This window comes from Strix uralensis, chromosome 1 (assembly GCF_047716275.1).
Source record: "Strix uralensis isolate ZFMK-TIS-50842 chromosome 1, bStrUra1, whole genome shotgun sequence".
NCBI classification, from domain to species: domain Eukaryota; kingdom Metazoa; phylum Chordata; class Aves; order Strigiformes; family Strigidae; genus Strix; species Strix uralensis.
The window spans coordinates 16702304-16958413 of NC_133972.1; the positions used below are offsets into that span (position 1 = coordinate 16702304).

The 256110-nt window shown below is 45.5% G+C and overlaps 7 protein-coding genes and 1 long non-coding RNA gene across 20 annotated transcripts; 5 read left to right on the forward strand and 3 right to left on the reverse strand.

Moving 5' to 3' along the window:
• Positions 1 to 41585: 41585 nt before the first annotated feature.
• On the reverse strand, positions 41586 to 54715 carry PDIA4 (protein disulfide isomerase family A member 4). Its single transcript, XM_074893566.1, has 10 exons — positions 54480 to 54715; positions 49320 to 49494; positions 47332 to 47537; positions 46533 to 46671; positions 45813 to 46018; positions 44972 to 45130; positions 43683 to 43834; positions 43152 to 43308; positions 42824 to 43057; positions 41586 to 42252 (listed from the first exon to the last, which is right to left on the reverse strand). The coding sequence occupies exons 1-10, from the start codon at positions 54574 to 54576 to the stop codon at positions 41837 to 41839; spliced, it is 1941 nt and encodes a 646-aa protein (XP_074749667.1). The 5' UTR covers positions 54577 to 54715; the 3' UTR covers positions 41586 to 41836.
• A 10469-nt stretch (positions 54716 to 65184) lies between these two features.
• SMARCD3 (SWI/SNF related BAF chromatin remodeling complex subunit D3) lies at positions 65185 to 176794 on the reverse strand. Of its 12 annotated transcripts, none has more exons than XM_074894477.1 (15): positions 176541 to 176794; positions 175555 to 175694; positions 173781 to 173974; positions 125093 to 125310; positions 121902 to 121944; positions 102158 to 102280; positions 90302 to 90424; positions 88351 to 88446; positions 87760 to 87861; positions 85659 to 85820; positions 81534 to 81631; positions 75163 to 75298; positions 72899 to 73021; positions 69291 to 69392; positions 65185 to 69192 (listed from the first exon to the last, which is right to left on the reverse strand). In XM_074894477.1, exons 4-15 carry the CDS (start codon positions 125299 to 125301, stop codon positions 69139 to 69141), a joined length of 1371 nt encoding a protein of 456 aa, XP_074750578.1. In that variant the 5' UTR covers positions 125302 to 125310; positions 173781 to 173974; positions 175555 to 175694; positions 176541 to 176794; the 3' UTR covers positions 65185 to 69138. The 12 variants fall into 12 exon arrangements, with proteins under 12 accessions (XP_074750578.1, XP_074750409.1, XP_074750254.1 ...); XM_074894308.1 differs by having other exon boundaries at positions 175235 to 175694; XM_074894153.1 differs by having other exon boundaries at positions 175229 to 175694.
• On the forward strand, positions 138622 to 139508 carry LOC141953047 (uncharacterized). Its single transcript, XR_012631844.1, has 2 exons — positions 138622 to 138800; positions 139208 to 139508. It is a non-coding gene; the product is annotated as an uncharacterized LOC141953047 (long non-coding RNA).
• Positions 176795 to 186395: 9601 nt separating the features above from the next.
• On the reverse strand, positions 186396 to 191646 carry CHPF2 (chondroitin polymerizing factor 2). Its single transcript, XM_074893693.1, has 4 exons — positions 190941 to 191646; positions 189094 to 189658; positions 188472 to 188654; positions 186396 to 187883 (listed from the first exon to the last, which is right to left on the reverse strand). Exons 1-4 carry the CDS (start codon positions 191213 to 191215, stop codon positions 186621 to 186623), a joined length of 2286 nt encoding a protein of 761 aa, XP_074749794.1. The 5' UTR covers positions 191216 to 191646; the 3' UTR covers positions 186396 to 186620.
• A 256-nt stretch (positions 191647 to 191902) lies between these two features.
• Positions 191903 to 202503, forward strand: ABCF2 (ATP binding cassette subfamily F member 2). Its single transcript, XM_074894868.1, has 15 exons — positions 191903 to 192000; positions 192258 to 192455; positions 194451 to 194663; positions 195592 to 195774; positions 196106 to 196277; positions 196432 to 196527; positions 197630 to 197732; positions 197818 to 197913; positions 198021 to 198140; positions 198683 to 198772; positions 199012 to 199122; positions 199382 to 199444; positions 199903 to 200031; positions 200924 to 201127; positions 201890 to 202503. Exons 2-15 carry the CDS (start codon positions 192302 to 192304, stop codon positions 202025 to 202027), a joined length of 1872 nt encoding a protein of 623 aa, XP_074750969.1. The 5' UTR covers positions 191903 to 192000; positions 192258 to 192301; the 3' UTR covers positions 202028 to 202503.
• A 3914-nt stretch (positions 202504 to 206417) lies between these two features.
• H2BK1 (H2B.K variant histone 1) lies at positions 206418 to 207582 on the forward strand. The gene is made up of 2 exons (XM_074891282.1): positions 206418 to 206635; positions 207346 to 207582. The coding sequence occupies exons 1-2, from the start codon at positions 206516 to 206518 to the stop codon at positions 207580 to 207582; spliced, it is 357 nt and encodes a 118-aa protein (XP_074747383.1). The 5' UTR covers positions 206418 to 206515.
• A 15507-nt stretch (positions 207583 to 223089) lies between these two features.
• ASB10 (ankyrin repeat and SOCS box containing 10) lies at positions 223090 to 238681 on the forward strand. 2 transcript variants are annotated; one of them, XM_074894988.1, is made up of 5 exons: positions 223090 to 223502; positions 228399 to 228666; positions 229216 to 229720; positions 231975 to 232088; positions 232324 to 238681. In XM_074894988.1, the coding sequence occupies exons 1-5, from the start codon at positions 223205 to 223207 to the stop codon at positions 232507 to 232509; spliced, it is 1371 nt and encodes a 456-aa protein (XP_074751089.1). In that variant the 5' UTR covers positions 223090 to 223204; the 3' UTR covers positions 232510 to 238681. The 2 variants fall into 2 exon arrangements, with proteins under 2 accessions (XP_074751089.1, XP_074707112.1); XM_074851011.1 differs by lacking the exon at positions 223090 to 223502 and adding an exon at positions 226810 to 227124.
• Positions 238682 to 248690: 10009 nt separating this feature from the next.
• On the forward strand, positions 248691 to 255476 carry GBX1 (gastrulation brain homeobox 1). Its single transcript, XM_074891296.1, has 2 exons — positions 248691 to 249246; positions 254689 to 255476. Exons 1-2 carry the CDS (start codon positions 248787 to 248789, stop codon positions 255207 to 255209), a joined length of 981 nt encoding a protein of 326 aa, XP_074747397.1. The 5' UTR covers positions 248691 to 248786; the 3' UTR covers positions 255210 to 255476.
• The last annotated feature ends 634 nt before the right edge of the window (positions 255477 to 256110 follow it).

The window sequence follows — 256110 nt, forward strand, 5'->3', positions numbered from 1 at the left end:
ACCAATAGAAGTAGCATGTACAGAAAATCCCCAATTATAAGGATAAACACTGCTCTGCTGCCCCCAAAACCTACTTACAGTCACGTCTTCTAGCTGAAGTCAGGTCTGCCAAGAAACACATAATTTTGATCAGTTTAGTAGGAACAGTCTTATATGTTAGAGCTGGATTTGCAACCTAACTTGCAAATAAGTGTGCCTTGAAAATGTGAATGTTTTAAATTAACAGCTAGTCCTAAACTTCTTATGTAAGTCTGCAGTGGGTGCTGTGTAAAGAAAAATGCAGCTTGCAGAAGCAAGTGGAGACCTTGAGTAGCTGTTATTTGGCCATTCAGTATTCATTGTCCATAACCAATGGCAGTAAAAACATTTATGAGCCCTGACCATTTCCCATGGGATTGGCAATGTAGCAATTGGTACAACAGCACTTATTTTTTTCATTTATGCATCACGCTATAGGTTCTAAAGCTTTAATCATCTATATGTTTCAAAACATGATGTGGGTGTAAAGGAGTAAATTCCTTTTTATACTGCATGTAGACTATGTAATATGCCGATTTACCAACTACCATAAAATTTTCTGTTTCATTTCAGAAATCTGCCCCTTTTTTAATCTTGTCTTCCCTGAGGAAGAACATCTAAGATTCACATTTATTTAAAGAAAAGAAAAACAAAACCTATGCATGTGCCATCCATAGAATAGGAGAAGAGGGGATCAGAAAAGGATTTAGTCCCAGGATTTTTTTGTGTTTTTGTGTTACATCCAAAATCTGTTTGTCATAACGAATGAAAGCCAGGTAGGACAGATAAACATCTGTTCTGCAGAATTTCACTCAAGACAAATTGTGTTTGGTTGGCCCTATTTTTTTCCTCTCTACATGTAAAATAAGTATATACATACTATTTTTTTTCCTAGTGCTGCGATCTTTCAACAGAGGCTGCACAAAGACTTGCAAACACTTAAGATGGTAATCTTATCTTCAGAAAAGCAGCTGTTGAACTGAGTATATTTTTTGTGACGCAGTGGTTCCTCAGCCATCACTGTCGCATTGGGGCACTGTGAGGTCCCCATGAGGGCATGTTGAAGCCAGATGAATGGGTCCCTGATCACGTTGCTGTTGACTTAGAGCATGCGCTTATTTGGACAGTGTGTTTTCCATGCAGGCTTTGCATCAGCCATGGTAAAACAGAGGCTCCGTAAGGCATCTGAAGGTCAGAGTAGCTCAGAGAGAGAGAGTACCTGCTCTGGCACTAAAGCCTGCCACTGCAAAGTTCTTCATCCGAGGCCATAAACACATCTGAAATGTGTGGGAGAGTTTATATTGGGTCAGTGTTTCAAATTATGTGGCCATTGTGGTTTTTATCCAGCACTGGTTACGTGTTACATTCAAGTTTATGGTATCATGAAATCACAGTCTGACTTTAAACTCATTTAGCATTGCATGTGGCAGTGAGATGTGATCATACCTCATAAGCTGCCAGTGTCCTAATTTAGGAAATAACGTGTGCCAGAGATCCAAAATGGATTAGACCAAAATGTTAACACTGCGAAGAACCAAAAATAATGCATGTTTTCTTTCCTTGATGTCAATAACATTTTCTGTAAGCATACATGTATTGTATTTTACTGTTAATGGAAATAATTTTCAGCAATAAATGAAAGGGACAGCTTATTTGTAATTACAGGATTTTTTTAAAAAAAAAAAAAAAAAAGAAAGAGAAAACAGTACATTTCTAAGTCAAGGATACCAAGACAAACTCTGGAAAGGACTGTGCACCTGCCTTGGTACTGGGAAGCAATAATAGATGCAGCAGTTTAGTTCACTGCCTTTCAAAATTTAACACGCTATTGGTGTCTGCCTTGCTTCAATAAAACCTTAGCATTGTGTAAATAGAACGATCCTGATAACTTCCTGGATTGTTTCCAAATGCCTCATTTTTTGAAGGAGATCAGCCAGCTGAAATGTCAAAATTTGGAAACTAACAAAAATACTATATCCATTGTAAAACCTTTGTCTTCCTTGCTACTTTATAGGAATTTTTATATCGTAATAATATGGCACTTCATCCAAGTGCTTCAGGGGTTTATTGGTTAAGTGGTTTGTACTAATACCTACACCCATTTTATAAGTATAAACTCATTTAAGATTTTTGGATGGCACACAATAATGTCTTCCAAGTTATGAAATATTTTTAGTAACAGTTACCATTTGACAATTTTGCTTTATATACTAATAATTTCAAGTGCTTTTGGACTGCTAGACCCATTTCCTGACATGCCTATCATACCTGTGCAAATTCCAGACACGCTGTTTTGTACCAGGGAAAGATCAGAGAGGAAGAGCACCTATTGTTAAAAAGAAGTAAAAATTACAAATACCAGTCTGGTCTAAAACTTTGAAAGCTATGATTTTGTCAGATTACATGACTCTCTCATGGAGTACATTCTACCATTTTATAAGGATGATAGACACTGTTTTAGAATTACTGATACTTTTTACTAAGTTCTTATTTTATTGAATTAGTATCCTTTCTAATCATTGGTTTTCAGCTACTTCTCCCCGATTTTGTTTTCCTTAGGCTTTTTACCCATGCATAGATGAATCCACACATTAGCCTTTCTCTCTTGCCTGAGCATCCCTACAATCAGCTCTTGAGAACTGCCGTTCAGGCCTAACAAGCAAATGAGATGCTTCAAGACTACAATTATGTGATTATATTATGGTCTGAAACAGCCAACAAGGAGCCAACACCTATTATCTTGTTACCACACATTGTATACACATTCAAAATACACGATGAAATGTGTAATAGACTGGAAAGGGTTGAAGATGTTTGGAGTACAGCTGGTCAACCTTTCTGATATTTTACGAAGTGTATATACTGTAAAGAAAAATTACAGCAACATTTGCTGTGCAGCTAATTAAAAACAATTATAGACAGATTTTGTTGAAAGATGAAAGAGTTATTTACCGCTTCAATTTGCTTTTTAAGTTACAGAATCAAGTTTGTTTGCCTTCACCTCTTTTACTGAAAGAGCCAGCTGGTAGCTTACTCACATGCCCAGACTTTGGGCTCCAGATGCTGAGACCTGCTGTAAATCTCTGGTAGTTCCAAACTGGTCAGGAGAGGAGAGGAAAGATCCATATTTGTAGGGGATCAGGGAACAGTATCAAAACTTGGATCTTAATATTACAGAGAGGTTGTTTTTAGAAGTTATGGTTTTGTATGCCTGTATATATCAATGAAGGTATATACAAAGCACAAATTATAATGTCTTAAAGTTATAGGTCCTTACTCGGCAAAGTCTGTTAAGTGTAGGCTTAAGTGCTTTGCTGAATGGGTGCCACATTTGCTACAGCGTTCAAGTTTCCTATGGATTGCAGCTGTCTGAAACAGCTCAGTTGCTGAAGTGACATCCTTTAAAAGGGATGTGCAGCACATATGCCTTAACCTGCAGATAGGATTGTTCTACCAAAACTTCATTTTAAATCTTTTTCAGGTATTTCAGTTGGAAGTACCACGATTTTTCAATACAATATGGACTCTCATAAGGCAAAGGCTATTTCTAATGGTCTTTTCCTTCACAGTTATGTAATGAAAAGGACATTTATCGTAAACCCTTATGTGTGTTGATGACCTCAGCCTACTGAATAGCCCCAAACTTTGGCAAATTGAGTGTCATATAACTAGACCCCAGGCAAGAATTTTATGGAAAGGGAAACGTATAGAGGAAAGTTTGCAGCTGGGAAATGTATCATAAGTGAAGACCAGAAGAAAGTATGTTTATATGTGTCTGTGGCTTCTGGTCTTCTGCCACTCACATCAGGATGTACAGCCTGGCGTGACTGAGTTCTGATCAAGAGCTGATCTACTATGGACTTCCCTGCTGGAGAAGTCTGGGTCTCCAAGTAAGTTATTGAAAATCTTCTTTACCAATAGACATCTACTAAGACATAAAATCATCCACAACATGTTGTGAAAATGACTGGAAACAGACAAAGCATGAATAAGTGGAACCCAAGATACTGTGGACACAGTCAAGTATTATTTAATACTTCTCTAGACTAAAAGATGTACTTGTGCTTGTGTACATATGCAAGACTGGCGATAACGTATTGTTTAACTGATGACTGAATCAGGTCAATTATGTGTAAAATTATTAAAACAGTGGCACAAATACACATATATGTTTTATTTTTATAGTTAATAGATACACTAGCAGCCAAGTTTCTAATTTAGCATGAATGCAAATAAATTTCAAATAAAGTCTATCTTTAACTGATGGAATAAAATTCTACTTACTTGCATTAGCAGGAAATTAATTCATTTAATAAATCAGAAGACTCTTTTCTGAGGTAAATGTGAAATTACCGCTAGTCTAGAGAGCCCACAGATAGCCGAGACATCACTTCAGCTATGAGGTGCAAAAGGAAGGCCACCTGAGGTAAATTTTGTCGAGTATAAATAGACATTTAAGAATTAATTAGGTAGCTGGGGGTTTCCAGGGTTTCATTTTGTTGAAGCATTTTTAAGTGACTGTTATGTTGCTCAAATACATTAAATGTTCTGCCTACAGTAGGGCTTTCCCTGAAATGGAGCTGCCATGGTGCAATGGGTAAGGACTAAGGACTAGAGAGAGAAGAAAGCAGAGGGAAGGAGGGATTTCTCTGCATCCCTGCTCCCCAGACAAGAAATCAGTGTGGAAAAGAAGAAGGAAATACAAACATTTGAGTGTAAATGAGTGAAAATCAGAGAAAAGAGGGGATGAACAGAATGGGGAGGGGAAGGCATTGAGATGTCGAGTAAGTTGTAAATAGGCGAAAGGAGAAAGACTTATGGACCCAGCTAGAGTTGTAATGTAAATTACAGGATCTAGTGCTTGTGATAACCAGAGTGTTAGACCTGATGAGCTAGAAAATAACCTTTAAGACTTCTGTCCTAAATATAGCATCTTAGTGCTTCAGTCTTTGGGGGATTACTTTGTGGGGTATAGCACTGATTTAATTTTCTCTTTGCTTTTGGTCTCATTTTCTTTAGTTGTTAATATGTCTGTGTATACCAAACATCTCCGGCAAGGTGCTGATGGGTTTCATGAAGACCACCAGCTCATGTACCAACCATAAAGAAGATAAGCACCAGCACTCTTTCACTATTACCTTCTATTCGAATCCACTCATGGAAATATAAAGCCTACATATCCTTTTCATGTCTCACTGGTGCTCTGCTTCATTGGTGACACAACAGAGGAGATGGACACGAGTCAAGAGGCTTTGGATTTATTCTTCGCTCTCCCAGCCATATTGTGGTGTTTGGAGCAATTCACACTTTTTACGCCTGTTTCTTTGTTTGTTATCAGAAAATACTGATGATGTAGACCTTTGTAAAACAATTCATAAACCCTGGATGTCAGGATATCAGAAACCTAATCATTATTATCTAAAAATTATTTTAATTTTCCAACATGGTTTTTAATACCAAATATTCCTTACAAACCCCAAGAAAATAGAAGATCATAGTAATAATAATAACAATAATAATAATAATGCAAATTCACAGCTCACTGCACTCAAAATTTTTTCCTGCTTTTTACTGTTGTTTAATTTCAATAAATTTTTGTTATCAAAGTAAAATTTAATTAGATGTCAGAATGCAAATGCTCAGATTGGCTTCAGGTAAGCTTTGTTCTACTGCTTTATGCAGGAAAATCAAATAGTGTATTATAATATATTCCTCCTGGATTGAGTAGTATTTTGAACATACACAAGAAATTACTGCAACTTATGCAATGGTAATAATGACAATGAATTAAGTTAATAATGGTGTTATTTTCTGGTTTGAGTTCTGTTAGTGCAGGCAAAAACACAGTGTTAAAACATTGGTTTGGAGGCAGGTTTCTAGTTAGAAAAATAATACTTTCACAAAAAGCTGCAGTTAAAATGTTTGTATTCATAATTAAAGTTATTTTTAGAATACTATATTTATAATATATTGATGTTTAGACAATGTAAAGGATTTTAAGTCTTTGTTTTCAACATTTTAAAAAATGTTATTTTACTACACAATATATCTCTTCCCTCCCTGACTTTTACATGCTTGTACTGCTGACAAAACTAGACCTTAACTACTGTTAGCCCTACAGAGCTGCACAGCTGATGGAGAGTCAGCTGGGCTTTATTGAGACTTGTGAATCCCTAATGAAATTATCATTTAAATTCTAATTCCCTTCCTACCAGCAGCAGTATGTGAAGCAGAGCGAGTGCTCAGATCACTGTCAGGCCGAAGTAAGCAACGCCGTGTGGTGACAGGGAGAGATAACGCAAGACTCCATTTGGGCACTCATGCTACTGTCTTCTTGGGGTGCAGTCAGCAGAACGCTATTTAAACGTGTTGCTCGAATACCACTTGGCACATACACAGCTGCTCTCAGTGGAGGATTTGTAAAAAGGCCATCCAGCATCCTCGGGTCAAGGAAATCCTAGCCAGCTTCTTTTTTGACTCAAAAAAACCCCAGTCATTGTCTTGACAGACATTCAGAAAATCTGCTTCCTGTGGGTTCAGCGGACCTGAGAGTGGAGAGAATCTATGTTTATCCAAATGTATAGCATGAGTAAATGCAATCTTATAAAATCCAATCCCCTTCATACTCAAAATATAGATTTTTCTACAATTCTTTGGGTAGCCTGGAATTAATATCTACTTATACATTCAAATGCTAATTATAAATGTCCACTGAGACTACTCACTTAACATCTTGATTTATATTCAGGCTTAACCATCACTTCTAATTAATATTCTGTTTAAGCCTGTATAAATAGTATATGCCGTGATTTAAAGTAAATCGGTTAAAACAGTAATAAAATAAGCAGATGAAATTTCTGTATGATGCATACCTTTCACACTCACAAAACAAACTCTTGTAATCCAAGGCATTTCCCATTTTTTGTTATCTTTTCCTGCTTCCTCCAGAGCGGAAATAGATACATCTGCATGCAAGAATATATAACTCTAGGATCATAATTTTAATTTTTGTTACCTCTCACGTTTGTCGTTTCATTGTTTCGGTGTTGTTTTTTTTTTTTTAACTGTCCTTTTGGTGTTTTTCTATTTTTAAAAGAATATATTCTCCCTCTTTGAGTCACTATTTCTTGTAATTATCCTTTCCAATATCTCCGTATTCATCTGCAGAGGAAATTGAGTACTGCCTGATTTCTTACACACCGAATAACCCAAAGAACTGACTCTGCAATTTGGTTTATCACTGTCAGATCATTTCTGCTTTACCATTTTCAAAGGAAAACCTAAATTTACAATTGTTTTTTAAAAAGTGAGAGTATTTAGATTATTGATTTGCCTCAGATACCTCTCAATATAATTGGTTTGGGGTTTTGAGAAAGCATCATAAAAATCAAAAATAGGCCATAAAAAGGCACTGAAGTGACAGGCATAGCTTGAAACTAAAATCCACAAAATATAGGAAGAACATTTTCTCTTAACACAGGTGTACCTAAGCATTCTGCCAGCAGCAGCAGATCATACATACTCTATATGCCTCGTTGGCTGGGAGAAATGGGAAGATTAAATTTTATGTTAAGGACATATCCAAGATAATTGAGGTTATGCTAGTAATCTTTGTACCTTCTCTGTTTGCTTGATACATACAGTGTAGTAGCATCTTCCTTTTAAAGTCTAAAGAGCTGCTGTTGTAGTTACTGTGAAGCCTGTAGATGATTTTACATAAATGCTTAGGTATTCGTGCTGAATACAGCTCAGAACAAGACAGATTTTTACATAATTTCAATTAATTTATTTTACAGCCAGAAGTATTCCTTTACATTCATCACAATACTGACAGAAAATGGAGTTTTGCTTTCTCTCTAAGTGGGAATAACATTACAGTGTACTTTTTAAGCAAATAACCCCCAAAGAATAAAAGATGTCATATGAAGTAATTAGATGGAGTGCCAACAGGCTGGCTTCTAGGTTATTGTTAGAATCATGGAATAATTAATTCTGTTTTCATTGACTAGTTTGTTACAGACATTGTTTTTCATGAGGGGTGGCACCAAGTATGTAGATATATGAAAAGTAAGAATCATTTTAAGAGCACCATCTTTTCATTGTGAAAAGGAAAGCATCACACTCCACAATGACCTGAACTGTCAGTGATCTGATTTGATGACAGACAGACAGAAAAGATACCCAGTTTTCTGTCCTGAAGTTTCTGGGTCAAAACAGTCAAACTAGACTCTGCTTGGTTCACTTCTGAAGGCAACAGTTACAATCTAACAGCGGCACGAATTCTGCAAGACTCTTCCTAGATCAGCTTCTCTTTATTGAAATTATTTTTGCTTAGACTCAATTCTAAGTATTGCATCTACTAGCATTGCTGATCTAATGAAAATAGGCTCCATATTCATAAGTTTTATCTGCAGCATAGTTTCTGTTAGCATGTCTTAGTCATGACTGATTTTCAGTATAGGAGCGTTGTTATTATCATCTAGTGATTTTTTTTTTTTTTTTTGCAATGGAGTTCGCTGTGGCCAAAAAAGTCTAGATGTCATTTTAAAAAAGAAACAAAGCTTTCATTTACTATCCACTTACTTTCTATTCGCTTACTTTCCTGGTCACTGATAAAGGAGAAGGAAGCGTTACTGCTCCTTTAAAAAAATATTTATCAAGAAAGACAGTAACTGATATTGTCTTCAATTCTAGGTATTAAAGAGCTTTACCCAGGCACTGCTCACTGATGGCGTTCTTGTGAGAGAGGGAAGTCTAAGCAAACCCTGCAGTTGGGCTGGAGGAATGTGGAAGAGAGGCAGGGAGAAAAAATGAACTCATGATGGGTGCTTTTTAATGAGAGCTGTGATTAACAGTGAATCTCATCTGCCTTTTCTTTTAAAGCTCATTTCTTGCCTTTAAAGTTAAAATCAAGGGCAGATTTATTGGGGAGAAACAAGGGAGCTTCAGTACCCTCCATTAGGTGCTGCCTGGGCTTTGCCAACTCGCAACAGTTTGTTTCCATCCTTAACATATATAAAATCGTGGGGCCAAAGAGGTCAGAAAACTAAAGTATATACAACTAACCCACCTCCTTCCTAACTCCTAATCTCAAAGCCATGCTCACGCTTTTTTTGGAGACCGATTGGTGGTGGCTGTGTTTCTGGGACTGTCCACAGGGACCTTTCTGCAGAGGATTTCAGCCACTGAAAGCACATACCTCAATGTGCACCGAGGTCGTACTGGTTGTGTGTGAATCTCAGGAGTGTAAATCATGTGCATTCTAAAAGACAGCTATGGGGTGGGTGAAATCTAAGCATACATAAGCCCATAATTCATGATTTCTGACAATTCATGTCCAAGCCACCTTGCAGCTCATCACTTCTGGCAATGATGGCTCTCACCACCCCACAACCAAATCACCACAGCAGCCATAACCCCCTTGTCACAGGTCACAGCCCAACATATTAACGCAGAGCATGATCTCAGGTTTGATACATATTTCAGCAGTGGCTGAAAATCAGATGCAGCACCATTCAGCTAATTCTTCCAAACCAGTCTATAACATAAAGCTGGGTCTTGCACTGCTCCAGCACAAACCGCACAGGCTGCGAGTTGGAGTCCAGAGTTATTAATCTGACAGAAAAAAGAATGAGCAGGTGCATCATGCACACTGGGAGTGGGAAGGACTTGGGAGACCTTCCTCCTAAAGGTCTTCTGAGCAGCATCAAACATAGGAATTTTTTTCCCCTTAATTTTTAGTTGAATATTCTTGGGATGCTAAAGTTCTATCATCATCTCTTGAAACATGTTAATAATACTTAGTTTTTCAATAAGATGTGCCCTATTTTAGCTGAAAGTTTTTACAATTTTTGCAGGAAATATGTGATGAAATTCTGTAACCAATAGCATTTGGGAGAGTTGTACTGCTCTGTCATTTTCAAATAGGCATGAATCCATGAAATACTGCTTTTTAAAAGCCATAAAATTGGATTTACCTTATTCACCCTTTTAATTGTTGGCACAGGTGCTCTAAAAATATGGCTAAAATGAAGTCAAGATGACATTCTTATTCCAAGTAGGTGTGTCTTAATATCAGCAGCTATTTCTTTTCAGGTTATTTATTTATGCTGACAGCATCCCAGTGATGTTCTTTTGAACTTGTAAAGGCATTCAGCTTTGAATCTTCCTGTCTGATTCTCGATTTAAGACACTTGCTGACAAATAAACTAAAGCGAGTTGAAATCCAGACAAATAAAATGGAGACATTTAGCAGCTCTAGGCCAGCCAGTCGGGGTGAGGAAGGGTGAAGTCTGTATGCTCAGGGTAATCCCGAGATAAGCAAAAGATCATGTTTCCTTTGTACATTGCTGCCATCTGCTGCATTTTATCAACAGGCTTGCAGAATGGGGTTTTTTCTTCATTATGCACACAAGAGCTCAGAAAGTAGAACAAGCCCCACAAAATCCATGTCTCTGCACCAGTTTCAGAGAGCTCAATATTATTTTTAATTCAGTAAATAAACACACCTCTCTCAATAGTCGCTCAACTCAAACAATGTTTTCATAGCAGTTTACAACTCAGTCATTTGCTTATATTTCCCATCATGCAAATTTGTTGCAAACCAAGAACTAATTGTGCCATCTGAACTGCCAAAGAAATGTGGCAAGGGGACAGAGATTGTTTACTGGTGCTCATGATACAAAGTACATACCATACATTAATCATCTTCTTTGCTTGGATTAGTTAAATGAGTCATCCTAACTAGGGTGTAAAAGAGATTTGAGGGCTTTATATAAAAGCCAAATGAGCAACACCTCTGGCTGGTCCGATGGTAGTGGGTTAACAGAAATTATTACTGTTAGTTAAACTAACCTTTCTATATTCCTCCCCACTGCTAAACTTGACTGGTCTTTTTAATGCATTTTAGGCACCTGCTAAGAGCTCGACAGCTGCTGACCACATCTATCAATCTGTAGTTACAGTGACCCTCTATCTTCTCAGATAAACTCTTTGTGCTGTGACTCTCAGTTCTCACTATGTAGTGTAACTTTTCCAGGAGATAGTTCAATACATAGTGCATTTGCCTCTGAAACGAAAGTAAATAATTGTTCTATGTATGGTGTAAGGAGCACTAAATTTCCAAACTTCTGGGGTTTTTGGCAGAAGTAATAAAGCTATGATTCTAGGTCCTTGGGCCATAACAGTTAACAAAGGACACTACCTAAAAATAGAGATAAATCTGTCTACGTGACCAAATTAAAATCCTAGTGATTAACCCTAGTTGTCCGATTTGTACAATTTCCTGGGACATTTCAAAAGGTTCCTAAGTGACTGTACATGTTCTAAGCCACTGCCAGTTATTACAGGAGAAGCTCTGCACTCCAGTGGCAGGGGAAGCAAGATGTCTCTTATTGGCAGGTCTGGACCTACGAAGCTGACTGCATGCTTCATGTAAACACACAGATGAATCCCACTGGAGTCAATGCATGACAGTGTTTTCTGTAAGTGGGTAATATAGTATAATACCCCAAAAGACTTGAGTTTTTACCATCCTCTGCCATGTGTTACAGATAACTACTTTTTTTTTTTTTCCCCCTAAAGCTTAGCTTTTTATTAATGTTAGTCAACAGCTTCCTGGTAAATTGTTACTTCACCAATATTTTATGTTCTCCTTAAAGTACAACTTTATGTTTCACTCTTTTGAATACAAAAGTGTACTGATGATGGCTTTAGATAAAAGGCAACAGGAAAAAATAGTACTTACACATGGGTAAGATGTAGGTGGTCATTAAGGGTTACCTACTCTGCAGAGAATAAAACAGAACCAGGGAAACAACGACCTTTACTTTTGAGAAGCCAAGGAGAATTGAAAAGGAAATAACGCAGTAGAAAAATGCAAGTTACACCCAGATAGGAGATGGTGAAAGGTGGGGAAGGTGCAGAGTGTGAAGAACTTGCCGAAGCATGGCTCTCTAATAAGACTTACTAGTGTTCAGGAAAGATATTTTGTAGGGGAGGCTACATCTGCATGATTGATTTAAAGATGGATTTCTTAAGACCGCAGACTGATTTCTCTATCGTTGCAAAGGTAACTAGAAAAATAGTACATGACAGTTGATGCAAAAAGAAAAAAAAAAAAAATTATTCCAGAACATAAAAAATTCTTGTCACTGAAAGCTGAACAGTAATTTAAGCCTTAGTCTTGAAGTCAACAGAATCCAGAAAGGAAAGATGTACCTGCAGAAATCCAGGCTGAGCAATTTAACCATGAGTGTCTAAAAAATTCCCTTTCCTTTGATGCAATTCTGACACTGAGGGTAATGAGAGTATATGGGACAGACATTAGAGAGGACACTGTAAATGCTACCACCTATTTGGTGAAAAAGATGATGGGTTATATTCACTGGGACAAGACCTAAGTATTAAGCCTCAGTGAAAATCAGAGCAGTGCATGTAAATTCCATCCATAAGGAGCAGTTAGCAAAAGTATTCTTGTCTAACAGAAATATTTGTAAATATGTGGCTTTCCCAATGTGTTCAGTCATGACAAATTATCGACTTTGTCATCTGCTGCCATGTGTTCTCTGGGCTCTGTATCTCTGCTGCTGTGAAAAGGTCTGCTAGGGCAGGAGGATTGAAATTGAAATTAAAATGGAGGGTGTCTTTACATTTTTGCCCTACAGAAGAGGTTCTAATCTTTGCCCCAAAAGCCATGCTTTAGATTGGTTTATAACATTTATGTTATTTTGATCTAGGTTGTAAGGTAGATATACCTTTCTAGGATCAAACTGTCACAGCTGCTCTACGTAATTTCTAAGACAAACAAAAATACAACAAAAAATGATGGCCCTTTCCTCATCTGGCTGCTTTTCTGGAAGTCTCAGGACTCAGGTCTGACCCTGTGGCCAAGTTTGTCATATTGACAGTGGTAGTGAATTTACCAGTTGGATTTACAATTCCTCCTCACTCATACTCAGTAAGGCAAGTTAATTACTTCACCTCATTTGTTTTTATCTCGCTAGATTTTTGGAGCAGCAAGAGAGGAAGACGGACCAAGGGTAAGCATCCTCACTCATGCTCAGGTGTATCATTGGCTGGGGTCACAATCTGAGCAAGACTGAGCAAACCAAGAAGGGGATATTGTGCCTGGTATTATAAGACTTCAAAGTGAGGCCGTGTCAAAAGTTAAAACCATACAAAAATCCAAATGATGTCTTCACAGTGACCTATTTGATTATTGCCCTATGAATGGCCTACAAAGCACTGATGCAGACAGAATGACCCAGTGGAAGCCATACATATACTGTTTGAGGATAAAAATGCACGTAACAAAATAGGAAACCTAAGCAATGCAGCGAGTAACTACTCAGTGGAAATGCCTGCTCCATCGACAGCAAGGAACTAAGCATGTGTATGAATCATTAGGGCCTGTAAAAAATGGACATGAACATGTTTTATGGCAGACGATAAATTAAGTCCGCTCCTCAAAAGGAACTGGGAATTCATCTGTGGTGTCTGAATAAAAACAAAACAAAATATATAGGGAAAGTAAAAGATTTGTGGAAAAGATGGGCCTTTTTAGAAAGAAGACGAGATGAATAGATGGAGTTATGAGAGAGGGATGTAAAATTATAGCCCAGAGGAAGTCAGTTTGGGACCCTACTTATACTTATTCATAAGATAAGAGGTGAGTCTTAACTGTAATGAAAGGCAATCAAAATATTGAAACAAATCATATTTTACTTTAAGCATTGGTAAATTGTGCAAATTCCTGTCATGATATGTCAGGGCTACAATACTGATGTGCCATTTATGTGGGTAATGATCTTGTACAGAGGATCAAACTAGGGAGGATTAGAAAAAATCCTCTTCTTGATTAGAGGTTCTTATATGCCTCTATAGAAACTGGTCTCTTGATTATTGGCCTTGGTTACGAGTTATCATACAGATAAATGTTCTCTATAGACCTCTGAGAAAAACTTTACTTGTTTCTCAAAATCTTCCATTCCTCGGACACATTTTTATTTTTCCAGTGATTTTTAGTTTGAGAAGGGGCATTACATTGTTCTCCGGAAGTCAGGATGATTCAGGGACCACTATGTAAAATTAGAGAAGACTCCCAACTCAGCAGAAAAAACTGTCAGTAAAATGGGCTGAGTATATTTATTTTATTAACCTGCTGTCCCCACAGCAGTTGAGTGTCAGGTAGCATTTGCTAGGTAGGGGGGAAAATGGAATAGCAACACATTAAGGAAAAGTCTTTGCCATTAGTTTTCTGAAACATATCCAGTATCTCAATGTTTTTCGCTTGCAATAGTGGTGCAAGACAGCAGAAATCACAATTCTGAAATGCTAGGAAAGGTAATTCTTTCCAGCTGAGATATACACTTCACAAACTACATCTTACCATGTACATATTGCATAAGGAGGATACTGGTGCTGTTTCCTATAGCAAACTTTGTCTGTACTAGAAAGTTTAAGTATTCTAACCAGCGTCAGTCTAAAATTGGTCTTGTAAAACAGGCATGAGCCTATGCTGTAAACACCTAAGATGGTTTATGCCTGTTACTGAACTAAATTACATGAATGCAAGCAAAGCCATCTTAATGGCTCTACATTAGATGTTCTCACCAGTTTCTATATGAACTTTAAACTAACAGGTAAACAGCAGAGATAGGAAAATGTTACTGTTGTACCTGATAATCTAAAAGCTATGTTTCCAGGTATTCAGTCAGCTTGAACAAAAGTAATAAAATATGTTCTCCCAGGCAAGAATCCAACATTTTTAATAAAAAGGAATACTATTTTTGAGTAGAGGAGAAGACAACCACAAACACATGGGATTTTTGTACTGAAATCTGCCTAAATGCTGTGGTTTGAACCCAAACTCAGAAGGAACTTCAATTTCTCATCCCAGTTTTAATGTAACCGATCTTAAAAAAGGTTTACAATACAAGGAGAGAAAGTCTAGAAGGAAAATCTTCACAATGAAAATGTCTGGCTGGAACTTGGATAACAGCCTACATTACTATAAATCTAAACTGAATCCAAATGTGGCCCCCTTAGGTCATTCCTGACTGTTGTAGCAACATAAACATTACTTGTGCTTGAATATATGCAGTAATGTGTGTGTATGTTCTTGCCCAGTGCTATTCAATGCCTTATTAAATTAGATTCTCAAGGATGACATAACTTAACTTCATCTCTCTCAGAGGACCTTCAGCTGAAGTTAAAATTCCTCATTAGCCTTGACTGACACCTTAGAATGAAAATTTTAAAATGAAGCTATTAGTTTAAGGGTAACGTACTGATTATTATTTTCCCCTGATACAAAAAAACATAAGTGAGTTTCCAAACTTTGAATCCTTCCTTTTTAGAGCACTGCAGTCTTTCAGCAAAAACCTGCTTTCATGTTCCATAGTGCACTTCTGAAGTGTAGAAAGTAGCTGTCATTTAGGTTTCTAGCATACCAAATGTCTTATTTTGGATGTCAACATTAAACCTAGGCTGCAGGGGAGATGAGAGGGAAGGGGAAATAAGAGTTAATTTTGTTTTGTTTGCTTTAAAACCACTCAGCAAATCATTGAGACCCACTTTTGCAGAAGCATTTAGGCATACAAAAGTTAGGAGGCACTCCACATCTGCTTGACAAGGAATTAATTATCCTAATTTTCTTGTGTCTCTAAGCCTTGGCCTTTTCAACACTATCATTCTGGGGAGGGTTACTGAGGAAAGGGTGAGGAGGACTAACTTCTACTTGCAGCACAAATATGCAGTGTGCCACAACCTTTGCAGGAAAACATCTGTAACAGAGTCAAGACAACCAGCATAGATGAAACACTATATGGCCTCAATTCAGCATTAAGCTCATACACAATGTTTTCAACATCAAAAGAAATAACTGCATGCTTATGGTACTGACAATGTTTAAATATTTTGCTAGATCAGGACTTCAGTTGACACTGTTAATAAATGAGATTTCAGTAAGCAGCGCTTTGCTGTAAACCATTTAACTGCTTGCATATGGTCACAAACTGACTGTATAGTAAAAGGTTGTAACCTTAATAAAAACATGTAGTGTAAATAAAATCTTATGCAAAGAGACATCTTTTTTTTTTTTTTTTCCCCACTTGAAGGCCAGCTAAGCGCTAAGTACTGATAGTGAAAATTATTTGAAACACTACGTTAAAACTATGATGTGCTAAGCACTTCTTAGGGGCAGCCCTAAATCTTTATTAGTTGGAACAGAGATATTTTGGAACATGATTGTATTGACATCCATGGCCATCATTTCACAGAATCACAGAATTGTCTAGGTTGGAAAAGACCTTGAAGATCATCCAGTCTAACCATCAACCCAACATTAACAGTTCCCAACTCCACCATATCCCTCAGCGCTAAGTCGACCCTACTCTTAAACACCTCCAGGGATGGGGACTCCACCACTGCCCTGAGCAGCCCATTCCAACGCCCAACAACTCCTTCTGGAAAGAAATGCTTTCTAATATCCAGTCTAAACCTTCCCTGGTGCAGCTTGAGGCCATTCCCTCTTGTCCTATCACTTGTTCCTGGGTTCAAGAGACTCATCCCCAGCTCTCTGCACCCTCCTTTCAGGTAGCTGTAGAGGGCGATGAGGTCTCCCCTCAGCCTCCTCTTCTCCAGACTAAACCCCCCCAGTTCCCTCAGCCGCTCCCCATCAGACCTGTGCTCCCAACCCTGCACCAGCTTTGTTGCCCTTCTCTGGACACGCTCGAGTCATTCAATGTCCTTTTTGTAGTGAGGGGCCCAAAACTGAACACAGTTTTTGTTTTATATTTTTATATTTAAATCCCTGTTCTTACCATGACAAAGTCTTATTCCCTGATCAGGCCTACCAAAACCAATTCAACACAGATGTTCCAAATGACAAATATAACTGATATACCAGTTTATACAGGGCATAACATTACTACTGTATTAAGATTTCAGCATCTGTGGGTTCCTGAATAAGATGACGTGTCATCATAAATCAGGAAATAGCAATATCAATTCAGCTTTGGAAGAATGAGTCAAATTAGAAAGATGAAGTACAGAGACTAACAAGAGACTTATTGGTAGGCAATTTAAACAAATAAAAATTTCTGAGTGAAGATGGTCAGGGCTATCACAACAAAATAAACAGCAAGATAATTTTCTTGTTTGAAATTGATAGAAATCGATTTTCAGGTGACTTTTCCTAAAGTTGTCTGAATGGGAGGAATTAAAATTAGCTTTAGTCTCTGAACAGATTAGTTTCAAGTAAGCTAATAACCATGAACATTACCAGTCTTTAAATATTTTGTCATGATCTCTTGCCTTTAGAGTGGGAAAGGTTGTTGCTCTGATTAATAAACTTAATAAACTGCAACATTTACCTTATTCAGCATATTAAATCATGCTGTACCTTTAAACCAGAAAAAGAGGAATTAAAAAAACATTTTTCCCCATATCTGGAAGTGCTCAAAAGACAGTATTTATGTTCAAATTTCTAGTTATAGAAATGTCAATTTATAGGGTTTCCCTTAGATGAAACAACAAAGACCCCCAACCAACTACATCATGTCCTTGTCTGATCACTCCTTCAATCTCTGAAACACCCCGCCATTTACTGCTGCATTTATAGACACAAAGCAAAAGCAGAACAGCAGAGCAGTTGTTCTGCTGCTACACATGGCTTCTGAAAATTCTGGAGGATTATAGACTTATTAAAACTCATGGGAAAGAAAGCAGAAGCAGTCTATGCTAGTGAGCAATTTAGTTGGACTCATGACATCACTTTGTCTTCAGTGGACACTTGCGAGTCTGTAATGAATCAGAGAGCTTGCCAGCATGGTACACAGAACAAAAAGAAGTTATTTCAAAGAAAATGAATGCCATACTGTCATATTAGGTGATTGATTTTGACCAGGAAGCTCAGTCAGCAGTAGGAAGTTTACATCAACAAACACTGTTTTTACTACCACTCCTTGGCTACAGTTGTGATGCTATTTAAAACTGTATGAGTCCAGAGACATTCAGGAAAACATTATAAAAAATAAACTATGTGTTTCTCTTAGGAAATGTAGGGTAAAGGAGAAACAAGGTATCTCTGGGATGTTATCTCCACCCACTGCAACCCTATTGCCAGATTAGATCACTTGGAAGGGTCATTTGTTGGCTCCAGATTCCTATATGTTCTTTAGATAGATAAAGGCTGTATGGAAATCAAGGAAGTTTTACTTCTCAGTGCTTTGAATGAGTATCCTGATGAACAAAATTCCTTCCTGAGATATGAGCTATACTACTGTTTGCTAAAATCAACAATATTGATCAAATATTTCTTCCCCAGGAGGTTATTTTTCTTGAGGAGAATGCTTTGGCTAAGATAAGTTACTTCTCCCTTCCTACACAATAGAAGGAGACACCTCTCATTCTTTATATTGGCAGATGTAAAGATGATGTGAAGACACTCATGAAATTGTGTGTTGTCTTGCATTCCTCAAACACTCTTGGGAATGCGGTCTACAGTACATGTTGAGGTGTCAAGTGAGGTCATTTGTTGCTTTTAGTGAATGCCTGTATCCCCATCACTAACATTAGATATTGAAATGCTGTGTAGCACGCTGTATTTCAGACACACTGTAGAATCTTTGTCATCTTTTTTCAGTCCGTAAAATTGATTAAAGGTAACCATACATAAGTAATCATAAAGGTTTCTGTAGCAACATTAAGTCTCCCAGTTAACATGTCAGATATTTTGATTGTAGGTTAAGGGTCTAAAGACACAGCTAAACAATGGATAATGAGAGAGAAGAAGTCAGCATTAAACTTAACAGGGCCAGTCGGAAGAGCAGTGGTTTGCAACAAACACATTAACGCAAGCTATATAAAGAAATCCTCTTGAGGTCTCATAAAAACCCTGCCATATTACACTCAAAGTGGGTCTCCACTGTAGATGGAGTCCTCTGAAACAGATAGCAAGGCTCCAGCCCATATTGTTACATGTATATTGAAAAAGGTGGTATAGAAGATGACATATATCCCCTACTTTAGCCCTGAAGCCCAGTTTGCACTGCAAGGTATCTAATTAATGTGCTAAAATAATATTGAATTTGAGGCCTGTGGAGATGTGGCTGGAACAAGGCCAAAGATGAAGCCAGGACTAACTAGCACAGGATCAATCTTGATGCCTTCCTGTGGGCTGGCCCAAGGTTCCCATTGTCTGCCAGGGTTTGCAAATACTTCAGGTCTTTGCCATGATAAGGAATTATTCTTACAGGTCTAATCCTATCACCCCTTGAAAATCTCTGCAATAGGTGAAAGATGTAACTGTGAAATAGGGCGCTGTTGTGAAACAATACACATGAAAATAGGGGTATGAGAACTCAAGGTAAATATAGAAACACTTTTAAGGGTGAAAACAGAAATTACTCCTAATGCATACTCACTTGTTGAAGCCTGACATAGCAATGGCACAAAATCACCGAGAGGCAGCTGAGAGTGGGCCAATTCTGCAACATTTTGAAGGAAATAAATTCCACGACAAAACAGATTTTGAAGTAGTAGCAAGTGAAATTAGTTCCAACTGTGATATAGTTCAAAAAGATGTTGATCAATTAGGAACTTGTTTGAAAGGCCTGGATACAATATTACTGATGTAAAATCTGTGCAAATGAACTGTGTGGCATAAAAAAATCCCCAAACAAACAAGCACACCTACAGCATTATCAAAGTATTTCACAAAAACGAGAGGTAGCAAATAATCTCAGAGATCATTCCAAACTATGTGCACATCCCTTGCGTTGCATTTTAACTGATCTTATACAATGACATGCTCTTTTTTTTTTTTTTTTTCCCTGCCTCCCTTTCTACTCAGTAGGTTTATGTAGACAGAAGAATTCTGCAAGCAGAAAAAAACCGCTTTTGATTTCCTGACAAATCGGGAAAGGCAAAAATGTCCTCAGTTTGAGGATGAAGACCAATGACAAGAGATCAGGCTGTTGTTGCTGGCTGGACAGTACTTTCCCATGAAAGAGACACCACTTTGGTGCCCCTACTTGTGTCACACTAAGCTTTCTTAGACCCAAGTTGAACCTGCTGGGTCTCAAGCACAACAGACCGACGTATCTTAAGAAAGAACAATTTGGATGAAGCTATGACTCTTCACTTCCTGGTTTGTCTGGTTTCAGAATATAAAAATTCTGGTGATTAATGGGTATTGGAATGAAAGTGCAGCACTGTTCTGAAGAAATTCAGCCATTAATTGTGGTACCATCAGGACACCGGTATTCCTCTACAGTAAAACTGAAGCATTTTATTTTGGTTCCAACCTAGTATTATAAATACAGAGGCCAAATAGCCCAAATTTTGAAATTCAGACATTATTGCAAATTTTAGAAAATAATTCCATTTTCTAGTCTGGCAGCTGGTTTGAGAGCAAGGAATGTCTGTATTTTCATTTCTTATAGCCTGAAGAAGCCTGATAAATCATAGACATCAAGCTGAATTGAGCCTCTGGAATATTTTAAGCCCATCTCTCTGAAATCAGTAGGAGTGATATTTGCTTTCTTTAGAATTATTTAACCTACTCCTCAGATAAGACAGTGTGCTACTGCACACACAGCAGTTTAAAGACAGTCTAAAATCAGGCTCACGAAGATTTTCAGGGCAATTCCATCCTGCCTTTGTTTCTTCACTGCCCCTGTGCAATTGCACAGTGAACTTGCTAGGCTGAAAAAGTAACATCTGAAGTGTTATTTGCCACTGTATCACTTCCCTGGATTAGCCGTGTTGATGCAAGGGAGCAAAGCAAAGGGGACAGCAAAAAGAACTGCAGCACAATGAAACAGCAGTGAGTGAGATGCTGGGTTTGGAGGGTAGAAGAACGCCTGCCCCAGTGCTGCAGCTAACTGCCCTGACTGCTGTGCTCTTTTAGAGAGCTACACTGTATGGCTGCGCTGATCCACACCAACCAGGGCCCTCCACGTGTTACCTGGTTTTTTTAGTTTTCAAAACAGAGCCTATTTTCTCCCAGGGATGTAGGGGTTTGCTGCAGAAGGGGTTATCCCAGCACTACTGAGGGGCAGGTGGCTGTGGGAGTGTCTGGGACAGGAGGAAGACTCTTCTTCAGCTGATTTCATTTGTAAGCAGAACACTTCACTGAAACTCTACCTCTTGGATGTGTTCTTTCCTTGATGCACTTTGCCTTTAATAACATCAGTAAAAATAAATAAATAAATAAATAAAATTTGAGGCATTAATTTATCCCTAAATGAACATTTCTGTTTTGCAATAATCGTTTCTTAGTAGCTGTTCAGCCCCAGATCCCATACACGCCCACGTGCTACTGATCGCTCCATCTCCTCATCGGCATCTCTGACGTGCTGTGGAGCAGGAGCTATGGCTTCAGCAGTCCCTCTCGAACCAAGAAAGGTGTTAGTGGTGTTATAAGCTACAGCAGACATGACTGAAAGAATATATTAGTATACATATGTGCGTGACCCTGCTTACCTGTCTCTGGAGGGCTGCAGCAATGTGGGTGTAGAGGGCGGTACTCGGTGCAGGACTGCTCACGTAAACCCTGCACACGTCGCTTGTTAAAGATTAGCTGAAAAGAGGGGGGTTTCCTCCTGTCGGACATCACCTGTAACGCCTGCATTGCTACTTGAAAAAGAACTAGACAACAGCACTTTTCTTCAGCAGTTTTCAATTTATGACTCGAGGCTGCTTATTTGCATATCACCTACCCATCATGCAGCGGGGCCTGTTGTTGCTTAAAGGAAAAGGTCTACATGAAATAGATTACACATTGGGTTTTAAGAGAGACACAGCCGCATTGTTTTTAAAAGAGAAAACGACAATCATTTGATTTTGCAAAACCCGAGTGCTAGCAGTGCCATCATAACTCAGCGGTGTCTCACTCTCAGGGCTATAAATACCTTCCCTACAGGTGAAGCATCCTGGCTGGTCCGATGGCAGTGGTATTTATAATTAATTGATCACAGTCAGTTACAGATTTCTTTGTTCTTTCTCCACTCCCACTGCTGCACTTGACTGGTCTTTTGCTGCTGAAGTTCCACATACTTTTTAATATCATTTGTAATTAAACATTCTAGAAATAACATTTGTATAGAGCTCCAACAGGCAGGACAAAGCAGGGGTGCAGCTGCCCATGTTCAGGAATATTTCCAACACTACACACATGAAATTCAACCTTCCTCATCCTGCTTCTGCTTTATTAAGTGCTTTAGTGACTTTACCATTTTTTGTAGCTCTTGTTCCCTTTTATTTGTAAGCTGACAGTCTTTTCTGTAGCCTCTAATTTTCTGGAATAAATGAGGATCAAGTCAAGAATATATTTTTTAATCTTAATCCCTCATGGAATATGCTTTCTTCCCCAGTCTCTTTGAGAAGCCAGTGCCTGCTACTGGATTTTTACCATTGTTAACACAGGCACTGTGCTTCAAAGACATTTGTGCAATGGCAGTTGAAAGTGTTACTGCTGAGGGCAGAGGAGAAAATAGGAGTCACTTACCTGAGATTCTGCTTTAATTATATGGTTTTCATTTCTAATACATCATGCTTACAACTTCAAGCATGCTCTTCACAGATTAATGAAATGAAATAGTCAAAAGAATGAATAGCAGAAATAAGTGAAGACTGCCTAAACCTTTCACATACAGGACACAAGAATTTCTGCTCTAGGTGCTGCAAGTAAATGTGCCATTTGATTATCAGACAATACAGCAACTGAGCAAGGTGGAGGCCTTCATTTTATGCAGAAAGGTATTTAACTTTTGGTCATCATGAGCCTCAAATATTTCTTGAATGATCACTTCCCACAGGTGGCGGCTCGAAGCTTGTAGCTTCAAGCCACCTCAGCCCCCTTTTTCTAGACTGGGGATTTATGTGTTTGGGTGTTTTTTTAAGTCAGCTGTGAAATGTTAATTGTGCTGGGAGGAGTATATCCTCAGCCACTACAGATTCATTTTCCTGTAGGTTATTTATATCAGCATTTCTCGTCTATTTGAAATCTGCATTTATTGTTCAGTTATTGAAGCCTGATGGCTAAAATGCTGGTGTTCCTGTTTACCTTTCTTCTCCATTCCCCTTTGTTTTTTTCCTGTTGCCTTCCTTTCAGCTATGTCTACTTTATAAATGCCTTACAGCCCCACAAATACATAGTGTATGAACAAAAGGTTTCTTTTGTGGCCTGAGCTGCAGAGGCAAGGTTGCAGTATATACTCCTATCACCATCTCCACAACCTGCCTCTCACTGTTTGCACACTGAACATGCAAAGGCGGTGACAGCTCTCTTGTGCTCACACGACGATGCACTATGAGCTCTGCAGACACAGCTCTGGAAATCAAGAACCACACCTCTCCATAAACCTGAATGACATGAATATACCGGTAGAAACCTGCATGCTGTCATAGATTTAAATCTAATACATATATCTTTTTTCCCCCCCCTCAGGATTTTCTTTACCAGTTACCGATTTCTCCCCCAAAGGTTGTTTCACTACATCCCTTCTCCAAGGGTGTGGAAGCTTAACAAAGGCCAAAGACAGCCTTCCAGTAACTCTCCTTTGCCACATATTAGTATTTAACTTAGCGCCGTTAATCAACGTGATAATAATTGTGCTCCCTTTACCTGATCTGGCAGTGGGTGTGGTGGTTGCAAACAGCTCTGTCTCCATGACAAAGCCCTCAAAATTTCCCCACATGTGAGCTCTCCCCTCCCAACTGCAGGGTTATGGCCCTTCAAAATCCCAAGGGATATGCACTTCAGGGATAACGCTGAGAGCCTGGTGTCAATTATTGGAGTTAATATGTGAGGCGTACCTGTGCTGAGCTGCTGCCCAGGTGCTGCTGCCCAGCCAGCCGTGCCCATGGGGACCCCAACAGAGAGGCCACCTGTTCGGTCAGTGCTGCGACATCCACCTCTGTGTAAGAGGCATCCTGGCAGGTGTTTTGCCAAGTGGGCACAAATTATAAAGCCGATTCCAAACTCAATATCGTGTCTTTCCTGGGGGAAGGAGGGGTTACAAACGCCTCCAGAAAGCCCCCTGCTCACCCTCACGGCAGCAGGCAGCCATGTCCTGGTGGGCCAGGCCCACACGTGGTGCTGCAAGGGGCAGGGAGGCAGCTGGGAGCTGATGGGAAGTGGGGTGCCTCTATGAGGTGCAAGAAGCATCCCCCTCTTTTTTGACAATGGCTTTTTTCACCATCATACCTCCCCTCTTGTGCCAGCAGCCCACCTGTCCTGCTGGCTGGCAAGCCCCCATTGCTCTTCAGCAGCCAAATCTCGCAGCCATTTTCTCTTCCGTGCCTCATCTCAGCTTTCAGCCGCCTCCCCAGGCCCATCTGGGGCCTGCCCCATTCAGGGGCCTGCCTGCCTCCCCGCAGCGTGGCGCCCAAGGGGCTCCCCATGGGGCCTCTCCCCTCGGTGTGTGGTGCTGCCGGGGCTGTGCTTTGGCCCAGCACCAGCACTGCCATGGCTGTGGGGACAGGGGCTGCATCTGACCTGTCCCGCTCTTCTGCAAAGCACTGTGTAAAATCTGTGTTACCGCAGAGATATTTAATAAAACCTAGGCAGTATCCAGTGTATGAGAAAAGATGCCTGCATTATTCATCACTGCATTCAGAAGAATTAATTTTTTTTTTTTATTGTTTTACAGTATATGATTCTAGTCTGCTCTGCTTTCACAGGGAGTTTTCCTTTTCCCGCTTTGGAAACCCAGTCTTGATTCTGTTTTCTAACCTCCTCTCCCTCCCACTTGACGCATCCTCTAGGCAAGCACACTCTTTTTTAAAGAAAGCCTCTTAAATAAGCGAGACCCAGCAGAATCTGCTCGAGGGCCCCCGCAGCAGTCACATGCAGGGTCAATCTCCTGTTTCATTTCAGCATGCCGTACATCCCTGCCATCGCGCCAGCTGCCATGCCTCAATAGGGATCTCTTGCGTAAAGAGCATATTGCTTATTTTCTTTTCATCATCGCTAGTAGTTCCTTTCCTTGCATCCACTTTAATTGCTGATACACTCAACTTCACAAGGATTTGGCTATGAAAGCAATATATTGTCTTATTTCTTAAGATTTATTGCTATGTGAGTGCAAGTCTCTAATGTCTTTTCCTATTGGGTACAAGTAGCTTAAAAACCATCCCTCTATGCGTATACTCTGGTTTTTGTCTCTTCTAGTCATGGAGGCCTTTTTTTAAACTCAGACACACTGAGAAGTGAAAGTGAATATTCTGCTAACCCTGCTATTGCAGCACCCATCCCCGCTGTGACTCAGTTCAGCCAACCCCTGAAGATACAACCATGTCAACATTGTTTTAAAAAGCCTCAACAACCTGCCTTTCTTTCAAACACAAGCAAAGACTAAGTTTCATCGCCATCTAGGAGGCCTGTACAAATCTTGGGGTAGTACGTACGCCCTAAATGTAGAGTTCACCCTGTTGTTTCCCAAAAATATCCTGGAGGTCAAAAATTTTGAGCAGAAGAGGCAATCACTGTAAACAGAAAAGGCTGTACGTATGCTGTTGGAAGAAATGTAGGAAAAGGTTGGCCTCAAAGCACTTCCTTCAAACAATAAGCTGTTGTGAATTGAGGGGGGATTTAAAATTTAAACTTTTAATTTTTAAATATTAGGACTTTCTGCATTTAAGTATTTGGGAGTCCACTAAGAACGTATCAGCCAGCTCTGCTGATTACATCTCATGGCTGGCTTTGCAGTCACTAGATCAGGAGATAAATTCTTACTAAATACAACTGTCAGCTCAACATATGTTTTGGACAGCAAGTCTTTACACTGTACCTTATATTGGGAGGTAAGAATGCCACAAAGTGTCTTTTATATTTGCGTGATGACTATTCTTCTAGAAAATTCCTTCTCCTCATAACATTTTGAACCTGTGAAATTTGTATCCAGCTGCTAGGTTTCAAATGAAATTTTATAGACTGATTTTATTAATCACTCAGAGTATCAATTATTAGAATATTAATTACTAGAATATTGTAAAGCAAAAGCTAGTGAACTTTTTATTACTATGATATAAATGGCAACAGCAGAGGCTCACACAGATGAATGCGATATAAAAGTCAGTGATAGTGAAAGAGGTATTGGCACATGTAATCATGTGCTCTTAGTTTGATCACCCAAGTGTAAATTTCATTAGGAATTTTTAATCACTTCTCCCTGACTCATATGTCTTTTTAGGATCAGAGTAGCTTATTTACGGAGCCACTGGTTTTCTCCATCTCAGACCCATAGACCAAAAAAAGAAAAGGTTAAGGTAACTTCATTGAGACCACTGCAATATCCACCAGGGAGACAAAATCCAGCCATCAGCTGTTCATCCCCATCTTGGAGGTGGTTGCTAGAAAACTCCTTCCCTCTGGAGAGAAGGAAATATCCTGCAGTGCCACCGAGTCGCACCACTCTGCGGCAGAGCCCACTCTGCCAGCCAGGACAGTAACTCGCTGGGGGAAGCCCTTGTGTAGGTGGGTGCACTTCTCAGAGCTGATGCTTTCAGCGCATCCCTGCCCCTCTATGCCTGTTCCACCAGGCACAACCTTCTGCAGGACAGTCTGTCTTTGTGCCATAGAAACGTTGCTATTTTTCTGCCAAAGGGTTATCTACACCTGCACAGGAGGGAAGAGGATTGTCCCCAAAATAAGCTGCAAAAGGAAAACTGTTGACTTCCTAGCCTCCACATCAGTCTTTATACACTAAACACAAGCGTTTCAGCCACAGCACCTACACCATAAACCTGCAAGAGTCAAACGTCATAAACAAAAACACATAAAAATAATCTTCCTCATGATCTGACCAAGTTTCTTGTGAAATTTACTCAGTCTCTTTTAGATGAATTTTACAGAAGTAGCATAAGGCTAACGGATTACAAAATTCTTTCATTAAAGCAAAACAAATATTTTGAACAGAACATAGCTCAAAGTACAGTTGGACATAGTACCTTCTCTTTAGGCAAAGTTATCCTTTCACTAAAAGTTTGTTTTGTTGTTTAAACTGAATTCTGAAAGTGTTAACTTAGATGCTTAGTGTAAGAAATAATAATTGCAAATATGCAACATCATTACCCCTGCTGAAAAAGCTGAGCTATTTCTTCAGCAAGCGTTCCCTAGGGAAAGGTGTTAGAAGGCTCTGAATATACAAATACCTATAGTCCCCAGAGATTAAATGAAGTCATTTTAATTAATTCCCAACGGGGAAGGAGTCTTCGCAAACTCTAAATTGCATGGAAGCTATGCAAAAAAAAAAGACATGTTGTGTAATTCCAGATACTTCACAGTTTTTTTTCCGCCCCAGAAAACACAAAATGTTTTCACAGCTATACAGGTTATCTCTCTTAGGACTGAAACCCTGAGTAGGGGAAAAGCAAGTCAGAAAGAAGTGCTGCTAACAGCACTACATGAAATAATTTTCACTGTTGTCTTGAAAATGCAGATCTATAATTTAAGAAGTCATTCCTCACCAATTTAAAACAATGGCAGGTTACATGTCTAAAGGAGATATGCTTTAAGAATGCACTGCAATAAGTGTGTATCATTCCCTGTCACTGTCCTAGCCCTGTGAATACTCCAAGGACCGTAGGTGATGTAAATCGGAACGCATTAAATCTCTGCCTTAAGGAGCTTGCAGGCAAGTGTCTCCTGCCTGTTGTTTATGCTGTGGCCTGTCCGAGGGGGTGCTGGTTGTGTTGAGACATGTGGGTGCTTTTTCGATGTAAATAATAGCTAACAGTAATTGATGTTAATAAAGCAATATTAGTTTACACTTACTGAAAGTATGGATCTAATTATCAGGAAGTATAAAAATAAAATGAAATGGAAACCTATTGTGCATGCTAGCTGGAATAAAACAGCTACAGCACAGTGAAACATTCCCTTGAAAAAAACCCACAAGTTTCAGAGAAGCCAAACAATACGGATAAAATAAACCATTTTGCAAACAGTTCTTTTTTAATGGAAATTTCGATAGCCACATGATGGACTCCAAATAGTTTCCAATACTTTCGGCTGTTGTAGAGTTCTCACTGTAAGCAGGAGGACTAGGCAACAACTTGGACCTGATTTGTGTTCCTGTAATTGGTTCCAGAAGAGAAAGCTGGTCAGATAAAGATCTGAGTCCATGATCTTCTAGTAAGCAAGTAAAAAAGAAACCCAGACTAAATCAAACAGACCAGAACTTACTCAATTTGTAGTAATGACATATAATAGAGCTTTAATAGAAGAAAAGAAGAAAGAAAAAACTGATATCAAAGTGCAGGAGCTCAGCATCTCAGTGATTATCTGTGACTATATTTAATTGTAGCCCATGTTCCAAAAACGCAAGATAAAGATTGGACATGAAGGTTTTAGTTTTGGATAGTTAATAAAGCTACAGTTTCTGCTCCAAAACAAAAAGTCAGAAGATTGCTACCAGTGATCCACCCAAACATTTATGTTAATCCCCACCCTTTTTACTACATCTCCTCTACAGATGGGTATCTTCAGCATTACAGAAAATGAACATTCAGGGGAAAATGCAGGGAACATTTATCATATGATTTCAAATGAAGTACAGCAAATGCAGCCCTTGAAGGATTTCTCTCTGCTTTACCATCTTCTGCGTTTCAAGTTTTACTGCTGCTGAGAGAGTTCATCTAGCTCATGTCTTCATGCAACACAGAGCCCTTCTGAAAGCTGTCTTTTTGCCAGAGTGATGAGTTTCCTTTCCTGTTACAGTCAGTTTTACCTATCTCATGTTTCTCTCCATAATCACAGGTCACTCCAGGTCCAAGGGAGTCACTAGTTTTTTAAACAATCTAGTTTATCAGACGCATACTCTCATTGGGGCTGCTCTCAATGGGTCACGCGGTAGCAATTGCAGTGGCAGTTTGCAAGGCCACAGAAGGGAAAGAGCACCTACCACCACGGCTCTGGGAAGGGACAAGGAGGAGACATTATGAAAACATAGCAATGAGTGAGACACAGGTAGCCTCCTCCTGCATATGTATTGGGAACTTAACCAAATATTTGTATCTTTTCCACAGTGAGCACTAAAATCACATGCAGCTTGGGTATGTTACATCTTACAATACACTCACCAGAGTGGGACTACAGGGATAAAACTGTGTGTTCTCCTGCCCATCCTTTATCCAAGACAGATTTTCCCCAGAATGTATGCAGGCACCCAAGGAACCTTTCAAGAGTTTGAAGAGAGACTGAGCTAGGAAGCATTCAGCGAAGTCAATTATGGAAACACTTCCGATGAAGAATTACACCAGACCTGACAGCCAACAGAGACAAGCACCCACAGCCTTTAGAGAAAAAAAGGGTTAAAAAGAAGCCTTCCAAGTCCAGGAAAACCCAGCTTCCCTCAATAATCACAGGCCTTTGGGGAAGGAAAAAGGTAGTAATTCAAGAGATTAACTACCAGTTGCTTCCACTTATTGCAGAAGGAGAGAACGCAGCTGTGTCTGGCCCAGGGTTCCCCCAGGCAGAAGAGATGGGCTGTATTCCCACAGCAAAAGCAGCCCTCTTGAGAAAGGAGCAAGAAGCCCAGGGGGACATAAATTACGTGAATCAGTGCTTATTGATATCTGTGTTCACTGCACGTAGAAGAAGCTGGGAAATACACCAAAGGGAGGCTCCGAGACATGAAGGTCCTTTTTGCGGCCGAGCAGATCTCACAGCTTGCATCTGGCAGGTGGGTGGTAGTCCCCTACCCAACTTGCCCTGACCGTTGGATTCACCTTGGGCTGCCTCTAGCACTCATCAAGTTTCTTGGCGAGCTAATACAAATTTTTGACATTGGGCAGTGCTGAAGGGAGCTCTTAGAATCACAGAATCATTCAGGTTGGAAAAGACCCTTGGGATCATCGAGTCCAGCCATCAGCCCTACTCTACAAAGTTCTCCCCTACACCATATCCCCCAACATCTCATCCAAACGACCCTTAAACACATCTTCAAGCACGTACACAGGCCGTTTTCTGAAATACCTTTTTTGAAAACTGCGGCGTTTCCCGCCATTGGGGTGCCTAGGAGCTCGTTTCTTCCAGTCAGACATATCTTTTCACTTAGCTGGTAGAAATGGAATTATTTTTGCGATTCCATCTGTCAAAGCCGTTAAAACAAGCTAAGGGAAGGAGATGCAAACGAGTGGCAGTTGTGTGGGCAAGTATGATGCCAGAAGTTTAATTTTCTTAAGAAAACACAGTAAAGAGATGTGAAAAAAATTGCCAGACTTAACAACGAGGAAAGAAAAAAGGAAAGAAAGGAGAAAAGCTGCAGAGCGCTGTGGTAGCAGCCGAGACCCAGGAGGAGCGGGAGGCGGGGCCCCGTGATTTGCATACTGCCTTCCCAGAATGCAGCGGGGCAGCCCCGCGGCGGCGCACACCGCGATTTTTGCTGCCACTCGAAGGCGTTTCTTTGCAGTCGTGGCTTTTATCGCGCTGTCGGGATTAGCGACGTGAAGACATGGCCAGGGGAAGGCTAGGAGCGCCGGTCGGTGATGAGCCGTAAGCTGCAGGTATGGGGGTGAGGGTGGTATAAATAGTTTTGGGGCGCGCTATGGCTGTCGGCTGGTCCGAAGGTAGTGGGGTATCTCAATTGATTGTTCACAGTCAGTTACAGATTGATCTCCTCGTTCTCTCTTTCCCCCCTTCCCACTACTGCACTTGACTAGTCTTTTGCACCTTGAACACACCCCCCCATCACTTTTCATCCCCCACGACCACTCTCTGTTCTTGATTTAGAGCAACAGGAAGCACCCAAAAAAGTGAAAAATTAATTTTTCCATTTATAAGAATCCAGTACCTATCTCAATATCCAGCTTCCAGCTGAATTCTTGGTGGTTCAGCTTGCCTGCCACCACCTGCAGCCCCCAACGCACAGAAAATAATCTAATTTAATTAATTAGTTTAGTGACATGCCCGAAGCACAGCAGGGCGCTCCTTTGAGACAGAACTTGCTACATAAAGCATAACTGCACCTCACGGCTCCCGACTGCATTGGGGTAGCTGAGCGCAGCGGCCAGCACTCCTCTGGCCTGCCCAGGGACCGCGGTGACAGAGAGGGGGGAGAGGTCACTTCTTGCAGCCACTGCCCTGCTTTCAGCTTTCCTGCTGGCTTTTGCACCCCTTCACCCAGGGCTGCGAGTGGGGAAACGAGGGAGAGACAAATCAAGTGTCGCACCGGTGCTGAGTCCGGCTCTACCGCAAGTCAGGGGGTTAATGAGTCAGAGAGCACGGGGGTTTAGAGCTCCAAGGGAAACCCCAGAGCGCATCAGGTTGGTGTGTGTTAGGAGAAATTGTGAGGTTCTGCGGGAAGGGAAGGTTGATGGATGATCCAAAATCTGGGGTTGGGGAATGTGGGCACCTCGGGAGGGCCAAAGACTGAGAAATTCAGGGTGTTTCTAAGCTAACAGTGTTTGAAGGAAGACTGCACACCACAGAAAACTAGAGATGTAACTTAATTTTTTCTTTAAATTTTGAAGTAATGGGCAGAGACCTGTTTGTTCTTCCTCAGAAAAAACAAAGGAGTTCTGAGGAAAATGGAAAAATGAAAGTATCAGAAGTAGTTAACTTGGTTTTGGAAACTAATTCCTACTTCTTTACAAATACAACATTTATTAATACATACAATTTAGTAAGCACAATTAAAAGTATTGCAAAGTATTTTTGTGAAGCAGTAAAAGAACCTCACTTTTAAAACTATACCTGGTCAGATAAAGAGGGTTTCAGAGCACATTGGAGCACTTCTAAAGGTACGTTTAGCCTGTTGGTGTATCTCAGATCACCAGGGGTGAGGGGCTGGAAGTTAAAGGTAACAATAGTTTTGGCATGTAAGGAGAAAAGAAGGATGTGCAAACTGGGTCAAAATTACTACATAAAGAGTAAACTCATTTTAATCAGATAAAAGAAATAATGCAGGTTTACAGAGGGGAAAAAAACCAACCAAAACAGAATGACATTTCATTCTTTGGGGAAAAAAAGAATCTTGTCTTTGGAAGTTAAAGAACAGACAGCTAAGTATTGCATTACAACACTCTCACTACCTTTGTTTTTCCTACCTCTTTGGTTTTTCATCTATGTTCCCCTCCTCACTGGTTCTTTGTTCTCTTCTATCCATTTTTGCCTTTTTTCTTGTCTTCACTTCCATACTTCCTTGCCTCACCCCCAACTCTTTCCTTTCAAGGCCTTTATGTCCAGAAGTCTTTCCCCCAAAGCAAGCAGCACAGAGAGGTAATCCTCAAAGCACCCTTTCTTCTCCCACCTGCTTTGCTGCACACACAGGGCTGAGGAGAAGATGCACCCTCCAGCTTCCTCCACAGCCACACAGACCGGGTGGGCTGGCAGCAGCAGGTCTAGTAACAGAGTCATTGCCTCTGCCCCTGCTCTTCTGGGCACCCTTGTTCCAGTGTAACACAGGTCAGGCCTAAGCATGGGCTGAGAAGGACCTGCCTGCCCAATGAACGACAGCAGTAAGCCAGTCTTCTCCATCAGCCATCTGGTAAAGTTTTATTTTCTTTCTCTAACCCAACAGATTTGCATTTCTCTAAAGAGATGCAGCAGAAGGGACAGCCTAGAGCTCTCTGACAACGAGAGTGCTAGAGCCTTATCTCAAGAGATGCACATCTGAGCATTTTTAGGAAGGGGAAGATACCTCCTTGACCTTGGGCAGGTGCTATAACCTGTTATAAAAACGTGGAGGGTCATACCTCCTGCTTAAAGAGAAATTCTTCGATAGGGAATTGCCGGTCACCTGCTTTCCAGAGGGAGTTTTGTGCTGAGGATCACAGACTGCAAGCGCATTCCCACGACCTCAAGAAACCTGCCTAAGCCTGAAAGAGAGGTGGCATTCAGGCCCTTTCCACAGCATTTCCTGCTGGCTGGAGCTTGATTGCTCCTTTCTCACCGCCCTGTTTGTTTTGGATCTTGACTGAGGTGCTTATTTCTCCCCATGCAGGAGGATTTTTCCCTCGCAGGTGCATCCCAGATACCAACAGTTTACATTCCACTGCAGAAACCAGTCAACTAATTTTCAGGTACCGAGTCTTTTGTTGCCACCCTAATGCTGGATGTAGCTTTCTTATTCTGAAAGGTTAACACTGGATTCAATTTAATAAAAGAAAGAAAACTTGAACTAGTAGAAAGGAAATGCCATAGACAGCAGAAAACCATGTAATAACCACTTCTTCCTGGTGGTAAGCAAATTAGTCCAGCAGTTTACTTCTGAAGGCATTTGATGGATTCTCTGAAGTCAAAGTCTATGAAGCAAATACATTTATCCCTTAGTTTGTTTATTAGAGGAGCACTCTTGAGTCAGGCATTCATCACCATTAAAAATGTGTGGTTTAAATTAATTACTAATTTCAGCTAGTGATAAGATGAAAAGTGATTTAAGAGGAAGGTTTCAAACCAAACCAGTTTTGTGGCACTTTTTTTTTTTTTTCCTACTGAACAGTAACCCAAAATTTACAATTCCCACTAGAACATCTTCATACCGTTCTACTTATTTTATGAACTGATGCATTTCTCAGACTAAATGTCTTCCCAGATTTTCTTGCACTTATGTAGTTACTGACCTGTCTTTGCTAGTGGCATATACAGGTGATTAGCTGCATTGCCTGGTACTGCCTGTTACTCATGGTTACATGTGTGTAGTGATTTTCACACATTATCCTAATTTCGTCCTTCTTTTACAAGATGTTTCCCATCATTGAGTTGGGGCTGGTCTTCAACGTGCAGTGTTTCACAGCCAAGAGGATGACTTATTCCTTATATATCCATAGTTCAACAGGATCCCCTCAGGCTGAAGTACTGTATGTCTGATGAAGGTTGACTATTTCTACAATTCTCAGCAAAACAAGCTGCATCGTTAGGAAAAAAGCCCAACCAAACACCAAATTGCTTGTGCCACTGAACCTGTTGTCACATCACCGTAATTAAAGAGAGACTTTTTGATCCTTACCTGTCTTTTGGACAGCTTCCAGTATGAGGAAGTGCCCCCCTTGCACCCACTGCTGTGTCGCTATAGAAAACAGCGTGCTTCAAGGATCTCGTTAATACTTGTAATGCATCTTGGAAGGGAAAGAATGAAAAACAAAGCCCACTGTGACTTTTTTTTATTTAAAACGTGACTTTTCTATTTAAAGAGCAGCTGGTTTGTCCAAATGGAACATTACAAGTGATCTCAGAAAAATAAAAAGAGGCAGGCAGATTAGTAAGGCCACTTTCATTTCGATGGACCAGTTAGTACACCAATAAAGACCTCTCTCAATTTGCATCTGCTGTAGTTATCTGCTCTGTTCCTGCTCTGTCAGGCTGTTGAAAGGATCTTGAACAAAGCTTAACCCACCTGGCACTAGGCCCTCTGTGAAGATCTGCTGGCTGGGAAGAGCTATAGCTTACTTACACTAGTGGAGTTTGACTGGTTACCCTTTAGTTGTTAGATCATCTTGAGACTGTAAAAGACCAAAACCAACTCAAAGCACAAAAGAACCACCAAACCCCACATTAAAATACATGTCCAAAGGCATTAGCAAAAGTAACATATGAAATATTTCACGTGGCAAGTAAATGCAGAACCACCTTCCTTACTCAAAGCAGTACTACTTTCAAGAGGTACATTCCATTTCCTGGATGCATTCTGTGGTTCAGAAATCAGTATTAGTGTAGCATCAGGACTTTGGTTGTGGAACTTTGTATTTAACCTATGTACCTGTTCCAAAAAGACAAGTTATTAGGCTGAATATGGAAAGTAAACAGCTGAAAATCTGGGGCTTGATATGTACAGCGATCAGAATAGGTGAGTAAATCATCCTGTCTAGCCTTGATTTCTTTGACTTTAAGGAAAATTGAGTTAACATTTGCTTTTTTTCTGAGCCCACCTTCTGCTGTATTTTCTTTTCCTCTGCATCTGTCATTCTGAGCAGCAATTTACCTGGCTGCATTGCAGAACGACTCTCCCCCACTATAAGGCAAGACATACTGAATTTCAGGAAGGGTTCTGTAATTCAGACAAAGCAAGTAGGAGGGCATTAATCAAGACTGACAAGTGTTACCTTTCACTATGAAGAAACAACTGGCTGTTCAAAACCCCAGCATATGGAAATCCATCAGAGGATTGGGTTACTGATTGTGATAACAGTTTTCTTTGCATGATTGGATTAAATATAGCTTTAACAAAAAGGTAAAGGAGATAATCAAGCCACACATGCTTGGGATTTGAAAAAAAAAACACACAACGCATTTCAGAAACTGGAATTTCAATTTTTCTAATGTAAGGATTCATGGTAATTCACAGAGCAAATTTCTTCCTCGCTATATGTGGAAATTAAACTGGAGAATGCCCATGTCCTTCCAGACCCAAGTAGTCTCACACAGCCTCTGCAAAGACGTGATCATTTAGATTTCACGGTGTGTTTCTGGTTGTGGAGCTTGCCCGGACATTCAGGAATGGATGAGCAGAAACAGAAAGCAATGCTGCAAAGGGTCAGCTAACGGCACAGTGGCTTCATATAAAGCCAGCTGTTCACAGCACAAACTCCTGCACTAACATTAACATGACATCACTCTGCGGCCACTGAGAGCAACCTCCAGAGAAGCTGACAGAAAACAAGATGACTTGTGAGCTCTGTGAGTCTGGGCGTGGATGTCAAGACAGGCCACGCGTGCCAGGAAAGTTTGGCTGCATGGCTTCGTGCAACCTACCACGAGCCCAGGCAGGAAAGGAAGGGGAGCCCTCCCCTGGAACTGCACTGCAGTGATGTGCAGCGATTCCTGTGACACCTCTCTACTTCAAGGTGTACAGCACTACTACCAGCTGTAGCCCCAGAAATGCCTGGCAACTGAGGCAAGATGCTACAGCATTTCAGCACCGTCAGCTAGGGTTGCTCAGAGATCCCTGCTCTGCACTGAAAAAGGGACTTGTGCCACTTAAGGACAGCAAACCAAAGCCAAACTGCTTTGCAAACACAAGGCTCTGCACCAGTTGGACTAAGTGGATTACACACTTGTTTGCACAGGGCTTGATGTACTCACTAACCCCCATCAAGGGCTGAGTGTACAGACTGCAATACTCAATCTGATCCTCGACCATTTCCAACGCAGGCTGTGGGCAAAGCGCCTTCTGGGGCATGGACAGTCTGCAGCGGCTTCTTCTGCCTACTGTAGAAGAAAGGACCCAAGTCTGACCTCTACACTTAATGCTACTTTCTGAAAAGCCTCTAACCTGTATCATATATTCTTATTCATGTTCTACTTTTCAGAAGCCTGTTTCCTCAGTGCATAGCCTCATGTACAAGAGGACAGATAAGCTGTGGAGTAGTCTCCAGCTCTGCAGAGCCTTGCTTGCTACCAGTCAAATCCTGAGCCACACGCAGGCATCACCATAATTAACAGTTTTGAAGTATAAAATTGTTTAGAGTAGAAACCAAGTAATAACCTCAATTGCAAAGAGACATGTCCCTCTACTGTCAACAATCTCTTCCAGTCCCAGAAAAGACGGCACTTAATGCAGTATCAAGATCCCAGGCCAGTATTTGCTGTCACCTTGACTGTTGCACAGACACAGTACAAACTCCCTCAAGGAGCACGAGCTGCGCTAGAGTTGCTGCCTACCTTATTCCTTGACCCTTCAGGGAAAGGAAGTGGCCCTGAAGAAGTCTCAAGTCTGACTGCTTAGAGATATACTACAGTTTACAGAAAAATGTTTGTTTTCTAGAGGATGTGTGGGAGATATTTACGCCAGGCCAGGCTCCTTGGAGCCTACCCAGGAACCATTATTACTACACAAATCAGTCCTGTGCTGAAGCATAAGCTGCAGGCTGTCTCCCACCTGGAACTATAATGAGAAATGATGCCATATGCTCATGCAGCTGTGGGTAAGAGCAAGTGAGGGGAGCTCCCTTGTTCTTCTGCACTGTATGCTTTTTTCTTCAGTAAGAAAGGAACACCAAGGCTAATCAGCAGCACTTAGGTATGACTTTAATGGAGTTTAAGATGCTTAGGAAAGCATCCTAAGGCACCAGGAAGGGAAAAGCAGACACGCATAATGCATTTAACAAATTCCAAAAGATGTTAGGACCTGTTCCCCTTAAAAGGCATCAATCTCATTAATACCTCTTTTCAGGTAGAGAACTTTAACTCTCTACAGAGAGATAACTGACCTAATGATATCGCCATCCCAGTGAGTTTCACAGAAAGGTGACATGGTGTTGATCGTGCAAACAGCAGGGGACAGGACACTGGAGCTAAGGAAAGCAGATTGCTTTCCAGTATGACTTTGCCCAAAGTTGAGAGGCCACAGTATCCTCATCTTGCTGGGAAGCCATCAAGATAAATACATCCATTATGAGGTACAGGTGTCAAGGTGCGTGACACAGCCACGGACTTGCAGGAAACGCGGCCGGGTGACCCAAGTGTAAGGACGGATCAAATCCTCGTTCCCTCTACTGCTCATAACCCCAACCCATAACCTACTTGGGCTACGCTGCCTGGCCCTTGCAACTCACAGCTGTCAAGAAACTAAGTTAGCAATGCTACAACTAGTGTATTCCTGTGACAGATGCACTCAACTCCCCACCCCTTAACCAAACCAGCAGCGGTTTGGTACAGGCTCCAAAGGAGGTAAAGGCCGGAGCCGGGCCAAGAACTCCTCTAGGAAACCCACAGAGGAGCAGAGCAACAAGGATTCTCACGCATACCTCTTGTTGTATGCAATTTGACTATGAGCCAAGCACTTTATCCCATAAATATGACAGCCTATGTGAGCCTCCTTTGAGCTCTCCCTCACTGCTAGGCAGCGTGGCTGCACGGCGGTGATCTCCCCTTGAGCTGGGATGACTCTCAAGATTGCTCCTCAAGGCAGAGAGATCTTTTACCAATGACAGATCGCTGGATGAGCCCAATTTGAGTTCTCCCTGGACAGCAACGGGACTGCACACCAGGCAACTCTCCCCTTGCACAGGGAGATCTCTCAGTGTTAAGATATATTAATCATTTAGCTTAAGTTTTAAATAGAATGAATCACTTAAGAGTTATAACGTTGTGTGATTTAGTATGCCATTTGCTTAACTCTACTTAGTATGAGCAGCTAGACTTGAAACCTTAAGTGGAAATTTACAGCTTGTGGCTTAGATTTACTGAATGTGTTCCTACTTAGTCAAAAAAGGGCTCCAGAGCCAGCATAAATCAGGAGATAAGGAGGCTTCAAGGCTACAACCATCAACAGCACCTGCAGCTTGACAAGACAACAAACAGCCTGTCCAAAGACAGTGAAGGAATCCAACGAGGTGTCAGAAGCAGCTCAGACCAGAATCACCACTGGAAAGAAAGGCATGTGGAAGGGGCATGGAGAGTGTGTGAGGGGCGGGTGAACAGCCTGTAAGGGTGTAATTGCCCAGAGATTTCTTTCTTTGGGTTGGGCCCCTCTTCAGAGGCACCAGCTGAAGCTGACTCTGCTGCTCTACCACTCTATTAATAAAATCTGATGCCTGAGAGTCTTTTCAGGAAACCTTGAACTTCAGAGCAAACTGACACCAGACGCCTGGACTGAAGGGTTCAAACTTTGGGGTGAACTAACACCGGACACCCAGATGGAAGGCAGGCGAATTGGGAATAAGCATGACGAAACTCTGAAACCTTAGCTAAGTGATATAAAGAATTGGGTGTGCACATATAAACCTTTAGCCATCAACACATATAATCCTTTAGACATAAACTGTTGACCAAGTCTGGGACTAGGAGTGGATCCAGCTGCACCCAGGCTCTGTCAGGAGTTTTGGGGGTCCATTCTGGACCTTGTGACTCAACAGGAGGTTTTCCTTACCCTTTGTATCTCTTAGACATAAACCGCTGACGAAGTCTGGGACTAAGTCTGGAGCCAGCCACACTTAGGCTTCATCAGGGGCTTGGGGGGTCCATTCTGAACCTCATGACTCAACAGGAGGGTCTCCCTCACCTTTTTGCACCCTCCAATCTCTGTGTAAGTCATTCTAAAATGATTTTAGCTCTATTTTCCTTTGTATGTTTCCTCATGCAGTAAGTAATAGAGTGAACCTTGCCGTCCAACTCTGTTAAGTTGCTTTAAGTGATCATAAATCAGGATCCGTGACAAATTGGCAGGATCATAAAACACCCAACTGCGACAATCCCTCTTCCATATTCAGCTCGGACTTAAGCACTGATGCTGCAGAAGAAAATTCCAGTCTTTGAGCATAGCCCTGAACTAACCATGTACCAGGCTGCCTCCACCTGCGGAGGCAAGGAAGAGGAAGACAGCAGGAGCGCCATGCAAGACACCTTGGACACTCCCCTGGGCCTTGTCCCTTTTATTGCCACAAAGGCTCCCAGCAGGCAGGAGAGGTTGTTTTCCACCCAGAGTGGTGTTAGCTCCTACTGGGAAGAAGTCTACAATAGAAACAGTACAGCACTGGCAATCACAATGTTAGTAAGCAAGCAACTGCACAAAGAGGGGCAACAAACTCTTGTAAAACTTACTATCCCGAGAAGAACGGAGCTTCACTCAGCCCTGACTGTAGTCCTCACCACCAATAAGGGACTTTTCACCCTCCCTTCTACATGTTCCATATTTATCCATATCCTGCTGTTGGTTAGACATTATCTGTTTTGGAATAAATCCCTATAAGCCTGCAACTAACTAATAAGCAGGAGCAGTTTAGTTCCCTGCAGTATTAAGTGAGGTATGTGCTTCAGGATAGAAACTGAACTATGTTTATGCACTGATTTTAGAAGTCTGTGCCTACTTCTTTGAAGAACTGAGTTCATCTCAACTTACAGACAGGTCAGAACTTGCTACTCAGCTTATGGATACTCTCTAAAGCTGCAAAGAGTCACCTCTAGTGTAAGGTGGTGCTCGGCTAAGTCTGATCTCAGTCCTGTTGCCTGTGCACAGACATTTATCACAGATCACGGCCTCTGAAGGCTCTACAGGAAAGCTGCAAACAGAAATGGCAAGTGATGGGAAGATAATACACTTAGTAAAAAAAGTCTTGTAGGTGAAATATTGCCTAAGCTTAACAGATATCTGTACATTTAAGGAGAGTCGAGAAAAAGCCCTCTACTATATAAAGAGGAGATTGACAGTGCCAGGGCCCTGAAGTGAATTATGACACTGTTTTAACACAAAGCAGCAATTGAGATCTGATCCTGAATAGTTGCTTAGCACTTCCCAGCTTTTGCTGATAAACAACAGGAGATGAATAGCATTCAAGCACATCCCAGCACTCTGTGGAGATTTGATACCGTCCCCTTCATCCATAATCTGCTGGTGAGCTTCATTCACTAGCATCGGCTAAATTGTCAATTAAGAGAAAGCCTTCACGCAGTCTCATACACCTCTGCAAGAATAATTTGCTACTCACGCTTTGCTGTGTAGGTTGTTAACAGTCAGTGAAGAACAGTCCCCTCTTAAGGCAGCCGGGAGGCACGTCCCTTCAATAGGGATGCAAGGTGCAGTAGGAAAGGATAAGGATTATGTACCCTCTTGCAGGCCCTTTTGGGTCCTTGGACTATACTTAACAGCCCCTTCCTGGACATGGGTTTACCCTCGCTACACAGAAGACTGCATCTCCCCAGAAGAAAAAAAAAAAAACACAAAAAAACAAAACAAAAAAAAAAAACCCAAAACATTGGGTGGTGGGGTTTTAGATTTGCACACCCTCCAAAAACTAATACAGCAAGGAAATGCTGAAGGAAGACTGATGATATCGGTCTTTTGCTGCTAGGAGGGAATCACTACCCGTAAAATCAAATCTGTATCAGAACTGCCTCAGTGACACTTAAGTCGCACACACCGCGGCAACACAGCTTTAAGAGGCAGACGGTGCTTCTGGAGTATATACCCCAACACAGCCCATAAGTTTACAGGCGTATCTAAACTGGGACATTCAAGATCAAAATCCACTTTTAAACACACATACTGCCAAGCGGAGCACAAAGTAGATGCGATCAACCTTTGTAACTGCAGTAACCACCACAGGAATAAAGTCCACCAGGTTTCAGTCTGCTTCCCCAAAGAAAAATCCCTACCAAACTTTCCTCTCTGCAAAAGGAAAGGAGATGGCAACACACAGATTTGATATCAGAAACCAAGCATTACCACCCACTAGATGCTCCTTCCACCACACTCCAGTTCGTCCAAAACATACTTGGGAAGACTAAGATATAAATGGGTCAATACAGACTAGTAAAGAGAAGTAAAACTTGCTATTTTAGCATCACCCTCTCTACAGAGGGGCACAAAGCAAAAGCAGACAGGTCTAGAACACATTTAGTTAGCAAGTCACTGTGTCTTATCTCAACAGGACTGAATAATTCGCCCATACTTTAGAAAACTCACATTCTTACCCTCAGCAACGAATACAGTGATATAGTCATGTGAATAAGTATACAGAAATATAACAGAAGAGAGACTGGCTCAAAATACTGCTCCCCTCAGTAACCATACCAACAAATGACAATGAAAACTGTTCAGCAAAGGGATCTGGTTCTTTCTTTTCAGTAATATCTTTTAACTTTAAAAAGTTGCATTGGAGTCAAATAATCAAGCTCAAGATAGTCACAAAAAATAGAGGATGTATTTTTCTCCAAAGATCAAAACCATAACTAACGCAAGACATTCATATCAGAGAAGTTCAGTGTCCAGAAAAACTTTTCTGCCATATAAAAAAAAAGATACTGCAATTGCTTTACTGCTCAAGAATTTCCTTGCTCAAACTGCTTAATTCTTCTCTCATGGAAGTTTTGTCAGTAACTTGCTTTTAACTACAATGTACAAACAATTTTTCTTCACCACCCTCATCCTACCTAAAGCTCTTCTTTTGTTCTGGAGAGTTTTGTCGCATGCTCCTCTATAAACTTGCTCAAATGCTCTAAATCTCTGTCCCCACCTTCAAATTTAATAGGGTTGTTCTTCCTGTCCCTCAGAGCAAAGTAGATCGTGGGGAATCCCTCCACTTTGTAGTGGTCACTCGTCACGTCGTTGGCAGTAGCATCCATCTTGGCTATGACTAGATTTTTCTCATTCTTGTATTTTTTGCCTAGCTCGGTATACACTGGTTCTAGTTGCTTGCAGTGTCCGCACCACGGGGCATAGAACTCTATGAGAACATCATTCTTTGGATCCATTACTATGGTATCAAAAGTTTTACCCACTACCACTTTCACAGGCCCTTTGTTATTTTTTGGCACTGGCTGGGACTTCACAATAGGCTTCAGTTTTCCTAGAAGGAAGCAAAACACACGTTCTTGTTAGAATGCAGTAAGAGCAATCCTTATGATCTCCCCCAAGACGAAAGGGCACACAAACATCCTCCTGTCAGGGAAAAGCATCACACCAGTAAATGAACTTACATTTACATGAAACATAGGCTCTTGCTGGTGGCATTTCAGCACAATCACCTTGTGAAATACAGGCAGCAATTTGTTTCACAATTCCCTAGAACCTTTCCTCCATCTTTTTATGGCTGTCCATCCACAACGTAGTAGACAGCGATTTATGATACTAGTCCCAAATATGAGCAATCAACTCATGCTTCAAAGCCGCACAAATGTTTTAGGCTTGCCAAACATGCTTAGTTTTAGAATACAGCTAGATGCCACAGCATAATCCAAGCAAAGTTAATGAACTGAGATTAAAAAATAAAGGCAAGAAACATCCAAAAGCTTTAAGCCCCAGAGCACTGTGAGGTTGCACATGTAACTTTATCATAGACATTGCCTCAGCAAAAACTCTTGGAAAACGAAGGGGAAACAAAGAAAATGGCTTAGAGAACCCTGTTTTAGAAACTGCACCTTTTTTGAATGCCTGCACAAACTGCCTGAGTACATCAGAGTCAAACTCTTCTGGCTCCATTGCATATTTCTTGCCATGTTCATCCAGAATGGCAACATTGACATCCTCTCCACTCTCAAGCAGGCCCAAGTCTTTTATTTCAGAAGAATAGTCCTCCTCATCAGAAACAGCAAACACGTATTCAGGGAAGTCTTTGGCCACTTCCAGGACTTTGCCTCTCCAGTACTGCGTAGCTGAAAAACCAGAACACAACAGGATTAGTAATTTCTAGTTACTTACTGCTGGCTTCCTCCCAAAGTGGAGAAAAGGTAATCTCAGCTAACTTACCAACACGATAGTCGAAACTAAAGTCTACAGAATAATAGACAACCACTAGAGGACGCTTAGCATATCTTTTACCATCATTGGAAGGCTTGCGATGGCCAACTAGAGGTAAAGCATATTTTAGCACATGCTCTTTAATCTCTGATCCATCTGTAGAGTCCTGTTTAAAAAAATTGGGAAAAAAAGTTCAGACAAATGCATTCAAGCGGCACTTCTGTTACACACTACTGAAAAGTAATACTGATGCATGCATGAATGAGAAAGAAGGGCATGCTATAAACACTACTGTCACCATATTCTTCAAGTCCTTAAACACTAAAGATAATTTACTATTCTACTCAAACTGAATATTGTAATGGTAAATTATTATTTGAATACGTAACCTCTGGCTTAATTTCATAAAGCTTTCTTGAACAAAGCAATACAATTTCAAGTGACAAATGAGTAACAGGAAGATGCCAACTCCTTGTGTACACAAAGAAAGAGAACCTTCAATCTGCATACAAACTTTCTAGCTTTGGACCAGCTACTTACTTTAAGATCCAAAACATGCATCTTGGCCTCGTGCTTTGACTGAAATTTTTCTGGCTGCATGACAACCAGTTTTCCTGGAGATGCTTTCAATAGTTTTGCAATCTCATTGCTGAAGGTGTGGTGGAACTTGTAATCTTCTCTTAAACCGTTAGCTGAAAAATTAAGGTCAGGGAGAAGGAAGAGTCATCAAGTGACCTGACAGCCTCTGACTGAAATCTGGAGACTGCACTGCATGGAAACTCTCTTCCCATTCTCGATGGGACATGGAACAACCCAGAGTCTTAGAGAACAGCTCTCATCCAGGGGTGGAGCAGCACGTGAAAATACATACAATTTGAGTAGCACTGTTTGAGTGCTGTTCAACAACCCACCTACGTGAGTTATTCTCCATAATCAAAAGCCTTGAACAGCTTCCAAAACATATATGGAGAAACACCTATTTGTTTATCAATCTCCTACCTCTTGGCTTCCCTCCAGATAACAGAAAGCAGAGCTGGAAAGGAACTCACAAGGTCACCTAGTCAATCTAGTTGCTTTGGGGAACAATTCTGTATCTTGCCAGGCTGGAGCAACCACATCAGCTCCTAATCCAACTATAAATGATGGCAGCCCCAGAAACAGGCATAGCCAGGGGGGAGAAGAATTGCCCACGCTGCTCTCAAGGCTCTGGTAGAAACCAAGAGTGGCTGCGAGTGGTTCAATCGTGTGAGACACAGAGATTGATTAAAGGGACCGAGCACTTCAAGAGCCTAGCTGCTTCTGCACGGTAGCAAATATCATTAACAGGACCGTCAATGTGTCACCCCAATGGGGTTTTTTAAGAATAAACATTGCCAGGAATGGTCTAGCTTAATTGATCCAGAGGTGGATGAGGATTCTTTCTCCAGGCCATCCCACCCTAAATAAATTTGGCAGAGCCCAGCCTCTGGAACTGTCAGATGTGAAACAAGCAATAGCAGATAGCAAAGCTAGCAAGGCTTTAAGCCAAGAAGTTGTGATTTGTTCCTAGGCTAGGCATTTTCCCGCCTCTCTAGTCTGTATGTTTTTAGGGACACAATACCAAGAGGAGGTACCTCCTGTGACTGGCTGATAACTTGAGTTAGAGCTTCAAAATCTAGTGTGAGCTTTTTCCTCAAGTACAAGTAGATCACCCTTTGATCTTCCTCTTAATTCTTCTCCAACCTCCCCCCCAAACTAAGACCAGAAATAAAGGATCTCTCCATGACCAAAGTCCCAGGCAGAATCTCAACAAAACATACATTTCATTAATATTTTAAAACATTCTTTACCTGCTTCCTGATAGAGCTGATAGGCTTTGTCATTCTCTCCACTAAAGACACCAATGATGATGACATCATCCCCATCCCTCAGAAATTCCTGTACCTGCTTGGTACCCTGAATCTGTTTGGACGGAGGACCAGCCTGTTCAATCATGTAGTCAACAATACCTGCAAGACAAATGTGACCCCAAAGTTGCTTAGAACATTTACTGAACTGAAAGGTTCAGGCATTCTCCCTGTGACATTGTTTAACACCGCATTTCCCATGGACACCTTTCTTTCTGTGCAGCCTTACCACCCACAATAGCCAGAAGACCAAATAAGTAAGACCTCAATCCAAGTTTTTAAAGCTGCAGTTCTGGATATTCTCTTCAGGTTGGTTTCAGAAGAGGTGACCAAGCACGAGTTCCATGAGTATCAGCTGATCTTTAAAGTAACCTCCTTTCTGAAATTCCAGACCCTTCACTGTCTGCTGACCCTGCTATAAGCCAAAGTTCTACATGGATAGTCTTAAGTCTTCCCTCTTCTAAAACCTAATATTAAGCACTTTGCCAGTCCTTATGGTGCACTCCAGTCCAATTAAAGGCTGCCCATTTACTCATACTGCCACTGCTTCACCATGTGTATTTAACTTACTTTGTATTAAAAGGAGCTTATAGTTCCACCATAAGATGTTACAAAGATTAGGTACAAATTTATACTGCTGGCCTATGTAGGTATGAGAGCAGAGTTTTTCAGGTTTACCCAACTGCCATTGCTATGATGCTAACAAGTCTGCAAATCCTATAGATACAGCAAAACATTTGTGGTCAAGCCCTCAGAAAATAAGAAAAAGCAGAAGCTGCGATACCATATTTTTCCCGAGGACCACTGTAGTCATACGGTTTGCCCTTGCGGAAGATTTTCAGAGTTGGGTAGCCAGAAACATCAAACTTCTTTGCAAGCTCAGTTTCAGCAGTGGCATCGACTTTAGCCAGGGGGATAGGAGGTGTGCGCTTGCTGAGCTCCTGGGCAGCCTTCTCGTATTCTGGAGCAAGCCTTTTGCAGTGTCCACACCTAAAGAAGGAGATCAGAGGGTAGTTTTTACAAGCCACCAGTCCTGCTACCTCTGAAGTTGAAGAGTTAAATCTTCCAGAATGGAGAAAGTAGAAATGGGGTTATTCAATCTCTAGAGAACACTTCAGCCCAGGAAGACTTGTCTCTCTAACCTGAAGCCAGCCTCTATGTCTGGCCCCATGTTACTACAGGTAGTTTCATTTTTAGAGGCCATTTTTAAATTAAGGACCAACTCCCTTTGGTCTTCAGTATCTCCCAACGTGTTTCCAAATTAGTACATATGGAAAATCTTCAGTGAAGTTTTGGAGACCACCCCTTGCTGAGACACAGATCCAGTCTAGTCTTCAAGTGATTTGTGTGAACCTACGTCCACGTTAGAACTAAGGTGAATCACAGCTACACCCCTGCACAAGGCAAGCCTCTTTCAACAAGGCATAACAACAGAAAACAGGTTCCCCAAGCATGTCTGGGCCAGCTGTGCTAGGGAAGTACCAGTGACTGACTTCTTGCTTACCATGGAGCATAGAACTCCACCAGGATTATGTCAGCACCATTCACGACATCATCAAAATTATCCTGGGTCAATACCAGGGTTGCTTCTGGTGGAGGGGTCCAACTGGGGTCAGAAACCTCCTTGACTTTGGCCACAATTGCTGAAATACAGTTCAACAGCTCAATTAGCAAGCTTGCATTATTATACCAGTAGCATATCCAATGTTGGTATCAAGAATTTAAAATCAGAATAGCAAGCATGGTCCTGGACCAAACATAGTCAAGCTTACATGAGAACACTTTCTTAATCAAGCTCCTTTATGCTTTACTTCATTGTTGGTATTGCCAAGGTCTTTAATATTCTCTTCGCTCCATAGAGTATCTTATTTATGCAGAGCACAGACCTGTACTTTGCAGCACCTTAGCACATGAATTCCATCTCAAAACAGACAGAAAAGGTAGTTTTTGCCCTCCGACTGAGCTGGACACATTCATTAAGCAAGAAACAAGTGGTTTTATATACAGTCAGTGTACAGACCAGACATTTGTTATTAGCTGATTCTTCAGCAAGCATGAGACTACCTCCTATTCTAGTCAAGTCATATTTCTAGAAAGCTTCCGTCAGTAACAGCATCACCCACTACCTGCAAAACTGTCCTTTAGCATGCAGCCGATTGAGAAGACAGGCAAAATTTTAGCCTTCATAATATTATTCTGCTTAAGTAACTTGAGATCAAAGTCCTTCAAAACAGTCGCATGAAGAAACAAGAGCATATACTTTCTTGCTTTGCTACAGAGAATTGCAAAGGACTGGTGCTTACCATCTTCTGTCCGAGAACCATCATAGTCAACAGGTTGGCCTTTTTTCAGGATTTTGATGGTCGGGTAGCCACTGACGTCAAAACGACTTGCTAGGGAAGTGGCTGCAGTAGCATCTACTTTGGCAACTGGAATAGGAGGGTCATTTTCCTTCAGAGTTTTGGCTATCTTTTCATATTCAGGAGCAAACTGCTTGCAATGCCCACACCTGTCGGAGGAAGAGTCAAGCAGTTACATAAATGCACAACAGACCCACAGGAGCATTTTGCTACTCTACATTTCCAGGATGACTTCTGATAGGTGTTCACAACCTCACCATAAGAATGTTTGTCTTGCTATCTTTTCAGATGAGAGAGAGAGAGAGAGAGAGTAACTGTAACTAACGTGCTGCTTGTTCAAATCCCAACCTCTTCTATTTTTCCCCCCTCTTCATTCAAAAGGCAACAGAGTTCCTTATGTTTTCTAAAGCCACTGTAAAAAAAATGTAACAATTCCTTTTACAACAAAATTGCAAACCTTGTCCTGTGCTGCTTCTTCCCTGCCCCCACAAATATAATCTAACTCAGACTTCAGCTTCTCCCTAATCTAGATTCACCTTCTCTACCCAGCATTCTAAATTGAACTAAAAAGAAAAATGAACCAGTAGTTAAGGTGGCCTAATGAAATCTCACATCCACCATGGTATCACAGCACCTGCTCTCTCTCTCTCTGGACACACCAGAACTCTTTGGGAAGAACAGAGAGGCTGCTGCTGCAACAGCTGACATGACAGAGGATAGCAGTGTAAGAAAGGCTGAATAAAGCTTGACAAGCTGAAGATGAAACCAGGAAAATGAAGGGGGGAAAAAAAAAAAAAGGAAAAGTAGTGTGTAGCAGATAGGCTGTACTCCTTAGCCTCTCAACTGGCAGGAGGGGGAGTAAAAAAAAAAGAGAAGAGGTGTTTAGTCTGTGATAACCACGCATCCTTCTGTTTGACTAAATTCAGCTTCATGTTCAGTTTTCATGCAGGCAAGCTACAGCTGCAGAAGTTGTACCTACAACCAAGCAGGGATGGGATTGTCTGTAATGAGAGTAGCAGTTAAAAGGCAACTCCACCTCAAGCAAGATCATGTTCCCACCTCTATTCAAAGACTAGAAAAGGACAAATAAGTAAGTTGTCTTTAGATCACTAAGCCACAAAGGAAAAGAGGTTCTGGCTGCAACACTAACTCAGCAGCTTGACTACAAATATATCCTACTCTTGTTTTCCTCCACTAACCATCCCTACTATTTTTGTCCATAAGAATGCAAGAAAAGATACATTCTGGCCTAAATTCTCTGTCTCGGTTATAGGCAGGTAAATCCATTGTAGCTCCCTGAACACACTGGTGTTACTGAGAACCCTGGTATGCCAGCAGAATTATCATCATTAGGTAGATATAGGAAACACTGTTTAAATTGATAATACAAATGAGCTATGTCCTTACTCACACCACACTCTTCTGGCATGGACAGAGATTTGAACTAGAGAAGGAAAACCTCCTAGCAATTCCCCTGCTAGGGAAGTCTCCTCCATCTAGATGAGGAATTGCACAAGTTCTCAGTGGGCCAGCACAAGGACATGACAGCAGGCTGCAAGACCACACTGCATGACTTTTCTGGGGCTCGCTGGGACCATTTCTGTTCCGTGACAGGCACAGACCAGGGATGGCACCAGGGCTGTGCTTCCCTTAGCACGGGATGCCTCAGCATGACCCACATCTGTGGAAAAGAGCAGGCTGTTGTCTGTTGCATGGTACAGGGGCAGGGAAAAGGGTACTTCCACACCACCAGAACTGTCTCCCACCCTAGACTACGGCAGAGGCCAGTGCTTCTCCTGCAGACAAGCTACTACTACGTCACCTTTAAAACTGCAACCCAAGCTTGCTTTTTAGGAGTGTGTCCTGTCAAGGGAGCCCCCAACAGCCACCCCAGCCAGCACCTAAGGAGGTACCGCAGGCTGCGAACCCACCATGGTGCATAGAACTCCAGCAGCACAGTGTCCTTGTCTTCAGTAAAGCTGTCAAAGTTTGCATCGTTCAAGACTAATACACCATTTTCTTCTTTAACTGCAGAATCATCATCCTCGTCTTCGTCATCTTCATCATCATCATCGCCATCATCGTCAGCTTCTTTTGTAACAGATTCTAGAAAAATAAAAATGCAATAGTGATTAGATTGTATCAAGTTTAACATTAAAATAACGCTACCAGGTTAAAGATGGATTAAGTATATCCTGTGGTCAAAAAAAAAAAAAAAGCATCAACACACAGTAGTTCCTGCTCCACATACACAACAACAGCTACTTTAATTTGCAAAGAGTCTGGACGCAGATGTTTCACCATCTCATTTTTGTCCACACCATACCAGCTAACAACATCAATATTTCAGTAAAGCGTCAACATGTATTTTGCACTTCAGGGCAAACTAACAAAACAGACATGAGAATTAACACATACTGAGCCTATGTGACAAGTCGCTACTAGGGTACGTTGGGTATCTTGTTGAAACGGGGGAAGCAAGACATGTTTTGCTGCGCTTTTGAGCTCCCAGATGATACCCAAATTGGAACAGAAGCCCTCCATCGTGCAGCAGAACAGCTGTCCTTCAAGCGCTGCAACTTGTGGTTGAAACATGAGGTGTCTTGTACCAAGAAAGCAGATGTTATCTATTCACAAAGCTTCCCTTTTACCCCTACTACACCTGTAACACTACTATGTTCTGCCTGTCTAAAAGTCTAATAAACAGACAAGGCTTGCTACAAACTCAAATACTATCATTTCGCTACTACCAAGGTGGTTTAGAGGCAGCACTTCAAAACTATGCTTCTGTTCCTGACTGCTCAATCCCACCCCTGCCACCTCAACGTATCTTGCTTTCCGTTACAGTGATGTTTCAGGCCTGCAATTCGTTGAAGAGACTTTCCACTCACAGGAGCATCACTCTGCTCTGGATCAGCACCAGGTTGCAGAACGAGTGTAAAATCAAATAAGGAAATGACTGTCACAGGAGTCCCGTGAAAACTCATTCCTATGCACTTGGCAGATGCAAAGTACTCTTCTAAAATAAATGGAGTGAAACCTTCTTTCAAAGAACTTTGAGGGAGGCTTATGATTTAAAGAGGCCAAAACTGCTGGTCCAGAACAGGCCTTTCAAGAAGAGATCAGATTTGCAGAATTACTGAAGCAAAGTTAGCACATGAAACCTGAAGCCAGGACATTTCAACCGGTTCAATCTTTGCTGGCTTGAAGTTTGAGATGGTTTCTTTAATATTCGATCTTTCACATGTTCTTTTAAACTTTTTTTTTTTTTAAACTGCCATCATTCAAGGCAAGCAGACCTTCCTGAATGACTTTAAAGGAATTTCAGTCACAGAACAAATAATGAAAATACCTCATCCCAAAAGAAAACTGTACAACAATGAAGCTAAGGTTCTTTCAACCACTGGGAGTTCCAGGATTAAGAAAAAAAAAAAAAAAAAAAAAGAAAAATATTAAGGTTTCTTGTTCAGAAATATTCTCCATTTAACTTTAATTGGCTTTTGACAGGAGTTACTGCAGTAGGACTGCAAATCATGTACATGCAAGTTACTTATTCAGAACAAGAATTCTGAAAATACTCTGATTTCACCTGGAATTTGAAAGTTAAGAATGATAAATCTGTAGTATCCAGGTATGAAAAAGTGGAAAAACCAAACCCCACTATTCTCAGACCAACAGCAGACCACAGGAACAAGCTAACTGTGGACAAAATCATGCTACTAAATTGCAATAGCTATTTTTCTGTTAGGAGAAGGTATTAAAAAAATAAGTCTATATGCTCTCAGAAAACAATATGAACTCCTGGAGAAAATGAGTTAATTTTAATTAGAACCCAACTTTATATACCACCACAAATTTAAAGCTTCTGATGAGGGGAGAGATCACAGGAGATCATTTATCACAGAACAGTAGTTACCTGGATTAAGTTTCTTTAATTCATCTGATCTATGGAGCAGCTAAAAGCACTATTTGCAAGTGGACAATGCCTCCTGTGTCGCCGCCTCTGAGCACCTGCAGTGAAAGGGCTGAACTGTCAAGCACCCTTGAAGCAAAACTATGGCAGTCCTGTACCTACAGGACTGCCCTGGTGAAAAGGCACATTTTCAGGGGGTTTCAGCAGTCAAAACTTCTGTTTACACGCATGCCCGGCAGTTCTGAGGGCTGTGTTTCACTGCAGGACATTCATGGTCGGTCTGTGCCTGAATTCCCAGCAAGTTGCACGATGTCCACTGCTTTTCCAAGCAAATCGCTTCAGACTTGATTTTCCCTGACACAAAGGAATTTGAGCAAAACTAGCCGGCCACTTCTGCTCGTGCACCTCTGAAACGACCAGATTGCGACTCTCATTCCTGCTTACTATGCTAACTACACACCCCCAACAGAGAAAAAGACCCCCGCAGCTACTGGGGCAGAGGCTCATGGTTTAGAAAGCCCAGAACCAAGTATCACCTACGAAATCATCCTGCACAAGCGTAAAATGTTACCACTAGATCTAAACTGAAATAATTTTTTATCTTTCCCTGCAAGTGGCTGTATAGCCTGCCAATAGAAAACTTCTTTGACAGCAATACATTGTCCGGGGCGCTATATACACCACCCACTTCCTCCTCGGAGATGAGGGCAGGACAGGAGCACTTAACAGCAAGACTCCAGCTTTTCCCAACTGGCTTAAGGAGGGCATGTATTTCCACCAAAAAAAAAAAAAAAAAAATTCACCACACCTATGAATTGGTCCTTAAGAGTGCAAACTCATCGTCTGAGGTCTCCAGCCTCACCAATACCTAGGGTTATCACAGCTACCTCTAACATCCCCTTTAGCACTGGGACTGAAAGACCTGCTTCAAGGACCTGACCAAGTAGGGGAGAAGTAAGCAGGACTTTTATCATTAAGAGCAAGAAACTTTCCTCTGCATTAATGATTTACAATTTGAAGAGAACAGATTCAGGTGTCACAGTTAGACTCATCCTGTAATGGCAGAAATAGCTAATAAATATTTGCATAAGACAGCTCATGAAAATAAAATAGCCACACCCGAACTGAAGTGCCTTTGTTTCTTAAATCTACTTGCAAAGCAGGTGGACAAACCAACAAGTGAGAGCTGTGGCTAAACCTGCCCTCCAGTAAAATACGGACGACTCCCTTTTACCTCAACAAAGCACTTCCACAAATTTCAACATACAAGTGAAAAAACATGATGAAGATGGCACTCATTTTAAGGCTTCAGGTGCATGATGCTGGCCGGCAGGCTTTCTTCAGGATGACAGCTACTCTAACCGAAATGAATTCCTACAGTAACTTCACTGAACTTTCACCATTTATTCTAAGTCTGGCCTAGTAGCTTTTTCTTATGTAGGGTGAATCCCACATGAAAAAGCTGCATCCAGACATCAGTGACTTCGGGGTTCTGCCTGAAAGTTTCCTTTTGAGGAGGACACTGCAGTCTGTTCCGCAATTGGATGAGCTCAGTTTTCAGAAACCCAGAAGTCAAGACTCAAAATCTGTTGCCAGGGCGTTCAAAAGCCTTTTTATGAAAGCAGTCTTCCTCAAGGTTATCTACAGTGGATCTTCTACAAGATCCCTCCTTTTCCTTCATCAGGATGCAAAGGGTGTAACAGTCATGCTCTAGGCTTATCTTGCTGTGAGCATATTTGCCTCACTGTCCTAGCCAAACTTCACTTCCAAAATCACACAGTGCAACAAGCCTGGCTTCATCTGTTTTTTTCATCTACTGAACAATCAACTTACATAAAGTCACTTGCCTGTTGCAAAGTAAATTTATTCCACTTCATACAGGTCTGCATTTCAAGGGCAAAAATGGAAATCCTTAACTACATGCCTTTTTAAAGCAAAGGCTTGGTAGAACCTAGTTCATGATTTATATACAGCTTTGAGATACACAACAGAAATAGGAAAACTATTCAAGCGGTGCAATGGATTAGTGCTCAACTTGCACAGAGGAGGAAATACTTTCACCGCTGTGCATCTCTGATCCTGAGAACTCATATAATGAGAGGAACAGCACACGTGGGAAACACTGATGGGTGCTCGGCCCACGAGAAGCTGAGCTACTGTTGTCAGACACAGGGCCCAGGCTTCGCTGTAACATCACAGGTTCTTCATCCTCTGAAGGTAGTAGGGGAAATCAGTGCTAGGCTTTGTCACATGCTACAAAGCGGTAAGTGTTCTAGCTAAAAGCAGAGAAACAGACATAATACGTGTATTTCAGCTTAGAATTAAAAGAAAAGCTTCACAGGAAGATTCTGTATCTTACTTCAGATGCTATATCCTACAAAAAACGCCACCCAAATCTCTTGATCCTTATTCTACAGATCATACAGTCAGTCACACAGATAAGGTACCTGATATAAATGTGTTTCTTGAAGTTTCTGGGCCTGTTCACTGAGCAAGAATTTGCAGGACAGGAGTTCAGGAGGTTCTCCATAACCTGGTCTCCCTGAACAGCCTCTAATACTTAACATACAGCAGTGTAGGAAATATGAAAGGTGTAGGATTTCTCAAAATCCACGTGAAAGGTACTTAAAATCTAAAAAGAAGCACCTTCAAACGCCTGCCTGCTACGTAGAGGTACTAAACTTAATAAGTCAGAGCAGTTTTGTTTCAGCTAATTTTGGAAAGGTCAAGACAGGCATCAGTGAAATTCAAAGACAATGGGAAGAAACACCAAGAAACTAGCAACGCACGGCCTTCCTTCTGGGAGGAGATATACAGGCAGTTTGAAACGAACGCACAGATCTCCTGAACTAAGGGGTAAGGAAAAGAGTGCACCGTCGGATAATGAAATTGCAAATGTACTGACAATTTAAAAGTCAGTAATTACCAACACGGCTAATTGCTAGCTTTTAATTCCGTGTTTAGAAGAGGCGAGGCAGAGCTGCCGCACAGCGAAGGAGAAACGACCAGCGCTGTGACAGGCAGGCTCTCCGAGACACCAAGGCCTTCAGGGAGGGGGGATCAGCGCCCTGCCCCCACCGGCTCTGCCCAGAGGCCTGCGGGGAACCAGCCGGCCGCGGCCCGCCCCTTCGGCCCCCCGCGGCGCCTCGCAGGGCCCCCGCCAGCCCCCCGCGCTCACCTCCGTCCTCCTCCTCGGCCGCCGCGCCCCGCGCCAGGAGGGCGATCTGGGCCAGCCCCAGCAGCAGCACCAGCACCCACAGCCCGCTCGGCCTCATCCCGCCGCCCGCCCGCCGCTCCTCAGGCCGCTCCGGCCGCCCCTTCCGAGCGCGAGCGGCCGCAGCCGAGGGCGCGCGGAAAATTAGACGCTTGCCCTGAGGTGCCTCTCCCCCATTGGCTGCCAGGGGTGCCAACCAACCGCCGGCTGCCACGCGGGTCAGGCGCAGCCGCCCTCGGAGCCGTGCGGGGAAGGGGATAGGGGGGAGCGCCCGCCCCCACGGGCGAAAAGCCACATCGCCCTTCGGGATTGGCGGGCTGCCGCCAGGGGGCGGGCACAAGGCGGGGGCAGCCTGTAAGGGCACGTCGCGTCTGCAGGGGGCGGGGCTTCCCCTGCGCGGGGGGCAAGCGCGACCGGCCGCCATTGGGGGCTCGCGGTGGCGGAGGCTCCCTGAGTTGTTTTTATTGTTTAAGTAACTTAGTGCCGCGTACTAAAGTGTTTGACGGTGTTCGGGGGCTCCCGCGGATGGGGCGCAGCCAGCCCATCCGTAATGCCGTAATGAACGACCGTAAGCAAAGGCGTTACAGGCCTTGGGGAGATTAAAAGTGCGTGCAGACGCCTGTTTGAATGCCTTATGCTTAACTTTTTCTATTTCCAAAAAGCTGTGGTGAAATCGGAGTCTTTTAGCAAGGTTATAAGAGAGCAGTAATTTGCCGAGTCAGGTTTTTCTGAGTGTATTGGCTGCCTACTCTTAAACAAACCCACAAACATAAACCTTTGGATAAGTGATCCTTCCCCTTTCCACTTCCTGACATAGCTATGGCACTTTTTTTTTTTTTTTTTTGTAATTGTCATGGTTTGAGCTCCGAGGGCAACTGAGCACCGTGCAGAAGCTCACTCCCCCCTTCCTCACCAGCGTTGAGAAGGAGGGAAGCAAAAGACGCAGGAACTTGAGATAAGGACTGGAAGGGATGATCTCATCCTTTAAGGCACAGGCAAAAGACTTGTTAGGGGAAGAAAAAAACAACATAAATTTAATACAGACACTACCAACACCACCTGGCTGCCTTTTTGCCTTCTGGTGGTTCACCCTCCCCTTTTCCAGGCGGCTGTGGGCAGGGCACGGGGTATATGAGCCAGAGCCTCGCATCAGGGAGCTCATCCTGCTCCTGGATTTCTCTAGTGTAAGTGTTTTCCTGTTCCTTCAGTTGGTTACAGCTTTTGAACCCTCTAACCTGTTTGGGTAGATGTGTTTTGATATTAAGAGGATAGGGCTGAAGGAAGAGCTTTAGGACCAGTCAATGTTCAGCAGCATATAGAGTAGAAAGTACACTTGTATGCAGCTTTTTTTTCAGGTCAGTCATTTTTTTTAATTGAGCGTTCAAGGGTGGAAAGGTGGTTTAAGAGGATGTTTTGGGGTTTTTTTAATTCTAGGTACATAGCATTGTCCTGGGGTTCTTGACTTTATTGAAGGTGGAACCTTGTCTTTTTCACCAGTTTTACTGCATACTATGTAAATTGCTGATATAATTTCTCCTAATAGGATTGATAGTAAAATTAGCTAGCCAGGGTTATGGTGAGAATCTTGTATGCGTCTATACAGAGTTTTGGCATTTCTCTCGAAAGTGTCAGGGATGTTAACACACAGCATTTTTCAGGGTGTGGGACAGCTCATCGCCTTCCCCAGTTGCCCACAGACTACCAATGTTGTCCCTAAAACCTTTGCAGCTTGTGGCGGGCCCTTCGTAGATTATAAGCATTAGGACTTCACTTATTTTGTAGGGCTGTAGCAGAGCCCAGAGTCTGTGGGAAGGTGCCTGCAGAATGCTGGGTGTGGCACAGAAGAATAGTTCCCAAGGAGTGGCCAGTGTAGGGGGTTCAGGGGTGCTAACACAGGGAAGGAGCTGTCAGGAAGCAGTGGGGTTCCTTCCCTGACAGTTCAGGAAAAGAGAAGGGGTGTGTAAAGTTTTGAGACTGGGGAATGGCAACACAGTACATGAAAGGCAGGAAACAATTAAAAAATAGGGATAAGAAGCATGACAAAGGTAGGCATAGGAAGAAAATATAAAAAGTGATGAGGTACAGGACAGACAGGAAACAACTAAAAACAGAGAGAGCAAACTAGAAAAACTAAAAGTATATATAGAAGCAACATTTTAAAAGCCAAGGGATTAAGAGACAAAAGAATTAAGCAATATTGATAGCAAATGAAAACACAGACATAGAAAATCTGAAAAGCAAGGGCACTAAGGAAAGATGAGAAATAAAGACATTGAAGGGAAAAAAGCAGGCATAGAACTTCTAAAAGCAAGTGGGCTTAGGGAAATAAAGGGAAAAAACTAAAAAACTAGGGACAGCAAACTAGAAGAGATAAAGAAAATTTTAAAAGTGAGGGTGCCAAGGAAAGAGAAGAAATAATTAAAAAACAGCAAAGGGAATAAAAGTACACATAGAAAGAACACGCAAAAAGCGATAAGCATTAGGGAAATAAAGGACAAAATTATGAAAGAGGGACAGCAAACTAAAACAAAGATGTAGAAAGCAATTTTCAACAGCAACAGCACTGAGAAAACCCAATAAATTATTAAAAGATAGTGAAATAAAGACAGTGAATGGGATAAAAGTAGGCAGAAAATTTTAAAGAAATGGAAATTAAGGAAATAAGTAAAAAATCAAAAAGTAGTGATGGCGAACTGAAATGGAGATGTAGAAAAAAAAATCTGGAAAGCAATGGCAAAAAGCAAGAAAAGAAATAATTTTTAAAAGCCAGAGAAGGAAAAAAAGCAGGCATAGAAAAAACTTATAAAAAGCAAGGGGGATTAGGGAAATAAAGGGAAAAACTAAAAAATAGGGACAGCAAACTAAAACAGATGCACAGAATATTGAAAAATCAAGGGTGCTAAGGAAAGAGAAGAAGTAATTAGAAAATAAAGGAAGACAAAGACAGCAAATGGGGTAAAAGTAGACAGAACATTTTAAATGCAATGGTGATTAAGGAAATGAGGAAAAAAATAAAAAAGAGCAATGGTGAACTAAAATGGAAATGTAGAAAAATATTTTAAAAGTGATGCCACTAAAAACCCTAAAAAATAAAGACGGAGAAGGAGATAGAAGTAGAAAATGTTAGATGCCAAGGGATTAAGAGAGGAAAGAACTAAAAAGTAGAGTCAGCATAACAAAAGGCAGACGTAGGCACTAAGGAAGGAAGAAAAAACTTTAAAAAGACCACAAAGGGAATAAAAGTAGGCATAGAAAGAGCATTTTAAAAGTGAGGGGGATAGGAAAATAAAGGGGAAAAATAGGGACAGCAAACTAAAACAGATGTGGAAAGAAAATTTAAAAAGCAAAGGCACTAAGGAAGGAAAAATAATTTAAAAAGAAAGCAAGCTAAATAAAGACAGCGAACAAGATGAATGTAGAAAATTTTAAAAGTGACAGGGATTGGGGAAATAAAGGAGGGGAGGAAAAATGAAAAATAGACACAGCAAACTAAAATGAAGACTAAGAAAACAAATCTAAAAAGCAACCACACTAGGGAAGGAGAATAAATAATTAAAAAATAAAGACAGTGAATGGGATAGAAGTAGACAGAAAATTTGAAAAGCAACAGTGATTAAGGAAGTAGGGAAAAAATTAAAAAGTAGCAACAGTGAACAAAAAGAGACGTAGAGAGGGCATTAAGGAAAGACAAGAACTAATTAAAAAGACTTTGAATGGAGAAAGATAGGCATGGAAAGAACATTTTAAAAGCAATACATAGAAGGGAAATAAAGGAAAAAATTATGACATAGGGACAGTGAACTAGAACAGAGATGTAGGACGAAAATTTAAAAACTGACAACACTAAGGAAATACAAGAAATCATTTTTTAAAAATAGCAAATGGAATAAAATTAGGCAAAGAAAGAAAATTTAAACCCAGTGAGCATTAGGGAAATTAAAAAAATATGAGTAAAAAAGAGTATCTAAAAAGTGAGGGTGCAAAGGAAATACATGAAATAATTAAAAAAAATAAAGGTAGACAATGACAGCAAATGGGATAAAAGTAGACAGAAGATATAAAACCAAATGCAGGTTAAGGAAATAAGAAAAAATTAAAAAGTAGCAAAGCCGAACTGAAATGAAGACATAGAAAGGAACTAAAAAGTGATGCAACAGAAGAACTAATTAAAGACAGCAAAGGGAATAAAAGTAGGCATAGAAAGAAATTTAAAAAGATTTAAAAGAGATAAGCATTAGGGAAATAAAGAGGAAAAACTGCAAAATAGGGACAGCAAACTAAAAGATGTATAATGAGAATTTAAAAAGTGAGGGCACTAAGGACAGATGGAGGATGAAAAAATAAGGCGGGAGAGGTAGCAGGACAAAAGCACAGAGAAAAAGGGAGCACTAGAAGAAGAGAGGAAGAGGGAGCAGGAGAGAAGAATAGAGAGAAGAGGTATAGGGAAGCAAAAAATGAAAAAAATTAGCAGCAGCATGGAAAAGAGAGGGGCCAGGAGAGGGGCAGGAAGGGACCAGGACGCACAAGAGGGATGACAGGGCCCCAAGGGCCCGGGACTTAACCACAGCTCTCGCTCTTGGCGCTGCCGGGAGAATTTGACAGGTCAGATGTTTCTCTCTCCTCCCTTCCTCCTTCCCTTCTTCTGTAACTCCAGTCACTTGGCTGCCTTCCACCTAAAGGAATAGATGGGGGCATCCCGGCTCTTAGGAGACGAGGCTTCCCACACGCTGGCGCAGCACACGGCCGTACCACGCGTTGGGTGACCCGTGCAGACCCTGCAGGGCACGCTGGCGGGCTGGCCTGCTGCGGACTACAGAGAGGGATCCTTCCCCACCCCGAGGGGCAGGCTCTCTCTTGCCTGCAGCAGGAGGTGGCTGCCGGCCAGATAGCCTTCAATTTTTCTTTTTTTTTAGTCTTTCTCTGGCCTCTCCAGCTTCAGCCACCACAGCTCCTGTCCACTGTCCATAGCCAGTAAGTGCTCCGCCTGTTCCTTTTCAACCCCATGCTGTGAGAAGCTCGAGGCCAGGCAGAGACAACCCATGCAAGCCTGAGGTGGGTGCAGTCAACAGCACACCCGGGGGAGGAATGGACAAGCGCATCCTCAGTGAAGCTTCTGGGAGATGGAAAAGAAGAAGCAGTGACCGTTGTGACCATAGACAGCCTCTGGCCGGAGCCTGTCCTTCCACAGGGGCTTCTGGAGACGCATCGAGGGCCAGTTGCCACAGTCACAACAGGGCTTGGGGGTGGCCTGAAGCTATGGGACAGGCTTCGGGGGAGATGCTGGAGCTGGGGGCAGCTGCACAGGGCTGGGAGAGGCTAAGAGGGAGCTCTGGCGAGTTGGGGAGGCACCCAGGCACCCAAATCCTTCCCTTCTTCCCTTCCACCAGCTCTCAGGTGGGGCTGCCTGCCACAGAGGAGGGCTTGCCACTACCCATCCCACCACCCCCAGGGCGGCCAGGAGACACCCCCACACCTGCCAAAGGGGCTCTCTTGCCTCACTGGTGGTCCTGGCCCTCCCTGACCACCAGGAATCGCACTCAGCAAGCCGCCATACGGCAGCAAGCCTTGCAGCCTGTGCAAATGTTTCTCATCAAACACAGGGACCCCTAATCACAAGCTCCATTGGGTAAACCTGGTACTTTGTGGATCTATTGTGTAAGCCTGATAGGATCCAGGCCTTGCTAACGCCTTCACCATTGAAGAGGAGATAAAAGATTGGTAAGAGGGGTCTGGCCCCAGAAGGTGCCAGAGGCTGAATGATTGCCCGAGAAGCATGAAGTCTAGGAAAATCTGTGGAAACCAGGGGAGAAGTAAAGGCAGCAGGGGGAGATCACGACCACCGTCTCAATAAAGACCAAAAAAACTTGTCCCCCCACACTTGCAAGGAGCACGTGTGCTAATTTACACAGCAAGCGAGGCTAATTTAAATATAACTAACCAATACCAGGTGGAATGGTAATTACAGACCAATGAGTGTAAACGCAGATAGGTTTTTACTAATCATGTAATAGGATAAATAGGCTGTAGCTCCTTTGTGCGGTGCGCCAGCTTTGTGGAATTACCCCCTAGCACGGTGGAATAAAACTGACCTCTCGGCGCTGTGTGCGAGATCGGCTTTTGCACCTCGGGTGACAAACCCCGTTTGAGGGACAAGGGTTTCGCCCTCGAGGGACAGCAGTGCCGGCGCTGCCGTCCCGCGCTTTGCGCGCCCCCCCCGACACCGCGCACCTGGGGCGGCGGCGTTTCCTTACCGGGAGGCAGCACCCCCCGGGTACCGCAGCATCGCACCGCCGGTACCGGAGACGCTACGGTGCCACGCTGCGCTGCGCTCGCCTGAGGGCAGCGGTGAGGGCGCGCGCCCCACCACGCATGCGCGGCGGGACCGCTCCTGGGCTGGCGGGCGGCGCGCCACGGCGCATGCGCGCTGGAGGCACGGCCACGCCGCTGTTCGGGGAGCAGGCGGAAGCCCCCAGGAAACCGGCGACAAAACTACCGCTTCGGGCCACGCCGGTAGCGAGGGCTCCGCCATGCCGTGCGCGCCCGAGAGCGGTGCAGCTGCTCGGCAGCCATGTCCTCAAAAACTACAGCTCCCGGCATGCCCCGGGAACCAGCATGGCCGACCGGAAGCCCCGGGCTTACAGCTACCGGCGGCTTTCCCTCCGTGCTGGCCCCGCGGGTACACTATCCCCCGTCTGTGCCGACGCACTCGGAAATTCCGCCGAGCCCTCAGCGCAGCCCAGCGCTCCTCAGCGTGGCTCCGGGCAGCCCCCGCCTCCGGCTCCGACAGGGCACAGTCCCCCCTCGCCGCTTCCTCCGAGCCTCCCCGACACGGACCCTGCCGCCATCCTCGGGGCTTTCCCCGGGACCCGCCAGTCGATGGGGCGGCCCCGCTCACCTCCTGCCTCAGCGCAGCCGCATCCCTGCGACGCTCGGCGAGCGCGCTCCGCTCATCCTTTGGCCAGCAGGGACAGGGAAGGGATCTTACCCCTGTACTCGGCACTGGTGAGGCCGCACCTGGATGACTGGGTTCAGTTTTGGGCCCCTCACTCCAAAAAGGACATTGAATGACTCGAGCGTGTCCAGAGAAGGGCAACGAAGCTGGTGAAGGACCTGGAGCACATGTCCTACGAGGAGCGGCTGAGGGAACTGGGGGGTTTAGTCTGGAGAAGAGGAGTCTGAGGGGAGACCTCATCGCCCTCTACAGCTACCTGAAAGGAGGGTGCAGAGAGGGGGGATGAGTCTCTTGAACCCAGGAACAAGTGATAGGACAAGAGGGAATGGCCTCAAGCTGCACCAGGGAAGGTTTAGACTGGCTATTAGGAAGCATTTCTTTCCAGAAGGGGTTGTTGGGCGTTGGAATGGGCTGCCCAGGGCAGGGGTGGAGTCCTCATCCCTTGGAGGGGTTGAAGAGTCGGGTTGACCCAGTGCTGAGGGATCTGGTGGAGTTGAGAATGGTCAGTGTGAGGTTAATGGTTGGACTAGATGATCTTCAAGGTCTTTTCCAGCTCACACCGGCCTCTCGAGGCCACCCAGGGCAGGGTAGTACCCGGCCCCACCGGCAGCAGCCACCCCTTCACAGGGAGGGGCTGTCACCATAAGCCTCACTGCCTGGACCTGGGGCTTCTCCAGCCCCGGCCCGCAGCTGGAGCCCAGCAGGAACATGGGGGGGGGGCATCGCCCAACCCCCACAGCGTGCCACCTCTTCCCCCGGGCTCCCTCACAGCCCCTTGCCCGGGGCAAAGGAAGCACAAAACAGCCGGGATGGCAGAGGAGACGGCGAGTGTTTATTCAGTCACGCACATCAGTGCCTGGAGTGAGTCTGCTCCGTGGCTGGGGCAACCCAACGCTCTCCCTGTCCCTGGGACACCTCTGCAGTTGTTTCCGGAGACATGGAACAGATAGTCAGCTCCTGGAGCAATGGGCTGCTGGGCAGAAGTGTAGGCTGCCAAAAATGAGGAGCAGGATACAGGACACTGTAAGAGGAGAAAAGTGGCAGCTGGCTGGGCAGCAGGGGTGTAGCAAAGAAAGCATGAGGCAGGGAATGGGATAGTGAGAGAAAGACAGGAACAAGAAAAAATACAGGCACAGCGAGTGGCGATAAGAAAGGAGCAGGACAGAGATGGAGAAAGAAGCAGTAGGGACAGGAGAGGCAGAAGGACAGTGGGAGCAGGACAGAGAGAAAAATAAGGACAGGGAGCAGGATGGAGGTGAAGAAAAATCCTCGGATGGGCAGCATGACAGAGGCATTAAAAAAGAACGGGGCAGGGAGGGCTACAGTGAGAAATGAGGGGACAGAGCAGGACACAGCAACAGAGAATAAAAAAGGAAGAGGGAGCATGAGAGGAACAGCAGGTGAAGGACAGAGCAACAGCAGGGAAAGAGGGTCAGGGAGCAAGACACTGGGACAGAATGAAAAAAAGGGGCAGTGAGCATGACAGTGGCAGAGCACAAGAACAGAGGGATAAAGAGACAGGGAGACAAGGATGGTGATAATGATGGGAAGGGGAGAGAAAGACAGCAGCAGAGAGCGATGGAAAAAGGGAAAAACCCTCCATCTCCAGGACAGAGGGTTGTAAAGAGAGATGAGTGAGAAGGACTGAAGGGCACAGACAGAAAGGTACAGGGAAAAGTACAGTGAGATGGAGGAAGAAATAGGGAGCAGGACAAAAGGACAGAAAAAGGAGAGGAAGAAGGAAGGATAAGGATGAGGACAGGGAGTGGGACATATGGAGAGAGAGAAAAAGCAGGACAGAGAACAGGGGAGAGGGATTGAATAATACGGAGAGATGCAGATTGGGACGAAGAGACGGAGAAGGTAAAAACAGGCGATGGTCTGGAGGACCTGTTTCTGACAACCTGTCACTCCTGATGTCACTTCCATGGCCTCAAAAATGGGACACAACATAAGACAGAGGTATGAGGGAGTGAAAGAAAAGGCACAGGGAACTTTTTTTTTTAAAATGAAGAAAAAAACGAGAGCAAAATAGTGATGGGGAATGGGATAGGGATGGGGAGCAGACAGAACAAGAGAGGAACAAGAAGCAACAGGAAACAAAAAGAAATCTCCATTCCTCCTCTCACAATCCTGGAAAAACAGCCTGCCTATTGCTTCTTCAAAAGGAAGGGGATAAAACACATGGGACTTGTCACTGCAAGATGACTGCTGTTATTGCTACTTGCTTTTCCTTCTCTGTTAGAAAGTGTGCAGAGACTCATTTTTTCAAAGGCAAAATTAACTTATCTCAGCTGCTGAGATTTCCTAGAAAACCTTCCAAACAGAACTTTCCCCACGCTAGGTGGAATATTTATATAGACATTTAGGAATTTTTTTTTTTCAAGTCTGTTTGCTTTCTTCTCAGATAAAGGTTACTGCTTCTGCCTTCCCTTTCACTGAGTTGCTGAAGTAATTCTAGGTCTTCCTTGCCTCTTTCACCCTTCTCTCTTTCTACTCTTCACCACCTCACTTCTTTATGTCATTCTCACTTGACAGTCTGTTGGGCTAAGAAACCTTAACCCAGAAACAAACCCCTCTTCACTGAGCTGGTGCACTGCAGCTTGCTCATCCTGAAAAAGGTTTCTAATATTATTGGCTGTATAGGGCCTCTGTTGGAAGGCTGCTAGCTATTTGCACAGCTTTCTCCAGGCTCCTCTGTAGTGAGAGACCAATTTGTGCCAGAGCTTAGCACTGGTGACTACAGTAAATGAAGCCTTAGGCCACATGAATTGTACTTTAACCTTTGTTTTTATCTATGACAAAGTAACCAGTAGATAAAGAAGTATAAGTAAAACTTTAACTACAGGATATTCTGTAACAAAAAATAAGGAAATGTCTCAAGACAGACAAAAAGGGTGCCTGGAGGCTGCAGGAACAAATCAGAAGAGAAGACCCCAGGCTCCACGAACAGGATTCATAAGCATAAATGCCATCAGGAAATCAGGCAACCTATAGAGACTATAAAATCCAGTACCAACCAACAGGTGGGGTTGCTTTTCAGAGGCACCCAGCTTGAGTTGCAACTACTATGACATATTAAACATAGTAGAAGAAGGAACTCTTATTCTTTCATTATAAAAGTGGAACCTAGGAACAAGCCCTGCCGAGGTAGCATCCGCGTAATTCCTACCACGGGCTAGATGGCGATTGTGTAATTCCTACACCACTTCTCAGCATCCAAACTCTAGCCCCAGCTGCAACTTTTTTGTTGATTGTAACTAATAACAGTGATAATGATAAATGTACTCCAAAATGACCAAGCAACTGACCTGGAGAGGAGCCAGACCTCTCCAGTGGGAAGGATTTCTCGCTTTCTTAGTATGGAAATGGCTGAAGATGGAATCCAGCGAAGAAACGTGTGTGTGTGTGTCTGTGTGCGTGTGTGCGCACGTCCATGCACAACTGAACAGAAATCCAAAAGCTTCAGAACATTTATCAGCAGAAAGAAACCAACTGTACCGGTCTTTGTTAAGACACGTAAGGTTAGTGCAAGAGATACAAAGAAACAAAGTATTTATTGTTAAAAGCTTTTCTACGAATCACTCGGCATCATACAATGAAGATATGGTGGCTACAGAGTAGAGGGAGCCCCTCTCTCTCTCTCTCTCTCTCTCTCTCTCTTCCCCCCCCCCCCCCCCCCCCATTTATACACATATTTGCTCACTCTCACAAACCCACAGTTATATTTTTTTAATGGAGTTCCTTTCTTCAATGAGATTGAAAAAGGTGTTTATCATACAGGATCTGGCAGAACAGATACATCCTATTAAACAACAGAGCAGTTACAGAAAGGAGACCTCTTTCTTCAGGAAAAAAGAGCTTTCTCTTCCCCCTCATCTCTTTGCACTGCCATAAAAGGGGTCTCAACACAAAAAAAGGCCAAAAAACCCCAAACAATACCTGACTAGCATTTTGGCAAAATTAGGAGCCCTATGATAGGTACCAATATTGATATACGCACTAATACTTTCACTCAGCTTCCACAGGATAAATTCTAAATGATGTGGTGTAAAAAAACCTGCCAGCTGAAACACTGTCTGCACTACAACTACCAACCCCGCTAAGTCGAACAACTGAATCCCTGTTGATAACAGCGGAAAATGTTTTGGCAACGTGTCTCAAAGTTCTTTGCAGAACATTTGGTTGTGTCCTGCGGGCCCGTTTCCCAGGCTCCATGCACGTTGAGCCTGGCTCTCTCCCATGTGCTCTCTACATGTATACACACACACACACACACGCACACACAAAAACCACACCACCTCACACGGACTGTGCTATTTCCAACAGTGCTCTGCACGTTATCCTCTGCTACGTCTTACTGGCACTTCAGTGGCACTCTGCTCCATCTTTTTATTTCTTTTTCCACTGGCTGTATTCTCTCTATTCCATAATCAAACATTTGTTTTCCCTTTCATTTCAAAGAAACACTTGGTCTGAGTCCTGACTTGTGGCCAAGAGCACAAAGGATTAAAAAGAGTGTTTTAAACCTGCCATGTCAACACTTCAGCTCCAAGATTATTTCCCATCTATTGGCACTCCAGAATTCTGTTTTAACCCTTTCCTAGTTGGATACTATATTTTCTAACCACCTATATTATCATCTATACATTAACTACTTCCATGAACAGAATATTTTTTTGCAGTATGCACAGATGTGTTTTGTCCTGTGGCAGCAAGACCCCAAAACATCTTGTCATCTTTTATACACACAAAAAGACAACCATCCTGAACTTAAAATGAATTTATCATTCACAATCTGCCACAATTGCATGCCTGTTCAGTACCACTGCCTTTCATTTTTGTATGCTCAAGCAGCATTTGGTCCAGTTCCTCCCAGTATTGCTCCTTATTTCTCTTCAAATACAATTTATCTTTTTTGCAAACAAGCAAGCTCCTGGTGGTACTCCTGGAATAGAGGACAAAAATTCTCTCTGTGTCTCTTCAGTAAAAGGCCTGAACTGCTTCTGAACATAGGAAAAAAGCATAAAAATCTCAAACCCCAGTTTAACCAAAGGAAAGACACCTGACAGCTGCTCCTAAGACTCACTGTTGGTGACTATTTTTATGTACAGTAGGAATATGGACTGTGGGATCTAAGAATTTAGATTTTGGATTGCCATCTTCAGTGCCATCTACAGTGGCTGACTCACGCGCACGTACAGACACACTTCAGTATACCATTGGTGCTTAACATAGCTTCACCTTCCAGGGATGCTGTTGTGAACACTGGGCAGCAATATCACATTAGTTTTGCTAATTTGCACTGGAAGAGACTTGGAAACAGATCCATCCAACTAATTCTACAGAGAGATTCTAAAAGCAGGCTGGACTCCATTATGTTGCCAGCTGTGGCACATGACTGAAATTTCTCTATACAAATATCTGCCACTTTAATGGGAAAGTTCTCAAAAAATCAGAATTCCCTGGCAGACATCCTGCAGGCATCTATCCTAGTCCCATGCCCTTCTCACATCCTTGCGTATCTTTCTCTGCATTTCTTATTCCTGGAGACTGAATGCATCCCCTGAATGTAGCTGCTCTGTTTACCACACACAGAAAAGAGTTTTATACACTGGACAGCATGCACACAACTGACACAGCAGCGTAATAAATATGGAAGCACAGTAGCAGATGACCCCCACTGTTTTCCTTCATAATGCTTGCTTGTAGTCCAATTAGTGGAGTCCTAAAGTAAATACAATTTCAAGTCATTCACTGTCTGGCAGCCTCACAGCCCCTCACTATACTCAGTTTAAGACTGCAGGACGTCACGTTTTACTGTAAAAAGAGGTTTTAACAAAAAAAAAAAAAGTTCCAAACAAAGCCATTCCCCGTAAAAGGCCTCAGGCAAAGAGGTACAGCTATGCTTTTTCTCATACCAGTGGTTTTGCATGATGGTACTGCCATCGTATGACTGCAATCAAATGTAAATTTTCCAAGACACCTCTGAACACAACGGACAGAGTAAAAGCCATGGCACTATTAATGTGAAAGCAGAGGTATTAAATAAAGGGGTGGAAGAGAAGACTATCTCTTCTGTGACTGGACAGAAGAAGCTTTTAAGTTCAACTAAGAAAGAAATTGGCAAAGATAGCAGAGGAGAAAAGGACAATACTACAGCAAAATGCATTATTCACAAGAGCTGCCTCCCGTACCACATGTGAATTTGATTCTCTTTCCAAGATAGTGAAAGAAAGGAGATGAAAAGGAGTAACCTAGAGGAGGATTTTGAGTGCCATATAATCTGGACAGAAAGTTATACTTTGGCAGCTGCTTTTTGGACTAGAAGTCATATTGGGCCATTAATTACAAACTAATCTACGCACTACCAAAAATGAGGGGGGGAAGGATTTAATGAAGATGTCCCTGCTTCCAAGTAAATAGGATATAAATTCCCATAGTCTGAATTTGTCATACATTTACAAAGAAGATGGTTTCCTAGGGATATGTTCTCTGTGCTATTTAAGGCTGATTGATAGTGCTTTATAACTCAACAGCATCCTATATAACCAGTACGTATCATGTATGGGGGAACTAAATAATTCCTAGTAAGAGGCAATTCACCTATGATCAAAATGTGAGACCAGTCCAAGGACTCTGTTAACATCTTGAAGTAAACTGCCACGTTGCATGAAGTTAAGCTTCTTGGATTCTGTACCAACTTAACAATTAGGAAAGTTCTTTGCAGGGCTGATCCCTGCTGGTACACAGAGAAACATTTAAGAAATCTCATATTTTACATATATGCTTATTGTTAATATCTGCTGTGTTCAAGGCAGGTATCAGCAAAGCACCATTAAGTTTTCTTTTCTTGCGAACGCCTCTTTTCTTGCTTCAACCTCAGCTTTGCTAACACCACTGATATTAAGGATGCCTAAGAAGCTCTTATCCCAGGGATAATTCTCTTCCTCTCAGTACAGCACATTGATCATACCCATCTAGAGATACGTCATTCAGTCTACCTTTCACTGCAGGGGCAAGGGAAAGAGGAAGTATCAGAGTTTGCAGAAGAGGTGTCCTGACTATACTGCTTTCTTCCAGAGGGGCTCTTCATTCCAGGAATGAAAATCCTCCTAGTTTGTTCTTTCACATGGTGAGATGGCTTCTTGCACTGCTCCAGCTGGAATAAAAACTCTATTCAGGAATAAAAAGCATTCCACAGCTATAAGAAAGACTATCTTGTCTAATTCCAGAGAAGTTACTATTTGAGACTCTTAGGTAACATAGGATGAGAACTGCATTTATTTCTCTAAATCTGTAGTCTCTTATAACACCTATCTCAACCTCCCCCATCGATGCCACCCATGATTCTATGCATAGCCCATTAGGATTTGCTGTGTAGTGTCGGAACTTTCCACTAAAACTTAATGATGCACGTTGATGAATGAACCTTTAATCTTCTTTAACACTGACACTTGTATGGTGCTGTCTCTGGCCTGGAATGGTTTGAGACACCCCCCATGGGCAAGATTTTCAAGGGTCACTCTAAAGCTGGTGTTCTGACTGGTGTGTTGATGGTACATTCTCATCCAGTCAGGAAGCAGGTCCATGTGTAACAGTGAGCTAAGTAACACTGAAAAGTCCACTGGTTTGGTGATCATGATGCCAATGGGACCTTGTGAGCAGTACTTATGTGTTGCGCACTCCCAGAGATTGTTCCAGTTCCTGCCGGCGCTGCTGGATCTGAAAGAAAAAGAGAAACTGTACAGTTCAGCAGATTCAATTGTTCAGTGGCAGAAAGATTCATTTATAAGCCAGCAGTGTGGATAATTCCTTCATACCTTGCAGTAGAAATATCTGCTCACAGCCTCTTGAGACCATGGCTCGTGATAAAATTCAGCTCTGCGTTCTTCCTCTGGGTTTCCAACTACATCAGTCATCACCTGTGACAAAAATTAAAACATTTTTCACTATAGCTCTTATACCACGTAGAGAAGCATTCAGATTTACCTAGAGTCAAAATTTATCTACATTACTACATTAAAAATGTTCAGGACTGTTCTCTAAGCCCAAGGCGAATGGACAATGAGTGGCATGTGTGCTTAGTACCAAAACAAGATGGTCACATACAAACTGTTCACCGTGAACAGCTCCTAACCTCTGCTCCTCAACTGTACCAAGGAATAATTCTAGACACTAGTAGTTGCCCAGGATAAGTACCACGATCTCCAATGATTTAACAACATGGACAGTTTAGTTCCAGTGCCCAGGAAAAGTACCCTGGCACTGTATATTTTATTAGCCTATGTATCCAAAGAACCTCAGCAGTTACCCATACACAGGGTAACAGCTTGAAATGGGTAAGGTATTCACATTAGATTGAAGCACAACTCTATACCAGTGTTGCCCTTATCTCAAAGCGTATCTGACCTTGATTTCAAGGAAAGTTCTGATGGGGAAAGCATTAACGAAAAATAACTCTTTTGAAATGCGAGGAACAGAAAACCCTAGTAATTCCAAAATGGCCGAAGTCCTGCGCTGATTTTTCAGTCTCTACACAACTGCCAAGAAAGCAAGATTTGAAAAACCAGTAAGTTGTTTAAGGAATTAGTGGATGGGACCACCTGGAAAACTGCCCTTAGGGACAAAGGAGCTGAACAGAGCTTGCAGCTCTTTAAGGACATTTTTCTTAGTGTGAAAGCCCTAAATTCCCATGTGTAAGAAACTGGACAAGGAAGGCAGGAGGCCGGCATGGATCAGTAAGGATGTCCTGGTCAAACTAAAGTGTAACAAGGAAATGCACAGGCAGTGGAACTAGGGCCAGGTATCCTGGGAAGGATATAAGGATGCTGTAGGGATGGGCTCAGGAAAGCCAAGGCACAGCTAGAGCTGAATTTGGCAAGGGATGCAAAGAATAATAAGAAGAACTTTTACAGGTACCTTGGCCAGAAAAGAAGATTAAAGAAAACGTACTCCTCCTCAGTAAATAAGACAGGAGAGCTGGTGACAACCAATATGGAGAACGCTAAGTTAATCAACAAAGTTTTCTGCCTCCGTTTTCAATGGTAATCTCTCTTCCCACATCTCTCAGACCTCTAAACCTCAAGGGTGCAAGAAGTCACTCCCATTGTAGGAGAAGATCAGGTCTGAGAGCATCTGAGGAACCTGAACATACACAAGTCCATGGGACCTGACAAAATGCATGCCAGGGTCCCGAGTGAACTGGCTGATGTAGTCATTAAGCCACTCTCCAACATATTTGAAAAGTCAAGGCAGCCAGGCAAAGTCCCCAGTGACTGGAAAAAGGGAAAAATCACACCCATTTTTAAAAAGGGTAGAAAGGAGGACTCTGGGATCAGTCAGCCTCACCTCTGTGCCCAGTAAGATTATGAAACAGATCCTCCTGGAAAACATGTCAGAACATATGGAAGGCAGGGAGGTGATTAGAGACAGACAACATGGCTTCACCAAAGGCAAATTACAGAATCACAGAATCACAGAATGATCTCAGTTGGAAAAGACCTTGAAGATCATCCATTCCAACCATTAACCTCACACTGACCGTTCTCAACTCCACCAGACCCCTCAGCACTGGGTCAACCCGACTCTTCAACCCCTCCAGGGATGGGGACTCCACCACTGCCCTGGGCAGCCCATTCCAACGCCCAACAACCCCTTCTGGAAAGAAATACTTCCTAACAGCCAGTCTAAACCTTCCCTGATGCAACTTATTGCGCATGACTAATCTAGTGTACTTCTATGATGGAGCGACCGCAGTGGTGGATGATGGAAGAGCAACTGATGTCATCACCTGGCTCAGGGCAATCCTCAGTATCAGTACAGACAGAAGGATGAATGGATTGAGAGCAGCCCTGCAGAGAAGGATTTGGGGCTACCAGTGACAAAAAATTAGATGAGTCAGCAGTGTGCACTTGCAGCCCAGAAAGCCAATCGTATCCTGGGCTGCATGCAAAGCAGCATGGCCAGCAGGTCGAGGGAGGGGATTGTGCCCCTCTACTCTGCTCTTGTGAGGCCCCACCTGGAGTACTGTGTCCAGCTCGGGTCCACAGTATATAGACAGACATGTCCCTTTTGGAGCAGGTCCAGAGGAAGCCACGAAAATGGTCAGAGGGCTGGAACACCTCTCCTATGAAGATAAGAGATTTCGAGTTTTTCAGCTTGGAGAAGAGAAGGCTCCAGGGAGACCTTATTGCAGCCTTTCAGTACTTAAAGGGGGCTACAGGAAAGATGGAGAGAGACTTTTTACCAAGGCCCATAGTGACAGGACAAGGGGCAATGCTTCTAGACTAAAAGATGGTAGGTTTAGATTAGATATAAGGAAGACTTATATGACGGTGGTGAGACACTGGCACAGGTTGCCCAGAGCAGCTGTGGCTGCCCCCTCCCTGGCAGTGTTCAAGGCCAGGTTGGACAGGGCTTTGGGCAACCTGGGCTAGTGGAAGGTGTCCCTGCCCATGGCAGGGGGGTTGGAACTAGGTGAGCCCTAGTCCCTTCCAACCCAAACCATTCTATCATTCTCTAAAAAAATAAAATTGTGATGACTAAATCTCTGGCATCATAAAATCAAGGGTAAATATAAAACTATTAGCATCTTTTGCAGAGTAATATTGTGCAATCACAATTCTGATGCTGGCAGGGCAGAACATTATGTGACTGGTTGTCAGTCAGGGAGAACACTGAACAACTGTTCTATATATGCAGTTAGAGAAGCTCCACAACACCTTCATTTGTAAGATTGTCAAGCTAAAGGCTGCTTTATTTAAACATTCTTTCAGATGCTTGTCCCCTTTTGAATACAATATAAATAATAATCTTAACAGTAGATTGTTTGAAGACTATTGACTAACAAACTAGACATTTATATTTGAAAGACACAATTATTTTATTAAAATAATTATTAATACAACTGGTTTTGAGGCATCTGAGTTAAAGACACAAAGTGTGAAACTTTATGAGGAACAAATTACTCATTTTTGCTGGCAAAAAACTGAACTTTACATTCCATTTCTTGGGTATCTCAAAGCTAAACTCAAAGGCAGCTGATATTTAATCTGCTTATTTCTTAAATAAGATTAAATGCTGAACTAACAAAACACCCTAATTGTTTTATTGTAGTACAGGATACTCCCGATGAATTTTATATAGCTTTAATTTTAGAGAGTACACCAACACAGCCCTGCACTTTGATCTTACTGTCTGACCACAAATTCACCTACCACCCCCATTAAGCACCACTGTATTCCAAGTGGCATACAGCCTCAGCTGTCCTTTCTACACACTGTCTGCTCTGGGATTGCAGTATTCCACTCATTGTCTGTCTTCCACCAATTTTCCATCCTGGATGTTTTAGCTATACACTCTATATACATTTAGCTAAAATTCTTACATTCTGGTTTCACTATTCATTCTTCTTCAAACCTTAGCTCACCTTAAGATCCCTACTTTGGGACCGGAGAAGGTCTTGGATGTATCCTTTGGGATCTTTGGAGAAACTCAGCATGAAATCACGTTGTATTTTTAACTGATTTATGGATTCGATTGTCTCATGAATCTGACAGAAAAAAACAAAGCAGATGTTACTTAATTCCTCCCATGCTCCAGTGCCCTGAGGTCAGCCCCGTTAGCATCTTCATACTTCTTGTAATGTACAAAGGTGACAATTCTACACCACAGACCTGTGCAGGTTTCCATGGCTTTTTCCTTTCAAACAATCCTGCAATTACCTTTCGGTTTCACTTGTACTTCTGCAATACAAGTATGTACAGGATTCTTCACTTCCTGCATCGAACTGCTGGATGGCATGCTATATACAATATTGAAGGGCTAAGTCATGTCACTGCACAATGTAATCATTTCCTGTGTATAATCAGTCCTTCTGCCAAGTCTGGGATTTTTCAGGAAAGGTGCTTTATAAATATGTCTTTAAACAGCGCCCAATGCAAGAAAGCAGCTATTCCCCTGGTTACTCATCATCGTATCCTCAATACCCTGCTGTGATCCTTAAAATTTCTAGTGATTGCCTGATCAAGTCCATGTTAAATGAACTCACATCACAGCCATGACTTCTAGACTTTTTCTTACAAGAAAGCCTATTAAAGTCACAATGGCTGCAAAAATGAGTGTGAACAATGAGAAATCAGGAGTATGGAAGGTTTACAGAAAGTGAGCCATATCTTCAGAAATATTATGAAAGAAATGAGCATTAACCATTAGGGAAGAATGAAGACTCCAAAGAGAAGTCAACGTTATATAATCATCTTGAACAACAAAATCAAGTACCATTAGTGGGAGGATAGTTAATGAATCATTTGTGCATACACACAGAAAACTAAACTTTTGCTACCCAGTTCCTCTAAAATTCTGGTTTGAGAATGTAAACCTATCTTGTTTAATTTGATGGATACATCTGTTTTGCCAGAACAGCTAATGTGGCCAGGGACATGGGAGAAAATAATCCTTCCCTGATCTGGCTATGCCATCAAGGCCACTAGTGTAGGCACAACTATGTGGTATGTTAACTGAAGGGAGCTGCTGTCAACTTAAAATCATTTGGTATTTGGGAAAATGATGTAGCCCTGCTGGAGACAAATCTGCTGACATGCACCGAGTTTCCACTAGAGGACTCTGTGGCAGCACAGCAACACATGGTACAGCTGATAACAATGCAGCAGTCGATGGCTGTTCACCCAGAAGTGACTTCAGTAACTTCACCAATCGCAGTTTGCCCTCTGCTGTAGCAAATGCTCAAAAAAGAGGTGATACAGACATGAGAAAAGGTGAGCTGGGCTGGAAACAGAATAATCCCGTGCATGCTGCATGCAAGCCTATATAGGCTGGGAAGCAACTGGCTGAGCACCTGCCCTGCTGAAAACGACCTTTCTCAAGAGCCATAAACCAAAAGATGCTGCAACAGTGACCAGAATCCATAGGACTGATAGTGTCCAAACCCCTTTAAAATCACATGAAGACCAGAGTTTAACATACTTGTTTGTATTAGAGGTAAACAAACAGAAACTGGGCCTGACTGTATGTCACATAAATAATCTCTGGTCCACAGTGTCACACCTCTTCTTCCCTTGCTCTGAGAAGCCACTTTTATTTAATCCTTACCAAGCCAAATCAGCCATTTACACATGTGCCAAAAGCTGGCTAACAGTCCCCATGACATGAACCCCGAATACAGCCTGCAGAGCTCCCCACTGCTGTAAGACAGATACTGTTATTTGAACACTGAAAACAAGTTGGCCAAACTGCTTCAAGTGATTTTTCTGCCATATTTCATCCATATTTGCACCTACTGCAGAGAGCTGTTCTGCAACCGTGCCTGCACAAAACACATCTGGAGTATGAGATTCTCTGAGCTTTGTTTTACAGCAACTTAGCAAGACACCATGACCTCTCAATAAGAAGTTATAGTCAAACAGTTCAGATGACTCTTAAATGCCAGGGGAATCATGATACTACCTATGAAACTCTGCTTCTATCACCTCAACAACTGTGTCAGGCCCTGGATCAAATCCTAAGCGGGAATGCCACTCCGCCCTTTGTATTCCCATTGCATGTGGCTGATTCATTCCTAATTGAGAAGTCCCTGTCTCACAACATTAATGTCTTTGATGTGTGACACCAAACCCACATGAAGGTACACAATGAGTATATATGCTGTGTCATACTTTACTCCTGGGCTAGTACCTTGTTGTCCAATGCTGTAATCTCCTGTTGGTTAGCTGTTGAGAGAAGAAAACTACTCATCTGTCCCTTTAATGGGTCTTCAACTTCTACATCTATGTCATAACAAGCCGTCTTCTTCTGATCGTTGGGGTCAACACTATGGAGAGTATAACAGAAGAACATGAGAACTGCCATAATGAATCAGAATAAATATCCTTCCAGCCCAGAATACACTCTTTAATAAAGCCTGTTGCAGGTGCTGTGAGAAGAATTTAAGAACAGGGTATCTTTATATATTTGTATATCCTAGCATATCCCCTCATCTTCCATCAGCAGAATTCAGAAACTTTTGAGCTGGAGCTTTTGTACACACCGTCAACTTTAATAGTTACTAATGGACATAGTCTTCATTAAACTGTCTAACACCTTCCTGAGACCTGGCCTCCAAAGCAGTCCCCAGTGGTAAATACCTGCTCGACTGCATCTTTTTTGAGATAGGGTGAGTAGAACTGTACACTACCATTCTGGATGTGAGCACATACGACATGTTATTTGGTTCTTGGTTCCTTCTCTAATAATTCCTAGCATTGTAATTGTTTTGGCAGCTATGCAGCATTGTAATGATTCCCAGCTACTTCTTCAGAGGTAGCAGTGAACTTGAAGACCACCACTTTGTCTGTAAAGTTGCCTGCTTAATTCTTCAAAGAATATAGCCAGTCATGCCCTCCCGTTACAGAAGATATATTGACTCTTCCCCAATACATCATGTCTGTTAATGCCATTCTGTACCACAGTTGGTACCAATTGGCTTCCAATATCCAGGACTGGTCCTGGTATGTTTTTGGCATCACATTAACTATAACCCCTCTGGTACTGAGGAAGATTTCAGTAATAGATAATACATTGTATAGAATCATAGAATCATTTAGGCTGCAAAAGACCCTTAAGATCATTGAGTCCAACCATTAACCTTACACTGCCAAGTCCACCACTAAACCATGTCTCTAAGTGCCACGTCTACACATCTTTTAAATACCTCCACAGATGGTGACTCAACCCCTTCCCTGGGCAGCCTGTTCCAGTGCTTGATAATCCTTTCAGTGAAGGAATTTTTCCTAATATCCAATCTAAACCGTCCCTGGTGCAACTTGAGGCTGTTTCTTCTTGTCCTATCACGTGTTACTTGGTAGAAGAGGCCGACCCCCACCTCACTACAACGTCCTTTCAGGTAGTTGTAGAGAGCCACGAGGTGGCTCAGCTTCCTTTTCTCCAGACTAAACGATCCCAGTTCCCTCAGCTGGTCCTCACAAGACTTGTCCTCTAGACTCTTCACTGGGTTCATTGCTTTTCTCTGGACACGCTCCAGCACCTCAGCATCTTTCTTGTAGTGAGGGGCCCAAAACCGAACACAGTATTTGAGGTGCGGCCTCGCCAGTGCCGAGTACAAAGGTACAGCAGTTGGTAGTTAGGCAATTTAATGACAGTCCTGCATTAAAAACCATTTACAACTCCTCATTTAGTGTGTGTTAAATTTATTTCTATTTGATACCTTCGTGTGAAAAAGTTTTTCAGACTCTTTCCACATGCCCTCCAAATCCCATACTGCACAGGTATGGGACCTTCCCTAATCTCTAAAGTTAACATTGATTAAAAGAATCTCTTTTCTTATCTGACTTTAAGCAGCTGATTGTCTTCCAAGGACAGTTTTTTTAAGCCTTATTAATTTCTCAGTTTCAACAGTAGACTTCCTACTTCCTATATATTTCAAAGAATCTTACTTTTTCATCTTTAACAAGTATTATCAGTAACAAATATCAGTATTATTCTTTGTCTTGTCCTATCCTAAATTTATATTTAATTTGTTGGGGTTTAGATTTAACATTTACTTTACCTTTAGGCTAAAGTTTCTTAGCGAGAAAACAGTTTTTCAGACCAATAGATCTTTTAGTCATTGTCACTCGTAATATAAAAATGCTGACTTCAGAACACTGTTTTTGAAATGTCTAGGTTGTGTGCATCTGCTGTAGGTTATAAAAAAATTGGCTCATGATCTAATTGAGCTTGTTAGACGTAGGGGAACAGAAGAATTTCCATGGATGGATTTGCAGTAGGAGTGTTCCAAGCAGGTGGATTGAGGTGATCCTTCCCTACCCTCAGCACTGGTGAGGCCGCACTGGAGTACCATGTTCAGTGCTGAGCTTCCCAGTACAAGAGAGATATGGAGCTACTGGAGAGAGTTCCACAGAGGTCCACGAAGATGATTAAGGCACTGGAGCACCACACACATGAGAAAAGGCTGAGAGATCTGGGACTGTTCAGCCTAGAGAACAGGCTTGGTGAGGAGGTGGAGGGAATTTATCAGTACCTGAAGGGAGGGTTTAAAGAAGATGGAGCTAGGATCTTTTCAGTGGTACCCAGTGTCAGGACAAGAGGCAATGGGTGAAAGCTGAAACACAGGAGGCTCTGTCTGACCACCAGGAAACACTTTTTTACTTTAAAGGTGACGAAACACTGGCACAGGTTTCTCAGAGAGGTTGTGGAGTCTCCCACATTGGAGATATTCACAAGCCGTCTGGACACATTCCTGGCCAACTGGCTACAGGTGGCTCTGCTTGAGCCGGGGAGGGCTTTTGACCAGATGATCTCCAGAGGTCACTTCCAACCTCTACCATTCTGGGATTCTGTGATGCTGTGGCCTTCTGCTAATGAATCAGCAGCAAAAGGAAGACTACAGAAAACCCGGGTCTGGGTCTGGTTCTGCTGCTCATGTCAAAAGCCATGGAGAAGGCCGAGGCACCCGGTGCTGTCTTTGCCCCTGTTTCTCCTGGTAAGTCCTGTCCTCACGTCTCCCAGGTCCCCGAGCCAACGTCAGAGCCAGGGCAGCACGGCTGTTCAGAGGGACCTTGACAGGCTGCAGAAACAGGATGGCAGCTCAACGTTGTAGAGTTCATCAAAGGCAAATAGAGAGTCCCACTCCTGGGGCAGAATGACGCCCTGCAGTGGCACGGGTGGGCATCAACTGGGTGGAAAGCAGTTTTGCAGGAGAGGAGCTGGGGGTCCTCATGGACAACAAGTGGAGAATGAGTCTGTGAGGTAAGCCAGCCGTGACAAAGGTCAGCTGCAAAACGGGCTGGATTAGCAGAAGCGTTGCCCTCAAGTCAAGGAAAGAGGCTGTTCTTGCTACGCCATGCTTGTGAAGCTGCGTCTGGACTTGTGGGCACCGGACCACAAAGATGGGACATTCTGGAGTGAGGCCCGCAGAGGACCACCAGGATGTCGAGGGGCTGGAGCACAGGCCTGCCAGGAGAAGCTGCAGGAGCCTTGTTTGTCCAGCCTCGAGAAGAGAAGGGCAAAGGGAGATGCTGTTGGTGAGTGCAACTGCCATAGGGGATGGTGAAGAAAAGGCAGAGCCAGCCTCCTCTTTGGGAGGCCCAATGGTAGGATGAGAGGCAACAGAAACTCACTGCCACATTGGCAATTGACTCAGTATAAGGAACTCTTTTTTTTTTTTTTAAATCATGATGGTAGTCAAAAGGAGGAAATCAAGAACTAATCTATTTGCAATAGGAGAATATTGGAGAGCTATGTCTTCTAGTCTACTTGTGTAATGCTAATATTGTGGGAGATGGCTTGCTGCTTTGCAGAAATGAGAAATCCCACAGATGTTTCTCTTTATACCTCTGATTTTAGGTGTGTCAGCTACAAAAAGAAGTGCAACTCAAGAAAACCTCCAGATCCAGCTTGAGCTCAGGTAAGAAGATTTGACTTCTACCAGTTTTAAATCTGGTACATTTGGTATCGCAGAAATCAGAAACTATTATACACTCTGTATTTTTTAATTGTATTCTGCATTCCCTTTGAGTCTACCTAATATTTGAAATATTTACCAAGATTAGAGGCTTCCTGTTCATCTCTATTTCACTTCCACTTCAATCCCACTGCATTTTTTGTTTTCTTTTTCAAAAGAGGGAGGTGGTTTGTGTCTGAAGAGTGCTTCTAAAATGCTATTATTTCTAGAACAAGCTTAGTATACTTCAGATTTTAGTCTCTGTGCACATACTCCAAAACTAGAATGAATAATTGTGATCTAGTTGACCTTATTGTAAATGACAGGCCTGAGGATTTATCTGAATTAAAAACACATTTATTTAAAATCACTAGGGGTGAAAAATTCCCTGTAGCAGTGTGCTGGTTTTGGCTGGGATAGAGTTAACTTTCTTCATAGTATCCAGTATGGTGGTATGTTTTGGATTTGTGCTGGAAACAGTGTTGATAACTCAGGGATGTTTTAGTTCTCACTGAGCAGTGCTTAACAGAGTCAAGGCCTTTTCTGCTCCTCACCCCACCCCACCAGCGAGCAGGCTGGGACTGCACAAGAAGCTGGGAGGGGACACAGCTGGGACAGCTGACCCCAACCGACCCAAGGGATATCCCACACCATAGGACGTCATGCTCAGCAATAAACTGGGACTTGCTGAGCATCAGTCGGTTGGTTGTGAGCAATTGTTTTCATTTGCATCACTTGTCTTTCTTGGGTTTTATTTCTCTCTGTTATTTTCCTTTTCATTATAGGATGTTGTTATTATTATTATTATTACTACTACTGCTATTATTACTATTAGTATTTTATTTCAATTATTAAACTGTCTTTACCTCAACCCACAAATTTTCTCCCTTTTACCTTTCCGATTCTCTTCCCCCATCCTGCTGTGGGTCAGTGAGTGAGCGGCTGTGTGGTGCTTAGTTACTGGCTGGGGTTAGACCATGACAAGTAGTCGCAAAACTGTTTCAGTATATTCACTCTTAAAAACTGAACACAGAGGGGCAGGGCAGAGGGCCTGTAAGAGTCTGTTTAAAGCTCAACTGGACTAGGCCCCTAAGCACCCTGATATAATTTGAACCTGCTTTGAGTTGGGAGTGTGGAGCTCTAGATGATCACCTGTGATCCCTTCTACTGTACAGTATTTTGTGATTTCATGAGTCTAAAAATTACTCACTTCCTTTAAATTCAGTGCCAGACTTCCAGGTTTATTCTAGCTTAGCTTGAGACTGCAAAGACTCTATTGCAAAGTATTCCCTATTGTCAGGAAATTAATTCTTCCCCTCTCCACAGCATTATGTCAGAGCAGTGTAATGCTGTCAGGCGCTGTGTGGTGCACACCGTGTATCAGAGGATGGTACTACACACAAGGTCCTGCTCTTTAGCTTGGATCTAACAGAAAACATACTGCCTCCAGAACCTCTTTGCCATCTCTCTGCCCTTGGAAACTTAACCATCAGTTCATTGTCATTTTTCTCCGACAACGACTATATATCTCTGAGAACCTCAGCTTTTTTTTGGTCAATCAAATAGGACACTGAGTTGTCTTCAATGACAGTATATACACAGCTATCAATTTGCATGGTAGCCAAGCTGCTTTTTGATTACTCTGTTTTATATATTCAAATGAATCGAAAAGCAAATTTTATTTCTATAGCTTATGTAATAAACTTCTCACCACATATATTACGAATTTTAAATAAAGAAACCAATATTAAGCATATTCAGAAATATTTGTTGCCAATATTCTGTAGGAAATCAAATCATTACGCTCAAATTAACAATAATGTTTAAACACCCAGATTCAGAGTTTTGATCAAGACCACAGAGGAACTTGGGAAAGAGTAGAGTATCTTAACAGCAAGGTTGCAATCCCCAAAAGTCTCTTTATCCTCCTCCCCCCTACACACAGTTCTCCTTTAAATATGGCATGTGCTGGAAGTGCCCTAGATAGCTGAAAGTTGTATTTCATCTACTATGCCAGAAATACATCTGTTTTGACAAGGATGCCAGAAGCTCAGTATCTTGGTCACAATGACCTTCTCTGACTCTACACATTCTTTACCATAAAACTCTTGAGATCTCTGACTATTTGGCTTTCTTAGAATAAGACTAATGCCCAAACAGCTGACCCAATCCCAACAAAGCATGCATGGACTGGCCACTGTATTTGAAACTGTAATACTGTTGTACATTTTACATAATAACTCAGTGATTACAATGATTGCCCATGATGTACAAGATCTTATTTCAATTCCTTTTTTTCCCTTCTAAGTGGATTCAAACTCTCATTCCTTTCTCCTTTGGAAAGAAACCTCACTAACTCTCTCAGTGGTACTCTAGTAGGGATAAAAATAAGTTGTTTTGCATACGCCTAGAGAATTGGTACCATTCTATTGAAAATAATTCAAAATTATATAGACCAGAATGACACAGAGAATGAACAAAGTCCAAGGTACTCACCTGGAAGTTATTAAAAACTGGATTCTGGTCCCTGCTACTGTAGCTGTTTGTGTATTTTATACAGTGAGTGTTTTGCACATGACAGTGCTGAGCGGACCGACCAGCTTACCTGATGATATGGTTTATCACTATAGGGTCTGGCGGCAGCAGCAGGTTAGTGAGTCTCTGAGGAATTTCAGAAAACTTTAGCCGTGGACAGTCAAAGATCTGGAATACAATAAAGCATGTTATCCTTGTCCAAAACCTAACTTGCAATTAAATGAGAAAGTAAGAAATCGACAGTTCAAAAGGAAGGTGATTTTGAAAGCTATAATTCTGGCTCCTTGCACAGAATAAATTTTTCATCACTTTTGTCCCTGCAAATTGCTGCTGTACTTAACTATCTGGGCTAGCTGACAGATGCAGCAGATTATGACAATTTTAGGTGTCCCACTTTTGGTTTAGCTGCTGAAGGGCTCAGGCCACTTTAATGGATCATCAGGATCAACTGTATCAATAATGGGAGAGAAGTGAACACTTCTCTCACTAAGGGTCAGCAGCAGCATATCATAAAGAAAACTTTTTTTTTTTACCACAGGAAATATAAAACAGTCTGCTTTTTTTTTTTTTCCCCAAGGCATGTTTCCTGCAATATTTTGTGCTAAAGAAAAATACAAGAAAACATTTTTGGATTTTAAAACCATTTGCAATTATTATTTTTTTTTAATATTAAGGAAAATTTTAAAAGTCAACATGGTTTTACTTATTTTTAACCAAGACCTAAACAGCCTCTTGGAAGGGATCCACTCCTTTCCAATCAACATCTTATGGTTACCTTCTCTTTACTGTGGTCCAGAAGCTAAGTATGTATTGAATTCAGAAAAAACCACCAACCTTTTGAAAAGATCAAAATCTGTAGTTTTTGGAAATTTTCTGTGAGTAATTGCAGTGCATTGCCATGAATCTAGGAGCACTCCTTACACCTGGAGCTTTCAGAAATATAATTATTACAGCCTTTTTTTCCCTACTGGGATTTTTGATGCTCTGAATAGGTAAGTAGGCTTTTCTCTAAAGATATTCCATTTAAAGTGACTTTAAAAACCCCCGAACTATCTATATATTAACATTTCCCTTAAAATGTGCTGTTATGTGGAGGTAATTTGTAAAAATGTTGAGGTCTATACAAATGCAAATGCTTCCTAGGGAAACTATTTCCACCTGATAGACAAGAGATACTACTTGTAGTAGTGTATCTATAAACAGAAGAATGCTTTGCAGCTCTAGAGACCAAGGATGCAGGCAGGGTTGAAAAGAATGGACTGTCAGGTTGTAGGATGGACATGCAAAGTCAGACTGTTCAACTAGGATGCTGTGGTTCCTCAGACAGACTATCACCTGAAATCCATCATTTTCTGGAGTGAGGGAATTTGATAGCAGGAATACCTAGAAGCCAGCTCTGGGGTTTGAAATATCTTTGGACCTTTTTTCTTGCTTTTGCTTGTAACACAGTGGATTTCAAATTCCCCAGCTGACGTAAACAGTGTTTCTAAACAGAGAAGGACCCTTCTTCATCAGCTCTAAAATCTGTCTAATTTGCTGGACTTATCCGCATCCAGGAATTCAGCCAGCTAGTTTCTAAAGAGCAAGGAAGTAACCAAATCTACTGAGTCTGCAACTCACTCTTTATTTCAGTTCTGAATTCTGACACTTGGTAGAAAACACTGTGTAATTTCCACTCAAAATCTTTGCATACCAAACTCCATCCAATCTGCTGTCACCACTGGCTCAATGCTCATGTCAAACTCCTAACGTGAATGCCCAAGAGACGAGAGCCTTAGGAAGGGAAACGGGAGCAAGGACACACAACAGTGCGAGAAGGAGTGGGAACCTGGAAACTAGGGCTAGATGGAATTTTCCTAAACCTTCTCACATTCCTACTTAACTGGAGTTAATGGTCTAAACTTATAACCACTGGCTCTGAAAGCCTACATGCCTATAGTAATTCTGCTGTGTGAAGTAACTCATTCAGTGATCATTTTTTAGTCTGCACTGTGTTGTGTCATTAAATATAACCACAAGCACACCAGCACAGGATTTAGAAAAGCTGGCATACCAAATGAGAAGACCCGTATCTACAAGGGAATGCTAGAGACACTGATGTGTTACGTACTGCTCCCCTAAGTGATCTGTGTGCTTCCAGCTATGACCATGATTTTTTCCAGGAGTTACATGCCAAAAACTATATAGTCTACAGAAATATCATCAGACTGGAAGGCATTCCTAACTCAATTCCTTTACCCTCCATATCTCAATCTTAGAGTATTAGGGTGAAAACCAAAAAACTCATCATGAAATGTTTCATTTGATTTAATGGGATTCATTTTCCTATACACTAACATCAGTTTTGAAAGCAAGATTAGCTCCTTGGGACAATTTTGCCAGAGACTTAAGGAAAAATGGAAACACTCAAATCAATCCCATTTATGATTTAAATCTATGCAAGCACTGCATTCTTATGAAACTATTCCAGATTAGCCAGCTCTTCGAGGGAGTGAGGTTCAGTCTTCTAGAAAAGGAATCTGCTACTTCTCAACTCTCTCATCTGACTAATCTAAGTGAGAAGGCTTACCATAAGTAAGGTATGAACTGCTGTACTGAATCAGACATCTACCACACTATCCTGCCCTCAACAGTAGCCAAAAGTGGATACTAAAGGAAAAATGTAAGAACAGGAGAAATATGTACTAGTTCTTCCCCCCAAAAAATCTCCCAATCTCCACAGCTTTGCAATTACTTGGCATTTATAACAGCCGAAGATTTTTTTTTTCCATTGGTTTGTCAATTTTGGAACCTATATACACTTTTAGCATTTGTAATGTCCTATTGCAAGGAGTTCCAAAGTTTAACTATGTTCAATTCCTTTTGTTTGTTTTTAATTTGCTACCTGCCAGTTTCAGTTGATGGCCTCTAATTATTTACCAAAATAAACAATAATTACTCCTCGTTCACCTTTTCCATTCTGCTCATGATTTTTCAGTGTTTTTCACCTCCCCTTTTCCACTTCCTCTTCAGGATGGCACAAACAAAACTGAGTCTAAACTGGCTATAGATAAATAGGGAATGGAAATCAAATCGTCTAAGCAACAGAGCGAACAGTTGTAATTTTGCCAAAAATTCTTACGTGGTTTAAAGATGGAATTTTTACTATATATGAAAAAGACTGCATGCTGTAATTCTCAAAAAAATCCAAAAAACAAACAAAAAGTGACTACATAATCCAGATCACTTTGGTTCTATATTCCTAAAAATACCCATGAATCTCACAAATATTTTGTTGTATTTTATATTTTCAAATGTGGAAAAACCCAGTGCTGCCTTTAAGTTTATCTCAAGCATTGGTCACTTTAAACAGTTGTAAATTAATAACAGAAAATAAAAGCTTAAAAAGAAAACTTGGACACAATTTTCATTGCATCATTTACTTTCAATGCTCACTAAAACATTATTCATTTATTATAACTGCAAGTACTTTCCCTAAGTGGGAATATGTCACAAACTCTACCTTTGGGTACTTTCAAAATAAATCAGGTAAGCCTGAAGCTACAGAAAAACAAAGCCAATTAAAATAGTGACAGCTCAGATCACATTACTTTACAAAATAAATATAGTCATATTTACAGAGAAGGTGAAGATGCTTTTAAGTGGCCTTCTTGGTTGATTCTAGAGGTCGTTGTGAAAGACAAAAAGTCTTAACATACTACTTTCAAAACATCGTGCAGATCATTGAGGGTATTTTATAATCTGAAGCAGACTTAGGAAAAAATAGCTTTTCTAATTATATCTTCCATGCCTTCTGCCCTTCATAAACAGGGAAAGAGAAGGGAAGAAAACAGGTCTACATATGATTTGGCAATCAGAATCAGTAGATATTTCACATTCCTTAGTACAAAATGATACACTGGGGGAAAAAACCAGTAAATCAATACAGTGAAACAATTAGAGAAAGTCCTCCTTCCTGAAAAGGCCACAACTTATGTGGGAGTGCTGAACCACCAGATGTGGTTTTTTGACAACAGAGGCACATGGAGAGTGTGCTTATTATGTTTGTTGCAGTGACTCTTGAAAGCCATTCAGTACTGAAGATACTGCAAATCATTAAGGGAAAATAAAAATCAGACATTTTCATCCGTTCAAAATTTGCAGATGAATATTACAGTTTGCCTCTGAAGAGCTACTGTGTCCAAAAAGGAGTTACCTGCTGAAAGTACTTGTCGCAGTTAATGTATTCCTTATCATGGGAGTCTTGCAGTTTATTTGTTTTGATGTACTGCCAGAGAGCCTGGATGATGGCTGATCGGGTCTGTGTGTGTATCCCCAGCAAACGGGCTAATCTCGGGTCCAGTTTAAACTGTGGAGGCTGTAACAGAAAGAGGAGATGGCGATGGCAATAGAGAGAAGCGCAGATAAATACACAGCTGTGAAGTTTCAGCTTTAATTCTCAAGGGACTCTGTTCCTCAGGAGAAGCACCCCATGCAGTGGCAGAGATTGCAAAAATACAAGATGCTCAGATGTGTACCACTGTCGGTGCTCTGGAAGAACTATGCCTAGGGTCTGGAAAGGAAGAGGGACACTCTACATGTGCTGTGCACACAGACTATCTGTATCACATGCTTTAGGTAATAACAACTTGCATGCAGACTCAGGAAAAAATTTTCCTTTTCAACATGGATGTATAATTTGACTTTAGGGAGTGGGAGAAGAAAAAGAATGGTCCTTCCCCTGACCTACTGGAGTTTAACCACAAAAAGAGAGAACGAAGTCATGACGATGCTTCTACTGTTGCTAATAACTGCTCAGTTGCCTCACATCAACAAAGTACCTTGGAACTCTGTTTTTCAGGCACATTCCCACCATTCTGCTGCATACCAGAAAATTTACTTCTCTTGACCTCTGCGATACAACTCTTCAACTACCCTGTTCTGCATCTCCAGTAATATATGTTCCTTGGATACTCTGGAATTTGGTGCCTCTTCAAGTGTGTACCCATACTCAAGTTTAATATTTGCCACATTATTAGGCAAGGATTACTCTGTTGGGTGCCAGGACACCCAATAACAAATCAAGACTTAAGTATAAGAGAACATCTATTTTAAAGCATAAATTTATAATAATGTGAGCACAACAAACATCATTATATTGTCTTAATAGTAAAGGTTCTCACTGGCTATATCAGCATTTCAGTTAGCTCATACACTCCCTAAAATTAGTAACATTTTCTCTCTGTTAAATGTCTTTATCCTTGATAGATGTTATTTGCATGGAGGGGAAAGAGAATGGCACAGAATGAGTTCTTTAAGTTATACAATCAAAATGTATCTGAGACTGAACTGCCATTGAAAAGGGAAATCTCATCTCCTCTCAGCAGTGCATTTTTATCAATTTTCTTAAGACAGCAACATTTCTTTCAGGGATGGTTTCAGTCAGATTACTGAGTTCCACAACGGCACATCTCCATCATGCGTGCCAAGAGTATGGAGGCTGTAGCAGTGCACACCCGCAACTGAAAGGAAAGTGTTTTTTTGAAGCAGTTTAGCCTTACAAGAGCTTACAACAGCAACAGTCTGAAACTGCCCAGGAACCTCTTTTATATTCTATCTCAAGGCAGTATAACCTAATTTTTGCCTATTGGTTTGTTTCCTGTGACTGGGATCAGGGAATTGATTTGAAAGTAAGTTTTGTTAGCTTTCAAATGGATCAGTTCCCTGACTCGTTTGTGCTCAGCCCACAAATACTACTACAACAGAACTAATACTGACAAAAGAGAGGAAGCAGGAATGCCTAACAAGGCCTAAGAGTAACGGCAAGTCTAACCCATGTAGGGCAGTGTTGTTTTATACCAGATTAGGGTGACAATGTAATCCAAATTTAACAAAACAGGAAAGCTGTGCGGTCTGCTCTGAAAAACAGGCTGCCACACCTACACAGCTAGTTCAGCTACCACTAGCAAGAACCACTCCTTTCAATTTCTGTACAGGACCACACACATAACTCATGTGCAATTTATTTCACTCTTCTCTAAGAAGCCTGTGGTGGAAATTCATATTCCTTCTGCAGGTGGGAAATAAAAATAGTAATTATCATAGTGCCAAGAACAATATTTTGCTAGACTATAATAGAAACTTACTTGATGTGTCCCCTTTAAATTTTAAATAATCTGTCAGTTTGGACTATGGACTATGTGAGATTCTGAGTCCAAGTATATTGTTTTTTGATGTATGTGACAGGACGAATTTGTTCTGTTGCACTATGTCCCAATGGCTGTATTTTCCATGCCAAAAGCAGTGAGTGCACTGACCTGGTAGTCCAACATGAGGAGTAATGTGCAGCGCACGCTGACATCACCGGGTCTTTTCACCTGGAAGCCATCCGTTTCCTGGGTTGTGGGAGTTCTGTGCCACTGCCAAAGGAAAAAACAAGTAAAACGGTCAGTCTCTTTTACACTGGTGTCCATGGAGGTACATCTTGTACAATACACTATGCAAGAAGAAGACAAGTATAAGCCTTCTGAAGACCTTGCAATTCAAAAAAAAAAAAAAACCTAACCAAAACCACCCCAAATAATTTCTTGCTTTGCCCTTACAATTCAGCTTATTAATGCACAATCTGTTCTGCTGTTAGCATGCTTTACTTGTTAGGAAAAATGTGCACAATTTTTTCATCATTTCATACATTCTGTTCTAAGATGTGCACTACATCACTATCACATCTGTGTTTTTAGACTATATAGATTCTGTTTAATAAATGCTCTTAAAATGAATGGAATTTTGAAAACTTGGAAAGACCTTAAATGAGTGCAAGGTAACTTGAACACAGTAGACAATGGGCACATAGCTGTTTATCTGTGCTAGTATCAGGTTTGTATGCAAAGGGTGCACGACCTTCTTACCTCCACAAGATGGTTGTCAGGTCCATAAAGATCTTTGTCCAGTTCAATAACCAAGCTCTTAAAAAAAGATGAAAACTTCCGCTTCTGTTTGCTGAGCTATACAATCAGAAGAAACAGAAATGTTTAAGGCTGAGTATGTTGACTTATGTTCTATGTTTTCTTCTCAGGCTTTCTCTTTCTCTTGAACATTAATTCCCATATAGGCCACAAGTGTGATCAATCTAATTGAGTTTTCCCTCTGACAAATGCAAGGCAAGATGCAAAAATCTCAACAGTGGTGGAACACTGCACACTGAAGGGAAGATTTCCCTGACTCTCAGTGTTATTGGAAAGGACTGGCTTGTAACGTGAATATGTCACCTGTGAGAGTGGGTCCAGAGGAGGCCATGAAAATGATCAGAGGGAGGGAACACCTCCCCTGTGAGAACAGGCTGAGAGAATTGGGGTTGCTCAGTCTGGAGAAGAGAAGGCTCCAGGGAGACCTTAGAGCGGCCTCCCAGTACTTAAAGGGGCTACAGGAAAGATGGGGAGAGACTTTTTACCAAGGCCCATAGTGACAGGACAAGGGGCAATGCTTTTAAACTGAAAGACAGTAGCTTTAGATTAGATATAAGGAAGACTTTTTTTACAATGAGGGTGGTGAGACACTGGCACAGGTTGCCCAGAGCAGCTGTGGCTGCCCCCTCCCTGGCAGTGTTCAAGGCCAGGCTGGACGGGGCTTTGGGCAACCTGGTCTAGTGGAAGGTGTCCCTGCCCGTGGCAGGGGGCTTGGAACTAGATGGTCTGTAAGGTCCCTTCCAACCCAAACCATTCTATCATTCTAAAGGCACTGCATACCTTTAATAGCTTGGTTGTTTGATGAATGCTAATTTCTTGTTCTGATTTATCATGACAGTAAATCTAAGTAAAAGTATTTTCTCTTACATTTTGCATTTCCATTTAATTATTGGTATTTGCTGTTTACTACACTGCTCCTGCTGTCAAAAACTGGGAGGTCTATATTCAGATGATCTGACTTTCAGATTCTATTCTATTCTATTCTATTCTATTCTATTCTATTCTATTCTATTTACATAGAATAGAGTCCACAGGATTTCAATGAATTTCTTATTTAATGCAGATAATCTTTTAGAAATACACCACCTTTTGATTTAAAATTTGCCAGTAACTGAGAAGCTATTATTCTCACTAAAGAATCTCTTTCTTTGTTAAAATATATACTCTGATTTCTAAACTGAATTGGTCTAACTTCAATTTCTAGACATTGCACTTTGTCACCCCTTCATCCTCCAGTAAGATTATGATTCTGATTCATGTAGTTATCTCCAGACAGACGGACATGCCTTGAAAGCCTTGCCCTCTCCATACATGCACGTTCTCCATCTGTTTACCCTATCAAACACTTAGCTTGTCAAGCCTGTTCAAATAGGTGACACCTTTATTAGGAAAGTCCAGTCTTCCCTGAAGAAAGCTAAATCCATCACTGAGGTTTCGGAGGACTTCAGAATGATAAAAGTTTTCTTCCATTCTTGCTCTGACCATCCATCCATCCTCTTGTCCTCCCTAGGAATATGAACTACTTGCTTCTCCTTGTTATCCTACTCTTCACAGGATCAGTGCCTGCTGTAGGCCTGATTTATCACACTTCTCATGACCTGAACCCTGCCATATCTTTTAAGGGAATTGTCTCAGGCCTGTTCTCTCCACCTCCTCCTACCTGTCCTGTCCTCAGGTCTGCTCCATTTCCTGCTGCCCTCCCTGCCCCTCCCCAATATTACCATTATGGCCTTATCCCTCCCTCTGGCTGGACTTGGGACCTTCCCAGCATCAACAAGCCAATGCTGACATTCAGAGATGTCTCATCTGAGTTGGTGTCCCCAGTAAAGTCCACCACCCCGCAGGACAATCCCTAGGTCCTTGCCAGCCCCGGTGAAGCACAGGTAAATCATACGTCATCCAGGAGCTTCCCCTCCACTCGCAGCTCCCATGAAGCAATGCTGCCATCAGAGTCGTCAGCGTCAGATTTTGCAGGATTAAATGTGTTGGAGATGTAAAGTCTCAGTTTCCGCTTTTGCTGTTATACAAATAGAGAAAAGAAAAGTACACATCCAGTTTAAGTCCAAGACCTGAGGAAGCCACAGGAAAGGCGATAGTTACACATTTAGCAGAGAATCTGCATGTTTAGTACAGTTGCACCAGGTTATACTAGAATTTAAGATTTGGTTATGTATAAGAAAATACACTGAAGAGCTGAATCTGAAACTTCCTTTCAGAAACTATTGGCTATACACGTAAGTGGAGAAAAACAGGAGGTTTCAGGGCCAGGCCCATGAGGCTATACATCCTGTACTTGTGGATTAGATATTTGAGAAATCGTTGTAAGAAAAGCACGATATTATGCCCTCCTGTCTAGATCCTAGCTAGATTGCTAAGGCTCAGCTGCAAACCTCTTGCTGCATGGATGTCTTTCATAGTTGTATCAGATCAGACTTGTAAATGGCAGTCACAAATACAGATACTGCTGCAAATTACATGCCAGGTACATCTGTGACCATCTTCATTCTACCATCATGCAGAGCCTGGTCATAGTCTTCCTACAGACACACACCCAAACGCACACAATTGCTGCCTCTTTAACTGCCTTTCACCCTAATCAAACATCTTGCAGCTCCAACTTGCTGTGAGACCTGAGTGGAAGAAGGCACTGTGCTTCAATCCCTAACCCAGGTGTTCCAGTGTGTGAGAGACACAATCACGCCTACCCGTTGTCATTTTTACAGGCTAAGGTTTCCCAACCACTGTACTGGCTTATGGCTATGTTATTTCTCAGTGCCCTTCTCTCCCGTGCACCAGGTGGAAAACCTGGCCATTCACTCTGATGCATGGATTCCAGAAAAGATATTGCCAAATATTTCTTTGGGACTCTAATCTCAAGTGTCTGTTTATAAGAGAATGACAAAAAGGCTAGGCTACAGTTGGCAAGTTAATGCAGTCAAAACAACCTTCATACAACATAAGAAAGGAGTAGTCTTGTAAAGCTTTCACACTCACACACACACATATAGGAGAGAAGGAAGTTTTTAGTTTCCTGCATCAGGTCAGGAAACTAAAAATCTAATATGGCATAGAGGAATGTGGGAGGCAGAGATGTATGGCTGAAGAGGAATGAGAAAATGCCTGCGTTTTGCCAAATCTAGAGAAGACAGTGACAGAAAGGTTTGATGGAAATGGAGTGTCAAAATCCACTGACAGGGAACAGGATTTTCAAAAGTGCCAGGACTCCTGAAAATGACAGCTTGACACAGATAAGAACAGGCAGATAGGTAGAAAAATATTCCTGGAAATCCATATTCTTTCTCCATCCTTTCCTAAAGGATTTTGGTTGTTGAAGTGCTCTTTCATTATATAAATTGGGTTTTTTTAATGACCCAGAATCTTGATTTGGTGTGGAGGACTTGTGAAGGACTTCACATTTCTAAATTCACAACTCTTCTAATGAACTTGTACATTTTACGCACTATTCCTAAATTTTATCCTCACCTGAATTATTTGCAAAATGGTATCTATATATGTAAGCAGCTTTTTCTTAATAGTTCCTCCTCAATACTGATATTTCAGGTTTATATCACTGATTCCATTTCCTTTTCTTCTGATTTCCAAAGACATTATCTCTATTCTCCCTTCTACCCTGGAAACTCCTTCTCTACTCATATCTCCCCATATCCAGGTAGGAGCTGTCTCTGTTTCCTCCAAAGTCTCACATGTCATCACTAAGATCATTCTCTGCAATAACATTCTTACTAAAATCTGAATATTTTAGATGTCTTCTTTTCTCCTTGCTTTCAGGCTCTAGCTGCCCTGTACAGCCCACCTAAAACCAAGTCAGTAACAATGACTAACTCCACTGTGAAATACAAAATACCTCTCCTTGACACTCTCCACCATTTCCCTTTGCTAACCCCTTATCACTTTTCTTTCAAGTCATGCACAAGCCAGATGCAGCTTACATTTCAGAACTGGTCTCATGCTGGGTTCCCTATCCTTTCCCTGCTCTGTCAAAGTCAGAGTCTGTATATCATTTGTTTGTTTCTCCCACATCTCTTTCTTCAATTTACAGTGTTTTCTTCCACACAATGAATTATTCTCTTTCGCAAATTTAAGCCTTTCCTTGCTGCAACTCCTATAAATCAGTCCACTTCTTCCACACTCTCATCAGAAAGGAACTTGCATTAATTATTAATTAAATCCTAAGTAATGGCTATCTCTAAAGTTATCTTTTGTCCTACTTTCTACATATCTTGATTTTAGATCAAAAACTATTTAGCCTTTGAGTCCAACATGTTACAGACACTACTGATGACCTGTAAGTACTGTGGAATGCTGAGCCTTTAGTCTCTGCTAAGCAAAGACATTCTATCCAACCAGCAAAATGTATAACCTGCACTGGGGGGGTTAGCTTCAGAATGTGGCCCAAAGGTACTGAAAATTTGCAATACTATTAGGGCAGTGATTATCTCCCAAATGCAACCACAGAAAGATCTTTGCTTCTGACTCATCAGGAAATCAGTCAAATAGGTCAACTGCACAGCTGCGAGAGAACCCCAACACCAAATGGGCTTCAAATCTAAAAAAAAATCTTTATTAGAACACAAAGCAGAATAAGGGAACATAGAGAAGGAAAACTCACATCTGGCGGATAAAATGGAATAAATAAATAAACAAATAAATAACTAAGGTTTTGTAAACCAAATTTTCTCTGCTCACATGTCCTTGAAAATGGTTCATTTCTTCAGGCTTGCTCTTATTCCAGCAACTCTGTGATTTCCGGAGTTGCAGAAAACTCTGTAGGGTCATTTCTGAGGAGACACAGAGAATCCTCTCTTTTTATTCCTTAAGCTTCAGCTGTGTTTGTGCTATTGTCTTCTCTCAGGAGACTCCAAATTTCTGCTTTTTCTTCCAGCTTCTTACTCAATGGTGGCAGTCCCTCATCCTTTTTGCCTCACTGACTGCCCTACCCTGCACTCCAGCTGGCACAGTCTCCCGCTCCGAGGGTTCTACTAAGCCAAGTGTACCTTAGGACGCGACAAACACTAGCCTTCCTTTCTACAGCTGAGCCACCACCCTTTAAAAGGAACCTACACAGCAAACAGATGTCAGCCATCACAGTTGTCATAACCAGTAACTCTAGACCTGACCTGCAGAGCGCAGCAAGATCTGCCAAAGACATTCTGGTAAGCAGTCTAAAAAAATTGAAAAAAAAGGCATTTGGCCATGAACACTTGAACAGCAAACATGTCCTCCCCTGTACAGCACCATACTGACCCAGAGACATTCAAGCCTCCACAACTACCTTTCGGAAGCCGCTGCCAACATGTCCACCTCCTGTTTGTTCCTTTATGAGTTGCTGCTCCATTTTTATCTTCTTTCTGCCCTTCCTAGAACTTCCACTACCATCTCTTCCTTACATATGTCCAGTGTTGTCAGCACCACTGGCTCCTCATAAAAGCTATCTGGGAGCAGCTCTGCTCAAGACATCCTGAGAGGCTGACTATCTTATCTTCCAGTTCCAGGAACTAGACAATGGCACTTGAACTTGTCCTACATACACTTATCACCAACAGTGGTAATACTGAGGAGTGGTAATGAGCAGTGGCATTTAAAGAAAATGCGTTTAGAAATCTATCAAAACATCAAAACCATAGCTCTACAAATGAACATTTTCTTTGGACCAGCAGGCTCCTTCTCCTCTACCATGATTTTTCTCCTGTCAGCTGTGAGACATTACCATCTCACCTGATGAAGCAAGATCCTGGCAGAGATCCAAGAGTACAGTCTGAATCCCTTCTGTGAGTAACCTGTTCCCCAGTGAGTAACAACTTCAGCACCCACAGCTATGCTGTTATCATCATGATGTCCACTCTTGGAAGATGTCAGCTTGGAGATGATATAGATAGTCAAAACTGAGCTCAAGGAAGAAGAGCACCAAAATGGCATTGTCTGGGTTTTATAGCCACTATACAGACCATAGAGTCTCCTTGGCTGAAGACACACACCCAAAATCACTGCACTCAGTTCACTTATCAGTACTTCTGGGTTCTACAATAATGTCAAGCTCATATCCAGAAGGCTCTGAGAGTGAGGTATTCTTCCATCTCCAGTTGAGCAACTCCATCTCATCCAGGCAGGAAATGACACAACATCAGTTATGTGTAGCTTGTTTACTTTGCAGCTTAAATACAGCAGTGCAATGTATTTGGGCAAGAAGCCACTGCACTTCAATAAATTCTGCAAATTTCTTAGCAACGCACATTATAGCACAGATCTAAAATCTATTCTTCTCTCTCTATGCTGGCTTCTCAGAGAACAGAAAAGCAACCACCCAAAACATGTGGCCTTGTCTTTTACTGGTAGGATTCTCAGTAACTTGGAGAAAAAACTAAAGAGAAAACTTACAGCTCTAGATCAAGAAGCAAGCATCACATTTCATCTCTTCAGACCCACTGAAACTTTATCACCCACAAAGACAAAGCTCAACAGGGGGGAACTTCAAGGAGACTTGATCAACATTGTGAATCAAATAACCTCTTGTCCAAAAATCAAATGCTTAAATCTTTAAGTGTAAGATACACATCTTCAACATGCATCTTTGGTTTGTCCTCAGCGAAATGAATTTGAAGGCACATTGAAAAGAAAAGCTTTCCCCAAAAAGCACTGTATTTCACTTACAATTTCTCCTTGAGGAAAAGAAAAGGAAAAAAAGAAGCTTATGTGACAGAAGATTGGTCATGTTAGCGATGAACTACTGCAAAGGTCTCAGCTACGACAGCAGCACAAATGGTGGGAGAGCTCATGTGGAATGAAACAGATCTAAACAGGAGGCTGACATGAATGCTGGAGCAGCAGAACTACAGCTTTTTCTCTCAAATTCTTCAATGTCATCTTCACACAAATCAATACAGATTTAAGTTGAAGTAAATGGGTGAAATGCTGGAAATCCGTCACATCCTCCAGAAAACTACCTCTGGTTTATAGTGCCACATTTTTTTTTTCAGTTTCCATTAGCATTAAACCCCTAAAAAGTCAAATCAGAAAATAAGCATCTGAAGATACCACGATCTGTGTGATATCCCCAAGGCAAATCTCCATTGACTGCTGAAATTAAAGTTTCCTTCAGTGAACTCTCAGGTAGGACACAATTCCAGGACACTTCCAGGGAAGTTGTGCTTGGGATTTCAAACAAATGAACTACGTTATCAGCAGATAGTCTATTGCTGACTGAATCAAGGAGATCTGGCTGCTGATCCTATGATCCTTGTGTTAAGAGCTCTCTATGCACATCTTAAAGATGGATTTCTATGTACCTCAACACAGCATAAAACCCCATGCATAAAGCACAGGAAAGATTAAAATCTGTGTTTCTGTTTTTGCATTTAGAGTAACTGTTTCGTGGTCTCACAAAAACCTTTTAGGAAGCAAAAAGAACACTGGAAGATAAAGTAGCATGGAGACTAGAAATCAGGAGACAAAAAGAACAATGACCATTAATAACAAGTGTTCAAGTCTGATCATTATAAAAGAATCAAATGAAACAGAGAGTGTCCATATCAGAACTGGAATATAGAGGTATCACTCACCTAGAGGAGCAGCAAACAGATATGTCAAAATTTGTAGAAGAAACAAAATTAGTTAGATAACTCACGACAACAAAAGATGGACAAGAACTTAAAAACAGCAAACCCAAAGCAGGAAAATTAGTGGCTTGGTAGAATAGGCAAGTATCATGAATACTGAAAGGAACTACCCAATATTTACTGAGTTTAAAATTGCACCAACACATGAAAAACACCTGTAGACAGTTCTATAAAAACCTCAACAACAAAAAAACCCACCTCCAAAAAAGACAAACAAATGTTATAGAGGAATAAAACAGAGAACAGTATGCACAATAGTCTATAAAATCAGTTACAGCAGCTTATTTGGCAGTTGTATACTATACTCTCTTAGGAGGAGAATCATGAGGTGTATACTGACGGGTGATAAGAATAGCTAGGTGCACTGAAAAATTCTTTCTCTACAGTGATTGTGAGGACTGAATTTTTTACCTAAGAAAAGAAAACATCAAAGAACCTGAAAGACAAATTTAAAATATAGGCCGATCAAAAGAAGGAGATTAAGTGTTTGCGTTTTCCTTATCCCACAATGCAAAAAGCAGAACACATACAATTATGCCACAAGACCATAAATTCAAACCTGATCAATGGAAGTATGTCATGTATGCTATACAAAGCATAATGAACCATAGTTAACCCATACAACTCATTGTCACAGAACATAGATTTAGAACTTGCAGGTTTTTAAGCCAGAAGAGACTTTATTGTCCAGTTCAATTTTCTGTGCAACACAGGCTCTAATCGTTCATCAAACAGGGCAGACCTTTTTAAAGGACATCCATTGTTGACTTAAAGACTTGACATAATGAAAAACCTATTACATATCTGATATCTTGCTCTAGTAGTCATAAGTATGCACATTAATCAGTCTCAATTGGTCTATTTCTGAACTACCAGCTGTTGTACCAAAGCCAAAAGCTCTTTAAACAAAAACAAACTGAAAAACAAAAAACAGGGAAAGAGCTGGAGTGGCTATACTACATACAGATCGCAAGAATATCCAGTCGTATGAGAATTTTAAAAGATTTCAGACCTTTCTGTGTCTTTATATAAAATGATCTCTGATTACTGCAATTTAGGTGGAACTGCTACCTAAAGTTGGAAGGGTTTCTGGCACCTTCCTATGAAGTACTTAGCACTGGAACACATTACCGGGAGAGGTTGTGGAGTTTCCCACCTTGGAGATGTTCAAAAGCCATCCAAACCTGGTCCTGGGCAACACACTATAGGTGGCCCTGCTTGAGCAGGGGGGTTGAACAAGATACCTCCAGAGGTCCCTTCCAACCTCAACCAATCTGTGATCCTGTTACTGATCTCTTAGTAAGGACACTGATCTACTCTAGCCTCATAATTCCTGTTGTGGGAGAGGGAGGGTGATTATGCAAGATTTAACCATGTTCTCATCAAATACTTAAGCTAGTTTGTAATGGGTTAAGAATGCACATGTACTTTGCCTGTTTGTGTCGAGGCTGAGGAACTTTTTGCCCAGTGGCTTGATTCAGTCCTAACTAGTTAAGAGCAGTGTAGCATGCTAAGGCTGCAGGCACAGTTTCTGACAGTGAGTAACTATCCAGGCAATAAGCCAACCAGCAACGCAGTAACACGTGTTGGCATGGTCCCATTGGCAACTCAGTCCTCTCAAAAATAACATGTGTAAGAACCCCCAGATCAGTCTAGAGAGGACAACCTGGGAACTCCTAGGGCCAAGTTCAGGACTGTCCAAAAGGAAGTGGCTCACCTAAAGCCCACTGGCTCTGAGGTGACCTCAAAGATCAGGTGACTGCAGATTAATACACATGTTAAGGCAAAGGACGGTAAGAACCACAAGCCATGACCCTACTCTCCCAATGTATAACCACATACCAATCAGAGGATATATCTGTTGCTGGACTGATCTCACACTAGGGAACCTGTAAGCTATTTGGCTTTTTTTTATTTTGTAATTTTATGGTCGATGATTAAAGATGAGAAAATTCCTAATAAAATTACTTCAATAAATTTTTTTGTTTAAATTGAAGTTGCCATAAATTCTGTTTTGCTTTCAACATATTTCTACTTCAAATGGCTTGTGCAGACATTTCCCCTGAAAAGCTTTAAAATATCTTATCAAAATCACCATAGTGCTTGACAGAGTACACCAATGGGCCCTAGGGTCGCTGAGCTGGCAGCAGCAGTAAGTCCAGGTCACAGGTCTGTATCATGTAATGCTTTTCAGAACCCATGAAAATACAATTTCAAAAATTAAATCTTTGTTTCCCCTCCTTGATTTGGAGGAATTTTGCTTCTCTGACAATTACAACCTCTCTCTAATTTCAAGCCTAACATTTATTCAGTCACCTTTTCTCGATTTTCCTTGTGCCAGCACTGTCCTTCAGCCTAAATATGAATACTTTTCTCCTCATCTACCAAAAAGGCAGTCACGCCCCATCCCTCCCCGTTTTGTTAGTGTTTGCATATAAAAGCTGAGTGACATTCACAACACGAATCTTCCTTTCCCTAGGTTGTTCCAGAAGCTCTTTTTCCACATGATCATTCTAGTTTGAACTGCTCATTTTGAGCATTGATGACACTGTATTCCAGCTTTAGCAACCAGATGAGATGTCACTAGTGTCTTCTGCAGTAACACTAGAACTTTTCTGTTGCTACAGGGAATTCTAGTTACTTACCTATCCTAAGATTTTTTCTCTCAGTTGCATCATATGAAGTATAGGATTGTTATTATGAAAATAATAAACCTCACCTTTAATGATGTTTCAAATCAATTGGCAACTATTTTATAGCAGAAATTCCTCCAATTAATCCCAGCCAGAACCAAGACCAACATGAAAATCACAGAAAAGGAAGTACACTGCCCATGTGCCACAGACTGCAAAGTGCAGAGGGGAATCTACAACAGCTAAAAAGTGATAGAGCTGCCATTACTCTCAATTTCCTTAAATCTTCTTCAGTAATCCCCACCTCTTTCTCCATAACATCCCATAAAGAATGCATAAAATGCTTTGTTCAAGTTGAGGTAAATGATGCCTACTGCATTTGTTGACTGAAGTGCATGCAGGTTTGATTCCAGGAGCTCAATGACAGTAGGGTTCAGAGTATGACACAAAAATCTCCACAAATTATTTGTTCTTCTGCTGCTAAGAATATCCTTTGGATGCTCAAGGTTTAGAACTCAGTACACGGAAAAGATGAGAGTCTCTGAGAACAACAGAACTGCAGAGCTCAGGTATGAGGTGCTGCGGACACAAGGCATACTGAGCAAAAAAAAACCAGTCTTGCCTGAGAGGGCAGAGGACCAGACAAAAACCTTAGTGTTTCAGAAAAAATGCAAATTCCCTTCTGCCAAAAATCCGATAGCAATCCCTCAGTCATCTTAAAACCTGAAAGTGGGGAAAGAATCTCAATTTACAAAACCGGGGAGAGACATTGTAACTATATTCAGATGCTACTACTCTTGTGTACTCTCCTGAAAATGGAGAACCTGGGAGTAGATAGTTTAGTTCAAGGAACTGCAACTACACACAGGTCTGGAGTGACAGTCCCTGGATAACAATCTCTGGTTTGGGTGAGACCAAACTATTGTCTGTGGTGCCAGGGCTTGGAGTAGGAACCCTGTTTGTGGGATGGGTCACTAGATGCTCTTCTTTCAGCCAGGTGACTCCTGATTCAAGCCTGGGGATGAAAATCTTATCAGTTTAAAAATTATGTTTACATCCACAACTGACTAGTTATCTCAGACAATGGAGAAACAGGCACTTTTTAGGGCATGATTTATCTATACTTTTAAATATCTACTTCTGTATGAGAAGAACTGTGCCCTGAATTCCATTGCCTACACCAACTAAATCTCTTGACTATAAAGGGAGCCCAGAACGACTAGCTTACATATAAATAAACACTATGTAGATGTCTATACTTAGCCAAATAAATCCCACTCCCAAAGTCCACCATGGCCTTAGCTGTCCAGATTTTCTGTAATGCATTCTTCTTTAATGACATCTACTCGTTTGGAGTTAAGCCATATGGTTTCTGTTTCCTTCAGGCCATGGAGCTTGCTATATCTGTACCTCTAGCCACACTGCAGTCAAACAGCCCTGTCTGCCTGGCTCCCTCCTAAAAAGTCCCTTCTGGAATTCTGAGCACGTGAGTGGGTGGGTCTTCCATAAAGTCAGTGCAAGGACTTTTGTGACCAGTGGCATGCAGCAAATGCTGCTCTGCAGACGAGGAATTCTGAGACTCTTGTGACAGATGTACCCCAAGAACGCAGGACTGACAGAAGAAGAGGAGAGAACACACTAGTACCCAACAGGCAGAAAAAAGACAAGGCAGGATCTACACTGAAAAAGCTGGCAGCTGAAAGGGGTTGCTGACAGTGGTAAAGTGAGCTGGCAGGTGGTGAAGGCTGTTTCCCCCTCTTCAACCAACCTCACAGCCCCAAGATCTCCTTGCTTTCTGAGCCATCCCACAGCTGTCATCTGTTTCAACAGTGCAACTGTTCACAGAAGATCCAAGTAGGATCAACAGGCCCCGCGCTGTCCTCAATCAAAAGTGTTTCAAACATTTCCCCCTAAAATTTCTCCAGAATAATTAGTCTTCAGACAGAAAAAAAAACAGCCTGAGCAACACTAGACCATAAACCTATGGTTCCCAAAGACTGTTCCTAGCTACAACTCAATCACAGTGACCAGTATGATAACTGCAATTACAACTGACAATTCCGAGCAGTCCTGCATATTCTCTACATAATATCACATACCTCAGACAAATTTAAATTACAATCCCAATCCCAGTTTGGGAACCACTGTTTTAAGGCAAATATTTCAAAACTACAAGAGCTTTGATAAGAGATGGAAATGCAGAGATCATTTTTATTGCTGTTACCAATGCTCCAACTATAATAAAATGAAAATACTTAATATCAGAACAACCCAAATTTATCTAGGCCTAGCTCTATTTTGACAGGTCTTGAATTTCACAGCTGTTACACGCTAAGTCTAGACATGAATTTGAAAAACATCTGTTTGATCATTCTTTACATGTTAACTAGCTGAGTAACTGATATTTAAAATGTGTTTGCTGAGCCCTACACAGAAACAGAATTTTCTGTCTACAGTTTCTGTAGAGTGTTGTGCCTCCTATACTCTTCCCCATTACAGTCCATTTCATATGTATCATATATATCAACTGGAAAAACATCAGAGGTAAAAGCCTTCCACATCATATCAGATACCTGTACAGTGACAAACAGAATGGAATCTTGATCTTAGATGGGCCGATACGCATTACTGTGGTACAGACAAGAATGACAGCTTTACTTCACAGTAGACATACAGCTATAAAACCCTTTGTGCTACAGGATTTACTATATGAATGAGTATGAACCTTCAATACAGTCACAAGAACTTAAATAAGACATGAAAATAAATTCTTTGCAATATGAGTGGACAAACATTGGAACAGGTTGCCTGAAGAGGCTGTGAAACCTCTGTCCCTAGAGATCTTCAAAACTCAACAAGGCCTTGACAACCCTGTTTTGAGCAGGAGGTTGAACTAGATGAATTCCACACTTTCCTCCTAACTAAACTTTTCCATGATTCAGCTGAATAGACTCAGAAAACTTAGGAAAAGACCATTTCAGTAGGTATTATGAACAGTGAAGTGCTGGACTTGATCTAATAGAAATTGTAGAAAATGTCATCCATTCTTCTCTTACATGAATCATCCTTTTACAGACTGTGACAACATGTGTACATTTTTGCAGAATCTTTAACAATTTTTCTGTAAGTAATTCTTCCCATTATATGTTCTGTTATTCCGCAAGTTTAACTTTTGACTGAATTCTACTAGGAAATTTAATACATCTCTTCAGCACACCCCTTTAACCTCTTATGTTCTTCATTTAATCATTCTAATACAAAGTTCCAAAACCAGAGTTTATTTATCCAGAAGCTATTATTCCCCTTATTAAAAGCTTTCAGAATCTAGAGCTGGTAATATGCACAGAATTTTCTCCACCACTTTGTCTGACCTGTTTCAAAATATCTGTTAACAGGACTCTTACTGGAAAGATCATTCCACCATATAATACAAGGATTACTTTTTTTCCCCCTAACTCAATGTTCAAATTTTTCATGACATACCTTCATTGGCCTCTTCAGCGCTTCCTGAATATCCACACGCTTCCGCATAATGGTCTGGTCTAGTTTGCGTTCAAAGGCCAACAGATCCATGTAGGCCTGGGACTCAGGAACCAGCTCCCGGATCTGAGAAGGAAGCAAGGAATATCCAAGCACTGGAAGCAAGAATCTACTATGTTCCAGAGCAGTAATACTGACACCTTCCCAGCCCCTAGACAGACGTGCTCAGAGGGAGTTATCCCTAAGACAGCAGTTCCCAGTTAGTGGGGCAGGTCTCAGTGGCATGGTACAAGCATATGTCTGAAAAGATGGAGCACAGAACTAAAGCTAACGAACTCTGGAAGACCCCAGCTGGATCCACAAGGCCTGAATCACGGCTGCTTTTTTTCAACTGAGCCTTAGCTACAAGCAGCCTGGGAGCCACTGCTTTCAGCAACGTAAAGTACAGTAAATTTGTCCTGTTTAAACTAAAAATGCTGGGTCTCTCTAGACTGAAAGGAAAGGGTGCATGTTCATGTTGATTTTTTAAAAACAAGTGTTACCCATTGTAAGTAAAAACTGCCATTTAGGAAGTCAATCTTTGTGAACATATCTTCTTGGCTGAGGTGACCTTCACATCAAAGTTTCAACATGACCAGCTGTGAGGTGTCAACTTTCAATCTTGCCAACTTCTACTGGTATTTCAATACATTAGCTAAACTATATTAGTTCTATCAACAGACCCCCTTTTTATTTTCCCTTTTCCAGAGAAGTTAGCAGAGGAGGTGTTATGAAGTAGGTCAGGAGGAAGACCTAACAATATGAGCTTAGAAATGGCCAAGTATACCCTTACATGAAAAACTCACTTCTTAATCAGGAATAACTCATGCAGGCAAACCACAAAAGAAAGGAACTGTAAGTAATTATAATAAATCTACTGGACTGCCTTGTCTATTTCTACAATATTCACTCTAGCTTTCACCTATATAACTAAAATATTTAACTGTCAGAATGCTTCTGTTCTATAGGAATCAAAAGCTAGTTGGTATTCCTGTTTTGCTTTAGAATCAGAAGTCTACAGTTTTAATTTGGTGTAAGGCACAAACACCTATGTGAGAGACACCAGGCATACACCTGTTCACTATGTTCTGCAAGGACATAAGAACTATTGTACGAGGTCATCCCAACAGTCATCTATCCTAGCATTGTGTCTCTGACAGCATTTGGAAGTTGTTGCCCTTTAATACCTACAAACAGCCTGAGGCACGGCGCTCCAGAACCTCAATAGGCAGTGTGTGAGGAAGTACCTCCTTTTGCTCGTTTTGAACCTGCCATCCGTTAGCTTTATTTGATACCACCGTCTTGCATAGCTGGAGCTGCAGTGGGCAGGCACTCCCTGTGCATCTTCTTCATACTGCTCATATATTTTATAGTGTTTTGTCGTCCCTCTCTCAATATTTTCCTTTTCCAGCCTGAAGATGAACAATTCCTCCCTTCTGTATTTAGACTGATAAAGACTAACAAATAAATGTCTCTTTCAACCTTGTTTGTTTGTTTTGAGATGCTAGAACACCTGCTCTATTTACAGCAGGACTGACACTTTGGAGAAGCAGAAACCACAGAGCCAAAAACTCTGTTCAGCTTTAGCTGAACCACTATATTTTTAACTGCTTGTATTCTTTCACAAAGTCTTAGTATCAGCAGAATAATAAAAGAACATGAACATTTTTAAGAGCGAAGCACGAAGAGCAAGCATTGCCCTGGAAACATCAAGGAGTTGCCAGACAGCTTGCAGAATAAAGACGGCTAGGCAATACTTCCTCCTCACACTGAATACAAATCTTTGGACCCAACAAAATACCCCAATGCTTTTATCCTGTCCCACACAAAAAAAAAAAAAAAAAAAGATTCCTCAGTTCCTGGAAATTAACCATACTGTACTGCAGTCAATTAAAAATTCTGGAGCCAGAACATAGTTTTGATCTTTTAACTCCAAGTTCCAGTACAGTCAGTTCATGAACTCCTAGGCACATGATGATGCAGGGAGCTGGCCTACACAGCCCACAAGATAAAGCATATACTACAGCTATGATACAACCTTTTCAGCTGGTTCGCAGGGTACTGGACCCAGGACCTAATGAAATTTCTAATAAATTTGTAGAAACAGCAATAAGTGTTTCTATTCCACACTTTTACGTTTCTTATCACATGAAAGTGAAAGGGTATTTCCTATTCCATTCCTATAACCAAACTGGATGTTAAACATTATAAGATGTTAAGAAAGCATAAACACTTTAAAATCAGCCAGCAAAGCTAATACTGCATATAATTCCTTGAACTGCAAATGGCTGCAGGTTGGGAGAGTATCTGGGAGAAGAATTGTACTTGCCTGTGTTTGGACTCTTCTCTAGGTATGTGTTATGGTCATAGTGAAGATGGGATACTAGGCGAGATCAAAGGTTCACTCAGGCCAGTTTTGGCTGCTCTTACAGTCTTTTGCTTTCTCACCCTACTATTGGAATAATCTTTTGGAGTCATGATCGTGTTCCAGTTTCATACAGTTTCATTTTCCAAATTTCCCCTCAAGAGTGAGAGTTAAATTAAAGGGGAGCCCCAGCAGTATCAGATCACAATGAAGAATTTTCTTTGTTTCTGGTACATCTTAGCTCAAAAAGATGAAGGTACTCTTACACTCCAAGGTACTCTTATACTCCGGTCAGTAATATAACTCATATTTCAGTCTTCTTTATAGGTAACTGAACCACAGTTATCTTGGTGTTTACATGATAAGGATCTGTGCAGCTTGCCTAATTCCTTCTTCCTGCATAGCCTTCCCTAACTGAAAAGTTCATAGATCCAAGTCTCCTCTCTTCTACAAAAGTTCTAACTATAAATGTGTAGAGAATATTTCAAGACCTGAATTCTCCATTCTGACCTTTACCTATTTCAAGAAACTACAAAGAGTCCCTAGCAGCAGCATCACATCATCTGAGGTTTTGAAGCATGTATGTTAAACCTTATCTTAAAGTTATATGGAAAACTGGAGTAGATTATTATTAACATTAGTAAGGTAGTGTCTTTCTAGAGACTGCGGATCTTTTTTCTCCTACTGTGAAAATTCAAATGTTTCAAAATTTTGAAAATTAGTAAGAACAGATTATTATTAAATTATGCACTTTTATCCTTGATTTCCACAGATTTGTTATCAATGGTGACAAAAGAATGGAAAAATTATAAGAGTGGGGGCAGTGAGGACAGTGTGCAGGGAACAGCATGATCGAGAGGCTTCTCACAATTTCCTTGTAAAAGCAGGATATGTGGGGGCTGCACCACACGTGCCTGTAAACAAACACGCAAGTCTTGTCAAACAGCCAGAATCAGAAACCAGTGAACAGATGCAACACTCCAGTCTCTGCGATATGAAAAACATCACAGGATGCTTCTATGACTGGCACAGTACGACAGCTTGGAAGGCAAGGACAACAGGCTGCACACTAGGGAAGGGTTCATCCGAATGCTGAGAGCTGCATCGGAACAGATGACACTGTGAGGGGCATCTCCTGCACACCGCCCGATCAAGATGGAGACAAAGCCTTTCTTAGACATCTGGAGGAAGCCCCATGGTTGCAGGCCCTCATACTCATGGGGGAACTTTAACCACCCTGACATCCGCTTTGAGGGCAGGAACACTGGGCACAAGCCCTGCAGGAGATTCCTGCGTTGGACTGATGACAGTTTCTTGACACAGGTGATCAACAAGCCAGCAAGGGGAGGGGCACTGCTGGGCCCGTTACTCACAAAGAAGGAAGAACTGGTTGGGGATGGGAAGGTTAAGGGCAGCCCTGGCTGTGGCCACCGTGAGATGGCAGAGTTTGCGATCCTGAGAGGAGCAAGCAAGACCTGGACTTCTGGAGAGCAGGTTTTGGCTTGTTCAGGGATCTGCCCAGAAGGCTCCTGTGGGACAGCGGGGATCCCTGGAGGACAAAGGGGCTCAGGGAAGCTGGCTGAACTTCAAGGACAATCACTTAAAGCAAAGGGGCAATGATTAGAACAGAGTACAGAAAGTTGAGCGGTCCTGGCAAGAGGCCAGCAGGGCTAAGCAGGGAATTCCTGACTGGCCCCAAATGCAAAGAGGGAATGCACGGAGCTGTAAACAGGGATGGTCTACCCAGCAGGAACAGCACAACGGTGCCTGAGCATGCAAGCCTGAAAGTAGGAAAGTCAAAGCTCAGCTGGAATTGAACTGAGCAACGGACGTGATGGGCAACAAGAAAGCCTTCTGCAAGTGGACCAGGAGCAGAAGGAAGACTACAGAAAACTGGGTCTGGGTGTGGTTCTGCTGCTCATGTCAAAAGCCATGGAGAAGGCCGAGGCACCCGGTGCTGTCTTTGCCCCTGTTTCTCCTGGTAAGTCCTGTCCTCACGTCTCCCAGGTCCCCAAGCCAACGTCAGAGCCAGGGCAGCACGGCTGTTCAGAGGGACCTTGACAGGCTGCAGAAACAGGATGGCAGCTCAACGTTGTAGAGTTCATCAAAGGCAAACAGAGAGTCCCACTCCTGGGGCAGAATGACGCCCTGCAGTGGCACGGGTGGGCATCAACTGGGTGGAAAGCAGTTTTGCAGGAGAGGAGCTGGGGGTCCTCATGGACAACAAGTGGAGAATGAGTCTGTGAGGTAAGCCAGCCGTGACAAAGGTCAGCTGCAAAACGGGCTGGATTAGCAGAAGCGTTGCCCTCAAGTCAAGGAAAGAGGCTGTTCTTGCTACGCCATGCTTGTGAAGCTGCATCTGGACTTGTGGGCACCGGACCACAAAGACGGGACATTCTGGAGTGAGGCCCGCAGAGGACCACCAGGATGTCGGGGGGCTGGAGCACAGGCCTGCCAGGAGAAGCTGCAGGAGCCTTGTTTGTCCAGCCTCGAGAAGAGAAGGGCAAAGGGAGATGCTGTTGGTGAGTGCAACTGCCATAGGGGATGGTGAAGAAAAGGCAGAGCCAGCCTCCTCTTTGGGGGGCCCAACGGTAGGATGAGAGGCAACAGAAACTCACTGCCACATTGGCAATTGACTCAGTATAAGTATCAGTATAAAAAAAAAAAAACACCAAACAATGTGATGGTAGCAAAACATTGGAACAGGCTGCCAGAAGATGCTGTGGACATCCATCTTTGATTGAGGGTATTCAGAACCCGACTGGACAAGGTCCTGAGCAACATGATGTCATTTGAACCTGTTTTGTGCAACAGTTGGTCTGCATGACTTCCAAAGGTCCTCCTGATCCAAATTATGTGATTACTGAGGCTTAAACAGTTTACCCAAATCATGGTTTTGCCAGATATTCAGTGAATCCTTTGTGTGTTTGAGGACTAAGTGATCACTTTCAGCCTATATGTTATAGAGACTAAATTACAGTTTCTTTTATTCTATGCAACTGCGAATACATGTTATATGTACTACATGTATTGCAAGTAAAATGTACAAGTAATATATTTAAATTATGACCACATATGCAAACAAGGCTTAAAATTCCTCAGGAGGTTTACAAAGGAGTCAATAGAATGCTAGTCTATCTAATATCCTCTATTTAAGGATATCTCCAAATCAAAAATTGTGGCAGACATTAACACTGACCAAAAGTGAATGAGAACAGAGCAGCCATACAGCAACAGGGATTCTCCATAAAGCTGGTCTACTCAAGCATACTTTTTTTATACAGGCAGATGTAGCCCAGTAATGACACTCACTCTTCCAGAACACTGGCTAACTAACCTTAACACCTCTGAAAACAAGAAATTAAGATCTACAGTTCATCTTTGTCCTTCCCTTACTTCAGACCTGGCACTAGTCATCAGGAATGGTTAATTTGTCATTACCAAACAAACAAGCAAGACAGGGATAATCCACCTTTTAAAATCATCAATTCAAATCAAGTTAACAATAGTACTGTAACAGATGAAGTATCTAAGGCTATGGGAGAGGTAAGGTTGAGAGATAGAGAAATCTTCTGCTTGGCCAATAGCATGGATGGAGAAGAACAATTCTGGAAGAGGCAGCCTTCCATCACATTTGAGGCTACAATTTCATACCTGAGTGTAGCAGATTACACTCAAAACAGTGATCAACATCAGATGCCAGTTTCTGTCAAAATGGCTGGAGTACCTCGCGTAGAAAGTGCGCTGACTTTAAACCACTTGTAAGGTCCGGTGGTACAAAGTAAAATTAGTAAAACTTGATAACATATTTGAATTGTCACAGGGAGTTAGTGCTAGATCTGATACATGCCCATTACGTTTCCACTTCTGTATTTGCAGCTGAAAGCAACATTTATCTCATCATTAAACAACAGTGGGAAATAGAAGTGTCAGTCTTCAGAACAAGTCCATACAGGAAACAACTGCTCTGACGTACAATAACTTAGTTATCTACTAGATGATTTGATAAAAGGATGGTCACTATCTATGAAGCGGAAGTTGTATTACTACAGAAAGAGATGACTGGTTGTTTTTCTGGTGTAACAGAAACCTTGAGGAACACTGCTAGTAGGAGATGGAAACAGGAGTACCGTAATGCCTGGGCCTCTGCTGAATTCCGTACAAAAGTAGTAGGTTGAAGTTGTCTGGCCTGTACTATACAGGACATGTACCAGCTCCTCTCAGCCTTAACAAATGTTATATAAGAAAGTATGAGAGAGGCACAACTAAGAACAAACCGTTGCTTGTGCTCTGTCAACTTCATCTGCTTCAAGCATGTCTGCATCACTGCTCTCCAAGACAGACTCTTGTACTGCCAGATTCCTGGGTTAGAGATGTACTGCACTTATTTGCAGAAAAACTAATTTTGCTGTGTTATGACCACTTTATAGGGCAATTCAGATAGTACTGCATAGCAATAACTGTCCTTCTCCCTGTGTTTATTTATTGTTCCATTAATCTTACCCATAAATTTTAGCATCAAATTTCACATATTATGCATGACACTGGAAAAAAAAAAAAAGCTACACTGCACTGGGCCAAGAACTGATCTTTCTGGTCCCACTAGAAATGACCCACTCACTGATGTCTCCAAATTGACAGTGAGGGACTTCTTAATTCAAGGTAACCAATAAGCTTACTTATACTGTTTGATTTTTAATTGAGATGTCATTGATAACAGATCAAACGGCTTGAAGAAATCCAATAGTATCAACACAATTTCTGTTATCAAAGAAGCCTGTGATCTCCTCAGAAAAAGGCAGGCTTGTTGAACAAGATTTAATTTTTACAAAGCTGCACATGGGTCTATGAAGTATCAAAGTGCTCAGATGTCTTCAGTCAGCTAAAGGCACAAGGATCTCCTCAAACAATGTAAAACTTAACAGAGAGATCAAGAGAAGCCTGGGCACAGAACAAAAAGATCCCTCCTTATCTAGACAGCAGGATAATCTTCCAGAGGGGAAGAAAGATTCCCCAACTTTGAATTTATATTTTGCTGTCTGCCTGTCACCAAGAAAAGGAAGGGCTGTGTGTGAACCCTAACTGGACTTGGCTGTCAAGCGGAAAGGAGAACATAAGAAAAATATTGTTTAAACAACAGAAGTGCATCCTCCCTTCCTTCTCTGCACCTGCAGCAGAGAGTAATCTAATCCAGCAATCCTTAGCACAGAGGCAGAATCAGCACTCTTCACTTCCCAACCCTCAAAAAATCATGTTTTAATTCAAAAACTTTTCCCCTCTCTTTTTATTTTGACATCCCATTAACTCCTAGTCCTATCCCTCACTTAGCCCCAACTCCATCATACCCATCGTTATCCTAATAATTCAGTTGTGTTGGGGAACGGTGCATTTGTAAATGTATTTAGAATGTTACCTTTATTCTGGCTATCTCATTATCAAATAAATATTAGCAAAGGAAGAACAGTTTCATGAAAGAAAACAGTTATCTGTTTATAGTCACACAGTTATGGGAAGAAAACCAAAGAGTTAAGTCTTGTTTTGATTTAAAGCAGAGAAGAAACATGGAATGAGGACAGATAATGTTATGTGCAGCTAAAAGATACAAGCAAGATTTACTTTGATTTCTCTACAATGTTTTAAGCAGAATGTCATGAACATTTCCCAGTTATGAAATAGAGTCATGGACATTTAAATCTAGACTAAACTCTCTCCAGTACACCAAAGAAAAAAGTGCTTCGGTCTCCAAGGCTATAGAGAAAGATACACATTATGTCAAAACTGATCTAATGTGTCCATTCCAAACTAATTACTGCTGTGGCTGGAAGAGTACTAAAAAGCATCATGTAAATTCCAAATTTATTCTTCTAAATATCAAGAGACCTAGCTGTATCACTTCTGCAAGAAAATTATGTCCCCTCCATTCCTTAAAGATGTCAGAAGTAATGGAAAAAATAAAGGAAAACGGGTATTTTAGACTTTCAAGTGGTCCTTAGGGATACAACCCTTCACAAGAACTTTTTGAGGAATTCACAGTGACACACACATAAAAAGCCATGTGTTGTCCAAGAAAGCTGAAAAAAAAGCAGTAAGACAAAGATTCATTTTTTCATCAAGGCCAAGTGATATATGAAACCTTACATCTTTCAACAACTTTGACTTGGCATTTTATTAAAATGATTCAGAAGAGGACAAAAGACACATAAATGCATTAAAAGCTGTAAAATTTTTAGTTAATCACATCCTGAAAAGACTGTAAGACACTTCAGAAAAGGCTTTTTCTGAGTTTGCTGACTGAGCTGCACGATGGCAGATGAGTTGCGATACCGAACAAACACAATGGAATGCACAGTAAGGCAAGCAATTTATCAGTACTGGTGGGTACTAAAGAGACCATAGCTACTGAGGAAAGTGACCAAAACTCACTGTGGGTAAGTTAATGAAATCATCTGCATGAGCAGCAACAAACAGACAAAGATGCTTGGTATAAAGAAGAGAATGGGGAAATCAGAAATAAAGAAGAGTACAGGGATATGGATCCATACCATGGTGAACTGGGAGAAAGAAGCAAAGAATGCAGGACATAACTACATCGTGGGGACTCTCACTGCTTCCCAGGGAAATCTTAAAAGGATTTAGAAAATGGTAGGGGAGGAAACAATAGCCCCGAACACCACTGTAGCCTAACAGACCAGTGCAGTTCTTAAATACATGAGCAGAGAGCCTGGGAGCAAGACTAAGGGTTTTACAATTATTGCCATGCTTGGCAATATCATAATCAGAAAGAACACCAGAGTCACAAATGAAGAAATCTACTGACAAACTCAAGAAAATTCTGAGAAAAGCTATTGAGATGATTAGCAGACAGGAAAACATCCTCTATAATACAAGGTTCCATGCAGCCAATTAATTTAGCTTCACTTATGAGTATGTATCTATTTACACAAAAGAAAAAAAAGTTTCTCTGCCTGTCAAAGTGACAACACAACGAACTTGAAATTGGTTAAGTTCAGATTAGAAACAAAGTGAAAATTCTTAGGAGTGAGTGTAGCCAAACACTGAAAAAATTTGACAATGACTGCAGGGAATATTTCATCACTAGTGATTTTAAATACATATGCTCTTACTTACAAGTAAATTCTCAGGCCTGTCTTGTAGAAGTTAAACAAAAACAAAACAAAGTAGCAGTAAATTCTCATGACAGAGTCAGACTTCAGATTGTCTAGTTGTATGACACTAAAAATAAATTAATACTTTTTTTCTCCTCCCAGAAGATCAAATATGTGGTCTTTCTTTAAAGTCTTCCACAAGAAGGCTTGCCACTCTCTAGTAAAATTAAATAGACCACTCAATACAACTATTAGGAGCTGATATACATGTATGCAGACCATAAAGAACAGACAGAATACTGATAGGAAATGACAGAAAAATAATCAGTGTCAGTGATGGAAAACCGAAGCTTAAGCTGGGGATAGAGGTTTTCTTGAATTGCACCCGTTGCCACTGACATATCCAAGAACGGAGACGTATGGAGAAATAGATGCTAGATTTCCCACTTCTGCAAAGAACAAAGCCATCTCCCATGCTCCTAACACCACACAAACAGACTACAAAACATAAGTCTCCAATATTCTCCTATTGCAAACAGGTTAGCTCTTGACTCCTCCCTATTGAAAATAAATTACAGCAATCATTTCTGTGACTTTTGCCATCAGAAAATGGAGGATCTGGGAAGTGCATTTTTGGCATAGACAGTTTTCTAAAGGGGGTTGTTTTGGTTTTCATTAGCATCCTTAGGTGAAGTGTGGACACCAGCAAACCTAAGAAATATATCTCTGTCAGTCTCATTGACCTCCAGCATGACTATATGTATAAAATCTTTCCTGCTGACAGAGTATAACCCATTCTGCCATAAACTTTACATTGGATGATACTGAATTCTGAAAGAATTTGAGTCTCTTCAAGTGAAGCCTTGATAGGAGTACAGGCTACAAAAAAGTCTATATGCAGTTCAGCCTCCCTTGATCTCCAGAAGCCTTCAGTGTTGAGGCAGTCATTGCTTCGTTGTGTTCTGCTGGAAGGTGCTTCTGATATGCCTCGACTAGCAAACACCAAAGTCACTCACATCCTGGGAACAATCCATTTGAAGTTCTGGGGTTATGTTGATGAAGAGTCATCAAACACACAAAGGATTCACTGAATATCTGGCAAAACCATGATTTGGGTAATCTGTTTAAACCTCAGTAATCACATAATTTGGATCAGAAGGACCTTTGGAAGTCATGCAGACCAACTGTTGCACAAAACAGGTTCAAATGACATCATGTTGCTCAGGACCTTGTCCAGTCGGGTTCTGAATACCCTCAATCAAAGATGGATGTCCACAGCATCTTCTGGCAGCCTGTTCCAATGTTTTGCTACCATCACATTGTTTGGTGGTTTTTTTTTTTTTTAAAAAAAGAGTTCCTTATACCGAGTCAATTGCCAATGTGGCAGTGAGTTTCTGTTGCCTCTCATCCTACTGTTGGGCACCCCAAAGAGGAGGCTGGCTCTGCCTTTTCTTCACCATCCCCTATGGCAGTTGCACTCACCAACAGCATCTCCCTTTCCCCTTCTCTTCTCGAGGCTGGACAAACAAGGCTCCTGCAGCTTCTCCTGGCAGGCCTGTGCTCCAGCCCCCCGACATCCTGGTGGTCCTCTGCGGGCCTCACTCCAGAATGTCCCGTCTTTGTGGTCTGGTGCCCACAAGTCCAGACGCAGCTTCACAAGCATGGCGTAGCAAGAACAGCCTCTTTCCTTGACTTGAGGGCAACGCTTCTGCTAATCCAGCCCGTTTTGCAGCTGACCTTTGTCACGGCTGGCTTACCTCACAGACTCATTCTCCACTTGTTGTCCATGAGGACCCCCAGCTCCTCTCCTGCAAAACTGCTTTCCACCCAGTTGATGCCCACCCGTGCCACTGCAGGGCGTCATTCTGCCCCAGGAGTGGGACTCTCTATTTGCCTTTGATGAACTCTACAACGTTGAGCTGCCATCCTGTTTCTGCAGCCTGTCAAGGTCCCTCTGAACAGCCGTGCTGCCCTGGCTCTGACGTTGGCTTGGGGACCTGGGAGGCGTGAGGACAGGACTTACCAGGAGAAACAGGGGCAAAGACAGCACCGGGTGCCTCGGCCTTCTCCATGGCTTTTGACATGAGCAGCAGAACCACACCCAGACTCAGTTTTCTGTAGTCTTCCTTCTGCTCCTGATCCACTTGCAGAAGGCTTTCTTGTTGCCCATCACGTCCGTTGCTCGGTTCAATTCCAGCTGAGCTTTGACTTTCCTATTTTCAGGCTTGCATGCTCAGGCACCGTTGTGCTGTTCCTGCTGGGTAGACCATCCCTATTTACAGCTCCGTGCATTCCCTCTTTGCATTTGGGGCCAGTCAGGAATTCTGGCCTCCTGCCCGGACCGCTCAACTTTCTGTACTCTGGTCTAATCATTGCCCCTTTGCTTTAAGTGATTGTCCTTGAAGTTCAGCCAGCTTCCCTGAGCCCCTTTGTCCTCCAGGGATCCCCGCTGTCCCACAGGAGCCTTCTGGGCAGATCCCTGAACAAGCCAAAACCTGCCCTCCAGAAGTCCAGGTCTTGCTTGCTTCTCTCAGGATCGCAAACTCTGCCATCTCACGGTGGCCACAGCCAGGGCTGCCCTTAACCTTCCCATCCCCAACCAGTTCTTCCTTCTTTGAGAGTAATGGGCCCAGCAGTGCCCCTCCCCTTGCTGGCTTGTTGATCACCTGTGTCAAGAAACTGTCATCAGTCCAACCCAGGAATCTCCTGCAGGGCTTGTGCCCAGTGTTCCTGCCCTCAAAGCGGATGTCAGGGTGGTTAAAGTTCCCCCATGAGTATGAGGGCCTGCAACCATGGGGCTTCCTCCAGATGTCTAAGAAAGGCTTTGTCTCCATCTTGATCGGGCAGATTGTCTGTAGTAGACAGCCACCATGCTCTCACCTGCATAACTCAATTTTAAACTAAAGTTAGTGAAAAAAAAACCAAAACAGATACAGAAGAGTATGTCCTTCAGATTGATGTTTCTTTCCAGGTGAAAGTTGGCTATCATTAAAGGTCGCAGGAAAAAAAAAAATTGATCCATTTCAAGTAGGAAAGAACAACTGGAGATAAATTCTTCACTACTCAAGCAGGACAAACAAAACAGTTTCAGCAATTTGCTTTTTAAAAAAAATAATCATCAGACACTAATAAACAGAGATTTGGCAACTTCCTTAGAGTTAGGCTAGCCTGTAATTTCTATGTTTGAGAAAGGTAACAAAAGCCATAACCTCTTGCTCCTCAAGTCTAAAAAGCTCAATTAGATCCTGAGCCAATTTTTCTACTACCTACAGCTGATGCACACAACCTAGACATTTCAAAAATAGTGTTCAGAAGCCATCATTTTTACATTACAAGTGACAATGACTGAAGTCCGACTTATCAGCTACTGGACAGTCTCCCTGCTAAGAAACTTTAGCCTACAGCTTATTGACAAAAGTGTCTCTACCGTTGAGGCTTCTATGGTGGTCAAAGAAGCATAGCTATGGGCTGACACTCCTTAGAAATTGTAACTCTCTGCTAGCTTGCAAGTCTTGATCCTGAAGAGATAGTGTTTCAGGGAGGATTTCTGAGTGGCTACCAAAGAGCCAATAACAGTCCAGTAACATGGCAAACAGCAATTAAAGACTGTGCCATTCTGAATTTCATGGTCACATGCAGATACCATTCAAAAAGGCAAAGATCCTGTAACACTACTAGCAACAGTTAAGCAAGTCTTCCACCAGCCACTCACGGTAATCAGTCATGAGCACAGACTAACGTGGGCAGATAGAAGCAATACATATAAGCGCCTAAGCTCTACACTGTTTATATTTGAATGTTTAATTACATAAAACAAGGCTATAGGTCACATCTACGAATTAGGATTATATGGAGTCCTTATGAGTTACACTCAAAGTTCTAGTAAAAGCAATTCAGTAGCTCCTTTATATTCAGTGGCCAGGCAGCATCTATGACCCAGCCAAAGCTCTGAGGCATATAGTCCAAAGAAACAACCGGAGAGGTGACCACAAAGTCAATCAGCATGGAAAAACATCAACTCTAGGGATGTCAGGGAGTCAGATGGCATACAAAAGTAACATTTCTGGAGACTTCTGCTAGAGATGCTCTATGGAACAGAACCTGGATCACAGGTACCAGCTTGAAGGGATGTCAGAAGATCTCTAGTCCAACTTCCTCCTCAAAGCAGGGTCAACGATGAGGTTATGTTGAGGTTTTAAAACTTCCAGTGGTGGAGATCCCACAATCTCTCTGGGTTTCAATACTTGACTGTCCTGTTGTGAAGAAGTTTCTCCTTACATATAGCCAGCTCCTCATGTTTCAACTTACATTTGCTGGCTCTCATTCTCCTGCCATGCTCCACTGGAAAGCCTGGCTCCACCTTCTTGACCAGCTGTTAGGTCCCCTCAGAGCCATCCTTCCTCCAGGCTGAACAAGGCCAGTTCTCTCAGTCTCTCCTGATGACCCTCTGCTGAACTCAATTCAGTTTGCCAATGTTTTTCTTGAATTGGGGGTCCCAAAACTGGACACAGTGCTCTAGCTGTGAGCTAACGAGTACTGAGCAAAGAGGGGGAATCAAGTCTCTCAATCTCCTGGCTGTGCTCTTGTTCATACAGCCTAGGATGCTGTTAGTCATCTTTGATGCCAGGGCACACTTCTTGCTCATGCTCAGCTCACTCTCCACCAGGGCCTCCAGGGCCTTTCCAGCAGTGCTGCTCCTCAGCCAGGCAACCCCAAGAGCTTACTTACCCTCACTTTCCCAAAGAAGAACTTTGCATTTGACCTTCTTGAATTTCATAAAGCTCCTGTTGGCTTATTCCTCCAGTCTATCCAGCTCCCCCAAAATGGCAGCCTGTCCACAAGCACATCGACTGTTTCCCCCCACCCCATGTCTTGGTGTCACCTGCAAATTTTAAAAGCAAGGACTCCGCTGCCTCTTCCACATCACTGATACAGATGCTAAACCAAACAGCTGCCAGGATAGATCGCTCCAGTACTCTGCTTGCCACTGTCCTCCTGGCAGGGTGCAACCTATTAGCCACTACCCTCTATCCCAATTATCCCACCAGATGGTTGTCCCCCCATCTAGACCATGATGTCCCAACTTGGATACAAGACTATTATGGGAGACAGCGTTGAAAACTTTGCTAAAGCTAAGGTAAATTACATCCACTGCTATCTCTTGCTCACAGGTCCAGTCATTTTATCAGATGAGGCAATCAGGTTGGTCAGGCATGATTCACCCTTGGTAAATCCAGGCTCACTGTTCCCTATTACCATCTTCTTCTTCACATGTCCAGAAATGTGTTTCAAAGAGCACTTGCTCCGTGATTTTCCCAGGGACTGAAGTGACACCAATTGGCTGCAGTTCCCTGGATTGTTTTTATGGTCTTTTGCAAAGATGGGTGCAATAATTGCCTTTTTCTAGTCACAGGAAACCTTCCCCAATTTCCACAACATTTCAAGGTGATAGAGAGTGGCCTTGCAAGGACATTGGTCAGTTCCCTCAGCACCCTCAGATGCAGCCTGCTGGGTACCACAGAGCTGTATGGGTCAAGTTTTCTCAAGAAATCCCTGGCTCAATCCCTGTCCACTGCTGGCTGTTCCTCTTGAACATGTTCACTGATCACAGAGGTATGGGAGACATCATTAGTGCAGACTGAGACAAAGAAGGCTTTGAGTACTTCAGACTTATCTGTCTCTGTCGTCACTATATCACCCAGCCCACTCAGCATAGGGCCCACATTTTCCTTGGTCAGCCTTTTATTACTAATGTAACAGTAGAAGGTTCTCTTGTTGTCCTTGACGTCTCTTGAAAATCTCAACTTCAGCTGAGCTTTGACTTTCCTGAGAACAGATGCCCAGGCAACATTTCTAAGTTCCTCCTTTGTAGCCTGTCCCTGCTTCCACCTCTTGTACACTGCCTTTTGATGTTGGGACCTCCACTGTGAGTTCCCTGCTTAGTTAAGCTGGGCTCCTCATAAATCTGTTAATTTTCTTGCATATCAAGACAGACTGCTCATGTGCTTGGAGGGTCCTTAAAGACCTGCCAGCTTGTCTGAGCCACTTTGATCTTCAGAGCTGCTTCCCATGGGATCACACCTACCAGTTCCCTAAATAAGCCAAACTCTGCTTGTCTGAAGTCCAGGGTCTGTACTTTGCTACTCTCCTTCCTCATTCCCTTCAAGATCTTGAGCTTCATTATTTCACAGCAGGCTGCCACTGATTATCACATCCCTAACCATTTCCTCCTTACAAGAGAATAGCAGACCCAGGTGTTCCTCACCTCTGGTTGGCTCAGATGGAGAAAGGGGGACAACAGCCAAGCAGTGACTAAACAACAACAGGACAGCTATTATGGTATGGTATCTGTGCAGAGAATCCCATAGGATGGTCAGTGAATGGCAGCAGGAGCTGACTGAATATCTGTGTAAAGGAGAATGAAGTAGGGAGGATGAAAAGGAGAGGACAGCTGTACAAAAACCTATCAGCACAGCTAGACAAGAAGTCTTCATGGGAATCTGGGGCCCAGTGAGAACAACAGTAGTCAATACTAAGAGACAAGCATGCCATTGAAGGAGAAGCAGTTTGCTGTTTCAAAGTTACACTCCACTCAGCAAGTTAAATGAGGAAATGCAGAGACACACACAGCTATGGAGTCAGAATGATTTTCAGCTGAGATTCTTGCATCAGAATGGGTAGGCAAGGAAGCTGAAGAAACAGAACAGTGAATCACAGTCACGGTGCCTGGCAAAAATGTAATGACTCAGAACTAAGAGAAAATAAGACACTGACCAGAAGTAATGAGACAAGGCCTGAAGGAAGAAGAGGTGCAATTTGATATGCAGTCATGTTTCGCTAGAGACAGTTTGTGGCCTGAGGTCAAAATTGAGGCACAACTGCTAGACTTGGGTCACAAAGGTCACATCAGCCCCAGAGATCTAGGTCCCTAGTTATGAATGAAGATGTCTATGAACTTTTCCGAAATTCAATGAGGGTTTCAGTGACCTGAGAACAAGGGAAGGATCCAGAGGTAAGGAAAATGGGGTGGGGTACAGCCTGCTGCACGGAACTGGAGTTAATGTTGAATACCCTATAAAAAATGCTAAGCCTTGTTACGTTACAGTATGTCAGCCTGGGTTTAACCAATTCATTCTTTTCATTAAATTTGCATTTTAGACAAAAGATACGCAGTAGATTCAATCAACCTGCATTTAAGTAAAGCATTTGACATACAGTCATAAAGGGAACCACTACTTAAGACTAAAAAATGGGGATTAGAACAAGAACAATATGTTGCAAAGAACTGGCATACAGGAAAAGTATTAAGCAGGAAATACCTCATGGACCATTTTAAAACTGATTTTATTTAAATATTTTCATTAATAGCTCCAGCACAAGAAGGAGAAGTATGCTAACAAAACTTAACAATGACAGATTTGGGTGGCACTGTCAATACAAGGCAGAGGACAGTACAGAGAATATAAGGAAGCTGAGAACTGTATAATAGAAATGTGATTAAATATAGCATTACAAAGCACAGGATCATGTTCCTCAGAGTCTATACTCATAATTCCTGTTCTAATATGGGAATTCATCAGTCACAAACAATAGAAAGCAGAAATACTTGTGAGTATTAGTCAATCACAGAATGACCATATGCTGTATCAGCCTGGTAGAACCATAAAAAATAAAATGTGATCCCAATCTGCATCATTAGCTATTTCCAGTAGAGATAAAAATGCATCAGTGGCATTCAAGCACTGGTGATACTGGTAATCTGTATTACTATGTATAGCTCTGGTCTCCTGAGAGGTCGATTTAAAGAGGTTTGAAAGAGGTGAATTTAACCTGGAATAGATATAACGAAGGACTGTGAGGATTAGAATTGTGGGGAGCCCCTCCTACTTGGGAAACTAAAAGCACTTGCCTTGCCAAGCCCAGCAAAAAAGAAAAAAAAAAAAAAGGTGCCAGATCTAAAGTATCTCAGAAGTAAGGAACCTAACTAGTCTTGAGGCAGCAGTTGTGTCATGGCTACAGAGGAAACCAGACTGGATGTGCCAGGAGATCCCATGCAGTTCCATAATCCTACCTTCCTACATGTAATAGTTTGCTAGGTTGAACTTTCTCATATGATTATATCCATGAAAAATTAAATCCTTCTCAAATATCTGAACTATAGCAGCTGAGCGACCCTACCCAGCTAGCAGTATGCTCCAGCACTATACTACAGGCTTGATCAGAGCCTGGAAGTCCAACAGCAGGTTATCTGCGCCAACCACCCAACTCGCTATCACATCAAGTAACACTGAGAGCCCATCTCCTTTTCCACTACTACATAAGACAGTTTTCAAGAGTAAAACGTATTTAGTATCTTCCCCTCTCCCCTTCACAGTTCCCAGAAAACACAAGCAAGAGTGTGCAAAAAGCCTGTGGGTAACAGGTGTTGATTGGCTGGAAAATACTCCAAGAAGTTGCTCTAGAAAATGGGAAGTTTTACCCTGTGTTTCAAGTGCATTCCAAAGCCACCAGTGCAAATCTTCCACTTGACAGGACACCGATGCACACAGCGTTTTCCCATCCCATGAACAGTGAGAGTAAGGAGGTTCTGATACACTGACTGCAGCCTGATGGAGTACCTTAATCCAGACGCAACGTCATATCATCGATACCAGCGCTCCAGCTGCAGATAAAAACTCCACTGCAGACAGAACTCTAGCAATTTGTGTTGCCTTATCACTCCATCAGTTAAAATTATTGGCTGACAGCAATAAAAACACTGAAAGACAAGAAGACTTGGTGACAGCATGGTTCCAAAAGGTGCTAGCATCTGTGTAAGTTTTTGACACACTTGAATAAGGCTCTACCTATTAAAGAATTATGGATTTGCTAAACAGAGGCACAAGTCTTCTGTTTCCAGAAAAGTTTGGTTACCTCTACTCTGAGACCTTCTTATGTTATCAAGGCAGCAGACAAAAAAAAAAAAAAAAAAAGCCTTGAAATGGACATAACTTTAAAATGATAGCCTCACCACAGAGGATATATAATTTGTCTGTGAAAACAATTTTTGTGAGACAGACAGAACTGACAACACAAGAAACGTAGCTTTCATTCTAAGAAAGTACAGACTCCAAGCAGAGCAGGAATGAGGCTCTAACACAAACACCATGGAGGCTGCAAGTAGTTCAAAGGTCTGGATTTAATGGTGGCTTAGTCCTTTCAAGACAGCAGCATGAGAGAACTAATGGCTAACCTATGAGAGGCTGTGCTTTCAGAGGGTGGCAGGAGTTACAAGAAAAAAAGTGACACTATGACATCAGGAGTATCAAAGTGGGCTCACCTCCTCGGGTAGCTGGCACTAGGTACCTGTGGAATGTCACAGAAGAGAATCTGCAGGCTGCCATCAACTCTGGGTTTACACTAGCAGTGGAGAGGTAGACTTGAAAGGACGTGGAGATCTACACACCTGTCAAAGGGATTCTAAGCCCAGAAAAAGAACCAGAAGCCAAAGAAACTGGAACTAGGATGTGGCGAGGGCATGTGTTTTGAAGACTAAGGAAGCTTGCCTTTTGGGACCAAGTAGGTTTTGGGGGAACTGTACTGACGAGGGTACAGGAAAGGAAAAGTCTGGGAATAATGAAAGAGAAGGGGAGCAGAGAGAAATTCCAGCGTTTAAAAAGGAAGTAGAAGATTTAAGCATTGAGGATCAAGCATAGGCAGACACTGAAAGCTAGACATATCCCCAGAGATAAGAGAATAACTCTCCAGACAATGCAGGCCCCTTGAACTCTGTTGTTTACACAGGTTCACTTCAGTCCTACTAGGACACAACCACAAAAATTAGAACCTGGCAGCTCTACTGGGCCAGAGAGACCTGAGAACGAGCCCACCTCCTACAGGCACAGCTGTGCTCTGAACCAGCTTTTGGCCAGCCTCAAAAATTGATCAAAAACATCCTTAAGACCCAGAGGGCCCCAGCGTCAAGTCATGTACTTCGCAGCCCAGCACCACTGTCCATCCAGCAAGTGGCAGTGCTGGCTCGGCTAACCCAGTGCACGAGGAGACACAGGCCGGGCTGCACTCCACACTCCCAGCCCCCAGCCCCAGCCCCAGCCTTGCTCTCTAGACTTTCACCCACTGCCTACTTACTTTTTAATTAGATTTTTAAACAAAAAGTGAAAGTATTTTCTAAAATCTCTCTAATTACACTAAGATGCTGAACTGATTGTGAAGGGAATAGGAAATGAAAGCGACTCACCCTCTGAGGGAGAATTTTGTCAGCCATCTTCCTCCTCTTGGCACTGTACATTTTTTAAAGAAAAAAACACGTTACCATGGTGACAGATCTAGGAGTAACGAGGCCACCTGCTAAATTATCCTGACATCTCCACATGCTGGTGCACAGCTGTGCATGCATCAGCAAAAGGGTCTCACCCATGCCCAGGACCTAGGACCCCTTCTCTCAGCAGCCTGGGGAGGTAGTTAGCTAAGAACAAATCAGGGCTGTCTGTTATGCATCTTGGAAAGAAGTGTGCAAGTTCTTTGATCACAGCATCTTCTATGGTGCAGGGCGGCAATGTATGCAAGTGCATGTGCACATGCTGTCTATAGATACAGAAAAAGCATGTAGGAGGACAGTGTGCACGTGTGGAAGCGTGCATAGATATATCTACGCATATGCACATGCAAGTGGTTGAGTGCCTGTAAACAGAACGTGAACTTGTTCAAACAGATGACGTGCATTCATGCATTCATGCCCCAAATTAAGTGCTGATTAAAAACACACATATATATGTGTATTTCATACGGTGTATGAAAACACATACATATATACACACACTTCCCTACGTATATACACTTGTTTTATTGTAATGTATTTCCATGAGTGATATACAAAGGTAAGTGGGCTTACGTTTCCATATTTGTTCATCTTTATGAACGCACGTGTGGGAAGATAAATATGTGCCTGTAGTGTATATACTCAATGTCCCCATACCTATACCTAAGCACATTTATATATCTATGCTTTTAAAAACATACTTGTGTTCGTGTACATACACACAAACGTATATGTGCCTAAGCAATGATACTGTCAGGAAGATTGCCAAATACATTGTCTTTTGAATTCTTCAGATTCTGAGAACCATTTGTGCCCACCAAACCTGTCACCTAGAGTTCTCTAACAGGGCCAAGAGGGAATTCAGGCCTATTCTTCACCTCTATAATTTGTGAGGCCTTTATCTTAAACAGGAGATGAATCACTCCATCTGTGACAGACAAATGGGAGAAAGCAAACTGCCTGCTGCTGCTCTGCCATGTCACAAAGATGCCCCTCCTGACTGTTTTCATACAGGAAGTCTGTCATCAGCCATGTCCACGTAAAAGCTGTTTCCACACACATCAATGTGGCATACTCTCTTCCTACATTTGCTAATAATAAGCCCGGCCTGAAATACCAGATCCTTAGATTCTTCCCCATCCCCATATATGCCAAGCCTGAGGAACTCTTTGTGCCCGGAGGTGCAAACTACATCCTTCCTCAGGGGCAGAAAATTCATCCACACAGTCACACCCAACTTTGTAGGTGAACAACGTCCCTTTTTAAAAGCTAGGCATAATGGGACTGGAATGTTACACGGTGTGAACCTCCAACACCTTCCACAGCTCACAAAATCAAATCCGCACTGAAACACTTCACAGAATTCGGGAAGTAATGCCTGACCAAGCTCCACCCTCCCAAAGGGAAATGGGATATGCATGCACCTGCAACAACTCCAAAGGCTTGCAATTAAAAAGCAAGTAACAAACAAAAAGCCCCCAACAACTTGGGTCTCAACTAGCTCTCCAAGAGTCTATTACAGAAATGAGATTTTTGTCTCCACCAAACCTGCCAAGAAAGGACAACTACACCTTCTTGGCCCTTTTGTGCCATAAAACCTAGAACTCCGTTACTCCAACAAATGGACCCAAGGTGCCAGAAAAGTTTGCCTGAAAACCCAGAAAAACTTCAATGGGAAACAACAGGGAGGTGGAAAAATGAACAAGGGGAAAACATTCAACACATTATCTGGAGGGAAGGCATGGCAGAAGAAACAGAAACACTTTCCTGAGTACCTAGGAAGCACTGGTGTGAGCTGGACTCGCTACAGTAGAGATTACTGCTGGGTTCCAAACTAGAAGCATTGAAGTTAAGAACTGGGGAGGGGGAACTGCTTCCTTCTCTGAATTAGGCCACCAACTTTTAGAAAATACTCTTCTTTAACGATCCCTGGAAACTAGTTAGTAACTAAAGTTTACCTTAATTATCCAGCAGTGGCAATTTTTCAGGTTATATCTACCCTGTATACTTGAAGGCTAGGCATTATTCTGTGCAGTTTCCTGGAGTACCTCCTGGGAGGTGCTGTGGAATGTGCATTTTGGCTAGTGGTGGGCAAGGCCTCCAAGTCGCACATGCATCTCTTGTGCTCACGTGCTGCACTCACACACGTTCCTTCTGTATTCAATCTTATTCAATCGTAATATATTAATACTCTCAGGATTGGTGTCCTTTCCAGATGCATCCCAGATATAAGCATTCCCAAGTCTGGCTTGCTGATCCAAGGCATATAACCTGGACAGAGCAGGGCTCCTGAAGCACTGAGCTTAGAGAGTCATGGTTTACCTACAACTAGATATGATGACACACCAGAAAACTGCATCCATATATACACCTCTAAAGATTTTGCAAAAGGCAGACTACCCAGATGACTGCACCCTATGTATTTATCAGGAACTGGCTCACCCTTGAAACTCGAGACTGCTGAGGTCTAATAAGTTGCAAAAAGGAATAAGCGAACTGTTATTTAAGAGAGAAATGCACTCTGCACTGTACAAAGTGGGCATATTTTAAAAAGAAAGTTCCTTCAGAAAAAAAAATCCTCTAATTCTATGAAATTATTTCCCATGCATATATCTTTATATGTAGGAATGCCTGTGACAATTGCAAGTTTTATGACCACTCTCCTGAGTGACCACAGTACAAGTATTCACATGACCAACCAAAAATTTCTTCCACTTCTCTTATTTACGAGACATTTTGTTAGCCAGTCAGAAATCAGAGAAACTATACAGAACAGATAACAAATAAAACAATAATTGTACTATATTAGAAGAGAACTGGTTCACTAACTTTAAAGGCTAAATATAACGGCCAGATTTATAGCCTGATAAACCTGTGAGGTAAAAGCAATATAACTGCAAAACCAGACATTAGTAAAGGTCAGTTTGTTCAAGACCATTCACAAACGAAGCAAAGAGTAAAATTTATCAATGTTTTTCCTGCTTTAAGAAACTGACAATACATAAATCTTTTCTGTCTCATTCGATCTTAAAGGTCTTACCTATTGCTAAAAAGATATCGTTTTTTCTTCCTCAAATTGTCCTCCCATGTTTTCTTTCCGGAACACTCACCTCCTAGTTCGGTTCTGAGTGGCTTGCTGCTGCTGTTGCACTTGCTGCTGCACCTGCTGTTGCTGGACCTGCTGTGGTGCAGTGCGTTTTCTTGTTGTTTCCATCACGGTCTGGGGCATCCCAGGTCGAACTGAGGGACTTCCAACGTATGGGGGGCCTGGGGGACCCATGGGAGCCCCCTGATGGGGCATTCGAGCTCCTGATGGCATCCCAGGTCGCTAGAGAAGAAGCAAAACAGAAAGAAGAGCCAGTTCGGTCCCTGTTTCTTCAGCTGCAAAGACATCTGTACATAATCCGACACTAGCTCCAGCAAGTTCCCCATTCTGACCATCCTGATAAGTGCTAAGCAGCAACACAGAGCACATGAGCTCTGGACTGGTATTTCCTGGACGTCGTAAAGAGGCATTCAGTGATAGACAGGAAACAGGGATGAAAAATACTAGGCTTGGGAAAACACTCAGTGGTCAGTAACATATCCAGGCCAGCTTACAGCAGAAAGCTCTACCTTCAGACCAAAGAAAAAGCTCCATGGCAGCTACACCCAGTCCAAATGCTAATCAAAGCTACAAGCGAGCTCACATCTACAGTGCTTCAGATTTTGCACTGACTAGCAGGCTGCTTTGATCAGTAGGAAGACTGTAACAAGCAAAGGTAAACCATGAAAACACTGATAAAACATTTTCCATTAAGAGCCCTCTCCTTCACCTACACTGGAGAGCAGCGTAAGTTCACAAAGCGACAAGAATCCTTTAAGAAAAGGTCATGTCTCTGATCAAGCCTCTAAAATAAAAAATAAAAAAAAAGGAATGTGGTAGTTTGTCAGCAGCCCCTGTAGGCATTCTAAAGTCCTGACATTTACACTGGCTTCAGTGTGCTCTGCAGAGACACTTTGGGTCAAATCACAAGCTTAATGCTGTACAAGACACACAATAAACTCAATTCTGAATCCTAAAAGTTTATAGTCGTCAAGGAAAAACACTAGTAAAATAATTACTACCTGTAAAATGCAATTTAAAACAGAGAGAAGAGCTTAGTTTCCTTCTAAGAATTATCAAGATGTTTATTTTATGTCTATGTATATGTGAAAATACAGACGAATGCACACACGCTCTACAGGCATTTGAGCCACTATGTGAATAAGAATAATCATGCACATAAATCTTTTGAAAGTCAAGTCCCTCTACAAAGTCTTTTAAGGAAACCAAGAGGCAATGGCATCCATTATGGATAAATAATTGGCTAAAGGATAGAAATGAGGTAAAAGTAATTGGTTCTGAAAATAAAAGGAAGGCACATGCAGAGTGTTGCTGGGACTCAGGCGTTTCAGCATATTCATAAGCAACCTGGAAAAAAAAAAAAAAGGAAAAAAAGCAAGGAAGTGAAAAAGTTTGTTGGTAACATTAAGTTATTCAAGCTGGCAAGGATGAAGGCCAGTGTCAAAGAACTGCAAAAAGGACTTTATGAGACAGAATGAGCAGTTAAAAAGAAGATTAAAATGGATTTCAATACATACTGAAATGAATTACATGGGAAAAAACAATCCAACCATCACATACAAAACAATGGGCTCTGAACTGACTGTTGCCTGACAGAAGCAAGATCTCGGAGTTTAAACAGACACTTCCAGAAAAAAAACCAAAACAACAAACACATCAGTTTGCTGCTTACTAGAGGTCAAAAAAAGCCATTAAATAAAAGAAATGACAAGGAAGGGGACAGAGAATAGCACTGTGCCACTGTCCATGGTTTGCCCGCATGTTGAATGCTGTGTGCAGTTCTGGTTCCTGCAGTTCAGTAATGGCAGAGTAGATCTGAAAAAAGTACAAAGAATGGCACGGAAATGATTAAGATATGGAACTGCATCCACGTAAGTAAAAGTAAATACACTATGATTTTGCATCTGGAAAGATGTGATCCAAGGTAATCTAAGGGGGCATTTGCTAGAGCTCTGCAAAATCATGAGTGGCCTGGAGAGGGCAGTTGGGGATTAACTGTTCACTGCCCCTTCCAGAAACAACCACCACGGCCATCAGGGGAGGCGAGGAGGAGTCAGGCTCACAGACACCCAAACTGGGTAGTTTGCCACACAGTGGCTACTCCGCCTGTGGAACCCCTTTCCAAAGGGGTTCTAACGACATGGAAAACATGTGGCTCAGAAACTTCTCTGAGTTATCAACAGTTAAAGACTGAGAAAGTACTTGGGAGAAGTACACTAGTGGTCTCCAAAGTGAGATGCACGCACCCCACAGGGTATGCTAGACAGTCCATTGAGAGGTGGGAAGAAAATGGTTTTTACACTATTAATAAAATAAAATAAAAACTTTAAAAATAGTTTATTTCATCTTTATCTCAACCTTTTATAATTTCTAAATATATATTATAATAATATATAATTCTAAATATAATTTGAACCTGCATCTGCAGTTAACCACCCAAATGCACTGCAGTCCCCAAAGCCCCAGCTCAGTGCCCTTCCTGATCATCACAAGTCTTAGATATAAATTGCACTTGTATGCATGAAGGAAACTGGAGAAAGAAATAAGGGGAATGGATGATCAGCAAAGACCCAATGGCTATAATTGGTACGGACAGAGAAGGAAGGCTGAGGTAGGAGAGAGACCAGCACAGGAAGCCAAGCAGGTGAATTCAGCAAGTATTTGTGTAGGAAACCGACTGTGGGTATGGCCACTGAGCAGAGAAGCAGCAGGAGGCAGCAAACAGGCAAAACTGAGGCCTTGTGCAGAGCTGGAAACATCTTCTCCCACAAACACGGAGCTATGAAAACTGCTGGAACAGAGCAGCTCTCTCCGTTCCCACGTACTCACCCCCACCCTCTGACCCAGGCAGAGTCAGCAGAAACAAATGGCCCAGAAAATGCTTCTCACTTGAGCTGGTATTTAAGATCTCTCTGTTGCCTGTCAGTCTACACACTGTGGCCCTCTTCCAGCAAAGAGCAGACCACTGGGCCTGCTGTTCCCTGCCAATCACCTGGGGACATTTGACAGTCATTCGGAAGAGACAAGATCCTGAGCACAGCCATCTCATGTTCGTCCCCCCCGGAGACTGGCCACAAGGATCAGACTGCAGGGCCACTTTTCTGCTTCTATAAAGGGTACCTTAAGGCCTGGAGAACAAGGTCAGGAGGCCAAATCTACTCTCGATCTAAGTCTGACATCGTTGGACTTCCTTCAGTTCCCTTTGTAAACAGAGAAACATGAAGAAAGAACAAAACCGAGAAAAAGGAGACAGCTCTAGCAAAAGCATATTCAATCTCACCCCTTGTCCTGCCTCCTTCCTTCCCCTCCCTTCTTATGTTCCTATCTCCGATATCACCCATAGATGAAATATTACTCACTATGCAATCAACATCTCCCTGCTGCAAGCCCACCAGGCTCCCAAGATACAGAAATGCTTTCTATCTAAACTTTTATAAAGAACACACAAGCAGTACCTTACCTTATCTAAAAGCTTGTTTTGCTCTCAAACACATGTGCAGCACAAGACAGTGACAGACAATACACTGAATTTTTCATAATACTGACATAAAAAAAAAAAGTCTTGATACTAAGGAGTATCAAGATACCATTATGTCTTTTGAAAGACACCTGTCTATGGGTTAGGATCTGTCTCTCCCCTCTTCCTCAGAGGGAAGGAATCTGTCCTGAACAAGCCACGGTGAAGGCTGCAGTGAAAAACAGCACTGACACATCCTCCTTTCTGGAAGATCATCTACCCTAGACACCTCTACTCAACTCAACTCTGTTCTTACCCACAGACCCCTTTTTTTCCTCCATTGATTCCATTACATGTATTACTCTGCACTACTTCAAACACTTTACTGGAGAGAGGGCAAAACCACTGTGGCCCATAGGACATGAGGAAGACCACAGTATGGAGGGATGACTCTCACAGCTCTGAGATGATGCAAAGAGTAGAGTGGAGCTGCCTTCAGAGCATCTAGGCAAGGCCAAACAGTACAGCACACAGAGAAAGACACACAACCAATAAATACATGCATTCTGGTCCCTAAGAATTCTGCCCATTGCCTGTATTCCTGCACACAGTCCACCACTGCCCTGGCTACACCCTTCCAAAGCTGAGCACACTGTCAGTGCAGCAAGCACATCACCTCCCCAGCAACTGCTGCCAAGTCCCTATCACTACCTTCCACTGCCCAGTTTCCCAAGTCACACATCTGACTTTTCTACTTGCTTCCCTGCCTGAGCCTCCTTCAGATCAGAGGACTGCTTCCTTCCTCTTCCTCGTTGTCATTCTTCAGGTGAACTTCTCCAGTCTGATGGCAGAAATGAGACAACTTTGGAGTGGTGCTTTTCTATGTATTTCTACTGCAGAGTCTTTTCTCAAGGGACATCAACATCACAGCAGCCAAAATGCTGAAGCAGACAAAAGGAGGGCTCCTGTCTGGACATACCAGATAGAGGAAAATAACCTGGAGAACTGATAGGTAAAAGCAAAAGAAAGTGTCAAGAAAAGAAAAGCAAAAACATCTAAAGCGCCTTAGAAAAGGACCAAACAGAGAGCAAGGAGTCACTGCAATGCAACAGAGCACTGAGCTGCACCTACAGCAATTTCCTTTTCTGAAAGACACAGACTGTATCCATCTTGGCACCATACAGGAAGACTCTGATGGCATGAACACGCACAGGCCTCTTGCTAACTGAGAAACAGAGAGGTTTGGAGAACAATTACCAAGTCTACAAACAGCATATTTTTTTAACTAAAAATAGATGCTACCTTGGCTAGACAACATATTGTGTCAAGGCATTACAGTAGCTACTGATTTCTGTAAGGCATAAACATAAGCAAGAGGAGATGCCAGATGCTGTCTGGAGGTAAGAATGGGTCACCAAAAGTATCTGGAACAGTTAAGAATAGACTAGACTGATATTGTCTGATGGCAACAGGCTTCTGACTGCACAAATGTTTTCCCAATCGAATGCACCATTTCAAAATGGACTCTTAGAAGTACAAGAGAAAAAGTTGTAGATGGCTTATCTCCTCTCCTACAACTACAGCTGTTACCTCATATGAGTTCCTTTTTTAAAATGTCTATTAATCTTTCCGAGATTTAGTAAGCAGAAACATCAGTATTGCAATTCTTCTTGCTTGCCTGCCATATTCACCTTCCTCCATTTCCCAAAAGCTCTCACATCCTAGAGTCAAGGTCCAAGTGTTCCAGGTTCCACACATTTTTAAATAATGCTCACAACAATCCAAAAATCTTTCACTTAGAAACCACCACATTTACCAAACTGTGAATTGTAACTTGAGACAAAGTTCAGTGACCACCTTTGTATTTCATGCATGTCCATTCACAGCTCAGAATAATCAGACACCAAACCTCAACCAAAGCACTTGGATGCTACCAAGAAAAAAAACCAAAAACTAACCTGTCTTTGGAATTTAAACTAACAAACCCTATATACCATCTTTGAGTTCCATCAGCTTCCTTATTTTAATAGATCTGATCACATTCACTACTGTGATGTAATGTATGGAATGGATTTTGTGTGAAGAATTACCAAAATGTACCTCTTGACTGTAAAAATCATGGCTTTGGGAGGGGAGAGGGTTTAACAACAGAGCTCTGCAACATCATGACTGGCGTGGAGAGAGAAGAGGCTGATCAAGAGCTCACTGTCTCCTCCCTTGCAAGACTTGACAACAGCTAGCCATTGGCAGAATCTGGCACTTCTTTATGTAAGATAAGCTGCAAAAATTCCTGACACAAAACACTGTGAGTGCTGAAACTTTCTATGGGTTCGCGAAGACATCGGCGGACTAACCTACATAAAAAAAATCCATATAGGGCAGCTTTGGGCCAGAAAGCTCCAGAGTTACAAAGCGCAGAGTATTTCAATGAAACATCACTAGGTTTTTGTCTGGTTCCTGTACTTCCATGCAGTCTTCTGCTACTCCCTGCAACTGGGGACACTGGCCTAAATGATCCAGTGTGACCGTTCTCATATTCCTACAGTATTTCTTTTTTCAAAAGCAGAAGAGCAATTCAAACGTCTCACAGATCAATTACATCTGTGCACCTATATTCATCAGTAAATCCGAGTCTTCTCAATGAGCAACTCAAATTTGTTTAACAAGTCCATATTGTATAAAATCACATGGATCTCTATTAAAGCCCTAGCTAGAACTAGTATGATTTTCTTTTCTTAAATATGTGTGAACTTTTCTGTGTTTGTTAGCCTGCAGTTAGCCCAGAGCTAGGAAAGGACAAACCTTAGTTTCTGCTGGCAGCTCACTCACATGGTTGAATGCTGTACAATGTTTTCATTCTACCAGTCTTCTGCATGTACCTTCCCAATCAAATTGTTCACTGCGGTAAGGTCCCTTGATTTCTCCAGGCTGCCCTACACTCACCCCAAACATCTCCTTGTTTAACAAAACAGGGAATACATACGCAGCAAACCAGTGACTGTTCCAGAACCTGTTCCCTGACAACGTCCCAGCACAGAGAATGGCGCAGACAGCCCTGTGTTAGGGAAGTGGAACAAACTGTCCAAAAATGACAGCTCATGAGGATCTTTTCTGGCCTTTCTAGCGGTAGCTGTTTTGTGCTCTGACAAGATAGTATTTATATCCATGATAATATAAAAATTAGTGGGCTATTTTTCATTAGCAAAGTTCTACTTTTTTCAAACCTTTGCTGCTTCTTTCAAAACTTTGCTACTCCTAGTAGTGATCTCTACAAACTGATGACTGGCTGGAAGAAACAGTCACTTTTAACCACTTGAAACAGATCACCATTCAATTTGGGGAGAATATCTTTAGTTCTTCCTATTCTAATAAAACAAATATAATTTTTATAATATACTGAAATAGGAGTCCTTGAGGTCATCCAGTCCTTCCTCATCTCAGAGAAGTATCACCAGCATCTCCATCATCTTTGATAGATACTTCTTTAACCAGTGCCTGGAAGAGCCCAGTGACAGAGATTTTACGACTTTCCTAATCAGTCTCCACACTTAGATATTATAAATAAATAAAAAAAATCCCATTCTCCCATTGATGAAGTCTTCACAGGCCTCCCGCTACTACTACCATCCGAGTTACCCCTCTTTTTGCTTGTTATGCAGATGACCAAAATCAGGAAACTATTCTTGTAAGTATATGCCACAGATTTACAATTGCTTCTGTATTATTCTCCGTTCTATTTCTTAAACAGGCTAAGCATTTACTTGCTTTCTTAGTAGCAGTGGCTGCTGCTACACACTAGGCAGCTCACAGCGACATCCAAGCCTTCCTCCTGAATGGTTACAGTTCATTTAAAAGCCAGCAATGTATGAGGAGATGCAAAACTTGTTTAGGAAATCCATTGCTCATCTGCTTTTCCAAATCACTGATAAATCTGTTAGACACTCCAGACACATCTTTGGGGCACCAAATGTGTCTTTTTGTCTGTTTTAACATTGGCAACGAGTTATTTATCACTATATTAAATATTTGTTTACATGATGGCATGCTTTGAGATCCTTCTTTCATTGTACTGAAACAAAGAGCTTCACTACTAAGTGCCATTTCGTATAACAGTTTCTGTACTTACCACAAAATTCTGTGACCAGATTTGAGAGGTAGATAACCAGACAAAAAAAAGACTTGAGGATAAGCAAAGGAGTCACATAAGTGATACATAGGTTTGTACAAATTAGAGGTCTTGATGTGTAACTAATATTAAGCTGTAGAGATTAGCAGGAACTATGAAAAAACACATATTAGCAGAAAATAAATATGGATACGGACTTATATTAACAGGAAGAGTTTCCTAAGCACGGCATAGAGGACAGAGAACAAGATCACCATGGAAAAAAGGTGATTTGAACTGACAGCCACTATATTGTAAATACAGATATGACTTGATAGTTAAGAAAGGGACATAGAGCTTTATAGGTGTATCTGGTGTATAAAAGGCAAGAAGATTGGTTTTGGAAGGAAGACAAAGCGGGAACAGAAAAAGGACACAGAAGCAGATTAAAAAGGTCAGAACAACAGGATGAAAAAGAACCCCTCAGCAGCTTCTTGTGTGAAGATGACACAGGCAAGGTCAACAATACAAGGCACCAAAGAGAAGATTGCTCCAATTGAGTCACAAGAGGACAGATGTCTGGACAAGAGCTTTGACAAGATCTGCACCACAGACCTTCTCAAGGCTACATGGGAAGTACCTGTTTGAGTAAGAAAAATTAAAAAAAAAAAAAGGAAAGAATGAAAGAAGGAAAGAAGGAAAGAAGGGAGACAAAGGTAACATCCATTGAAGAGATCCAGTCAGAAGGGAGGACGACTATGATAGGGCCTAGAGGACAGAAGAAACTGAAAAAAAAGAATGGCCTGCAGGAAGATTAATAACTTGGTTTGGGTCAACAAAATTTAAGGCAACAGCTGGACACCCAGAGATGTCATAAAGACAGCCTGAAATGTACTCCTGGACTGTAGAAAATGTATCAATAAAGAGATAAATCAACATAAATGTGGTGATTAAAGCCACATTTATCCATAAAAGTGCTAGAAATAGAGCAGAGAGGAACAACAACAAAAAAGGACAACGTAAAGGATGAAGCCTTTGGGGAAAAAAAGAAATTTCTCCCTTCCCATAAAAACAATGTGCAAGACGCTGATGAAACAGAAGGAGTAAAAGAATTGGGAAAATAAATAACTGAAAGAAATTTAACCTTTTTTAAAAAGGAGCTGCTAACCAGAGGTGTAACAAGCTATCAAGAACTCAAGCAGGATGAGAATGAAGTATCGCACTTGAGATTTTTAACCATTAAGAGATTTCACCTTTCAGAGGTATCCTATTTGACTGGGACAAACCAGGAAGAAGACATCTTCTCAGCTGGCAATATGGAAAAGAACAAAGGCAGGATAAGGTGCACAAGAGCAAAGGGCAAAGCGACCTTAGCAAAGGAACATATGTTTCCAGAAAGATCAAGTGAATCCAAAAGCTAACTGCCCTCAGGAAATACTGCAAAATTATCCTGCTCATTTAAGTGTTCACATAGCAAAAAATTTTCTCACAACATTCTACCTCTATTTACCTCTCCCTGTTTTTGGGGGAGGAAAAAAAATAAGGAGCCTGCAATAACCAAATCAAATAATGTTATCATAGATAAAATAAAAAATAACTAATTTGAAGAGGAGATTTTTCCCTGCAATTAGAGCAGAATCTGACTCCAAGGAATTCCAGTAAAGGTTGCTATGTAACTTGATTTTTCAAGGAATTAATTCAGATGCTGACACACCATGGATGGCAATAAAACTCAATAGCCAGCAATACGTAAACTCAAGGTAATGGCTGTGATGGCACATTCTCATATTTGGTAGGATACAGGACCTGAAGAGATAAAATTAAGTTATAATTTTTAAAATCTTTTTTAAGTAATGGAAGACTACCTACACCAACCTGTGTTTTGATCAAAATGAACCTGAGATGAGGAAGAAACTAAAGAAAAGAACAAACAAGGAAGCAAAAGCAGAACTAAAGGAGATCACTGTGGAGGAAAGGAGAAGGTCATACATAAGGTGTTCAGGCAACAGAGTAACAGACGAAAAGCCCCAGTCTCACTAAGAAGTAGAGGGAAGATGACAAAAAAATGCAGATATTCCAGGCAAACGCAGATATTCAAGTAAGATGCCACTAGTGGCAAAACTCCCAGGGCAGAAAAGACAGACTTTTCTAGCATTCAGTTAAGTAATGGAAATGAGTTCTGCTACATTCATCCCGGTATATATTAAGAATTCCCATGCTCATAGAGGCTAGCATGCTGCTTTCCCATGAAGCCCATCCAGATGTGGAAGAGGCAAACCCACACGACCATTTTTGCCACTCTTCTTGACACTAAAGGAAGACCACTGGTGTGCAAATGCCAATAGAAACCTTGGAAAAGGCAAAGGCATCCCATACAGCCACCCCTCCCAACCTGCCTATGGTTCTGCCCAGTTATAGGCATCCAGAGCTCAGACTACCTTAATGAACCCACATGTCCACAACAAATCCACTGTACAGACCTGCACAACCGCTCTTCAGTCATCCCTGTACATCCACCAATCTCGCAACAGGCTGCTCCTGTACACTGGCACCACATCACCTGTTCAGGGTTCTCACCAACACACAATGCCACCTCAAAGTCCTCAGCCTTGCAAGTCCCACCACATCCAGGATCCGCAGGACGCACCTGAATTATGGAGACAACTTAGGAGCCTGCCATGAGCTCCACAGATTTCTACGATCTTTGCACAAGAGCCCCCACCTGATGTCTTCAAAAAGGTGTCGCAGGAGGTGCCAGAATCCTCAAGAGAGAAAGCACTCGGGACTATCAGTATCCAAACAGTATCTACATTCACTGGGGCTCTTTAACGGTCTTATTTTTGTCAAATGTGTACCAACACAAGAAATCCAAATGTTATAAATGGTGACTACTCTCAATCACTAGAGAGTCATTTAAAGAACATCGTTTCCAATGGCAGCAAAACAGGGTTAGCATTTCCCCTTAAATGGAGATCGAAGACCTGATTCTTAAACAAAAGCTGGAAAATTTTTTAAGACCTGAAGGATTGCTTTAATTAAGCATGGCACCCTGAAATTCTCTTGTGGGTGAGTTCCCATAGACTGTTACAGATCTGCAGAGCTAATCTCTTCAAGCCCCTGAAAGTCACCTGTTAAGTAGCCAGAGGATACATAAGAGCCAAGACTGGAGACAAGAACCAGAGGTAGTACCACAAGGCTTCATCAGAATTGTTTTTCAAAACACGAGTTTGATTACAGAACAAAGTGTCCTACAAGCCCATTTGGGTCAGATCCAGTGCGGATTCTGCACCATGATCAGGCTCAAAAGCACGCTATTCACCATTCATGGAGAATCAAAGCAAAAATCACAGCACACATCCCCCCAGACACAAGCCTATATTATCAATGAATCAGTGCATATTCTGGGGGCTTTACAGACCCCGGTGCTCTCCTGGCAAGGCAGTTACCAGCGCCCCAGGAGCACACTGCAGGAGCCGATCCAGCCCAGCACAGAGCCTCCAGTTTCCACTCATCCCTCTATTCAGAGCCAGCCAGCTCACTAACTTTCCCGACTCACCACCCCATGGACCAGAAACTCAAAAAGTTTGCTTTTCGTAGCTTTGCGAGCCCCTCCTGTAACTTCGTCTGTAGCCATCAGGGTCTGCTCAGCCTCTCTCACTCTCTCTCTTCCTCTTTCTTTCCCTTTTCTGCCTTTTTCTCCAACTCTCCCCTCTGAGTCCTGCTGGGCTCTCACACTTCTAATAGCGCGGAGTGGGGAGGGGGCCCCTTCAGGGCCTTCCTGACGGCCCACTCGCGCTAAGCCTCAGCTGCTGCATTCCTCCACTGATAAGCCAGAAATAGTTTGTGCTGCCGGGTTCTGTGTGTTTACTCTGCAGGGACAGAAAATCCAGCTTTTTAAACCTCTCTGTCCAAACAGCAGAGATAAGCAGGAGGCAAATTGAAAACACGTCCCGGCTTTTTCATCGCACTGCTGCAACCTCTCCTCCTCTGCACCAGGGGATGGTAAATTCTGGGGCAAGGGGGAAGGGGGAGGGGGCAACTTCAGCACTGACATAAAACTCAGTACCTCCCAGAGAGTGTTTTCCCATTAGAAAATGCAGCAGGCGAGCAGTGAGAAACAATGGTTTTCCCTTGCTCCCACTGCTCCTCCCGCACTGCATTTCCAGGCCTTTTCCCCGGGGACCTGGCAGGCAGCACTCAGAAACATTCACTGGCAGCATTTCCAGCGTGTGAGACTGAGAACTAACCCCTTTGGACAAGAGAGAGAAACAGCAGGAGGCAGAAAGCCGGGAACAGGGAGGGACAGTGTGTGAGAGCGAGGGGAAAGAAAGAGTGTGAGAACAGCGGGAGGAAGGGGGCGGGGGGCAGCATGGCGACGGCACAACGCCTGACTCGATTCCACGCTCCCACCGCCGCGCTCTGGCGGGGTGACCGCCCTCCGGATGCTTTGGTACCACTGTGACGGATCCATTCGAGACCCCAGGTGATGGACAGACGCAGACAAATTATTAACACCACAGCTGCCGTGAGCCAGCAGCAGCCCGCCGCCGATCACACAAAGCCCTGCGCGACAACGCGTGTCATCCCAGGACACTGCTGGGAGCACGCTAGCCCACCTGCCTCCCAGGGGAAGGGGGCAGAAAGCGGCTGACCACCCCCTCGGCGACCGACCACTGGCTGCTGCGGTGGCCCTGGGCTAGCGGACGCTGGCAGCGCGGCGGCCATTCTGCGCGCAGCAGCGCTGGCTCCTCCATCATGGCAGAGCAGGCAGCGGTGGCCTGGGGCACCGATCTGCTTACCGACAGCTCCTTCTGTGTCTGCGGCTTGCAAGGGGCTGTGCTTCCCAGTCTGCCTAACGCAGCAATAGACGAGATGTTGCCAGGTTACGAGAGGGGTTTATTCTATTCCTCTGCTTGAAATCTTGTCTAGGGGCTGCAAATTTTCTGGCAAGACTGCAAACAGAAGAGAATCAGCTCTGAAACAAATAAATACATTTCTGCCCTCAACCAGTAATAAAAACAAGCACAGAATAGATACTGCAGTGAAAAGCAAGCTGTGATCGTACAGACTTTTGCCTGGGAGGATGAAGGCAACAACCTCCACTGATTTTTAGGGTGACCCCAATCCAAGCGCAACTGTGTGACAACAGCCACAGGAATCACAGAAATCTTGGGAGGGTGGGCAATAGCCACAGGAATCACAGAAATCTCGGGAGGGTGGGCATTGCTGTCCGTTCCCCCTCCCAGTCCTTCAGAAGGAACACGCCAAGCAAAGCCGTGTGGCCTTACTCAGTGCCTAAACTATTCCTGAGGTTCAAGCTGACTTGAACTAAAGGCACGTGTAATCTGGAACCAAACTGCTACGTGTCCGGTGGACTCGGTAGTGTTAACGGTGGGACTCAAGGGTCTTTTTCAACCTGAATGATTCTGGGATTCTGTGTGCCAGCATGGTGGCATTGGGCCTGCGTCTGCCATTTTTTTTTAGATCCCAGAAGCACACAGAAGCGTTGGCTCCCATCTTGTGAGCCCCGCTCCCAGAGACACAACTCCTCGGCAGCCGCGCTGCCCGTTGGCTCCCCGCACGCCACCGAGGCAGCAGCTTTCCCTGCAGTGGGGTGGACACCACGGCCCCGGGCAGGTGCTGCTCTTCCCGATCCTTAACGGGAATCGTGCAACCGCCCTCACCGCACGACATGGCACGGGCCCGAACCGGCGGCTGCCCCGGGGGAGGCTCCGGGCGAGCACCCGCGCCGGCCTCCGACCCCCCGGCGCCGCCCGGCCGAGCACCCCGCGGCTCGGGAGGGCCGCCCGCCCGCTCTCCCCCGCGCACCGGGGCGGGCAGAGGGGCCAGCGGCGGCGGGGCGCGGCTCCGGGCTGCGGCGGGGCGCGGAGTCCCCCCTCGCGTCCCCCCGCGCTCCTCCGCCAGCACCAGCGGCACCGAATGGCAACGGCGCGCCCGGCACGGGCAGGGCGTGCGCCAGCCGCGGTCCCGGGCGAGCCGCTGGCGGAGAGCCGGGCCGGGCCTGGCCGAACCGGGCCAAGCCGCAGGTCCCGGGCCGGGCCGGACCGGGCCGAAGCGCGGCGGGCCGCCCGCAGGTCCCCGCGGGCCCCGGGCGCGGCGGCGCGCATGCCCGGCGCGGCTCCCGTGAAGGTCAGCCGTGGCCTAGCGGGGGACGCGCGGGCGGGAGCGGCCGGACGCGCGGGCGGGAGCGGCTTTAACCCCTGCCGCGCCGCGCCCGGGGCGAAGGGGGGGGCACCGCCCCGGGGACCGCGACTGACACCCCCCTCGGTGTGCAGGGAGCGGGGCGGGGGTGCGTGGCGCCCGGGGGTAGGCGGCGGTTGCGCCTGCCCGCGGCTCGGGGCTGGGGGCTGAGGCTGGAGGACAAAGCAGCACCGGGCCCTTCGCGGGCGTTTTGCGGTTCCCGTGACAGCGAATCCACTCGGCGGGGAGCGGGGAGCGCTCCCGCCCCGCCGCCCCTTTGTCAGCGCGGCCGGGAGGGGCGCGCTGCGGGTTTTCGGCTGCTCTTTTTTTTTTTTTATTTTTCTAATCGGTGACAGGTAAAGGAACAAGGCAGAGTTGCTCCCGTTCTCCGTCAGCAGGCGGGTGCTGTGTCACGGCCTGGGGCGGGAGGATGCGTCCTGAAGCGTCACCGAATTCCAGCTGAACGCCACGCGATCGGTAGCGTATTCTCTCTGGATGCTCTTAACGGGCCTTACATAAAGAGATTTCCCCGAACATCAAATTACAAGGTCAGCCGCCTGACAATTAAGGAATGGCAGACTCGCTGTAGCCACAGACTTGAATGAGTAAAAGTCCAAAAAAAAGGAAGATCTTGTAATAAACTCCGTTCTTACTTCGTGTGGGTGTAGTCTTCTAAGTGCTTTAGGAAATAAATCGGTAGAAGTAGCTCTTTTGTTTTGCCAAATGGAAAATAAGGTACGACTGCATGGAAGTGACTTGCCCAACATCACCTAGTTGAGAATGAAACCTATTTCCTGGGATTCTTCCACTCCCCACAGTACCTCCAAGGAAAACTACAGCGCAGTGCATTTGCACAAAAGGGTGAAGGTTACAGTGCAAGAACATTTCACTCATATTAAGAGAAAAATCATATAAATTTTATTTTAAACTGTTTCTATTTTCCCTACATTTTTTTTCATAAAAGTGTTGAAAGTAAGTGCCTGTGTTCTTAAAAAAGTGCCCAGTTCAACCCAAGACCTCCCCAACTGCTACAAGTATCCTGGCAGCTCCCAGCCATTTCTGGTTGAGAAGATGGCATGGGCCTCACTCTGCAGTGCTCGTGTTCCTTTGCTAGTCCTTGGAGACTGAGCACATCTGGGGCCTCCTTCCATGCCTCCACTGCTTGCTTCAACCTCAATTCATGCTCTATTCCTAGGCCGTTTTATTTTGAGGAAAGGCTGACATTCCTCCTCCTTACCTCTTGGGGCTCTGAGAGGCCACATTTTCTCCCACAAGTTTGTTTTTTACTTCTGTGCTATTATTCAAGCTTTTAAGATTGCTAAACTAAGATGGGCAGGTTAGAAAAGATATGAACCAAGTTGTTTTGGGGAGATAAGGTGGCGGCTGCTTTCAATAATTTGAGCTGCAGGTAATTAAAGTATATGAAGGTGCTGGTTGTCTTAAAGAGGCATGGTTTCTCTCATCCAATTTTCACTTAAGTCAGTGGCACTCTCTTCACTGAAACTTAAAATAGTCTCAACAGTTTTGGAATTGATGCAATATGACATAGAAAACATACTGAAAAACAGACAAAATAGCCCAAGAGTGAGGCTCTGCTTATTCTAAAGAAATGACCACTTGTTTCTGAGTTCAGAATTACTCAATATTCTCATTACCAATATGGATAATGAACTAGAGAACATGCTTATTAGATTTCCCAACAACAGGTATGGTAGTAGAGATGATTAAAATTAAAATCCTGAGAAGCTGGAGATGTGGTTTGAAAGAACAGGACATAATTCAATAAAGCAGCATAAGGTTCCACATCAAGATAGAAATCAACAACTGTATAAATAGAAGATGGAGAACAACTGGCTGAAAAGTATTTTTTTTCAGAAAAAGTATTTGGGGATATAATAGATCATAAACTGAATGTGAGTTAACAGTACTACACTGATGCAAAATAAGTGGATTAAAAAAAAAACCCACCAAACAACAGAAGAGCAGTAACTGAATGCTGCCCCACTTCTCTCATCCCCTTGGTGGCAGCATAAGCAGAGACAACGATTCTCTAGACTCCTCTCTGTTTTCTCTCTGCTTCTTCCCCATCCCTCGTCCTCTCCAGGGCACAAGCAGTCCCAGCTCAACAGGTACCTGAGGCTGCAAAATTAAATTTTGCCAGTATTGCCGAGGAACTCTTCCAAAGTAATCCTTCTGTTGCGGTATGAATTGTTAATGGCTCAACGAGACTGTCCTTTGCAGTCTGGGGCCCTGTGCATCAAAGATAATGTGTGAGAGAAATCAAGATGGTTCAGGGGAGAACAGTAAGTGTGACAAGAACTATAAAGCCCAAAAAGAGAAAATAACAGTCTTCAGATATCTGAAAGGCTGCTGCAAATACAGGGAAGAGCTGCTCCCCATACACACAGTACAAGAAATAATGGATTGAGATTTCCCCCAGGAAGATTTATGTTAGATATTAAGGAAGAATATAGCAGTAAAGGTAGAGATGCTCTGGGATGGTTTGTCCAGCAAGGATGGGAATCTCCATCACCAAAGGTCTTTCAAGAACAGATCAGTCCAAAGTGATGCAGGCAGTACAGATTCTGACTTGGGGCAGGACAAGGGACTAGCTGATTCCCAGAGGTTCCCTTTGCCTTGTTTCTCTACAGAAATTGTATGGAATTTCATAAGACAAATATAAGGCTCTTTTCCATCCAGAGTGGTTTCCCTTGACAGATTCCACAGATCCGATGCAAACAAGTTTAAGCCGATCAAAAAGGGTCCCTCAAATTTTTTATTTTGGAAAAAATACACATCTGATTGCTACAACAATGTAAGAATAAGGAATCTGCATATGCAGATTGCTGCCAGTTATCCTTTGAGACTTCCCAAGTATCATATAGCTTTTATACTGTGGCTTTTTGTGCTCTCCTCGACTCACATACCTTCAACTACCATCTTGCATCACTGTCTCATAGACCTACCTTCTTCTGTCAGGTCTTTACACTGTTTTTAAAATGTCTGCAATGAAGAAATACCATTTCTTCATTTGCAGTACAAATAAAGACGACCTGAAATAAAGGCAAAAAAGAATAAATGAAAGCAAAGTGTTTGCATCTGTCTCCAGAGGTTCCAAACATTATTCTGCAGAGGTAGAGAGATAATTACAAACTTACCTCCTGATTATTTTAAAAGCAAAGGCAACAGCAGGGATGCCAAAAGATGGAGAAAAAGATAGGTGATACTATAGGATGCAAAATAATGAGTCATCAGCATTATCACGATACCAACCATACTTGTATTTTAGCCAACTCTGCACAATTCTGTGTGACCTCATAGTAAGCTGTCTAGCCCTACTATGCCTCTACCTCCACTTTTCCATCCCCACCAAACCCACTTTCCACAGCTCGTGCAGTGACATCTATGCGTGGCTTCTCACATCTTCTTAGCAAAGGAGCAGAGTGCTACAGGCAGCAGTCCACAACACTCATTTTCTAGCCAAGGGCCAAAGCATAGCTGCAGAGTATGAGAAGTTATTAGGAAGACTTTGGTCCTGGAAGGAGAATAGAGGAGATAGGAGACTGTGTTGGGAGTATGGATTTCTGGTTTTCAACAGTGAAGGAAATAGAGGAATTCTTGGGAGAATCCTGGGGGAACAGAGAAAAAGACTTACCAACAACTACCCCCAAACCTACTGCCCCTCGTCCAAACAGTCTGATACTTGGTGATTAGAATCATGGCTTTGGGATGTATTTGATAAAAGCATCATAAAGGATTCACCTGCTATCACGAACTGACAGAACACAGATGGGAGAACCACTGGGTCAGCAAGTCCACTGTTGTACAGTCAACAGCAACCATGTCATACGTAACCCTTTCAGACATAAATTTGTTGCATAGCACTTTAAACCTTGGGACTCCTATGGTAGAGCTGCTAAAAAAACCTGAGTTCTTTGAAAGAATGAGTATGTTCTTTTAGTATACCTGGCTATTCCCATTTACTCTTTTACTAACATTGCCCTAATGGTTCTTTGTGTCTAACGTTTATGCTTTGAAGCATTTATACACAGCAGTCAAACCCACGCTCACTCCTCCTTTTGTCAGACTAAACAAGTGAAACCGTTATTTGATCTCTTAAAACTGAGCTCCCATTTCTCATTATTCTACCAGCCTTTTCCATGGCAGTCCCAGTTAACCTGCCTAGAACAAGGGCAAACAGAACTGTAGCTGTAGTTGCCAGAAGGCCATGTACTCATGTGGCATTAATACTTCTCTCACCAGCACAAATTTCTACCAAACTTTGCTAGGCTCACAACTGCCTTTCCCAACATTATGACAGTGATAACCCCACATTCTCCTGCAAGTGGACTAATGTCCACTTGCTGTTTCTCCTTTTTAATCACTGCCACTAGATAAGTCTCCAGCTTACAGTGCTGATTCCTGTTACAAGTCCCTAAGTGCATGACTATGCACTATATGGTCATCAGATATCATCTGATTTCTGTTTGTGTAGTCTTCAGAGTCATTCAGTTCTTTCCATATAACTTATCCCTTCTGCTTCAGTGGTACCTGTCTATTTTGCATCAACTAATTCAATTATGATGCTTCCTATTTTTGTGCCATAGGCATTACTGAAAATACTAAACTACATCAATCCCAAGGCAAATCCTGAAGAAACTGCAATGTATGTTGTGTCTTCTTTATTGAGCTCCTTACCTACCTTGCAATTCTTCTATTATCTGTCTTCTGAGTCCCAAACAAATTTTCAGATAGCCCTGTATCAAAGGCTTCACTGAAGTCTAGATAAATAAGACAGTTTCCTTTCTGTAGAAAATTAGCTATCTGAGAAAGAGTAAGTTAGTAAACTTATATTGCTTTTTTATCCCATCTACCATCTACGTCCTCCTCATGCTCAGTTATTTTCTCTTTCAAAAATCATTCTTGAGCCTTGCATGGAGTTAGGGTCAGACTAATGCAACTGCCTAGAGTATTCTTGCCTTTCTGTATTACAGGAAAACCAACAGGACTTCCTGTTTCTTTATCAGGAAAAAATATATTTTTTAAAGCCCATTTTGATTAATATTAATAATGCTAGGAATTATATCCTGTTCTCACTGAAAATCATTTGAAAAGTATCTATATTTTAAGAAAATCAGTAAGTAAATACTGACTGAAGGATGTATTAATATGCAGAGCTACATAAGAACTGAGAAACAGTCTTAGAAAACACTAGGAGACTGGAGAAAACACGTAACCAAAGAAGGAAAACAGAGCAATCTTGGCATAGACTGTCTAATAAATCCACCTCACATTTCAACTAAACTAGTAGAACAATTAATAGGTGAATACAACCAGACTTAGAGCACAATGGAACTGAGAGCAAGTAATATTGGTGGTCATAAAAAAACTGCACTGCCAGACAAGCCCAAGTGTCTTTTAAAATGATTTTATTTGGCAGAATAATTACAACAATTACAAACATTACCCCCCAAAAAAGTCAGTCTCAAACAGCACATAATTACAGCAAACATCAATGACTTTGCAAAATGGCAGCCAGTGGAAAATGGCAAATATAACTTAAATGCAACGTAGTAAAATATCACTATATGCCTGAAATTCTTAACATGGACATAATTTGTATCTAATTGCCAGTAAAAATAAAAATTACTGCAAAGTTATAAAAAAGTTATAAAAACAAGTGGAAGGGAAGTGGCTACTAAGGACTCCAAGGATGATTGTTACATCCGGATTGTTTTACCATCTTCAAAGATCTAAAAGAGGGAAGTAAAAACCATGTAGATTAAATCCTCAAATGGTAAGATTTTGGGGAAGTTAAATCCTCAAATGATAAGATTTTGGGGAAGTTTCACATCCAGTCAGGACAGAGGATAAAATAAAATCAAATGGACCTAAAATGTTAGAAGATTTAGGCTGGAAAGACTCAAGCAGGTGGTGGAAGATAAATCCCGAGGTGAAAGAACTGTGCTATGTCTGTAGCAGCAGGTGAAATGGTTTTCTAATCTTTTCAGCATTCCATTCACCTAGTACACAAATACATATATGAAATCACAGGAATACAGAAATGTCAGGCACAGCAATTCATGACACAGAGACATGATTACGGTACTTAGGCTTCAGCTGGACAATAGGCTTTCAAGTGAGGCTCCTTCTGAGCAACTGAGTGTTGCAAAAGTGGAAAACGTCTGGCTCCAGCACAATACAGTGGTTTGTCTCCTCATCCTTCTCAGCAGAGCACAGGCACAGCAGGCTGGCAGATTACAGCTGAGAGTAACAAACTGCACTTGGCAGTGGGGTCATAAAGCGTGCGCAGTAACGCACTGCATGTGCTCCCAGAAAAAAAGCATGTCTAAATGACAAGGCATGTAAATGGTGGCACAAGTTACTTGTTAAATGGGCTTCAAAACATATGTAGAAGAAACACAGGCAGAAGAAAGGTAAGTTGAATCATTACGGCATTCAGCGCTTTGCAAAATAAACAATTTACAGCGGTAAAACTCAAATAGCAGAGGGCTGTGTTTGTGTGTGGATGTGAACCGCGAGAGGGAGAAGAGTTACATGTTGTGCCTTATGTCATATAATCTGTCACGTTTCACCGTTCTTCCCATTCTTAGTACTCAGTTGTTTCTAGGGCCTGAGAGTACTAGGAGGTACAGATGAAAACAGTATGGTCTCTGGCCTTCACAGTTTACAAATTAAGTTAACAGATGGAAATAGAAAGAGGACAATGGAACAGAGAGCGCACTAGTCATCCTGACAGGCAGTGGACTTGGCACACCAGCTGTCTAGCTACACTTACTTTGAATAGCCACCAAATTCCTACTCTGTGCACCCCATCCTTGGCACCTGTTTTCTGACCAATTTATACCCAGCCTGCAACTTGAAACCATAGAAACAATGTACTTGTGGGGGGTTTTGACTACCCTGTTCTCTCTTGGGAAATAAGTATGCTTCATTCTTCAAAGAGATTCCCTAGCGCTCAGATGCCACAACCAAGCTAGTACATGCACATATGATACAGCAATACTGAATGTTAATTATAAATATGATGCCAAATAATAAGACATAAATCTCTGCTAAGGTTATAGAGAGAAAGGCTTTCTAAATTGTTAGTTATAAGCCTGAGATACCAAGAAAATTAGAAAATTATTTGTTTAAATTCCTTTAGTTAAGATCTTGGCTATAAATCTGGAATAGGATATTCACTTAGACTAAACAAGCATAAAACAAACTTAAAAAATTAGTGAAAAGTTTATGTAATGGAAGGTCAATCACTAATACTCCAACCATAAGAAACACAGGGAGCAGAATATTGGGGGAAAAAAAATTCCAACACAAAAAAAAGCTTGTATTTCTGCCCTTGAGAAAATCTCCTTCCGTCTATAACATAACTGATTCCTTTCCTACTGCATCTGATCTATAACAACCCTCCCACTCAGCTGATTTTGTCTTAACAATTACCCCTTTTTTTTTTTCCCCCAGTTTCTCCACCTCCTTTTGCTAGTTGAGTCAACCTTTCCTTTCCCCAGCCAAACTCCTGCCATTGCATATCTCACCACTGCAATTCTGTCTTTTCTGAACTTGGCAAATACCTTTTTTACTCTGATTAAATCCACTTGGAGCACTGCTGGCAAAAATTTGCTCTGAAACTGTCTAAAATGCCAAACACAGGAGTAAGAAAGTGCCCACTTCTGCATCCCTCTGTCTTACCCATTTGCTGATTTTACCCCAGCATATGACAGCTCTGCCATGCATTTAGCATGACACTTAACTCCAGGATGCATTGCTTCTTCCACAGTGCTGCAAGAAGCCAACAATCACAACTCCTCATGAGAAATAATTTAATCGAGAAATCAGTTGCAGGACTACACCCCTCTCCTCGTTATGGCCTTATTTTAAGGCTTAGTATTGTTCTTCCCTATTTCTCCCTTTATATGTTAACTCCATTTATCTATCAAAGGACTAATTCTGTGAACCATCTTGCATGCTTACAGTTCTCTGACATTTCAGACCAGACAAAGCCCTGAAGAATACCTTCAGAAAAAGACTGAGCTAGTGAAGAATGGACCACATAAAACTAAAATAGTGAACAGTCTTTCCGCTTCTGATCCTGTTGCAGTCTCCCAAAATAAAAATGGTTAGGATCCTTCCTGCAGAAAAGCATGTGAGAGAGCAGGAATCAGTCACATGCTCTTTCAGTCATTTGCTTCTGGTTAGAGGACAGAAGACACTGTGTTAAGACTTACGAAGATGTGACGTATTCTACTGATTCCTATAGCAACGGTGCGGTGTCTGCTCCTAGACTGATAGGCCACCTCTCTCTCCTTGCAGAAAGCTGCACGATCATCTCCACACTGTCAGTGCCACTCTCTCCATTTCCTTTCCCATCCTAAACATGCATGAATTCAAACATGAATTCAGACATGAATTCTAAGGTAGCTGACAACTCGCACAACTGGAGTGCTGTGATGGATGGCTACAGGCTCTTTAGGAAAGGCAGGCTGGGGAGGTGAGGAGGGGCAGTTGTCCTTCATCCGAGAGGGCAGTGGAGTGCACAGAGCTCCACCTTGGGATGAACAGTGAATCAGTTCAGAGCTTACGGGTCACAATTAGCAGGCAGACCAAGACGAGTAGCATTGTGGTGGGTGTCTGCTACAGACCACCTGCTGAGGAAGAAGCAGATGAGACCTCAGACAGCAGGAAAAATCCTCATGTTCACAGGCTCTTGTCCTCCTGGGAGACTTTAACCACTCCAGTAGCTGCTGAAGGGATAACAGAGCAGGGCACAAGCAATCCAGGAAGCTTCTGGGGCACACTGAAGATTAATTCCTAACACAGGCAACTGAGGAGCAGACAAGGAGAGGTGCTCTGCTGGACCTGATTCTTATAAACAAGGAAGAACTGGTCAGGAATGTGAAGATCAGGACAGCCTTGGCTGGACCATGAGATGGAAGATTTCAGGAACATGAGAGGATGGAGCAGGGCAGAAAACAGGATCACAGCCCTAGACTTCAGAAGAGAAGACTTTGGATTGTTCAGGGATCTGCTTGGAAGAATCCTGAGTTATGATCTTGCAAAGAAGAGGGTTCCAGGAGAGCTGGTTGATTTTCAAAGATTACCTCCTCCAAATTCAAGACTGGTTCATACCAACAGGCAGGACATCAACCAAAAGCAGCAGGAGGCCTGCATGCATGAACGAGGAGCTCCTGACTGAGCTCAAGCATTACAAGGAAGCATAGAAGAGGCGGAAGCAGGGACAGGTGACCCAGGAGGAATACAGAGACACTGCCCAAGCATGCAGGGATGTGATTAGGATAACAAAAGCCCACCTGGAGTTGAATCTGGAGAGGAACATGAAGGGCAGACAGAAGGGATTTTACAAGTACATCAGCAGCAAAAGAAAGACATGGGAAGATGTGGGCTTACGGCTGAATGGGGAAGGCGAATTCCTGAGAAAGATCATAGAAAAGTTTGAAGTACTAAATGCTGCCTTTGCCTCCTTCTTTACTAGCAAGATTGGCCATCAGGAATCCCAGGCTCCTGAGACCGTAAGAAAGTCTGGAGCAAGGAAGACTTGCCCTTGGTGGAGGAAGACAAGGTTAGGGCACATTTAAATGGACATACAGTAGTCCACGGGACCTGACAGGATGTAGCCACGAGTGCTATGGGGGCTAGCCAACGTCATTGCGAGACACCTCTCAATTATCTTTGAAAACTCATGGAGATCAGGAGAGTTCTTGAGGACTGGAAGAGTGCAAATGTCACTTCTATCTTCAAGAAGAGGAAGAAGAAGAAACTGGGAAAAAACAGGTTGTTCAGCCTCACCTCAGTCCTAGGGAGGGTAACGAAACATATCCTCCGGGAAACCATTTCCAACACATGAAGCACAAAAAGTTGACCGAGAATAGTCAGCATGAATTTGTGAAGGAGAAATTGTACTCGTGCACCAGGACAGGCAAGGGGATGACTGGCTGGAAAACAGCTCTGCAGAAAAAGACCGGAGGGTTCTGGTGAGCAACAAATTGAAGATCAGCCAACAATGTTCCCTTGCAGCAAAGAAGGCCAACAACATCCTGAGCTGCATTAGGAAGAACATTACCGGCAGGTCAAGGGACGTGACACTTCTCCTCTACTTGCCACTGGTGAGGCCACACCTGGAGTGCTGTGTCCAGTTCTGGGCTCCCTAGTACAAGACAGACATGGACATACTGGAGAGAGTGCTACAAAGATGGTTAAGGGATAGGAGCATCTATCATAATGAGGCAAGGCTGAGAGAGCTGGGAAGTTTTTAGCATGGAGATGAGAAGGCTCAGGGAGTATCTTATCAATGTGCATAAATACCTGATGGCAGGGTGCAAAGAAGACAGAGCCAGACTATTCTCAGTGGCATCCAGTGACAGACTAGAGGCAACTGGCACAAAATGAAATACAGGAAATTTCATTTACACACAAGAAAAGCTTTTTTACTGTGAGCAGGTGAACAGTTTTTTTACTTAGAACAGGTTGCCCAGAGAGCAACTTAACTCCATCCTGAAAATAATCAAGACTTCACTGAACTTGGTACTCAGCAAGTTGCTCTAGTTGACCCAACTTCAAGGAGGGAGGTTGGACTACATGATCTCCACAGGTCCCTTTCAACCTCAATCATTCTATGATTTTATGATTCTACTCAGGAAAGACTTAAGCATTACAAGTAACTCAAATACCTGCCCAGTCAACATGAAGTAGATTCACATGAGGAACCATGGAATGGAGACTGACAGCAGAAACAAGGCAATGACAAAACACCTGGAATGCGCTTACCTGGAAACATATATGCAGACTTCACTGCTGTCTCTTTGCAGGCACAGCAAAATTATAGGGTGCAGAGAAGGGGAGAAGAATCAGGGGTTCATGCCAGTTCAGTAGTGATTGAAAATGCTAGGGTTTTTTACCTTAGAATATAGGTATTAGGGGGGCAAAAGAGTAGGATAATGAAGGTAAATAATGCACTTTATTTACTATCCCTTAATGCAGGACTAGGAAGAAGCTACTAGAATGAAAAGCAGGCTGTTGATGAAAAAACTTTAAAACAAAAGAACAAACACACTGCTTAGTAATACCTATAATACATACAATTGCATACAAAATGCTGCTTATAAAATAATTTTCCCAGTCCGTTGCTCTGAAATGATCACTGTTCCACTAGTGCTTCTGCATCCCCCACCTCATATTTAAAAAAAGAAAAGATCAAACTAGGTGTGGATCCTACTTCTGGTCCCTGCTAAAGATGTTTGCTCCCTTAGAAAAGCATCACAGTGGGTTTAAAAGAAGTGGTGCCTCTTACATATAATTCGTTTACTGTATTAGCAGTTTCTTATTTGGTGGATCTAGTGCAGGTAGACCTGTCTGCTTCTACATAGTTCTCCTTTTCTCCTTTCAGACATCAGAAAGGACTGCTGAGATGCAGACTCCCCGCATACACTTTGCTTCTGTTTTTCACGTTTGTCTGTCCACTCCTTTGAAAGAATTAGTATGAGAAACTCTCTGTTGCCTCTCATGCTAGCAAGAATACTGCTTTCCTTATGAAGAGCTGCAAAGAAGTGTTCAGTGCTGGCAATTAGTGACTGAGGAAGGAACTCCTCAGATGGGAACAATAGTGCACAGTTAATCTGTTTTATACAGGGAGCCAGGAACAGCACCACACTATTCGCAGCTCGCTCCTCCTTGTCAGCTGCAGGATCAGAGCACCTGAATGTGTCGACAGCTTCTGCTTCAGGTACGGGCAACAAAGAGCTTGGAGCCTGCGCTGTTGAGCTCTGAACAGAATCTTCCCTGTGAAGCCTTCACAGTACATTTCCATGGGAACAGACACATGCCTTTCTTGTTGCCGAGGAGACAAGTCACTGCTTTTTGAGACTGGTGAACATCGTGCCCAAAGCATTTCAGCATCTTTAAGATTATAAGGAGCTTTGCACAGGCACAATCACCTCCCCCCCCAGTTAATGTCAATCATTCTCCCATCCCTCTTTTTCAGAATCTGTTTTAAGCATTTTGATATAATATGCCAGATTATTCCTAATATCTGGTTTTGGTATCAACATTTAAAATGACATGGAAATCTTTTCTACTATTGTTCTGCAACTCTTCTGATTCCCTCTCACTGAGCTAACTTGCAGTAAAACTAATTCCTTCCTCTCCATGGGTTTCCTGTGCTATTGATCTGTACTTCGAGAAAAGCTGGTTGGCAAAACCAGCCTCCATCTCTCCTCCATCTTCTCCCACTTCCACTCTTTCAAAATAGAACACGTGTGTAAAATCAAAGGGCTCTGTACTCCCGAGGCCTCGGGGTGGCACTGGATGGCACATATGCACAAAGGAGGAGGTGGTGGATTTCTACACTTCATTCCCAGCTTTGCTGTCTGGGGCTGGGCCACTGGAGTCAGTTACTGCCCAGGCAGCAGCTCTGCCAGCTCACTGGCCATCAGCTCCGCGGTGTGAAGACTCGGGGGCGGTGGGACCAGCACTACAACCACACCAGCAGCAGCCCTGCAAGCAAAACATTTCTCAAGCTGCCATGGAGGAGCAAAAGTGCTTCCCTGGGTCATCAGGAAGCGGTGGCCACTGGACTGCTGGTGCCACTGGTTCTCTGTTCACATTCTCTCCTCCCTCACACAACTTTTTTCTCATCCTTTCTGAAAAAGAATGCACTGGTAGTTGAGACTGGCAATTTGGGGAGGGAGTGTCAACTGAAACAGAGGCCCACTATTCCTGTATATCTGATGTGGGGAAGGAGAGACAGATAGAGACTATAGTCAAAGGAACAATGGATGAAGTCTCCCATAATGGGGGAGTCTGGAAACTTGGCATTTCTGGCAGCAGAAGGGCCCCTTCTCCATCCTTGTATCTGAATTTACAGAATCAGTGCAGTGCCCTAATAGTGATGGAGAACATGGTCCAGTCACTAATCATAGAATCATTTAGGTTGGAAAAGACCTTTAAGATCATCGAGTCCAACGTAAACATGCCAAGTCCACCACTAAACCATGTCCCTAAGTGCCACGTCTACACATCTTTTAAATACCTCCAGGGATGGTGACTTAACCACTTCCCTGGGCAGCCTGTTCCAGTGCTTGACAACCCTTTCAGTGAAGAAATAATTTGCAGCCATTTCTTCTCATCCTATTGCTTGTTACTTGGGAAAAGAGACTGACACCCACCTCGCTACAGTCTCCTTTCAGGTAGTTGTAGAGAGAGAGAAGGTCTCCAGTGAGCCTCGTTTTCTCCAAACTAAACAACCCCCGTTCCTTCAGCTGCTCCTCATATGCTCTAGGTCCTTCACCAGCTTCATTGACCTTCTCTGGACACGCTCCAGCACCTCAATGTCTTTCTTGTAGTGAGGGGCCCAAAACTGAACACAGTATTCAAGGTGTGGCCTCACCAGTGCTGAGTACAGGGAGACAATCCCTTCCCTGTCCCTGCTGGCCACGCTATTTCTGATACAAGCCAGGATACCATTGGCCTTCTTGGCCACCTGGGCACACTGCTGGCTCATGTTCAGCCGGCTGTCAACCAACACCCCCAGGTCCTTCTCCACCAGGCAGCTTTCCAGCCACTCTGCCCCAAGCCTGTAGTGTTGCTTGGGGTTGTTGCGACCCAAGTGCAGGACCTGGTACTGAGCCTTATTGAAACTCGTACAATTGCCCTTGGCCCATCGCTCCAGCCTGTCCAGATCTCTCTGCAGAGCCTCTCTACCCTCGAGCAGATCAACACTCCCACCCAACTTGGTGTCATCTGCAAACTTACTGAAGGTGCACTCGATCCCCTCGTCCAGATCATCAATAAGGATGTTAAACAGGAGTGGCTCCAAGACTGAGCCCTGGGGGACACCACTCGTGATCGGCTGCCAACCGGATTTAACTCCATTCACCACAACTCTTTGGGCCCAGCCAACCAGCCAGTTTTTCACCCAGCAAAGAGTACACCCATCCAAGCCATAAGCAGCCAGTTTCTCCAGGAGAATGCTGTGGGAAACGGTGTCAAAGTCCAGGTAAACAACATCCACAGCCTCTCCCTCATCCACTAAGCAGGTCACTTTGTCATAGAAGGAGATCAGGTTTGCCAAGCAGGACCTGCCTTTCATAAACCCATGCCAACTGGGCCTGATCACCTGTTTGTCCTGTATGTGCAGCGTGATGGCACTCAAGATGATCTGCTCCATAACCTTCCCTGGCACTGAGATCAGACTGAAAGGCCTGTCGTTCCCCAGATCCTCCTTCCAGCCCTTCTTTTAGATAGGTGTCACATTTATTGACCTCCAGTCAGCTGGGACCTCCCTGGGTAGCCAGGCCTGCTGATAAATGATTGAAAGTGGCTTGGTGAGCGCTCCCGCGAGCTCCCTCAGTACCCTTGGGTGGATCCCATCGGGCTCCATAGACTTGTGTGTGTCTAAGTGGTGTAGCAGGTCAATAACCATTTCCCCATGGATTAGTGGGGGCTTCATTCTGCTCCCCGTCCCTGTCTTCCAGTGCAGGGAGCTGTTTACTAAGTACTTCAGCCTCTTCCTCATCCTTTGTCACTATGTCTCTCCCTACATCCAATAAAGGATGGAGATTCTCCTTAGCCCTCCTTTTGTTGCTAATGTATTTATAGAAACCTTTTTTATTGTTTTTTACGGCAGTAGCCAGATTAAGTACTAGTTGGGCTTTGGCCCTTCTAACTTTCTCCCTGCATAACCTCACGACATCCTTGTAGTCCTCCCGAGTTGCCTGCCCCTTCTTCCAAAGGTCATAAACTCTTCTTTTTTTTCTGAGTTCCAGCCAAAGCTCTCTGTTCAGCCAGGCTGGTCTTCTGCCCTGCCGGCTTGTCTTTCAGCACATAAGTATGGCCTGCTCCTGCACCTTTAAGATTTCCTTCTTGAAGAATGCCCAGCCTTCCTGGACTCCTTTGCCCTTCAGGACTGCCTCCCAAGGGACTCTGTCAACCAGGCCCCTAAAGAGGCCAAAGCCTGCCCTTTGGAAATCCAAGGTAGCAGTCCTGCTAAACCCCCTCCTTACTTCTCCATGAATCGAAAACTCTATCATTTCATGATTGCTATGCTTGAGATGACCTCCAACCCACCATGTTTCTATGACTGCAACTCTGTTATAGTTTTCCAGCTGCACAATGGCTTCCAGCTCCTCCTGTTGTTGCCCATGCTGTGTGCATTGGTGTAGATGCACTTCAGTTGGGCTCCTGATGCCATCACCTTTTTTGGGGGCAGAAGCCCCAATTCCTATGTGACTGTTCTCAGGCTCTTCCGTTGTTTCTAACACATCAATAACACTTGCATCTTTGCTGCTGCATAGACCTCTATCCCCTACCTCCACTGCGATGGCAAACCGAAGGACCTCGCTAGCACACATTGTCCTCAAACACTAGTGTGCCCCCCCAGGCTTATCTCTAGTCAGCCTGGTTTTATTCCTTTCCCCTTTCAAATCCAGTTTAAAGCTCTGCTAACTCCTGTGCAAAGATCCTTTTCCCCCTTTGTGACATGTGTACCCCGTCTGTTGTCAGAAGGCCTGGTGTCACGTAAACCAAACCATGATCAAAAACCCCAAAATTCTGCTGGTGACACCAGGCTAGGAGCCAGGTATTGATCTGATGGCTCTTGCTGTTTCTTTCCTCATCATTCCCTGCAACTGGAAGGACAGAGGAGAAAATTACTTGTGCTCCTGATCCCTTAACCAGTCATCCCAAGGCCCCAAAGTCTCCCTTGATTGCCCTTGGACTTCTTGTTGCAACTTCATTGCTGCCTACCTGAAAAATAAATAATGGATAATCATCTGAGGGCCATACCAGGGTAGGAAGTTTTCTCTTCACATCTTTAACCCAGGCCCCAGGAAGGCAGCACTCCTAAGAAGTGAGTCCAGTCTGCATATGGGGCTTTCTGTTCTCCCCAGGAGAGAGTCTCCTATGACAACGACCCATCTTTTTATCTTTATGGAAGCAGTTTTGACGCGGGGCATAGACCAACTTAAACTTGGCAACACCTCCCACCTAGACGAAGCATCATCCTTGTCCTTGTTTGGTTCCACTTGCAGAGCCTCATAGCTATTATGCAAGGGCACCTGGGAAGGTGGGGTAGTCATGGAGGAGACACACCTGCTGTGCTGGGCAGGAACTTGTCACCATTGCCCTCTATCCCTTAAGTCACCGCCAGGTGATCCCTTAAATTCAGCCAGGTGGAGAGAAGATAGGGAATCCTCCATATCATGTGTCCTGTCTGCCTGACAGGCCTGACCCAGGGAAGGTAGGGTGCAATTCTAGTAGTCTGTCTACCTCTCAGACTCCCTGACACTCCTCAACATACTCACCTTCTCCCAGAGCTCTGTCACTAAGCGAAGGAGTTCCTCTAACTGGACACACTTCCCACAGGTGTGCTCACTACTGCTGTCCAGTACTGGTGTAAGAATAGGAAGTTTAAGGAAGGTTTTAGAGCCCTCCGGGCTAATGCATGGTTATGCATTAACACTCAGAGAAAATGGCAAGTGACTCTCTTCTGCAGGGGATGGAGGCAATCGTCTGCCAGCCAGACATGTTGTCATGGGAGGTTTGTTGTAACTAGGGACCCTGATCCAGGTTGTTGCAGGGAGACTACTGAGGCTTGTCCAGGCCTTGAACGACCACCCCTTGCTGCTCAAACACATGGCAAATAACAACAGTGCCTAGGGAGTCCTGGAGCAAATCAAGAGATACGACAGAGCTCTGGGGACAAAGGTGAAGGACATGGCACCCCAGGTAATCTTCCTGACCTTACAGGTGCAGGGGAACGCTCAGGTAGGAGCAGATCTATCCTGCAAGTTAACAACTAGTTGTGCAACTATGTCACAGACAGAGATTTGGCTTGTGTGACATGGTTCCCTCTTTGAGGAATGAGAACTGCTAGCATGAGACAGGATTAATTTGACAACGTAGTGCAGGAGCATCTTTGGCCACGGGCTGGCCAGCCAACCTGGTGAGAAAGGATAACAACCCAGTGTGTTAGGGGAGGTGATAACAGCTTGCAAGTGAGGGAATGGAGACTGGGGGGGAAGTACACGGTGCAGAGCAATGAGAGCGAGAGCACGCCCTTGGGAAGGATAAAACAGATCAAAAGGAACCCGCTTTAAGTGCCTGCATACAAACACACACAGCCTGAGAAACATGAGTCCAATAAATTATTCCAAGCATACATTTAAATTTTTGTACTTCAGAAACTCCCAGAGATGTTAATTACCCGAAGGAACTGCTTACACAGACTCTAAGGCTAGAGGGCCTATTACAATAGTTGGACCTTATCCTATATACAATGGCACCATTTCTATGCTATACCTCTGGCTCACTCTAGGAGAGTATTCAGGGCTAAGTACCATCATATTCCTCCCCTGTTTTCATACTCCTCCTTAAAGTTACTTTCAGCCACTATCAAATATTGTGTTATACCCATGATGTGATCCAGGACGGCTGCTCCCACAGCACCAACAAACAGTCCATCACTCAACAGCTTCTTCACAGAATTTACTCTAACTTAAAAGCTATAAAGATGCCGGAAAGTCATGCAATCCTGATTTAAAGAATCCCAAGGATCTAGGATCTACTGCGTCCTGATATCTCTTCTTCCACTGTTTAATTGTCCTCCTTGTAAAACTATGCTTTACTTCAAGTTTGAATTTCACTACTTATAGCACCCAGACATGCCTTTTTCACCTGACTAAGACTTCCTGGGCTGTGTGTGGTTACGTATTTAAACTAATGGCAGTAGCAGCAGGAATTCCTAAATTCAGATAGAGCAAGAGGCAATGCTCATCTGTGTTATGCACAGCAGACTGGAAATCCATGTCTCTATATAAAATGGCCTTGTGAACTATCTTCCCCATTTAGATTCTTTAAGATCAGAACAAAATCCGTCTGTCAACCTCTCCTGAGTGAATGAAATACAGTGAGTCTGTGTGGTTGCTCACTATAAAACAGTATTAACTACATCTTTAATCTCTTTATACGTCTCTTCTGAACACTTTTTCATACTCCATCAGCCTTCCTGAAGTACAGATACTTGAAATGGAACCTGTATTACAGTAATATGCAGTAACGCCCCTAGAACAGCATCATTCTAGGACCCTGGTTTTATTCCTTTACAACCACAATCCCAAAGCCCATTTACAAATACTCTTTCTATACAAATTCATCTGTTTGTTTCTCAATATATGATCCTTATATATTACTCCACCAAAAAACTGGGGGTGTTAAGAGGAACCTAACATATAAAGCAACTATATAAACAGTCCAAATTGGTCAGTATAGATAACCTTCCCCATTATTCATCACTGCACTAATCCTGTCATCTGATATCTCCTCCCATACACTTTCTCCTGCATCCAAGGATTCTGATTTCTCTGTAACCTCAGTGACAGCACAGCTCCACTGCTGACCAAGTGATGTAGCCTGTCACAAGAGCCTGAACTGGTCAAGAAAAACATACTGGCCACCTCTGCATTACATGGCCTCTTGAAGTCTTTGGTGACTGTACATAAACAGCAGCTTTCCTCAAAGAGAGCTTTGAGCACCAGAAGAAGTAGTACTCGAGTCTATGATATCCAAGAAATCTTACCATTGCCACTGGTTTTATACAGAAAGACAAATAATGCAGAAGTGGCTAGTAAAATAAGTGAAAGCTACAAGTACAAATCTGTGAAGGGTGATGTCAGTACGTGGTACTTATATGTAACACTGTAATGAAGTGTTGGGCCTAACTATCTCTACTTCATCTGATTTGAATCTGAAAAAAACCCAAATAATTTACTAGGAAGACAAAAGCCAATACCAGACATGTATTGCCTCTAAATAATGTTTCTACAGTTAAAAAAAAATCACGGAACATAAAATCATTAATTATCATGCCATTCCTGGGCATCCAAATGTCTCTGCTCTCAAAGTGAAGATAGTATTATTTACCTTCACTGCAAAAAGGAAAAGTAAAGGTGAAGGGATAGACATCTGCTCCTGGCCAATGGCACTGGGCTTATCAAAATGAATCCACAGCCTTGTACGTGTCTTCATTCACACTAAGTCTGTATGAAGTGAGCTACATTGTGCACAGGTGTCTAATTATTTATCTGCCCCTTCCTATGAAGTTCAAACTGAAGGAACTTTTTCTGAGGCGGCAGATGTCAGGACATGATGTCAGGGAAAAGCCTTAAAGAAATGAATGCACCCAACAGCAGGACAAACCCTTGCATTGCACGGTGGCAGGAACATGAATGAGCCTGGCCCACAGGCTATCCGCTAAGAAGCACTGCTTTGTTTTTGTAGAAATGGGGCCTAGCCAAAAGGGAAGAAGCAGTCTTCTTATCCCTAGAATGAATATGAATATAGATTGTAGTACCTGTGCATACACTCTCACTCACACGAAGTATCATGCCTTTCATGCACACATCTATCTTAAAAATATGAACAATCATCACGGAAACATGTATACTTTCTTAAAGAGCAAATTGCTCCAGACAGAAAATACTAAATAGTAAGTATTAAAAACTCTAAATTTCAGTTACTTATGTTTAAGAAGGAGCAATATGGAGGAGCTCTTCATTTAAGAGCACTTTATTGGAAACTCAAAAAACCATAGTCCCAAACAATAACAATGTGTCCTAGTTTCAGCTGGGATGGAGTTAATCTTTTCTTCTTAGTAGCTAGAATAGTGCTGTGTTTTGGATTCAGTATGGGATTTGGTATGAAAAGAATGTTGATAGTGTACTGATGTTTTCAGTTGTTGCTAAGAAATCCAGGACTTTTCAATTGCCCGTGTCCTGCCAGTGTGCAAGTGTACAAGAAGCTGGGAGGGAGCAGAGCCAGAACACCAGACCCAAACTGGCCGCTGGAATATTCCATATCATATAAAGTCATGCTCAGTGTATAGAGGAGGACCAGCCAGGAAAGGGAAGCTCTCACTTCTGGGACTGCAGTTTCAGGATTTTCTCTTCTCTTCTAGCTGGGAACGGGCTGGGCATCAGTCAGTGGGTGGTGAGCAATCACACCGTGCATTACCTATTCGTATTTTCTATTATTATTATTATTATTAGCAGTAGTATTTTATTTCAATTATTAAACTGTCTTTATCTCATCCTATGAGTCTCCTTACCTTTACTGCCCTAATTCTATCCCCCATCCCCTGGGTGGGGGGAGGGTAAGTGAGCAGCTATGTGGTGCTTGGCTGCCAGCTAGGTTTAAACCACTACACAACATAATTAAAAAGATTCTCCTTTAGATGGAAGAGTAACAATAGAATTAGAAAAGAGGCAAGAAAATAAATAGTACAAGTGATACTGACAACTTTTACATTGCAGTCTCTGCTATAACATTCAATTAGAGAATTTAACATAATTGACCCAAAATCCACAACGATACATAGTCAAAAACAAACAAAAGGATTTTTAAGTACTATTTCAGTAACAAAAATCTCCTTCTAGAAATAATATTTGATGCACTATCAAGAGAATTTACAAAATTGTTGACAGTAAACATTGTGTTAAGTATTTAGAAATACATCAGAGGAGATGCTCACAGTTTATATTGGTGACAAAATAACAAAATGCTTATTACTACAACCGTTCCTACACAAGGGTGCTGAAGTTAGACAATTTAAAACTATTAGCTGAATACTGCCATTCAACAGCTTTACGAGAAATAACTTGTGCATTCCTGAGACCGTTATTGTTGACTTAAGAAATCTTGAAACACTAAAGAAGAATGGAAGAAAGTTAATGCTGTTATCAGATAATTAAGAATAGTGAACTGGATGACATGACTGATTATAGACCGGTAAGTCTAACAGTCTAACAGTTTGCTGCCATAGTACTCAGGAAGGACTAGTGCTACTAACGAATGTGTTATAGTTAACACTAATCAAAATGGTTTTATGGAAAACATACCTTGTCAAACTATGCTGATATATTTCTATAAGAATATTTTCATAAGGCTATTTATATATATAAAAAAAAAAAGCCAATTTGTTCAGCCTTCTATAAACCATTGACTATGTGAGTACATTTGTTTAACTAAGGTTAGACCTGAGGCTCTAATGCGACCAGCTGGTAACAACAGACATTTGGTAGAATTCATCTCAACCCAGTGCAGGTATGTGCAATATTTATAAGCTCACCACCCTTGACAGTCAATGGGGAGAAACAGGTACTTTTAGGAACATTTCAGAGGATTACAGTATGATCTATTTAGGTCTTTATATTACAGTGTGGCAAGTCAAACCTTCTACACACTGTAAAAGGAACCAATGACAACTAGCTCACTTGTAGACATCTACAGTTAATCAAATAAACCACATCCTCTTTATGCACTTGTAATGCAGGGTGTTAGAATTTAAACCAAGAAATCACAGCATAGTATAGCAAAAGCATTTTGAATAAAATATTTAACAAGCACCGAGATGTACAGTTGCAAAGTGACTGGTGTCTGTAAACTGCTACACTTCAATTAGATGCTGTGATAAAAAACTGCTGAGCAAACTCCAGGAACAGTAACTATGTCCAGGGCAGCATCAGCCCAAGAACACTGTCTCCTTGTCTTTAGCTGGGCCACAGTCCTTGTTTTCCTCATGTTTCAAGAATTTCTTCACAAGTTAGGAGAGACAGAGGAATACTGTGACAGAAGAATACTGTTCAGATTAAGAACCAGTGTTAACCTCATTTACAGGTCCCACAAGTTGCTACAGCAAAACAGTGCAGGGGAGAAACAAACCACCACAAGAAGCAGAAGTATGTTGCCAGGGCAGAGTGTGAACTTCTTATATCAGGTTTATCGATGAGTTTCATTTATGTGAAACCATGATTTAAATGTTTTCAAAGATAAGAAAGAAGCAGAGCAGTTAGAAACATTTTTACAAATGGGAAGCAGGAAAGGTGAACAAAATTCACAAGAAAATTCACTTGTAAATAGCTGTGTGTGCAGGCATTAGAAACAAAATAATTTGGATTAATGCAGTATAATCAGAAAAAGAATAAAAGCGAGATTGCCACATGTTGCTGGCTCAGTGCTGGCCCTTAAGGAAGAGTGGGTTTTGGAGGAAAAAAAGACCAAGAAAGCCCAGGGGACAGTCTCAGGATTTCAACGGTTTAAATGCTTGTCAGGTTAAGAGAATTAGAATCTGACTCAAGTATACACTGCTGTACCCTATAACATTTTGAATAAAATACTCAAGCCTCCACAAAACTCAGTATAGCACATACATTTCATATATGTCAAAAGAGAGCAAATCCTAAATAATAACAGCTAAATGAAGAATCATCATCAGATAGAACCTGTTGTCTGCTTAACATCATGTAATATATTTGTAAGTGATTCAGGAGAAGGTATGAAATGAAATTAATACTATTTAAGCTTGTGTAAGTCAGAAGGAGACAGGACAAGTCATTTATACTCTTATCCAAGTCACTTGGTGAACTGGGAACAAAAAAAACTACACGTAAATAAACGTGCATTCAGAGAGCCTGAAAGAGTAGGCAGACCACTTGTTGCATGGGATCTACATGCTTGGGAAGCAACAAACCTAAAAAGGTCTTCACAAACATGGAACTTGGCACAAGCAGCTGATGCATACTTCTGGTACCCTGAAACAGCCGTGAAGAACAAAGCCAAACACAGGTGTAAGGGGTGAAATAAGAGGAAAGGAAATAGCAACAGAAACTTTAGAAAAAAATAGTACCAAACATGAAGATGGGGAGAAAAGCACAGTAAGACCAGATAAGGAAAAGGGATCAAGGAAGGATTTAAAGATGTATAGAAAACATTTACTAGGAAGTGATGTAGGAGGCCCACAAAGAAGGTGCAAGGAAGTTATTGGGACAAGAAAGAAGTTAAGATGGAGCACAGATCTGGCCAGACACAAAAAAAAGAAAAATCTATGACAGCACTGTCAGTGTCTAAGGCAAAACAGTTGCAGGACAGAGTTAAGAGACAAGCTGTATTAGATGGTACCCGTGCTACGTGATGTGGTGAGAGGACACCCAGTCAGACTCTCATGTGGCCTCTGCCATGTACCATGCAAGAGCTTCCCAGGAGCTGTTCCCCTGCGGAATGGCAGAATGCAATAGAGAAACTGTGGGGTGGCAACAGCCACTTGGGGAAGACATGTCCACACAAAAGTGTTGTCCACACAGGCTCAGCATTCAAGCAATGAGCCACTGAGGATGTCTGGCTGAGCAGAAGAAGGATGTGAGAGATGGAAGTAGAGACAGGCATGGTCCCTTCATAAGCGTGCAGCTCAAGGCCTAGCTGTGTCAGCACAAGCGAGTAGCTGCTGCCAATTTTGCTAGAGAATCACCATCCATTCTATTCATACCTGAAGAGTTGGGAAAATTCGGCAATAACCTACAGGTGCTTGAAGAAAATACACTTAAAGTCTGTAAATAAGAAGTTATCTGAAGTACTTATAGAGAAAATAAGCGAGTACTTCATAATATAACCATAACTGTGAGACTATTACCCACCTTAACTTGAAATACTTTTATTGAGGGATTAATGTCTTTCGTAAAGACAATGTATAATATTAATGTGTGTTCTAATTTCCATAACAGTATTTCTCTCCACAATTGCAAATTCTGGTACCATGACAATAAAAAACATGAGGATCTCCAAAAGCCAAGTTCTCAGGTCAAGTCAGGGTCCTCCCACCCCTCCATCACATACAGCTCCATTCCTGAAGCCAAAAAATTCTGCCCAAACAAACTGAAACCGCCTCCCACCATTTCCTTTTCCTACTTTTTTTTCCAACAGGAGAATAAGTAGGTGGCAGGCAGGCAAAAGAGCTTAAGCTGCCCTGGATAAAGGAAGCTCTCTGTATTTACAGCTCTTTTCCCCAATACTTTTTTGCGGACTCTGCAGCTGGCTGATTTTTGCTTCCTAATCTGCATTTCATCTCCAAACCACCCCCAAGCCCGCCTCCAGAACTGTGGTCGTTCACCAGAGCTCCCTACCCTCTCCCCTATCATTTATTCTTTTCCTCATTTGCCTACCATTGTCAAGGCACTGCTTCCTAGCCCACCACTGCTCCTCTGCCTTTTGTCTCTTGCTTAAGCCAAGTGCTTCAACACGCACTCAGATGTCTTTACTGATGCAAGGAGGTATTTAGCTCTCAGCTATGGCAAGAAGCAGCTGTGCACAGGAACAACATTCTGTGCAGTAGAAACAGCACAGGAGAGTCCAAACGTGATGTGCAGAATAGGCCTTCACAGAGCAGTTCAAGGAGGGAAAGCAGAGGAAAGAAAAGACAAGAAGAGTCATATGTGCCAGTGCAATCTAAACAGCAAGTAAGCCATCAGAGTAGCATTAAGTGCAGATAGATCCTAGCTAAAATATTTGAGAATTTCCCCCTCTCTTCACCTGATTTAAGCAATAGATTTCAGAGGGTTTCATTTTAATTTTCTCTTTTAAGTAGTGTTTTTGTTTGGTACTTGCTAGGTTTGTTTTTCAAATCAAAAGTGAAGGGGCTCTGCTATGCACAACACTGACTGCACAGCAGCATAACTCTCCTATTTAACTTTTCTCTCAATTCTGTAAATCCAGAGTGGGAACTCTGCCATCCCATAGCACCCAGGCCTACTGGATGGTATAATCTGAGACATCTGTGTTCTGCTTCTCTCCAAGGTACCTTCATCCTCCATGAAACTCAAAGAAAACCCTAAACTTACCTCCTGCTTCCAGGGACCCCATCTCTCCACACCATGCAGAACACCCACTACATGACTAAGAAAAACATAATTGAGCTTGTTAAGTTTTACTTCCTTTTGGTGAAAATTGATTTTCAAAAAAAGTTCTCCTATCTTCACTTTTCTTCCCATCCAAAGCACACTCTATAAATAGAAACAAAGTATTCTTATATTCAATTTTAAATCAGTACAAAAGACTTGTATAGGTATGGGAAGCCTATATAGTTCAGAGGGCTAATACATGGAAGAAACAACAAAGTCAAAGATGGGGAAGGGAGTTGCAGCTCAACAATTTAACCTCTTTTTTTTTTTTTTTCCTTTAAAGTTGCTTAACAACAATGACTGGCATCTGGAATAAAAGAAGACTTTACCATTTACTATCCTCAGACTTTTAACAAAGACAGTGGAAAAATTCACATTTCTGACATCATCAGATCTCAGACCAAAGGTCCACTTAGCCAACAGTGAGTACCAGATGCTCAAAGAAAGAATATAAGAAATAAAATTAAGAAAAGCAAATCTTGTGATTTTTTTTTCACAACTGTATCATGTATTCTAATAAATATACTCCCGTACCTTGAAACTTTTCTTACTTTATGGGTAGAGCATCAGAGCCACAACACTATTATTGCCAAAAACAATACATATTCCCCTTTTATGACCTTCCTGTTTCTAACAGCCATGGTTTACGAACATCCTGAGCCTGGACTACCACGCTGAATAGCCAGCAATGGACTTGTCTAATACCTGTGTTTGAACCCCTCTATACTGTACACAGCTGAAACATTTTTAGTAGTAACTGCTACAATCTAATCTGGCATGAGCTGAAAAAAACCCAAACACCTTTTTTAAGCCTGTTGCCTGATAATTTCATCACATGTCCATATGTTCTATAAATAGTAACTTGCCTTTTCTCCATGATGACTGAAGATCTCTAGCACAGTTATCTTCAGCTATCATTTTTCTAAAGAATTCTCACATACCTCCTCTGATGGACATCTCTCCACCTCTCACTATTCTTATCACTTTTTCTAGAATTCTTCTAGTTCTACTAGTCACTGCATCTTAATGGATATAGAACGGCATTGACTCTTCAGGACATAGGTGAACCATGGATTTATACAATATTATAACAATAACTTCATTTTTGTTAATTCTTTTCCTGTAATATCTAACATCGAATTTTACATTTTAATCGCTACTGTTAAGCTCATACTTGCAAAGGACTATCTATAAAGGTGCTAAGATTTCTTTCCTGAGCCAAAAGAGATAATTTTGACAACAATGTGGCTACATTGATAGGCTTATTTTCTCTACACACTTTACATATGAATTCATTAACCTTAAATTTTTTCTGCCGTATTATCATACAGCTTTGAAACACTTTTCCCCAGTCTTAAGAGACAGGTTTAGGTTCTGCTGCACTGCATAATGTCACAGTATTGGCTAATTTTGTTGCTTCGTTATTTAACTCTTTAGAAATCATTCATCATACACTGAACACCAGAGGGGAACCAAACAGGCACTCCTTCCGTTACAGAAACAGAACATTTATTTGTCCTTCTGCACCCACCACCTCCAGCAGCTCCAGGGCCCAGGGATTCCACTAGTTCAGGTTAGTCCTCTCCAGAGCTATGCCTGTGGTTTCTTAATGGCTCGTCAATTAGCGAAAGGATACTTTTGGTCTTTGTCTCCATTATTCCTTGACTAGCTGGTTTGTGTCTCTGTTTTTCTTTGGCGCTTGCCCCATTTACTTATCATCCCCTTTGCACTGAAAACATCCTTGATTGCATAAACTTAATTAAGAAGAGGCGTGCTCTCACCTTCCACATACCCTGACATTTCCTCATGAAGTTCAACAAAGGAAGGGCAAAGTCCTGCACCTGGGGAGGAATAACCCCAGGCACCAGTATATGCTGGGGGCCACCCAGCTGGAAAGCAGCTTGGCAGAAAAGGACATAAAGGTCCTGGTGGAGACCAAACTGGACACGAGCCAGCAGTGTGCCCTTGCTGCAAAGAAGGCTCATGGAATCCTGGGCTGCATGAGGCAAAGCATTGCCAGCAGGTCAAGGGAAGTGATCCTTCCCCTCAACTCCACACCAGTGAGGCCACAGCTGGAGTGCTGTGTCCAGTGCCAGGCTTGTCCAGTACAAGAGAGACAGGAGAGAGAGTCCAATGAAGGGCCACGAAGATGACGAAGGGACTGGGTCATCTCTCCTGTGAGGAAAGGCCAAGAGCGCTAGGACTTCTTAGCCTGGAGAAGAGAAGGCTCGAAGGGGATCTTATTAATGTATATGAGTACCTGAAGGGAGAGTGCAAAGATGACGGTGCCCAGTGACAGGACGAGAGGCAATGGGCACCAACTGAAACACAGGAGGCTCCCTCAGCACATCAGCAAACACTGGTTTACAGTGAGGGTGACTGAGCACTAGAGTAGGCTGCCCAGACGGGTTGTGGAGTCTCCCACCTTGGAGATATTCAAAGGCTGTCTGGACATGGTCCTGGGCAACCAGGTCTGCTTGAGCAGGGAAGCTGGACAAGATGATCTCCAGAGGTCCCATTCAACTGCAACCATTCTGTGATTTCCTGCTTTTCCTTACTGTTTATGAGGAATTTTCCTTATTGACTCTATACTTCCCTTAGTAGCTTTGACATTCTTTAGAAACGTTGCGGAGAGCATTTTAGGGGTTGGAATGGGCCGCCCAGGGAGGTGGTGGAGTCCCCATCCCTGGAGATGTTTAAGAGTAAAGTTGACTTAGCGCTTAGAGATATGCTGTAGTTGGGAACTGTCAGTGTTAGGTCAATGGTTGGACTGGATGATCTTCAAGGTCTTTTCCAACCTAGACGATTCTGTGATCTCATATTTTCAAAAAACTGAAGTACAATACGCTGACAGGCCCACTCTTATTCACATGACCCGTCAAAGAATTCTAATCCTAATAAAATAGGGGCACAACAGAGAATGGAACAGGAACATAACAGACCTGGGGGGCACCTCTGCAGAAGACATGCTGACTCCTTACCTGCAAGGGCATGCTTAGACACCAATTCTTTGAACAGAAGACAGGACTCCACTAATTACACCTTCACATGCAATTTACATTGTTAAATATACTAATAGATGAGGATGGCTGCAGCACTTGACAGAAGCATTCACTCAGAAAATAAAATTTGAAGGAGTTATGAAGAACCTGACAGGAGATATTACAGTACGTGACATCAGTCAGTAGTTCTCTCTTGCTTTTACCATACTGCAGCCAGTGCTGATCATATCTCTAAAAAGTACACAGCAGAATTAATAAATATACAGATATGGAAAGACTAGGTACAAAATAATTCTCTTATGAAGAGGAACTGAAAAAGAGTGCTTGCTTATATTGAAGAGGAGGGGAGAGACATACAAAATAAAGACTAGCACTGAGACAAAACTAGGAGCACATTACCTTGTAACAGAGCAACTAGAGGACCCCCAACAAAAACAGTGGCCAAACTCAAAATCAACAAAAGCTTTTTCATGCAGAACAGTTAGCCTGGGGCACTAACTGGCATAGGACTTGCCAAGAGACATTGAAGATGTAGAAGGAGGTCAGCTAGGTAAGGAGCATCCAGTTTTCTCAGCCTTGCGTGCCACACAGCAAAATCTTTACATGCCAAATGGCCACAAGACACATACCACCACATATTTCAGAGGATGGCAGAGAGAAGTACCAGATAGTCCACAGAAAAGTTATGACAGCAGCTGTCTCACATGTTCCGTCACACTGCCTTGGGCCCTAGCTTGTCCATGCATACCACTGGATCCCAGGGAGACCTAGCGATGGCATTCTTGGCAGACCCCACTGGTTTGCTTCCTTCCGAAGAAAGATCTGGACTACCAAGCACAAAAATGGCACCAGAATTACTTACAAACCATATACAGATACCCTTGGACTAGACACTTTCATGCATACAAGAATATCCAGAGCTGTAACATTAAGTATTAAGAGAACAATAAGGAAGTGTGTAAAGAACAAAGCCCACAGAACAAAAGCCAGGGTCTAATGGGAACTAACAGGATCCTTCTGTGAGGGGCAGCTTATTGCCTAACATTAATCATGAGGGATTTGAAAGACCATTCTAGAGACATGACAGGGTATTATTAGGCTATTTTTTTTTCTGATTACAAATAAGCACTATGAAATATCAATAATGTCCCCAATTTACTGCCACAAATTAAACAGTAAATGTAGTTAAAAGTGAAGGTACCTTTACAGGGAGGGTTAGTAACTGGTCAGACAACATTCAGCATTCAGCATATGGAAATTAATACAAAGTCACCTCTAAGGAACTGAAGTGCAGGACAGAACTGTTGGATCAAGACACCTTATTAAGATGGACCCATTCAAAATGTGTTTTTAAAGGAAATGAATAATCTAAGAACAAAGAGTGAAAAACATCCCCCTAAAGCAGATCGTGTCTTGAGAAGTGGAAAATCTGAAAAGGAAGTAGGGACCACAGTAGGAAAACAACTCAGACTGAATTACCTGTGCCACACCGTGGCAAAGAGAGCCAAAGGAACCCTTGGATTTATGAAGAGGATAGTAGGATGATTTTCTCTATATACTTCAATCACTGCAGAAGTCCATGTTGGAACACTGAATAAAGTAGTGCCAAGTACAATCCAGAAGTCTGAAAAATGTGGTCCATGAAAGATTTAAATAATGCAACATTTAATAAACTAAACATAAAGTTGACAGATGAACATGATGATGATATTTAAGTACATTCAATATAAGTACAAACATTCACAAAATGCCAAGTGATAAAAAGCTTTTAAATTAAATAGAGAAAAAGACAGAACAAGAGCTAATGGACAAAAGCTGACATGAGAAAACTATGCCACAAATCATTACCAGCACATGTCAGTCAGGAGCATGGCGGGGCAGGGAATCACACTCCTAGCAGTTACAATGACATTCTCTCCTCCATAAGCACAGCTGACACTGTTATAACCTTCACCCCTGGCTTTCAGGATAGTCTAGCCATCAAACAAAATATTTACAGAATCAAAGGAGAAAGGCTAGCATGGTCATTAGAAGATCAAATCCTTCCTTGCCCCAAGTCAGTATTGACCTGCCAAAACCGTTCTTAACAGATACTTGTCTAAGTTCTTAAGCCCTCCACTAATAGAGGCTGTACAGACAGTACATTCCATTTTTAATTTACGATAGCTAACCAAACTGCAGGTTGTCATTCTGGAAGGTATAAGGCTCACAGTAAGGACAAATGGAAGTCCATTAGTGCTCAGTAAAATACAGGTGTCAGGTGACCCAGAAGTCTATTTTAGCCATAAGATCCATTAATCTGTAAACAGCCATGATCATGCAGATCAACACCTTGCTTCATGACTGGTGTTGATGCCAGGGCTTTGGCTTCTACGATCACAGGATGTTCTTTGATGAATACAGATTACTGGGAAGAGAAAGGATTCACCATCAGCCCATTCCCTCAGGACCCTGGCATGCATTTCATCAGGTCACATGGACTTGTGTATGTTTAGGTTCCTCAGATGGTCTAGAACCTGATCTTCTACGATAGGTAGGACTTCTTTCCCCCAGTCCCTGCCTTGAGATTCAGGGACTTGAGACATTTGGGAAGAGCAACTGCCAGTGAAAACTGAGCAGGGAAAAAGTTGTTGAGTACTTCAGCCTTCTCCGTGTCAGCTGTCACCAGACTCCCTGTCTCATTTATTGGAGGGTACAATTTCTTTTGTCTTCCTTGCCTGACTAGCGTACCTGTAGAAGCCCTTCTTTTTATTCTTCACACACCTGGCCAAATTCAGCTCCAGTTGTGCCTTAACTTTCCTGATCCCATCCCTATACTCCTGGGCAGTATCCCTATATTCTTTCCAGGATGAATCTTCCTGCTTCCACTGCCTATACATTTCCCTCTTGTGTTTCAGTTTGACAAGGAGGTCCTTACTCAGCCATGCTGGTTTCCCACGTTCTTCACCTGATTTTTTGAGCATGGCAATCAATAGTTCTTGTGCTCTAAGAAAAATGTCTTTAAATAGCTGTCAGCTCAATGTTCAAATGGAGATAGTATCAAGCGGTGTCCCTCAGGGGTCCATACTGGGACTGGGACTGTTCAGTATCTTTATTAATGACAGAGATGGTGGGATTGGGCGCACCCTCAGCATGTTTGCAGGTGACACCAAGCCAAGTGCTGCAGCTGATAGGCTGGAGGGAAGGGATGTGCCATCCAGAGGGACCCTGACAGGCTGGAGGAGTGGGCCCATGTGAACCACATGAAGTTCAACAAGGCCAAGTGCAAGGTCCTGCACGTGGGTCAGGGGCAATCCCCAGTGCCAGCAGAGACTGGGGGATGGACTGACTGAGAGCAGCTCTGCGGAGAAGGACTCGGGGATATTGGCAGATGAAAAATTAGACGTGAGCTGGCAATGTGTTCTTGCAGCCCAGAAAGTCAACCGTATCTTTGGCTGCATCAAGAGAAGTGTGGCCAACAGGTTGAGGGAGGGTATTCTTCCTCTCTACTCTGTTCTCATCAGACCTCACCTGGATCCAGCTCTGTGGGTCCAGAGGAGGCCATGAAAATTACCAGAAGGCTGGAACACCTCTCCTAAGAAGAAAAGATGAGAGTTGGGGTTGTTCAGCCTGGAGAAGAGAAGGCTCCAGGGAGACCTTATTGCAGCATTTCAGTACTTACAGGGGGCTTGGTAAGAAAGATGGAGTTAGAATTTTTACCAAGGCCCATAGTGATAGGTCAAGAGGCAACAGTTTTAAACTGAACGAGGGTAGGTTTAGATGGGACATAAATAAGACATTTTTTACTATGAGAGTGGTGAGACACTGGAACAAGACTAGATGATCTTTGAAGGTCCCTTCCAACCCAAGCCATTCTATCATTCTATGAACCACACACTGAATGAGCTTTGCACTTTGTCCTGCAACTACTCTTATTGATCACTGTCCACATGGAGTCTGATCAGCATATCAGCCAGCTCAGTTACTATGTAGTTATCCCTATGATCTCAAAGAAGAAAAAACAGGGATAAAAAACCTTAAGTAACCTTGCAGTATGTCCTTTCTCTACTATGGAAATGGTAAGCTTTAAAAAGTTATCCACAGGTAACATTTAAAAATCATTCCTCACTGCCCTAACAGCTGCAAACACAGCTCTTGCTCTCCATCTAGACATCACCTTTTAACTGTAAATCCTGCAGTTGCCATGAATCATACATATTTTGCCAGGGGAAAATGATTAGTTTAAATCTTTAAAAATAATGAGTATATAAATTTTGAATATTATGCCTTGTTAGGCCAAATGAAGTCCGACTCCTTTCACATCATCAAAAGCACATTTGCAAATCAAAGGCCACATGCTTATCAAAAGTTAAGTTTATACGATTTCCCACTTCAGTGCAATAGCTGTGCCTATAAATTTAAAAATATATGATTGGTAAATTGTATTTTCTTCTCTGCAGTTTAGGATCTTGAAAGGAGCTGAACCGCCTTTAAACAAATTATTTTTAAAATTCATTCACAGGCAGAGAATGCGTGCCAAATTTCAGGGTAAAAAGTAAAAGATACAATGTTAATTAGACTCTGAAACTGACATTCCTGGAGCAGGCAAATTCTTCAGTCTAGCTAACGGCTTCCTTTAAGCCATGGTGGTTCAAGGAGAAGTGCTTCTATCCCTAACTTTGGACAACTACCGTAGACAAACACAGGCATCATCCTTATGATAAGAGCTCAAAATAGTAAAGGCTATTGGACTATCAAAGGCCATAAAGGAAACGACAGGAAATGTGTCTTTCAAACACTAGAACCAATGAACACAGAGTTTTTAAAAAAGTAGAAGGAAGATCAAAACAGCTTTCCATAAAAATCATGGGACCGTTGTCCAGCATTGAGGTGCCAGTGCTATCAGTATATCCAGGTATAAGAATGACCATATCCCTTTTACTTTCATGTTCATTCAGTGAATATCAGAAACATTTGACAAAGGCATCTCACGCTGTCAGGTCACAAAAATCAGACATACCTCACTTGATGACCTCTGAGTAACATTCCCCGAACAAGACCCACTAGCCACTGTCTACATTATGAAAGCATTATGGAGAAGACAGCAGAAACTCTGAGAGCTAGAAGAAAAAGCATGCAGGTTGTAGTTATTTGCTTGTTTCTGTGCACTTAGGACACTTCCATATAAATGAAAAACCTGGATAACTCCTGTGGTATAATACCAGAACTCTTAATCCGTTACATTTTAAATTAAGAACCGTTCAATTCCTCCAACTGCACCTTTCCAGAAGAACTAAATTCCTGGAATGCTATTCAGCTTAAGGGAAGACCAGCAAATTCCAGGTGTTAGCCCAAGCACTCTCTTTGTAAACCACTGTGGCGATACTGCACTGGAAGAGGAGTGAGCTCCAAGTGATGAAGAGTACTGAAGGTTAAAGTTAACATCAATGGGTTTTTAACAGGTTAGTCAGCACAGAGAACATGGCATGTGATAGTTACCAGAACAGAAGGACATGGAGTGGGGTGTCAGAACTGAAAAGGAAATAAACTTTCCTAGATGTCAACCAGAAAAAGCCTTTTGCCACATTTGCTGCCTGGCATTCAGTGGTCATCTTGAATCCAACACCATCCATAAGTGCAAACACAAGTCAAAAAAATCACAAAAGCGTTTCCTGCTTAGCAGGTTATTATTATTTTTCTCATTTGCTTCCAATTTCTTTTGCCAAGCATCTGCAGTCACCCCCTTTTTGTCTGGTCTCTCCCTCTACCAAACAGCTCTCGTCCATACTTCAGTCTTCTATCATTTGGAACCTGATGAGAACTACCAAACTGCCTTTCTAAAAGACATACCCTTACTCAGCAACAGCTGTGAGCTGGATACAGGCCAAAGTGATATAGGACCACTGTAGTCCTCCCTGCACTCAGAATCCAAGAGAACATTCAACTGAACAGAAAAGGACAGAACAGTGACAGAAAACATAATCACAGAAAAGTCAATCACTGGAACAGCTCCTTCCAATATAGATAAGGATTTTGGGAGATTTTCTAACATTGTTTACTCCAAACTGCTGATTCCATCATTAGATGACTGCAAAAACTTAAAAGGTATGTGTAAGAAAAAAAAATGATTCAGCATTTGCTTCATTTTCCTATTCCCTTCCCACATATCCATTACTAGTCAGAGACAGGATACTTTGGTCTGACTCAGCACAACACAGTTCTTAAATTCATGTAAGTTATGATAGGCAGACTAGTACTGGTATCTCTCTGCAACAGACTTTCCCTAGCTCAGCCAGAATCGAAAAGCCAGAGGTAGCAGGCACTGGGCAAAGTTCATAACTGTGCTGCAGCAGGCTAAGCAACATGGTTGTTAAAGGGCCAAATCAGATGACAATAACAAGGCTGTGCATCTTAAAATAATAATAAAAAAAAAATTATAACTTAGCCTATTTATTTCCAATGCAAAACAGAATTCATTTTTCTATCAGACAACTTACCAGTGCAGTGACCTGTGCAGGCTATAAAAGGTGAAAAGGCATGATTCAGTCGTGGGAAAAACAAAGTCCCTCACAGGCCTACTGTGTTACTGACTGGGAAAAAAAATAGAGGATGTAGGTGGATACTCACCAGTGGAAGCAACAAGAAGAATGGAACTAATGGTAAAAAATAAAGACCTGAATGGCAGGTTTGAGTACCTTATCATGGAGATGACCAACAAATACCCAACAACAGCAGGTACTGGAGAAGTCTACCAGCTGGGAAGAGCTAACCATGCCAACTTAAACCTGCTGTGAGAAGCCTAGTAACCCTACAAATCAATAAGCCTCTGACAAGGTCTAATCACGTTTACTTGTAGAGAATGAAGTAATGAATTACCACGAAGAATACCTGCTACTACTACTCCTCTTCATTCTTTCCTCTATTAGGCCTGCGCTTAGCAACTGCATTCTCCAACGTTATTCGCTCTGAGCCAGTCTGCTCTGCCGGATCAGCACCCTCCCTGCCAGCACTAGCAGAAACTATCACAGAAGTAGTTGGCTAGTAAAAGGAGCAACAAGCAGGCAGTTCAGAATTTATTTCACAAAATAACATTTCCCATATGTCCAAAGGCAAACACTTCCCAGTCCCAATACAAAGCACAGACACAGTCTTCCCATCTAGAACAGATCATTTTTCAAAGGGCTAAAACCTACCTGTACCCGACTAGGTAGCTGATGAACACCCGGAGTCACATGTGTACAGACCAAGAGGAAGCAGGAAACTTATCCAACAGGAAGGGGCAGGAGACCAGATATTATGTCATGATGAATTAGCAGCAGATATTCTCATTGAGCTGAAGCAGGAACAGCTCTAAGACAGCAGATCGAGGATGCATTTGGATCCAACTCTGAAAAGAGAAAGTACATACCAAGTGTGAGGGAAGTAATACAGAGTATAAATAAAATTTCCTAGAAGAGCACCAACCCATGTGACACTTCATAAGCAGCAAAATTGGAAAAAAAGAAAAGGGAAAAAGCAAGAAAGATGCAACTGGCAGAGTGATTAGGGACTTCTCTGCAGACAACTGCACATAGATGCATGTCTATGTTGCCAAGACACTAGGCCATCCTTACAGGCTATTCAACTTAGAGACAGGAGCCAGCTTGTATTTGGGGAGTTTGGAAAAAACCTGAAGAAGGTACACCACCTGCCTATAACCTGTCAACATTTTAAGGTATGCTCTAATAAGAACCATAGGGTGGGTTAGGATTGGACAGCATCCCTGGATTTTGCCTGGCCTAACCAAGAAGCAAGGGTATCTTCTTACACAGATGTTCTCAGTTATGTTTATGCCATCAGACATCTCTGGTAACCCTTGGGAAAGCAGGCCAGTTCAGGAACTTTAGCCAAGCCAGCTTGCTTTCATTCTTAAAAAGTCAAACCCTTAAAGGCTATCAGAATACTCCAGCATTTCAGCAGGCACTCTTAGCTGTCCTGGTAGGATGGTGAGTGCTGCAGACTGGAAGAACTAATGATCCCACAGATTACGGTATAGTCAGGCAGCTTCAGTGCCTGCATATTCATGACAGGTCCCAGAGAAAATGAGCCAGGGTAAGAAGGATGAGGGAGCTGCTCCTTGGGAAGAGCTGAGCCAGCTGCACCTGTGTATACAAAGCACTGCTTCTTCTGACAGCTCTCTACTGTAGCTGATGAAGAAAAGAAGCATTACAGCAGAACAGATGTGAACACCAGCGCTCACAGCATTCACGGGTGTAAGCTCATACCTAGTCATGCAGTTAGAAGCAACTGCTCGAAGAATGGATAGGCAAGAAAGGGAAATACGAGCATCACAGCGCCAGCCTAAGCAGTGCTGGTCAGCACAAGAGCAAACAACCCCATCGGGGACAGTAACAAGGCTCTAGGTCCAGCAGGGTCAAAACAAGGGAAGGACAAAGGGCAGAAAGAAGATCAGGGTGAACTGTGCTACAACAGAGCTGAAGTCAAGGAAGGATGGAGTCCGGGAAAGCAGTGCTGAGGCAGAACACCACAATGGAAGCAGTGCAAGTGAGAAGGGCTGGGCCAGGAGAGTGCATGAGGTACAGAAAGGTACATCGCTGTGGAAAAAGAGGCAACCAAAGGCTGACAATGTTGGGAATCTCACCCTCACCCTGCCTTCGGGGGAAGGCCAGGCTGGGAGTTTCTTCCTCAGAGCCAGAGGGCAGGGGATTCTGCCACGGAAGATGGGCTGGTTTCTCACAGTGGCGTCCCCATGGCAAACAGTAGGTTGATTGCTCCTGAGGCAGCACCAAGGAAGTGGTTATTCTCAGAAGCTGCAGGACTCCCCTGGATGGGCGGTTGTATGAAGCCAGTCTCTCCAAGAAGGGCAGTGCTGGCAGCAACGGGCAAGGAGACTGCACAAACACACCCCAGATCATGCTAACTGGTTAATGGCCTTGCTTTCTCCTCAGTCCCCCACTTAATTTCTACCTCAGTCTTTCCCAGCAGCAACTTGCACACAGGGTCCCTCCAGAGGAACGGAGAACAGTTGAGGCCCCAGGGATCAGGAGGGAGGGAGGGAGCAGCGGTCTCCAGCAGCAAGCTCCTGGCGCCAAAGTGAGATGGTCTGCCTGTGTGGGAAGTCAAGAAGATCTTCTGGAAGGCCATGCAGAGCATTAGTCTTCTACAGATACAGACCGGTATGTCCCAAGAGAGCATCTGGGACTAGGTATCTCCCTCCGAAAACAGAGCAGAGGGGCAGCTCAGAGGCAGCAAGACTCTCTCAAAAGGTGCCGTCTCCCGTGTGAAGGTTGGCTGTTCCTGGGGCACTAGAGACAACTGTCAGTCGGGGGACAGCACTGGGGTGTCTCCAGGGACAGGGTGTCAAGAAGGAGACCCTCCTCTCCAGAGGCCCACGGCAGGGCTGCCGGTGTGATTCCGGACGAGTGCTGGTGTCTCCCCCGGGACGGTCAGTCCCTGCTGAGGGGAAAGAACCTCCCGAGGGGGCTCGCCGTCCACATTTGCGAGGGCTCAATGAGTACCGGGCTTCCCCTCTCCGCCTGCCTCTCCTGGGTCCCTGCGAGGCAGCAAAGCCACCGCAGCTCGGCCGAGGATGCGGGGGGGGACACGCTGGGACAACCGGCTGCCCCGAGTCCGAAGAACGGAGAGAGCGGCGGCGCCGGGCGCTCGTCGGGGTGTTCCAGGCCCCCCGGGCTCCGCGGGGGAACCGTGCGGCGGGAGGGGGCACCGCCGGGCCGGCATACCGGCGTCCCCGGGCTCTGCCAGCCTCCCGGGCTGCGGCGGGGGGGGGTCGGTGCCCGGCCCGGGGGTGCCCCGCAGCCAGAGCTCCCGCAGGCACCCGGGGCAGAGCCACCGGCGAGTGCTGCCGCGGGGTCGAGCCGGACGGAAGCCCGGAGCAAGGAGGGGGGTGTGGGGGGGGTGGGGGGGGGCGCGGCGGGACCCGGGGCAAGGCTCACCGTCCCGTCCATGCTCCTCCCCGCCGCGCCGCTCTCCCGCTCGCACCGGGGCCGCCGTCCCAGCGCCGGGCGCCTGCGCGGCGCTGCAGGGAGCGGCGCAGGGACCGTCTGCAAAGTGCGCGTCGCCCGCGCAGGAGCGGCGGGGCCGGGTTGTGCCGGGCCGGGCCGGGCTGCCCGCAGCACCCCGCTGCCGGGGGAGAGGGCCCCGGTGCGCCCCGACCTCCCGCCTCTTGGCGACGGCAGGACGGTGTAGCCGCGGCCCCTGCGCCCGCTTCCCGGCCCTGCGGGGGCGGCGCGGAGCGGAGCGGAGCTCCTCCCCTGGACGGGCGGGGGGGCGGGGGGGAAGCGCCCGTACCTTGCTGGGCCGCCCCGCCCCGGCCCCGCCGCTCGGCGCCGGCCACGGCAACCTCCGGGCAAGGCCGCGGAGCCGTTCCCGCCGCCACGGCCCCCAGCCAGCACCGAGCCCCGGCGCCACGGCGGCCATCGCTCGCCACAGCCCCTCACCCGCCACAGCCCCTCAGTTGCCGTCGCAGCCCCCTCACTCGCCAAAGCCCCCCCCCGCCGCGTTCCCGCCGCCGGAGCGCCCCTCACTCGCCGCCACAGCCCCCCCCCCCCGCTCCACTAACGCGCCGCCACAGCGCCACCGGCCCCGGCCCGGCTCTGCCCAGCCCTGGCACGGCTGAACAGGAGCCAGCAGTGTGCCCAGGTGGCCAAGAAGGCCAATGGCATCCTGGCTTGTATCAGCAATAGCGTGGCCAGCAGGGACAGGGAAGGGATCTTACCCCTGGACTCGGCACTGGTGAGGCCGCACCTCGATGACTGGGTTCAGTTTTGGGCCCCTCGCTACAAAAAGGACATTGAATGACTCGAGCGTGTCCAGAGAAGGGCAACGAAGCTGGTGCAGGGTCTGGAGCACAGGTCTGATGGGGAGCGGCTGAGGGAACTGGGGGGGTTTAGTCTGGAGAAGAGGAGGCTGAGGGGAGACCTCATCGCCCTCTACAGCTACCTGAAAGGAGGGTGCAGAGAGCTGGGGATGAGTCTCTTGAACCAAGGAACAAGCGATAGGACAAGAGGGAATGGCCTCAAGCTGCGCCAGGGCAGGGTCAGACTGGCTATTAGGAAGTATTTCTTTCCAGAAGGGGTTGTTGGGCGTTGGAATGGGCTGCCCAGGGCAGGGGTGGAGTCCCCATCCCTGGAGGGGTTTCAGAGTCGGGCTGACCCAGCGCTGAGGGATCTGGTGGAGTTGAGAATGGTCAGTGTGAGGTTAATGGTTGGAATGGATGATCTTCAAGGTCTTTTCCAACCGAGATCATTCTGTGATTCTGTCTGTCAGGTCGAGCTGCGGGTGCAGAGCCCATGCCCAGGCCGCCCTTGGGGTGTAGCGACCGCCCGCGGCCCTGGCCCACCTGGGCCTGTCCCACTCAGCTGCCCCTTGGACCCACCAGGCGGCCCCGGGGCAGAGGACAGGGAGAAGCTGGGGGTGGACTGAGCATTGTGGCCTGGTGGCAAGGGTGAGGGTGGCCCAGGCTGTGGCGGGGCAGTGCGGGGATGGGGATTCAGCAAGGCTTGGGGAGGATGGGAGCAACACTAACCCGCATATCCGTATCGGAGCGGAGGAAGAAAGCTTTGAAGCAGGTGTGATACTTCAAATTCAAAACTGGCTTGTGCCACAGGTTATTATCCTGTATTTGCATGCTTTTTTCTGCACACTCTTCTCTTCAGGAGCTAGGAACTCCTGGGAGGGTGGGGGTACCGGGTTCGGTGAGTCTGTTGTACTGCAATGGGAAAAGAAAAAGAAAATTATTTCGTGAAGATCCGGTGGAAGCTATTTACGATGTATACTGTCAAAGAATAAATTTGAAGCACTGAAGAGAGGCTGACTTAAGCTGAAGAAGCATTGCAAACCATGAGAGGGATGAGGAGGGGGGTTTGTATAGGATGAGCACTGAAAGTGAATAATTTTGCATGGTGCTCCAAGGAGCTGTGAGAAGGGTGAAAGGCAACAGCTCTGTTTAAAAGCAGTAGGCGATGAGCAGAAGCCAAGCAATTCTGTCAGCTCCAAGTGTTCAAAAAGGGCATAAATCTAAAAGCTGAAATAAAGTACTGTAAAGATTATGAGGTGGATTTATGTCTCACTGGGTATTTTTAAATGGGGGCTATATATTTATGTGCCTTCAGCTTTTTCAGTCTGCATTTTTCATGTGTGTCACATTTTCAAGCTTTTTGCTGCAGCTATTTGCACTAGAAAAACACTTTTGTAAATGAAAAATGAGCTTTTGTGCTACCTGTAATCCAGAAACTGCCACCTTTGAGCATCCTGGAAGAAATGGTTTAGGGTGCCTGTTGAGAAGATAATGTAAGTGCTAGGTGCATCAAGGAAAGAATCTGAAAGAGAGGGTGACTGTCTTGGCTAAGGTAAATGACTCATGAGGGGCAAGCCCTGAGATAGCTTGCAAGAAAGCACCTTGTATAGCGATTCAGGCTAGGGCTCCTGACAGGAGAGCGAGCTAGCAGCCTGCACAGGTTTTGCAGTACTGTAAAGTATGTTTCATGATGGGTGTGTGACAAGGTAATGTGTAAAGCCAAATAGAAGAGAGCAAGTTCCTCAGAAAAGAAGTCTTTGTGCTGAAGTTAAGAATGGAGGAAGCTGCTGAGCAAGAATACCTTGCCTTGCTGGGGAAATGTGCACCTGTTGATGAGATTGTATCATCTGGGCCCCTCACTACAAAAAGGACAGTGAATGACTCGAGCGTGTCCAGAGAAGGGCAACAAAGCTGGTGAAGGACCTGGAGCACAGGTCTGATGGGGAGCGGCTGAGGGAACTGGGGGGGTTTAGTCTGAAGAAGAGGAGGCTGAGGGGAGACCTCATTGCCCTCTACAACTCCCTGGAAGGAGGGTGCAGAGAGGGGGCTATGAGTCTCTTCAACCAAATAACAAGTGATAGGATAAGAGGGAATGGCCTCAAGTTGCGCCAGGGAAGGTTTAGACTGGCTATTAGGAAGCATTTCTTTCCAGAAGGGGTTGTTGGGCGTTGGAATGGGCTGCCCAGGGCAGGGGTGGAGTCCCCATCCCTGGAGGGGTTGAAGAGTCAGGTTGACCCAGCGCTGAGGGATCTGGTGGAGTTGAGAACAGTCAGTGTGAGGTTCATGGTTGGACTGGAGGATCTTCAAGGTCTTTTCCAACCTAGATCATTCTGTGATTCTGTGCTCTGTATCTAGTCGTCTGATCTGACCAAGAGCAACTCCAAACCATCTCTATGGAACAGCCTAGACCCTCTGCAGGTGGTTGGCTTGCACTTGCCAGAGTGGCAGCAATTGGCTCTGAACCACTTTGGAATGAGAAAATTCCACATCCTGCCAGCTGTGACTGAGATAAGTGCAGTCATCCCAGGGACTACACAGACACCACTGAACTGCTTAGTGCTGCTGAGGGAGGGGAGGTGGAAACCACCCCATGCGGGCTGCCCACATGAGATGGGCTGCACATCCCCCTCGCATGGGAGAGTCACATCATTTATATTCCAGTCTTGGAGAAGATGGATGGACACCGTGATCAGGTAAAATACCTGAGTTCACAACATCTGTATTTTCAGTTTTTTAAAAAAAAAGTATATCTTCTAGTTAGGCATAGAGTGTCAGCTCCTTCATAGGTGAGAAGATGGTGAGTCTATTTTCACCTGTTTCTTGAAGTCAAAAATGCAATTGGGACAAACGCTTCCTGTGTCTGTAACATATACTGTACATTTTTCTCTGGGATCAGCAAGAAAGTGAAGTACACACAAAAGTACACACACCTGGAGCATGACAGGGTAAGCACAGTTGGAGGCACAGCAGACACCTGATAAGGGTATTCATTTTCTCAGTTTTACAAGCCCAGAGATGACAATCATGGCAATTTGTCTTCCTGGACAATCCATGACCCCATTGTAGTCCATGAATTCTGCATCATGATCCTCAAACAGTTTATCATTTCTGGCTGAATTAAAGTGAGTATTTGAAACAGATCTAGTCCCTTTTTGCAGTTAATGACACAAAAATGGTGGTACAGAGTCAAATCATAAGTACACCTGACTCATTTACCCCATTCCTGACAGGGGCCAACACTGAATGCCTGGAAAAGATCATAAAAATAGGGTAGACATACAGTGATACCTCCCCAAATGCTCTCCTAGCTCATAGTGATTTGTGATTCAGAGACCTACTGTGACAGAGGTGTTGGCTTTGTGTTTAACAGCCTTTGATGGATTTCTCTTTTGCAACTTTTATCCACTATATATTCAGAGTCATGAAATTTAAAGCCATGAAGGACCATTAATTGTGCCCACTTACATATGACAAGTAATTTCACATAGGCCTCCAATGATCTCTGTCACACAAACAGAGAAGCTGCCACTCTGTAATTTCATTAGCCAGTCACTTTCATCACTAAAAGCATATGCCAATTTTCAGCTGGAATTATCTGTGGCGGTTTAAAGCTGTTAGTTTTGGTGTTATTGTTGTTGTGTCTTACCCCTAGATAACTAAAAACCTCTTTAGTATCCAGGATTTTTACTCAGTAAATGTACTTATACACTCTAATCAGACCACCTCACAACCTTCTAAGTAATTAGAGTTCATAGAATCATAGAAGCACAGAATGGTTTCGGTTGGAAGGCACCTTTAAAGGCCATCTAGTCCAACCCCCCTGCAGTGAGCAGGGACATCTTCAACTAGATCAGGTTGCTCAGAGCCCCATCCAACCCGACCTTGAATGTTTCCAGGGATGGGGCATCTATCACCACTCTGGGCAACCTGTGCCAGTGTTTCACTACCCTGACTGTAAAAAAATCTCTTCCTTAAATCTAGCCTGAATCTGCTTTTACTTTGAAACCAGTTTAAATCCATTACCCCTTGTCTTATCACTACAGGAGTTCTGCACTTCTCATTGTAAAATATTTCTTCCAATCTTCAGATAAATTTTGTGAACTTCTTGTACATTTTTTTTTTCCTCTCTGTTCCCTTAAAAAAAAAAAGGGCTATGCCACCAGGGGCCTTATTGCTGTCTCTCACATCAACAGTATCTGTTTCCCCCAGATTGTCTACGTGTATAGATTTGTTATATCATGTCTTCCACTGTAAACTTTACAGGGCTGGGATAGCTCCGTATTTTAGTGTCTAAAATAGTGGGTCCTAGTCAAATTAAGCTGCTTGTGCATTAATACAGTCAATTTATTTCCAAATTTCTTTCCAGACTTACCTTTTTTTTTTTTTTTTTTTTGATACAGTCCTCTCTGGAGGAGTGACACGCCTTCCTTTTCCCCAAGCACATAAATTTGCACTTGACTGCTTTAAGACAAAATCTATTTGAATAACCTTACTTTGCCACACACACTTCTCTATTGTTACCCTATCTTTATGACTTTTTTTTTCAGTACTAATTTTTTACATCACCTGGAGATTTTATCAGTAGAGATCTTACATTTGCTTCCAAATCATCAATTAAGTCTCAAACAACACTGGCTGAAGAACTGTCCTCCTAGGACCTAAGCAGAAGTGCCCAAATCCAACAGTTGGCTCTTATCTGATATGCCAATCAGTTCTTAACTCAGATGATTTGTTTGCTGCTGTATAACTTTCTGTTTAATAGTTAAAGCATTGCATTAAAACAAATGGATTGTCAGGTCTGTAATGGCTGCCTGATCATCTTTAACTCAACATGTAACTCCAAAGGCTTAAATCATTTGCCAAGTCTTACTTGCTGTACAACAGCCTTGTCTAGTACTAGTTATACAGTAATGCCAACTACACCAAATTTCTTATCAGTTAGCATTTCTGGTTTCAATTGCTTAAGGTCTGATGTTAGGTATCTGTAAGGAGCAATTAACATTTTTCTTGTTTGGTGTAACACTGGATCAATTTGTTCAACATTTAATTTGATTTCCTTCTTTCCTCTTTACCGTATTTGCCTTATTGCATTTTTAGTTTGCTATCCCCAGGCTATTCCAGCTAGAGTGTAACTGTGAAAGTTAACCTGTCTGCCTGTAAGATGCAAGTTGTTCCTTTCATATAGCCTAATCTCACTTGGAATGCAGAGTTTTGATCAGTAAACCAGAATCTTCAGCTTATGGACTCAGCAGTTTGCTGGCAGTGTTTCCTGCCTTTCCTTTCCATAAGAGCTGCATTTAAAAAAAAAAAAAATCAACTTCCAGCTTCCCTCAGTTTTCTCCCAAGGTACTAGATGCTCTTAAGAGTTTCAAGTTCTGTGTAGTATTGTAGTATTCTATGTGTATCCTGACAGTCAACTTACTGCATCTTTTTTAATGTTTATTCTTTCAGCTTGGTTGGATGACACCTGTTTTACCCCCATGCATGCTATGAGAACGCTTGCTTTGCTTACACAGTTTTCTACAGCATCCAATGCCCATTGCCAGTCCTTCCAAACGTGTGATCTAGAACAATGATTCAGGGAATTCTCCTCGGACATTACACCATATCGAAACTCGCGCTCACAAGCTATGCATCCTCTCTGGCACCATGAGGTTGTATTTCATGCATCAGAATCTCTTTTGTGCTCCAGAAGACAAACACACCACCACCAAGGCAAGCAGCAGCAGGGGTTCTTACACTGTCCATCTTCACTGTTGTAGCGATCCTGACTGGGAGACAGTCGCTGTACGTCAAGGGGTCGATGACCCACGTAACAGTTAAACCTAGCGTGCACAGGCCTGCGCTACACCGTGCCACTCTCACAGGGTGACATTCAGGCCCGTGTTTGCTGCACAAAGCCCTGACCGCAGGACTCCGTCAGCATCTCGTAACAGAAGGACCCATAGGCAGTTCTCAGTCCGTACCGGTGATTATGCCACCTGCGTGGCCTTGCCTTTGTCTAAAAGTGAGGCAAGAAATTCTCGTGCAAACGTCCTTTCTGCCTGACAGTAGAAATGATGAATAGAGTTGTTTGTAATCTTATACTAGCTCTAATGGCCAAAATGGGAGAACCTACAGATGCGTGGCATGCTGCGTGTGGATCAGAGGCCCATTCAATACTATACCACTTGGGGTTCCTTGCATCATTGATGTAAGTGGATGGATCTATTCTATTCTCTTTCTATAGTGTTAGCTCTAATATATCATATTTTAAATGATACCTTACACAGTTCTGAGTGCTTTTCCTGGGATCATAACGGATCAGCACCTCCTCATGCGAAACAACTACTCATAACAAGAAGGTTTCCCAGTTAGCTTCTCTTGTTCTCACTCTTGTTTGTTAGCGACAAACACGCATCCCAGTAAGACATTCAACAGAAATCTGACTTCTTCCCATGTAACTGTAGTTAACACACCTCTATTTTTTAAATAAACACGTCTGCAATTTCTACCCAATTTGAAGCAATGTTGCAGACTTCAAGTACTTATTCTGAAGCTTTTCTAATCTTTCAGCATCTCTTGATGCTGACACAAGACCTCCACCTCATACTCCTCACGAGTATAAGCAAATACAATCTCTTTTCTTAAACGGTGCTTATGCAGCTGTGAATGGAGTTATACTCATGGGCTCATCACACTGAAAGTCACATGTTCACATCAGGGCTGTGGCCTTTGATTTCTAGGACAGACTGGAAAGAAGCTGGAAAGCTGAAAGCCCCAGTACAAAACAGACGTGGACATACAGGAGCGAGGCCAGCGAAGGGCTGTGAGGATGGTTAACTGAAGTGTCTGTCCCAACAGGTGAGGTTGTGAGAGCTCGGATTGTTTAGCCTGGAGAACAGGCTCAGCGTGACTCTTACCCACACGTGTAAGTCGTTCATGGGAGACTATAAGGAAGACAGAAACTGATTCTTCCCAGTGGTGTCCAGTGACATGACAAGAGGCAATGGGCACAAACTGAAATGCAAGAAATTCCATTTAAACATGAAAAGGAACTTTTTAGCTGTAGAAGTTATTACACACTGGAACAGATTGCCAGGAGAGATTGTGGAGTCTCCATCCCTGGAGATGCTTAAAATGCAACTGAATACAGTTCTGAGCAACTGATCTAGCTGGCCCTTTGTGCAGGGGTGCGGTTGAACTAAAGAACTCCAGAGGTCCCTTCTCTGTGATACAGAACAGGGAAATCTAAAACATGAGCTGTTTGCTTAATTTCTAGATAAATGATTTTGCAGCTGTCTTGTGTATAAGATCATCTTATATCTGAATCATTCTGTAGAACAGGCCTGTCCTCATTTTCTCCCACCTGGTTGACCTTTATCTGCAAACTTTTACCAACATTTTTTCCCCTCAAATAATCAAATATAATGAGTGACATTTGGCCAAAAACCTGTTCCTGTATGAGCATGCTGAAAACCCATACCTGGTCATTAAAAGACAAACTTTTCATCCATTTAATAATTACATTAATGAAAACATGGGCATTGATTGGGAGTAACAGTCCTTGAGAATAAGGAAATGGTTGCCTCCTTCCACTAAGGTGCATGTGGCAAGCAGGTGGATATGCCTGATGGAAACCAGGTCCCAAAACTGTGTGTGTTGAAGTTGTGTAGAGCCACTGTGGGAATACAACGGAAGATTGGTCAGGAGATTGTAAACACGCTCAAGTGACTTGGAGCTGGGGTGCCAAAACCCACATCTATCATGCTAACTGTTGTTTGGCTTTGTGTGCTTGACTGGTAGAAAGTCTGCGTTTAGATAACACGGGCCTATGAGAGACTCAGAGGCACCTTATCGAACATCCCTGAGATTCTTGCCCTGGTGTGGGAAGGATCAAAGCACAGTGGAAAACTACACCTGCAAAAATCCCGGAATCGCAGGCAAAAGCAGCAGGTTCCAGATCTTTGCTTTCTTCTCCTCTTTCTGGCTAGCAAGGATGTGTGTCTGCGTCCCCACTTGCATGCCTCTGTACGGGCGTGAGGTAACAAGAATAAATTTACTCTTTCATTTCATCCACAGTTTGTGGTTGTTCCTGGGGCCTGCTTGTGGCAGCTCACATGGCCAGGAGCACAGTCAAAAAGTATATTGGAACTGAGGAATTTTCTGTCCCTTGGGAGAGTTGCCTAGGCTCACCACTTTAATAGGTGCAGGACTTAACAGATAATCTTTGCCCAGATGGCCAAGGCCAATGGTATCCTGGCTTGTATCAGCACTAGTCTGGCCAGCAGGGACAGGGAAGGGATCTTAGCCCTGTACTCAGCACTGGTGAGGCCGCACCTCAATTACTGGGTTCAGTTTTGGGCCCCTCACTACAAAAAGGACATTGAATGACTTGAGCGTGTCCAGAGAAGGGCAACGAAGCTGGTGCAGGGTCTGGAGCACAGGTCTGATGGGGAGCGGCTGAGGGAACTGGGGGGGTTTAGTCTGGAGAAGAGGAGGCTGAGGGGAGACCTCATTGCCCTCTACAACTCCCTGGAAGGAGGGTGCAGAGAGGGGGGATGAGTCTCTTGAACCAAGGAACAAGCAATAGGACAAAAGGGAATGGCCTCAAGCTGCACCAGGGCAGGGTTAGACTGGCTATTAGGAAGCATTTCTTTCCAGAAGTTGGGCGTTGGAATGGGCTGCCCACGGCAGGGGTGGAGTCCCCATCCCTGGAGGGATTTAAGAGTTGGGTTGACCCAGTGCTGAGGGATCTGGTGGAGTTGAGAATGCTCACACAAAGAAGACACAACCACACAGGAGGGTGCAAAACCAGCACTGAGTAGCACAGTCAAGGTAACTTTGTTCCAGTACACAGCTCAGATTCACACTCTCTCTGCACTGCTCAGCAGAACTGTGCGGCTGAAAGGTCAACTCTACAGCTTGTTTTACATACCTCATGCCAGACGCTGTAAAGTTTACAAGTAGCCACATGAGTCTGCCTGGAAAGAAACTTTTATTTATTTAAAAAACAAACACAAACCCTTCCCCCCCCCCCCCAAAAAAAAAAAAAACAAAACCAAAACAAACCCACAGAAACAGCCTCTCTCCGTAGCCCATGCCTGTGCCTCAGAGCAGGGCTGGAAGTCTTCCTCCTCCCTTGACCTCACATGCCCTTCACCCATGACAAGGCTGGGAAGGGGATGGAAAGTGCCAAGTGTTAAGGTGCTGAGAAGCTCTTGATGTTTCTAGTCTCTCAAGTGCTGTTGGCCTGTTCCTGCTCAAAGAGGGCCATGGCTAAATGCGAGCGGGATGCAAGTCCTTCCAAGTTACTAAGCACGCAGCGGTGGTATAACTCCTCGCTAAGCCGGGGATTGCAGCTCCTCAGTGCGTATTTCTGCACTAAGCCTGGCTCCACAGCCCTAAATAGGTGCAGACCAGAATAGTGGAGGAAGACATCAAACACCTCCATGCTCTCCAGCACCTCATCTCGGTCTAGGATATCAGCTGCTAGCTTGGTACGTGCTGTCATGTAGTCAGAGTTATAAAAGCAGGCCTCAGCAAAGGAATGTCTGTCGAAATGCCCGTCCCTCAGGAAGTCGGTGCTGGAGGAAGCAGCCTGCTCGCCACGGTACACCAGTGCAGGGTTGAACTCTTGGAAATGCACCGGGAAGAAGACCTGCCAATTGCTGATAGTATTCATGCGGCAACGGTTCAGGAACTCCATATTGATTTCTGTCCAGACGCTGGCCAAGAAGAATAGCGTATCCACAGGGTGCTTCTTTGATACTATATCCATGAGTTTCACTTGCGATGGCACCTCAGTTTTAACACTAATCCAGGGGATTTTAACTTCTGCATAGCGTTTCTCCAGCTCTCCCACCATGGCTTTGACTCCTGCAAAAACATCCACCTGACTGACTCTCTGGGCATCATAGGGATGGTAAATGAAAAGCAAAGTCAGCAAGGCATTATCATGTGTGTCCAGAGTGTTCATAGCAAACATATCCAGGAAGTTTGCCACAAAATCCAGGTCCTGCACTGTCAAGGGAAGCACCAGTTGTACCCGCGTGGCCTCTGTCACGTACGGCATGGGAATAATTTCTACCTTACTTAAGGGCCGCACCAAGCTCACTCGTTTGGCCAGAACATGACTATGGCCCTTTTGGGTCACTGCCTCCAGCAGTAGGTCCAGCGTATATTCCATGCCCCGCGTGGGGTCAAAACGCCGATAGCCATTCAGCAACTGGCGCTTGCTGAAGCGGAGCAGAGGCTGGTAGCGACTGTTAAGCTGCTCAAGTGCAGACTCGATGATTTCACTGACATCTGCTTTGCTGGCTCCAGAGAGCTCACACTTGGGGGAGCCATCAGGACAGGAGAAGAGGTGCTGCTCCGTGAAGTAATCCCAGCTGATTACCTCAAAACGCGACTTTGGAAGAAACGGGGCATTAATGCCCACAGGCCATGTCAAGCCTGCCTCGCCCGCGGGGGTCAGCGACGTCAGGTTCCTGATCTGCATCTGTGCAAAGAGAGAACGCATACTGATCCCTACCACCTCCTCAAAGACGTCCAAGTCCATCTCCCACCCAGGCTCACCTCACTACCTACAACTGTATCATGCTGGTATCACACCAGCAGTTTTGAATAACATGGTGTCAGAAGTGCTATTTCTGAGATGCAGGACTAAATCCTATGTCTGGCTGACCGTCACCTACAAATAAAAGCAGTAATTTTCCTTCACTGTGTTGAAAGTCATGATGAGTCTCTTGAACCAAGTAACAAGTGATAGGACAAAAGGAATGGCCTCAAGCTGCGCCAGGGAAGGTTTAGACTGGCTATTAGGAAGTATTTCTTTCCAGAATGGGTTGTTGGGTGTTGGAATGGGCTGCCCAGGGCAGGGGTGGAGTCCCCATCCCTGAAGGGGTTGAAGAGTCGGGTTGACCCAGTGCTGAGGGATCTGGTGGAGTTGAGAACGGTCAGTGTGACGTTAATGGTTGGACTGGATGATCTTCAAGGTCTTTTCCAACCGAGATCATTTTGTGATTCTGTGAAAGAAAAGGAAACCTGTTTGGTCGAGGAGCTTTTACAGTTATCCCTCACCACGTACCTGGAGGTCCTGGATCTCCTGGTAGGCTCTATCCAGCTGGATCCTGCTGAAGTGCTTGTGCAGCCGGTACATCAGGGTCACATCAGAAACAGGATGCACAGCAAGAGCTGCTTGAAACTCCTCTTCCTCCTCCTTTTCCGGCTCAGTATTTTTGGCCAATTCATAGGTGTGATAATGTTGGCCCTGAAGTAGATAAGAGCCAGGAAGACCAGCATGGGACTTGAATTCACAGAGAAGCCTTCCCTCACCCCAGACGTGCATTTGCCCCTCTTTCCATGCTGACTGCAGTAACCAGAGACGAAAATATAAGAGTTGTTCCCCCCACGCTACACACCCACTCGCTTCTTGGTACCAACGTGCCCTTTACCCGACCTCCAAAAACCTGTGGATCGGCATCTGCTAGTAGGCTAAAAATGAAATACTGTATATGCCGTCTCCCCCAGCGTCTCAGCTTTGATTACGGGCCTCTCCCCAGTGCTGCCGCACCACACAGCCCTTTCTTCCTCTGTATCTCATAGCAGCGGCTCAGGGAAAAGCCCCTGTGCTATGCAGCAGGGAACTAGCAAGAGCATTGGTTCTGTCAGGCTCAGCGAGCACAAACCCCTGAGAAGGGAGGCAGTACCTGGAGCTGGGAGACGCAAGTGATACCAAGGAAATCGATGATGCAACGTCCCAGCCACTCATCTGGCCGCACACTGAGGATCTCATTGCGACAGCTGTCCAGGTGCGGATGGAGCTTAAGCAGCAGGCTGCGGGAGATCAGGTAGCCAAAGCCACCGTGACAATAGCGGGCCTGCTCATCTCCCCCGATAAACTCCTCCGCTCGTCCCAGGTAGACATCTTGGTTAATACTTAGGTGCGTCACCAGAGCCTTAACCTGTTCAGCCTGGGCATAGGTGTCATCCTGCATGATGTAGAACCAGTCGTAGTCAGAACCAAAGTGCTGGTGGATATAGTGCATGGTCTCATACATGAGCCAAATGGGCCGCTCATCCCCATGGGCCACCAGCACCATGCCGTGAGGCACCTTGGCGCTGCGCAACCCTGTGAAGTACAGCAGGCGGGGGAAGTGATGGGCTACTGTCTTGTTCACAGCCACTGCCAGCGTATTCAGGGTAGCCTTGGAGGTCAGCACAGCCACAAACAGTCTCTCATGAAATCCCAACTCCGTCTGGATGTAGCGAGTTCTGTAAAGGAAGGACATACCTACATGGCAAACAGCCGGATGACAAAAATCAAAGGATTACAGTAACTTGGGGTAAGTCTTTATCTGCTGGAGTCTATCAATGGTGAAACAGTTAAGCCTAAAAGCTGAGCTTTAAGAGAAGACTCACTAGCAAAAATCCCATTTTGTAAAACCACTTGCTTCCTTCAAGGAAACTGCAATCTCCCAACATTCATCCGAGCATGCAGTTTTGGCTGGGATAGAGTTAATTTTCTCCCTAGTGCCTAGTATGGGGCTACCTTTTAGATTTCTGCTGGGAACTGTGTGGCTAATTCAGGGATGTTCTCCTTACTGCTGAGCAGTGCTTACACAGAGTCAAGGCCTTTTCTGTTTCTCACCTCACCCCACCACCGAGCAGGCTGGTGGGGGGGCACAAAAAGTTGGGAGGGGGCGCAGCCAGGACAACTAACCCCAACTGACCCAAGGGATATCCCACACCATATGACATCACACTCAGCATATAAAACTGGGGGAAGAAGAAAGAAGAAGGAAGGGGAGGACGTTCAGAGTGATGGCATTTGTCTCCCCAAGTCACCAGTCACATGTGACAGAGCCCTGCTGTCCTGGAGACGGCTGAACCTGCCTGCCAATGGGAAGCGGTGAATAAATTCCTTGTTTTGCTTTGGTTGCCCGCACAGCTTTTGCATTACCTATTAAACTGTCTTTCTCTCAAACCACGAGTTTTCTCATTTTTACCCTTCTGATTCTCTCTCCCGTCCCACCGCAGGGGTTGGGGGGGGGGGGGGGGGGGGGGGGGGGGAGGGCAGTGAGCGAGCAGCTGAGCAGTGCTTAGCTGCCAGCTGGGGTTATACCATGACACCAAGCTAGGAAACTGTGCTAGTGTAAGTAAAAAAATAAAAATAAAGAGCTAACCACTTGCAAGTTACATACATTGCTATTAATTGCTCAAAATTTTCCTAATGAATATACTGGTTAAAGAAGTTTTGAAGAGTAATTTAACATGCTCTCTTAGACACAAGTAATAAAAGAAGAAATATTCTCAATCTTGGGCGCTTTTGTTGCCTTTTTTTTTAACTTAAATTCTCTGACACTTCTCTTGCACCCCTTTAAGGTAACAATCTTAGCCGTTACCTTGTTGCATCATGCTGTTACTAGATAAGGCATTTCAAACAGCATATTCCACCCTGAACCCGTTAACTCACTAGAAGATTTAGAGCCCCGACCACCACCCACTGGGGATTATTTTCCTCGCCAGAAAGCCTAGCCAAAAGCATAGCTTTTACCTGAGCACTTTTTTGTAAGGCTTGTTGGGGTCTCTGTAGTAGGGCACAATCCTAGGCCTGAAGTCTTCGTGGCCCGGGCCCGGCCTTCCATCCGCTGCCTCCGGCCGCCCTCCACCGCCGAGGGGCCCGGCGCGGCCGGCCGCCCCCAGGCACTGCTCCTCGGCTCCGCCCTGGCTCCAGGAGGCGCGCAGCAGGCTCAGGCTGCAGCCGAGTGAGAGGCCCAGGACGAGCGGCAGCACGGGCCGCAGCGCGGCCAGCAGCGCAGCCAGGCGCATGGCGGCGGGGCCCCGGCGGGCCAACGTCCAGCCGCGGGACAGCCCGCTCCGGTCCCGGTCCCGGTGCGGGTGGGTGGGGGTGGCCGCAGGCCCGCTACGTTCGGGGAGGACTCACGGGGCCGCTCCAGCGCTCGGGGAACCGGCGGCCGCGGGACATCGCCGGGCGGCGCGGAGGAGGGCAGCGGCGGGCCCTGCGGGGCGGCAGAGGCGAGCGGCGGCAGCCCCCGCGCGGGGCCGCGCACCGGCCCCCGACGGTCAGCGGCCCCGGGGCTCTCTCACCTGCGGGCGGGGCGGCCCTTCCGCGCGCAGGCCGGGGGCGGCCCGGAGCTCCGTACCGGGGGCGCGGGGGGAGACGGCGGCTCCCGCCCGGCCGCACTCCCGCCGCTGCCACCTCAGCCGCCTCATCGCGACACCTCCCGCGCGCTTCCTCTTCCGCTTCCCCTTGCCCTTCCCTCTCGATGGTGTGCCGGCGGCCGCTCTACCCGGCGGCCTCTATGGTACCGCGAGGCCCCGCCCCCTCCGCGCGGGCGCGGGGAGCGCCGGGGGGCGGTGGGTGGGGCCCGGCGCGCGCGGCGCGGTGCAGGCCGGGACGGGCAGTGCCCGGGAGGCGGCGGGCCCGAGCGGCGGGGGGCGCGCGGACTCCGCTTCCCAGAGCGGCGCGGCGCGGCCGCCCGGCGCCGGTGACGTTTCGCGCTCCCATTGGTCGCTGCTCCGGGCGGGGGGTGGGGCGTGCGCACGCGGTAGCAGCTGTCCTGTTGCGACAGAAGGAAAGCGCGGATCAGCCGGTGCGGGCCGGGCCGGTGCGGGCCGGGCGGGCGGCGGGGGAGGAGGAGGACAGTGGCGGGTGGGCCGGGCCGAGCCGGGTTGGGCTGCGCGGCGCGGCGCGGTGCGGGCAGCCGGGAGGGCAGCGCTCGGCCGGGCCCGGCGGCGCCGCGTGCTCCGGGCCGGGCGGTTCGCGGGGCCGCCGAGGCGCGGGACTGAGGCGGGGCGGACCGGGCCGGATCGGCGCGGCCTAATGGCGCCTGTCGCACCTCCACCGCAGCCCCCCGCCCCCCCCCTCCCCTTCCCCGCCAGCCCCGCCGCGCCATGCCCTCGGACCTGGCCAAGAAGAAGGCGGCCAAGAAGAAGGAGGCGGCCAAGGCCCGGCAGCGGCCGCGCCGGGCCGCGGAGGAGAACGGCGATGCCGGGACGGAGCCGCAGGAGGTCCGGCTGCCGGAGGCCAACGGAACGTCGCTGCCAGGTGAGAGGCGGCCCCGCCGTTACGCCGGTCCCTTGGCGCCGGCCGGTGCCCGGCTTGTGGCCGTGCGCCCCGCAGGGGACAGCCCCCTCGGCGGGGGGTCAGCCCGGCGGCCCCACGTGTTGGGGTGCCGGGAGCGTCCAGCCGGGGCTGTCGGTGGACGGGATGTGCACGTTCGGTGGTGCCCACGGCGCAGTACTCTGGCATGGCTGTTCCCCTCCGGTGGAAGCACCCCGTGGGCACGGGCTGGCGCCGAACCGGGGCAGCGGCAGTGTCTGCTGTGAGGGCCGGCGGGCCGCCTGCAGCCGTTGGCGGTGGCTCGCCAGAAACTCTGTGGGCGGAGGATTCCTTGGGCCCTCGCGTGAGCCTGGCAGGGTGAAGGTAGAGGGTGCTGGTGGCGTCTTTTCCCTCTCGAACTGATCCTGACCCCATGTTCTGATAGTTGATGCCCAGACCTGTTTGGTTTGTTTGTTGGTTGTTGTTTTTTTCCCGCTGTAGTGTCTGAATTGTTGCTGTTCCTACCGATATTGCCGTGACTCTGTTCATCTGTTTCTCCGGACATACCCGGTCTGTGGAAACTAAGGGCTTGTCTTAATCAAAAAGCCTTGGTTACCAAAGAGCCGTTGACCTTCCTAAAGGAAACCGGCACGGTAAAGCCAACGGAGAGTTTATTTTTAATCTTTCTTTAGCCCACCTGGTAACTCCCCCGGGCTGTTGGGCGCACGAGTTGTTTTCAGGCTCACAGGGCGTCGCGTTAAAGAGGCGCTCGGTGGGTGACATGGAGACCCGGGGGGGCTCCAGCGGGCAAGGCGGAGGGGCCGGGTTCCCGAGGACCCCCAGCTCCCAAGGGCCCCGGTCTTTGCGGGGGCTGGTGGGCTCGGACCACAGTTCCAGGGATGGTTCCAGTGCCGGAACGCGGCTTCTGGCCCGGTCGCCGCCGCGGCGGGACGACCCCGGCCCGGCCCGGCCCGGCGGGGTGACCCCGGCCCCGGCTCCGGGCGCCCCGGCTGTGGGCAGGGACTCGGCGCCCGCCCGGCCCGAGGCAGCCAATCGCCGTCCGCTCCCCGTGGCTCATTTGCATACCGCCTTCTTATTGGTGAAGCTTGGGGAGCCGCGGGGGGTGCTGGGCCGGGGCTTGGGCGCGCGGAGTCCCCGCCCGCGCCCTCCTCCGGGACCTGCCGGTTTGGGGGGCGGGCGGGCAGGCGCCGGTGTCCCCGGTCGGTGAAGAGTCAAGGGGAGGCGGGTAAAGCAGCGCGAACGTAGAGGCCAGGTTATGTGGATCGGTACACTCCTATTTGTTATTGTCAGTTCCCCGCGAGAATGATTGCGTGTCAAGGATAAAACTGCCTCGCCCCTCTTCTCACTCGGCTGGTTTGCTTGTGTGGGGGGAGTGTGGCTGAGGGCCTCAATGCCATTTCCTTCTTCAGATGGCGGCGTTTCACCGAGGAGTGGGAATTGGGCTGTAACTCAGGGCTGCGACAGGTCATTGGGGCAGGAGAGATGTACTTATGCTGTAGGAGGAAAGGAAGCGGGGGGGCAGGCATATGGACATACTGCTTCCCAAAAAGTTGGTAGGGCCTATTCCAATGCTGCTGCTTCTTCCCTCCTCTCAGCTTTCCCTTAATTTATTTTCTAGCCAAGTTTTCTTTTGGACAGCCCTTAAGCTTGCAAGCAATACTCCATAAGTTCTCTTTCCACCCCAGCCCTTCCTGCAGTGAGGGTTAGTCCCATCGTACTTGGATAACAGGGTAGCTGTTCTGGCTGCTCACTTAGTTCTAAAGGTCATATTTTATTCAGAGAGCAGGTGGAAGTTCCTGTTAGACCATATATAGCCATCTGCTAAGCTGAAAAGCTGTCATTGCATCTGCGCCTCCTCAACATTTCCGTAGAAATGGGGATATGAGAGTTGTTTTTGTGGTCCAGGGCGTATTGGTACAGGGGGTTATGGCTTCCCTTGTACTTGTAACTCAGTGACGCTTCTGATCTGTCTCTGCCTAGAGGTGGATGCTCTTACGAAGGAGCTGGAGGACTTTGAGTTGAAGAAAGCCGCTGCCCGTGCTGTGACAGGAGTGCTGGCCTCCCATCCCAACAGCACTGATGTGCACATCATTAACCTCTCACTGACCTTCCACGGCCAGGAGCTGCTGAGCGATACAAAACTGGAGCTGAACTCCGGGAGACGCTACGGCCTGATTGGACTCAATGGGATTGGTAAGCTGTGGGGCACAGTGATGTGGGCTTCTTGGAGCTTGGTGAAGATTCCGTGTTGCTGAGAAGCTGGACAGACGCAGGTGGTAAATGCTGGAAACCAGAAAGAAGGCTGTTAGACAGACATGGCTGGGACGTGGCAGTTTCCGTTCTCCCATCTCCCCACACGGGAAGAGGAATTGCTGGGGTTGCTGGCAGAACTATGAGGTTGCAGTCTGGCTGTGGACTGTGCATTTGAACTTATTTCTGTGGACCGTTGGGTGAGATGTTTGGGATTTGTGAATCTATCTGATTTCCGTTGGCAGGATTTGTTTAGCAGTGGCAGTAAGCCCAACGTTGATGCTGTTGGTCAAAGAACTTGCACAGCATGGAGGAGTAGGGAGTGTGCGGTTTGCCCTGAATGGGAAGACAACTGTACAGTCCCTGGAGAAGGAAACACTGCATTGAGAGATGCAGAATATGGGTGTAATTGAAGAAGAGCTAGTAAGAGTGACCAACTGGTTTAACTTTCAGGAAAACACCTAGATTCTCTAGTGACGAGAGCATTACTTTCCTCTTTGTTACAAGTCTTTAGATTCTGGAGTCCTGGTAACAGATATCAGACCTGGTTAGTTAGCAGGAAGTATACAGCACAGATAAAGTTTCCTAAATCCAGGCAAGGGCTGAATTGCAGCAGTTTCCAAAGAGCTGCTTCTTGTCTCAATCCCATCCTTGAGGTGGTGAGCCTTAGCTGGGAGGGCAGCCTCTTGCAGTGAGGCAGTAGGCTCTGCTGCGTCTCTAATTCTTCTGGCCTCTTGGGCAAGAAATTCCCAAGGATTTTCTGGGGAGAGGGAGGGAATCAATGGGATCTGACTGCATCTCGTCCATTTCTCTGTGACATTGTCTCTCACTGAATCCAACAATTAATTGTGGAGTGTCTGTCTGCACACAGGGAAATCCATGCTTTTGTCAGCTATTGGGAAACGAGAAGTGCCCATCCCAGAGCATATTGACATCTATCACCTGACCCGAGAGATGCCTCCCAGTGACAAGACCCCTCTGCAGTGTGTGATGGAGGTGGATACAGAGAGGGCCATGTTAGAACGAGAGGCGGAACGTCTGGCTCACGAAGATGGTAAAGCTTCTTGGAGTCCCTGTGGACAAGGGACATTTCCTCCATTTCCCTCCCCACCGAAGAAAAGGTCTTATTGGGTTCCTTGGCAGAGTTTTTATATGTTACGGTGCCCATTTCCCCCAGCTGCCCTGTGCTAGTTGAAAAGTCCCATAGGATTACACTTCTTTGGATGAAATTATTCCATGCAGCTTCTTACAAAGTGTCTCAGGCTTGGGAGTGGAGGGGGCTGAGTAGTGGTAAGGCAGATGGACTATGAGCTTTCCCAGCTGTGTAGAGGTGCAGCTGAGAGCCCTTTGTTGGTAGAAGTGCTGACAGGCAGGGTCTCTTTCAGCGGAGTGTGAGAAACTCTTGGAGTTATATGAACGTCTGGAGGAGCTGGATGCTGACAAGGCAGAAGCACGGGCCTCACGTATCCTTCATGGCTTGGGGTTCACACCAGCCATGCAGAGGAAGAAGCTGAAGGACTTTAGCGGTGGCTGGCGAATGAGGGTGGCTCTTGCTAGGTGAGTGGTAAACTGTCTGCTGCCTCTGGGGAGAATGCCTGCCTGCTCCTGACTCTGCAGAGCCACATGTACAGTTCTGAGAACTCGGAGCAGAGCTGAGAGGCTTTGGGTTACCTGCATTTACCTTACGCTGTCATCTCCCTTCTCCTTTCAGAGCCCTCTTCATTCGGCCTTTCATGCTGCTGCTAGATGAGCCCACAAACCATCTTGACCTGGATGCCTGTGTGTGGTTGGAGGAAGAGCTGAAAACGTAAGCATGAAGGAGTTTGCTGCTTCCGTGGGTCGTGCTTTTCTGCTGGAACATCTTGTCAGCGTGTGAGCAAGTGCTACAGGAATAACTGTAGTTCTTGTGGCTACATAACTATAGTGCGGTACCAGTGACACCTTCTTGTGCTTACTGCCACACGTGTCTACAGAAGGGTTCTTGATGCAAGGATAATGAATTCAGGACAAGCCCCTGTCTCTCTCACTGAAATGAGAAATGCTGCTTTGTACTCCCTAGTTAAAGCTACTTCCTTGGAAGCTCCTGCCAGGAGCAGCCCTGGCAGCCTCTGTACCAGCCCCATGTGCAGTACCAGTCGTGTGAGCTTCCCAGACCTGGCTTCCAGCTCATCTTTCTGCATATTGTTCCTCTGATTTCACAGAACTGTGATATCTGAGTGTGTCAGTTTAACCTTGTTCTAGTATGTTGAGTGACTGTTTTTCATAAACAAAGGTAAAATGTTAAGGCTTAAGGCAAAAAGGAATAGTTATGAAGCTTAGGTTAGCTGGGTTGTGCATTAGAAGGACTGTATTGTGAGAACGGCTTTTTGTTTGCAGAGGTTTTTCCATCACCTTTGTCAGTTGAACCTTTTGCGTGTTTGCTTTAGAAGTCAGATGTTTTAGGAAAGTAATTTGAACCTCTCTTTTTGGGAGGCTTTAACCAGTCGTTTTACAGATTTGGAGCGGAGCCAGGCATAGGGTAACTAACAGATGGTAGTCTGTACCAAGGTGGAAGTAAGCAGCAATGGTTGAAACTTCTTACAAGTGTGATGCTAGTGGAGTCAGTTGCATCAGTAGCACTAGTCAAATACCACATCAGTAGCCAGTTCTTCACTCTTTTTGAAGACAGGTGAAGACTGTCTTATGGTGAAGAGTGTTTTACCACAATTTGCAGTATTTACTTACTGCAGCTGGTTGTAGCTGCTTTACTCCAGATTTCCCAAAGCATCTCCAAGGCTCTTATCTTTTTGTTCTTAATCCGACTGTAGGCAAGAGAGATCTGGTGCATGTAAATCCTTTGTCACCATCAGGGCCAACAAGCAAGAATTCTTCTCCTAGCTTAGTCTCTAATAACTTATGTGGTACCGCAGGTTCAAGCGGATCCTTGTGCTGATATCCCACTCCCAGGACTTCTTGAATGGTGTCTGCACCAACATAATCCACATGCACAACCGCAAACTGAAGTACTACACGGTGAGTAAATGGTGCCCCGTGCAACTGGCAGAAACAGAGGAGCTGTCCTCTGGGGCGTGTCCGATGTTCTGTGGCCTCTTTCTAGGGAAATTATGATCAGTATGTAAAGACTCGCCTGGAACTAGAAGAAAATCAAATGAAGCGATTCCACTGGGAGCAGGATCAGATTGCCCATATGAAGGTATCTGCCTAGCTGCATGAACATCTTTCTACCCGTGCAGGTGGGCGTCTCTGCACCTCCTCAACCTTGTTACTGTGGCTTTCCGCTAACTCTGTGTTTTGTTGCAGAATTACATCGCACGATTTGGTCATGGTAGCGCGAAGCTGGCCAGGCAAGCTCAGAGCAAGGAGAAAACCCTTCAAAAAATGATGGCTTCTGGCTTGACAGAGAGAGTTGTGAATGATAAGGTAGGATTAGACATGGGATTCCATCTAGAGGTCAGTACTGAAAACATGGGCTAGTTAAGGAGAATGATCTTTAGCTGACAGCAGGAATGGCTGACACAGCTGGGAGCAGAACGGTGTGCCCTTCCTGATGCCAAGGATGACTGTACTGAAGATAGTGTCATGCTGAAGAGTGGAAAGGGGAGGAGTAACTTTCTAGGGGACAGAAGGGGATTTGTTCTATCAATAAGGCTGTTTTGCAGACGCAGAAATCAGAAATGAATGTCGAAGGGTTGGAGAAGATGGGGGAGGATGGTCAGAGCTACTCGTACTTGTTTGAAGAGTATAAGCCCCCATTTGCTTCAAGGGGAAAGAAATAGGGACTCATTAGCCAGCAGATGAGCTGAATCAGAATAAATCTGTGAGTTGCTAGAGGGGCTCATAAAAAGTCGCAGTCTGATGCCTTGGTCTACAGATGATGCTTGTAGTGAGGCGTGGTTATACCAGAATAACTGGGTTGTTTTGTGCTCCAGGGTGTCTCACAAGTGGTTATTCTGTGTTTACAGACTTTGTCATTCTATTTCCCGCCCTGTGGGAAAATCCCCCCTCCTGTCATCATGGTGCAGAACGTCAGCTTCAAATACACCAAGGATGGGGTGAGTGTGGGGAGTGTGCTTGGGTTATTTGGAGATTAGTTGTATCCCTGCCTTGGTTGGGAGCGTGAGGCTTTTGGGTGAGCTTTCTGATCGGGCTGATGCATACGACTAGTGGATCAAACTTCTTGGCAGTGTTAAAATGCCGAGTCTGCTGAGGACAGAGCATTACAGGTGCAGCGTGGAGGTTCTGGGTAGTAGTGGAAAAGCATAATATGTGTCATGACTTTTCTGGTTTGCAGCCATGGATCTATAATAACCTGGAGTTTGGGATTGACCTGGATACCCGTGTAGCTCTTGTTGGACCCAATGGAGCTGGAAAGTCAACACTGCTGAAACTGCTCACAGGAGAGGTGTGTTTCCTACGTTGTCTACCCTGTTCTGGACCTTTATTCCTGGGCTAGTCTTGAACAAAGCTGTGCTTATTTGCCAGAGCACCCCAGTCAGGCCTTGGAAATCCTACGGTCTCGCTGCAATATAGGGCTTTTTCTCTCACTTTATCTGTTCAGGCTGCCTCCTCTGTGCCAGAGCAGAGATGGCTGGATTCTGTATTTCTGCCATACAGCAAAAGGAGGGATTTCCTAGTGAAATGCTTTTATCTTCCTTTTCTAGCTGCTGCCCACAGATGGGATGATTCGCAAGCACTCACACGTGAAGATTGGTAGATACCACCAGGTACTCCCTACAGCAGCCACCGGGGACATGAAATGCTGAGGAAAAAGCTGTCAGGAATGAGGAATCTTGCCCCTCTATTCTGCTTCTAAGGCCCCTCTCATTGCTGCCCTTCTGTGCCTGGAGATGGGGGAAGGAACTGTTCCTTTGGCTGAATGGGCTCCAGCAAATGTTCTTACCCTGAAAAGAGTCTGTGGCCCTTTCTGTTTAGCCTCTCGCCTTTTATGGGAGAGATGGTTGTCTTGTCCTTGGTGGTGGACAAACTTGCTATTCTGAAGCAGCACTCATGGTCCTGAAACGGAGACACCTTCCATAATAGTTCAGCATAGTGGATACACTGGGAATGGGGTTATTGTGTGCTGCTGCTCAAGCTGGTAGCGGAGGGGTGTAAGGGGAAAAGTACTTTTGGCTGTGAAGTGGGTGGCCTGCACAGCCTGAGGCTGAATTTTCTTCTCTGTCAGCACTTGCAAGAACAGTTGGACTTAGACCTCTCACCCCTGGAGTACATGCTGAAATGCTACCCAGAGATCAAGGAGAAGGAGGAGATGAGGAAAATCATTGGCAGATACGGTCTGACGGGGAAGCAGCAGGTGAGTATGAGCTGTCAAGGTTTGCTTTTTGCTCATTAGGGAGGTAGAGCTGCTGTATTTTCTGTTGCTCTACCCCAGTCTGACTGTGATGCAGTATGCAGCATGGCACACCACAGCATCAAAATCCTTTTTCCATCTCTGCCTTTGAAATGGGAGGAAAAAAAATACTCATGGCTCACAGGAACTTTCTTTGCATTGCAGCAGTACGTGGGTTGGAATGAGTGACCTTCTCAGAATGTGGGTGAAGAGAAGACAGGTTGTGGCATAGTGCTAGACTCAAGCCTATTTTAGTTGTAACTTGAACTAGTTTGCTTGCTTTGAGATGAACAGCAGGCAGAAATGCTAGAACACATTCTCAACTAGGAGTAGGTTCTACTTGGTTCAAACAAGAGGGTAGGATCACCGGTGGTGCTCCCAAGTCCAAACGTGGCATGCTCCTGTATGTCATACATCACATGTATGACAGGAGTTGTCCTCATCACTGCAGCTCAACATTGATTTTTACATTGTTCTTCCCCATTTGTCACTCCAGAAGTTGAGAGTAGTTGTATGGTTGTGTCAGGATGCAATGAATGTCAGGATACAATGTTAGGTTAATGGCTGGACTAGATGATCTTCAAGGTCTTTCTCAACCTAGATGATTCTGTGATTCTGTGTTCTATGAACACTAGTCAGACCTCAATTAGTTATCCTTTCGAACCTTTAACACAAGCTGGGTCTTGCTATGGACACTCCTCCAGAAACCCCTGGAATTCCCTTGTTCTGCTGGTGCAAGAAGCTTAGCCTAGGTATGAGACTGACTAAACTCTGTCCTCATGTGTCATGTAGCTGCTGGAAACAGTGTGAGATTGGAATATGTTGTGGTCAGGGTCATAGTGTCTGTGTTTGTCAGGTGAGCCCCATCAGGAACCTCTCTGATGGGCAGAAGTGCCGTGTGTGCTTTGCGTGGCTGGCCTGGCAGAATCCTCACATGCTTTTCCTGGACGAGCCTACCAACCACTTGGACATAGAGACAATAGATGCTCTGGCAGATGCTATCAATGAATTTGAAGGAGGAATGATGCTCGTCAGCCATGACTTCAGACTCATCCAACAGGTGAGAAAAGCAGTGAAGTTTTTCAGAGCACCTTTCTAACACTTTAATTAAAACAAGGTGTTTTCAGCTGGCTGGCTCTTACTTCTCCCCAAAAGATGTGTGAGTGAAAGAAATCACTGGACATGATTTCCTTGCCATGTTCTTGTGAAACAATTACTGAGCTAGCCTAGGAAAAAATTAGGTACTTAAAAGAAAAAAAACCCACCCTAAACCCTAGAAGTGAAGAATAACTTAGATGGAAATCATGACACTGTGGAGGCCTTAACTAGATTTTTTTAAACGATACTGGAGTAGTTCTAGCACAGTCTTTTATCACTCAGTCCGCACAGGCGAAGGAAATTGCACCATGTACACACAAATGTCAAGTGCTGATTTATAAGCTATAGCTTTGTCTGCAAGTTCAGGTATAATTTTATTTTTCAGTGTGTTATATCCAAGTAGTTCAGGTCAAGAACTACTTTTTTTTTTTTTTTCCAATTCCAAGTTTTGCAGGAAAGGCTTTCCTTCTTAGTCCACGAACAAAAAAATAAATGCTGAGGGGTCAAGGATTTTTAGTTCTAAAATTTTGTATAAATTATGCAGAAAACACCAGGTAAGATATTTCACTGCAGATATTTTTCCTTGGTAGTTGAAGTGCGGAAGTTATTAAGCTCTTTTCTTATCAGACTTCAGAGAGTAGGTTTTGGTTAATTTTATGATTTTTGTGAAACTGTAAAATGCCGTACTGCAAACCTCTCCTCCTCCTTGTGTGCTTGCTTTCAGGTTGCACAGGAGATCTGGGTCTGTGAGAAGCAGACAATCACAAAGTGGCAAGGCGACATCCTCGCCTACAAGGAACATCTCAAGTCCAAGCTGGTGGATGAGGATCCGCAGCTCACCAAAAAGACCCACAACGTGTGAGCCGCAGAGCGGTCGGCCGGGCGCTCTCCCTGGAGACTGGCAGTGGCCAATGTGACTCACCCGCCTGCCGACTGGAACAGGACTCTGCTGCTATCTCTGGCTGTCTTCTAGGATTGCTGCAATACTGCTTCCCCTTGACTTGCCTCGCACCTCTGTATCTGGACAGATCTCTTCTCTCCTGATCTGGCTACGTTTGGGCAACCGTTTCCGTATTTAGATGCTGTCCCATCTGAGCCAGGCCTTGGAATCGAATGGTCTGGGGTCGTGGCAGTGGCAGTTAGGGTGTCGAGCCGCAGTGATACGGAAGTGGAGACCCCAGCCCAGCTTCTCCCGCCTCTTCCTTCCCAATTTCTGCTTCAGTTTAGATACTTCACTTCAAACTCCTCTGGCCTTGGTTTGTTTTTAACTATTATTTAACAGTGTAATTAACAGATCTGCCTGAGAAACCATCAGTCAATAAAGAGGGAAGAACAGTCTTGTTTTGTGAGCCGGAGTAGTTATTTGGGCATGCTGGGGCAAACTGGTTAGTACTGAGCTTTGAGTAAGGATTCAGAGCCCTTTCTTCTGGGGTGAAGGTTCAGTTCTTCAGTACTACCAAAGCTACGAGCACAACTTGGGGGATACACGAAGTGGTGAGTACTGAGCTCTGGAGGTACAGAGCAGTGAGTAGGATCCTCACACCTGGGAAACCTCTGCTAATCCAGAGTGAACTCAGAGTTTTCCAGTTAGTGACAGAAGGGGGAGCAAGCCACACACACTTTTTTTGTTGTTGACTAAGAACTGGAAAGGATTCTGAAGGCCGGAAGTTAGAGACAGAACATAGATCTGTAAAATACCAGTGTGTGTTCTCTACAACAGAGTGCCTTAGGTGCTTTTCTTTCACCTTGAATTGTGTGGCTCTAATACTGAGACTCAGTAATTTAGGATTTTTGGACTAAGAATTAGTTATTTGTTCCTTGCAGGTTTAACTAAACAAGACTAATCAACTAAAGTTAACATTTATTTTTGTTCTTAACAACAAATTGTTAGATAAGTTGGTGTTTAAACCTCACCCTGTGTCACAGAAGCTTGAATAAAATGCATTTTTCATGTAATTTTGAAACAATTAAATAGTAGTGAGGAAAAAGGTAACAAATCCAACCAAACATGATCATGACTTACCATTTTAATTCTGACACATGGCTGTGCTGGTCATTTGAAAGGTTCATGTAATCTGTTCCAACGGTACATGTTGACAGGCAAGTTGAAGAACAGGACAAATATGTAGTAGTTGCACTCTCTTGCAGTACTTTATCAGATGCTGACCATCTGTGGCTCTGACTCTTTGAGAAGAGTATTTACTTGTTTTTTTTCCAAAGGGACCATCGAAGTTGTGACTGCTGCTATAGAAACACTGTATCATCCACAGGACAAATGTCACAATGGGAGCTGCTTCTAGTAGATAGTGCAGAACATTCAGGTTTTTCAGTGGTTTTAGCAGTGATCTGAGAGAAAGAAAAAAGAAAAGTCTTTTCTGAGAAAGTAATGCAGATTAGTAAAAATGCAGTTCTGCAGAAAAGCCTAGATTGCATTGAAAAGCCACTTAAAATGAATATCTCACAGTGTAGTGCTCAGAAGTTAACAGACAGTGACGGAGTGAAAACAGCCCACAGGTAAGTAACTACTGTAAAGGCTGATGGGTGTCACGGAAGTTGAAGCAAGAACAGGTGATGTCTGACAGGCATGTCTGTTCACCCTGCTCTCTAGGTTTTAAAAAGATGTTGGTGAATTGGAAAGGGTTACAACATAGCTGTGGGAGTGGTGAGGTCAAGAAGTCCTGCCCGAGGCTACAGCTGTTCATTCTGCTCTTCCTTATTCTTGGCAAAGACAACTCTTATCACTATGTTTCAGATCTATGTGGTTGAGAACCGTGGAGGCAATAATAAATGCAGCATATAATCTTACATGGAGTTCTTTGGGAATGGTAAATCCTGAGAGGGGCATGGGAACACTGGGGTGAGCCAGTGTCGTGGACAGCAGTTGGAGAATTCTTGTAGTTGATGTAACGAAGAGGAGAGCTGTGTTAGCCCTCTGCTGCTGCAGAATGAGAGGAACGTCTCGGTTGCAGACAGGCCTCTGATGTAGCAGACAAAGATGAGCAAACAAGTACATGTTCAAAGCAAAAGGAGCTGTAACCGCACTAGAGGTCACAGTTAGTAGGCCAGGACTAATAAAGTGTGTGTATATATTCCATTTTACCAGTCTGGTATTTCAGCCTCGATTTAAACCTGTTCTGTGGTGACAGTTTGTTAGACTGCGCTGAAGCAGCTGTGACAGGCATAAGTCCTGGAGCACTGATCTCTGTGAGACACCCACTAGCTGGGGCACTTTCAGCTAGGACTTTTCTGGTCATGCACAAAAGCAAAACTAAGTTAGAACTGCTCCTTAGCTGCTAGGATGGTCATTTCAGTGAAAGAAATGGCCTAGAGCCTCTACACCATTGCTCTTGCGTGTAGTCTAAAAGTGAGGTTGGCTCTAACACAGCTACAGCCAGAACTGGCAGATACTACATCGAGTGTAGGGTTGTGGGATTCCCCTTGTCTTTGTGTTGTGAGTTGATCCATACACTACAAAAATAGCACAAGGATGAGTCAAGCCCAGCACACGGCTTGCAGAATGGACAGCCGCTAGCACATGCCATCTAGGGAAGCAGGTGGCAGTTCCCCAAATCCGGGAGTTCAAATCTGACTGTATTGCCCAGAGGATGAGCCTCTTCCCTTGCTATATAATGGCTCCCTGTGCTTAATGCTGAGTGACCAGTCACTGCTCCTTGTCCACCAAACTAAACATTTTGTTAGAAAAACAAGCTGTGTGTGTGTAGAACTGCCGGTGCCAGACACAGCTGCAGCTGTGGAGAGATACAAGGACTAACAGCCTCTTTAGCATGAGAGAGTCTTTGTGTGCTATGACCGGTGGACAAGGTGAAACGGTTCCAGTCGCAGTGAACAGTCTCCCCCAGCACAAAGATCTCAGCTATTTACAGCTCTGTAAATCGGTGGGTGGAATGTACACCAGCGGGGGAAGCCCTGCGCTGTTCCTTATCGATGCATGGCCCCTTACAAACCAGAAGTGGTGATGTTGCTTGCTCCTTACTCCCAGTATGAGTCGTCCACTGACATCTCTTGACGTTGTTAGATATCACAGAATATGCCACTCCTGTTCCCAGAAGGAACCCACTACCCCGTATCTTCAGTGCCCAAGTCCATTCCCCTTCACAAATATCCCACCTGATCACTAATGTTTCAGTTCTTGGATACAAAAAGTCCTTCTGCGATACTTAGACTCTGTTTGTCATTGTGTTAGGTTAATGACTAGGTTAATGGTTGGACTAGATGATCTTCAAGGTCTTTTCCAACCTAGATGATTCTGTGATGACATTTATTTGCACGAGGGGTGGGTGATCAGGTGCCTCCCAAGGAGGACAGGCCTAGAATAAAACTAGATTCAGCTTGCTGTATAAGCACTGGCAGAGTGACTGATGAGTAGGTCTCCTAAACTCAGTCCTTGGAAGATGTGATTTGCTAAGGGTATGCCAGTATAATGTGTGCCCCTGAGCAGGAGACAGTGTGCATGGCAGCACAGGGATAACCAGAGTTCCCTCCCCCAGAGGTATATACTAGTATTACCCTTTTATGAAATATCTGTTGTGGTGCCTGCTGAGAGAAAGGCTTCCTTTTCTATCTAAAAGACAGAAAACTTTTCCTCTTTTGTTCACTTCTCTGCCGTGTTGCTGCACATCTTTTTTCCTGGTTTAGTTTAATTCCTGTGTTACAATTACTATTGCTAGCGTGATCACTGGTTTCCAAGATAGATCAAACACATACTCAGGGTGTTAGCCCTCCCCTCCCACTGCCCCCCTTCTGTCCTTCGAGGCCCTGTTGTGTGTAGCAGGCAGGACTCCCAGGAGCAGGCTAGCTGTGGCAGTGGGAGGAATACTGGCTGTTGGGATGTTCATGATGCTGTCATGCAGTTGCTAGACCAATGTTCCCTCCAGTTACTGAGTCTCCACTGACTGCATTATCTGTGCCATAGCACAGAAGTCGTTCCACCTATTTGATTCTGTACCTTGAGTACTTCAATTTACACCCTTCCACCAAAGCAGGAACCCTCCTTTCACCAAAACCCTGGAAGCACCTGGGAATAGCTCTTCTCTGGCACTCCTGCCCCATGTGAATGAGACACTACAGCTCTTGCCCATCTCTTTGCCCATCTTACCCTCAAACTTTTTCTCAGGTCTGAAAGTTTAATTGAATCAGTTACTTCCAAGCTCCTCTCAGGCCAGCTGTCCTTCACTTAGTGCAAAATGAAATCATTGGTCACAGATGTGTATTTGTCCTGCTCCGTGGGGGCTGCACCTGAGGTGGGAGAGGTACTGCTGCCTTTGGTATATAACCAGCCTCATGGCATCTCCTAGTTGCTCTGTTAGAGCTTGATCTGTGGGAGTGTGAGATGAGTGTGGAAGCTGGGAAGAAACGTGGTCATGTTCCTACTTCTGGGGACAAGAAGTCTAAGAGGAAGCCAAAGAGAAAGGAAACCTATTCAGTCTATATCTACAAAGTACTGAAGCAGGTGAGTAAATGTTTCTTTTCTGCTAGAAGCTGCTTCATATGTAAAGTTACTTATGCCCATTGCACCTTAACCTTATAAAGAGGAAGGAAGGAAGGAAAATCTGCTTGTTAGTGTGATTGAAAAAAAGAATGGGTACAGGAGAGCCTCAGCTGAGTCTCAGAAGTGTGTGTGAGGGGATTCTTGAGGTAGGAGACAAGAGGTGGATCTAGATCAGAAAGGGTTTCCTAGAGAGAATAAGCTTTAGTGCAGGGTTCAGCCTAAAGAAATAACTGAGTAGCAGTCAATAGGGCAAGAACAGCTGCTGTTAGCCCTATGAGTAAGCATTAAAATCTTTCTGGTAGTTTCTGTGGGGGAAATGAGAAGAGAATTTTGAGAGGGTGCCAAGAGTTGTCTAGGCTTCGGTCATCTGCATGAGCCTGTAGGCAGGACTCAGAGCACGTGGGCACTTCCACCCCTTACAGGTTTGTTTTCCACAGGGGGTTGTGCAGAGGCTCCTGCCAGTGCAGTCCCAAAGCCGCTGTAGTATCATGGGGGCCTGATACAAGTGGCACACTACTCAAGACCTTCAGGGTGACAACTATGGGTCCCTTTGGGGTTAGAGTGCCCTGTCTGGGGTGGGAAGGGGGCCCCCATTTTTCTGGGCATGCTGGAGCTCCCGCTCCCTGCAGGGCGATGAGTCTGTGTGACAGCACTTGGTTACCACCTGGCAGGTACACCCGGACACCGGCATCTCCTCTAAGGCCATGAGCATCATGAACTCCTTCGTCAACGACATCTTTGAGCGACTGGCGGCGGAGGCCTCGCGCCTGGCCCAGTACAACCACCGCTCCACCATCACCAGCCGCGAGGTGCAGACAGCCGTGAGGCTCCTGCTGCCTGGCGAGCTGGCCAAGCACGCCATTTCCGAGGGCACCAAGGCTGTCACCAAGTACACCAGCAGCAAGTGACTGGCCGGGGCCTCAATAAATTCCTGCTGCATTGACCGTGCCCTGTCTTTCATGGCGCCGCTGGGAGGGGGGGGTGGGATTCGCTACCACCATGGGGATGGCACGGTGTGTGGGAAGAGGCCGTGTCCAGCCGTCGGGACCCGAGGGAAGTGGGGGATGCCTAGGGTGGGGGGTGCTGTCCCTCCGTGTCGGGGTGGGGGGCTGGTCCTGTGGGGAGTGGGGTCAGAGCTTTCAGCTGGGGTGGGAGGTGTGGAGAGGCTCTCGCTCTGGTCCTGCCCGCTTCGAGAACTTTTAGCCTGGGCCCTGGCCTGCCTCAGGGTGCGTTGCATCGGTTTTAACCAGGAATCCAGAAAGAGGATGGAGCACAGATCTGTCCTAGTTTATCCCAGAGTACTGGCTGAATTACCATTCATGTGCTCCTCTTCAAGGATGTTACAGGGGAACCTCAGTGTGGGGAGTAACAGTTGGAAGCTTGATACAAACTGGTGAAATTGCTTTGGCGCTCAAATATTCTGCAGTTTTCTAGTACAACCTCTTGTAGCTCAAAGGAGCTATCTGTTGTCTTTCCCATTTACAAGGAATAAAGATGAACTAGCCACTGGACTTTGAAGTTGGTTGCCATTAGGGTCTTGTCCGTGTCATAAGCACGATGAGCAGGTGGAAAACTTGTGTTAATCATGTCACACTTCCAAGGAGGAAAACTGCAAGAAAAGTTTTCTGTCAAATTAGTTTCAAAAAGGCAGGGGGCAAGAGAAAAGGTTTAAGTTTTCTAAAACCTTTTCAGATGTTTATAGAATTGGGACCTGCTGATGAAGGGAGCTCAAAGTTGAATGGAAAATCAAACCTTTTTCAGAGAAAGCTTCAACTGGGGTGTTGGAGGGTGAGGTAACAAAAATGTAGCATAGATGGGAAGCGGAAAGTACTTGACTGTAGGCACAAAGGAGGTTAAAAGCATCTGTAGGTAGTAGAGAAATTAATACAAGATTATACGTATAAAGAATGACAAAAAATATTGGAATGGCAAAGTATGCAGTAAGTACAGAAACACCATATGTTTCTAATAAACTATTTGATTTAAAAAGTTATTAAAACAAAAAAAGCTACTTCCTTGTTCGTTTGTGGGTAAAAAGGCATTGTTAAATAGCAGTGAGATGGGACAACTGCTTCAAGGTCAGTATGTCCATAACTTTTACCTGGGTTTTAAAAAATGGGCTGGAATTCTCTGGTCTGCTGGCATTTATTAAAAAACAGTAATAATGGAATAGCAGGAAATTGTAAGTAGAGGATCAGGGAGGAAACATGTTTCGCTCTGGTAAAGGAAGGCTGTGTTATTAGGTGTGGGTCAGTTAGTCTAGAATTAATTCCAGACAAAATGAAGGAAACCTGCTCTAAGACTTGCTTGATAATAAATTAGGGGATTGGAGCATAAGTAATTGAAGTGGTTATGTGGAGTATATCTTATTTTACCAATTCACAGGCTTGATTGCTAATGTCACAGACTTGTCATTTATAATTTTTAGAGAGATTAACTTTGGCTTTAATTAGCTCTATATGTCAACTATGGAGCAGCCAATAGCAGGTTGATTTCTCGGAGCTATCCAGTTCTCGGCAAGTTATTAACAGAGATCATAAAGGGAGACTTTCCTTCTTGTGGAGTCCTGCAGGAGTTGGTATTCAGTCTTATGCAGCTAAGAAAGCAAAACCTCCTGTTGGCTGCCTGCCCGTAAATGTATAAAAACACAGATCATGTCTTTAATCTTTGCATCATCAGTTTGAACCATGGCCATCTGGATTTTTTTGGTAGGACTGGATGAACAGCTGCTGCTTGAAAACAACCAAATACAACTGCTAGCAGAGACTACTTGTGGGAAGCTAAGGTCATTCTGGAAGGCAGGGTGGGCTCTTCCACCATTCTCTAAACTCCTCATTTCAGTTAGCAGTGGGTAGAGGGTTTTTCTTATGTTTATAAACTGTTTTCAAAGGTGTTTTGTTTTTTTCTGGTGGGTTGGGGGTGTGTGGGGTGTGTGTTGTTTGTCCTGTTTTTTTCCTCCTGGTGAAAAATTCCTCCCTTTCAGGTAGAGAAGGAAGAAACGGTGCAAAAGGAGCTGGACTGATAGGAGAAACAAAGGGTATTTTCTTACTAGGACTTGTGGACATCATCTTTTCTTGCTTCCAGTGGCTTTGAAGAGACAACTTTTTCCTGCAGGGCTATAAACTGGGCTAGGACAGAGCATCCTGCATTCTGCCTTGGACCATCATGTTAATGACTGACCCTGTCTGTTTTCCCTTGGGCTAAGTGGGAAGTTCATATCCCCAGATGCTTCCTACATGAGTGAGCCAGGGCCCTGAAGAGAGCATTGGCAGATTCTGCCTGTCCACACACAGCCTGTGCAGCCCACAGGGCTTGAGTGAGTGTTGTATCCCAAGTGATGGTGGAGGGCATGACCTCCCAGACTGCGGTGGGACAGCTGGACTGCCCCATGAGTGCAGCACCTTCTTGGGGTGTGCAGGGCTGTCCCTAGGTTCCTGCATGCGTGTGCTGCCTTGGGGTCTGTGGTGGAGTGAAGGGAAGATGTGGGCTATATTCTGAATGGAGATGTGGTGGAGGTCCTTTGCCAGCTTCACCCTGGGACTGGATGCCTGGTTTAGTGATCTTACCCCTGTACTGGGCACTGGTGAGGCCACACCTCGATTACTGTGTTCAGTTTTGGGCCCCTCACTACAAAAAGGACATTGAATGACTCGAGTGTGTCCAGAGAAGGGCAATGAAGCTGGTGCAGGGTCTGGAGCACAGGTCTGATGGGGAGCGGCTGAGGGAACTGGGGGGGTTTAGTCTGGAGAAGAGGAGGCTGAGGGGAGACCTCATCGCCCTCTACAACTACCTGAAAGGAGGGTGCAGAGAGCTGGGGATGAGTCTCTTGAACCAAGTAATAAGCGATAGGACAAGAGGGAATGGCCTCAAGCTGTGCCAGGTCAGGGTTAGACTGGCTGTTAGGAAGTATTTCTTTCCAGAAGGGGTTGTTGGGTGTTGGAATGGGCTGCCCAGGGCAGTGGTGGAGTCCCCATCCCTGGAGGGATTTAAGAGTCAGGTTGACCCAGCGCTGAGGGATCTGGTGGAGTTGAGAATGGTCAGTGTGAGGTTAATGGTTGGACTGGATGATCTTCAAGGTCTTTTCCAACCTAGATCATTCTGTGATTTTCTTCTAAGGTCGCCTAGTGGCAGCAGAAATTGGGGTCGGAGCGTCAGGAAGAACCAGAGCTGTGGTAAGTCCCAGGTGGCAGTATGTGAGGCAATCCTGGACTTCACAAAGCTTGTGAGGTGATGCTGAGTCTCATGAGCTATGGAGCTGTGACAGATGCTTGTCTCAGTCTGATCAGGGTCAGTCTGGCTCAGTACTGTGGGCCAGACAAGATGTACGTGATGCTCCTACAGAGAGTACAGGAGGCAGCAGAAGTGGGACTGAGCATATCACCTTCAGTCCCAGCCCTGCTGCTACGGTGTGGGGCTGGCTGGGGTGGGAGGGAAGAGGTTGTACCTGGTGCTCTGTTTCCTTTTGACTGTAGGACAGCATCGAAGAGTGTTCTTTTCCTAGTGTCCTGCCTGCAGGCCAGAACTGGCCCTGAGCACAGGTGTTGGAGCAGCATCTGGTCCAGCAGGGCCATAATTTTATTTCCTGCAGCCTTTGTGGCCGGTTGTGCTGTGGGGAGAGGCTGTGCAGCTGGCGCAGGTGGCAGGGCGGCTGCGTCGGGGCTGCCTGCGAGCCAGGCTCATGGGGGGGACTCGGCTGGCTGCGGTACATCGGAGGCAGGCCTGGGAGAGTCCAGCTGAAGAGCAGGATTGTCAGCAGGCTGCTGTTGCATCTAGAAGGTGAGCTGTCCATCTCCTTGCCCAGTCTGTTACATTGCTCCCTAGGCCACAGGGCCTATGTTTACTGCCCCTTTCCAGCAGCACTCCTGTTTCCCTAGCTGTAGTATGTGCAGTCCTGCTTTTTGTGGGATGGAGAGCGCTCATGAATAGCTTGGAACTGCAGTTCTGCTTCTGCCCTGGAGGTGGTTCTCTCCGACTACCTGATGTCAAATATATTTCTGCTGCATGGGCAAGAGCCCGGTGCTGCCCCGCTCTAAGCAGGCTGCCTGTGGACCATTCAACTTCCCTCTGTGGTCCTCTGGCTCTCTTAGCAGATAACTGGCCGTCTGCGTGGTTGATTTCTGGTGAGATGAGCGGATGTCTCCTGGAAGTGTCTGGTAGAGCATCTAGCACAGGGTGAGCCCAAGAGGAGTAACGCTTTGGTGGTGCAGGTGCTTGATTCTCCAATACTGCAATTTGTCCATTCTGCTTCATCTGCTTCATGTCTCCCTTGCCCCGCCCCCACCCCCCCCCCTTTTTTTTTCACCTCCCCTAAAGGCTGGAGGAATGGAGTTGGTGGTTGGCCTCATATCCCTCTTGCTGCATCCCTGTGTTTCATCACAGATCTGGAAGGGCAGCTTGCAGCGCAGATGCACCGAGCTTGAAAGGCAGGAGGAGATGTTGGCTCTTGGAATGGTGAGTTCTGCACTGAACCTACCCAGATTGTCTTTTTTGCATTTCCTGTATGGGGGCGGGTTCATCTCTCACTGTGCAGGGGTCATGCTGCTTGTTTCCCCCCCAGTACATCCCCATGGAGCTGCCCTGGTGCACCTGCACAGGATGTCACACACAGTCTTCCTTTCCTGAGGGGTCACTCTGCATGCTTAGCACAGATCAGCTTTTGCGAGGACTGCTCCACAGCTCAGCTTCTTCCAGAGTGCACTTGTGGTTCCATGCCCTGTTTGTGCCATGATGCTCTTCGTGGGTCAGGTGAGATCTGAATGAAGTTGCTTTGGGAGGAGGGAGTAGACTCTGCTAACCAGCAGGGACTTATAAGAAATTGGTCACTGTGAGAATGACCCAGAAGCACTTGGGTTACAATAAAAATCCAACCTTAACTTGGAGCCCATGCAGGCACTCTTCCAAAGTGTCTTGGGACCTCCTTGGTCTGTGTGAGTCTGTCTTTTTCCAGGTCTGCCTGTGTCCTTGCAAGTCTCCAGGTGAGTTCTTAATGCTGCAGCACTGTCATGTTGCATGTCCCTGGCCCTATGTCTATGTCCATCTGATTTGTTCTTACCAAGCTATACATGCCCATGGGCTAGAAGCAACCTCTTTTTTTTTGCCTTGGTCCTCTCTTCAAACCCCTTAAAAAGAACACTATAGTGTGACAAACTGAATCAAAGTGTTCATAAAAATATCAGTAATGCCTGCATTCTCTGTTTTCCTTTTTGTAAGAGAACAATGACTTAAGAGTCTGTGCTCTTTTCTCTCGTAGGGTGGGGGCCATGTGGCAGAGTGTCTCTCTGGTCTCTGATGAGTGGTGCAGGTTTGAGGGGAGGGAAATTTTTGGGCAATGGAGGCTGGCACCAGTGTGCAGACCTGTGTGCGTTTCTCTTCCCATGTTGCTGCGTCCCTTGGCAGCAGTGCTGCCAGGTGGCTGCTCTGGTGCATCATTAGATGCTGTTCCAAATAGCATAGGCAGGAATGGTTCAGCACTCAGAGGAAAATGAGCTGGTGATGGATAGCTGTGGTGATGCCAAAGCAGTTAAAATATGAACCTCTGAAGTGCAGCCAGGGTTCCAGCAAGGGACTCTCATTCTCTTTGTGCTCATCCGCTGGCATGTGGGGACAGAGCTGGTCTATGTCCCTTCCCTTTTCTGGTTTGGTCTGAGGTAGGCTGTTGTCTCTGAGTAATGGCAACTCATGGTGGCCCAGAATCCCTGCCTGGAGAATGGAAGATGAGTGATGATCAAAGGTCAGACAGACACTCCTCCACGAGCACACACCTGGCTGTCTGAGGCTCTGTTATTCCTGACGCTGCCAGCACTGTAATGGGACTGAGGGTCTGTGGCATCCTTGGAACCATGCCTCTATCTACATTCTCCCCAGTAAGGATTGCTGCAAATAGTTTGTTTCCTTGTTTGTTCTCTCTCTTCATACCCTGTTCACTCTGGAGTCTTGGATGTAGCCAACAATAATGCTGCTTCCTTCATCTCCGCTGCTTGGGATTGTGCAGTGGGGGTGGTATTCAGAAGTCAATTATGTGAAAAAGTAAGTCTTATTTGATATCTGTAATTTCCGGGGCCGTATAACAATAGGGGTCAGAAGGCATCCTTGTTTTAATGTCTTCTCCTTGTATAGCCCTGTATTACCTGCTGCCAAACACGAGGGGAGACTGAACAACCTGCTGTCTGGTAAGGTGCTTCCCGATGAGGAGCTGCAGCCAGGACTGCTGGAGCCCCGGTGGCTGACTTGTGGTGCCCCTGGTGCTGAGAAGCTTGGGACGGGGCAGAGGGCTTCTCCGGGGCCTGAGATGAGAAAGGGGATGGGGACAAAAAGCGTGTTCTCGCATAAGCAGTGTGTACTGGGCTGGGCTCAGGACTGTTACCTAGTGGTACCCTGCGTGGTCTCCAAGTGGGAGGAGGATGATGCTTCCATGTGGCCCCATGCAGGGTGTGGAGCTGGAGAAGAGGATGACATGGGCAGAGTGGCCCCATGAGGAATGGCTGCTGCAGGCCACACGCCGTTTTCCCATTAGCGAGTGTTTAGTTCAGCGTTTTAAATAATTGTGTCCTCGGAATGATATTTAAAATCCATTTGGGAGGCAATGAGGCGGGAAAGTGCCTGTGCCATTGTGATGACGCTGCGCAGGCCGCGCCACACATGCATATTACAAACTCGTTACAGGCTCGTTTACACGCACGCTGCTCACTCCCTGCACAACCTCTTTCTGATGCTCCTAATGTTTCTTCCCCACTATGGCTGCTTCTGCTTGGCACCAGGGAGAAATTTATTTGATAAGGCAGACCTGGTGTCATCTGCAGCAAAAGGAGCAAGGGGCAGGGTCACAGCAGTCGGGTGCTGGCCTTTGGAATGGGGATGTGCTGGGCATGCTTGGGGATGCGACTGTCTCTTGGGTGTCCTGTCCTTCAGCTCAGTGCAGAACTGTGCTCACTTTCTGACAAGCCCTTACACTTGTGTTATTATTGCAGGCTTCAGACCCTGCAGCCCCAAGGCTTTCAGCTGCTGTGCTCTGGGCACAGCTGGGAGAGGAGTTGCAGCACCTGTGTTGGGCTGTGAAGCTGAGTTACCAGCATGTGCTTTTGAATGTCCACGGGAAGCTGCATGAGCTGGAGGGACTAGGCATGAGAGAGCAAATGGAGCAGCAGCTTCGGCAGCAGTTCCTTGAGTGCTGGTTAGTGGCTGAACGGCCTTGCTGCTATCCCTCTATCCCCATTCCTCTGACTGCTGCATGGGCACCCTCCGCTGTCCTTCCAGTCTGCACAAAATAGAAATCCTATGCGGTTGTAAGAGACTCCTGATACCACTTTATCCTCGTCCCGTTGGCCTTGGTGGTATGAGCAGTACTCAGTCTTCTCCCCTTGTCCTCTCCCTCCTGACCATGTTCAGCCCCTTCTAGCCAGGGTCCCAGCTGGGGTTTTGCTGGGTGCCACCTTGTGACCAAAGGGTAGTGGGGTGAGATTATAAGCCCCCAGGTATGCTTAAGGGCATGTTGGGTTCTGACATCTATGTCCCTTGCACAGCGACCTTGCCAGCTGCTTTCCTGAATAGGAAATTGATGGCTCTAGCATCTTTTTCTCAGAAAAGACTACTGAGCAGATATGAGGGCAGGAGCAAAGCTGGAGTAGGGGCAAGAGTGGTCAAATCGGAGGAGGAAGGACAGGGTATAAAACATGGGGCCTATCTGTGGCTGAGGCAGTAAATGTTCTCAGGAGGTAGAATTTTCCTCCGTCCTGCACCAGGGCTGGTGAGTCTGAATTTCCAGTGCATTTGGGTGGGATGGGCTCAGGATGGAGGGGTTAATCCCACAGCCTGATGCTGAAGGGGTTCTAACTGTTATAATCTGGGGCAAGGAAATGCTTTGCACTGAGCCTGGATATGCTGCCTCCATCCGTGTTCCTGCCAGGAATCAATGGGTCATTCACAGTGTACTGCCCAAGTAAGGGGGCTGCATGCTGTGGTTGGGAGGGGACTGGAGCTGCTCAAAGTGCAACACAGATCAAGAAACCAGAAGCTGAAACTTTCTAGGGTTTACATGCGTGAATTTGTAGGTGATGGTGTATTGCTCTGATTGTTCCCTCCCTCTGCACGTGCCTGTGAGTAGTAAGGCTCCAGCTGAAACCTTAACCTTGATTTCAAAGAATAGGAGTGTCTGTGGTGGATTTAGTCTTCAGGACACCACATGTCATCTTCTATGTATAGGGCTTTGGATATCTGCTCTCCACTTGCCACTTCTTGTGGCCACAGCTGTGGTGCAAGAGGTGTGAGCCCATCTTGGGTTTCCGGGTGCTTGTTTACTAGCACATCTTGGTGTGGATGGGCAATGCCAAATGCAGGCAGTTGGATTTGCACATGCGTGGGATGCTTGGCTTTCCTTGCTGAGACCCTGAGTCTTGTCTGGTGTGTTGGAGGTGGGGAGAACCTGGCTGCTCAGTCTGCTGAGCTTTATTTTTCATGTGCACTGAGGTCAGCTCACCCAAGGCTGTGCTGCAGGTCTGGCAGCTGCCCTCCCAGAAATACTCTCAGTGGCACATGTCCAGTAAGGAACAAATATTCACAGAATCATCTTGGTTGGAAAAGACCTTGAAGATCATCCAGTCTAACCATTAACCTCACACTAACCGTTCTCAACTCCACCAGATCCCTCAGCGCTGGGTCAACCTGAAAGGGGGGTGGCTCAGAGGTGCTGTAGGGAACAGGGTGGGCTCTGCCATGGGGAAGGCAGCAGTTCTTCCCTGATGGTGGCAGTGGGCTGAAACACAAGCTGGGAGGGTGTGGCATGACAAAGAATGAGGGGATGAGAAGTTCTCCTGACAGATGTGGTGTGGAGATAGGGAGGCCTCAGGTAAGAAGCGCAGTGCCTTTGGGGGGTCGGGCAAAATGAAGCTGGAAGTGTGAGGCTGAAGTTCAGCTGCACCACCTTTGTAAGCGGAGTCCAGCATTATGACCTGAAGCTGATCAAGAGACAGAAGAGATGGAAAAAGAGATCTGCCTGCAGGTGAGGGGTGTGAGCCCTCACTGTCTTGAGTGTGCCCTGTGAACCTTCCTACTTGGCAACTGTGGGTGTTTTTCCTGGAGATGCTGAAGGAGAATGGAAAGGCTGTTGTGGTTGATGGGCTTTGAGAGCAGAGCTCTCAGGCTTAGGAAGGTGTTCATGGCTGTTTCTTCCTGGAGAAAGCTCAGCTCACCACTGCTCTGTGCAACTTGTGTCCATGTGCAGGAGGGAATTAGGCTGGGAATGGTTAATACATGCTGTGGCCTTGAGAAACAGTGTTCCTGGTTAGAGATGAAGAACAGTGGGGTGTTAGAGGTGAACCAGGAACCTGCCAGGTGCTGTGTTCTTTTTTCCAGGCTGATGATGAGCTGTTGAGAGAGGAGCCACAGATACTGAATGTGGCAGTGGGCCAAAAAGATGAGAAGCCACACAAAACGAAGAAGGCAGTGAGGTCAGGAAAAGAGCCCAGTGTTTCATGCACCATGAGTAGGAATGTATAGGTAGTGAACTAGGAACTGAGCAAGGCTGTGGGTAGGGTTGGGGCTGGCTCACCTGGAATTGACTGTTTGGGCTCAGTCTCTGCTGGTGTTCCCCACTCAGACCCTTGTACTCTAGCCCTGGCTAAGGCCTCTGTCACCTGCTTCTGACACTGCAGCTAGCAAAGTTGCTGCAGCTGTCAGTAATCTGGGTTGGGAATGAAGAAAATTAATCTTTTAAGAAACCTTCTTGGGAAAAGGAGTGAGACCTAGAGAGAGAGATAGGTGGGCTCTCAGCTTGTATATCATCCCTTCCAGCTGGGTTAGAAACCCATCAATTTCTACACAATTCACAATCCCTGCCATGTCCTATCCTTGTCAGGGTCTCCTCCATGAGGAGCTGGCTTGTGAGAAGTGAGCCTGGAAAGCTCTTCTAAATGACTTTTTGCCATAACAAGTTGCTCCTGAGAAGCAGAGAAGGTATTACTGAGGGTGGCTACTGCTCCAACCCATGTGCTGCTGTGCAAAGCAGTCCTGAGAAGCATTTGAAGGACAACCTCCTCTACCCACGAGAGGGTCTCTAACCCGGTCCCCACATCTTGTGGCCCTACTTGTGAATGAGGGCTTCAGCTCAGTAATGTTGTCTTGAGGATTAGACATGTTATTCTTTCCTTGGAGCTTGGTCTGAAGCTCTGTGAGGTCTCTTTCTGCTACCTCTGCTTACAGGAGGGACTCTTTGTGCTTGCTGGAGTAAAGACTTTCCCAAAACAGCAGCAGCTGTCTACCACAGTTACTGCATTAACCTTTTGCAGACTAGCAGGATCTAGCTGCTGGTCCCCCTTCTTATAAGCTCTTTTGGATCCCTCTTTCTTTTCATCTACTGTACCACAGAGGTGTGTACTTTGCTTTTGGCTTCAACCCAGCACAGCAGCTTCTGTATACCCGGCAGGTTTAACAGTAAAACAAAACCAGGGTTTATTAATGCTTAAGGTAGAAAATTGAGAACTAATAGTTCAAGACTTGAAAACAAAGTGCACAGTATGGGCTCCAGTAGCTTACTATGTGTCATCAGGACCTTTTGAAGGTGGCAGAATTTAATACATCATGTTAGTGTATATGACCAGCTAATATCTGCATAGAATCATGGTTTCCTGGGTAGTCTCTGACCTGATAGGACCATATGCTACATCTTTAGGTTTGTAGCTTACACAGATGACTCTGCCAGTAACAAGGTGCTCTCCCTAAATCTGTCTTTTGGGGGCAGACACGCTTTGTCATGCACGTGAGCATGTGTAAATGGACACTTGCATTACTGTTGGGCTAGAGATTCCAGTTCCAGCACTCCTGCTCTGTGCCACAACATGGACAGATTTCCACTTTGTATACCAATTTGGGTAGCTGCTGCGGGGCTGGGTAGCTCAGTTTTGTTTTAACATCTCTCTCTCTCAGGGGGTCATAGACGAAGTTATCTACTCAACCTTGTTCTCCTTACTTTGTCCTTAATTATTGCTTCTTGTTGGGAAGGTGTGATGTCACAAGAGTGGGTGGTCCCTGCTTCTAGTGGAGGTGGGTGGTTTGGGGTGGTCGCTTGTGCACACTCTAGGGAGTGCCTTCCCAAAATCAAGGACTTTTCAGCCTCTGACCCCATGAAAACTTGCAGACAGGACTTGATCCTCTGAACTCCTCTAACGTCTCTGAGACACTCCAACGTGTGTCTCATGGCCTGTTGTATCATACAAGAAATACGCTGTAACCTTTCCAGTTTCACTCCATTCCTCTTGGCCCCTGACACAAGGCAGGTGTAATCATAAAACAAATAGATGATGTAGTAAGAGAGAAAACACATCTCTTGCAATGAAAGCAACAATGTTGAGAAGCAGACAGGTCACTGAAAAAAATTGCAATGCTAATTTGTTTTTTTTTTTTTTTCCCAAGGATGTGCATCCTCTTCCCTCTGCTCAGCTTTGGGTCATGGGACTGCATGTGATCCCCTTCACTCTGACTTTTGAGGATCCTCTTCTTCCTCACAGACAGATCCAAAGCTTCTGAGGAAGGACTTGCTAAAGGCCCTGAAATCACTGAGGCCAGAGGATTGGGTGCTGCTGATCTGTGTATCAGACAGGCCCTGTGCCCCTGATGTGAATCTATTATGCAAAACTAGTGAGGAGGTGCCTGTTCCCCCCTCCGCCCCCCGACTATGCAGCCCACTGTGGATTGTGCAGTGAGCGGGCTCAGTAAACTGGATTTGAAGGTAAAGCCTTGTGCCAGTAGCTGGACAACTCCTGCCAGATGACAGTGCTGAGGGGACAGATGGTCATGACTTCCCTCCTGTGACCTGTCAGGCAGAGCAAGCAAAGGACCTCTTTTGCTGTGGGGCCAGGACAGATGCCAGAGCCCTGTCAAACATGAAGGAAAACTCTGCTGGGAGGATGGATGTGTGTATGTGTGTGGGGTTGGTTGTGTTTTGTGTTTTTTTGTAGTTTTTTGTTTCGTTGGTTGGTTGGTTTTGGTGTTGGTTTTTTGGTTTGTGGTTTTGTCTGCTGTTTGCCATGGGAATGGGAGGAAATCTCCAGGGTAGGTGTTGCAAAGCAGAAATGCACACACACACAGCCCAAGGTCTGTGAAACTGCCTGAGTGCAAAAGCACTGCCTGCCCTCTGTCAGCATTCTGGGTGTGATGGCTAGGGACCTGGCCTCAGCCCAGCACTTCAGGGTGTTCCTCCTAGCTGCCTTTCCTTGATGGTTGTAGGGTGTGTGAAGAGTACTGTGAGTGAAGGACTAGTTTTGGATACTGTGCCCAAGCCCATGGCTGGGAGAAGCATGGTGACATTGGTTCCACCGGCAGGAGCAGCAGGAGGTGGAAAGACAGGTTGGAGAGAAACAGAGTAATCCTTAGTTTCTCCTTTTTCCTCATCTCTAAGAGCATCCAGCCTTCTCTGTACTCCCAAGTTGGGGCTGTTGCACTGAGCTCTTCATCTGGCCAGAGGAGACTGGCTATTTGTTATGCTCTCTCCACCCTTCCTGCCATGGTGTCTTCTCATGGGCTCTCTGCTTTGTTCAGAGACCTGGTAGTACCTGATCCAAAACCAAGTGGGATGTTCTTACCAGCAGCTTGAGCATCAGTGCCCTGGTCAAGGTGTCAGATGGCTACAGCCAAGGCCACATGTTGCAAGCTGTGGGCATTGGTGCTGATAATGTCACAGCCTAGTGACGTTAGTGACATAGTGCTTAGGGATATGGTGTAGTTGAGAACAGTCAGTGTGAGGTTAATGGTTGGACTAGATGATCTTCAAGGTCTCTTCCAACTGAGATGATTCTGTGATCCTGCAGCTGGCCAAGAAGAGCATAGTGAAACTATGTGAGCTCCTGCAGCTGCTGAGCAAGGTGGGTCCCATGTGCAGGGAGGGGAGCTTGGTGGAGTCTGCAGGTAAATCAGCCTGTCCCCTTTGCCATCTCCTGCTTGACTGTTCCTCTCCAGTTGGTTTCAGCCCGATTTGTCCCATTTCCTTTGTGCTTTGGCCTACTCAAACCCATTTCTATCTTCAGTGCTGTGACCCTCCTTTGCAGCCTTTTTTACCCCCTGCATACCTACTCTCTCTGCAGGACTGGTAAATGAAGGCAGCCCTGGGTAAAAGGTGGCAGGCAGTTCAGGAGACAGCAGAAGTGAAGGAAGCACAAGGAAAAGACAAAGAAGGGGTAAAAAATAATTCTGATGAGCTCTGTACATGCTGTCTTGGGACAGGACAACTGTTTGTCCATTTTGGCCACTGTCTGTGTGCAGAAGGGGGGCGAACCACTGAGCAGGGAGAGGGTTTGGAGGGGTTATGTGCACAGACGAAAAACAAGTCCACTGGGCATGTGTGTACAGATATACTTGTGAATGGGGTTCTGTGGTGTGGTGAGCACAGTGAAGCTCACTACATGTGAGTGAGGCTGGAGAGGTCTCTACAGGTGTGTTTGATCTGTGGCTGTGTCTGGAGGGACAGCCAGAGCTTACATGAAAATCCATACAGTAGTGGCATCTACTGCCATTCTCAGTGCCTACAGTGGTCTGGGAGCTCTTGGACCTGTCAACTCTCTGCTGGTCTTGTTTAGAAATGGGATAGGGAAGAGGAGCACAGGGAGGAATCACTGAGTGCCTCTTCTGCCTGCCTCCTCACCCTCACAGCAAACGAGGGGGTGAGGGTGGCCCTGAGCCCCTTCTGAAGATCAGCAGATCCTTCTGGCCCGTGTGCTCTAGATGTGCCCTCCTCTTGCACCTGCGCCTAGGCCCTCACTTCATTAAACTTAAGTGTGGATTCTGAAGTGGGGCTGGAGATACAGCCAGTTCTGGAGAACAAGCGTGCCTGTGACCCCAGTGCCACACTGGTGAGATGCTGCAAACTGCTCATGGGCATAGAAATACCTGCAGTGGCAACAGGGAACATGCCTGGCAGCTCTTGAAAGCAGCCAGCAGACCTGGAACTAGTTCAGGGACCCTTTTAGGCTTCCTAGTTCTTACATAGTCCTCTTCTCTGTACTGGAAACAGCCACCAAAAGGAACACAAGCAAAGCCTAGCACTCTGTCTGATCAGTGTCTGCAGCCACACCAGAAAGAACTCTATCACAATTTGGAACCAAGTTGACAGGGTAAAGACTAAATGGACTCAGATTTTTTTTTTTAAAAAAGCAACCAAACAACCACCAAAACAAAACCCAAACAACTCTCTTCGCTCTTTTGCCTCCACCCTGCCCCCAAGAAAAGAACCCACCACCAACAACTCCCCCACCCCCAAGCAAAAAAACCCACCCAAACCCCCAAAATACCTTCTAGTCACACACATATGTAATATTAGCAAGTGACATAAGTTGCCTGTTTTGCAGGATAGATGGTGTGGCCCAGGAGAAGTCAGATGGGCCAATGTGATGGTTTCTAATAAAGCTTTGTTGTCCAGCAGGACAGCATGGTCCAGGAGAAAGTCAGTGGGTCAGTGTAGCAGTTCTAGGTGGAGGTATGTGGTCTGGGTTCATGGCCACCCCTGTTAGCCCTCAGGCACTCTTGCAGGTCTGTTATGTCACCCCAGCAACCCCAGCCACTCTCAGTTATAGGATTGGGTAGAGAATACCAGCTGAAATTCCTGCAGCAGCAGCAGAGTCCGTGTCGCTGGCACTCGCAGCCTGCCCAGCTGGAAGGCTCTCATGTTGGCAGGGGCACAGGAATTAACAGGTTAGTTACAGGAGAGTAATTTGAGAGTAAACAAAGTTTAACATGTCCCAGACCTATGTCAAGTTCCCACAACACCCTAGCTAATGGGATCCACTCTTATGTCCTGCAGAGTGAGCTGTGATAACCGGGACAGGGCAGGGAGCTTCAGCATCCTTCACCCCTCCAAATGTGACCCAGCCCCCTCAGAAGCCTGAAGACACTTGCCAACTCATGAGGTTTGCATGGGAGAGTGTCTTCCTTATTGCCAGGAAATGTGGTTCATATCATACGAGCTGCTTTTCCCAGGGCTTGCTTATGTGCCTTCCTTTATTCTGCTCAGTTGTGTCTAGGCAGCCAGGCTCGCTGCCCTAGTGAAGAAGTTGGGTTCCCAAGAGAAGTGTGTAGGGCCTGTCAGGGTTTTTTTGGTCCCTGTGGGGAAGGCCTCCATACTCAGTCCCTTATGACTTCTGACACCACTTCTGCAGGCCTTTCCCTAGCTACCCTTCACTGTGATTGCCCCTACCTTGCTCTGTTTCTTTCCAAATGGGAGCAGAGCGCAGAGCAGAGACTTTGCAGAGCAAACAAGCACATAGAGAGTGTTTCGAGGCTGCCTGCTACCCCTCTCCTGTGCCTAATGTGTGCTGGTGATTGCATCCAGCAGCTGAAAATAAGCTCTTGGAAGGAGGGGAGGTGGTGAAGGGGAGCTGCCAAGCAGGACTATTTATACTGGGTGAGTCAGGCCGGTGCCTGAATCCAGCCAGACACTGGGGAGCTGGAACCCAGGAGCAACCTGCAAAGGACATAGCCTTGGATAAGAGGCTCTTGCCTGCAGCAGCTTATTTACTGTAAGGTTCAGGCTTGTCCTGTTTGTTCCCTGTGATGGAGTGCACCTTTCCTTTCAGCTCTGCCACACAACGCTTGCTGCAGCTGGATCAGCAGAAGTACTCTCGGTATATAAGGTCCCGGTACCACCACGGTGAGCACAGCCTGAGCCCAGTCGGCCAGGGATGTCAGAACAGCCGCTTAGAGCCAATGGAGTGCCGGGATCTGCTGGTCCAGAACGCGCTCTTCACTGGGGACCTGGAGATGGTGCAGAAGTACTTCACCAAGAGCGCAGCCATCAATCTCATCATTGAGATCAAGGGTGATGAGCTGCGCTGGACTAGCAGGAAATTTGGTGGGTGTGCAGGGCTGGGATATGGGGGGATGGAAAATGCCCGGATAGGGACTAGAGAAAGAGTGCAGACACCTGAGAAAAGTGTTGAGAGGAATCCCCAGTGGTGGGGACAGGGTGGTGGAAGAGGGACCTGAAGAAAGGCTTTTGAATGAGGAAGGAGAATTCCAGGGCTGTAGAACAAATGGTAGCAGGTTTGTTGAAGATGGCCAGAAGCAGATCTACTGGGAAATGGTGAGGGTAGGGCCCTTGGAAGGGCTGCTCGGGTGGAACAACATCAAGACTGTCCTGTTAAAGATTGCTGAGATAGATGTGAAATATGTGTGAGTTGGAGTGCTTTAGGTGAAAAGGCATCAGGTGGCATAAGGAGGCTTTTCCTGCCTTATGTCTGAAGGTGGGTCTGTTAGTCCAGTTCGTTAGAAACTGGAGGCTATGATATGCTTTGGGAACAGCAGAGAGGTCTTAGCAGTGCCCTTCAGGCAGACCTTAGCCCATATCCTGAGGAAGAGGCATGGCTGTGCTTCAGCCTTGTAGGCAGCTGGTTGGGGACCAAGCCACAATTGCTCCATACCTACCTGCTACTTCCTGCTGCTGTGGTGAAATTCGGGTATGAAACGGAGCTCCGCTCCAAACACTGACTCTGAGAAGCTGCAGGGAGGTTCATATGGGAGGATTAACAGTCATCAGCTGAAGGGGGCTTTCCTCCAGAACAAAAGCATTTGGTGTTTTGCTTTCTTTCATATGCTTTCTTTCATATTGCCCCCTGCAAGCAGTTCTCTTCTGTGATATGGACTGGGCAAGGGGAGCAGAAAACTAGTCTACCAGAGGCACTGGTGGAAGCAAGCTTGTCCTGAGTGACAGGAGGTAGAAGCTGGTTGTCCTTGGTGTTTCCCCCCACCTGTACACTTCACTGTACCTTGCCCAGCTACGTCTTGTGGCTGCCACACGTGCTTCTGCTCGCTCTGGTCCCTTTTGCTTACTTTCTCATTCGATGAGATTTTCAGTCAGCAGCACAGCTGATGTGTTAAAGGGAGAGGTGTGCTTAGCAAGCTGGAAGTGCACTTGTCCTTGCCACTGTCTGTTAGTAGTGTGGTGCAGGCAGACTCCCAGAATTTAAGATGGGGAGTGTCAGGTGTGGAGGGGCCATAATTGCGCCACTCTTTTTCCACAGAAGGTTGGTGGCAAAAGTCCCCCTGTGCCAGAATGGAAGAGGTATTGATAAAGGCCACTTTCCCAGAGGTTTGGGTTCATTTCAAGTGTCCTGTCACAAAGCTATGGAGAACACTGATAAAGCTTGACCATGACTGAGTGTTTTGTGGGGATCCACACTAGCAAGAGACAAACCGATAGGGTGGGCTTGCAGATGCAAGTGCCGCTGCTTGTGGGTGGTGAGGATTATTTAGAGAGATCCCAGATTTGTACAGCTGAGGTTTTGAACTGTTACAGTCTACTTAGGAATAAAAATATAAAAGGTATTACCCTTTGTGTAACTGAGACCACTTGTTAATAAAATATTAGTTGCACATTTTATTTCCTGTCTTATGCTGGGCTGACAGACGCTTGAACAGCAAGTCAGTCTGCTTGTAAAGATTTGTGCTCCAAAGAAAATGAAAGAACTGATGTAAAACAACTTCACACAGAAAGTGCTCTTATCACCAAAGTTGCAAGACGTTAAAAACCCAACCAAACAAGATCATTCATCTAGTACAGACCAAAACTGTAATGCCAGATTTATCAGATAAGAACAAAAACCAAAGCAAACCTTCATGTTACTTAAGGCTTTGGTTATGTACCTCATTGGCCTGTAGGGACAGTTCCTTAAAACTTACCCACCAGCGACCTTAAAACTAGATTCTAGCGACCTGGTCTTTCTCAAGTTATCCCTACTGATATTTTAAGAAGCCCAGAGGAAGTGTAAATTGTATGGTGTTACTGACATTAACTCACACGGCCTTTCATCTCCCTGGTGATGCTTTTCACCTCCCTGGCTATGCTTTTGTGATTGGGAACCTCAAGCTCTCGAGGGATGCCTGCTTCTATCTTTAGGGAATTAGAGGATCCCATCAGGTGAGACAGTCTGCCAGGTGCTTCTCTCTTTTTACCTTTCGTGTGCTACATTTTAGCTAGACAAGGTGGTGAAGTCTGCACACACAGAGCATGCTGGAGACTGTCAGTATAGAACTTGGTCATTTATTTTCATTACTGAGAAGGGTAAAGTTCCCTATCTTACACTTTTCTCTGGTCTCCCAGGTAATTGTTGCTTGGTGGTCTATTGGAGTCACTTAACTTGTTTTTAGATGCATGATCTGAATAGTTCCATGACACAGAATTAAACTAAACGCTACTAGTCTTCCACGTAGTTTGATACGTTCTCTAGAACATATGGTTTGAACAAAATGCAGACAATGCTGACAAACTGAGCAATGCATGCTGTTCTGTTACCAAAGTAGGGGCAGGGTGGGTTTATACAACTAAGTGGGGAGAGGTGGCATTTCCAAGGACAGCAGTGAGGAACCCTGAGTAAGGGGACTGTCAGAGGATGGGAAAGGGCCGAATTTCATAGACTAGAATACCAGGTTAGAAGGGACCTCAAGGATCATCTGGTCCAACCTTTCTTGGAAAAAGCATGGACTAGATGAGGTGGCCCAGCACCCTGTCCAGCTGAATCTTAAAAGTGTCCAGTGTTGGGGACAATTTCAAGGAAACGTAGGAAGGGGCCTAAAGAATAATTACTTTCTATGTTTATACTTCACTTGTAAGGCACTGTTTCCCATCCTTGTACCTATTTCTATCTGTCATTTGGTTTTAACCTTTGATTAAAAAGAACTTTCCTGTGACTTGTTTAAAAACCTGTCTAGTGCCAAGGGCTCGGGTGGAACTAGCAAATGGGTGTGCAGTGCTGGGGATGTGCAAGGAGCTGAGGGCTGGACAAAGATGTGCTGCTGGTGTATGGAGGCAGCTGAGTTGTGTTCTGGGCAGCAACTGGGTGACAGCAGACTAGTTGGGCATGAGACTACTTCCCTCTCTGTTTTCTTAGTGATGTCCTGTCTCCATTTCTACCCTTTGGACTACTGTGCTGCCCTGCCTAGGGACTTTCCCTCCACAGCCAGGGACCGCAGAGATACGGCTGCCTGAGAGGAGTGTCCTTATCAGCCTCTTGGCCCAAACATTTGGTCACAAGGTTGCCCAGAATAGAACAGCTGAGACCTGAGCTGCACCCAACCTGGGCCAAACAGGGATGTGACATGTCCTCCCTCCCTGCGCAGTGCCCCAGGACAGGCAGGCAGCCCGTCAGCCGGAGCACGGGGCGCTGGTGGGGCTGTATCCCCAGGCTCAGAGCCTGGCCAGGGAGGCAGCAGCAAGTCCTGCCCTGGTTTCTGTGGAGGGTCTGGGTGCTGTGCCATGGGTAGCATCACAGGCAGAGGAGACAAGAGTCAGGAGCCCATCTGCACGCAGAAGGTGGATGGCCCTGCCCAGGCCTACTGGCAGGCCCTGCTGACTGGGGATCGGGAGATTGTGGCCGAGATCCTCAGTGACCCTCAGAACAACTTGAGTCCCAATGCTGTGTTCGACACCAGTGACCTGGAAGAGTGGAAGAACTACCGCTTCAACCTGCGCTGGCTGAGTATGCAGGAGGGCAGTGGGAAGGCAGCGTGACCCAGCTGAACAGGGGCTCAGAGCCTTTTGCTTATGCTGCAGGGCATTGCTAGTGCCAGGATTGTATGTTATGGGTGCTCTTTGAGTTACGGAGGAGTGGGGATGGGAGTGAGAGCACTGGGATGTGGTTGGGAGAGTGTGCACGTGTCTGGGAGTGTGAGGTATGTCCAGGGTACCTGACCCTTCTAGCAGGGGTTGTGCAAGTGCTTGGAAACTGCTTCAGTTCCCCGCCAGGGAAAAGGAGATTCAAGCTCCACGTTGTGCTCCTTCTGTGACCGGCCCTGTAGCCTGGCCCTGTGTGCCTGTTCTGTCTGTGTGCAGCTTGTGCTGGGCTGCTGGTTCTCTCTGTGTCTTGTGCTGGCCAGGAATTATCACAGCCCTGTGTTACGTCCTTGAGATGGTTCAGTTTGAACTGTGTGAAACACAGTTGACCACATGCTGCTTCTGCAAGAGAGAGATGAGAGGGATGTAGCGTTCAACATGTCCCACAGTCTGGGACAGGGTCCTCCAGCCCAGCCTGGATGGGCAGCAAGAAGCATGATTCAAGGAGCCCCTTTCCTGTAACAGCTGCGGACTGCACCAGCTCAGCAAGGGTTCCAGCTGGGTCAGCATCTTTGAGAGTTGGCAGTTTTCAGCCCCTTGCTCTCTTCTAGGCTGTAGATGTCCGTCTGTGCTGAAGCTTGCTTGTCTGAATCTCCTGTCCACCTGTTTTACTGCCTGTTCCTTGTATTTGTGGTACTTCATGTGTGGTGCTCTTCCCAGCCACCTTGCTGCTTTCAGCCCTGCCTGTGCCCCAGGCCCTTCACCCGCTGTACCCTTGTCAACAGAAACCCTGAGCTGCAGGCGAAAAGCACTCTTAGAATCACAGAATGATCTAGGTTGGAAAAGACCTTGAAGATCATCTAGTCCAACCATTAATGTAACACTGACTGTTCTCAACTACACCCTATCCCTCAGCGCTGGGTCAACCCAGAACTGTCTGGGAACCGCCTCTGCCACTCCTGCTCCTTTGAGCTCCCTGTCAGCGTCGCTGTGTAGCCTAAGAGTCGTCCCCAGATCTTTGCCTTTGGCAGGCCAGTAGAAGGAGAAGGGCCTGGCAGGACGAGCAGTCCCTTGAGGGGAAACCTGAGCCTCTCAAGGGGGGATATACATCAGGTACCCTGGGGAAAAAGGCAGGTCTGGGCCCAGGGCTTTTTGTGCGCTGTGGCTGGATGTGGCTCCCTGACCTCTCTTTCCCTGCAGGACTGTGGTCTCTGAGCTATGAGCAGGAGCTCACCACGCCGCTGCACATCACAGCCAGCCGGGGCTACACAGACTGCCTGCGGCTCCTGCTGCTCAGGGGTGCTGCCGTCAACTTCGCACCGGGGGGTAAGACTGCCCTGCATGAGGCTTGTGCAGCAGCCAGCACAGACTGCGTGCGCCTGCTGCTCAGCTTTGGTGCTGACCCCGAGGCTGTCTCTGAGGATGGCTACAAGCCCCTGCATCTCTGCAAGAGCCCAGACTCCTTCGAGTGAGTTCTGCAGGGGGGGTACAGTGGGTCTTCCTCCCCCTCAAGCCCCATCCTGTGTGGAAGGGGTCCCTACTCATTCATCCCTGCAGCTGGGCTGGTGGTTGCAGTGATGGCTGCTGAATGGGGTGACCTTACTGCCTGTTCCTGGACCCAGATCACCTCTGAAGTCTAACAGATGACTGCAAGTTCTAGTCCTCAGCTGATGCAGCTGAGCGTGGTGGCTGCCGTCTTGTTACCCACCAGCAGTGCAGAGCTGATGGTTCACACTGTGCATGCGCTGTGCAGATGGGCCTCCGTGGTTGTGTGGGAACAGTCTCTGTGATGACACTTTAATGAAGATCTGTGGAGAGTTAGCTAGAATTAGGATGACACTACCTCTGCCCACCAGTCATCCTCGCTTAAAGCTCCAGGGCATGAGAAGCAGGGATTCTTGGACTCCTGGGAAAAGTGAAAGCTGTGGGACAGTACAGACGTGGAGGGTGACAGGGGTGGGAGTAAGATAGGAGCTGGAGAGGAGAGCCTGTCACTGAGTCGTCTTGGCCCACGCAGGTGTGTCCAGCAGCTGCTGCAGCATGGTGCCAGTGTGAACAGTCGGACAGAGGAGGAAGACGACACAGCGTTGCATGTAGCGGCACGGCATGGCCTAACAGAGCACGTTCAGCTGCTGCTGCGCTACGGGGCAGAGCTGGAGGCAATGAATGAGGAGGGACAGACACCACTGAATGCTGCCTGTGCGCAGCCCCACCAACCCCAGGACATGGACGGCTACTACCGGGTCTGCCAGCTGCTGGTGGAGAGTGGTGCTGACATCAACGCTGCAGATAGGGACCGGCAGCACCCGCTTCACCTGGCCTGCAAGAATGCTAATGCTCAAGTAGTAGAGTTACTGCTGGCCCGGGGTGCAAATGTCAACGTCATGAACTACAGCGGCAACACGGCACTGCACAATATCCTGCAAGCCACTGCCTACAAGCTCGAGCATCACCCAGAGCTTGTGGTGCAAGCCCTGCTCAACTATGGTGCCATCCGCATCTGGCCTGGCTCCCTGCTCAAGGTGTGGGGCTCACAGCTGTGCCAGGAGCACGGTGGGGAGGGAAGGCTGTGAACATCAGGGTCCCAGTGAGAGCAAGGGTGTCTCTGTCATGGCAGGGCTTATTCTGTGCCAGCCTGCTTGCTGTCCTGCCACTCTCTTCCCAGGGTCTGGGAGGGGGGGAATGGGCATTACTGGTAAGGAATTCCCTGAAGTTTTCTCCTGGGGCATGTTCTCCTGTAGGACGCTCTTGCTTCTGTCTGCTAAGCTGCATGGACAGTACTTACCCAGTTTCCATCATCACTTGCCCTGGAAAGTGTTGGCCCTTTTCCTCTCAAGGGATATGTTTCCTCTCTGGGGTGTACCCTCCAGCTCATGCCGTCTCTGCAAGACACCAGCAAACAAAGGGTTAATTTCCTGTCTTAATTCCTGAGCAGTGCAATAATTACCCAGCCCGGAGATCAGCAGATTGCTCTCCCCTTTGGGAAAATACAGGAAAATCAACAATTAACACTAATTAATCTCCTATTAACGCCAGATAATGAGGATCACTCGTAGAGCCGGAATAGACTCTGACAGCTACTGCTGGCCTGGGCCATAGGGAGTGGGAGCCAAGAGCCGGGGGGGATTTGCCTCTGTGCAGCTACGCAGGGGTGGGGTGTGCTCCGAAGGCCACACTGGTGGTGTGAGGTACACTGCCCTGGCATATGGCTTGCACCTACACGGGCATGGTACACACCGGAGAGGTGTGGCATAAAATACGTGTGGTGTCTTCCTGGGGTTCTGTGTAGCAGCTAACATGGGCACTGTACCTCTTAGGACACCCACTGCACACAGTAGAGGTACAGGATGTTTAACATCTTTATTGATGATCTGGACAAGGGGATCAAGCGCGCCCTCAGTCAGTTTGCAGATGACACCAAGTTGGGTGGGAGTGTTGATCGGCTCGAGGGTAGGGAGGCTCTGCAGAGAGACCTGGACAGGCTGGAGCGATGGGCTCAGGCCAGCTGGAGGAGTTTCAGTAAGGCCAAATGCCGGGTGCTGCACTTGGGCCACAACAACCCCCAGCAGCGCTACAGGCTTGGGGAGGAGTGGCTGGAGAGCTGCCAGTCAGAGAGGGACCTGGGGGTGTTGATTGACAGCCGGCTGAACGTGAGCCAGCAGTGTGCCCAGGTGGCCAAGAAGGCCAATGGCATCCTGGCTTGTATCAGCAATAGCGTGGCCAGCAGGGACCGGGAAGGGATCTTACCCCTGTGCTCGGCACTGGTGAGGCCGCACCTTGATGACTGGGTTCAGTTTTGGGCCCCTCACTACAAAAAGGACATTGAATGACTCGAGCGTGTCCAGAGAAGGGCAACGAAGCTGGTGCAGGGTCTGGAGCACAGGTCTGATGGGGAGTGGCTGAGGGAACTGGGGGGGTTTAGTCTGGAGAAGAGGAGGCTGAGGGGAGACCTCATCGCCCTCTGCAGCTACCTGAAAGGAGGGTGCAGAGAGCTGGGGATGAGTCTCTTGAACCCAGGAACAAGCGATAGGACAAGAGGGAATGGCCTCAAGCTGCACCAGGGCAGGGTTAGACTGGCTATTAGGAAGTATTTCTTTCCAGAAGGGGTTGTTGGGCATTGGAATGGGCTGCCCAGGGCAGGGGTGGAGTCCCCATCCCTGGAGGGGTTTCAGAGTCGGGTTGACCCAGCACTGAGGGATCTGGTGGAGTTGAGAACGGTCAGTGTGAGGTTAATGGTTGGACTGGATGATCTTCAAGGTCTTTTCCAACCAAGATGATTCTATGATTCTATGATGTGTCTGCAGCCCCCAGCCAAGAAAGCACAATACATCCCTGAGACCCCCATGTAGCCCTCAACAGAGGCATGGTATGCCTTAGTCTTGCACGAGATGGATGTCAGCCCTTGTCCCAGAATGGCTTATGCTCTAACTAAGAAAATGCATAAAGCAGCGTGCTGGCTGCTTATGAGTGACTTGCAGCAGTGAGGCAGATGAAGGAGATCTGCATCCCAGCCATGTACGTTAGTCCCTGCATCTGAGGAGAGGCTGTGGGGACCCAGTTGCGCTCACTTGAGTGTTGGGTGTTGGCTCAGTCACCCTCTTTGCAGGAGCGGTGCTCCGGCACTTCCCACCATCGGTGGGTTCGATCTCCTGGGACAGCATGCGGGAAGGACATTAGTTCCCTAGATTTATCAAGGCTGTTTTGGAGCAGCTTTTTTAGGAGGTGAAGGTGGGGCTTGCAGGACCTCGGTGTTGATCTGCTCTCTCCCTGGTGCAGGTGCTGCGGTACTGCCATACCTGCCCGCGGGTCATCGAGGCCCTGATGAACAGCTACGACCACGTGCGCGTCTCCGAGGACTGGGTGGAAGCGGTTCCAGCGGAGGTTGTACAGGTGAGGTTGTGCAGCCGGGCTATCGCAGCAGGGTGCCAGAGGAGGCTGGGGGGAACATTGGGGCACAGCAGGGCTGGGGCTGGGTGGGGATGTACAGGGCACAGGGGTGGTCCTGTTGGGGGATAGGGAGGATGCACCATAATGACTAAGGTAAAGGGATGTCTGGTTCTACCTCTGCTCCCAGGGTGGTATCTTCAGTTTTGTCTGCCTCTGGTCCTCTCTCCTCTCTCTGTAGAAATACCCACGTTTCTACCAATCACTTTTCTCCCTGGAGCAAAGACCTCGCTCCTTGCAGCACCTGGCTCGCTGTGCACTCAGGACCTTCCTGGAGGGCCGGTTGCTTCTGGTCCTGTCTCAGCTGCACCTGCCAAGGGCCTTGCACCGTTTCCTGCTGCTCAGCTTCGAGGATGTTCTCTACTAAGGGCTGTGGTTCCAGTCCTGCTGTGCCTTTCTGTGCAGATGTTCCATCCCTGCCGGTGCAGTCTGTGCCTTCCCAGCTAACCCATTCCCCTCGCACACCTCCTGCCAGGCCTCGTCAGCCCCCCATTTCAAACCTGGTGCTATGTCCCTGTCCCAACAGCCTTGTGGTCTGCCTCATGCACCTACTTTGGAACATTCTGTTTACCCATACTAATGAGGACAAACTCCAGATTCACTAACAAAAGCAAGATGTGGGGATTAGGGCATTCTGTGGGACAAAGAGCAAATACACTGCAGAGATCACAGTTTTAGTGGCAGGGTATCAGTCTCCCTATCCCAAATCTACAAACTCTAACCTGAACCAGGCAGCTCTGGTGTCCTGGACATTTGTTGGGATCCTGTCTTTAGTCAAGTTGTTTACAGTTTGTACCCAAAGGTGTTTGGAATAAACCCTAGTCTTTCTCTATACCTACCAGAGTACAACTTCTGCCTTGCTATCCTGACAGAGCTCATCCATGCGACTTGCCATCCACAGTGGCTTGTGCACCCTCAGACCTAAGCACCCACCTGCTTCTCAGAAGACAGAGGAAAATGTGTGGTGGGTGTGGGGCTGAGGCACAACAAACACTTCCCACGCAGGTACCGTGTCTGGGGTTGCAGCTTGGCACAGGACAGCAGTGCTTGTGCCAGCACTGAGGACTTTGATGTGGGGCGAGGAGGAAGCATGCCCTGAGAACACCAGTCCCCTGGGCACAGAGCAGCCAGCCCCTGCGACAGCCCGGCCAGCATCTACCAGAGCACAGTGCAGGTCCACACGCTGCTGCCTGGGCTGCACTGCACTCTAGACAAGGTAAAGGATAACCCTTGTTCCCGTGGTTTAAAGACACGGTTATAAAGAAATCAAAGCGCTAACCATCCTTTAAAGAGTTGCTGTAGCGGACTCTGTTCCTGCTTCTGACTCAAGGAGTGCCTGAGCTGTGGCTGGCTGGCAGAAAGTACACTGGAGCAGCACTGCAGGTTGCTCCTCTTGGTGCCCTGGTTTTCTAAGGCCTCTGTTAATGTCCACATCAGCGCCAGGACACTGGAACGCACAGATCTGAAGGCTAAGCGGTTTGACAGATCCGATGCTTCTGTCTTTTTCTGCCTCTTCTGGGACACAGGGTGTAGCTCTACTCCCCTGATTATCACCGCCTTACACAACTAGACCGTGCTTCTCTGAGGTAGCAAGCTTGAAATAACTATGTGAGGGTCAGCGTGCCGTTCCAAATGCACTCACACCAGTGATGCACCACAGCATGAATGCTAATAAGATACAATGAGAATGTGTTTACACATTACAGGCTTACAAAAGGTGTCAGGACACCAGTTGTGGCAGCCTATGTGTGTAGGTACGACTATTGCAGCATAGAGATGGTATGTTTCAAGAAGGTTTAACAATGTGCTTTATGACATCCATGGGCAGAGAGGTGAGGGGTTGGCTCAAGGTGACGTACCAAGACTATCTGCAAAACAGGGATGAAGGGAGCAGGGGAGTCAAAGCTTTTAAAATAACTAAATAATGGCCCACACTCTTACCATGTCTCAGTAGTGCATTTCCCTCAAACCAGTGCAGGAACCCATCCTGAAGTCACCACCCTCCTGCTATCTGAGCTCACCTGTCTGTTCAGGGTGACCTGTTTATGGGATCAGGTCCTGTAGTCTTATTCCCAAAGTCTAATCACCACTTTAGAGTGTTTATTTTTAGCCAGATCATGTCTGCGACTGGCGGAGGAGCAGAAAAAGGAAGGTCTGTCCCTTTTGGTGGCAGCAGTCTGGGATTGCCTTAGCCTGAATGGATATCTTTGGTATGAAGGCGGTCTGCAGGGCAGTACATGTGGGGCTGGTTTACCAGTCCTTCTTCTTTCCAGCACTGTCCATATACCTGCAATAACGTATGTTCAGTAATATGTACTGAGTCATGAAGATAATATCACTTTAAGGACAAGGAAGGATCGAATTTAATGATTTGCTTTGTTTTGTAATTGTTTCTTGCAGCTGTTAGACTTAAAGCCACGCCTCGGGTCTTGCTGGTTACTTTTGCTAGCTCTGAAGTCTGCTCTGCGTTTGGGTGATGAGGGCAGCTCAGGTTGAAAGAGGTGCAGCTACCGTGTTTTGTTTCTGCAAACACAGGCGCATGCAGTGCCACTGCACACACGGGCAGGCCGACTCCTGGCACTGCCAGCTCCTCTTTGGACAAAGGCTCCCTGGCACCTGCTGTAACGCAGGAGCCGTGCTGGGACTGCAGGTGAATTTCCAGGGTTCCTTTTGGAGCTACCAGGTTTGCAGGCAGGGCATCCCAGCGTGAGTGGGAGGGCTGAGGTCAGGCAGGTGGCTGAGAGGGGCACACCATCCCTGGGCACAAATCTTCATGGACTAGATTTCGTCTGTGTTCCCACTGAAATTAAAAGGGCATGATTTCATTGTGTGTAAGAATATCACTGACTAACCATTTCCAAGGAATGTGAGGCTAGTAGGAAAAGGGAGGTATCTTTTACAGACTGACTGATTTAACTGGTCGAAAAAACCAAACCAAACCAAACCAAACCAAACCAAACCAAACCAAACCAAACCAAACCAAACCAAACCAAACCAACTACCAGAAAAAGCTTTGGGCGCTCAAGCCCTTTTTCAGAACTGAAACAATCAGAAAAGTTCAAGCTAAGTGCAGGGTGAGAACAAATGCTCTGAGTTTAACTCAGTTATGCTAATTGATTAGCAACTGATTTTTAAAAAACACAAGAACAGAATTTAAAAGATTCAATGTTCCAGGGTGCATTTTGGCAATATAACAAGCTGTGCTACTTTTTCTCAGATTTCTAAAGGGGGAATTTCTAATGTAGCATTGAATGTACTTGCTGGGACAGGAGTTATGCCAGGGAAATTTAGCTGTCCTGAGTGTGAGGGCTACGGTCTCAACAGAGGACCGCAAGCATGGGACATTATTAGCACAGGGTCATGTGGTTCTGATGTGTTTTTATCAACTGGCACAGGCAGCTGCTGGTTGCTACTGTGTCCCAGGTTCACTGGGAACGTCTCTTGGGCACATGCTGTTGTTCCTGCTTCAGCATCCACCTGGGTTTTTTGGCAGAGCAGTCAGCAAGAGGCACCCTTGTGACTGGCAGAAGTAATGTGAGTCCACTGCCACATTCTCAGTGTAGCTGTCCAAGTGATGTGCTCAGGGGAAAAAAAAAAAATCATCCCATTTCTAGACAGAAGTTTCCATCCTAGCTGCAGCCACTGGGTCTTACTCTGACCCTCCCTGTGCAGTCAAAGCATTGCCTGTTCCTAGTACCCCCTTCCTTTAACTGAAAGATCAGCTACATCAGTATCTCCCTGTAGGCTTCCCAGCCTCGAATATCTGCTTGACTCTTACTTGATCTTTCCTGTTCCACAGAAAAGAGCATGACATGCCATAATGGGTGGACTAGTAAACCACAATGGTGCCTATAGAAGGGTACAAGGACAAAGCAAGTATAGAAAAGCCCTTCCCTAGAATGTCCATCCCCACCCCTGAGCTCTGTAAATTGCATTTCAGGTACTTTTGAGTCAAAAGGACATCTTTGTATTTAGCAGTTGTAGAGAGATTTTTTTTTGCCCATAAATTTGACCAGTCACTTTTTGCACCCATGTATGTTTGAGCATTCTGATATCCTTGTGGCAACGATAACTTACTTGCACATTGTGTTGATCACCTCTTTTTATTTGGCTTTACGCTGTCACCTTCTTGTTTCATTTGATGCCCTTTAACTCTTGTATTCTAAGAATATGTGGGCAACTATAGTCTGTTCCTCTTCATCATATTATTCAAAACCATATAGATCCCTGTCATTTCTCTCCTTACTCAGGCTGAAATTCTATTGCACTGTCATTCGCTGCGTGGAAGCTGTCACACAACCCTTAACCACAAGCACAGGCTTTCCCTGTCCCTTTACCGATCCTACTCCATCACTTTGAGATGAAGGAAGTACAGCTGTGCGCAACATTCAAAATGTGGTTGCCCTATGATTGCGTAAAAGTTATTCTTACCCAGGTGGATGTGAGATCTACACAAATGCCTCAGGAGCCTTAGATTCATATTTGACATTACTTGATTATTTACACAGTCCAGGAAGAGGACGGCCTTGGCAGCGGTGCCCTCCCATGTTCAGATAGCTATGTCGCAACCTCTGAGGTTTTCAGAGTTATTACTATCCAGGATGTCATCCCTGTTTTAAAATGACACCCACGTTCTTCTTTCCTATATGTTGCACCTCATTCTTAGATGTAACAAACCACATTTTTCATGAACCTGGTGTTTCAAGCAATTCAGATTAGGTTGTCTTGCACAAGTGCTACCTGTTACTTTTACCACTCCAACAATTCATTTTTATCCACCCCGATAATTTTACCAGCAATTGTTTTTTTTTTTAATTTTCTGATTGCTAGTAACATATGGCATTAATATGTGAATAGAATACAACTAGAAATCTGTCATGGCTATATAGAATGTCTTCTCAGCTACCCAATTCTTTCAAATTTGTTAATACTGATCACACTGACTATAGCATACAGCTAACTTTTCGTATTAGAATGTCATGCAGAACTAAGTCAAATGAGTTACAGGAGTCTAAGCATGCCATATCTATCTTGTTAGCTCTATCAAACTTGTAGGCTTACAAAAAAATTACATAAAATTATTTGAAAGTACCTCTTTCAAATGACATTAATTTGAATGACTTTAATCCGGGTTCTAGCTTTTACTAATTTACCCAGTACATCCTTCGGCTGCTTGTCTGTGATTGCTTGGGGTGTACGTTGAACTAACTGCTCTGTAGTTTCTTGGATATCCACGTGAACACATTTGAATACCGGCAAGACATTGGATTTCCCCCCCCCTCCCCTGTTATCTTAAGTTCCTCAGTGTGACACGATTTGTTATAAAGAAAAAAAAATCAATGGTTCAGTGAACTCATTAGCCAGTTAAATACTCTTGGATGTAAGTTATCCTCCTGCAGATTATAAAAATTGTTACTTAAACAGTTTCTCTTTAGCATCTTCCTTAATTACTGATGGAATAGAAAGTATTTCATTACCACTGTAAAATATTAATATTATTTGTTGTTTCAAATACAGAGCGGAGATATTTATTGAGTTTTCATTATGCAGAATGTATGTTTACACACAGAAACCTGGGGCAGGTGCTCAACAACTGCAATTCTTTGGATTCTCTGCTGCTGGGGCATCCTGCTCTGGGGTCAACATTTCCAAAAAACTGAGAAATTGGAGAGGGTTCAGAGAAGAGCCACAGGTGAGTTACGGATTGCCAGTGATTCCTGGCAGTGGGAACTTCAGAGGGGTGCTGGTAGGACACACCGTGGTTGCTCCTTGGAGTCCTGTGTGCAGTTGTAGGCACCTGCCTGTTCTTCAGTCCCGGATTTACAGGGCAGGAAGGGTTGACAGCACTCTTCCATGAAGCGCTGTGGGCACGTGGGCTGAACACACCCTCCGTCACTGTGCTGACATCCATTGCTGGTCCTCAGCTGCGCCTTGCCAAGCTTTCTGAGCGGCAGGCTACAGAGTTTGTTCAGCATTGCCAGTTCTTCTGAGTGGCACTTAGAGGTAAAACTAAATCCGGTAGCTGGAAATTGAAGCCGGGCAAACACATATTAGAAATGAGACACATTTTTAATAGCAAGGGTAATTAATCTACTAGTTAATTGGATTTTAAAATAGCTTATCATGGTGGATTTCTCATCTCTAGCTTTTTTAAAAAAAATCACCAGAAAATCTGCCCTAGCCCAGACCAGAATTCATTCTGCATGGTGCTTAGCCCAAGTCCCAAAGAGATCAGCCTGCTTAATTACAGATCTATGATCCACAGTCTTGTCACTCTTCACGCTGGCCTACCACTGGCCTCTGTCACTGCTGGGACTGTGTTTGGCCCCAGGGCAATGGAACAGTTTCATGTTTCCCCGAACAGCGCTGCTCACTTCATTGATGCTTCATTGATGTTTCTGACTTCCCCATGGTTTCCTTCATTTTGTAACTACTGGTTTGTACTGGCCCTATCAGCTTCCTTGCTCTGCGTTTGCTGCCTGTGCTGGTTTCTGGAAGAGACATTCTGAAATAAATGGTGATGCTACTGTATAATTTTATTTAAATATTTGCTCTTATTCAGTTTCTCTCACAAGCTTTAGCTTTGAGATTTCAGCCATTTGGGACTGGGCAGTGTTTGTGGATTGCCGAAGGACCTCAGGGCTGGATGTGTCACAAAGGCAAACTCCCTCCTCTCACCGAGGACCTCACAGGGCTGCCCCATGACACTTGCAATGATCCCCCCTGGGGAGGCACACTGAGGATCTCTGACTCACGGCAGTAGGAGCAAGCTGCAACCCCACACAGCAACACAGCCCCTCTTTGAGCAGCCCCATGCAGAGCTCTGCTGGACTCACACCAGTGGCTGGTTTGGCCCTCCAGCAGCTCTCCCGGTGCTTCTGGTGCTTCATCCTTAGGAGCATGACTCCAAACACTACCCGTGCTTCCATTTCCATTCAGACGCTCTGCAGCAGATGCTGGTGCTCCTGAGGTACCATGCTCTGCAGGTGAAACCCCAGGGAGCACACCCCTTTTGCAAAAAGGTGCTCTCTGGGGCCTGTCAGCCCCCGCTCCATTCCTCCAGCTCATCACCAGATGTCAGCAACGCTGTTCACATCCACACCGTCCCACCCTCCATGCTCCTAGCAGCAAGGCTGGCCCTCAGGCTTCTGGGCCACATGGGCTTGGGCCAAGCGCAAGCACATGTTTGATAGCGGCCCTTGACTTCTTTCATTTGCTCCTATGCCTGGCCAGCCTTACTTCGATTCCTGGAAAATACTACAGCAAGTAACTAAACAATTTGTAAGTGCCTGGACACATGCAAAGTTGATTGACCAATCCTACATCCTTCTGTATCAGGTCAAAGGGCCTGTGGGAAAGGGACGAAAGGAGCAGATGTTATGTGACTTAAATGTCTTAATTTCATGCTCTTTCACATAAAATGCTCAGAATGAAATTAAGAAAAGATGATATACAGTGAAATACTATTGGGTAAGAGCATAACTAGTCAGAAAACCCTATTTAGAGTCAGCTCTCTGTAGCCAAACTGCAAGTGTTACCTGGAGGTCTGTCCTGCATCTGGCACTCTTCTGGAGTTGTTAAAGGATTGCATGAAGGAAGATGTTAGGCTTAGTTAATCCGCAGAAGACACTGTGCAGGTTGGGGTTGCAGCCCCAGCTGCAGTTAAGTCAAGTAGGACAAATCCCAAGTTCTCCCTAGAACCAGCAGAGCCCAGCTGCAAAACCTTAGTAAAGCCTGACCTGCCAGAGATGGGGCAAACTGAGATGTGCAGGAAGGAACATGCCACGTACTGCCCATGACCAGTCACACGCTGCACAGAAAAGGCACGGCTGTCACGGCATGCACAGGTCGGAGTCCGGTCTGTAAAAAAGTGCTGCATTGGTCTTCTCTTCTGGAGGTACGGTGACCACAGCATAGCGGGCAGGCGGCAGTGGGAGCAGAGAACATCAAGAATGGTGGGAAGACAAGGAAATGACCAACAAAAAGTGCCTTAAGGACCTGGAGCTGTATGTTCTGAAGAAGAGAAAACTAAGCGGTAACAAAATAACAATATCTAAACATGGAAAAATGACCTGAGCATCTGTCCTTTGAGGAAAGGCTGAGAGAGCTGGGACTGTTCAGCCTGGAGAAGAGAAGGCTCAGGGGGATCTCATCAGTGTAGGTAAATACCTGAAGGGAGGGCACAAAGAAGATGGAGACAGGCTGTTTTCAGTGGTGCCAGTGACAGGACCAGAGGCAATGGGCACACACTGAAACACAGGAGGTTCCCTCTGAACATCAGGAAACACTGTTTTACTGGGAGGGTGCAGAGCACTGGCACAGGTTGCCCAGGGAGGTTGTGGAGTCTCCATCCCTGGAGGTATTCAGAAGCCATCTAGACATGGTCCTGGGCAACTGGCTGTAGGTGACCCTGCTTGAGCAGGGGATTGGACAAGATACCTCCAGACATCCCTTCCAGCCTCCACCAGCTTGTGATTCGGTGATGCTGTGACTGAATGAAGAGACCCCTCTTCATAATGCAGGACCCAGGACTAGCAGGACTGTTCTTATACACTGAGTCCACACGAGATGATGTTGGTGTAGAAATTAGGCCACCGCGTCTTGTGATAAGCCAGTACCATATTCCCAGATGAAGACAGGCTTATCAGCATTATTCACATACCAGCCTCTGTTGTGGATTGTGTTGCATAACCCTGCATCTCTGAATCCTGCATTCTGTACTCTGAGAACATCACCTTTTCTTATAGGCTCTTTGCTTCTGTCAGCCATGAAGCATATATTCATATAATGACCTGCAGATGATGGATGTCATCTGAATGAAAGCATCCAGAGTGCCACGCTCACATAACTGCCGGGGCAGAGCAGTGTGCTTGGAGAGAGCTTCTTCTAGGCTAAAAGTGCAAGAGGTATCAGCCCTGGCTCCTGGGAGAGACCATCCACTCATGGGCCAGAGACACCTGGGTGAAGGCAACATGCACAAGCCTAGTGCTTGGGTGTGCCTGTCCTTTGGCACTGCTCCCTCACAAAGCCTTCTTGGTAACTTCCAAAGGGCACATTATGCAGGGATACCCCCGTCCCCTCATCCCTTCCTTGCATCCAGGGGCTGACAATGTGCCAGTTATGCCATTTTACAAACTGGGTCCCATCTTGCCTGCTGAGGACCCTGCACTGCCCTGAGCAGTTTTCTTTTCATGAAGCTGATGACTTTCTGGTGATGGTTTCCCTCTGGAGATCTCACACTTACTTGGCTTTCTCTCTCTCTTTCTGTCCTTCTCTTTCTCTCTTCTCCCCTTTCTCTCTCTTTCTCTTGCTGTCTGATGCCAGTTATGCTTTCTGAACAATGTCTCTGAGCAGCATGGGGAACAGCCATGCTGCAGTTGAGAAGCTAGATGGAGTGAACACGTTGATGCTCCTAGGAGACCTTATCCAGACAGGAACTGAAGACAGCTTTGCAGCCCAAGTGTGGGCATTGCTTTGGGAATGTTGCCAAGAATGCCCAGTCTTGATCTGCTGTGCAAACACAAGCCAAAAGAAACCAAGAACTTTCAGCAGCAGCCGGTGCCAGAATGGAAATGAGACAGTACCACAATGCTGCCAATATAAGCCATCCCTGTGCCTGAGGAGCCCAGTAATTTATCAGAAGTGTTTGGCTAATATCACTCTCCCAGAGTAGGATCCAAACCCAGGAGTGAAGGAGGTGTTAGCTCTCCTAAACAGAACAATCCTCAAAGAGACGTGTGAAAGGCTCCTACCCTGTCCAGGAGGAAAAAAACAAAAATGAGAGACACTTGCCAGGTTCAGACAAGTCAGGTAACAGTGCCATCATCCAAGCTGAACTCTCATCTGTGCTGTGAGTGGGCTGAAGGGCTCAACCCAGCTGCCAGCCTGCGACTGGTCCCATCAGGCTGGCCCCTCTCTACTCACTCCGTGCGTTGCTGCTCCTCAAGCAGGCTGGAGCAGGATAAGTGCAACATGTTACCTGGGATGTTTAATCACTATAATCACTGCCAGCAACTTGCCTGCAGGTCCTACTGCCTTGGCAATCTGCCCTCAGCCCCACGCACACAGCTCTGTGTCTGCTGAGCAGCCCGTTCCTGCAGGGCACGGGGTCTCAGGGACCTGACAGTGGGGCTGTGGAGCAGCAACATTTGCTGCTAGAGCCATGTCTGGTACCAGGTTTAGGTGGTGAAGCTCCCAGCGCTGTGTCTTTGCCCCTGTCCCAGAGGAACCAAGTCACACTGCCCACAGAGTCTGCACACATTCATCCTGGGTCCTGCCTTAGGTTGAGCTGCTCGAGGACTCACCTGGCCAAGGCCAGTGTGGCTGGATTAAGCTCTGGTCCACTGAGGATGACTCCGAGCTTATGCTGAAAGGCAGCCAGGGAGGCAAGGTGGCAGGCAAAGGATCCCAGGGACCTGATAGTCACAAGGGGTTGAGCTAGCTCTGGCATGACAGTCCTGTTGCTAATGAGCTATGAGACCATTTTAAAGTGCTCTATGCAGGAAATCCATCTGCCCAAGGTGTGGGTGCAGCGTTGGGTGCAGGAGCCAGGAGAGATGCCAGGAAAGGTTGAGCTCCTCCAGGTGCTCTACTCTGTGACAAGGCCTGGGGGATGGTGTGCTTTCTGCTTGACGGACCTGCTGGCTGCTGAGGGTGAGGGAGCTTCACACGTGCATTGTCTGTGATTTCTGCCTCGCCTCTGGGGCCTGGGGCTAAAGGGCAAGGGGAGATGGTGCGCAGGTGCCTGCCTCGGCTGCTGTCATCCTGGCTGCTGAAACAGTTGGCTAACAGTTTCTCAGCCCCACACTTTTCTGTGTGCCCTTAGCAAACCCAACAGCCTTCAATCACCAGCTCTCAGAAAGTATTCCTTTGCTAACACCATGCAGGAGCAGTGGTCTTGGGCTATGCGTGTGCCCAGTGGGCAACCGGGAGCTGAGCCACTGTGGTTTCTGCCAGGAGGCGTTTGGGGCTGGGCATAAAGTCTTTGCTTGTCAGCCTGGGAAAACAAGCAGTTTTCAGATCAGGAAGACCCAGCCTGGGGGCTGCTTCTAGGCACTCTGCTGAACCACAGAGGTCACAGGGATTGGTACGCAAGACAGGCCACTGTTACTGCTGGCCTTGTAGCCACATACCAGACAGGTATGTGGTGGTGCTTTAGAATGCTAGCTCTGCCCTTAAGTCCTAAACTGGACCACTCCAAGTTTTACTCTAAATTACAGTCTTTCCCTATTTCAGAAACCCTGGCTTGGGATGGGTCCTTGGAAGTAGCTGTTTTCTGCTCTGAGATCTTGTCAGCAGCAAAACTGTGCACTCAGGAATGCTCTTTCTACGATTAATGAGGATCCTGGATTCTTATTGCTCCAGCTATGGCTCTGCCAGGCCTAGTTCTAAAATGTGTTCCCCAGGCATGAGAGGGTGTCTCCTCAGCTGCTGCAGACAGGTTTTGCTGTAGGAAGCTGCAGTCAGAATCACATGGGGCAACTCGACAGTGGGGTGAAAGCCTGTGAAGCTGTGTTTGCAGAGCTCCGCTGCGACGGCCTGGAAGCTCCTTGCACCCAGGTTGCCTGCTGGGGCAGGACTTGCACATCAGCCATTGCCCACCCGACTGAACGTGCGGGCAGAGCCTGATGGCTCAGGCCAGGCTTACTTCGTTTGGACCACTTCATGGGTAGAGTCCGATCGTAGAGTCTGTGCCTGTGATAGGAGCCTTGCTTCAGACAACACAACACCACAGCCACAGCCAGCCCGTTCTCTAGACTTTCCAGACTTTGAGTAAATAATTTTGCAACATTACCCTTGCTTTTAATATGTTTAGCAGCTATATTGCAGGAATGCCTAGAGGCCGTGGCTAGATTTAGTCCTGTTGTGCTAGATTCTGTGTAGAGATCATAAGTGGAGCAGGTAGAGGCATAAAGTTAAGGTTGCATAGCAGTTTCCATTAGAAAGACCTGCTTTCATTTGCCAGTCAGTTATTAAACTTTTAACTGTTGCAGTTGTGGTTTGCCATGCTGTGTGCCTGTTTCAGACAGAACTTTTCCCGTTACAGCTACAGCAAAAATTAATTGGCCTCTACTTAGCCAACAGCCTGTGCACCAGGAAAACACTCTAGACCCCCCACCTTGGAGGAGCAGCTTACAGTGCAGGAAGGAGGGCTGGCCTGCGTGTTTCTTCTTCCGCCCAGGATCAACTTTTCCTAGATGACCGGCCTCTGAGGATCCCATTTTGACATTTTGAGAGGCTGATAGTTTCCTCCCAGGAAGCCTCTGCCTATGCTGAGCAGTTTGAAGTTATGCCAGAGCCTCTGTGCTGACCAGACAAGCCACCTACCACCTCCAGCACAGACACTGTGTCCAAAGGGTCAAGTGTTGAGCAGGACACTTTCCAGTCTTGCCTGCTGACTCCAGAAATACAGGCAAACTGACTTTTCCATGCTCACGTGTCTGCAGCAAGGAACAGAGAAAAACAGGGGGAAGATGAAGCTTCAGCAGTTCTAATGCGATCAACAGGCAAGAAGAAGGGTGGGAAGCAAAGGCAGACTGAGGAAGGAGGGCCAACTCAGATGGTGATGGGATGGAGGAAATGGGACGGGCTGGTCTGTGCTTAAGGGCACTTAAGACTTGATTTCTGTACTTAGGGCTCAGCCTGGTGAGACTCAGGACCAAGTACTGAGGCTGATAAACACAGAGCTATGACCCAGCAATCCCAAAACAGAAGGGAGACAGCAGGTCTCCTCCCGAGACTCTTTTTTTTAGCTCAGTGTCCGATAATGTATCCAGCAAGGTCCTGAGATGTCTCTGTCAACAGCTGAGAGTGCAATGAGACCAGGGGCTTCACAAACTGCACATGCAATTAATATTTCTCATGTACCTGATGTGTTGGACAGCGTATCTTCAGGGACGTTAAGGGAACATACCAGCTACTTGCGAGTGGGGGATGGAGCCCGATAAAATGGAATAGAGTGGCTCCCCGCAGAGAAGGCGTGTGGGGAGGGAGAAACGCCCAGGGAGCTTATTGAACAGCGGAGGTCTGAGCCTCAAGTGGAAGCCATGGAAACTGCATTTCCACTAGACAGTGAGAAAAACTGTGGGAGATTAGATATGGGATACAGAAATTGGGAAAGCCCCTGGAGGTCTAAGGGGTGGTGGCATTATCATGTGCAGCCTGGACCCTCACCCTTCCCGTCTGGCTCACCCTGCAGGAATAGCAGATGTGGGAGCTCTCAATCTGTGTCTTGTTCAATGTACGCACTACAGTACAACAGTACATTTGCTTTATTTTGCTTGCAACATTTTTTTGTTTGTTTGTTTTTCTTCCCAGTCCTTCAACCTTTTCTTCTGTGGATCTTTGCTTTACAATTTGACAAATGAATTTCTACCCTACTTTACTGCAAAGCCTCATGAGACAAAGTAAACCAGAGTGGAGTAAGTTGTCAGGTCCCCTCCTCCTGGGGGTTTGGCTCTCCAGGGTCAGGGCCAGCTTAGATGATGCAGCTCTCTGTCCTTGGAGAACCTTAGCAAGAACCCGCCCCTCTCTGGATGAGGAGCTGCTTTTAGCTCCGGCTCTCACCCTTAGTCTCTGCCTGACCTAAGCTGAAGCTACACCTGATCTTGTACCTCCCTGACGCCAACAATGATCCCGACCCACTGGTTTGACTTTCTGCCTTGGTCTTGGACCTGCCTCACCACTTGGAGAGTGGGACTTGCTGGGTGATCACTGGACTATTGGATCTGGATCTGTCCAGGATGTCATCAGGGTTTGAAGAGAGACAGGGACTGCAGGTAATGCAAGTGTGTGATCAAGTAAGCAGAACCCTAATCTTGGAGACAGGTAGGGACTTGCAGGGTGCAAGCTATTGATTTGCAGAGCTCAGTATGGGAGCTTGTGTTACTGGCTTCAGGGAGGACCTCCTGCTTTGGGCACAGACAGACATCCTTCCTTGTGGGAGCTGTTGTTCATTCCCCAGCTTTCTCAGTTTCCCCAGCAAGGCCACTAAAGATAGCGGTTTCCTGTTGGTCTCAAATATCTTGCTAACTTATACGGGGGTGTGAGTTGAAAGTTGCATATAAAAGGTTCATTGAACAAGTGATCAAATTGCAGCTGCTCAGGAGATAGGAAGTTGCTTGCATAGCCCTGATTTGGACCCTTTGGAGTACAGGTGTTGAGGTCCAGTAACTCATGCGTGGCTATGCTTTCATTTTCCCCATGGTCTAACATGCTTTGAGAGCAGTGGAATGAACCCCAAGCTGTGTGCACGAAGATGACACCAACCGGAAGGTTCCTTTCCACGGAGACATTCGGTGGGTGAGAGAGGAGAGCTGGGCCGAGGCCAGATGGAACATGGATGCTGACGTGCAGACCTTGAGATGTCCCTTCTCATGTCACAACTGATTCCTAAGGTGGGATTCATCCAAATCCTAGTCCCTGCCAGGCTCCTTCCCAGCCTGAAATCTGGGCCCTCATCCTAGACTAGGGGCCGAATGACCTAATCTCTTCCTCAGTGATCCAAGGGCCATCAGCTAGTGGGAGGTGGCTGCATCACAGTGGTGAGAGGGATCCCTCTTGCCCAGCCTCAGTTTTATGATTCAATATTTGGGTCTGGGTGATTATTTTAACACTGACTTCTCCACAGTCTGGATGATTATTTTAACACTGACTTCTCCACACCTCTGTTTCCCTGGCTGGGGGTAGGGCAGCTCTCGCCGTGGAGGGATATTTGCTTGAGACTGCAAGGATGCGTCATAGAGAAAGGCAGAAAAGACATGAAAGAAAGAGGAGACTCTGTACAGGCCCTTGGTACCAATGTCACAGCCAGACCCTGGGGATTCAGATTGTGACTGTTTAGCAGAGGAAGGCTGAGCACCACGCTGTCAGCCTGGTCCACACAGGAATCAAGTGTCAAAACACACAATTCAAGGCTGCAGCGAAGCGGGTGAGTAGCTAAGCAGTCGCAGCCACTGCATCCCTGGTCAAAGGGCGAGTGCAGGCAGGAACAGGCAGGGGTCCTGAGAAGAGGACTGCCCCTAGGCGAGAGCCAGAGGTCTGGCATGGAGCTGTGCCACTGAACACCCAGTCCAGTGTGAGTTTAGACACGACTTCAGCTCTGGCATTTCTGAGCTTCTGAGTGCTTTCCGTGGTGATGCTGATGCTCTCTGAAGCTCTCGTTTGCTCGATGTTCAGCGTATTACAGGTCCGGCGAGCATCTCCCTGTGGACTGGAGCACAACGTAAGCGCCGAGCTGGGGGGGTAAGTACTTCATTTTAGTGCGGGGACCCCCCACGCAGGGCTAGGCCGTGCTCCCCAGGACCCGCAGCAGGGCGAGGCGGGGCTGGGGAGCTCTCGCCGCCGTTCAGGAGCGTTCGGCTTGCGCTGGTCTCCCTCGCTCGAGGCGATCGAGTGATGTGTAGAAGGGCCCATGGCAGCCAGGCCGGGGTCCATGTCTGACACACGGCGAGTGCGCGGGTGGGAGGGGCAGAGCCCGGGGGGCTTTGTGCAGCGGCACCGCAGCGCGGGCAGGTTGGCAAACCCCAGCCGCGGCCGGTTTTGGGGTGCCCCAGGGGCGGACAGATCGCGGCAGGCTGCAGCCGCCTGGGCAGTCTCTCCCCCGGCGCCCCCCGGGCTGCGGCCCCGCTCAGCAGGGGCTCCGCACCGCCTGCCCCGACGGAGCCGGGCACCGGGAGCCTCCCCCCTCGCCGGTGCACGGCGCCGGGGCCGCGGGGGAGCATCATCATTCCCCGCTCGGGTTTCAGCCCCCGTTCCCAACTCCGGCCCGAGCGCGGCCCCCGAGCCCGCCGATCTCACGGAGACCCCGCTCCGAGCCCACCGCCATGCCCGGTGCCCCCCCCCCCCCCCGCCGCGCCCGGGACGCAGGCGGGCGATCTGCCGGACAGCACGGTAGCCCCGGTGCCCGGCTCCGTCGGGGCGCTTGAGCCCGCCCGGCGCCGGCGTCCCCGGGCCGGTCCCCGCCGGGTTCGGCCGTCAGGAGCCGTCGGGAGTGTCGGCCCGGGCCGGCTCCGGGAGCCGGTGGAGCCGGAGCGGAGCGGGACGGGACCCAGCTCGCCCCGTCCGTTGTCCCGGGGGCGGCCCGAGGAAGGATGCGCCGAGCGGCGCGGCCCCGTCCCGTCCCCACAAAAGCGCCCTTGTGCTGGCCCCGTAATTGCTAATCATCAATCACCATTAATAACAGCTGATGAGGCGGGAGGGGGAGGTGCCTTCCCAGGGGCCGGCCGAGCCGGGGGGGAGCGGGGAGCCTTGCCCCGCCGGAGCGGGCGCTGAAGGAGGAACTCGACCGTGATGTGCGGAAGATGGATGAGAGCAGAGGGTGACACCCCCGCCCGCCTCCCCTCCCCTCCTTCCCCTCCCCTCCCCGGCCCGGCCCGGCCCCCCCGCGGCGGGGCGGGCGGGCGGGCGGCTCCGAGCGCGCCTCCACTCCGCCGCGCCGAGCCAGCGAGCGGGCGGGCGGGCGGCAGCTCTCGCCGGGCGCCGGAGCCCACGGGAGGCGGTGGGCGCAGGCCGGGGCCGGGGCCGGGGCCGGGGCCGGGGCCGCGGCGGTGGGGGGCCCGGCGGCGGCGGCGGCGGCGGCGAGTTGGCGGCGGCCCGAGCTCGCCGGAAAGTTGGTGCCGGCTGAGCCGGCGGCGCCCGCTCGCCATGCAGAGACCCAGCGGCCAGGGGACCGCCTTCTCCATCGACTCGCTCATCGGGACGCCGCCGCCGCGCTCCGGGCACCTGCTCTACACCGGGTACCCCATGTTCATGCCGTACCGGCCGCTGGTGCTGCCGCAGGCGCTGTCCCACGCCCCCCTGCAGTCGGGGCTACCGCCGCTGGCGCCGCTGGCCTCCTTCGCCGGCCGCCTCACCAACACCTTCTGCGCCAGCCTGGGCCAGGCCGTGCCCTCCATGGTGGCCCTCACCACCGCCCTGCCCAGCTTCTCCGAGCCCCCCGACGGCTTCTACCCGCCGCAGGAGCTGCCCCCGCCGCGCTCCAACCCCGACGCCGGTTGCCGGCGGGGCGCCGAGGGCCTGGAGGCGGAGGAGCTGCCCCCGGGGCGCGACAAGGGCCCGCCCGAGCCGCCGCTGCACTTCCCGGACCCCTTCCCCGGCCTGGCAGGTAAGAGAGGTGCGGGCCAGCCCCGCCCGGCGGAGAGCAACTCGCCCGGGACTCCCGCAGCCCCGAGGGGCTCTTGCCCGGGGGCTCCCCCCCGCCGCCCCAGCGGCGGCTGCGGGGGGGCGGGCGTTCCCGCGGGCTCCCCGAGCTCGCCCGGGCGGGAGCCGCGGAGCCGGGGGCGCTGGGGAACGGGGAGCCGGCGGCGGGGGGGGGAGCAGCGGTGGGCAGGATGGCGGGGCCGCGCTGGGCCGTGGCGGCGGGACCTGCCCACGGCTGCGTTCCGTTCTGTCCCGTCGGGCCGAGCCGGGAGGACCGGGGCCGGTTCCTCTCCGTTCCGGGCCCGCTCCGCCGCGCCCGCAACTTTCGGCGGGTTGGGAGACAAACTCCGCTCGCCGCGCCCGGGCCGCGGGGCGGGAGAGCCGGGAGAGCCGCCGGTCGTGGCGGCCGCCCCGGCGGGAGCGGAGCGGCGCGGTGCCCCGGAGCGGCGGCCGCCCCGGCGGCGCGGAGCTCTCCGAGGTCCTGGCACCCGGCCCGGGGCCAGCGAGGCGGCGGGCACCGGGTCCCGCTCCCGGTCTCGCTCGGTGCCGCCGCAGCGCGATGCCGCCTCCCGGCCGGACCGCGGAGCCGGGGGCTCTCCCGCGGCCAGCTCCGTGCCAGGCTCCCGGCCGCCCCCTCGGCGGCGTCGCGCTGCGGCTCCGGCCGCTCCGAGTCCCGCCGGGGCCGGGGCCGGGGCGTGCCCAGGCGGCCGCGCCGTCCGCCGCCCCGCGCTGCTGTCCCCGCTGTCCCCGCGGCTTCGGCACCGGCTTTGCCCGACGGCGCGGGCGGGCGGCGGCGCCGCGCCCGGGAGCCCGCCCGGTGCTGGCCGGGGGCGGCTCCCTCCGCCGTGGCAGGGCCCGCGGGGTCCTCGCCTTTGTGAGCCGCGGCCGCTCCCCCGAACAGGCAGGCGTCAGCCTCGGTGACTTGTTGCTCTGGATTTCGCAGCCCGCTCCGGCTCTCGCTCTCTTCCATCTCGGCCCCGGCGGCCGAGGGCTTGCGGTGGCCCTTCTGCCGCGGGACTGGGACAAGCCAGCCGCTGGCTTCCTCAGACGTGGCCTGTCCCGAGAGTCATCTCCCCTGGCCGCCCCTGAGATCCACCTTTGTCTCGCAGGCTTCCTGGCACGGATGAGCGCCGAGAAGTCTCTGACTGCTTCTTGCAGCGCGTGGCTGTTTGTTCTCCATCCTCTCTTTAGTCTCTACTGGGCAAGCCCGGGTCTTTTCCTTGCCCTGCCTTGTTCTTCCGTCAGAAAACAATTTCCCTTGCTCAGGTACCCCCTGAAGCTCGTCCTGTGGCAGGACAAGTGGGGCATTTCACCTCCCCATTGCCTTCCTTCGTTACTGGGGCTTTGGTGCTCCTCCGGTGCCCCCGGGCCTCTGTGCTGAGTCAAAAGCCCCTTGTGATCTCACTTTTGTTGTGGAAGTCTCCTCAGGGACAGAACTGCCCTGGCCAAAACCAGTATGACCACATCTTCCCAGCCTATGGGGAACTGCGTTGTGCTTGATCTCCCCCCACAGCTCCTCCGTAGCTAAGCCCAACATGTTCTCCCCTCCCAAGGGACTCAGAGGAACTGTCCCAGGCAGTGGCCATTTCTGATATCGAGAAATCGTATCTTTAAGACTCGCCCTGTTGCGACTGGCTCATAGGATGGAAGGAAATAAGTCTTGCTACCCCGTTCATTCGCTGCTGCCTATTAGCTGTCTCTTAGCACTGTGCTTGCTCTGGAGCCATGGAGGAGGCTTGTCCTTCTGCACAAGTGTGTCCCTGTGTGGACCCGGCTCTGTGGGCTGCTCTGCCCAGGTCCAAGAGGATTTGTCAGGCCAAATGTGCCCACCAGAATGGGGAGAGAAACTTGGCATCAGCCACATCCTGGGGCAAGGTGTTCCACATATCTCTTATCTGTAGAAGAACCATGTGAAGAAGAAATGCCTCCTTTTGTCTGTTCTGCTGACATCAAGTGGATTATACCCTAAAGTGACTATTTCTGTCCCTGGGCTCCATTAGTGTCTCCATCGTGCAGGTGTCTATGGAGACAAGATCCGTTGCTTGCTGGATCAGCCAAAGGAGTCAATGCACTATTTTAGGGCCTCTCTCTGCATCTACTGTGTTTTTCAAACTTGCTTCCAGCTGTTGGCACACTTCTTGAGAGGGGAGAGGCATGTAGGGAAACTGGTGATAAAAAGCAGCAAAGCTTGGAGTCTGGTTTGTTACTACAGCTGCAACAAAGAGTATCACCCCCAGGATAAAGGTCCTCAACACCCCCGGCTCTCTACACCTCTCCTGAGAGCTTGTTTGTTGCAGAGCTGTAGAGGTCTCCACTGAGATCCAGGCAGTGGTCTGAGACCCTCTCTTGGGTTGATGCAGTAACTGCATGTTCAGTCAGGCACACACAGTGAGGTTTTAGTGTTGTTCCCTATGAACATGACAAAGAGCTGTTGTCTGCTTACCAACACAGGGATCTTCTGGCTGTCACAACACCCGTTCTTGATCCAGCTCCCCCTGATACTACTTGAATAACTTTGTCACCCGTGACATCCAACTCTCCTCACCATGCTTACTACATCCATAATCATAGAATGCTTTGGGTTGGAAGGGATCTTAAAGACCATCTAGTCCAACCCCCTTGTGCCCATGGGCAGGGACATCTTCACCTAGGTCAGGTTGCTCAGAGCCCCGTCCAAGCTGGCCTTGGATGTGCCCAGGGATAGGGCATCGACCACCTCTCTGGGCAACCTGTTCCAGTGCCTCACCACACTCACTGTAAAAAATTTCTTCCTTATATCTAGTCTAAATCTACTCTCTTTTAGTTTAGAATCATTACCCCTTGTCATATAGCAACAGGCCCTGCTAAAAAGTTTGTCACCATCTTTCTTACAAGCCCCCTTTAAGTACTGGAAGGCCGCTCTAAGGTCTCCTCCGAGCCGTCTCTTCTCCAGGCTGAACACCCCCAACTCTCTCAGCCTGTCCTCACAGGGGAGGTGCTCCAGCCCCCCATCATCTTCATGGCCTCCTCTGGACCTGCTCCAACAGGTCCATGTTTTCCTAAGATCGATGAACATCTGGGACTTTGTGAAGAGCAAAGCAATGGGTCAATCCTAGTCCTCATCTCCTGCCTTCTTGTTGATTTTTCAAAGTCAAGGTGCTTTGCTTCATGACAGCTTCACTTCCTGTTCAAAGGCCTTGAAGGTCTCAGCATGCTGTCTCATCGAATGGGTGGGCTCCCTGGCCTCCATTACTTTCTCAGTGGGGACATACTAGATGACCAAGAGACCAATATACCGTTTTTCTTTGTGAAAACGTCTGGTTTAGACTCCAGCATCATATAGTTCTGAGTTCCTTCCTGCAAACCCAACCCTTTTATAAGACACAGATGTGAGACACGTTAGTCTGCTAGAGACCATTTAAAATTTGGGGTCTGGTTAAGAAGAGTGTATCCAGAGATAGTACCTGTTTTTAAAAGTGACATGTTGCAGTTGGGAGCTCAGCGTTTTTCCAGTCCCTTGGGGTGTAGTCTAGGCCTACAAGAGCAAACTGCCCAAGCAGCACTGTGGCTGCTGGGACACCGTTCTCCATCACTGGGGAAGGGCAGAGTCAGGGCAGGACCCAGCAGTACTCTTGGTGAAGACACTGCCATCCTCATAAGGGCTCTCTTATCTTGTCAGGTCTTGTGCTCCAATCGCCAGAGATGGTACACAGAAAGGAAAACTCTTTTTTTTGGCAAAGTGCTCGCACAAGACTCTACCTTGGCAGCCAAAGTGCTCTGTGTGACCTGCTGCTAATCCTCAGCCCCACAAGTGCAAATTCTCTGGGTCTTTACCCCCTAGGCATATGGGAGATTTCTCCCGCTGCTCCCAACCCTTCAGAAAAAAGATGTTACTGGCTATTCTTCTGCAGCAGAATAGAGATGAAGGTGTGTTTTTCCCACTGTGTGAAGCAGGAGGAGCAGGGAGGTGATTCCAGATCTCCAAAGCCACCCACCCACTCTCAGGAAGCCACAGGCTTGCTGCAGGACTGGCGAGGGATGTGGGAGCTCCACAGCAACGAGACTCCTAAGGATGTCTCCTGGGCTCGAGCAGTTTCTTGCAGTGGCTGTTTGTGTATTTGCAACCCTGCACCTTCAGGCATCTGAGAGCTGTTCTACCTTTCCCACCGAGGTGAGGTGAAAGGTCCGGAGATCCAGTGGCCCAGGGTGCACGTGCCTGTACTTGGACACTGCTTAGAAGCTTGGAGAGTTGCTGTCTCCCCTTCTGCATGTAGGATTATGTTCAGAGTGGCAGTGCTTCAGGACTAGCTCCTTCCAGCAGCAATTCCTGCGGTTGGGTCAGACCTGGAGGGTTTGCTGGCCTCTTCTAGTCTCAGCATGACAGAAAAGCTTCTTTATCTGCTTGTGTATAACTGCGGCTCCTCTCCCTCCGTGACCCCTGGCTATGGCCGGGAGCATCTTCTTGCTCCATCTCCTGCGAGGCCTTTGAGACCTTCTACCAAGGAAATGACTGGCTTCCAGGCCTTTTTCTGTCTCCCACTCATGTCCTCCCTTGCTCCATGGCTGTTTAATCATTCAGGCAGTGGTTTGGGACACGAGAAGCTCACAAGAAGATCCATACCCCTATACCCTGTATCCTTACAGGCAACATAACAGAGGTGGTCCCCATGCTGCCTCCTCCCTGGGTGGTCCCGGGCTGAGGTCCTGAGTGATGTTGGCAGTCTCTGGCCGGTCCCTCTGCACAGATGGGTGGGGGGAGCTAAGCCTCCACCATCAGCTGCCCAAGCACCTTGTTCCTTGGCTGCGCAACTCTGCTGGTGTGCATCCTGGCAGCAGGACACCCCAGGTCCTGTACAGCCCTGCAGAGAGGTTTGTTGGGCCGGAACCGGCTCTGGCTGCTGTTTCCAGGAGGGTCCTTCAGCTCCTTTTGGCTGGTTTCTTTCTGGGTGAGCAGCATCGATGCAGGGGGACAGGACAGAGGGAGGGCTGAGCTGAGGGGCAAGCTACAGACTTTCTTTCCAGATGCAGAGGTCTAGACAGGGCCTGGAAATGTTGCGGTGGCTCCACTTGGATGAGGCAGCGATGCTGCTACGTAGGGCTGGGCTGTGGGGCGGGGATGGCGGCAGCTGCTGCTGCAGTGGCTCATACCCCAGGGTGCCTGCGAATGCGCCAGGTTTAGGGGTCCTGCCCCGCAGAGCCAGCCAGGCTGCGGGCAGCGGCGGGGAGACGGCCTGGGACGCTGTCCTGGCACACACGCTGCCGGCAGCGGGGCCGAGGGCGCAGCTGGTGCTGGGGAAGCTGCTGCCTCGGCGGGAGGCACCCCAGGGCTGCGGGGAGGCGGTGGTGACGGGGCTCCACGGGGGACCCTCGTGCTGGGGCGGGGGGCGGTGGGCCGCACCGGCGGGCACTGACGCTGTGTGCCCCGCAGACGGGAAGGCGTACAGCTCTGACGAGGAGAAGCTGGAGGTGAAGTCGGCAGCAACGCCGTGCAGCGAGCGGGAGGAGGAGAGCTCGGCAGGAGACAGCGAGGAGGAGCCCTTCCTGGACGGGGCGGCCGCCGCAGCGCTGGGCACCAAGGGCAAGGTCAAGGGCGGCCCCGCGGCCGAGCAGGCCCCGCCGGGTTCCGGGGCCGGCAAGAGCCGCCGGCGGCGTACGGCCTTCACCAGCGAGCAGCTGCTGGAGCTGGAGAAGGAGTTCCACTGCAAGAAGTACCTGAGCCTGACGGAGCGCTCGCAGATCGCGCACGCCCTGAAGCTGAGCGAGGTGCAGGTGAAAATCTGGTTCCAGAACCGCCGCGCCAAGTGGAAACGCATCAAGGCTGGCAACGTGAGCAACCGCTCGGGCGAGCCCGTCCGCAACCCCAAGATCGTGGTGCCCATCCCGGTGCACGTCAACCGCTTCGCCGTGCGCAGCCAGCACCAGCAGATCGAGCAGGGTGCCCGGCCCTGAGCGCCGTCGGGACTCCCGGACCCTGGGGCGGGCGGGTCACCGGCAGCGTGGAGAGGGGGGACCGGGGGCCCGCTCGCACTCCTCTGTACATGTCCCTTATTTATTCCGTGTAAACTCTGTACATACGGCAGCGTGTCCGTCTGTCCGTGCCGCGGGGAGCGCGGGCCGCCTGGCCCCCGCGGGCCCCGGCCGTCAGCGGGACCGGGACCGGGATCGGGGCCGCGCTGCCCGCCGGCGCCCACCCATGTATAGCTGTGATTTCAATAAATTATTTTCTATGGAGTGAGGCGACGTTTTTCCACGGTGCTGCCTGCCCGGCCGCGCTGCAGGGACGGGGCGGGCCCTGGCAGGGACAGGGATGGGGGGGGGGGGGGGCGGGCGGGGACGGCGGGAGGCTCCGGGGCTCCCCCGCCCCTCGGCCGGTGCCGGGGTCCGGCTGCGCAGGGAGCTCCGGTGGGCTTGCGGGCTCCGTCGGGCCGGGGCAGGTGCAGAGACAAGGGGAGGGGGCAGAGGAGGGGAGGGTCCGGGAAGGTCCCTGGAGCATCCCTAGGTCTGCCCTCCCGCGGGGGGGGGGGGGTGCGGGGGGGGGGGAATCCTGCGGACCCCCGGGGCGGGAGGGATGTGTGCGCTGCCCCCGGGCGCCCCGACACGGCTGCATCCCCTACCACGGCCCGGGACGGCCGTGGGCATCGCTGGTGCCCCACGCTCTGGGGCAGGAGCAACCCCCCCCAACCCCACCCCACTCCCCCCCAAGATCGACCCCGCACGGTGGCAGATCGCCACCCTCCCCGAAGGCAAAGCCCTGCCCGTCCCACTGGCCTCCTGCCAGGACGTGGCCTTTGCTGGCCGTGGGCTGAGGAGGGGTCCATGCCCTCAGCCCCCTTGCCCCCCCCCCCCCCCC

Excerpts from the sequence above, each read along its gene's own strand:
- PDIA4 (XM_074893566.1), bottom strand. The coding sequence starts at position 54,576 with ATGAGGCCGAGCGGGCTGTGGGTGCTGGTGCTGCTGCTGGGGCTGGCC. Across the intron at positions 47,538-49,319 it reads CTGGAGTTCTATGCACCATG|GTGTGGGCATTGCAAGCAGT; the intron begins GTGGGTTCGCAG and ends TTCCTCCGACAG. Across the intron at positions 43,835-44,971 it reads TCAGCTCTATCAGGAAGCAG|CTAACGGTTTAAGAGAAGAT; the intron begins GTAAAGAATGTT and ends TTAATTTTTCAG.
- SMARCD3 (XM_074893814.1), bottom strand. The coding sequence starts at position 136,284 with ATGGCTACAGACGAAGTTACAGGAGGGGCTCGCAAAGCTACGAAAAGC. Across the intron at positions 102,281-121,901 it reads ACAAAATTCTCCCTCAGAGG|ATCCGGGAGCTGGTTCCTGA; the intron begins GTGAGTCGCTTT and ends CTTCCTTCTCAG. Across the intron at positions 88,447-90,301 it reads AGGGGAAGCTCCTGGATGAC|CTCAGCAAACAGAAGCGGAA; the intron begins GTATGATTTACC and ends CTGATTGTATAG.
- CHPF2 (XM_074893693.1), bottom strand. The coding sequence starts at position 191,215 with ATGCGCCTGGCTGCGCTGCTGGCCGCGCTGCGGCCCGTGCTGCCGCTC. Across the intron at positions 189,659-190,940 it reads CCTTACAAAAAAGTGCTCAG|AACTCGCTACATCCAGACGG; the intron begins GTAAAAGCTATG and ends CTTCCTTTACAG. Across the intron at positions 188,655-189,093 it reads CTTGCGTCTCCCAGCTCCAG|GGCCAACATTATCACACCTA; the intron begins GTACTGCCTCCC and ends TATCTACTTCAG.
- ABCF2 (XM_074894868.1), top strand. The coding sequence starts at position 192,302 with ATGCCCTCGGACCTGGCCAAGAAGAAGGCGGCCAAGAAGAAGGAGGCG. Across the intron at positions 197,733-197,817 it reads GCAAACTGAAGTACTACACG|GGAAATTATGATCAGTATGT; the intron begins GTGAGTAAATGG and ends GCCTCTTTCTAG. Across the intron at positions 198,773-199,011 it reads TCAAATACACCAAGGATGGG|CCATGGATCTATAATAACCT; the intron begins GTGAGTGTGGGG and ends TCTGGTTTGCAG.
- H2BK1 (XM_074891282.1), top strand. The coding sequence starts at position 206,516 with ATGAGTGTGGAAGCTGGGAAGAAACGTGGTCATGTTCCTACTTCTGGG. Across the intron at positions 206,636-207,345 it reads TCTACAAAGTACTGAAGCAG|GTACACCCGGACACCGGCAT; the intron begins GTGAGTAAATGT and ends ACCACCTGGCAG.
- ASB10 (XM_074894988.1), top strand. The coding sequence starts at position 223,205 with ATGGAGTGCACCTTTCCTTTCAGCTCTGCCACACAACGCTTGCTGCAG. Across the intron at positions 228,667-229,215 it reads AAGAGCCCAGACTCCTTCGA|GTGTGTCCAGCAGCTGCTGC; the intron begins GTGAGTTCTGCA and ends TGGCCCACGCAG. Across the intron at positions 229,721-231,974 it reads GGCCTGGCTCCCTGCTCAAG|GTGCTGCGGTACTGCCATAC; the intron begins GTGTGGGGCTCA and ends TCCCTGGTGCAG.
- GBX1 (XM_074891296.1), top strand. The coding sequence starts at position 248,787 with ATGCAGAGACCCAGCGGCCAGGGGACCGCCTTCTCCATCGACTCGCTC. Across the intron at positions 249,247-254,688 it reads CCCCTTCCCCGGCCTGGCAG|ACGGGAAGGCGTACAGCTCT; the intron begins GTAAGAGAGGTG and ends TGTGCCCCGCAG.